The sequence below is a fragment of the Acipenser ruthenus genome, chromosome 3 (genome assembly GCF_902713425.1).
Source record: "Acipenser ruthenus chromosome 3, fAciRut3.2 maternal haplotype, whole genome shotgun sequence".
Classification (NCBI taxonomy): Eukaryota; Metazoa; Chordata; class Actinopteri; order Acipenseriformes; family Acipenseridae; genus Acipenser; species Acipenser ruthenus.
Window position 1 is genome coordinate 47478385 of NC_081191.1, and position 288358 is coordinate 47766742.

The following is a 288358-nucleotide window of genomic DNA, read 5'->3' on the forward strand; positions in this document are numbered from 1 at the left end:
TGCCGCAAAATAAAATGCATTTCATCCCTCGTTGTGTACATGAATTCCCAAGTCCCGCTGATATCTATAGCCTCTGCTTTTCAACAATCTTTACTGTCTATGTACTTATGTAGAGTGACTGATGTGTGTAGAAGACTGCTGTCTTTCAATTTAATATCGCTATTTAAAATATATACTGGAGTTTCTGTTTTTTTTTTTTTTTCATACGAATGTACCCGCATAATTTTATGCCGACTCTTTCATTAAAAACTAAAACGAGGTTAACTTTTAAGACTTCTTTCACTCCAGCGAATAACTTAACGTGCAGAATAAAGGTGGTGGAATAAAATGAATTGCTCTGCATTTTAAGTAGTGCTCTTATAATGCAAACACATAATTAATCATCGCAATCATTACTCGTTTTATTTGACCAGTTTAGCGGGGGTGAAGTCTTTGTTTAGATGTACTAAAGTTTTAGTCTCTCGCAATCGTTGCAAACCACATGCAAACCAGTCGGAAGTGTACCGTCAAATGTACTAAACAAACGCAACGCTGTTAGCATCATTTTAACGAATGCTTTGCAGCCACAGTTCTTATTTGAGCTTTAGCTTTAAATGAATATGTAATTCTGGGCATTCCTGCAGAAATTCGCAAAAACGAAAATAGAACAGAATGCATTGTACCGGTGATGTTTACATTTAACGAAAACAATGTTATTTTGATTCTTGCACGCTTGCATGTATAGACGTTATCCTTTGGGCACCCTCTGCTGCAGCAAACCACAACTCAACTGCCGCTATTTTATTTGAAAGAATGTCACACAACTCTCGCTAGAGATCTCGCTAAGATGATGCAAATAATATTTAAATTAGTATATTGCGGCTCTCTTCATTAACATATTTTTTCTTAGTACATACCACATACCACAAAATGTATAATTTGTGAATTGTCCTAACCAAAATGCAAATTGTGGTGTGTTTGCGCTGCGACTGGCCCATCTTAGTACATCTACCCCTTAGTGTTGTAGATACATTGTTTTTACTCACTCGCTAATCTAGCCAGTACACATTCTACCAAGTTAAGCTCTTTAAAAAAAAGAAAGAAAAAAAAAGTCTATTAACCTGACCCTGTTACCACATATGCAGTTCAATCCAACAATAAAATGTACTTGTATGGGAAAACTGAACCTGCAGTGAGTGTCAAAAATGATGTAAATAAGGTTTGCATGCATAAAAGGTACTTACAAAGGTAAAGGTATAAAACCTGCAGCATTGTTTTCACATATTTTCACACTAGTTTAAAGGTTGATTATTCTATTTCTGCTCTTTTGTTAGAAGTCTTCCAATTTTATGTAGCACAATGTACTAGGATGCATACTACTAAACTTAATAAGCAGGAAGGAAAAAGAAAAGAAAGGTTATATGATTATAAAGCCATTAAAAAAGTATGTGTGTAGACTGTATGTGTGTATACACACACACACACACACACACACACACACACACACACACACACACACACACACACACACACACACACTGTGGTTTGAAGAAGTATTCAAACCCCCGCAAAGTTTTCACATTTTGTTGAATTACAAATAATACATGCACAGTTTTTCAAACAAACTTTTTTATTCAAAGCTGTAGTGGTTAAACTGAACACTCTTATATGAGAAGGAGGTTAAATGTCAGCAGAACTTGCAAAGAAAATGTACAAAAAATTTACTGGTTGCATAAGTATTCAGCCCCTTAAGTCAGTACTTGGTAGAATCTCCTTTTACAGCAATTACTGCTATGAGTCTTTTTGGATACTCTCTACTAGCTTTGCACAGTAGGATGGTGACATTTCTGCCCATTCTTCATGGAAAAATTGCTCCAGTTCTGATAAGTTTGTTGGGGATCGTCGATGGACTGCAATCTTCAAGTCTCACCATAAATTTTAGATTGGGTTCAAGTCAGGACTTTGACTGGGCCAGTCAAGAACATTAATTCTCTTCTTGTTCAACCACTCCAGTGTGGCTTTGGCTTTGTGCTTCGGGTCATTGTCCTGCTGAAATGTGAATTTCCTCCCCCAGAGTCTTAGCTGACTCAAATAGGTTTTACTCAAGGATTTGCCTGTACTTTGCACCATCCATTCTCCCCTCTATCCCTGGTATGTGGAAGGTCCCCAGCTGAACTCCTCATTGGCCGGAGTCTGCAAACTCTGGTTCCAAGAGCAAAGAGCACCATGAACTCACCAGCCTTGCACAAATTGAGACAACTCGAACATCGCCAAAAGTTCTACTTCGATCGCACTGCAAAACCTCTACCACCACTGAATGTGGATGACAGGGTCAGAGTGTTCAACACAGAAAGGAGCGAGTGGACTCGTGAGGGCACCGTGCTCCAAGAGGTGGCACCGAGATCCTACACTGTGCTAACTGATGCAGGAGCTGTGGTGAGGAGAAACCGTACTCAGTTATTGAAAACTCCAAGTCACTCCACACAGGACAATCATGTAGTTGCACAAGACGACCTGCTCACCAACTCAGCACAGCAGGGTGTGACTGGAGGTGAACTACCCGTACCAATGAACGCACCTGTGAACTTACCTGAGCCTTCTCTGGCTGAACCGCTACTCAGGAAGTCAGGGCGGACTGTGAAAGTCCCAGAGAGACTGGACATATAACAAAAGGGGGACTTAAGTTGGAAAAGGGGGGAGGAATGTGAGGTTACATTGTACAGCTGGGTTTGTTTAAATTGTAGAGCTGAATATCTTCATTGTTATATTTCACTTTAACTGATAAGTTAAAAAAAAAAAAAAACATTAAGGAGGGGAGATGTAAGGATATACTATGTGGTCAAGGTTGATCCTCGGGGGCCTCCGTAGTTGATGTTATGTGAACAAGAGGCTAGCTAATAAATCAGTTTTGAAGATACTAGCTTGGTGATCAGTCATCACACATTACACTTGGTAAAGACGTTTACCAGTAAATCTTAAGATATGCCAATATTCTGACTTTTACCATAACATATATATTTGTGTGATTCTTGTTTATACTTTAATGCCCTGATGAAGTGTGAATGCACTGAAACGTCTGTTTTTGGCTTTTTTAAAACATGTAGAATAAAATCAAATTATAACAACTGGATTTAGTTTCATCCATATGGGTGTGATACATACATTTTACTTGTCCACATGTTTTTGTTTTGAATTAAAAAAAATGCTTTTGAAAACCTGGTTGTCATGTGTTTATTTGCTCATGCTCTTCCAAAGAGTGAATATGTCGATGCTGATTTAATTAATGAACAAAATGGCTGTAGGGAGCAACAAATACAAGAAAAAGTAGACTTACCTGCATATTTTGCTTAATCAGTTACAATTATTTACAATAATTTTTTGAAAGTCTTTAATTATTGCAACAAACAGCAGAGGTGATTTGAACACAAAAACACATAAAAAGAACTTTTAACCTATATATAGTATTAACCCAGTAAAGACAGTTTGGCAGTAGCCAATGTGTGATATAATGAGTCTCCATATAACCCCTTTTTGATACCTATTTTTTTCATAACGACTATTAAAGTATAAGAATTAATTTTGCAGGTATTTTGCATTCACTGTAGAGAGTCACATCAGTGTTACTCCAGCCTTTCTTCTAACTTGGCTGGACTCTAGTAGTCATTGCAATATGCCTGCAAAATGTATTCATTGTTTTCATAGTAATCTGAACAAGAATATCCTTTCTGGGCTCCAGGCACTCGCCTCTGTGTTAGCTCCGCCCATCTATGACACCATTGTCCTAGCCTTCATTTTACTATCGGGTTAATTATTCTCTTGAGCAGCTGCAAGACTGAATTATTATGGATTTCTTATACATTTGTTTATCAATAAACATAAATAAAAATGCTTTTTACGCGTGAAATAGCTAAGTACAGTACTATACAAAATCATGCAGCTACACTGAGCACTTTCCCGGGGACAATTATTTGTGATGGAACTTGACGTAGTACGTGATGGCCCCTATCTCAGTGAGTTGACTATTACCCGCCCCCGTAACCTTAGAAACAGAAGTGTAAACACACACTGGATACCGACAGAAAAGCTCATCAAGTAGGCGAGCTAACACAGCATGTTGTTTTTTGCTACCAGTACTTCAAATAACATCGAATTGTAAAGACTACAAGGTAAAATACTCTACGTTTGGTTATTTTTGTTTTCGAAACTGAATACAATAATAAAACTTCTTCCTGAAGTTAGGCCATTGCTGCACAGATTGCATTTTAGTTTTTTGAAAAAAAGTGGTCAGCTTGCCACAGCTCTGTCAATTACGACTACAGTTTTCCAACTTTTAGTTTGTATTAAACATTTGGGAAACAAATGGTTGTCTACTTGACTTCATATTATACTGTGACACATATGTTATGAAAGCAGCATAAAACAGCTCACAGCTTACATTTTCATCTTGCAAACATGACGAAACTTATAATTAAAAAAAAAAACAGATCGCAACTTAGATTTCCAGGTGTAAACAGAACGAAAATTAGCATTACAAAATGTGTGCATTATAGATTAAATGTTTATTATTTCTATGCTTGGTTAAAACCTGTTGAGCAACATTCGTGAGCAACAAAACGTGATGCTTATTGTTGAAAATGTGTCATAGAGAAACACAGCAATGCAGTTTGACTTTGAAATACAGTGTACTGTACACGTCTCAAATATTTATGGGACAAATACTCTGTTCACTGTCTACCTTAATGCATTATGTTTAGATGCTGTCTTCTTGTGTACAAGCTGCTAAGTCATCTTTTCTATACTGTACTGGTTTAATGTTGGAATACAATTATAATGACCACAGTACTTGTTTGGTTCCCCTTTCAAATAAATTTCCCCAAGCCTCATGTAGACATCCGGTGGAATGCAATTCCATTTGTCCAAATCAGTGAATCTCCAGCACATCCCACAGATACTCGAAAGACTATGGGATGCAGCAGTGATGGTCAGATACAGTCAATACCAACATTATGTGGCCACCAATACAACAGTTGGCATAAGAAAGTCATGGCAAAAGACTTCCTGTGGCTCTGCACACCCCAGTTCTTCCATTCGTCTTAAATATTGTAAATGCTGATCATAACAACCCAAAAACACTTTCCCTCTCATTCGGAGTTCTGTGAAGTTACTGAAGTAACCTTTTCCTTACGTGTTGTGATTCAGCTGTCATAATTTCCTACTTTCATTTTATAATATTACATTCACATATAGTGTCTAGTCTTTTGCAAAAACTGTCTGGACTTTATTTATTTACTGTATTTGAATTTTTAGCTCTGTTCACATAAACTGAATCACTTATCTGACGCTTTCTTGTAGTTATCTTCTACACTTGAGTAGTTATCTTCTACACTTGAAGAGATGCCTAAATTCAAAGAGCTTCCTTCAAAGACAGTCTACGGTTCAGTGCCTACTGCTATCTGCCCGGGATGCCTCATAGCAAAGAGATATGCCATTCAACAAAAACTTGGCAGTGGGAGCTTTGGAACTGTATACCTTGTGCAGGATAAGAAGGCTAAAAAAGGAGAAGAACAGTAAGTGCCATGTTTTCATGAGTATGTGCCATGTTTTCATGAGTATGTGCCATGCTGTATACTCCTAAATCACTGCATTGTGATTGTTTTCGGTTAGAGATTTTGGAACTTCAGTGCTGGAAAGCATGCCTGTAAAGTATGTTTTTCCAAGTGGGGATACCCTAAAAATACTGTGAAGTTGTGTTGAGTATGGAACTGAATGTTTAGATGACTACATAGTTTTGTACAGATAACGGTAAATATGCTTGAAACAATGGATACCATGTGACATTTATATCAACAAGATCTATTTTATGCTTTTGTTTTTGCTGTCATAATAACAAAACATAACATAACAAGAAATACATCCACAATTTTTAAGATGAAAATTAACTTGTTTGTGATCAGCCCTGAAGTTCAGAACTGTATCACTAGGTGGCAGGCATGTTCTATGTTATCTTTTTTTCTCTTTAAAAATGTGCATACAAAAAAATCGAAACTTTTTAGTTTGAATGTTATTATTACAGCATTGAATGACAAATTTACACAGACTGAAAACACATATTGTGTGTGTGTGTGTATATATATATATATATATATATCTATATATATATATATATATATAGATATAGATATAGATATATATAGATATAGATATAGATATAGATATATAGATATAGATATATAAAAACATTTTATAGCATTAAACTACAAGAATTTATGTGGCCCTCCCTGCAACAAAAGTGTCTGTATTGTGTACATTATTTTTGCATATACAGTTCATCATACCTTAATTTCTTTTGTATGGTATTGACAATTGGAAGTGTTATCAGTTGGTAACAGACCTGTTTTAAAAACAGGAAGTGCTGCATTACCTACCTGATGCTTTAGGTCAGTTCAGTCCTGCCATCTTAAGAAAAGCTTTCTGAATCTGAAGAAAAGTAACTGTAGCCAAGATGGGTCACCAGCAACCACAAAGCTTACAAAGCAGGGGTGAGGGAAGGCAGGGCAATATTGAGAAGAATAGAATGTTATATATGTAGTGCTTCTGTTTTTATTCATTTCAATTTTCGGTTGTTATTTTGATCTATTTTCAAGTTATACGTAAATCTTTTTTTTCAGGGCTTTTGCTTTTAATATACTGTATGAAAATATTGTTTAAAATTACTTTTGTTTTATTTCTGTCACAATATGTATAGTAGCGCAACAGTAATTGCACACTATTTTTTTAAATTTTTACATTTTTTTTCAGGTTATTATTTTTTTTTAATTCACAGGAAAAGGGATGGAGTCAACATGAATTGAGTAACCATTTCCAGTGTTTTTTTTCCGGTGTTTATTGAATATAACAGATTTCATTTTTTTTTGTATCAGGGGTGTTTTATCGTTTTTTAATGGTTAAAAATGAAAACCAAAAGCAGTAGTAATCAGTGTGCTATATTCCAAGGAAATCATTACATTCTTAAAGATGCAACAAAATGAGCAATAATGGACAGATTCACACGCAGATAGAAATAAATTAAAGTGCACTTTTTAAAATTCAGGAGGGTATTTCTGTTGAAGGAAAATGTTCCTCTGAATATGACGGCTTGTGTATGAAGGTATTACAGACTGTGATACAGTATATTCCTCCTTGGACCCATTTTAAAAATGATTACCATACCATCCAGTATAATTGCACTATGGTATGTACTGCAGAATACTATAGGAAACTATAGTAATATACAGTTAGTAATGTAGTATTTTTTCACATGGTGAGTCTCATCTTCTCTGCATTTAGGATCAAGGTTGGGTGTGCTCAAAACTTAGATGGTTGACCTACAAGAAAAAAAAAACAGTTGCTGCTAGAAATTGTGATGGTGGCTCAGTAGGGGGCACTCCAGGCCAGAGCTCAAACAATACCCCAGGATGGTGGTACTTTGTTGGAGGCGGTACTATCCATTGTGCAAGACTTTAGTCGCTTTTAAATTTGATTGTCTTCAGTTCCTAATGCTGGATTTTAAACAAGATACATTATTTTAATTGTACAATCCTTAAATGCGAGTCTATCTAGAAAGAGACTGTGGATGTTCAGCTGACAGGCGAGCAGTAATAGCTTCTTTCCCCCAGGCAACATTGTGTTTCTTGTGATAAGCATTATGCTTCTATTGGAAGTACCGGTTTGTATAGTAAGAATCAGAGACAGACTAAAAACATAAATTACTTTTATGTTCTGGAAAGAGATATAATTTTCAAATATTCTGATGATCATACATCTTCTGACAGTTCACAGTATTAAAATGATCTAATAACCATACAGGGCTTTGCATACAGTTGCAAGAGGTATGTTCCACACATGCTGTAGCTAATCTTGCCAGCATTCAGTAAAATACTACATTTTGGTACAGAATAAGCAATGGCATGGAGAACATGAAGACAGAGTGTTATGTGTAGGAATGGGTTACCAAACCATGATATGGCTGCTCCAGGGTTCTTTAAGAGACAATTATACAAAGTTCTTGGATCAATCAGCTACTAGGAATTGTACAAACCTAATGGACAGAATAGCCTCCTTTCATTCATAACAATATTTATTACCCTACAGTATATGCATAAAAATGTGATACAAAGCCCACCTCATCAATGTTACAGTTTATTTAATTATCCATCACAGTCCTCGTTTTTTTTTTCTTACATGCACAAATCAGTCTTTATTGTGTAGTTACACAGCACTTCCTCCAGTTTCACCTGATGAAAATGCAGCAACAAGCGAACAAGACCAGCTACTGTAATGTAAAACAGTTAATGGTTAAACAGTTTTAGCTACTGTGATGTATTTCTTTTTAATCTGTGATCTTTAGTTGCTTTTGTGCATTTTCATTTGCAAGTGAAGTGTGATATTATGGCCTTATCGAGCACTATATTCTGCAATTCTGAATACTGACTTCTGGATACTGTTTTAATTCTGGAAACTGTGTGTGGTATAGTGAGTTATATTACAAATAGTTACCATAGATGGCGCTGTTTCCTTAGTCTAATGAGGTAGAGAAGGAACGAGAAGGAGATCGGAAGATGTTTTGGTCGTTGTTGTTTGACCGCCATTAAAAGTCTATAAACTAATTTACTGTGTGTTGCATCTTCAATAGGGCTGTAAGGGTTTAAACGTTTAAATGGTAAACGTGGATTAAAAATATTTTCTTTTAAAATGTGTATTATACATTTAAACGCAACTTAACAGTAAAATATATTATCAAATTATTTTTGCATATTTTCCGCAAAGACATGTTTCCCTTTCTATGGTTTTCCCCTTTAAGGAAACCTGACCTGTTCTTCCACGTGATGTAAATACGTCTTGCATAAATTAAGGACAGACCAGCTTCCTGCGTTGTTGTGTATCTCCATCGCATTGCCTTTTTTCAGCTCTTAGGTTCTATGGAATCTGTGTTAACGAGAGCATGGACGGAATCACAAAATCAAAAGAATATTAATGCGGAATTAAGTGCTGTACGAAATGCAGTTGGCAGTAGAGCATTAAGCTTGAGATTTACGTATTTGAAGGCAAAATGTGAAACTAATGGTCAGTACAGGCAGTGGCGTAACTTTGGTTTTAAAAGTGGGGGAATGGGTGGCGGGGGGACGGTTTCTGTAGCTGGGTTATAAATGAGTCAGAGTATTCTGTAAGGGATAAACAACGAGAAGGGCTGAATCAGTAAAAAAATAATAAATGGAATCATGGAAAATAAATAGAAACCTTTTTAAGGACTTAAACAATTAGACAACGTTGCAGACTATTTTTAACGTCTGTATTACAACACAAAAGTACTCCTCACACAGATTGCTATTACAGCAGTCACTTTGAACAATACGATCCCAATGTTCACACAGAGAAGATTTATGGTAGTGAAACCATGGGCATAGCAGTAATGTAGAATTGATCAAGTTCAAAACTAAAAGTTATGAAACATGCCTATCTGTTTGCTTTGGAGCGTCCCACACTGCACTAAAAAAAAAAAAATACAACCCGTTTTTAAAGTTAACAATACTATTTTTCAATACAATTAGATAAAACAATACTTAATCCAATGAAGATGAACACAAACCAAATGGAAAACGTAGAAGCATGTAGGTTTACGATTTGGTGTGGAATCAGAACAAAATAACACAAATTCCATAGGGCCCTGTCTTAGTACTGTACATTATTTCAGTAAAGTGAATAGCCTGTGTGATTAAGATTGGGATCACCAGCGCCACTTGGACTCAGGCAGACGAGGGGTACTGCAGTTTTTTAAATTTTTTTTCATTTTTTACTATTACGTGTGGAGTGAAAAGGAAGAGGAGAAAAGATGGGAGGAAGAAGAGGAAAGATGGGAGGAAAAAGGAGGAGCTGGAGGAAGCAGCAGCAACAGCTGGAGCAAGTCTGCCTGACATGCTTGAGGGGGGAGGAGTGGTGTTTTAAAGTTGGCGAGGTCGGCCACGTGTCTCCTGACTGCTACCACACTCCACCTCAGGAAGAGGAGGTGGAACCAGGGCTACAGCCACAGCATGGGAGTGCAGTATTGCTGCTGCATCTGTGAGGAGTTGGGGCATTTCCCAGCAAACTGCCCCCTCCCACAAGAGGAACGCCTGCTGTGCCCACCCCCACTACAGCCCTAGAGGCAGGAGCCCAAACGCCCTGCGCCTGAGTGGGAGGAGCCTGAACGTCCTGCGCCTGAGTGGGAGGAGCCCGAACGTCCACAGCCCAAGAGGGGGGAGTCGGTGCATCCACAGCCCAAGAGGTGGGAGTCGGTGCGTCCACAGCCCAAGAGGGGGGAGTCGGTGTGTCCACAGCCCAAGAGGGGGAAGGCAGAACATCCATCGCCCTGGGAGGACTATGTGTCGCTCCCACCTCTGCCAGCAGAGGGAGACTACCTGCTGGTTCCACCTCCACCGCCCTGGGAGAACTGTGTGTCGCTCCCACCTCCGCCAGCACAGGGAGAGTACCTGCTGGTCCCACCTCCGCCAGCAGAGGGTGAGTTCCTGCTGGTTCCGCCTCCACCTCCGTGGGAGGACGACTTGCCGCTCCCACCTCCGCCAGCAGAGAAAGAGTACCTGCTGGTTCCACCTCCATCGCCGTGGGAGGACTGCGGGTCGCTCCCACCTCCACCAGCAGAGGTAGAGTACCTGCTGGTTCCGCCTCCATCTCCGCCACCAGCAGAGGGAGCATGCCTGCTGGTTCCGCCTCCATCGCCACCACCAGCAGAGGGAGCATGCCTGCTGGTTTCCCCAATGCAGCCAGAAGGGGAGGAGCCCCTGCCGATTTCGCAGCCAGAAGGGGAGGCGCCCCTGCCGCCTTTGCAGCCAGAAGGGGAGGAGCCCCTGCCGCCTTCGCAGCCAGAAGGGGAGGAGCCCCTGCTGCCTTCGCAGCCAGAAGGGGAGGAGCCCCTGCCGCCTTCGCAGCCAGAAGGGGAGGAACCCCTGCCGCCTTTGCCAGGAGCAGAGCAGCAGGAGCTGTCTCTGCCTCCACCACCACCACCACCCGAGGGAGAGAAGCAGGAGCTGCCTCTCCCATCAAGACAGGACGGACCGGGACAAGATGCTGGCGGTCCGCAGCCGGCCTTGCATAGGCTGCTAAGCAGGGCAAGGGGGAAAACCGCTGCGTCACCGCGGCTGAGAAGAGGGCCAATCCTAGCACCACCGCTGGTCCTGGCTGCCCTCGTGCAATCGCCTCCTGAGGGTCTGTTGCCGCCGTCGCCTCCTGAGGGACCACTGCCGCCCTGTCGTGCATCGCCTGGGAATGCCAGGTTGCCGTCGTCCGGGGATGCCAGTTTGCCGCCGCCCAAGGATGCCAGCCTCACACCACCCAAGGATGGCTGCCTCGCACCGCCCAAGGGTGCCTGCCTCGCACCGCCCAGGGATGCCTACCTCGCACCGCCCAAGGATGCCTGCCTTGCACCGCTCAGGGATGCCACTCCTGGATCACCTGGGGCTGCCTGCTGCTCCGCATCGCCTGGGGCTGTCTGCTGCTCCGCATCGCCTGGGGCTGCCTGCTGCTCCGCCCCAGTTACAGGGTACGAGGGAGAAGTGGAGCTCCCTCTGCCGCCTCCATGGCCAGGGGCTCCCCTCCCGAGTTTGCCTCCCGAGGGTCCGCCGCTGCTGCCGTGGCCTCCCGAGCGTCCACCGCTGCTGCCATCGCCTGGGGTCGTCACCAGCTCTGCTGCTTCTAGGGTTGCTGCCTGTCCTGCTTCGCCTGGGGTCAACGAGGGTCCTGCTTTGCCTGAGGTTGCCAAGGGTCCTGCTTCGCCTGGGGACGTTGCCGGGGGCTCTGCTTCGCCTGCGGTCGCTGCCGGTCCTGCCATGCAGCAGGAGGTACTGTGGCTGGAGCCCCACGGAGGGGAACTGCCGGCCATGAAGAAGGGGGGAGAGGTCAGGACCCCAGCTCCCCCAGCCGCACTTTCGCGGCAGGAGATAGTGTGGCTTCAGCCACACTATCTCCTGACTTTGAGACTGAGGGGGGAGGTGGCCGTGGGGGCCAAGTGTGCATTGCACAAGGGGGGAGGGGGGGGGGGGGGGGGGGGGGGGTATGTAGCAGGGCGGTAGTAAGCCCTGCTGATTAAATGTGTGGATTTATTTTAGAACAGGGTTTCCCCCTCCGCCTGTGTTATATTGTATGTATTTGTTTGTTTGTTTATTTATGTATTTATATGATGGTGAAGCGCCGTATGTTTTGTTAGTGTTTTGTATTTATTATTGTATTTATGTATTTAGGACGGCGTAGCCGATTGTTTTGTTTGGTAGCATGGATGGGTAGCCCCATCCACGGTGATTTGATAAACTTGTGCAGATTGTGGCCGAGGGGTAATAGACTAATTACTAGCCAGTTAAACCCACGCTATAAAAGCCTGCAGCTCTCTGAATTCGGGGTGGGTGTACGAGAGGAGCGTAGAGTGGAGAGAGAGAAAGCGAAACTAAAATGAAACTAATATACAGGAACAGTGACAGCGACTGCCCAGCCTGACCTGTATAGTTTATTTATTACTTTTGTGTTTGTGATTATTTGTGTTACCCTTTTATTTTGCTGTGTGAGCACAGTGTTTTTGTTTGAATATTTTATTTATTTTTGTTGAATAAAACGGCGCAGCCTTTAAATGCAGTACTTGCCTGGTGTCAGTATTTTTCCCGTGTCTGCTTCTGTCTGACGTCAGCGTCTTAGCCACCCTGTCACACACCCATTTGAGTTTTTTTTCTTCAGAACCAAATACAGTTATTTTGTAGACATATACCTAGTCTTAATACCATATATCAGCAAAAACAAACAAAACAGCATGAGCCAAAAATTTAGAAGTGATTTTCTGTCACTTACTTTGGTTTCTTCGCTTTGATAAAAATCTAGACACTGACACCAATCTCTGACAAGGCTTACAAGATATTGAGTGAAATGTCAGGAACACAAAGTTGATTAGTAGGGCAATCCCAAGAAAAGAAAATGACTCAAGTTATAAACCAATGCCATTATTACCTAGAAATTGTTAGAGCAGGAGGTCGATGTTGCCCCATACAAATAAAGATAGCTTTCTGTTCTTTCAAACAGATGATATGCTTACTGTGGGCATTAATCAGCCTGGTGTAATATACCTAAGGGAAGGTAGGCAGATGAGGTTTTAATCCACCGAAGTGGAGTGATACAAAGACTAGAAAAAATCCTGCCAGAGCCCACATGATTTACCTTAATGAGTAATGCTTTTATGTTTCATCTGATTCTTCTTCACTTACAACTACAACTTTCAATGAAATGTATGTGTATTTGTGAGAAAAACCATCACCCACACCAAGTTAGGCCAAATAAAAAAATATGTATGGTTTGGGTTACACTGGAAAAAAAAAAATAGGGTAGGTAGGTAACATTTATTTTTATTTTTATTTTTTTTTATCTCCTGAATTGTGAGCATGGTAAAAGTGGCAAGTGCTATTTTACAGTACATTGTAATAACTCATGTTGTACTTTCATTAGTTACACTGTCATCTTAGAACATAAGAAAATAAGAAAGTTTACAAACGAGAGGAGGCCATTCAGCCCATCTTGCTCTTTTGGTTGTTAGTATCTTATTGATCCCAGAATCTCATCAAGCAGCTTCTTGAAGGATCCCAGGGTGTCAGCTTCAAGAACATTACTGGGGAGTTGGTTCCAGACCCTCACAATTCTTTGTGTAAAAAAGTGCCTCCTATTTTCTGTTCTGAATGCCCCTTTATCTAATCTCCATTTATGACCCCTGGACCTTTTTTCTTTGCGTAGTCTTCTTTGTTCAAGACTGAATAGATTCAATTCTTTTAGCCTGTCTGCATACGACATGCCTTTTAAACCCAGGATAATTCTGGTTGCTCTTCTTTGCACTCTTTCTAGAACAACAATATCCTTTTTGTAACGAGGTGACCAGAACTGAACACAATATTCTAGGTGAGGTCTTACTAATGCATTGTAGAGTTTTAACATTACTTCCCTTGATTTAAATTCAACACTTCTCACAATATATCCGAGCATCTTGTTAGCCTTTTTTATAGCTTCCCCACATTGTCTAGATGAAGACATTTCTGAGTCAACATAAACTCCTAGGTCTTTTTCATAGTTCCCTTCTTCAATTTCACTATCTCCCATATGATATTTTTAATGCACATTTTTATTGCCCGCATGCAATACTTTACACTTTTCTCTAATAAATTTCATTTGCCATGTGTCTGCCCAATTTTGAATGCTGTCTGGATCATTTTGAATGACCTTTGCTGCTTCAACAGTGTTTGCCATTCCTCCTATTTTTGTGTCGTCTGCAAATTTAACGAGTTTGCTTACTATACCAGAGTCTAAATCATTAAGGTAGATTAGGAATAGCAGAGGACCTAATACTGATCCCTGTGGTACACCACTGGTCACCTCTCTCCATTTTGAGGTTTCACCTCTAATCAGTACTTTCTGTTTTCTACCTGTTAACCACTCCCTAATCCATGTGCATGCATTTCTTTGAATCCCTACTGCGTTCAGTTTGAGAATTAATCTTTTATGCGGGACTTTGTCAAAAGCTTTCTGGAAATCTAAATAGACCATGTCGTATGCTTTGCAATTATCCATTTTCAATGTTGCATCCTCAAAAAAGTCAAGTAGGTTTGTTAGACATGATCTCCCTTTCCTAAAACCATGCTGGCTGTCTCCCAGGATATTGTTACCATATAGGTAATTTTCCATTTTGGATCTTATTATAGTTTCCATAAGTTTACATACAATAGAAGTCAGGCTTACTGGTCTGTAGTTACCTGGTTCGGTTTTGTCTCCCTTTTTGTGGATCGGTATTACGTTTGCTATTTTCCAGTCTGTCGGTACAACCTCTGTGTCAAGAGACTGTTGCATGATCTTGGTTAGCGGTTTGTAAATAACTTCTTTCATTTCTTTGAGTACTATTGGGAGGATCTCATCTGGCCCAGGGGATTTGTTTATTTTAAGAGTTCCTAGTCCCTTTAACACTTCTGCCTCTGTTATGCTAAAGTTATTTAAAATTGGATAGGAACAGGTCGACATGTGGGGCATGTTGTCCGTGTCCTCCTTTGTAAAAACCTGTGAAAAGTAATCATTTAATATATTTGCTGTTTTTTTTTCTTCATCTATGATTTTGCCATTTCTGTCTCTTAGACATTTAACCTCCTCTTTGAATGTTCTCTTGCTGTTATAATATTGGAAAAACATTTTGGAATTGGTTTTAGCCCCCTTAGCAATATTGATTTCTATCTCTCTCTTGGCCTTTCTAACTTCCTTTTTGACTTGTGTTTGCAGTTCCAAGTACTCTTTCTGTGTGCTTTGTTTTTGGTCCCTTTTAAACGCTCTGTAAAGTGCCTTTTTTCGCTGAATATTTTTTTTAATTGATCTATTAAACCATTTTGGCCATTTTGTTTTAGATTTAGATTTGTCTACTTTTGGTATGTAATTGTTTTGTGCCTCTAGTACTACATTTTTAAAAAACAGCCACCCTTTTTCTGTGGATGTTTTCTCTATTTTACTCCAATCTACTTCTATTAGTCTCTGTTTCATTCCTTCGTAGTTTGCTTTTCTAAAATTGTAAACCTTAGCTTTAGTCATTACTTTTGGGGTTTTAAAAAATATTTCAAATGAGACCATGTTGTGGTCTGAGTTTGCCAGTGGCTCTCTGACCTCTGTTTTAGTTATTCTGTCTTCATTATTTGAAAAGACTAAGTCAAGGCATGCCTCCCCTCTAGTCGGTGCCTTGACAAATTGCATTAGGAAGCAGTCATTTGTCATTTCCACCATTTCAATTTCGTCCATCTAACAGTATGATTTTTCAAGCAGGTATAATCTATTTGCAAGTTCCCTAACAATCCAATTATTATATCACGATTAACTGCTGAAACTTACAGCAGTCCATCCCCACTTTCTCCACCTCACGACTGGCTCAATCTCATTTTGAGGGTGCATCTTCATTAATGAACTTTCCACCTGCCTTGTTTTATGCTATAGGCAGGTAGCTCTAAGGAGTGAAACCACTGGGACTAAAATATAGTAGCATCATTACTGCAGCACTTAATGACTGTCAATAAATTATTTTCTGCACTGTGAATTTTTTGCCATAAAACGTCTGCTGTAAATAAAGTAATTTTTTTGTAGGTGAGGCAAAAAAAGAAAAAGAAAAGATGACCGTCTCCTATTAAAAATAACACATCTGCAATAATTTTAATCTTGATGGAATGCAGAAAATAACATTGAACAGACGTGGCAATGAATTAACAGTTAAGCGATACAAGTCAGAGTTTTAGCTTTAAAACTCCTACGTAAATTGAGTTTTTTTTTGTGGATTTTCAAATTTTAACATATTAACCCTTTGCGGTCCATTGTCGGACTGGGTCCGACATTGCAATTATTCCTCTCAGGTCCTTTGTTGGACTGGGTCCGACATCATTATAGCAACGCAAAACGGGTTTCTGGTCGTTTTTTCTCCGGAAAAAGCCGAGAAAACCATTCAATTGCCGAGTGGGAGCGACAGGAGCCGAAACAAGTCGGAAAAAAGTCATATATGGTCCTGGTATCAGATAACGGGGCGGTCATAGTAAACAAGCTGGCTGAGTGCGTCAGCGCACAGAGACTATCATGGACATTTGCAGAGCTTTTTTCAGATGTTATAGTAATAAAATAATGACTTTGATCGCAATATTGAGGAGTTTGGTGATAAAACGAGTGATCCGGAGATGATTGATCGGTATGTACGACTATTATTTTTATTATTATTTATTTCTTACATAGATGAAAGCGATAGCGAAAGAAAGGGTGTGGCGGGGCTGGAGAAGCCTAGTGAGTGCTTTGTTGATATGCAGGGCCATTTAAACCTGTTTGACTGTGGAAAAAAATACATTTTAAACAGCGCGTCTAAAATTAACTGCGCGTGTGAAAATAAATTGGAACTGACGCGCCTGACGCGCACTTAATAAATGGACTGCAAAGGGTTAAACTGCATGAATTTCACTTTGCATGTCAGGCTTAACATCAGTAGCATTTTTCTGTTTGATTTATTAATATTATTATCGTACTTGTGTTTAGACACTAAACAGCTTTTGTTTAAAGAGCGCATCCTTGTTTATCTTATACAAATCTGCAAGTAACATTAATACACCACCCACTCGATATATCGCGGGTGTCGGGATCCAATATTAATCCGCTATATATCGAGGGCCGTGATATAGCGAGAAACCCATAGAAACACAAATAGGCTAACAAATACTGTACAACCACTCCCTTGTTTTATCGGGGGCATCAGGGTCCGATATAAATCCTCTGTTATAACGAGGGCAGCGATACATTGAGAAACACATAGAAAAAAACAGATGGTGTAACTGTAATAAGCATTTAAATGCACTTTATTGTTTACAGTTATAGAAAACGATCAATCACTGTATGCTACATGACAAACAGTAAAAGTAATATGTACATTACATACTGCACCAGCATTACTAAACAAAATTACACAAGCATATCAATAGTACATTTTTAATTTTTTTTTATTTTAAATCAGTGACTTACTTTTGTTACAGTAGAGTCAGTCAATGCAACTGGGGAAAGTAATCGGTTACTTTTTTCTGCTTGTTTTTCTTGTTCACATGGATGTTCTGAGGGTGTTTGAGCTCCTACAGCAAATTCAACCACATCATGATAGATGATCTAATGCGGTGAATAATATTCAGTGGCATGCGCAGTTAGACTGTAAAAATGGGGAGCCAACTCTAGGACTGCTATATATCCGAACCCCAAGTATAGCGAGGGGCGGGTGTATCTCAAATCTATGTCATATTTTAATTCTGAAAAATGTTGGATTAACCGGGTCAAAGTGAACTAGCATTCATATGCAGTAAAACATTGCAAATCTGAACATCACTAAGTTGATGCCCCAGCACACCACTGGGCGCTGCAGAACACTGCCTGCAAAGCTGAATTAAAGCATTCTGCAAAACACGTCCGTTGCAGGCAGGACTAACTTTGTTGCTGGTATTTAATAAATTGTTCCTGTTTTTCGAAGACACTGCTCCCCCCCTCGGCATTTGGATTGCGATGTTTTACTGTGTTCTATATTTAATGTGTATCTTTATAAATAACCCCAACATTTAATCTCAACCTTGTGGGATAAGCCATTACAAAGAAACATTTTCAAGAATAATGTCTACATATAGGCGTGTTAGTGATATGAGCGAGTTTCTGAAAATTTGCTCATAGTGATTTATTTTCCTGCAAGGGGTGAAAGTGCTACTGTAATGATATTTCTGTAAGTTTCAGCAGTTAAACATGATATAATAATTGGATTGTTAGGGAACTTGCAAATACATTATACCTGCTTGAAAAATCATACTGTTAGTTGGATGGGAAAATGTTTATTTGCATGTAGATCATTATATTATGTGAAGACTGGAACTAAGTTTTAGGTTACCAATAATCAGTATAATAATTAGAATTAATAGTAGAAGATGCTGAACTGGAAAATGCTGCCTGTCTCTCTGGTAGATTTTCAATGGAAGGTTCCCAGCCCAGAATAAAGAAAATGAGACTCACTCTCTAAACTAGGAGGGCTATCCTTGCCTTTTCTTGAGAAATATTATTTGGCTGCAAGGCTATATTCGGTGCAATACTGTATTTTCAAAAATGCTAATGCCGGATGTACCCCCATGAAACCGTTTGGAAAACAATCTGACTATTCACATCCACAATTCTATTTTACATACACTAAGTAGTAGATGTACTAAGATGGGCCAGTCACAGTGCAAACATACCGCAATTTGCATTTTCGTGGCAACAATTCGCAAAGTATTCATTTTGTCGTATGCACTATGAGAAAATATGTTAATGAAAAGAGTGGCAATATACTAATTTAAATATTTGTTGCTTCTTCTTAGCAAGATCTCTAGCATACATTGCGAGAGTCGTGCGCCATTGTTCAAATAAATAGCGGGAGTTGAGCTGTGGTTTGCTGCAGCAGAGGGTGCCCGAAGGATAACGTCCATACATGCAAGGGTGCAAGAATCAAAATAAAAGCTTTTCATAATCATACAGTAGCCCCTCGCTAAACCGGACATGTTTGTCCAACATACGGCGGTGCCGGATTTAAAAACAATACAGTAAAATCGCACACACATACATTTATAGTTCTCTATGTATTTTAAATATAAATCATTGCGCTGAAATAACACTAATGTGTTTTGGGTAGGCTACACATTACATTATGTAAAAAATATAAATCTGTACATCTGTAGGCCTATACAGTATTGTGACGGGGTGCCGCCCCTTATTAATTTATATATTATTTTTGTTCTGTTATGATCTATTACTGTTTTTATGTATATATTGTAAACGAGCGGCCCTTGCTCGGGTTCGTTGCCCCTTTAAGAATACGACCCAGGACACTGAAATGGATTTTTCAAGCGCGTTTGCGCTGATTTTTAATAAACACAAAATCAAAACAAATACAAAAGCAAAACAAACACCTAACTCCTCTTGGAGCACTAACTCAACTTTCAGGAACTCCCTTCCTAACACGGGACAGCTAAGCTGTTTTCCCGTCCTTTCAAAACCACAGGTTTGACACCGCACTTACTTTTTTTTTTTTTCTTCCTCTGGCTACTCAGAGACAGCACACCTCTTCTGCCTCCTTCTACTCAGCAGCCTCGAGCAGACTGCCTGCTCTCCTTTTAAACCCCGCACCTGGGTCTAATTCCCCAATAACGCCCAGGTGCGGATGATCATTAATAATAAAACAATTAAACTAAACAATAAAGCAATACAATCAAACAATTAACAAAACTAAATGAAACAATAAAACAATACAATACAAAAAAGGTGCATTTCTCTCGTATGTTTCTCTCGCAGGGAGGTTTTAACCCCCTCCCTGCTGTCTCTCACAACCTGCTATCTTACAATTTGTATTTGTTCCTTTTTATTATTAATATGATTGTGTGTTTTGGATCGGCAGGGAGGGTGTTAAATTCCTCCTTGCCAAAATACATGTGAGAATGTGGCTGGAGCCTTAATTGAGTAATTGTTAATTATTGATTAATTAAAAGTCAGGAGAGATCCTTTGTCTGGGAGGAGTGTGTCAGAGGAGAGACGTGAGTTTGTGAAGAGAAGTAAACAATTGCTACTTATGCTGGTTTCGCAACCATCATACACCTTGTTATTGTTTGTTTGTTTGGCCCTTGTGCCCTTTTTGTTTGGTGTTTTGTTTTGTTTAAATCTTTTGTTTTATTATTTAATAAACACGCTGAGCTCCGTTGCGCTTCAGTTTTGCCCTGCCATTCCTTGTTTTGAATCTGTATACAGTATACCGTATAGTAGTAAAATCAAATGAATACCTAGCACACTTTCTTTTTAATTTAGCTAACTAGTAACACTAAATAAATCATGCTGCTGCATTGTACACATTAGTGTACAATGCGAATAAAATATTATTTTAAATTGTGGTCCAGTGGTTAAAGAAACAGGCTTGTAACCAGGAGGTCCCGGGTTCAAATCCCACCTCAGCCACTGACTCATTGTGTGACCCTGAGCAAGTCACTTAACCTCCTTGTGCTCCGTCTTTCGGGTGAGACGTAGTAGTAAGTGACTCTGCAGCTGATGCATAGTTCACACACCCTAGTCTCTGTAAGTCGCCTTGGGTAAAGGCGTCTGCTAAATAAACAAATAATAAAATTATTTTAGAGTTTTTTTAAATTTTATTTTAATTATTATTATTTTTATCTTGTCCTACTTAGTAGCCTAGACAATTAACACACACTAGATCATGGTCCTATACAGATGCTCAGTATTAGGGTTACCATGGCTCCAGATTAACCGGACGCTGTGAGACAGAATGGGATTTCAAACTTGCCCCTAAATTGAAATAAATGAATGTGTAAATGAACCATCCTTAGCTACAGTTAATAATGGTGCGTCAAATAATTGTATTATACTAAGAATGAATTGCAGCCAGTCGCTATTTTTTTCTGTTTGTTAAAATTCAATCGCCCATATTATTCTAAAAATACAATCAAAGCATCATCATCTCGTTGCTGTATTGATAGATTAGCTATTCGTTCATTAAGAAAAGATCAGAAGCAGCTGATCAGTGTGAATTGTTTGCTGCGCCCAAGCAATTTCACCACAGCAGGATTAATCTCAGCAAAGGTGGAGCTCATTTATACGTGAATTACTTTCAATTTGGGGGGAATTTTGAAATCCCGGTCTGTCTCAAAGTGTCCGGTTAATCTGGAGCCATATGGTAACCCTACTCAGAATGAGCTGGAGGGGTTAGTGGCACCAGAAATGTCATATAAATTTGTTTTCAAGGCTTGTAAGTACACCCTGACTTTAGTGAAAATTAGGTACTTCATGCATTGAGCACAACTGGCAACGTATGAGAAAAAGTGGACTGGGAAATGCCAGCAACAATTGCAACTGTTTAAAAAGTGCTTTCAAAAGTTCTGACCAAATTGATGCAATTGTAAGTGTTGCAGTAAGCTTTAGTACATCTCATTGTAATATTTGCGAACCTTCATTTGCACTATCCGCCCCCTTTTTGCGGACTTACGCAGGAAGGTCCATAATTACATCTTAATCTAAGGTTTAACTGCAAAGAAAACCGCTGCTGCAAAGCATTCCCCAAAAAATTGCTAACAGCTTTGGGCATGTTTTGTACATTTCACCCTAGACTTCCGACTCGTTTTTAACCCTTTCCAGCTGCCGCGCTCTAATTTCATTGAAAAATTCATGATGACAAAAGGGTCATTTCTCAGCCGTCCAACCAGCTATCTTGTTTTTTTCGTGTTTGGGTCATTGCCATGACCACGGGCTGTGTCATTATACCATTGGTTTAAGGCTAGGATGGGTGTGACATATATTATTTTGATTTTGAAGACGAGTCTCACTGCCAGCGCCATTACGACTGAGTGGACAGCGGACTCGAAGTTCTTTATCTACAATTCTTCAATTCCAAGACTGATAATCAGCACATAATCTAAAAGGTAAATACTTAAAATAATTAGTCGTATTGTTTTTTTTTTCCTTATTTTGTTTTTAAAACTTTATATTTGTTGGGTTTAAAAAAAAAAAAAAAATGGCTGCGTCATGTCTGTCTGTCTGTCTGTGTGTGTGTGTGTGTGTGTGCTTGCTTGCTTTCTAGGCAGAGCTAACTGTAAGATCCAAACAAAGAGAAACTGTACTGTACTACTAACATATAACAAAAATAAAATAAAAATATTTAAGTTAGTTTCACTTCTGTTCGTGTTCATTTTACTTTCTTTTCCCCCTTTTTTTAAGTTGTTTCTCCTCAGGAGAAAATAGACATTTTGCGTGTGATGCTAAATTACATCAGCAATATTCTTTGGACACGTTTTGTTTGTTGTTTGTTTTTGTTTTTTTTAGGACGTATCATTCTAAGCTGTAACGTTAGTCAATATTATTATTATTAAACTGTTTTAATTTATTTAAACTTTCGGTAATTATTTCATATTTTATTAGGGTGTTTTTTTTACTTTTGTGTATATGTGTGTAAAGGGGCATGATTTAGCTGTAAGTTAGTTATTATTATTGAGCCATGTATTTGATCATGATTCCCTTTATTTGTGTATTATTTAGCCATGACTTCTATTTTGTTTGTGCAAAGAACAGTGAGTCATTATTTAGTTGTAGTTATTATTAATCAGCCATGTATTTTATTATTAGTTTACTTTTTTATTTTATTTTGTTGTCAGTTTAATTTTTCTGTGTGTGAAAAAAAGATGGAGAATTGTTTATTATTATTAATTGGTATTTTAATATTTTGTGTAGGTGTGTGTAAGCCAGAAGATGGATGGAGGAGGGCCCTGACAGTCTCTTGATTTATTATTTATTGTAGTTTTGAAAATAAACATCTGAAATCTTAATTTTGTCTAAGTTTATTTTACCTTGTAATTTGCCACTATTTAAATAAATAAATACAATATTGTGTGTTGTTATTTCTTCATTTTTATACTTAAATATAGTTGTATCTCAAACAGGGTAATAATGTTTCCAATAAGTTTTTGGCAAGTCTTAGGCTTGGCTGGCATTTGCCATTTCACAGGTAGATTTTTTTTTTTTTTTCTAAAATTCCATAAATTATAAAACAGTATCTAGCTCTGCAACTGTTCAAGATATTTAAATTCTTATTTTAGATTTGAAATCCTTGAGAAATTGTGAAGCTACAATATCCTCCTAAGTTTTTTTTTTCTATGAAACTTGGAAAGAGGTTGAAATTGGCAGTTTATAAAATTATTTATTAATACTTAAGATTTCGGGGGTTGAGTTTTCTAAAATTACATACATTATAAAACCTTATCTAGATCTGAAACTGTTCAAGATATTTCACTTCTGATTTCAGATCTGAAATCCTTGAGGAATTGTGAAGCGACAATATCTATTTTTATATGGACCTTGGAAAGAGGTTGAAATTGGTAGTTTTTAAAATGGTTTTATTAATATTTCATATTTGCCATTTCCGGGGTTGATTTTTGTAAAATATGTGGTATTATAAAACCTTATCTAGCTCTGCACCTGTACAAGATAATTCAATTCTGATTTCAGATTTGAAATCCTTGAGAAATTGACAGGGCAACACCTTCTATACATCTATCCCTAAATGTCAGGTATAATGTTTAAAAATGTTTAGGATTAGACAATGATTATTTAAAACTGGAGGATATTCCATCCACAAAATAGAATAAGCTTGGTATCAGCACTGCAGGACTCTCAAAATGACACACTATCCTTGACACAGCGCAGTCAGTCATAATACAATATAGCAAAGGAACTCTTTCAAATAAGACAAGTCCTCAAAATGACCACAATATAGCTTACACACTAATACGAAAAGTCCAACTGAATAAATATGATTGCTGCATGCTAAGCCGTAAAAAAAAAAAAGACCCATGAAACTGCAGAGCACAAATATATATGAAAGCATAAAAAAACTGACAATATTAGCCTAACACATGCCCTTTTTACAAACAATATATTACCCCAAAGTTCTTTTACAATAACAAATATAAAGATCATACAGACATCACAGATCACAGAAATAAGAAACAAGCAATAAAATGCATACAATTAAAAAAGAAAGATTTTTTATTTAAATCAGATAAAATAGCAGGTCGCAAATAAAATATTAACACGACAAAATGTATGCAATAAAATAAAGAACAGAAGGCTTTATATTATAGCCTAGTAAAAACAGGTGTGTGGTGTATTTGTAACATTGATATGGTATTAAACAACTTTCACTTTGTATTATAAGCTTTCACAATTATTTTCAGCAAATCAAGAGATCTTGCTGGGAGCGCAGGATCGATGAGGGAGGTGGTGCCTGTCATGTGCTGTTTCATCGAGTTGTCGGATTGTGTTTAGTTTGTCAGTTTTGGAAGGAAAAAAAAAAACAAGGTCAGCTATTGTACTCATTTGTACTTAATTTATTTTAGAAATGTCAGAACTGAATAAACTCTAAAATGCTAAAATGCAATTGCCCTTAAAAAAAACAGTTTCCACGTCAATTTCAGTTTCTGGTGCTGCTTGTCAATTTCAGTAGGCTACTGTTTAGCCAAAAACACAGTACAAGGAAAAAATGCGTCGGGAACATTAAACGATGAAGTATTGGTGAGAAATAAAATAGGCTACTATTCAAGATAAATAAGCCCGAGTCTGACACTGGTTATAATTATTTTTTCTGGTATGTGGTCACATTTTTCAAACAATAGCGGAAAACAATTACTTGGCAATATGCTGCAGCCGTGCTGCTGAGACTCCAACATTTTATATAAGAACATAAGAAAGTTTACAAACGAGAGGAGGCCATTCAGCCCATCTTGCTCGTTTGGTTGTTAGTAGCTTATTGATCCCAGAATCTCATCAAGCAGCTTCTTGAAGGATCCCAGGGTGTCAGCTTCAACAACATTACTGGGGAGTTGGTTCCAGACCCTCAGAATTCTCTGTGTAAAAAAGTGCCTCCTATTTTCTGTTCTGAATGCCCCTTTATCTAATCTCCATTTATGACCCCTGGTCCTTTTTTCTTTTTTCAAGTCAAAGAAGTCCCCCGGGTTGACATTGTCTATACCTTTTAGGATTTTGAATGTTTGAATCAGATCGCCGCGTAGTCTTCTTTGTTCAAGACTGAATAGATTCAATTCTTTTAGCCTGTCTGCATACGACATGCCTTTTAAACCCGGGATAATTCTGGTTGCTCTTCTTTGCACTCTTTCTAGAGCAGCAATATCCTTTTTGTAACGATATGTACTGAAGATCTTGTTTGCTATGCAGCTTCTGGAAAATCGCATGCGCGAAAACGTGGCCGCGCACTGTGGTCATTTTTTCAGATTGATAGCGAAAAGTTTAGCTCATTATCAGCAAAAAGTATTTAGAGTCGGGTGGAAAAAATAGGGGCAGTTGGGTAACCCGAACTACACATATTTCTTTTATTTGGCCTCAGCGATCACGTGACTGTGTATGACATTGTTGAATTCCACTACAGCAGAATTTAATTCAGTTATATTATTCTGTACTAAATTTAGAGTAAGCACATAGGGTCTTAAGACAAGTCTTGAGTTGTTGGTATAGGTCTCTCTCATCAGAAGGTGAAGATGTTGGTTCAAGTTAGTGTTAGGTCTTCCCCACATAAGAAGCAAGACCAAAACTTTTAATTGTTCTCAAGTGCTCACTGGGTATAAGCCTAGCTCAATCCCTATTAGGAAATAGCGGATTTCTATTCTGGTGGAAACCTGACCAACTTGTCAGAGACTCTTTATCAGACAGCAACAGCAGCCACAAAATCAAGGGCCAATGTTTCACTTGTCATCAAGGGACAGAAGACTGAACATTATAGGGCAGCTAACAAGTATGGCTATTAAGTTCTGTTAACATTGTAATTATATATGAGCAACCATGTATCATTACTTCATATTGAATTAATATGCACTAAGGATCATGGTACATTCAACACTGATTCATAAATGCAAACCCCATGATAACACTGACCCTGGTCATGTTTGTAATGCATGTAATGTTTGCTGTTGACAATGAAGTGGGGAGTGAATTTATGTTATATTAATTCAAATGTAATCACTAATTAATTGCATTTTAATCAATGGAACTTAAAGTAAAGTGTAATACACACTTTTGAACTTGCCATTGTGTAAATGGCCGCACATAGTAAAACAGGATTTCAGGGAAATAAGACACAGTTTATTTACACTATTTACACAAATGAAACAAAAAAAATAAAATCATGGGTGTAATGTCCCAGGGAAGAGCCTTATTGTTTTGTCCTCAAAGTCCTTTCACGGTAGGTTTCAGAGTCCCCTCTTATTTCCACTGCTCTCAGCTCCCCAGGAATGAGCCTCTGTGATGAGGTACAAATTAAAACAATTTTATTTTACCTTTGTTTTTTTTTAATATCTAAATAAGCTGCCTTAGAGGCAGGATAAATCTCTTTTTAATTTGGTGACCCCTTATTTTTATTTCTGTGTTAAATGTATTATAGAAGAAGTATATTTTATCCTGCAAAGTTTAAGGAAAACAAGAGACAATAGGGTACTCATATTTAAGATTAATGTTATCTGTTGCATATGTGTGATAGCTATATAAGGTATTTTATAAGTATTTCTCTTTATCACAGCTATTAGTTTAATAGAAGAAAAACAACACATAGCAAAAGAGGCAAATGTCAGGGCTCGAATTACTGGGGGGCTAGAGGTGGGGTCAATCCTTTTGAGTTTCTCCAAATGTCCTTTTTAACATGTTTTAAGCCTACAGGTGTCACTTAAAGCAGAAAAGAACCTGTTAAAAAAGTGTTAATTGTATGATGACATTTCCTGCCTTGCCTATGCAGTTTTCAGTACCAATCAATGATAATGAGAAAGCGTCTCCTGATAATCTAAAAGTTTCTCTGCACATTTTACGTAGGCTAATGCTTATGCTTTTATTAAAGAAGATTACATAGCATTCCTTTTGTAAGTAAGGAACTGACAACATTTCATTTGATTGGAAAAGGAATACGATTTAATCTTATTACACCTTGATCCATGTCTCAGCCTATACTGTTGCCAAGATCAGCAAAGAAATGATCCTTCTAAATGCGTAGTTATCTAATTTCAATTTTCAGAAGATGCTTTCTCATGATCATTGATTGGTACCAAAAAATGGAATAGGCAGGAAATGTCATCATGCAATGAACACACTTTTAACAGCTTCCTTTCCGTTTTAAGTGATGCCCGTCAGCTTACAGCATGTTAAAGGGGCAATTTGGATTGGAGAAACTGTAACACTTTATATTAGGGTGCTGCTTATTAATGTTTTATAGATGTTTTATAAATATATAGTAGATGCTTAATAGTTATGTTATAGAACGTTATTAAAGCACTATAGATGGTTTGTAACCATGCAACAGCCAACAGACAGAATTGCAGTTCTGTAATGGGGACAGTTTAGCCACCTATTCTACTTTGGGGTGTTTAACCATGCAATAGCCATAGATGGAATTACATTTCTATAAAGGGGACAGTTTTTAGCCACCTATTGTACTTAGGGATGTTTAAATGTAATTCCATCTATGGCTATTGTATGGTTATAAACTATTTATAATGCTTTATTAACACTATGTAACATAGTTATTAAGCATATATATTTATAAATTGTTAATAAGCAGCACCTTAATATAAAGTGTTACCGGAGAAACTTAAAGGGTTTGCCAACGTGGATTACTATTTACCATACTTAATCAGAAGGAAAACTACTTCAGAAGGAAAATCCTGTTTCTGCACAGGGCAGCTTCTAAACAAAACTCAGAAAAGCTGATTAGTGGGCTTCATTTATCGCACACAGTCAAAAGATAAGATATTTAACACATTTCATCAACTTTAATAGTAATCGTTTAACAGTAGAAAGTGGCTGAAAAAAAAAAATCCTAGTATCTATTAATCATGGCACACTAATGATCCAAGCAGAAACTGCAATAGAAAGAAATATACAGAACAAATACCATGTAATATTAGATGGTAAGAAATTAAATATTTTGAAAAAAAATAGATTCTATGACGTAACCATTTAATACATAGAAATATTGAGATATGTAATGTTTTCTGCCGAGTCACAGAAGACAGCAGGGTGGCCTGGCAATCAGAGACAGGTCTGCGCGTCGCCTGCCTAGTAGAGGATGTGCATGAAGACACTCTTAAGGGCAAATCTGTAATGTTTCCTGAAAACCATCACACCATGTCACCTTAATTTCACTGTGTGACAGGGTGAAGGTACTATAGCATGTCCGGCCTCCTGACAAAAGGTGGCGCTGATGTCAACTGCAGACTTCCCTCACGTGGATGGTTGAGATAGCCCTTTAAGTAAGGTGACCAGATTTTTAAGTCCTTAAACTGAGACGCGTGTATTAAAATCGACAACAAAAGGCATGGCTACCCGAGTACACAAACAGCAATGTGACCCTGCTGAGAAAAAACAAACCAAGCTTCCTGAGGAATACCAAGAGAAATGTTTACAATAAGTAACTCATTTTAAAAATGAGTGGCATGTAACAACATAGGAGTGAAGAACTAAATGATTAAATAATGGATGAATAAAGAAAAACACATAATTAAGGACTACTGTAGCTCTTAAACATCTCATTACAAAATGCAAAAAACTAAGTTTTGAAAGCTTTGAGCCATGCTTAAGATACAGTATTTGAAAGTATATATTAATGCTATTGCAATCAGTATTGTTTATAGTGATATAATATAAATGTACAAAGTGTATAGTATAAAATAAATGTGGCATTTGACTTTTTAAAATTAGCGGAATTTCATGGAATTTCATGGAATTAAATTATATCTCCTTTCATTCCAATTCAAATTCCAATTCTGTATCCTGAAAATGTTTTCAATTCAAATTCCAATTCCAATTCTTGAATTGAATTGTAATTTACCAACAAATTCTAATTCCATTCATGATTTGATTATTTCCCGACACAAGGATAAAGATCAAGAAACATTAACACATATGTTTTTACTGTGCATTTTTACCTTTTGCGCTCTGCTGGGTTTCTATTTTGTTTACATTGCATCTCTTTTATTTACATTATGTATTTTTTTGTATACTGATTTTTTTTGTATACTGTAACATTTTTCACCCATAAAGATAATATTTTCAACATCAACTAGTGAGGTAATAACAACATTCTTAAATATATAAAATAATGTTTAAAACTGTATTGGGCACCTTTAACTTCCAATTGTACAAAAAAAAGAATGATACAGCATGTCTTGATCTTAAATACTGACAGACATTCATCCTTTATCCTTACAGTGACTTTTAAAAAGTACAAAATAACAAGACAGACATTGACTGCTGTGATAAACAGACTGTAACTGATCGTTTTTTCTAGTGTTAGCATTAGAAAAATTGTGTAGTTATTATTATGAACCACAGATAGTCTGGCCTCTGGACCAATAATGTTGTTGTTTTCTGCTCCAGTATTAAAATGTTTGTCCACTAACTAAGACCCCATTTACACTTGCGATTTAAGGCAGCCCCCAGGGCCTTTTCTCATATGTGAACACTCTAAAAAAGAAAAGGCGGCCCAGGGCCAGCCTAGAGGTGGTCCTGGGCCAGTACAGTAGTGTGAACGGGGTCTAAATGCTCTAACTTTCACAGGCTCTGATTAGCTCTAATGTTGGGCTACCTAACTTTACCTTAGGTACAGTAAGATAGTGCTATTTGGGTTTTGAGAAACCAGCAGGAAAAGTGCTTCACATTTTAAATGTGTGGCTGAAATGACTACTTTGTATTTATATCAGAGTGTAGCTACATTGCTGATCCATCATACACTAAGGGGGTTCAAGCTGTCAAATATACCTGCCATGTTACATTAACTGCCATGACCTTCCCCCATGAAAAACTGGGTCTGAAAGCTCTTTTAATTAGATAATGGCATGCTGTGTCTGTCAGTTTGGTAACCGTGAGGGACCTGTGCAAGGTACTGAACAATGTTTCAAAATCGTCTCAATAGATGAATAGGAATTACCTCTCTTAATAGCTCTAGACTAGACAACAGAACTAGTCAGATCAGATGGTATGTGTGTGTTACGGGTCCTCGCGTAGACTGTCGAGTCTCATGGCAGATTAATTATCTGGATATAAATTAATAAAGACAGAGTCGGTATTGCTGCTTTTGCTTCAGTGGTCAGTAAAGTTCTCTTTTAATTTTAAAATTAAAAATAAAATGCACACAATTACAGAAAGGAAGCAGTGTGTTTGGTTAACCTATACTGCAGAATTAACCATTTATGCATTAACATTCAAGTTATTTTCACCCATAGATTAAACATGTGGCCCTGTAGTCTTCAGAAATATCCATGTGGTTATGCGGTATTTAATGTTTATTTTTACAAGCTTATTAAGGGAGCAATTAGACAATAACAGAACTTTTATGTTTTCGAAGCAACATAATATAATGTTATTATTTAATAAAACATTTATTAAACCTTCACTACACTAACCTGGATATAAATTAATAAAGTCAGAATCGGTGTTGCTTCAGTGGTCAGTGAAGTTCTGAAGATCAAGCAGCAACACCGGTCTATATCTGTCTACCTCAGATGGCACCACCAACAGGCTGCCTCCCAGACTACAGGGCTTTAGTATACACAAATCCAGATATTTCAGAAGCATTAAATTCTTTTTGCAGGTGAGTACTTTATCTTTTTTGAATCCTGTGGGTACTACATGTGCTTTATCAACATGCTGCCAGATGGGTCCCAGCCAGGTTTATGCAAATGTTCATGCTCTGGAGGGGGCGAGAGGGGGTGTATGGAGAAATGATAGCCTGGAGATAGGAGGAAGCAGAAAGGTCAAGACAGCGATAGGTGAGTACAAGAGTTTTGAATTGGATGCGAGCGGCAATAGGGAGCCAGTGGAGAGTGCGGAGCAGCGGTGTAGCGTGGGAGAAACGAGGAAGGGAAGAGACAAGGTGGGCAGCAAAGTTTTGGATGAGCTGGAGCGGACGGATAGCAGAGGCAGGGAGGCTGGTCAGAAGGAAGTTGCAGTAGTCAAGGTAGGACAGTACCAGGGCCTGAACTAGGAGCTGCATGGAGTAGTTGCTGAGGAAAGGGCGAATTCTGCATATGCTTGCTTGAGGGTTTTACAGAGGAAAGGGAGAATGGAGACAGGATGGTAGTTCTGGAGGGATGAGGGATCAAGGGAGGGTTTTTTTAAGATGGGGGTGATGCAGGCCCACGCAGGGTGATGGGGAATGAGTTAGCAGAGGACGGGGTGGGTGGGGAAGGAGGCGAGGTATTGAAGAGTTTGCGGATGTCTGTGATTTTGGAGCAGAAGAGATAGAGGAAGGTGGAAGGGGGCTAGGGAGGGAGGAGAAGGTAGAGAAAAGTTTACGGGGATTGTTGGATTGTTAATAGAAGACTGAATGATAGAGTGAAAGTAGGAGCGTTTGGTAGAGGAGAAGAAAGTGAGGTGCAAGCGATAGAGAACCAAGGCAGCAGGGAGATTGGTTTTCTTCCATTTCTTTTCAGCAAAGCGAAGTTTAGTACACACTGAGCAGAGCACGGAGGAGAGCCAGGGCTGGGGCGGGGAGGGGCAGGCAGATGGAGAGGTGAGGGGGCAAAGGGAGTCGAGTCAGAAGGTGAGCAAGGAAAAGAGGGTGAAGATAGCCGAGTCTACAGAGAATTGGGAGAAGGAGTTGATAGAGGGGAGGTGCGAGAGAGCAGCAGAGGAAAAGTCAGAGGTGGAGAGAGAACTGAGGTTTCGACAGAAGAGAGTAGGACAGAGGGGATTTGCGGAGTAGGAAGGGAGGGGAGCGACAGGGAGAAGGCGATAAAGTAGTGATCAGAGATGTCGAGAGGATTGACTGAGAGGGCGGGGGGGAAGCAGTGGGAGGTGGGGGGAGGGGAGGACCGAAGGCGATGGAGTGAAGAAGGGGACAAAATCCAATAGAGTGGTTAAGGTTGGAGAGGTGGATGTTGAAGTCACCTAATAGAACAAGGATGGAGGGAGAGGGGAGGGAGGAGAGGAGGAAGTCAAGCTCATCAAGAAAGTGAGAAGGGGTCCAGGTGGGTGGTAGAGAACAATGAGAAGGAGGCGACAAGGGGAGGTAATTTCAACAGCGTGAAACTCAAAGGTGCTAACAGAGAGAGAGGAGAGAGCAGAGGGGACAACAAAGAGCAGGGAGGGAGAAAGCAGAATTCCTGTTCCCACTCCCCGTCCAGAAGGGCGAGGAGAGTGGGAGAGGACATAGAGAGAGGAAAGGGTGGTCGGAGTGGTAGTTATCAGGGGAAATCCAAGTTTCAGTGAGAGCTAGGAAGGCAAGAGAGAGGTGAGAGGCAAAGGCAGAGATAGAGTCTGCTTTGTTGGAAGCCAAGCGGCAATTACAGAGCACCAGAGAGAGGAAAGGGGGAGAGGCAGGAAGATCAGGTTAGAAGAGTTGCAGTAGCAGGGAGAAGCCAGAGAACGGGAATGAGAGGATAAATCTGCCAGTTGAAATCCGTAAAGCTCACTCAATAAATGCATTTAAATGAAAGCTTAAAACACATATTTATGCCTTTTAGTAGATTGGGATGGCCTATTTTAGAATTTTGTTAATATGTATTTTATTTATTTACAAATGCGCTTTGGGATGCCTTGGCATGAAAGCCGCTATAAAAAATAAATTTGATTGAGAGGATTACAGGGATATTAAAGTTAGTCATGGTAGGGAGCAGTCGAGGAAAGGAAGTAGAACTGGCTATGGGAAAGGGTGTTGCCGAGAGGGAGGCGAAAACAGACAGGTACAGGAGCATTAATTAATAAAAAGAAAAGAAAGAAATGTATGCAAAAGGAGCCTTCATGTTCGTTGCTTGGATAGAAAATTTTGCAGCTGGTCCACTATGGCCTGTCCTCATTTGGACTAGCACAGTTTAGACTACCGGCCCTTTGGGGATAAGGCCCTGTGGAAGGGTGGTGGGCAATTCACTGACACAAGGAGACAGTACTTTATTTGTAACGCCGCTCAGGCGCACTGATTTATTTGATGCAGTAGATGGCGCTGAGGTCCATGGACTGGATACTGTCAATAGTAACCAGAACCACGGCGTTTACCAATACAGGTACAGGCACAACAAGTGCTCGTAAATAATAATGAAAACCGAAGGGAAAATAAAAAAAATCAGTAATAAAACTACAAACAAAAAGTGCAGTAATAAAACTACATCAAAAACATAATACTTACAGAATAATAAAACTTTAAAAACTGATAATAGCATAAGAAATACTATAATAAAGAGATTATTTTAAATAAAAATTATATATAAAAATAATAAAACAGTAATAATGGATATCAATAATAGAAAAACTATAATAAAAGTCTTGTGTATATAAATAGGTCTTCAATCTTGACCTAAAAACATCAAGACTCCTAGCTTCTCTGACAAAAAAGGAAGAGATTTCCATAATGTAGGAGCCTTAAGAAAAGTCCCTTCCTCCCATACTATTTGTATTTACCCTCGGAATAACCAAGAGCCCTGCATCCTAAGATCTAAGATTCTGCTTAGGAATGTATGGGATCAACAGCTCTTGTAAATAACTGGGTGCTAGTCCATTAAGGGCTTTATAAGTTAAATAAAATCTTTAAGTCAATTCGAAACTGCACAGGAAGCCAGTGTAAGGAGGCCAAGACAGTAATATGTTCACCTTTTCTGGTTTTAGTTAGAATTCATGCAGCAGCATTCTGAATAAGCTACAAGCGAGATACCAAATACTTTGGAATCCCAGAAAAAAGTGCATTACAATAGTCGATTCTCGATGAAACAAAGGCATGCATTAGCCTCTAAGCATCAGATAAAGAAATAATAGATCTAAGTTTAGCTATATTTCTCAAATGATAAAAATATGCTTATCCTAAGATGGGACTCAAATGATAAAACAGGATAAAAAATGACCCCCAAATTTCTTGCTTCAAGTTTTAGTTCTGAGGAAAGGCAGCTAGATCTGTTATATTTAAATCAGCATTTTTTAATTGATGCTGTGAACCCACAAGCATGACCTCAGTTTTATCAGAATTCAACATCAGAAAAATCTGTGACATCCAACCCTTTATGTCCACAAAGCAAGCAGCTAATAGCACCCCAGTGAGGGATTGTCTGGATTGAAAGACAAGTACAGCTGAGTATCATCTGCGTAACAATGGAAATTCACTCCATGCCTGCGGATAATATCACCTAATAGCAACATATATAATGAAAACAACAAGGGACCTAAAATAGAGTCCTGAGGAACACCACAGACAACCTCTGACAAATCAGACTTCATCTACCCAACAGAAATGTACTGAAACCTATTGGAAAGATAAGACCTAAACCAAAAATGGACAGAGCCTGCCAAACCCACTAAACTCCCAAGCTGATTTAATAGAATGGAATGGTCCACGGTGTCAAAGGCAGCACTAAGATCAAGAAGAATTGAAATTGAAGGAAAGCCAGAGTCGAAGCTTATCAAAAGATAATTTACTAGTACCCGAACAAGAACCGTCTCAGTGCTATGTGCAGATTGAAATCCAGACTGAAATTTCTCAAATAAAGCATTACAAGCTAAAGATTTGAGTAATTGATTGGCAACAACTTTCTCTAAGACCTTGGCTAAAAATGGAAGATTGGAAATTGGCTTATAGTTGTTAATAACTGTGGGATCCAAATTATTTTTTTAAGCAGGGGTTTAACCACTGCAACCTTAAGTGCAGAGGGAACTATACCAGATTAAAGTGATTCATTTATAATTTGTAAAATGCATATATTAGCAACACTAAATACATATTTTAATAGTTTAGTAGAAATAGGATCAAGGGCACAAATGGTTGGTCTCATATGCCTAACTAACGCTGTCAGCTCTTGCAAAGTAACCAATGAGAAAGCCTCCATTATAACTTTCTCAGGTCTAGTTAATTCAAAGTAGGAAGAACAGTCCATAATAGAAGGAGTCTGTAAGATTTGATCTCTAATCAATAATTTTATTTTGAAAGAATTTTAAAAACTCAGTGCAGCTAAAAATTGAACCAATATCGGAGGTAGAATAATAGAAGGTGGATTTACAAATGTATCTATAGATTCAAAAATAAATCTAGGATTATTTTATTTTTTTCAATCAGGTTAGAATAGTATAAAGATGTAGCCATGGACAAAGCCTTCTTATATTTAACTTGGTGGCTTTTCCACACAAGATAATGAACATGCAGTTTTGAATTAAATACAGTTCTGTTAAGTGCGATTAGCGGGTTGTCAGTTTTGATTTGGTCCGGGCCTAGGTTAGCTTCAGTGCATATGTAATGCCCTGGAGGTCGAGAGCAGTGTGCGTCAGACAATGGCTAGCCAATTTCTCTAATCGAGTCAGCCGTGCCCTGCTGTTACTTGGCAAATTGTTGATTCAGATGCCAATGTACAGTATCTGTAGTTTTCTATATCTAGTTTGTACTCTGTACCATACCTATTTAATTTAGGAAATAGTGGAGATGTTAAGAAAATTATATATATATATATATATAGTAAACCCTCGCTATAACGCCCTTCATTATAACGAACCTGGACCCTGGACCCTAAATAAATAATAATAATAAAAAAAAATCATATTAACACACACTGTCAACATCCTAGTCTGTACGCATGGGACGCCAACAAAAAAATAAATAAATAAACTTGTGGATCTGATGAACTTTTGTCAAATATTTCATGTCGGATTGATTTGGAATAAAAAATCAGTTTGGGATTCTTGCATGTTGGATTAAGATTTGCTGCACTTTGAAATGGTTCATGTCAGATTGATTTTGAATAAATGTTCAGCTTCAATTCAAGATTTGTGCTTTCTGTACTGCGTTTTAATTCTTTGACGAATAGGATAAAGCAAAGGCTGAATACTACATACATGAGACGAACAGGTATGTGTAATTCTACTTGTATTCACAATCTAATCTCATTAATTTATTCCAACAGTTTATCGTTCATTTTGATTGTCCTTTCGCTATAATGAACCCCTTGATATAACGAACAGAAGGCTTGGACCTCAGCAGGTTCAGTATCAGTGCAGCATATTTAAATCAGCGCACCATGCTTATCTGTTCTGGCCTTTACATAATTTACATTTTGCATCGGGTTTACAGACTAAAATGTAGCTTTTATCCTTCTGTGCAGATAATCCAAAGATTAAAAGCTACATTTTCAATCAAACCAATTTTTTTCACAGTATAAACACAGATTGGAGAAGCAACTCCTTGTGTAATCAGCTATGACATGTTCAATTCGGAAACCCTCTTCCTTTTGAATGTTCATTATTAGACCTATGAAGACAAACTATTGCTATTGGTTCATGAAAAAAGACCCATAATGGCACTACATGCATGACTCAACACACTGACCTGCGCACCAATTATAATTTAAACCCTTCCCTAAAAATGCTTGCAGACCATCATTCTCTCTTTGTATCATTTGATTAGTTCTCTGAAGGTGAAACTTGTTAACTTTAAAAGCACAATGGTAAAATCAAGAAACTTTCAATGCCATTGCACTGTACACCTGGCTAAAATGTATATTTAGTGTTACTCCATTGAATATGCAATACTGGACTATTTTCTTTTGTGTTTTTTTGTGATGATGAGCAGTTGTTATAATTTTGCATTTCAAATGTTGCTTTTTTGGAATAACAGCACAATACGGTATAGTTTGGATAATAAATACATACATAAATAAATAAATAATGCCACTTGGAGACAACAGTCTCGCTCTCATATAAATTCCTTGATTGATAGATTCTCTATCCACTTTAGGGTTAATCACACTTGGTTCACTTCGACAGTTTATTTAGAACTGAGGGCAGTTTTGTTTGTTTGAAAAGTCCCTTTCAGAGCTTGTTTTTAATCAAACTGAGTATATGTGTTTGTTTCAGTGCAATATGAAACCAAAAAAAAAAAACACATCAAAATGAACTGAGTTATTTTGCACAGAAGTATGATATGAGTTCAGTTTTTTTTTTTTTTTAGAGTTTGTTTCTAAACTAACTGAACTGGGTTAAGCAGAAACTAACCACTATCTCTATAGCAATGCTTCAATGTAAGAGATATAAATCCAAGATTATACTTACCTCCCAATATATGGAAGTTTTGTGTTGAATATAAGTATAGACAAGAGCTGTCTTCGAAGGCAGAGGCTTCTGAATTATGACCAAATAGCAATTGGCTTTTCAGAGATCTTCAGAGAATGGACCAAACAGCTTGTGTTACCAAGTTGAATGATACTTGGCTGGAGCCTTGCCTCGACTTTTATAGAACATTTCCTCCATTTCGTGCGTCAGAAGACTTAATTAAATCTAAACATTTGATCTGTTTTGGCAGCTCTTATCTTTAAGTGAATAATATGTTTAAAAAGTCCCGGCAACTCCTTTAAAATTAATTGGATGTGATCTCATGCTCTCTACCTTTCTAATCTCTAAGATTGTGAGGTAATCCTCGAACTGATAACATATTTTCCTGTACCATAAAATTCTTATTACTTATTATCAAGTATATATAGAGAGATGTTTTTAATATATAACACTAGGTCTGTTTAATTATTCCAGCCTTGGTCTAAAATATATTTCCTTCTTAACAGTAAAAACATCCTTTTCAGTGTGTTTTAATAAACTTGTTTCTTTTCATTTACAAGTGTGTGTTCAACAGACTTGGCTCCTCTCTACCTAAAAATCCTCTGCTTCAACAGACCTTGACAACTAATAGATAAAGGCTCCGAGGGGCCCTTCTCTCCAGCCGGAGTTACTTTTTAATTAATAAGAAATTTCATCTTGTAAGCTGTGATAGGATGGCGCAAGGGATGAGGCCCAGAGACAGACTGCAGTTCAAACAAAAATACTTTTATTAAATAGAAAACACAAAATAAACAGGCACGAGGGCCAAACAAAAAGGTTCTTAAACACAAAGTAAAAACTTACAGAAAATAAATCTTCCAGGCTGAGCTTTGCCTTCACTGGATTGCAAAATTACAAAATGACCAAAAAAAAAAAAAGCAGCACACAAAGAAAAACCAGCAACAAACACAAAATACCTGCTTGCTTCCTCAGCTACCTCTCTCTACTGAGGAGCTGAGGCCTCCTTTTATGTCAGGTGACTGGGTGTTAATTGATTGTTAATTATTCCCACCTGACACAATAAACCTGGGCAGGGAGGAGAATTTAACCCCATCCCTGCCAATATTTACAAGGGCAGAGCCCTGCACTGCCACATAAGCACTTTCCCAAATCCATTGCATGAAGTCATGCCTTGGCCGGACTTAAGAAACTGCCCACACTGGTATGTCCACTGATAACAAAAGGCTTACATCCTAATTTTCCAGCTCTGAGTAACTCTTAGATGAGGAAGGCCCATGTCTTAAGTTTGGCCAGTTTCCAAGAACTGATAAGCAAAGGCACATATAACAAAGACACAGTGGCGGTGTTTACATGCAAGTTTTAATCACGCTACAATAGTGCAGTCATGACGTGTCACGCGCAAATGATGCATGATTCTGCTCATTCCAAAAGTGCATGGCAAAAAAAGTGTGTGACTTAAGTGTGATTACACTTTGGTAAAGCACGGTAAAGTGCGTGCTAATTGGCCTAATTAGTCCCATAGCAACAAACTCCACAGTCGTGCAAAATACTTAACGATAGACTTTCATGAAATAACACGATACCTCCTCCACTTCCCTATGTAAAAGAACGCTCTTCTCTGGGATACGGTCTTTCTGTCCTCCTCTGTAGCGTAAGTAAGATTTTCCTTATCCCAGTCTTACTAATACAAATCAGTTAAATATCCATCCATCCATTATTATCAATCTGTCTCTGTTTTACATGTGAATCCTAAGAATAATTTCTGGAAAATAATAACATACCGCACATACGCACACTTAGCCTCAGCCACGCGTAAAAGGGCTTTATTTCCCCAACCACAGTAGCTAAAGCGTCCAAACCAACTTTAATTTAAAGGATGTCAAACATGAATTGTTTCACAGTCTGTGTTCTACCTGTGAAGCCTAAGAATAATTTGTGAATACAATAACATATCGCATATACACACCACCGTCCCAGCGTCAATTAAAAGTGCTTGATATCCCCAACCACAGCAGCTAGCATTTTCAAAACAACTTTAATTTAAAGAAGACCAGTTGTGAATTGTTTCACAGCTTCTGTTTTACATGTGAATCCTAATAATAATGGTTGGGGATATCAAGCCATTTTATGCATGTCAGGCTAAGTGTGTGCGCATATGCGATATGTTTTGTTTTTCACATATTATTCTTAGGATTCACATGTAAAACAAAAGCTGTGAAGCAATTCACAACTGTTCTTCTTTAAATTAAAGTTGGTTTGAACGCTGTAGCTGCTGATCCAGGAGTATCGTCTGATGCGCCCTGAGTACAGAAGGATGTACTGTCTGATTGCACGCACCGCTGCCAGGCAGGATCGGCAATACAGCCACCTTTTGGAAAGGCTGGACCACGCTGATCAACAGCACCAAGAGGTGGTTGCGTTGCACGCCGAATTTCTGCGCACAGTAATGTAACAACCAGACTTTTAAGACACAAGCCAAGACTAACTGTTTTCAAAACAGATAATTAAAGACTGATTGACAGCAAATAATGGGACCAAAAGTTCGTGGGTAAGAGTGTCATAATCTTCAGTAACCTTTTTATAGTGGCAAAAAACTGTAGAACAGTACAATGTCGATACAAAGGAAGCAAAATATACCTTAAACATTGCTCTAAGAAACCTCATAGCACAATAGAATGCATAGTGTATACACTGATATAAATATTTTGGCAGTGAAACAGCAAGTAATACAGTAAACAGTCAAAATGACCCTGTTAACCCTGGGTATTACTGGTAAAACCGATTCGCAAAAACAGCTTGAAACACAATGAAGTAGTATTAACAAAAATTAACCAGTCCATATAAATTAATGCGGTTATAAAGTTCCTTATTGCAGAAAAAAAACAAACCAAACAAAGTCAATCCAAAAAACAAAGTCAAACGTGCTTCAAAACAAAACAAACTTGCAAAAAAACATATTCCAGAGAAAAATAAAGTATCAAAATAAACGCCCATAGTACTATGAAGAAAAAAAAAAACAATTGTAATCCAGCATTGTCCAGCACAAAAAGTAAAAGTCTAACCAGACCGTCTCACCCCTTCCTGCCGTGTGTCCGAGGACCGGCTGCGCGTTGTTCCTGGGACGTAAATCGATCTGTTTTCTTCAGTTTCAAATAATCCATATAAAACGAACGGTATTCCAAAGCTGTATTCGGGACAATTAGCTCAGTGACACTCCATAAAAAAAATGTTACATCGTTTCTAGATAAGCTTAAATAATTTAAAAAGCAAAAAAGAAACCGCAACAAAACTGCAAACGACACTCAGCTCTCCTTCCAGGCCATCCTCTCATTTCCCACAATACGCTCTTTATCAATGAAACCCAGGTGGATTGAATTAAAACAATTACCGTAACTGGCAGAATATAAGAGCCTTCACATAGAAAAAAAGAAATAAAATGAACCCCGATGAATTCCCCCCAAGCCTGGACAACTAAGCCAAACGGGAGATAGGCTAATAAACAAGGCAGAAATGAACAATTTATTCTAACCTGGCCAGGTATAATCCATTCTAATTAAAGAACAGATGATGTATTTTTAACATCATTTATGTGGCGGTCGCCACATAGTCCCCCCCCCCCCCCCCCCCACCGGGGGTACAGGGGGATCTGCCCCGAAATATGGTTTTAAATTAACCACATTCACCACATCAACCTTCTGAGTTGGGTTCATCCACTGTATTTCATAGTTTACTGGGCCCAATTTTTTTATTATCTTAACTGGGCCCAACCATCTAGGTGCCAGTTTAGCTGAAAATTTACTTGCTGCTTCTGACTGCGGGTGTGCTCTAACCCAGACATAATCATTGTCCTGATAACTTGTCTGCTTCCTATTAACATTGTAGTATTTAGCCTGCTTGGCCTGAGCTCCCTGCACATGCTTTCTCACCTCTTCTGCTAATTGATGCTGGCGCTCCAAAACAGAATACTGTTTTGAACCAGGCAAAGGCGGCATAGAAATGAGACGGTCAAGAGGCCCTTTAAGACAACGCCCGACCGCAAGCTCAGCTGGAGAGTAACCCGTGGTTTCCTGTTTGGCGGAGTTAATAGCAAAACGGAATTCTGACAGGAACTCATCCCAACATTGATGGTTTTCCCCTACATAGGAGGCGATCATACTCTTGATTGTGCGATTAGCCCGTTCCGTAAGGTTGGTTTGAGGATGGTAAGCTGTGGTCAACTTTTTAATAACCCTCCAGGTCCTACAGACATCAACTAGAAGCTGACTTGTGAATTGAGGTCCCCGATCAGAAACCAAAAAACGAGGTGTTCCCCATCTCGTAAAAATTTCATTAATAAGAATGTGAGCAATTTTCATGGTTTTACTGTCCTTCAAAGCAAACATTTCCACCCACTTCGAATAATAGTCAATGACTACTAGAAGAAACGTATTGCCTTTTTTGCTTCTTGGGAAAGGACCCATCAAATCAACTCCCATCATTTCTGCAGGCTCAGAAACATGGGTAGATTGAAGCAACCCAGCCGGCTTCACATTGGACGGCTTATATTTCTGATAAATCATGCATTGTTTTAAATGCTTCCAGGTGTCGCTGCGCACAGACGGCCACCACGCCACTTTCAGAATGCGGAGTAAAGTTTTCATCCGTCCTAGATGTCCTCCGAGTGGATTATCATGGTAATACTGCAGAAATGTTGGCCTCATCGAAGTTGGTACCACCAGCTGGTATCGCACTCCACCATCACCCATGGGTGCTTTCCTATATACTAGTCCTTGAGTCTCCACAAAGGAAATGCGTTCTTGTTTCCCACCTTGTCGTGACAGTCCTTCCTTTAGCAACGTGTTGATAGAAATATCACGTGCCTGAGCCTCTGCAATTTCATCCAGAGTGGCAGGTATATCAGAAGAACATTGTTCTCTGTCCATACAGACAGACACGATAGCTTTATCTGAACATGGACCTCGTGATAAAGCATCAGGTACCACATTGAGCGTTCCTTTCCTATAAAGAACAGTAAAATTAAATTGCTGCAATCTCAATGTCCATCTGGTCAACCGGGAAGAAGCTTTAGGTGCATTAAAAGCCCATGATAAAGCAGCATGATCAGTGACTACTTCAAAATGAGGACCTTCCAAGTAATGCTTCCATTTTTCTACAGCCCAGACCACCGCTAGACATTCCTTCTCGGAAGTAGAGTAGTTTTTTTCAGCCCCGTTAAGAAGGCGTGATGCATAAGCGATTACTTTCTCGTTCCTTTGCACCTGTGTTAAAACAGCACCTAGCCCCACCTCACTGGCGTCAGTATAAATCCGAAAAGGTAACGTGAAGTCTGGGTGAGCCAACACGTCAGATGACTGAAGAGCTTTCTTGAGGTCTTCAAAACTAGCTTCACAGGCCGGTGTCCACTCCCACAGCACTCCTTTCCTTTTTAGGTTATTCAGTGGGGCAGCTCTATCAGCAAATTGTGGAATGAATTTGTGATACCACCCGGCAAGTCCTAAAAATCGCTGAACTTCTTTGATGTTAGTTGGTGCTGGATACTCTTGAATGGCACTGACCTTGTCAGCATCTACCCGTATTCCCGCTTCAGAGACAATATGTCCTAGGAACTTCAATGACTTCTTGAAGAACTGACATTTCTCCATGTTAAGGGTAAGATGGGCTTGAAGTAATTTTTTAAAAACACATTGGAGGTCTTTTACATGTTCTTGATTATTTGGTGAATAAATGATAATGTCGTCAATGTATACAAAACAGCAATTGCCCTTCAGTTCTCCTAAAACACGCTCCATTAACCTCTGGAAAGTAGCAGCTGCGTTATTAAGTCCAAATGGCATAACCTTGAATTGATAAAGTCCAAATGGTGTAATGAATGCGGTTTTCTGTTTGCTACTTTCAGCCATAGCAACTTGCCAATAACCAGAGCGCAAGTCCAGTGTGCTAAAGACTCCAGCACCACTCAGAGACTCTAAAATGTCATGCACTTGGGGCATGGGATAGGCATCAAACACAGTTTTTGCATTTAAACGCCGGTAATCCACACAAAACCTGTAAGTGCCATCTTTTTTTGGCACAAGGACCACAGGAGCTGCCCATGCTGAAGATGATGGTTCTATGAGGTTTTTCTCCTTCATTTTCTTCAAGTGCTGTTCAATCAACTCTTTCTTGAATGGCGATACCCGATAAGCTTTACTACGTATGGCAACTTCATCAGTAGTAATAATAGAATGTTTAGTCACCGTAGTCATTCCCAGACTGGACGTACACACGGACGGCCACTGTTCTATCAGTTCCTGTACCGGCTCCTGGCACAAGGATTCTTCCCTCACAGTCAGCAACGTAGTTGGAAGTGTAACCCCTCTGTCCAATAATGGCCGTGAAACTGCAAAGTATATGCACTGCTTAGGTAGTATAGAGCTTCGTTGTGCATCCCAGACTGCCTCCCACTCGGGCTTCGCAAGGAATGGACAATACTTATAGCCGTCTCGCTGCCAAACTCCATATGATTTTCTGTACATGTCAATTTTTGTGTTAGTTCTTTGAAGGAAATCAAGCCCCAAAACCAAAGGAAAAATTAGATGTTGGTCCTCCATGACATAAGTATCAATTTTCCATTTGACGCCATGGAAATTATACAACAGAAGTATCTTCCCCACAGCCCCGTAAGTACGCCCATCTGCCAGGACGAAAGCCTGCTCCTCACATGGTATGAGCGACTCTCCAGGTTTCCGAATCTGCTGCCAGAGTTGATTCTTCATCAAGGTGTAAGTGCAGCCTGTATCCAACAAAGCTGGACTTTGCATGTTTCCCATGCTGATCTGAACGACCAAAAGCTTTAAAATATTCGTATCATCTTCGGGAATCTTCAAACTTTGCATCACTCCTACTTCAGTTTGCTTTTTCATAAAACTTTTAGCTCCCCTCTTGTCTGAACGTTCAGTTGACTGGTTGTTGACTTTAGCCCAATATTCCTTTTGAAACGACCAATCTCTCTCTACCATTGTTCCAACTTTTACGAGCTCAGCAACAGAAGTGACAGTACCACGCAGTGAGCTGGCCAGCTTTGGATTGCAATTATTTAATATCCTGCGTATTACTTCTGTTTCTTCCATATCCGCCTTCCACTTTATACAGAGAGCGCGATAATCGTAGGCAAAGTCTTGTATGCTTTCCCCTGGCGCTTGCACTCTGTCACGGAGCTTGTCTTCAATCATGGTTTGAAAATCGGCAGGTAGAAATGCTCTCAGGAACATAGTTTTAAACTAACCCCAATTCTTTATGGTCTGACGTTCGGCCAACCACCAACTCTTGGCTGGACCCTTAAGCACTGAAGAGAGGGTAGCAATTATTTCAAGATCTGACAATGGACGCAGAGCTAAAAACTCTTCACACCTTTCAATGTATCCAATCGCATCTTTCTCTTCAGCCTTCTCACCGAACTCTGGGAAATTAATTCGAATAGGGAGCTTACCAGCCATCATACTGGTGTTCTCTCTTTGAACTATCGATGACGTAGATTGACGTTCCTCCTCTCTGGCATGTGAAGCCACCGGCTTGGTTCGAGGAAATGCTAACGATGATCCAAATGACACGCAGGGTGTACTAGCCTGTCTCTTTAATTGCTTCATTTCCTCCTGCCATATTTCTTCTCTACGACGCAAACATTTCACCACAGACCTCTCCAGCTTAGCAAGGGCAGATTTTACATAATTCTCTACATTCTCAAATCTCTGATCTATATAGCCTCTTAATGACTCTTCTCTATTAATCTGACTTTCCTGGGACTCCTTAAAATGTTTGCTTAAATCATCAAGCTTCTCCCGCACTTGATCTACATCAACTGATAAATTAAGGGCCTGATCTAACACCCCTTCATTTTCCAATTGGGACAGGTTATCTTCCAACTCTCCTTCTGCTCGTTCTAAATTATCTAAATAAAGCTCATCTAGGGAATCAATCAGTTCCGACACTGGTTCACGTCTGGTTACAAACGGAGCCGCAGCAAAATCAAAATGCTCAAGATTTAATGTTTCACTTCCTAATACAGACATTTTACTTTTTTTTTTCCTTTTAAATCACAATTAAAAAAGTCTGTAAACAATAACACACCACTCTAAACGTAACCCAGGTCCCCGTACGGGCCACCAATTCTGTAACAACCAGACTTTTAAGACACAAGCCAAGACTAACTGTTTTCAAAACAGATAATTAAAGACTGATTGACAGCAAATAATGGGACCAAAAGTTCGTGGGTAAGAGTGTCATAATCTTCAGTAACCTTTTTATAGTGGCAAAAAACTGTAGAACAGTACAATGTCGATACAAAGGAAGCAAAATATACCTTAAACATTGCTCTAAGAAACCTCATAGCACAATAGAATGCATAGTGTATACACTGATATAAATATTTTGGCAGTGAAACAGCAAGTAATACAGTAAACAGTCAAAATGACCCTGTTAACCCTGGGTATTACTGGTAAAACCGATTCGCAAAAACAGCTTGAAACACAATGAAGTAGTATTAACAAAAATTAACCAGTCCATATAAATTAATGCGGTTATAAAGTTCCTTATTGCAGAAAAAAAACAAACCAAACAAAGTCAATCCAAAAAACAAAGTCAAACGTGCTTCAAAACAAAACAAACTTGCAAAAAAACATATTCCAGAGAAAAATAAAGTATCAAAATAAACGCCCATAGTACTATGAAGAAAAAAAAAAACAATTGTAATCCAGCATTGTCCAGCACAAAAAGTAAAAGTCTAACCAGACCGTCTCACCCCTTCCTGCCGTGTGTCCGAGGACCGGCTGCGCGTTGTTCCTGGGACGTAAATCGATCTGTTTTCTTCAGTTTCAAATAATCCATATAAAACGAACGGTATTCCAAAGCTGTATTCGGGACAATTAGCTCAGTGACACTCCATAAAAAAAATGTTACATCGTTTCTAGATAAGCTTAAATAATTTAAAAAGCAAAAAAGAAACCGCAACAAAACTGCAAACGACACTCAGCTCTCCTTCCAGGCCATCCTCTCATTTCCCACAATACGCTCTTTATCAATGAAACCCAGGTGGATTGAATTAAAACAATTACCGTAACTGGCAGAATATAAGAGCCTTCACATAGAAAAAAAGAAATAAAATGAACCCCGATGAATTCCCCCCAAGCCTGGACAACTAAGCCAAACGGGAGATAGGCTAATAAACAAGGCAGAAATGAACAATTTATTCTAACCTGGCCAGGTATAATCCATTCTAATTAAAGAACAGATGATGTATTTTTAACATCATTTATGTGGCGGTCGCCACAGTAACAAGAGAGCTGCAGGTGCCTACCGAATTAGTGGTCAGAGAAGTTTGTACAGAGCAATACCCACTCGCTTCTGCAGTGCACAGGTGTACGGACATGTATTGGTGATGGCTCCATGTCCATCCGTACAAGTTCCACCAGTTGGTCAAACGTAGGTCGGATGACCTGAGATGTTTCAATCCATTGTTCGTCAGAGAAAGACTCGTGAAGCACAACTTCCTCCCACCAAACAGAGGGACGATGATGCGCCCGCATTCATCTTTCCTGCCGATGCACAAATGTCTGTACATAGGGACGAAGTGATGAGGGTGTCTGCTGGGAAGAAATCTCTACATAAAAAAGCAATAGATGCACGATTCCTTTCCTGCAAACCCATTGCATGGGACTAAAGGAGTTCTTCCCATACAAGACTTAATCTAGCCAGTGTTTGTCTGCGTCTTCTCCATCCATCCATTTTTGTCGCAACTACATTGTAAGTAGGCCTATGATTTTATATACCCTTATAACTAATTAGCAAATACACACACATTATGTATTTATTATATTAACATCGTTTGTGTAAGTTTCCACATTTTCTGCATAATTCATTTTAATATTTGAACAAAGTACCTGTGTTTGAAACCAACACATCATGAGTTGTTTTTAATATATTTATATATTTCTTCCACATTAACGCATATTTATGATTATTGAACGCATAATACTTTTGTTTAGCACATTACCAGTTACGCAGTTGGATAAGACTAATATATATGAGTGTGTGAAAGGACATCAGTAGCCTAAGAAGCATAAGAAAAGCAGTAATGGGAATTGGTGAGTGCTGTCGGTTTTGTACACATGATACTTCTACCATTTCTAGAACAACTAATTCTAAACAATAATAGTAATAACTATTATTATTATTTTCTTCTTCTTGGCAGCATGAACCATTTTAACTGCAAGCCTTTTGCATTCTAGACAGATGGGGGTAACCGTCTCTTCATCTCTGCCTAGCGCATAAAACCTCATGTAAACCCCTATGCATTATTTGAATGATATCCTTTATCACGCAGCATCTCTTTTCAGCATGTTTGGTGATATTTAAATAAACCCTCCCATTATTCTATTACTAATGAGGTCGTTTGCATTTGGACAACTAAATTCCCTCTCTAAAATAAACTCTCATGTAAACGTGGAAGCAGAACTGTCATGACCAAAAAGTGCGAGAGATCTGTTGTCACGCTTTTCAGTTTTTGCTTGTAAACTGCCCCACAGACATGCTTTTCTCTAACATTAGATAGAGCTTTGAAACAGACTTTAGAAGTTATAAGTGTAAAAAGTTGCCACGATATTCAAAATGAAAAGAGAAATTACAGATATATTATTTAAACAGTTGTAGCAACACGTGGGGACGTACTGTATAACACTATATTCTTCGGAACCCCGCTATTTCTCTTTAATGCTTCATTACCATTCTTCAAATAATCATGACTGTAGTGTTGGGACAAGCTCAGAATCTGAAATCAAAACAACAAGCACGGTCAGCTGTGAGAGAGTCGAAAAACAATTGGTCATTTCTTAGGACTTTCATTATATTTTCAATTTTCAAAGTGACCCTTAACCACCTTTTCAAGATGTGGGGCTCTGCCACTCAGAATCATAGGAAAAGGTCATAGGCTCAGCTTGAACACATTTAATCCTATTTGTATTGTTTTAGTGATTATTCATGAAATTTCACCTTGGGTTTTGATGAAATAGGAAAAAGAGGGGTTAAAATAATTATGTACTCTAATTTTTTTTTTTGATATATTAACTGGCACCAGTGTGTAAGGTGTTCTGTAGGTGGAGGAGCAAGGGTAGGTCTGATTGTATGGCAATCCACAGCATAAACACTCAGACACAGGATTGCAGGACATCACCATTCATGTAACATTTATTTAACTGCTTTTAAATCTTTTCCGGTTTCATACAACACATGTTGAGCACTCTAAACCTAAAAAGCTGAACTGTACCAGCCAGTCCCAAACAATCTAAAGGGACAGGGCTCAATAAGTGTAATTTATTGAAAGTATATGCCCTAAATAGGTCTTATAGTGTTCACTGATATTAGGTTAGAACAGCAATATACAGCACACTGAACAATAAATCTGTTATTTTTTATGTATAAATTGGTTCAATTGCAAACATTTCAACAAATGTTCAATTGTTCAGAAGTTTAGTAGTCTATTAGTATTGCTCTAATATTCTATTAGTCTATTAGTATCATTTGTGAGGAATGTAGAGCTGAGAGTGTGAAGACAGAGTATCAGGGATATGGGGTTCCTGATAAAGTGTCCTCATGCAAAGAAAATCTCAAAAACAGAGGCAGGATAAGAAAGTTTTAGAACTACAATTACCATAATTCCCTAGCTAGTAGGAAAGAAAGGGATCTGACTGACTCCCAGACCGGTATAAAAAGGCCCAGTATTTTAGACATGGTTGGGTGTAGGGACGAGAAATGCAAACCAAGGCAAGTGTATGGAGAGAAGTGTAACATGGAAAGAAGACAGTGTTGCTTGTGAATCTTTAATGACAAAGAAAGTTTGTGGTACAGACAAAGGATTCCGCATGTGTGTGTGTGTGTGGAACCTACTTACCAGAACAAACAGATATTGTGTGGAACAGCAGGACAAAGCGTGAGGCTCCTGCTGAAACAAAAATATAACTGTGATTTACCTTATCCAGGAACTGGATAAGCTGCACCCGCAGTAACTGCACTTTTGTTATTGGTTATACTTGGAGGAAATAACCTGTTTAATCCACTGCTAATACTTTGTGCTCATTTAATCGGTGAATAATGTGTGAAGAAGGATGCAGTTTGTTACTGTGATGTAAATAAGTGATAAACCCAGGGCTGCAAGAACAGTGTACTACCCTATAAAGGACTGTGCTATTTTAAAAAGGGGACACTGCAGCCAAAATACAAAGGAACAGAAGTCAAGGGGTTGATTTCAATACTTTATTTAAATATTGTGACAAACATTTCAAAGGGCTGCAGGGCCTAAGGATCAGAGGCCGCAGGACTGCCGGGCTTCCACAAGAAGGCACTGTCCTGTAAGCAAAGAAAAGAGTAATAAGGAAAACGTGGAAAATAAATACCGTTGTGCAGTAGTTAGTGATATTTACCTTGTGTGTGAGTGCATCCTCTTCAGGTCCTCTGGATCCGCTGTGTGGGAAACCCAGGTGGCCAACTCTGGAAACGGCAAAAGGCAATACCTTGGGAAAGAGAAAACCAAACACTTGAGACGAGTACAGATCCCTGGGGAATACTTACCTGGAGAAGCATGCTTGTCCTCAACTCTCCAAAGAAGCTCAGGACTGAGATTCAGTTGACAAGCCCTCACCATAGGAATTCCCATTACTGTGGTATAATTACCACAGTCACCCTCATCCTACTGTTTGTCGTGTGTTGTACTTCTTTATACCTGGCGAAGGCGAGCTTCAGCAGGGCTAGACAGGAAGAAAGAAGAACAGTTTAGTTAGTGCCCAGTGGGCAGGTTTTTGTTTTGATTTATTGTTTTCAATTGCCAAACTGAACGGTGTAATAAATAAAACTTGCCTTTGGTTCAGTACTTCTGGCATTCCGACGACTCTCTGCGAAGGCAAAAAATTGGCTACCACACCAAATACAGAACACATCGTTCACACATTATACCGACTGAACAACAACTACAGTATACGTTTCAGTCCTGAATGATCTATTATATGTGGTAGGAAGTTGGCTGGCTTTATTTGCTACTGTATCAGTGGACATACATCAGAAAAAGCATTCACCCTATCCTATTGTCCACAATGGAATACAGCTCTGTCATTCTGTGTAGATAGAGCACTGTGCTAATGATCTCTTCGCTGTTTATGTACTGTAGCACATGTTTTAAAATACAGGATATTGAGGGGGAGGTAGAAATAAAGTGCTAGTTAGTCATTCTTCCTTTTTCAGCATTTGAGGAAAGTATTCTGTTTTTCTTGTCATTCTAAATGATGGTTCTGTTCCTGAAATTGGGTCTGTTGGAGGGAAAAAACATATCCTTATTACAATATAACTGAATTATAATATACATGTAGTATAATATACATTACTGAATGTAGTACTGCACATTTATATTTTTGTATTCATTTTTTTATGATTTTTTGTGGTGGGTAGTATATATGTGTAAATAGTCTTGGTCACTGTTACAACTTCTTAATGCATATCTATATTAAAAAAAAAATGAACATCAAGTTGTAATGTTTATTCTGTTTTAAAATGCAGTGATACTGTAATACTGATAAAACAAGAAATCAGCATGATTCAGTCTGCCCAGTGGAATTCAGCTTGATATATAAAGACTGACAGGGTGGTCACTTATCAAATCCCACAGCAGGCACAAAAGAGGGTTCTTTCAATTTGTGAAACAAGGTTAATGGGCTTTTTGTAATAGGGCCTGCAAAACACAGAATGTTTGTGCAGCGATGATGGATTTATAACTCTGGAAAGATTTCAGCAAATGACTCTTCATGTCAGCGTACTAGAGCTGCAGCAGGGGTTTTAAATTAACTTTGCTGATCTGCACTGAACTATAGGAAGCTAAAATAATTCCTTCATAATTGGGTGGGAATTAGGTTTCGATTCCTGACCTGATGATACTCTGGGACAGTACAGTGTCATCTGTGCCAGCATACCCAGTTAATATCGATTATACATATTGATGAACGTTTCTAAAAAAACAAATCTCTATGCACATTGTTATCGGGTTTTATGGCATTTGGAAAATGTACATTTGACGCTTACATTTACATTACATTTTACAAGATAGTAGAATGATTAGATCTTCCAAAGAACCCACAGTATGCTATGTCCCTTTAAAAAAAAAAAGAAACTAGAAAAACTACTCATTGTAAAAACATACTACTCTAGACCTAATACCCATACTGTATATTTAATCCTGTGAAATGTGGTTCAGGTTTTAATGTTGCCTCATCATGTGCTCTCTTAGTATATGTTTCCTAATAGATACTGATAGTGTCCAAATGTTGATGTATGTGTGTAAACAGTTTTTTCTAAGGGGTGCAAATAAAGACAATCTTTTTTATCTGTGACTATTATCTCTGAGTCCCTGAGGTAAAAAGCAGAATTCATATAGCAGTTAAAGCCAGGGCAGTTAAAGGTTGTGTTGTCTTTCATTAGTGGCTTGTAAAAGCATTGCAGCATATTGACCTTCTGTCAATATTTGATGGATGATTATGAAACAAATGCAGTAAAACACACCAATGAATATTATACTTCTATATTCAGCACCTACAATTTGGAAATGGTCAAACTAGAGTTAATTTACATTGTGCTGTCTTATATTATGGTAGTAAAACTCTGTTACACAAACACATTCTGATTAGCATGTGATTTGTGTGCATATTTTTGTATTAAAACATGTGCGTACCTGGATCTCAATTTTTTAAGTACAAAAACAATCAATTGGATTATTGTTTTAGAACCCATTCACAGTATAATGTAGTGTTTCAGGCATCTGTCAACTGGTGGAGACACACAGTAAAGCCTTTTATCTATGGTTAGTCAATCAAGCAATCTTTATTTTATATAGCACCTTTCATAGTGGACCACCATCACAAAATGCTTTACAAGATACAGTAACAAAAAATACCCCAATGCATAATACATTAAATACAGTGAAAAATGCATAATACATGAAATACAGTGAAAAACAGTGCATAATACATGAAATACAGTGAAACATGCAGAATACATGAAATACATGAAATACAGTGAAAAACAATGCATAATACATTAAGAACATAAGAACATAAGAAAGTTTACAAACGAGAGGAGGCCATTCAGCCCATCTTGCTTGTTTGGTTGGTAGTAGCTTATTGATCCCAAAATCTCATCAAGAAGCTTCTTGAAGGATCCCAGGGTGTCAGCTTCAACAACATTACTGAATGCCCCTATATCTAATCTCCATTTGTGACCCCTGGTCCTTGTTTCTTTTTTCAGGTCAAAAAAGTCCCCTGGGTCGACACTGTCTATACCTTTTAGGATTTTGAATGTTTGAATCAGATCGCCGCGTAGTCTTCTTTGTTCAAGACTGAATAGATTCAATTCTTTTAGCCTGTCTACATACGACATGCCCGGGATAATTCTGGTTGCTCTTCTTTGCACTCTTTCTACAGCAGCAATATCCTTTTTGTAACGAGGTGACCAGAACTGAAAACAATATTCTAGGTGAGGTCTTACTAATGCATTGTAAAGTTTTAACATTATTTCCCTTGATTTAAATTCAACACTTCTCACAATATATCCAAGCATCTTGTTGGCCTTTTTTATAGCTTCCCCACATTGTCTAGATGAAGACATTTTTGAGTCAACATAAACTCCTAGGTCTTTTTCATAGTTCCATTCTTCAATTTCAGTATCTCCCATATGATATTTGCCTGTGTGCAGTACTTTACACTTTTCTCTATTAAATGTCATTTGACATGTGTCTGCCCAGTTCTGAATGCTGTCTAGATCATTTTGAATGACCTTTGCTGCTGCAACAGTGTTTGCCACTCCTCCTATTTTTGTGTCGTCTGCAAATTTAACAAGTTTGCTTACTATACCAGAATCTAAGTCATTAATGTAGATTAGGAATAGCAGAGGACCTAATACTGAACACTGTGGTACACCACTGGTTACCTCACTCCATTTTTGCCACTCCTCCTATTTTTGTGTCGTCTGCAAATTTAACAAGTTTGCTTACTATACCAGAATCTAAGTCATTAATGTAGATTAGGAATAGCAGAGGACCTAATATTGAACACTGTGGTACACCACTGGTTACCTCACTCCATTTTGAGGTTTCTCCTCTAATCAGTACTTTCTGTTTTCTACATGTTAACCACTCCCTAATCCATGTGCATGCATTTCCTTGAATCCCTACTGCGTTCAGTTTGAGAATTAATCTTTTATGCAGGACTTTGTCAAAAGCTTTCTGGAAATCTAAATAAACCATGCCGTATGCTTTGCAATTATCCATTGGCAATGTTGCATCCTCAAAAAAGTCAAGCAGGTTAGTTAGACACGATCTTCCTTTCCTAAAACCATGCTGACTGTCTCCCAGGATATTGTTACCATATAGGTAATTTTCCATTTTAGATCTTATTATAGTTTCCATAAGTTTACATATAATAGAAGTCAGGCTTATTGACCTGTAGTTACCTGGTTCGGTTTTGTCTCCCTTTTTGTGGATCGGTATTACGTTTGCTATTTTCCAGTCTGTCGGTACAACCCCTGTATCAAGAGACTGTTGCATGATCTTGGTTAGCGGTTTGTAAATAACTTCTTTCATTTCTTTAAGTACTATTGGGAGGATCTCATCCGGCCCAGGGGATTTGTTTATTTTAAGAGCTCCTAGTCCCTTTAACACTTCTGCCTCTGTTATGCTAAAGTTATTTAAAACTGGATAGGAACAGGTCGACATGTGGGGCATGTTGTCCGTGTCCTCCTTTGTAAAAACCTGTGAAAAGTAATCATTTAATATATTTGCTATTTTTTTTTTCTTCGTCTATGATTTTGCCATTTGTGTCTCTTAGACATTTAACCTCCTCTTTGAATGTTCTCTTGCTGTTATAATATTGGAAAAACATTTTGGAATTGGTTTTAGCCCCCTTAGCAATATTGATTTCTATCTCTCTCTTGGCCTTTCTAACTTCCTTTTTGACTTGTGTTTGCAGTTCCAAGTACTCTTTCTGTGTACTTTGTTTTTGGTCCCTTTTAAACACTCTGAAAAGTGCCCTTTTTCGCTGAATATTTTTTTTAATTGATCTATTAAACCATTTTGGCCATTTTGTTTTAGATTTAGATTTGTCTACTTTTGGGATGTAATTGTTTTGCGCCTCTAGTACTACATTTTTAAAAAACAGCCATCCTTTTTCTGTGGATGTTTTTTTCTATTTTACTTCAATCTACTTCTGTTAGTCTCTGTTTCATACCTTCATAGTTTGCTTTTCTAAAATTGTAAACCTTAGCTTTAGTCATTACTTTTGGGGTTTTAAAAAACATTTCAAATAAGACGATGTTGTGGTCTGAGTTTGCCAATGGCTCTCTGACCTCTGTTTTAGTTATTCTGTCTTCGATATTTGAAAAGACTAAATCAAGGCATGCCTCCCCTCTAGTCGGTGCCTTGACAAATTGCGTTAGGAAACAGTCATTTGTCATTTCCACCATTTCAGTTTCGTCCATCGTGCTCCCCACCTGGTTCTCCTTTTTTATGCTGGGGAAGTTGAAATCCCCCATTAGTATGGCTTCTCCTTTTCTACACGCATTTCTAATGTCACTGTATAACAGATTATTTTGCTCGGCGTCTGAATTTGGCGGTCTGTAGCGTGCTTCTATTATTATGCCCTTTGCATTTTTGTCCATTATTCTGACCCATATTGATTTGGCGTTGTTTTCTTTGTCCAGATTTAACACCTGGGCTTCAAGACTATTTCTTATGTATAGCGCTACCCCTCCGCCTCTTCTGTCCTGCCTGTCTTTCCTATACAGTGTGTACCACTAATATTATACTCGTCTCCATCACTCTCAGACAACCAAGTTTCTGTAACACCTATCACATTGTAGTTACTTGTTAGTGCAGTAGCTTCAAGTTCTAACATTTTGTTTCTGAGACATCTAGCATTAAGATAAATACATTTAATAGTTGTCTTACCTGAGTTGTTGCCCTTTTTTTGATGTGGTCTCCCTTCTGTTTTTTGTTTTCTCCCTCCTTCCTTTCTAGTTTAAATGCTTCTGGACCTCCTCAAGGATCCTTTCTCTGAGTAGATTGGTTCCCTTTCTGTTTAAGTGCAGTCCGTCCCACCTATATAGATAGTCCTTGTTGTAGAATGTGCTCCAATGTTCAAGAAAGGTGAAGCCTTCCTGTGTGCACCACGATTTCAGCCATGCATTTTGATTTTGTATTTCCAGCTGTCCATATGGTCCTTTGCAAGGTGCCGACAGTATCCCAGAAAATACCACAGTTTTGATCTTGTCTTTTAATTTCCTTCTTAGCTCTCTGAATTTGTTTTGCAGGGATCTTGGCCTGTCTCTTCCAATGTTGTTTGTACCGATGTGGACAACTACTATTAAATACAAGGCTAGGATGTAAAAAGAATTCTAAAACATTGTGGATGCAATGTTGGTGCCTATTTCTATTGGGGATCACATAGTCGCAGACAGTAGAGGCACCTTAGAGCTGGCAAGGGAGGCATATATATATGGTTGTGTAGCATTATAATATAATAATGTTCAATACAATTATGGTCTAAAATATAAGAAACAATGACATTTTAACCTAAACCCCAGAGTTAACATGGCTGCTGACAGAAGCACAGAGAAGGTATGAAACGTTAAGAAGAAAAGAGTTGTCGGTCAGAATACAATAATAAGATTCTACTGCTGCTGGGGGCTTAAGGGGACTCCAAACCTTTCCCTTTTTCTGCCTCCCCACCCTACACTTAATATAAGATAATTCAAGAAAACATGTTAAATACAATTAATATGATACAGACCAAATTACACAATCTCTGGTAGTTTAACAATCTTATTAAAAATAAAATGCACTAACCAATTCCAAATATTTGTTCTTGAAGTATTAGCACCTTTACATTAAAAGTCTGTAAAAATGTAATATAATTAATTAAAAAAATATATTAATTGATTGAAAACCATTCCACAGTAACTAAGTTGGATGATAAAGTCAATAGCTAGAAAAAATAGGTAATTATCTCCATCTGTAGAAGAATAATTTTTTGGCAACACAGCAGATGATGGTCAAGACAAAGGAGTTGGATTAACGTTTGAGAAAAGCACTCATAGCAATCTACAACAAAGTAAATAGCTACAGAACAGTATCAAAGAAATATGGAATACCAAAATCCACAATCAGTATGGCAAGCCAAATTATCATTTAGAGATATCTCAAATTGCATTTTAAGGTATCTTGAAATATTTAAAGATATCTCTAAATCATTTCCAGATATCTCAAATTGAATTACAGATATATTTAATTGTGCAGTTTTTAAGATATCTAAAATTCATTTTAAGATATCTGTAAATCAAGTAGAGATATCTGTAAATCAATTAGAGATATCTAAAAATGAAATAAAGATATCTCAAATTGATTTACAGATATCTTTAAATACTATGGAAACCATGTGGATGTTGCTAGCATGGTATGCCAAACTGTCATTTAGAGATATCTCAAATTGCATTTTAAGATATCTTGAAATATTTAAAGATATCTCTAAATCATTTGAAGATATTGTACTTCCTGTCCATTTAGAGATATCTCTAAAAGAAAAGGAAGTTATTTAGAGATCTCCAAATGATTTAGATATATCTCTAAATGACTTCCTGTTCATTTAAAGATATCTCTAAATCATTTGAAGATATCTCAAAATAACTTCCTGTTCATTTAGAGATATCTCTAAATAACTTCTTGTTCATTTAGAGATACAGTATATCTAAATCATTTGAAGATATCTTCAAATGAACAGGAAGCCATTTCAAGATATCTCAAAATGACTTTCTGTGAAAATGCTCTATGTTTGGAAATGACTTCCTGTCCATTTAGAGATATCTCAAAATGAACAGGAAGTTATTTAGAGATATCTCTAAATTATTTAGAGATATCTCTAAATTAACAGGAAGTTATTTTGAGGGATCTTAAAATGATTTAGAGATATCTCTAAATGAACAAGAAGTTATTTCATGATATCTGTAAATGATTTAGAGATATCTCTAATAAACAAGAAGTTATTTCTAGACATCTTAAATTATTTAGAGATATATCTAAATGAACAAGAAGTCATTTTAAGATATCTTGAATTTCAGATATCTTTAAATGATTTGAAGATATCTCAAAAACAATGCTTGTGCGTTTATTATCATAATAAAAGGTTTACACAAAACAAAACTACATAAAGCAAAAGGTTTGAGGGCCAAAACAAACAAACAAATATTAATTATAACAAGTATCGCGCTGGTAGTTCCAGCACGATTAGCAATTGTTTTCTTCTAATTATTATTTTACCTCCACTCTCTCTGACTCCCATTCTCCACTTCTGAACACTCACCGTGCAGACAAAGCTTCAGGTCTTTTATATTATGACCAAGGTATTAATTGTCTGTTAATTATCTTAACCCCTCAGCCATAGTCTGAAAGAGTTTAATAATTCTGTGTGACTGTCAGTTAATTAAATAATCAGCAGCTGATCAGTCACGCATTCTCCCGAGGTATTAAAAATAACAATAATGGCGGACGAGTTTTCGCCTGTCCTTCAAAACATAATACATAATAAAATACAAAACATAATATGCACAGACTGCACCTAGCTCCCTCCAGACCCTCATCTCTCCCTACACTCCCACTCGACCTCTCCGCTCCTCCTGCACTAGAAGACTGGCTGTAACTCCTCTACGCTCCCCTGCCTCCAGAGCCCGCTCCTTCTCCACCCTCGCCACGCAGTGGTGGAATGACCTTCCTACAGATGTCAGGACTGCCCAGTCCCTGACCACCTTCCGGCGCCTCCTCAAGACTCACCTCTTAGGACAGCACCTGTAGAACTCCTCTTTCCCCTCTGAACACTTTATCACTCTTCCTTAATGTGCTTTACTTGCTCTTATCTGCTCCCTATTTTACTGCATTTAATCCTGTACTTTAGAGTACTGTAATCTCTATTTAATCTTTAGTATTTTGTATTTAATTATATCCTGATGTAACTATCACTGACACTGTTATCTGCTCCGTTATTGAATCGTATTTTGTCATATACTTGTACTTGCTAGAACCAAAATCATTGTATTTTATCTTACTCTTAATTGTATTAATACTTGTACTGTGATTCTTGAAATGTATTTTTGTTTACGACTGTAAATCGCCCTGGATAAGGGCGTCTGCTAAGAAATAAATAATAATAATAATATTTAACATGTTTTCTTGAATTATCTTATATTAAGTGTGGGGTGCTGTGACAAAGTGGCTGAGTGGATACTGGTGCAGGAGTGATGCAGTGCGTGAATGAAGCAGACAGAAATAATTGTAATCCGGTTTGGAAAAGGTTTTATTTATAATTTTCAGGTCTGGCGACCAAACAATAATCCCCCGGCAATACACACCAATGTGTACTGCACGGGGTAAATAACAACAGGATTGCAGTCCCAAATAATAAACAATAATATACGCCCCACAATAATACAAACACGGTCACCAGTCCTGGGTGTGTGCAGTAGTGCTTGTGGTGGGTGATACAAGTTCATATTTGTGACAATGGTGAAGTGCTGTTCCGGTTTAGTGCTGGCCCTTGGCGACAGCTCCGAAAAGTGTGTTAGCTATCTAGTAACGTACAAGACAAGACAAGACAATTGCAAACAAACAAAACACAACACTCACGATACACTTTTTGCAATACGGGTCGCTCACAGTCCTTCTCGGTTCTAGCAATTCAAACCAAATGCGAAGGAACAGATTACGATTCTCTGTCCCCTTTTATGCTGTCACACATGACCCCTTGGTAAAAGAGTGCAACCGCCTCTCCAATCTGCGGCTGCCACGTTGTTTCCCTTCTGGGTCAATGCTTTATTGTAACGGAGTCTCACCCCCTTCCTAGGTGGCCGACTTCCCTTGAACCCTGGGAAAGAACTGTCAGACCAGCCCATCCAGGGAACTCTGTTCTCTTTGCTTAGTGCCCTCACAGGTCGGGAGGGAGATTTACAACCAAGAATCATTGTATTTCTGTCACAGGTGCCAATACTTTTGTCTGCAATTGTATGTCCAAGTTAGAAGAGACTGCAGATCACCCAAAATGTGTCTGGAACAAGGTCTAGGATCAGGGCTTCGATTCCCTGCACAGAATGAATACCTCTCCTGTCTAGTAGCCATTCTAAAGCTCAGCCTGTTGTGGGTGTCATGTCTAATTTGCAGCTGCCAATTAAACCAGATCCTGCCAAAGACAGCATGATGTCCTTCCCTGCCTACACCCAGCAAGCTACAATATAATGCTGTATTTCACCTGTTTCACTGGCAATTGTGCATCCTAGCATTTAGTGTATTTATACTGCGTGGGGAATAAACTGTGTGCTTGTATAAAAACAGCCTGAACAACATTATAAAACTGGTGTATCCTTGCCTCATGTTTAATAAAATAGGGCTGTGTTCTCTTTTGTCATGTGGTGTGAAGAAAGGTTTGAAAAAAAGCTGCTCTACTCTATTATTTTTGACAAGGAAACCTACGGTAGACTAAGCAAGTTCCCTATTAAATCACACTCCTTCATGAAACAGATAAGAAAGACAGGCAGGCAGATTTTAATTGCCCCTTTTTCTGAACCTAGCTAAAAAAAACATGACATGACAGTCTTTTTCACTCAGGGGACTTTTTCCTCACTGAAAAACTCCTTTTTATCATCCATAAGTCAACAAATGCACATTCTGTTGCTTGTGATTAATATTGAGAGGAACGGTAGTTCCTTGCGCCAAGTTATATTAGCGAGAACTGCCAGACTCTCTATACAGCAAGGATAGTTTACGTGTTTTCAGAGTATTGGCGCAGAAAAAATAAATCAGCCAAAAGCATAATTTCACTTTTAATTTGTAGTTCCCAACACTCTTAGGTGAAATGTAGAAAATAAGTCAATACCTGTGTGACAGGATAGCTTGATGTGGTTTGTGTGGTGATGTCACAGACCAGGAAGCAGTACACAGCAGACAGAGGTACAGGGCTGAAACTGCGTGGCAGCCCAGTATATTTATTAAGAAAATCAAATAACACAAACGAAATATTTTAAGAAAACAGAAAATAAACCGGCACACAGGCCAAAGTAAAACAGAACAAAAACAAATAAACTTCAAAAACAGAACGAGTACCTACAAGGTCTCACAGTTGGTAGCAATCGTTTGTCTTTATTTCTCTTACTCACAGTATCTTAACTACCCATTGATCAAACAATTACCTTATTAAGGCTCCAGCCACATTCTCACAGGATTATTTAAGGATGGGGAAGTAACCCAATCCTTGCCAAATGATAACAAACAGATCATATATACAGAATAATAATGAAAATAATAAAACAACAATAATACAGGACTCTTTTATATACATTTTATAGGGGGCGAGGAACCCGTCACAACCTGTCATACAGTAAGTTAAATAAGTCGCCAAAGTAAGGTTAAAATGTCCTTCTCCTTTTTCTCCTTTTTTTTTTTTTGCAGATTTTTGCAGACCTTAGGCACTTTTATCCACACGTATTAAATGATTTACTGATATTTTAAAATGGACTAGTTGCACACATCACACACACAAAAAAACTTCTTTTGAAGACCCCAGGGAGTTTTATCCAAGCATATACATAAATTACTTGTTTTGTCAACATGGAAATATACTAGGGAACAAACTTATAGTGACGTCTGTATCATTTATATTAAAATATTTATTTCTGTTTTAAAATGGAACATTTGCCTGCAAAAAATATATATTTTTATGGGATTTGATGAAACTATAACCTTCAGTTTGCAAGCGTGTTGTGTTATAACTGTCAGTGCTACACGATTCGTTGTGAAAACAAGCAGTATTTTGAAAGATGAAGTCAGCCAGCTGAGAATTCTCGGGACTTTGTTATTTTTTTACATTTTGAAGATTTCTTTGGAGATTTATTTTTTCGAGTCATCTCATCATTCTGAGATTCTGATCTTGATCGCTGAACATTTTTGGTTTCCTGTCAGTGTAACGCTCATTGTGGTCCCTATTGGCGCAAGGAAGTACGGTTTCCTTTCGATACCGATTGATGAGAGTAACGCTATTTGTGGTCCCCACTAGACAAAATGGAACATTAATTTCTGGGAATTAGCTATGCTGAAGGATAGCCTATATATTTGGTAAAAGTAAAACATTAATAAATATTGAAATAAATAAATACATAAATCAATACATGGACATTTCTTTCTTTATATATCTTGATATTTCTTTTTTCACTATCGGATATAAACTGCCATTTAATACTGTTTGAAACAAAAATAAATACTCAACAGTTCTTGTTCAAGTGTATATTAGTGAGGTTTTTGTACATAAAGATTGTCATGCTTTCAAATATTTTTACTTTCAAATTTAAAAATATATACTGTAACGACCCGGACAATTGCTTTGTTACAGGACTTGTTGTCTGTTCAGCTTGTCTCGTCTATCTTTTATGTTACATATGTATTGTAAGTGGAATGGGTCATGCCCGGGAAGGGGGAGTGAGTGAATGAATAGGGAGAATGTGTGTTGCTTTTCGTGGGTTGCAGAGCATGCATGTAACTGGTTGATGAGCTGGAGAGCCGTGGGAAATGACTGGAGGTTATATAATAAGGGGGTGATGAGCCTGGGGACTGGTGACAGTCCAGCACTGAACTTGAATGAGAAACTGTGGGTGCCACTGAGCGAGTGTGTGAAATGTGACCGGAGAGAATATGCAGTGAAAGTTTCTCATGAAAGACTAAAACTTAGGGTTATTATTTTGGTGCCGTGAATTCCAGCCCTTGACAGGAATTCTCTGTAGTTTCAAATAAAAGCTAAGCGAGCAATTGGGGCAACCTTGGCCCGCGTCGGTTTTACAGTTGTGCCTATTTGCTTTGTGCTGGGCAAGGTTGCCCCAGTGGTTTCTTGAAACGTGGCTTGTGTTTTTGATATCTCCACTTTAAATGGCTAGGCACTTCTGATAACTTGCATGTTATTTCACATTTCCAATGTTTTTTTTTTTTTTTTTCAGATTCATCTTTTCAAACAGAATTAAGGACTAACGTTCGATCCTTGCTGTTTTTTGACCTGCAACTAAGCACATTTTATGATGCATTTATGATCACAATTTGCAAATCGAAATTGAGAGCTCAGATCATTAAGAAGTTGTGAAAATGCCACTTTGTTTGCTTGTTTATAAATAAAGTTATGTATAGATAAAACTGTTGATTTGTATGCCACAAGGGAGCAATGTCAAAACTGTGATTTTAGGAGACAAAAAGACAAAAGTGTAAAATAGTTGAGATTCATTGATGGACATTGACGAAATGTTTTTGGTTTCTTTTTAATCACTCGATCATTCATCCTTGACCATGACACGCTTGAGTGACTATGACTGAAGCATATGCACTTAATCACGTAATTAGTGAGACAGTTGATTGGACACTGGATATGGAGTGATTTCAGCTGTTGAATTGCAAGCTTGAATAAAAGCAATAAAGAAAATCACAGAAAAAATAACAATATGCCACATCTGTCAAGAGAGCAACGCCTTTGTGCAATCGGCATGTTGGAGGCTGGACTAGGGCAGCGTACTGTGGCTCACCGTCTTGGGTTCTCACAGCCAGCAATTTCAAACCTTAATGCTTGTTTTTCTCTTTACAGAAAGGTGCTGAAGGAGATTTCTGTTGGGGAGCTCAAGCCCAATGAGACAGTTCAAGCCAATTTGGAAGCACAGATGTTGTCACAACTTAATCATCCAACTATTGTCAGGTTCTACACCAGCTTTCTTGAACACAACAGTTTTTGCATAATAACAGAGTACTGTGAGGTATGGTTTGTTAACATTAAGATTTATGTACAGGAATATTCATCTTTGTTTAATTAAATAATGTTTGCCATTCATGAAGAAACGAATAACAAAGGCTTCAATACAAAAATACAATTCTTAATGTATCAGCTGCACAGCTAAATTGTGTGTCCTTGCACAAATCGTAAGGTATAGGAGACTGGACGCAGAAGGCTGAGGATGTCTGTGGTGGCAGGAGCTGCAGTGTCACTCACACCATTTTTAATTCTGCTGCCTTTACAGTTGCTTCAAGCTCTGTAGTTGCTTACTCTCTTTCACCTCGCTTACATGAGCACACACAGTACATCTACAGGATGTACAGTATCTACCCCACTTTGATGTCAAATCTATAGTACATACTTAGTAAAGCATGGGGGGCAGCTAGAGATGCATATATGACAGCACATGTTCTAATGTTGAATTTTTTATAAAAAAAAGAATGCGGTAGATACAATCTATTGGGTACATGCAATATGTAGTGGGTAGGTGTATACATAGCAGACAGATGGGGAGTATCCCTTCACTTGGATAAGACACTTGGGGGTGCTTAAATAGATTGATCATGTTTATTCATCTTCATCTACCACTACATTCCAAATAAATAGCGTACTTTATTTTCATGAAAATCTCAGGCGGAGATTGCACAGTGAGTCATCCCATGGCAAATTACCAGGAATGCAAATAGATTGCCTCGCTCTTCAGAAATGATATGGCTTATACTTATAATTTCATGATAAGAAATATCACATACTATATTAGCAACTGGACTGGTATGCCATTCATTTTCCACACAGTGGCACAGCTCTGTAAAAGCCAATATTTATACAGGAATGCATAGTCATTATATATATATATATATATATATATATATATATATATATATATATATATATATATATATATATATATATATATATAATATTATATTTGTGTTGCTTAATATATTAATATATTTTTAACTAACATGCTAACATGTAATACATATTTAGATCAATCAGCTGTTGCATCTGTGAGACTGAAGATACGATCCATTCTTATTACAGTACACATTTAATAAACTGATTATAAAACCAACATGCTGATCCCATCTGTACCTGTCTTTACACAGACTCACTCGAGGGAATTAATGTTATCCCTTTCTTGTCAAATAAAAAGCAATGCCGGTGCATGAAGACAATTATCCTTAGTCTTGTCTTCAACCCTTAGAGACTAACACCATGTATAGAATGCAAGTCCTCCACCTGACCCAAATTTAGTCGACATCCCAATCCAATCAAACCAAGGCAAAGACATAAAGAATGACAGATGAGCACATGCTATAGAGGTCCTGCATTACATAGGAGTGCCCCTGACACCAACACATTAAAAACGAATCCCTGTAAACCTGGGATCATTGCATTTTCTGAACCTCTCCAGTTTAACAGTGCTGTGAAGCTTTAAGGTCATAGTAAGTAGTCAGCCTGCAATGTGTGTTATCCATGTTAAAATCTACATGACGATGCTAATGGGAATTCCCTTAATGCTCAAGCTTGTCTCAAGTTCCAGAAAAAAATGGCAAAAACACACCTTTACATTACAGACCGACTTTATCCCAGAAATATTGCATTTAAGAATAACTAAAATTAACGAATAAATACATGTTAAACAAATGTAACTTCAGGTCTGTTTATTTTTGATAACAATACCTATAGTCATTATTTTAACATTTTCAATTGTATTATTTTGTCACAAAAAAAATAATAGTGAAATATTGACCAACAATGTAATTTTAAAATTGATCTTTTTAAAAATAATATGCTTGACATGAAACTTTATTACATCTACAATCTATTATACTTCCCTAAGGGGCATTAAATAAAGTGTAGTCTGATTAAAACAATGAAATACAATATTATTACTTTTTAAGCACTGCATAAAATCCATAATTCTTAATAATCTGTTGCAAGCGAGTATAACTACACAGCCTGATGGTGCTGTTTATTGATTGAATTTTTTTATTTTTTATTGTGGCACAGTGTATAACATGATAAATGTATAGCAAAGTATTATAAAACAGAAATGTATTACACCACCATGGTAATTGATAATATTGTTAGCCATTGTAAATACTCAGGAATAGGAAAAGTATGAGAAGATGCAAACTTGTTCTTTACCATCTTCTACAGTACCTTGCTCGTGTGCTGTTTTACCTTTAGCAACTAGAGCAAGGTGATGCTAAAAATAACTGCCTTTTTGTTTCAGGGTAAAGATTTGGATTGTAAAATCAACGAGTGCAAAGAAGCTGGCAAAACATTCCCCGAAAGCCAGGTTCTAGAGTGGTTCATACAGCTCCTGTTGGGTGTCCACTACACGCACGAAAGGTATTATAATGAGGGCAGGACCATTTCATTAAACATGAAAAGTAATCTCATTCTAGCTTGAAAAGTCTTGCAAGCAAACAGAAAGATAACCAATATTTGTAAAAGGGTTTTCACTGTTAAAGATAAAATTATAAGAACAGGTTTAGTAGTCTTCAGAAATCTGTACAATATGCACCATATGTGTTCACTAAAACCATAACTTGCAGCCTTCAGTAATAATTAACTCAAAGAATATGCATCTGCTTGCATATAAAACCAAAAAATCATGCCAATTTAAAACAATATTGTTGTAATAAAATAATACTACTTAAGCATTTATCACTGTATGTTTAATATGTTAATTAATAACATTTAATGTATATCTAGTATTGCTAACAGTTAATTTCATAAATTCTCTGAATGAATCAGTCTTGGTTTTTAATCTTTTCCCTTTTTTTCTTTTTGTAGGAGAATACTGCACAGGGATCTAAAAACAAAAAATATTTTCCTTAAAAATAATATTGTTAAAATAGGTAAGGTGATGTTCCATTTATTAATTCTAAAACATGCATAGTTTTAGAATGAAACAACACAGTAATCAAAGGGCAGATAAAGTGAATTTTCAGCTTCCGTAAAGTGAATTTTCTGCATCGCGATGGGGTCATTCGCAAGACAACCCCAAGCCGAACACAAAAAGATTTTGGGGATCTAAAAATGTCAATTAACCCCAAGCCGATGGGGTCACATTTCGGCTTGGGGTCCTAACATATATACAGTCACCTCCAAAATTATTGGCACCCTTGATAAAGATGAGCAAAAAAGACTATAAAATAAATAATACCAGTACTGAGCTATATTGTAATTTTTCAACATGTGGAATATATTTGACTTTATTAATGATTCAATGCAATCAACCAAAATTACACATTTCTCAAATTATAGATTTATTTCCAAAAAAAATGAAGTGGCACCCTTGTTTTCAGTACTTTGTGCACCCTCCCCTTGCAAGGATAATGGCACAGAGTCTTTTTCTATAATGTTTAATGAGATTGGAGAACACATTGGGAGGGATCTTAGACCATTCCTCCATACAGAATCTTTCCAGATCCTTGATATCCTTCGGTCTGCGCTTATGGACTGCCCTTTTCAATTGAAACCACAGGTTTTCAATGGAGTTCAAGTCCGGAGACTGAGATGGCCATTGCAAAATGTTGATTTTGTGGTCAATTAACCATTTCTTTGTGGATTTTGATGTGTGCATTGTCTTGCTGGAAGTTAAAATGTCCTGGTACTGGGTAGAGTTCATGATGCTGTTGACCTTAACAAGTGCCCCAGGACCAGTGGAAGCAAAACAGCCCCATAACATCAAACATCCACCACCATATTTTACAATGATATGAGGTTCTTTACTGCACATGCGTTCTTCTTTCGACGCCAAACCCACCGCTGGTGTGCGTGGCCAAAGAGCTCTATTTTTGTTTCATCTGACCATAGCACCCGGTTCCAATCGAAGTGACAATGCCGTTTAGCAAACTCCAGGTGCTTATGTTTGTTGTTTGCTCTCAATAAAGGCTTTTTTTCTGGCAACCCTTCCAAATAGCCTATTGGCATGGAGGTGGTGTCTAATTGTAGATTTGGAGACTTGGTGACCCCAAGATGCAGCCAAGTTCTGTAATTCTCCAACTGTGGCCCTTGGATTTCCCTTTGCCTCCCGAACCATCTGCCTCACTGGGCAAGATACATTTGTGTCCTCTGCCAGACAAGTTTACCACTGTTCCAGTGGTTCTGAACTTCTTAATTATTGCCCTAATGCATCAGCTGCAGAGTCACTTACAATTATGTCTCACCTGAAAGACGGAGCACAAGGAGGTTAAGTGACTTGCTCAGGGTCACACAATGAGTCAGTGGCTAAGGTGGGATTTTTACCGGGGACCTCCTGGTTACAAGCCCTTTTCTTTAACTACTGGACCACACAGCCTCCTATGTCTGACACTGATTTTTTTTTTTTTTTTTTTTTAAACACACAATAAAATACACCCTACATGAACAGTGAACGGGTTTAAATTCAACACCAACTCTAAATAAAATGTTGTTACTGTTATTAAGCATTAGTAATAATCTCAAGTAGTGGTCTTTTAAAATAACAGAAGCTCATTTTTACTTTAGTGAAGTAGGCTAGAATGTTTTTCTTTTCATTAAAAATTGTCGTTCTTAATTGAAATTCATTTTGAGCTTAAGTTTCATATTGAAGCTTGTTGTGTAATACTCATTTAATCAAACCAAGTAGGAATTTGCTTCAGATGTTTTTCAAGTCAAGTAAGCTTATTTGTGTATAAAAAACGACATCAGAGTCGCAGTCAGGAGCGTAGCCACGTCTGCACCTGTGTGAATGCCAAGTTTAAGTAAATGTATAATTTATTTATTCTTATTTTTTTTTTTTTTCAAATTGTGCACCCTGAAGGGTTGAGCTCAAGTTTAGGACAAATAGGCTAAAGAGAAAATGTCACAGACTTTAGCAAAAGTAGTTATTGTGATGCAATGTTTGGGATCTTCCTCTAACACAATTAATCATGTGCAAGCTGTGTTTGATTGACAGCTTGTGAGGCAGTTGGCGCGGATCTATTAAGTCCCAGACGTTTCCATATTCCAACTTTATTTAAAATGTGCAGTTTTTTAAGCAAACTTGTAGGCTAATTAGTAGTAGTGTGGCGGTCAACATGCCAAAACAAATTAGTATTTATTTTTTTAAAGACAATGGACAGATAATGAAGCCACAAAAGTAACTCACATATCATCTTCTTCCTCCGAATCTACTTCAGCAGTGGCAATGGCAATATGTGAAAATAAATGACAGAAGAGAAAATGACCAAATTGACTTGATGATTCATTTGTTACTTCATCTTTGGGAAAGTCAACCAGGGCGCACTGTAATGAAGATTTGAGGGCAATGTGGAATCATATTTTACTAGATTGTCAACGAATTGAACAGCCGCTTTCAAAATGACACATATGATATGGCCTCATGAAAGCCGTGTCTGCATGCTTGCCAACACATTCGGCAATAGAGAAAGTCTACTACTGGCATATACTTTGTTCTACAACGTTAATAAGGATGAAGATGGAGTTTTTAGTCTTCGTTCAACAAATAAAGCGCAAATCGACTGTGGGGAAAAATGATCCAACACTAATTTAAGTTTGAGATGATTGGCACTTGATTATCTTTCCAAATATGCACACACCTTTAAGGCTCTTCACCACTATGAACAGGATTAAGACAGCTGCGTGAGCATCAATGCTGACAAGTCGCTTGAACATGCTGTCTCTCCTGTCGTTTGAAAGAGACATGTGCGATTCTCTGGAGTATGATTCTATAATTGCAATATTCAGCAGCAAGCCTCGACGCCTCACCCTGTTACTAACTAGGCAATGGTAAGTAATTTACTGGCTTTCATTTTATTTAATAATTGCTTGATGTAATATGACTGTGTTCTTGCTGATTTGATGCCACTGACTGTTTGGCGTTTTAAAGTGCATTCACTGCTGTATGTAGGCTACTGTACTTATTTCCTTTACACAACTAAAATATACACAGACTCAAACAAAAGTTTTCTGAGATATTCTTAAATTAAATTAAAGCACTGAAAGCATGTAGGGAAGCATGGTCAGGTTGCAGAATTACAGTGCATATGTACCATGTTAAACTTCTATATATAGAAACAAGCTTAGTTTTATTCATGTTTTCCGTATTTGGCACCCTTTCTTTTAGATTACGTTTTGGTTTGTTTTTGCTGTGCCCATGGTCTCTTTGCGCTACACTAGTATTACATTGTAATGTTTACTTTACTTCCGGAAGGTCTAAATTTTGACTTCTGGCATTGCAAATCTATTTATAATGAGATGCAAACTCTGATGTCTCCTGTATAATGAGCAGTAATTTATGTTGTTCGTAAACTTGCGATGAAATTACGATAGTTGTTCACGAACAAGAGCTGCTTAGTAAATCGCATGCAGAAATTCTAAGGACAGAGGCTACGAATTTGCAGTATTTACGAACACGTAAGTAATATTAGTACATAGAGCCCATTGAAAATGATATCAAACTCCTTAAATTAGATCTTTGAAAATTGTCAAAATGGTCCTTGAACGAAAGGAAAGCGGGTGCGTTGCACAGTCCACAGTCACCGTAAAGAAGGCCATCTTGGCGCGGGGTTCGGGGATAGCTCGACCTGCCATTAGCCACTGCAGAGATCCAAGGAGCTGAACCAGGCACAGCCAGCCACCAGATCTAGCAACTTATCGGGTGGCGTTGTTGAGGAGCCGATAATCAACAAAGAAACGCCACTCTCTGTTCTTCTCGGGTACGCGCACTATGGCAGAGGCCCAAGTGCTGTCAGAGGGCTTGATAATGTCCGCTTCCTGCATCTCATGGCGGATCCTGGCCACTACTGCTTGTTGGGCGAGGGACAGGTAGCGTGGCCGCTGTCTGATGGGGCATGCGTCAACGGGGTCTGTGGTGTGCTGAACCAGGTGAGTGCGGCCAGTCTCTTCAGGGTAATGTGGTGGGGGTGGCAATGCAGCAGAATGCAGGGGTCTTGAACGCCAGCCAGCCAGACTTCGTGGGGCATGGTAACTCCTCCATAATCGACCTGCAGCCATCCTTTGCCTTCCATGTTGCGCCAGCTCTCTGGTGACCGTCTTCAGCTGCACCGGGGTTGGGTGGACCTGCTCTCTCCAGTCTGTACCCGCTTGCTGCAACACATCTGGTCAGATGATGGTGATCGAAGACCCAGTGTCAATCAGGGTGGTCCACGGAACTCCTTCAATGTGGACTGCGGTGTGCAGAAAGGTGCCGCCTCTGGTACGTCTGACTGAAGGCGCTCTCGTTTCCCGCCAGCCCAAGCAGCCTGGAGTTTCTTCAGGGGCGCATCCAATCAAGCGAACAGGCCTGGTTGTCAGGCAGAGGGGTGGGGGCTCTTCATGGCGTAGCATGGCCCTGATCGCTATGGCCTAGTTCACTGCCTCATCTAGGGTGCGGGGACCAGTGAGGTGGAGCTGACGTCTCAGCTGCGGCAGTTGCAGGCTTCGCAGGACGGTATCCAGCACCAGCCGCTGGCTGAAGCTGTCGGGCTCTTCACTATAGGCTTGTCCTGCCAGGCGGACTATTATATATATATATATATATATATATATATATATATATATATATATATATATATTGTGATGATGTGTATGTACCATACAGTAATTTGGAGGCTTTAGGACCATGGGGGGTAGCCACACACTTTGTTGAAACAAGTCTAACAAGTGCTTAATTGTATAATTAATGGGTAAATGCTGATCAGATGGAAGTGATCAGGTCGGGGTTAAAAGGGCTTCAGTTTGTGTGTTCAGAGAGAAAGGGTTGAAGTGGTGAAACAAGCGTGTTGTACAAAAGATTTGCTGTTAACAAAACAAAGGTACGGGTATTCTTGACAACGGAGTTCTGGACGGTGATTTGGCTTAGGTGATTCGTGGAATTAGTTTAAACAGGGGAACAGGCTTACCCTGCCCTGCATTAGTTAGCCTTACTGTTACTCAGTTTAGGTAGCGCCTGAAGAAAGGCTAGGTTTTGTTTTGTGTATTTTGTTTTTGTTTGAAATATCAGTTTGCTGAATAAACGTACGCCACGGCGTTTAAAGAACACTACCCTTGTTTCGTGTGTAATTAAAGTGACAGACACCTGTTGGGAAGAACAGCACAGACTCCGGCTGAAAAGACCAAAGTACATCACATTTGGTACCAGAAGTGGGGCTCTGTTTTCTTTGAGAACCCCGCAACATGGAAGAATTACTTAAAACAGTTCTACAAGCAACGGCAGCTCAGCAGCACGCCACAGCGGCTTTGCAGGAGCATACCAAAGTCCTGGCCGAACAAGCAGCGCAGGATCGTCGAGAGTGGAGAGAATTATGGAGCCAGATGAATTCTGGAGAACGGGTGGGGGCCGCTTCTGCCGGACCACGTCCTATAAGAGCTAGCCATGTTTTACAGAAAATGAACCCAGCAGACGACGTGGAAGCTTACCTTTTGGCGTTCGAAAGGACCGCCGAGCGAGAGGCTTGGCCACCTGAGCAGTGGGCTGGCATTGTTGCGCCTTTTTTGAGTGGAGATGCTCAAAAAGCTTATTTTGATTTGGAGCTAACAGAAGCAGCTAATTATAATCTTCTGAAAGCTGAGATTCTGGCGAGAGCCGGGGTCACCGTAGCTGTGAGGGCTCAACGCTTCCACTCTTGGAGATATGAAGAGGGAAAAGCACCAAGGTCACAGCTGTTTGACTTAATCCACTTAGCCCGTAGGTGGCTTAAACCAGAGACGAATAGCTCTGCGCGGGTGGTGGAACTACTGGTCCTCGACCATTATCTGAGGAACCTTCCAGTGGGCTTACGAAAATGGGTGGCACAGGGCAGTCCAAACACTGCCGATGAACTAATCGCTCTGGTCGAGCGTCAACTCACTGCCCTGGAAATTGCCCAGCCCACATCCCGTTTTGCCAAAAGCAACTGGCGCCCCACAAGCCCGAAACAACGCACCGCCGAGAATCCCGGTAAGAATGTGTGGGAAAAAGGGGGCGCTGAAGAGCGGTCTAGAACCGTGAAGGGACCTTGGGCAGGGGAGAATAAATTGTGGACTGAAATGCAGAGTGTGCCATATCACAGGGTGCAATGTTTTAAATGTGATGGTTGGGGGCACATTGCCCGAAATTGTCCCGAAAAGGAGACGGTAGAGTCAATGGACTGTCATGTAGTGACTACGGTTAATAACTTATTTTCCTGCAGTTCTCCAAAAACAGAGTATGTGGTTGCTGTTAAAATAGGCGATAAAAGCACAGTAGCTTTGTTAGATTCAGGCTGTGGGCAGAGTTTAATATCCTCTGACCTGGTGGGGGAACACTTTTCTACAGACCAGGCGGAAGTACGAATAATGTGCATCCACGGTGATATTAAAACCTACCCAGCTACCACCGTAAATCTAAAAATAGGTTCCCAGGAGGTAAAGTTAAAAGTGGGAGTGTTACCTAGACTTCCTTATCCAGTGATTGTGGGTCGTGATTGTATCGAATTTGCTCGCTTAGTACAGTTACGAGAGGTTTTTGTTGCTACTAAGGAGGCAGGGCCATCTAGTGGCCAGAACCAAGAATTGTCTGAATTGTTTCCGTTTGACGAAGAGATACTAGCTGAACCAGGAAAAACCAGGAAGACACGAAGTCAAAAGTATAGGACCCAAGCTAAACCGCAAAGGCTCCCTGGGGGGAAATATACAAGCAAAAGTGCAGACCCCCAAAGGCGTGTAGGGCAGCCTAACAGGGAATCTGAGTCATTAGGAAGTTTAGAAGAAAACCTCCCCGAGATGTGGGATGAGCTAGCAGTGTCTCCTTTGGACTTCAAACGAGAACAAATAGAAGATAAAAATTTACAATATGCCTTTAATCAAGCTGTGGTAGCGGACGAATGTTATTGGGAAAACAGGGACACTAACACTGTACCACATTTCATTGTTAAAAATGATCTCTTGTATCGGGTCACTAGAACTGAATGTGGCGAGTGGTTAGAACAGTTACTGGTGCCAAGTAAGTTTAAAGGTTTAATACTACAGCTGGCTCACAGCCATCTGTTAGGAGGGCATCTAGGCATACAGAAAACTAGAGACCGGGTAATGATGCGTTTTCATTGGCCAGGAGTCTATAAGGATGTAGAGCGGTTTTGTATAGCTTGCCCAGAATGTCAACGGGTCGCTGGCAGGAAACCTACTCGAGCCCCGCTTGTCCCGTTACCTGTCATAGACGTGCCATTTGAGAGAGTGGGAATGGACTTAATTGGGCCCTTGGAAAAATCTAAAACAGGGTTCCAGTACATTCTGGTCATTGTGGATTATGCCACTAGATACCCCGAAGCTATACCGTTAAGGAACACTAATTCAAGGAATATAGCACAAGCGTTGATACAGGTTTTTTCTAGGGTCGATTTCCCTAAAGAGATCCTTACCGATCAAGGGACCCCCTTTATGTCCACAGTTATGAAAGACATGTGTAAGTTGTGCAAAGTAAAAAAAATTACTACCTCTGTTCATCACCCACAAACGGATGGTTTGGTGGAACGGTTTAATAAAACGTTAAAACAAATGATAAAGAAGGTAATGCACGTAGACGGCAAAGACTGGGATAGTTTTCTTCCTTATCTTATGTTCGCTATCAGAGAGGTTCCTCAAGCCTCGACTGGGTTTTCGCCGTTTGAATTATTGTATGGGAGACAGCCGAGGGGAATTTTAGACGTTGTCAAAGAAGTGTGGGAAGGAACGCCACCTAGAGGGGACAATTTAGTTGAGTATGTAATAAAAATGAGAGATAGAATGGACAAGGTTAGCAGCCTGGTAAATGAAAATCTGGTCAGAGCGCAAGAGCTACAAAAAACGTCGTATAACGCCGGGGCTCGTCTAAGAGAGTTTAAAGTGGGAGACAAAGTGTTGGTTTTGCTGCCTTCACATGCACACAAGTTTTTGGCTAAATGGCAGGGACCTTTCCAAATAGCGGATAAGTTAAGTAATGTAAACTATAAGGTGTACCAGACAGGGAAAAGAAAACCATACCAGATTTACCATGTCAATCTGCTGAAACCGTGGGTAGACAGGGAACCTTTAGTAGGCACAGTACAGTGCGAAGACTTAGAACTGGGTCCCGAATTGCCGGGTATGACAAGTGCAACTGAAATGAAAATTGGTGAACACTTGACCGCGGAACAGAGTACTGCAATTAAAGAACTAATTAATAGAAATGATGACGTGTTCTCAGACTTGCCAGGGAGAACTAATCTTATATCACATAGTATCATTACCCCTCCAGGAGCCCGAGTCAGAGTGAAACCATTTCGAATTCCAGAGTCTAAACAGGATGATCTCGCTAAAGAAATAAAAAAGATGTTGGAATTACAAGTAATTGAGGAATCAAATAGTGACTGGTGCAGCCCGGTATTGATGGTGCCAAAACCTGATGGAACTATAAGATTTTGTATGGATTTTAGAAAAGTGAACGAAATATCAAAGTTTGATGCATACCCAATGCCGAGGGTGGATGAATTGCTAGAAAGGTTGGGAAAAGCCAAGTATATTACCACACTCGACTTGACCAAAGGCTATTGGCAGGTGCCATTGTCACCAGAGTCAAAAGAAAAAACAGCATTTGTAACTCCACAGGGTTTGTTCCAATTTACAGTGTTGCCCTTTGGTCTGCATGGTGCCCCAGCCACGTTCCAAAGGCTTATGAACAGGGTACTCAGGCCACATAGTCACTATGCAGCAGCTTATCTTGACGATGTGGTCATTTTTAGCGTTGATTGGGAGTCTCATGTATACAAGGTGGAAGCGGTATTGAGATCGTTAAGGGAAGCAGGCTTAACGGCTAATAAAAAGAAGTGTGCATTCGCTCTGCAGGAAACAAAATATCTGGGATTTTCACTTGGACGTGGCTTAATTAGACCACAGCAAAACAAAATTGAAGCTGTTCTGTCTTGTCCCCGTCCAGTGAACAAGAAACAAGTCCGAGCCTTTCTCGGACTTATTGGCTATTATCGCCGGTTCATTGAAAACTTTGCCTCAAGAGCTGTGCCCTTAACAGATCTCACTAAAACATCCACGTCTAACATGGTAAAATGGTCAGCAGAGGCTGAACGGGCATTTTTAGATTTGAAATCAGCACTGTGCTCTGAACCTGTTTTGATAAGTCCTGACTTTGATAAACCGTTTATATTACAAACAGATGCTTCGGAAGTGGGTCTAGGGGCAGTGTTATCACAGTCCTGGGAGGGGGAGGAACATCCTGTTTTATTTTTGAGCAGAAAGCTCCTCCCAAGGGAAAAAGCATATGCCACAATAGAAAAGGAGTGCTTAGCTGTTAAGTGGGCCGTGGACTCTTTGAGGTATTATCTCTGGGGAAGGAGATTTACACTGGTTACAGACCACGCCCCATTACAGTGGATGTATCGTCAGAAAGACAAGAATGCGAGAATAACCAGGTGGTTTTTAACATTACAGCCCTACTGTTTTGACTTAATACATAGAAAAGGTAAAGAGCACATAAATGCTGATTTCCTGTCTAGGTTTCCGCAGCCAGCAGAAATCTTGTATGCCCGACCCCACGGGATCGTGCAGAGGGGGAGGGTATGTGATGATGTGTATGTACCATACAGTAATTTGGAGGCTTTAGGACCATGGGGGGTAGCCACACACTTTGTTGAAACAAGTCTAACAAGTGCTTAATTGTATAATTAATGGGTAAATGCTGATCAGATGGAAGTGATCAGGTCGGGGTTAAAAGGGCTTCAGTTTGTGTGTTCAGAGAGAAAGGGTTGAAGTGGTGAAACAAGCGTGTTGTACAAAAGATTTGCTGTTAACAAAACAAAGGTACGGGTATTCTTGACAACGGAGTTCTGGACGGTGATTTGGCTTAGGTGATTCGTGGAATTAGTTTAAACAGGGGAACAGGCTTACCCTGCCCTGCATTAGTTAGCCTTACTGTTACTCAGTTTAGGTAGCGCCTGAAGAAAGGCTAGGTTTTGTTTTGTGTATTTTGTTTTTGTTTGAAATATCAGTTTGCTGAATAAACGTACGCCACGGCGTTTAAAGAACACTACCCTTGTTTCGTGTGTAATTAAAGTGACAGACACCTGTTGGGAAGAACAGCACAGACTCCGGCTGAAAAGACCAAAGTACATCACAATATATATATATATATATAATATGCCAGACTGTGAATTACAAGTTTATCAAGGCAGGTTCTGATGACACTCAAGAGCGTTAAACACATCCTGTCATTTGTTATTTTTTAAAGTATATATTGTTTATCTTTTAAAGTTTTGATCCCATGTATTATATAACTATATAATACACTGCCTGTCATCAATTTATCTCTCAATCAATACATCCTTTTTCTTAGTTTTTTTTTTTATATATATATATATAATCTTACAAACGATTTTGGAAGTCATTTAATGCAGCCGTGCTACAGATCAACAGAAAAATCCCAATTCTAGATCCTTTTAATAATGCTTTAATGTTGGAATTATTTTATGGATTATTGTGTTTGTATGGTCACCAAGGAAAGGCTTGATTTGCATGCATAGTACAGTAAGAATCTGTATGTGTCCCAGGTCCCCAAATTTACAGTATCTGAAATATCCAAATTCGCCAAAGACCTCAGTTCATTCTGTTTATAGGTGACTTTGGAGTTTCCTGTCTCCTCATGGGGTCGTGTGATCTTGCCACTACATTCACTGGGACCCCCTACTACATGAGCCCGGAAGCTCTGAATCACCAAGGCTACAACTCAAAATCGGATATATGGTAAGTGGTTGTTGTGGTAAGTTTTGGCTGCCCTGGGTTTCATGAATAGAATTATGAACACGCATTATTTTGTTTTGTCCAATAACGTCTTGTATCCAACATGATTGGCACAAGTACAGTACTAAAGAAATACCACATACTGCTAAATTAAAGTAACACTGGCGACTACATGTATTTCCACCTTTGTTTGTATGTTGTATTTTGTCTCTTGTAATTTGCTGTAGCATTAATACACCCCAAAAAACCCATAAAAAACAAGTTACTAAGTGTAGTTTTACTGCAACAATGTTTCTGTTTTTTAATCATCCCTCCTACAGTCCCTCCAACTAAGTTAGATGAAACTTAGTTCCAAGCTTTCAGAGAAAGAACATCGAAAGGGCCACACTTTAGACAGACAGCCCAAAGGGATGTCTATTGCCATTCTTACTCTGTATAGAAAGAAAATCTGTTTCCTTTCCCAAAGGTTTATAATATGTTAATGTGCTAGTTAGTAAATTGAAAGTGTTGATAGATATTTTTTTCAATTTGTTTTATTTGCCCACCCCTCCAGTTGATCCACAAAAAACAAACAAAAGAAAATCTCCCTTTATAGTGCTGTAGAATTTTTCTTTACAATTGAGAAATGCCACTTAATTCTGATACTATCTAGGAAGTAATATTTCTCATGGACAGAAAGTGAGAACCTCAGGCATTCAGAGATAATTTATGCATTCAGTACCTGCCACATCTTTGCTGGGCGTTCTTAATAAATTTATAATTTATGCAGACAAGTGATAATGATTTATAGCGATGGAGAAATACTGTAATAAAATCATAATCGTATATAGTGCCACAAGAGAGCTAACAATTGCTGAGTATAAACTTTAGTTGCATTTTAATTTCTTAATAATAATAATAATAATAATAATAATAATAATAATAATAATAATAATAATACACATTTTAATCCAACTGTCATTGAGGGTTTCTGGTGACCCTGTTTCAACCATGTGAGCATGTGAGAGGTTTATCAATGTCATCTGGACCCTGAGATGAAATTATAGCCTTTATGTCCAGTAGTCAAGCATATTTTGTTTGTTATAATCCATGGTAACCTAATGAAGTATTTTTTTATAACATACCACAGAGGGTATGTCCAGCGTGTCAAAGGGTTGCCAAAATGTCATGAATTCCTCAGGTTTCGACTTTCTAAATCAATGCTGCTCAGTGCTTACTTGCGTTATTTTGTGTCTTGCAAAATATCTGTTACCCACTGTGACCGAGTTGTTGAGTGGCGTGTGGGTGTTGACGTCACGGACCAGGAACAGAAACCAAAACAATGAATGGCAGGTGTAACTGAAGCTCAATGGCGCTCAGTGTTTTTATTAAATAATAAATAAAAAATATATATTTAAACAGAACAAAAGATATAAACAAAAGGGCACATTTTGTTTATAAGTATCGTGCTGGTGTAAAAACCAGCACGCTTAGCAGTTGTTTCTATTTTAATTTCTCTCCTCGCTCGCTCTCCCGAACTCTCCTCTGTACGCTCTCCTCCTGAGCGCAGACAGCTGCAGGCTTTTATATTCTGGCCAAGGGGTTAACTAGCTGTTAATTATCTTATTACCCCTTGGCCATAGTCTGCACAAGTTTAGTAAGGATGCACGACTGTCAGCTAGTTAAATAATCAGTAGCTGATCAGTCACGCATCCTCACAAGGTTTAATAATCAAAAACACAAAACAATAACAAATAACAATCAGCTTTCGCCATCATATAAACATATAAATCATAATATAAAATAAATAATAAACAAAGGGGCGGGACACTCCGCCACACCCACGGATAAAACTTTGTTAAAACACTTATGTCAGTGAAGGTTTGCTGTCTTATTAACTACAGTTGTGTCTTGAAATCTTACAACAGCAAGAAGTGACATACCTAAATTACAAAACAATCCTGTATCCAAACACTGCTGTCAGGCTGGGCATTCACCTTCACTGAACAGTTACAAACAAAACAATTTAACACACACACACACACACACAGGTTACACTCAGCTGACTCCTTGCCTGTCATTAATATGAATGAGGCTTTTCTTGGGCTAAATAAATACATAAAATAAATAATCTTAGCATTGCAACTGCTGGATTATTTCAAGATTGAAGCGACAATGAAATGGTTTACAGAAAGAAGTAGGACAACTGAGTTATCAGGGAGTGAAATTTGATTTTTCAGTAAAGAACTGTACAATACATTATTGTTGAAGAAAATAATCGAAATATAAAAAAATGATAATACGATTTGAATTACAGGTGAACGAACACAGGAGCAGTGTGTTCATTATTTGTGTGATCAACGCTTCTAGATGGGAACACATTTGTCCTTTTTTTTCTAGACGATGAAATCAAACAGCTGCCAAAATGAATGGGCTGTACAACTGCATAATTCTTATAGGTTAGGAAGTTGTCTGAATGGGTTGGCAAGATAAATGAAGTTCAGTTTCTCTGCATTAATTTCAAATATTTTTTTTTATTTTGCAATTTAAGAAGTAAGACATGATTGATTCATGTCCGCTGCATTCTGAATTACATTTGTCTTAAAGGTGACACTGTAGACACCCCACACTCCGGTCACTCAAAAGGAAATCCATTTTTAAAATATAAAAGAAAAAAACATAGCAGTAGGATATTGGCATGCCTGTTATTTAAATGCTGACAAGCCAGAATCACATCCATTCAGTCAGATAATCTTTTTAATTATTATTTTTTTTTTGCAGGTCACTGGCTTGTATCTTATATGAGATGTGCTGTCTGGATCATGCATTCACTGGCAATAACTTCTTGTCAGTCGTTTTGAAAATTGTGGAGGGGGAAACTCCATCCCTGCCAGACAGATATTCAAAAGAATTAAATTCAATCATGGAAAGGTATTTATTTTATAATTATTGTGTCACTTTATCTGAAGAAATACAGTGGTTGGATAACAAATGGAAACATCTGGCATCTGTAGAGCTGCTTAATTGACTAATCGATCATTGAATGTCATGTCTTTTTTTATGAACCTCAAAATAAACTATAGATTATCACTGGCTGTAGGATAGTTACACTAATTTTATTATTCTTAAATGGATGTCTGTGGTATTTCAGGGTTCCAATTATTATTATTAGAATAATCACATTATAACATATAAACCTTTTGTTGATATCGCTCTCTGAATACGACACCAGATTTACACGTTATAATAAACTCATACTTCCTCTAAAGCAGTGGTTTTCAACCCCGGTCCTCGGGGACCCCTGTGCCTCCTGGTTTTCATTCCAACTGAGCACTCAATTACTCAACTAAACCCTTAATTGAATTTAAGTTGGAGATTTCAACTTAACTATAAAATGTTATAAATAACTTGAAATATGCAACTTTTTAGGAGCTGAGAACAATTAAAAAGGTCCAATTAAGCTAATTATTAGCCCAATTAAGGGCTTAGTTAAGTAATTGAGAGCTCAGTTGGAATGAAAACCAGAAGACATCGGGGTCACAGAGGACTGGGGTTAAAAACCACTGCTCTAAACAAAAGTTAAAGGAATGTGGAGATCTGTTAACTATTGTTAAATAAAGCCATAAAAGAAATGTGGGCCTGCAGTACAGCAATATGATCTACATGGCACATGCATGTTTTCGGTTTGTATTTGAAAGCTAGAAGAGTCAATTTTAGCTTTTTGCTCTTTAATAATGAATTTTTCTCAATGCATATATTATAAATTCAGTACAGAGAATCAGCAATGTGGATGATTTAAATTGCAATTGAACAGACAATTTAATGATGACAATGAATTTGGCCGGAGACCCTGTCAGCTATCAGCAATGTTGGCCGATTAGCAAAAACACGATGACATCATATAGTCTAGTGCCGCGGATAGGAAGTGGCTTGTAGGGCCACCTCCTCCCAAAAGACAAAGCTGCCAAACCATGACTGGAAAAATGAAAATGATGAATGGTTAATGCAACAATGGCAGTGGTGCAATGCCACCTACCCCCCAAAAATAGGAAAAGGATTAATGAAAAGTAAGCAGCTGAGACACAGGCCCGCCCCCATGCATGAAATGCACTGAGGGTGAACCCGGCCTCTCTGACCTGCCACGCACCCTGCAGAAACTAAATACGAACCGCTCGGCACTCAAGTAAGGAAAAAAACCCTAGCTTAGGTAATCCATGGCTGAGGGCAGCCCTTCCTCAAGGCTCTAGACGGCCGTCTCCCTGTTTGGTCTCATACACGCGTGACTGAGAGGCCAAACAAAAAAAGAAGTGACATGAATGCAAGCCACACAAAGTTTTATGGAGCTTGGATATGATGTGTTGATTAGTGGGCGGATTTTCTTTCCAGAAATACAACCAAGTTTTCTAGGACTGAGTGGGAGAGGTGAGACAGCAAGCAGTGCAAGGGCTGAAGAGTATCGACAGGGCAAGCTTAAAGCCTGGTGCTTTCAGTTCGGTCTTCTTCCAAGATTTCTGTGGCCATTTATTGTGTATGAGGTTTCCCTGTCAACAGTACAGACTGGAAGCCTTGATTAGTTCATACATTAGGAAATGGCTGGGAGCTCTATGGTGCCTTAGGAGGGTAGCACTCTACAGTAAAGGGAAACTGCAGCTGCCAGTCTCAGTTCTAACTGGGAATTTAAGTGCCCTAAGGTTTGGCTGGAAATAACATGAGAAGTGTGTAAGGGAGGTAGCACAAGTAGTGAGACCGTGGGCATTAAAGGACGTTGTGGAAGATGCAAAGGATACTTTTCATATCAGTGATATCATGGGGCAAGTACAACAGGGAAGAGGAGGCCTTGGTCTCAGTTTGGCTCCCCCGAGATGGCAAAAAGCAGCTCCAGCTGAAAAGAGGAAGTTGGTAGTTACTGAAGTGCAAAAGCAAGTGTCAAGGTGGTGTCCCAGGCTAAGCAGGGATTAGATGGGAGAACGTGGAACAGCGTAAGATTGGCTGGTGAGACCTGTGGACAGTGGAACAGAGGAGGATCAGCTTCCTAATTAGGTTTACGTATTATGTTCTTCCATCACTGCAGAACCTGAATGTGGGTAGGAGAGAACCCTACATGTCCTTTGTGTTCATCCCAGAAGCACATTCTTAAAGGATGTGAGCTCTGAGCCAAGGTCACTTCACTTGGCGTCATGACTGTGCTGTGATCAGCGCTCCAGATATGGTTTTGGGTCAGGGAGTAACTTACCCTCTAATTTTAACACTAAAATGTATATTCAAGGGGTAAAATGCAACATTACCTTGAAGTCTTGAATAATCTCGATAAATACTCTACAATCTTTAAAGGTAATGGGGTAGGCATTAAAAAAGAGTCTTCCATTTTATCTGCAATGTTACTTTGAACTACTGTACAACCACACGTGTGTTCTACAAGGTTCTTTATCGGCTCAGCACATTTTTTTCCGAGATATCACACCTACTCTGCAAATTAATTACGTTACTTATATTTTAACATTAAATTCTTAAACTCAGTGAACATGTTAAAACCTCAATATAAAGCCATACAGATAAATAAAATAAAGACTTTATATTTTAATATTAAATTCTTTAACTCAGTGAACATGTTAAAACTTCAGTATAAAGCCATACAGATAAATAAAATGAGGAAATGCATTAATGAGTTATAAAAGTTTGTTTAGTAATATAGGCACTTTTTTTAGCGGTTGTCTCTGACGATGGTTCCAGTTAGATTTGTAGCTGGACTGGGGTGTTTACGTTTCAACCTGTGTCGCTTCAAAATGTTCTTATTCTTACTGTAATTGGCTGCAAAAACAACAGGGCTAGCCAGAGATTGGATAATGTTTGTTGGGTTATTTTTTCTTGAGTACAGTTTCCTAGTAACTGAAGACATTGTATTCTGGGAGATGTAGTTGTTAGTGGAAGTTTTAGGGGATGCGGGAGGGTAGGCAGACAAGCTGTACAGCAAAATTGCTATGCGTATTTTTACGCCTTACATTTAAATTGAGTGCATATTTAGAATTTTTTTAATGCGTAGAAAACTGCAATCTGGACCACTGGCTGCAATGCTTGGCAACTGCACTGGAAGAACAGCGTAATAAGATCAACAGCTCACCACCAATATCAGCAATAGTTTTACACAGAGCGACATTCCTCTGTCCAGGAGAGCAATCACAAGAAAGGTTATTAGAACTAAGATTCACCTGGGACAACTGAAGGGTGCTAGAGATTGGAGAATGCATGCAGCTGGCCACAACTACCCATCGACCTGCAAAGTGTCCTGTGGTCAGTCTCAGCACACCTTGTTCTACTGGTGGTGCTAACAGTGCCATGGGAGGATTCCGTGGAAGAGGCATAAGGAAGGAAGAAACTTCGGTATGCTGAGTTAGCCAATGAGGTGGAACAGCGGGGGTGAAAAGCGGGTTTATCCCGACTTCTCAGAGATATTGGATTCAGTGGACAGGAATTGCGACGTATACTGAAGGATCTATCTGAGGCTGAGGAGGCAAGAGGACAATTGGGACCTCAAAAGAGAGGTAATGGAGGAAGATAAATTTTAAATGTTTGCAGAGTCAAGAGTCCACATACTTGTTTAATTCTGCCAGTCGTCTGTGTGATGCAATGAAGAGAACATTAGGAACTTATAATACAAACTACAACTACTCTAACAATTGTTGTAGTAAAAATACTGATGATGAAGAAGATAGCAAAAATGCATACAACTGTGGACATAAACACGGATTTAAAGCTGCTTTGTATATCGGTCACTGCAGAGACCTGGAGATTGGAATGAACGACTGCCCTTGCAATTGGTTTAGTATGGTACTTTGTGCCCTGGGGAGAATATTTTTTGCTAAGAAGCCGTGGTGAGGGCATTGCACCCTGGAGGTAACTTTAGTCTTCCCGAGGGTCATTTCATTTTCCACTATGGCTGAGTCTGCGGTACATATTTAATATATGAATCAGTTAAGAAAATAAGTGAGATAAAGTTGGATTGTAAATATGACTTTATACAGTGCCATGAAACAGTATTTGCCCCCTGTCTGATTTTCTGCATTTTTGCACATTTTTCACATTGTATTTGGTCAGATTTTTTTGTGGGTTGTAGTAGTATAGGGAGAGGGAGTCTGAGAGAAAAAATGACACCAAAGTTTGGTGCTTCTTTCATTTCGTGGTGTGCAAAGTAATCAAACATGCAATCTTCAGGTGTGAAAAAGTTATTGCCCCCCCCCCCCCCCCCAGTTATCTCAACCCAATTAAAGGGATAATTACAGTCAGCTGTTTGAGTACTTTGGTTAACAACCAGGACTGATTTGGGCCAGCCCTGCCCAATATAAATCTGACTAACTTTGGCCCTTACCATCAGCGTGAAGTTGTCAGCACACAGGTTCTAGAGGCACATCATACCACAAATAAAAGAAATTCCTGAAGACCTCCAGAAAAAAGTTGTTGATGTCTATCAGTCTGGAAAGGATTACAAAGCCATTTCTAAGGCACTGGGGCTCCACTGAACCACAGTCAGAGCCATATTGTCCAAATGGAGAAAGTTTGGGACGGACAGTAGTGAATCTTCCCAGGAGTGGCCATCCTGCCAAAATCTCTCCAAGAGCAAAGCGTAAAATCGTCCAGGAAGTCACAAAGAACCCTAAAACAACATCCAGGGATCTGCAGGCCTCTCTCGCCTCAGCTAAGGTCAGTGTTCATGACTCCACCATCAGAAAGACACTGGGCAAAAATGGGATTCATGGCAGAGTAGCAAGGCGGAAACCATTGCTCACTAAGAAGAACGTAAATGCTCGTCTCAAGTTTGCCAAAAAGCACCTGGATGATCCTCAAGAGTTCTGGAACAATGTTCTATGGACAAATGAGTCAAAAGTGTTACTTTTTGGCCGACATGGGCCCCGCTATGTCTGGCGAAAACCAAACACTGAATTCCACAGTAAGAACCTCATACCAATGGGCAAGCATGGTGGTGGTAGTGTCATGGTTTGAGGATGCTTTGCTGCATCAGGACCTGGACGCCTTGCCATCATTGAAGGAACCATGAATTCTGCTCTGTATCAGAGAATATCAGGAGTGGGCCAAAATTCCTCCACGGCGCTGTGAGAGACTAATCAATAACTACAGGAAGCGTTTGGTTATTAGCAGTTATTGCTGCTAAAGGTGGTGTAACCGCCTAAGGGGGCGATTACTTTTTCACACAGGGACATTGGGTGTTGCATAACTTTCTTTAATAAATAAATGAAATATGTATCAAATTGTTGTGTTATTTGTTCACTCAGTGTTCCTTTTATCGAATATTAGGTTTTGGTTGAAGATCTGATAACATTCAGTGTCAAAAATATGCAAAAATGCAGAAAATCATAGAACAAAAATACTTTTTCACGGCACTGTATATTTAGTTTAAATATAGCTGATATAGCATACGTAAATAAATATTGACTTATAGATTTTAATAACATAAGAAAGTTTACAAACGAGAGGAGGCCATTCGGCCCATCTTGCTCGTTTGGTTGTTAGTAGCTTATTGATCCCAGAATCTCATCAAGCAGCTTCTTGAAGGATCCCAGGGTGTCAGCTTCAACAATTGTAATTACATTTTGTTTAATTATAGCTGATACAGCATAAGTAAATAAATAAATTACATAAATAAATAACAGAAAATGTTTTTGAAGTTCATACCGTATGGTTAGCAAAGTTTTTCTCCGTCTCTGTTTGATTTGTGATTTGATTTGATTTGATTTGTGTAATCCAGTTTATACCCCACCCATTGTATTTGTTTTTGTCACGTTGAATTTATTTTAATTTAATAAAGTCAGAAAACAGTGACAGTGATGTTTTTATCACCATTTTAGTGTTTGGAGCATCTTTCTTTTGTAGTATGGTAATTCAGTGTTCAGTGTAAATCGGTGTTCAGTCCTTTTCTCTAGGTGTGTAAGGATGTGAGGGCAATAGGTAAATCTATTTTTCCTCCTATGATGAGGTTTTAACCAATCACAGTCCAGGATTTCTGTGGTGTACCACAGGGATCATTATTAGGTCCTCTGCTATTCCTCTACATTAATGATTTAGATCCTGGTATATTAAGCAAACTTGTTAAATTTGCAGATGTCACAAAAATAGGAGGAGTGGCAAACACTGTTGCAGCAGTGTGGCGGAGTGTCCCGCCCCTATATATATATTTGTATTATTATTTGTATTATTGTTTGCGGCGCAGATCAAAGTGCCGCGTATTTGTTATTGTTTTTATAATTTAAAAACCCCGTGAGGATGCGTGACTGATCAGCTAGTGATTTATTTAGCTAGCTGACAGTCACGCATCCTTACTAAACTCGTGCAGACTGTGGCCGAGGGGTAATAAGATAATTAACAGCTAGTTAACCCCTCAACCAAAATATAAAAGCCTGCAGCTGTCTGCGCTCAGGAGGAGAGTGTACAGAGGAGAGTTCGGGAGAGCGAGCGAGGAGAGAAATTAAAATAGAAACAACTGCTAAGCGTGCTGGTTTTTACACCAGCACGATACTTCTAAACAAAACGTTCCCTTTTGTTTATATCTTTAGTTCTGTTTAAATATTTTTTTTGTATTTATTATTTAATAAAACACTGAGTGCCGTGTTATAATTAACAGCTAGTTAACCCCTCGGCCAGAATATAAGAACCTGCAGCTGTCCGCACTGGGGGGGGGGGGGGGGGGGGGGGGGGGGTGAGAGTGTACAGAGGAGAGAGTATAGGAGAGGAGAGAGCGAGGCGAGAGAAAACGAAAGACAACTGCTAAACCTTATTTGTTTATTTGTTTGGCCAACGTGCCCTTTTGTTTTGTAGTGGTTCCTTTTGTTTTTGTTTATTATTCAATAAAAGAAGCTGCTCTCACCTGCTACTTCCTGAGTCTGTGTTTCTGGTCTGTGACGGCACCACACCTCACCACTGCAAGCCATCCTTCACAAGCAGCAAAGGTCATTCAAAATGATCTAGACAGCATTCAGAACTGGGCAGACACATGGCAAATGACATTTAATAGAGACAAATGTAAGGTACTGCAGGCAGGCAATAAAAATGTGCATTATAAATATCATATGGGAGATACTGAAATTGAAGAAGGAATCTATGAAAAAGACCTAGGAGTTTATTTTGACTCAGAAATGTCTTCATCTAGACAATGTGGGGAAGCTATAAAAAAGGCCAACAAGATGCTCGGATATATTGTGAAAAGTATTGACAATGTCGACCCAGGGGACTTTTTCAACCTGAGAAAAAGAAACAAGGACCAGCGGTCACAAATGGAGATTAGATAAAGGGGCATTCAGAACAGAAAATAGGAGGCACTTTTTTACACAGAGAATTCTGAGGGTCTGGAACCAACTCCCCAGTAATGTTGTTGAAGCTGACACCCTGGGATCCTTCAAGAAGCTGCTTGATGAGATTCTGGGATCAATAAGCTACTAACAACCAAACGAGCAAGATGGGCCGAATGGCCTCCTCTCGTTTGTAAACTTTCTTATGTTCTTATATATGTGAAAAAGTGTAGTCCGGGGGGGCGGGGGGAGGAGAGAACACAGGACTTTACCTCCCAGAAGGACACAGGCTGAAAAGCCCTAATTTGATTATTGTTTAATTGTTTAATTATCACCTGCACCTGGCTAATATTGTACATTTGAGCCAGGTGCAGGGTATTAAAGAAAGCAGCCAGTCTGCTCAGGGCTGCTGTGTGTGAAGAAGCACTCTTGATAGTGTGCTCAAGCGTATTGAAAGACAAAGGTACTGTAAAAGCCTTTTCGTGTTTGTGTGTAAACCTGTGTGTTTAATTTTGTTTTTCAACTGCTAAACAGCTTATCTGTCCAGTCATTACTTAGGTTCCTGTTTGTGTTTTAGTTAGTGCTCGAAAAAGAGCTAGGTTTTTATTTTCATTTTGTTTTATTTTTGTAATAATTAAAGTGAGAGTCAGCGCGTTTCTTGCTGTCCTGTGTGTTTGGTCATGTATTTGGAAGGGAAAAGAGCCCGAGGGAGCCTGTGTGGCAAGCGTATGTGAAGGCTCTTTTATGGCAACTCGGGCTGTGGAACACTGGCAACCCCGGCCAGCGGCACACAGGCGCCATCCCCCGGCGGTGGCGCGCAGACGTCCCAGGCAAAGTGGAGCCGGGGGCCCCAGGTGAAGCGGAGCCGGCGGCTCCAGGTGACGGCAGTCCTGGACCTCCAACAGCGACAGCTCCGGAACCTCGGGCGGTGAACTCCGGAGGGGAGCCCTTGGCCAAGAAGGCGGCAGCGGGTGCTCCACTTCTCCCACGTGCTCTGTAGCCCACTTCTCCCCCTGGTGATGGAGGCAGGAGCAGCATGTAGTCTCCCTCTAGCGGTGGAGGTGGGAGAGGCAGGCAGTCCTCCCATGACATTGGAGATGGGAGTGGCAGGCAGTCTTCCCCTGGTGGTGAAGGTGGGAGCAGTGGGTAGTCTCCTGACAACGAAGGTGCAAGCAGCAGGTAGTCTCCCCCACAACAGGTCAATTGCCCCCAGGAGGTCACTTACCATCTGCCCTTCAGGGTCTGTCAGCCAGTCCCAGATCTGCCTCGATGGTGGCCCTTGAGCTAGCGGGGCTTCTCCCTCCGGCGCTTGGGACCACTCGTCTTCCCCTTGCCATGGGGGGTTTTAGATGAGGGGAAGGTACCTGACCTCGCCACAAAGGAAGCACCACCATTCCTCGTCCAGACAGGCGAGGCAGACATCCGGCGTAGCAGAGACGCAGTGGGCTGCTGTTGATGTGCTTGCTGCTGCTGCTGCTTCTTCCCATTTTTATTTTATTGATTTATTTATTTTTTCTAAAAAAACACTCCTCTCACAAAAATCCCAAATAAAAATAATTTAAAAAATTTACCCGCAGTACTGTCTCTGGTCTGACTCCTGGAGGTGCTATATCTCAGTCTGGACACCATATGTGACAGATTACCTGGTGGACGACGTCAGACCCAGAACAGAAACACACTGACAAAGCAACTGTGGGGCAAAACTGATGTGCTACAGCGCTCAGTGCTTTTATAACACAGCTTTTCGCCGTCATGTATATTTACATCAATAAAAAAATAGCGCACAAATATACATAAGGGTGGGACACTCCACCACAATATAGAAGAGAGTCAATTATCCGATCTTTGATCAACCATACTGTCTAATCAACCAAACGCACCTGTAATCATGTAATGAATTACGTGTGGTTTATTACGCACACAGCTTCTACTACTAAAACGGCTACAAGATTTAGCTGCCAAAAAAGGACCAGTAGACTGAGGCAAATGAAAGTTACAGAATTATTCAGACCACTAAAACCTTAGATTATTATTATTATTTATTTCTTAGCAGACACCCTTATCCAGGGCGACTTACAATTGTTACAAGATATCACATTATTTTTACATACAATTACATTATTTTTTACACATTATTAAGAGGAACGGTAGTTCCTCGTACAAGTTAGAAAAACTTGTTTGAAACTACCGAGAGTCTCTATACAGCTTAAAGAGTTTAACTGTTTTTACCATGTTGCATCGACAAAACTAAATCACTTAGAATTACCATCTGTATCAGTATCAAAAGTCTGAAACTGTCTTACCTCAAATGTGAAAAAAAACATATATACCTCTTATACACAATGAGATATAAGTCGTCAAACTAAGGTAAAATTCTTCTTCTTCTTCTTCCGTCGACTTTTTAAGGGTGTGTAGCGACTATTCAAACAGAAAAGCTAAATAACTGGACATCTACCAATAATGTAATTCCACATGTTGGTCAACGTCAAAACATACCATGGTGTGCAAGCAGTCTGATATCCACACCATTTATATTAAACAAATTATTTATGTTTTTAAAAAAAAAAAATACCGTGGTTTGAACTTGAAACATGACGTTCTTGAAGAGCACACGACCTTAGCCCGCTGTTGAAATGCGTTCATTTTTTAAGCATACATCCAAGCCTGACCAGCTTTCGCTGAAAACCTGAAGGTGCTGCTCGATTTTCGATTTCCTGTTTGAAAATTTCTAGTTTTCTCTTTGTCTGGTAGATACCATAGAATGGAATTGCACACAAGAGTGGCATGTAGCTTCCTTGTCTAAATCTCTGAACTCTGATAAATTGTAGTTCCTTGTTTAATTAAAAATAAATAAAGGAATAATTTATTTGGTAGAAATAAATAAATGATTGTAAATGAGTCTCAGTGTGTGTGTGTGTGTGTGTGTGTGTGTGTGTGTGTGTGTGTCTCAGTCACTTCAAGTCATACAAAGAGCATTTCAAGTGGTTTGAACTTGCAACATGACGTTCTTGAAGAGCACACGACCTTAGCCCTCTGTGCCACAGCGCATTTCAAGTGGCGCGATAAAGTGGAGCGAAGCGATCAAAAAAAGGCACCAAGTTAGAAGCAAGAATTGTGTGAATCTTGGGCCCCAGCACCTTTCCAATTGTGCCTATTTGCTTGATGCTTGACAAAATTGGCCTGATTGTTTCTCCTAACTTGGACTTTTGTGTTTGATATCACCCCTTTAAACGGCTGTTGCGTTTTTCTAACTTGATTTTTTACATTGACATTGATTTTTGTTATAGATTTATACATACTATTAACCATTTATACAGTTGGGTTTTTACTGGAGCAATCTAGGTAAAGTACCTTGCTCAAGGGTACAGCAGCAGTGTCCCCCACCTGGGATTGAACCCACGACCCTCCAGTCAAGAGTCCAGAGCCCTAACTACTACCCACACTGCTGCATTGTGTGCTTTAAATTGTTGCAGTTAAGCAAATTAAACCAGTCACCTGTCTATGTTATTGACCAGCTAAGAGCTTTTATTTTATTCATTTTAATTGCACGTTATTACAATGCCATAACAGCAAGTATCAAAGAATAGAAACATTTTACTGAATTTTTTAAGTTAATGATTCCTAAAGTTCTGTAGTGTGTCAAAGTTGTACTGAATTGTATTCTTTGATATAGGGTACATTTATGCTTAATTTGTAAGAATAGGTTACTAGCTGTATAAGTGTGTTTAATGTGTTAGAATAGGTTACTAGCTGTATAACTAGTTCGGATAATTGACTCTACTTATATATATATATATATATATATATATATATATATATATATATATATATATATATATATATATATATATATATATCAACCAATAGAAGTTCTGAATTCTCTCCACGGCAGTCTAATCATAAGTGAGCGAAGGCGGGACATAAACAGTAAAAGGTATTCTCTGCCTCGGCTGAAGGTCTTGGGTAAGTTTAACCAATGGAAGAGTCAAAGATCTGCCCTGGTTTTGCAGCTGTCCAATCATTTGTGAGCAGAGGTGGGACATAAATATGCTAGGGTAAGTGGTGTAAGAATAGCTAAATTTTATGCGATATTGCTTAATATAGACCGTTACAGAGTTATATTGAACACGTCGAAGTAATATTTCTTATTACTTACAAATAAAAAAAAAATGTCATCAGCTAACAGATGCATCGTAGTCGATTTGGCTATGAATCAATTTTCAAGAAGAACTTTCTCAGAAAAAATTGGAGATTGTTAAAAAAGGGAGGTATAGACCACAAATACCCAAACCGACACAGGAAGGGAAGGGATATACTCGCCACTTTTTAATTATTAAAGGTATCCATGGTTTACCGGTAGCTGTCAATTAAAAAAATAATACTGCTGGAGCTGTCTTTTGTTCAGTACAGAAAAGGCGATATGGAACAGCACTGGCTACAGCAATCTAGGATGTCTATCGAAGTCAGCACAAAAACATGAGCGTTCCCAGAAGCGTCCCCCTCTCTGCTGTGTTACTATATATATATATATATATATATATATATACAGTATATATATAAAGTATATATATATACAGTATATATATAAAGTATATATATATATATATATATATATATATATATATATATATATATATATATATATATATATGGCACCTGAGCATACTCCACGACGCTTTCAAATTAGACTTTACATATAGAATCTACACAAACTACTCCACATTGATAAAGTTAAAAAATGCATATAGAATATAAATAAGTAAGATTTACAGAGAAAAACAGATTAATCTCAGTTGCATAAGTATTCAACCCCTTTGCTACTGCAGCCCTAAATCAGCTCAGGTGCAAATGATTTATTTGAAAGGTCACAAAATTAGTGAAATGGTTTCAGTGTGTACTCAAAGTGGTTTAACTTGTAGATCATTCTCTTCAGGTATATAAAGACTTTCAAGCTGCAACTCACATAGTGATCCAACAAAGCAACCATGAAGACCAAGGAGCCTTCGAAATAAGTCAGGGACAAAGTGGTGGAGAGGCACAGAGCAGGAGAAGGTTACAAGAAAATTTCATAGGTTATCCCTATCAGCACAGTGAAGTCCATCATTAAGAAGTGTAAGATGCATCATACCACCCAGACACTACCCAGATCAGGTCGCCCTCCCAAACTGAGCAGTCGGGCAAGCAGGAAACTGGTTCAGGATGTCACTCTGAAGCCAACCTTGAGAGATCTGCAAAATTCTGTGTCTGAGATGGGAGTCAATGTTCACACATCAACAATAAGCCGGTCCTTACACAAAGCTGGCCTGTATGGACGGGTGGCAAGAAAGAAGCCATTACTCAAAAAGCCTCATCTTAAAGCACGTAGATTATACTGCAGATGTGGAAAAAGGTTTTGTGGTCAGACGAGACAAAAATTAAACTTTTCAGTCTAAATTCCAAGCGTTACGTCTGGCGCAAGGCCAACACTGCACAATCACCCAGTCAACACCATCCCAACTGTCAAGTATGGTGGTGGCAACATCATGTTATGGGGATGCTTCTCTTCAGCAGGGACTGGGAAGCTTGTCAGGATAGAGGGTAGAATGGATGGTACAAAGTACAGGCAAATCCTTGAGGAAAACTTGTTTGAGTCAGCCAAGATTCTGAAACTGGGGAGAAAATTCACATTTCAGCAGGACAATGACCTGAAGCACAAAGCCAAAGCCACACTGGAGTGATTGAACAAGAAGAGAATTAATGTTCTTGAGTGGCCCAGTCAAAGTCCTGACTTGAATCCAATCGAAAATTTATGGCGAGACTTGAAGATTCCAGTCCATTGATGATCCCCAACAAACTTATCAGAACTGGAGCAATTTTCCAATGTAAAATGGGCAAAAATTTCCCCATCCTGCTGTGCAAAGCTAGTAGAGACCTATCCAAAAAGACTCTTAGCAGTAATTGCTGCAAAAGGTGCTTCTACCAAGTACTGACTTAAGGGGTTGAATACTTATGCAACCAGTAAATTTCATTTCGTACATTTTCTTTGGAAGTTTTGCTCCTCATTTAACCGTGTTCAGTTTAACCACTACAGCTTTGAATAAAAAAAAAAGTTTGTTTGAAAAACTGCATACATTATTTGTAATTCCACAAAATTATTATTATTATTATTATTTATTTCTTAGCAGACGCCCTTATCCAGGGCGACTTACAATCGTAAGCAAATACATTTCAAGTGTTACAATACAAGTAATACAATAAGAGCAAGAAATACAATAACTTTTGTTCAAGCAAAGTATAAGTGTGACAACCACAATTCAATAATACAGCAGATAATAGTGATAGTTACATCACTACAAAATGTGACATTATTGGTATATATATATATATATATATATATATATATATATATATATATATATATATATATATATATAAATGAACGTAAAAAATGGAGGGGCAAAATATAAAGTTTGACCCCCCCCCCCCCCCCCAATATTCAAAGTGTGGGGGCACGTGCCCCTTCTGCCCCATGGGTTAGGCACCTATGACTGCTCCCTACACAAACATATTGGTTTGACCCAAGGCCCGTAACATTCTCAAACAAAAAACATTGTAAGTGAATATGAACTAGGCAGATTGATCAATTAATGTTCAGAGATGGCACTGAACTGTCTTAACTCCTGTGTGAAATGCTAGGCCGGCACTGAAGCGCTATAGTGGGCATGGATTGAAAGTCAACAGCCCACGTGACTGTATAACAGACATGTTGGGTATTTTTGTCGTTGGTGTTACATGCTTTCATTTTTTTCAAATACAATGGCTGATCAAGAATGAGGTAGTAATTGGTGTCTGGAATAAGTTAAGGAATTGTTAACTTTACAGGCTGACGAGGAGGTAAATTCACTAATATAAAGGACGGTGCGTGATGCTGTAATTTGTGGGCAAATCGCCATTGCCTTGAAAACAATCTGTTGACTGACAGGTTTAAAAGTTGTACTCGCATGATCCCTTTGGCTGTGTGAAAGGGTTATGACGGTATTATACCGGCATAGATTGCGCAATTTTGTGCTGTGTGAATGGGTATTTTAAATAATTTTTTAAACAGTGATCAGGAGATGATTTATCGGTATGCACTACTATGTAGAGGTATGTGAAAAATAGAGCGAACAAGTGGGGCGGGGCTGGAGATGCAGTACTGAGTGTCCTGTTGATATGCAGTGCCTTTTAAACCTGTTTTACTGTGAAAAAAAAAACTTTTAATCAGCGCATCTAAAATAAACTGCGCTTGTGAAAATAAATTGGACCTGACGCGCCTGAGACGCGTTGAATAAATGGACCGCTAAGGGTTAAAGGGGCTTTAGATTAAGCGGTAGTAAATATATCAAATAAGCCTGACTACATTCATGAAAAAGTTTGCAAAAAATACTTTTATACTAGACCCAGGAGTCAGTTAAATTTAGTTTTGTGACTGACTTCAGAAATATCAGAAAAGACGTTACAGATTTGTCACTTCAATTGAAATATTGTAATCAAATGAAGTGTGTAATTATACTAAATTGAGTAATTCGATGTGTATTTGGGGTGTTTAAGGGGATTTAAGGTTTTTGTTCTTTTAAGCTTTGACAAAGACCGTGTTAAACGTCAGCTCTTTTCTGTCTTCTCAAATAAAGTCTTTAAATTTTGTAACAGATCTTCATCCTTTTTGGAACTTTAAATGCATAAACCAATTACTTAAAATATAAGTAAAATGATGTTTATACACACCTACAGTAATATCTGCTGTTATCAACAACAGTCCAGCTTCCACGTAAGGTAGCATCCTCCGGCGCTCACCCCACTTTAATTGCTCACTTCTGAATTAAAAAAAACAAAATGTATCCAAAGTTTGAATGAACAGATTCCATGCTCCTTTTTACTTTTGTACCACAAACAACCTTGCTATGTTGGCATGTTCTTCCCGAGTAAGGGTGGAAACACTTCGTCTACCACCAAAATCAGCTTTTTAGGCGCAAAGTAGAGGGAACAAAAAAAAGACTTGGTTCGACAGGACAAAATGACTAGCGGTGTCATGGCAAATTCCGTCCCCCTGCCAAATTTCACCCCCCCCCCAATAAAAGTATATTAACAAACGTTATTAAAATGTGTCAAAAGAACCAGTCTGTATGAGACAAAATGAGTTAAAATGTATTCAAATTATGTTCTGTTTTTTTTTTTTTTTTTTTTTTTTTTTACTCTGTTTTCCTCCCAATTTGAAATGTCCAATTGTATTTAGGCTCAGCCCACCGCTACCGCCCCTACGTTGACTCGGGAGCGACAAAGACGAACACACGCTGTCCTCCGATGTATATATATATTTTTTTATTATTTTTTTTTTCTTTTACTGTAAAGGTTATGTATTTAATCACACGCAGATCAATGTAATGTAAAGCATCCAGAGATGATAAATAACAAAAGCAATACAATTACAATTACACACAAATATTTTTGTTTTCACTCTGAATTGCGAAACGTAATTGCAAAAAAATAACACAGGTAGGTAATGTTATAAGCAAATTTTAATTTATTTATCTGTCTTGCTTGTTTCTTTCTCACAATTTATGTACGAGCACCACTTTTTCTTATCTGATGAGATCAACTGTGGTCCAGGGAAAAAAAAAATATTCAGAATGTAGTGTAAAATTAAATTGTCCAGAACTGTCGGTGGATACAGTCTTTAAAAATGTATTTTGTATTTGTACTGATACAGTTCTTAAAATTGGTGACGAATAAAAACATACTTTTTATTTCTCCTTATTTCACAATCAATCAAGAACCCAGGTCAAATGCATATACAGACGTGCTCAAATTTGTTGGTACCCTTACAGCTCATTGAAATAATGCTTCATTCCTCCTGAAAAGTGATGAAATTAAAAGCTATTTTATCATGTATACTTGCATGCCTTTGGTATGTCATAGAATAAAGCAAAGAAGCTGTGAAAAGAGATGAATTATTGCTTATTCTACAAAGATATTCTAAAATGGCCTGGACACATTTGTTGGTACCCCTTAGAAAAGATAATAAATAACTGGATTATAGTGATATTTCAAACTAATTTGTTTCTTTAATTAGTATCACACATGTCTCCAGTCTTGTAATTAGTCATTCAGCCTATTTAAATGGAGAAAAGTAGTCACTGTGCTGTTTGGTATCATTGTGTGCACCACACTGAACATGGACCAGAGAAAGCAAAGGAGAGAGTTGTCTGAGGAGATCAGAAAGAAAATAATAGACAAGCATGGTAAAGGTAAAGGCTACAAGACCATCTCCAAGCAGCTTGATGTTCCTGTGACAACAGTTGCAAATATTATTAAGAAGTTTAAGGTCCATGGAACTGTAGTCAACCTCCCTGGGTGCGGCCGCAAGAGAAAAATCGACCCCAGATTGAACAGAAGGATAGTGCGAATGGTAGAAAAAGAACCAAGGATAACTGCCAAAGAGATACAAGCTGAACTCCAAGGTGAAGGTACGTCAGTTTCTGATTGCACCATCCGTCGCTTTTTGAGCGAAAGTGGGCTCCATGGAAGAAGACCCAGGAGGACTCCACTTTTGAAAGAAAAACATAAAAAAGCCAGACTGGAATTTGCTAAAATGCATATTGACAAGCCACAATCCTTCTGGGAGAATGTCCTTTGGACAGATGAATCAAAACTGGAGCTTTTTGGCAAGTCACATCAGCTCTATGTTCACAGATGAAAAAATGAAGCTTTCAAAGAAAAGGACACTATACCTACAGTGAAACATGAAGGAGGCTCGGTTATGTTTTGGGGCTGCTTTGCTGTGCCTGGCACAGGGTGCCTTGAATCTGTGCAGGGCACAATGAAATCTCAAGACTATCAAGGCATTCTGGAGCGAAACGTACTGCCCAGTGTCAGAAAGCTCTGTCTCAGTCGCAGGTCATGGGTCCTCCAACAGGATAATGACCCAAAACACACAGCTAAAAGCACCCAAGAATGGATAAGAACAAAACATTGGACTATTCTGAAGTGGCCTTCTATGAGTCCTGATCTGAATCCTATCAAACATCTATGGAAAGAGCTGAAACTTGCAGTCTGGAGAAGGCACCCATCAAACCTGAGACAGCTGGAGCAGTTTGCTCAGGAAGAGTGGGCCAAACTACCTGTTAACAGGTGCAGAAGTCTCATTGAGAGCTACAGAAAACGTTTGATTGCAGTGATTGCCTCTAAAGGTTGTGCAACAAAATATTAGGTTAAGGGTCCCATCATTTTTGTCCATGCCATTTTCATTTGTTTTATTATTTACAATATTATGTTGAATAAAAAATCAAAAGCAAAGTCTGATTTCTATTAAATATGGAATAAACAATGGTGGATGCCAATTACTTTTGTCAGTTTCAAGTTATTTCAGAGAAAATTGTGCATTCTTCGTTTTTTGTGGAGGGGTACCAACAAATTTGAGCACGTCTGTAAGTAGGGTGTCCAGACCTTCTGGTTTAGCCGAGACAGTCCCGGTTTTCCATCAAAGGTCCCGGCGTCCCGAAATCTTTTTCAAAATCTTAAAGTCACAGTTTTCAGCCACTTCCTTTAGCGTGACACACTCCATATAGCTTTGGTCAAAATAACGTAAACAACTGCTTCCTATATAACTTTATGGCACCTGCAGTGAAAACAAAATAAAATAAAAAAGGTATAAGGTAATCAAGAACATTATTTTTATAAAGTGATTAACACAGACATACATGCTTATTCCTCAGTGTGCCATGCATTTTCATTTAGTTTATATTCAATCTGAAATCTACAATTGTGTGCAATACGGTAATTTCATAGCTGCTCAGATCTGGCGGGATTCAGCACACACTTAACTAGGTGAGAGGTTACAAGCTTCCCAATCCACCAAATTTAACCACATCAGCAATGTCAATAAATAGATCCATCCTGAGCAGTGAGTAAAAAAGAAAGAAATGTCCTCACATTTCATTGGCTCCCACATTTTACTCTAAATCATATTGCAGCAACAGGCAACAATATGCTATAACAATATGACTAGATATGACATATATGTCAATAAACAATCCCTGCAAGGCAGTGTGTGCATGAGGGTCAGCAGCTGCAAAAGACAGAGAGAGAGAGAAAAAAAAAGCACACACTATGGGCTCGAGAGCAAACGCCCTAAAGCTGTGAAGAATTTCCAAGGATAAATATTGGGATTTTCTTCCTATGCATCGGGACACGGGACATTTGCTTGGAAATTGGGACTGTCCCGACCATATAGGGACTGCTGGCCTGTATGCATGTATAAAACAATATGGCAAGTTATACAAATTGGCCACAAATTATACACCCGGAAGTGTATTGAAATTGTATTGAAGTTATCTGCTTAAAAATAATACAAGAGTGAGAGGATGGCTATTTAAATAACCACTAAATAGCTTATATGTAACAGGTTTAGTTAGTCTTATCAATTATTTAACAATGTGTCCCGGGTTTGAGCTTTGAAAATCTAGTCACCCTATATGTAAGTGTCAGTCATGTGTTAGAATCCCCATATTAACCAGTCCTGAGGTAAGAAGCAGGTGGGTTCACAATTTTCTTGAGCCGGATTTGCTGAATGCAAGTGTGAGTGTTTGTGTGATTTCTAATTTTATTGGATGCTGAGTTCCAGAAAAAAAAGTTCCAGATATACTATGCAGGGCATTGTGGTGATTGAAGTTCTGCACTGGTGATAACCTCATAATCGAAAGGAATAGAAAAAATTATACAAATAGCCAAATAATAGCCAAACCGTCAAATATTTACAAACTAGATGCTTTCAAAACAAACCAAATTTGGCTGGCTGGAAAAACGGCAATCTGGTAGCAGTGTTTGGAGAATTGTAGGGTTAGAAATTAGCACCTGCCAAATGTGGGTGGATTTGGTCTGGGGTGAGCACATTTCACCCCCCAGTGGTGCATCTGTTTTTATTGCAGATTTATTTATTTATTTATTTATTTATTTTGGTGCCCAAGGATGCAGGGAGTGGGGGTGCTGGCGGTGCGGCTGCACTAATAACTGTTCTCTTGTTAATGTATGGCTGGTTAAGGCTGTAAGAAAATCGCAGGCCTTAACCATGCTCATACATTAACCGCAACTTTTAACACAAACCACAACTTTTTATAGTTGCCACAACTTTTAATATGACTACAATGTTTCTATTATTTAAATGTAATTTCGTTGAAAAATAATGCAGAAAAATAAACTGAAACAGGAAAGGAAACGTCACTCTCACATTGTGTTTTGTTAGTGGCGGATTGGTATGCCTTGTCATCCTCTCTAGCCAATCAGTGATCTTCTTTCCTGTTGCTATGGTTAGAAACGGGAAAGAAAACTGTGGGCCATGCTGTACTTACTTACTTACGTACTTACTGTTACATTTTGTGACTGAAGGTTTATTGCCGTTTTGCAAATACTGTAGTGGCTGTTCAATTTTGTGAGTGAGCTTTTACTGTTATGCAAGTACTGTGTTATGCGTCATTATTGTTAGCTGCAACTCTTCGCTTGTAATGAAACACAGTGTAAAATGTTTTATTTCAAATGGTGATAAAGAACTTATGGTTATCTATTTTTGTTTTTTTTTCATATTGTTGTTTTTGAACAAATTAACAAAAATCCATCTTGAAAGCAAGTATATATACATGCAAACTGTTTATATTTATGACCGCGCCAAAACCACAACTTTATTAAACAGTGGCCGCAACTTCTTGATTAAAAAAATCACAATTTTCTTACAGCCTTAAGCATGGTTGATCTGGACTGCCTGTAATAATTTCATGAATCAACAGTTTCAATCAATTAGCATTGCCATGTGGGGGGCTGGCATTTAGTGCTGCAACCAAATGGCACTAAGCATTGCCTTGTGAGGGCAGGTGCTTATTGTTTCAACCTATCAGCACCAAGCATTGCTCTGCGATAGAGAGCGTTTACTTTCTGAAAGTCTTGTAGCAGCTGGTTTCGCTGTGATAATTGAATACAGCAATGTCTGCTGACAAAACGTGAAAAACATTCTCTGTTGCATCCTGCACTATATTTAAAACAAAGCCAAGCAAGGAATATTTTAACTGATAACATACATACTGTATGTCAATATATCTACCAATAAACAAGCCATAGTATAACATTTTGTACATGTTATTGTTTGTGTTTGTTTAGCACTTACCTTCAATAAGATGCATGTTAGAAATATAGGTACTGTATAACACTTTGCTGATATGCCACTGTAACTGGCTCTGCCAATTGATGAAGATTTACTAAGTGATGATGAAATTGCTGTTGTTCCTAAACCTGTCCAGAAGATATGTGAAATAAAAATTAGAAGGGGGGTGTTTGTGTGGAAATTAATGTTGTGGTAGAATATGGGGTAAAATCTTAAAAGGGAGATACAGAGGACCCCTAATAGAACACAGCCTTTAACCTGGAATGTATGGTATGCTTTAAAAAATGTTGGTGGAAAAAAATATGTAGTTCTTACTGTTCAAATGAGAAATGAAAAACTACATCTCTGAGAATGCCATAGCTATCCAATAACACTGATTGACTGCCAACCAGTTACGCTAATACAACTGTTCATAATGTAACAAGCCAGGCAGGCATAAAAGGACAGGTTTCAGACAAAAGTTGTCTGTGTGAAGGTAAGGACCTGAATACAGACCTGAATATGATGTATGGTGAGGCTGTGTGGTCCAGTGGTTAAAGAAAAGGGCTTGTAACCAGGAGGTCCCCGGTTCAAATCCCACCTCAGCCACTGACTCATTGTGTGACCCTGAGCAAGTCACTTGACCTCCTTGTGCTCTGTCTTTCAGGTGAGACGTAATTGTAAGTGACTCTGCAGCTGATGCATAGTTCACACACCCTAGTCTCTGTAAGTCGCCTTGGATAAAGGCGTCTGCTAAATAAACAAATAATAATAATATGATAAAACAAAGTATATTAAATCTGTGATTTGTGAATTTTTTATATATACAGTATATGTATATATATAAAGTCACTGTTCGTGACTTCCTATTTGCACTAGCTGTTGGCGCACATGCTGACCTGCAGCTCAGCATGGACCACTTCTCATCAGCCTGTGACAACTTTGGCCTTACTATCAGCACAAAAAAGACTGAAGTTATGTACCAACCTGCTCCTGGAAAGCCGTATGTGAAACCAACCATCCTTGTGAAGGATCAGAAGCTGTCTGTGGTGAACAATTTCACCTATCTTGGCAGCACCCTGTCCCGTGCTGTTCACATTGATGATTAAATCAACAACACGATTGCCAAGGCAAGTGCAACCTTTGGCCGTCTATGTGATACAGTGTGGGATAGGAGAGGTATCAAACTGGAAACCAAACTCAAGGTTTACCAGGCAATCATTCTACCAACCCTCACCTATGGCTGTGAATCCTGGACAGTGTACCAACGCCATGCCAGAAAACTAAATCACTACCATCTGAACTGTCTGAGAAAGTTTCTGAGGATCCCGTGGCAGGACGCAATCCCTGACACAGTAGTCCTTAAACGTGCTGATATGCTGAGTATTCACTCATTACTTATGAAAGCACAACTCAGATGGGCTGGCTATGTGACCAGGATGCCTGACTTTCACCTCCCAAAGCAAATCTTCTTCGGTGAACTGAAGGATGGGAAGCGATCGCAAGGTGGGCAAAAGAAACGCTTCAAGGACACCCTGAAGATGTCCCTCAAGAGCTTCAAGATAGAGCTGAAGTCTTGGGAAAGTCTCGCTCTAGAGCGTCTCACCTGGCGTAACCTCATAAGGGATGGTGCAACCATCTCAGAAGCCAAAAGGGTCAGCAATGCCATGTTGAAGATACAGCAGCGCAAAAACCAACAACACTTCCTCTAGGAGCACTCCTACCAACATATCCTGTCCAGTGTGCCACAGAGTGTTTCGGGCTCAGATTGGCCTCATCAGCCATCTACGCACTCACCGTACTCCTGAGACATCTTAATGTAAATGTGTAATGGTCTTCATCGACTTATAGAAAGTGCCTATAGAAAGTCTACACCCCCTTTCAAAATTTTCACCTTTTGTTGCCTTATAGCCTAGAATTAAAATGCATTACAATACTTTTGTTTTTCATTTATCTACACATCCTACCCCACAACTTCCAAGTGAAAAAAATATTCTAGAATTCTGTAGAAAATTAATCAACAATATATCTGCCCCGCATGCCTCTTTTATTTAAAAGACTCCTAGAATTAATTCATCAAAATAAATGTTTTTAATGTTGTTTATTACCTGATATTTGATTAGGAAATTTGAAATTGAAATCTAGCCATCTGCCTTCTGCCATACAGTATGTAGCACACAATTTCCTGAAAATGAGCATTTCCTCACATGATGTATGATTGTGCTTTTCTTGTTGAAAGTCAGTTTAAGTCTCTTAATGTGCAAGGGAGGAAATTGCTGCTCAGTTGCCAAGTACTTCCATATCCAAGCCTGGACAATTACTTACTGTTTGTGTCACAACAACTAAAAAACGATGCCGAAAATGCTGTGGTATGATATAATGTGCCAAGTAATATTTGTTGCAGTTACTCCCTAAAATCTGTTTCTCATTTATCAGTTGTCAGAATTAAACTAGCGAAAGCACAGATGTTTTTTTTTTGTTTATTTTGTTTTGTTTTTTAGTTTTGACAGACATTTTTTTTTCTTGCACAGTATTGACAGATGCAGACCTATTAACCTCATTTGTGAGATGGTAGAGTTATGGTATGATTCGATCTGCTTTCTTTCTGTATTGAGCTGTGTTGGACAGGTTCAGTTGAGGGACAATTAAATGCTCACTTACTTCAACCACAAGACCATCATTTTCAAGTCACTTACAAAAATAACATTTTAGTTTTCATCTGTCTGTTCAAACACTAAATACTTCTTTTTACTTTTACTGTGGGCACATTCTGTGTTCATGTGTAAATGTATCCAGTATTTATGTTTAATGGATTTAAATAATTCATTGTGTTTACTATATTAACTATGATATACAAACACTAGCTTTTAAAACATGTATTATTATTACGTTTGCATATCAAAAGAATGGTCAGATTTTTTGAATATTTTTTTTAAGTACCGTATTATTACACCTGAATAAGAGCATTTGACGTAGTGAAAGCTGGTTAATCTAATAAAAGTATCAACTCTTCAAATCTAGTATCACTATTACCTTCTGTCAGGTCTTGTTACCAGAGCTAATTTAGTTAATTTCATATTTGGTATTCAATTCCTTAAACAAATACAGATTAGATCATACAGTTTGACATTTAACCTCACAATTATTTGGCAGGTTTTCACTTGTAAAACGAGGGGGTTTAGAAGTTGTTAAAGATAACGCTTATGCCTTGTGGGGCTACAAATGAGCAAATGTCATTCAACTGATCCCGATATATTAATTTCTGATCATAAAATAAAAAATAAAAAAACTGAAGACAGTCTGCACAGTTAGTAATGAAAAATGATCTAATCTTGATGTATTATTCCTAATGGTTACAAAACTGACCATCATTGTCTGTGTGATCTAGTTTAGCCTGCTTGTCACTTCAATTTGATCTATTTTAATGGTTCAATTGAAGGCAGTGGTTAATTGTTTTACAGGAGAAGCATTTCATGTTTTAGAATACAAAGGAGCATGAATCATGTACCCATGTCATTTTAAATGTTATTAGTCAGTATAGATGAAGAGATGTTTGAATTATAATGCCTGTGGTTTGTCTGCTCTTAGAATGCTAAACAAGAGTCCTTCATTAAGACTGTCTGCTGCAGAAATTCTGAGAGAAAAATTCATTGAAGAACATCTCCAGGTATGTTTTTGTTTGCTAAAATATTACATTTGCATATACCAATTTGCATATTTACTTGTAATAAATGACAATTAATAAACAATTAGAGGCAACATTCATTAACAGAAAATACTTTGCCCGTTTTTTTCATTTTGTTGCATATAATGTGCATTTCCCTAATGCCTCTTAAAAATCTTTACTGGTATTATGCCCTTGCACAATAAATTCAGCTTTTTTATGGTAAATAGAGTTGGTCTTGCCTGTGTTATTATCTGAATCCTCCAGGCCCAAAGTAAAATGCTCTACCTACTGAGGCATCAATTAAAGTGATTTTGAAAAGTTGTTTTCTTAGTTCATGAAGGGAGCACTCAGCTAGGATAGGGTTTTTTTTTTAATATTGTTATTCAGGATACACTATATTAATTTCATTAAGAAAAACAAGGGCCTCTTTAACCCACTACATTTGAATGAAAGTGATGTTATCCTTATAGTGGCTTTTAAAAAGTAGAAAATAAAATAAAAACATGATAAATGTGTGCGAATATTGAATCTGCCATTATCTGGCTTTGAGCTGATTTGAGCTTGTTCATAGAATCCTGCCTGGACTGAATAGCCTATGAAATTCCACCAAGTAACTCAAAAGTAATCAAAGTTGTTGTTCACTTTGTTATTTAGAACTTCTTTAAAATGAGGTTAGCAGCACCAGAATTCAAAGGTAATCATTGGATTAATGAGCATTTTTGGAAAACTTTGAGGAAAATAAAGACAATATTATTTGTTTTAATCTTTAGTTATTATTTCCCTGGTCACAGAAATTCAGTTCTGTGTCATCAACTAATGAGCTGACAAAATCAAATATTCTACTGGTGACCTCTGTCAGCCCTCAGTTCCGGTCTATAAATCCGAGATTGAAAACCGTATGCTCAAGGGCATTAGAAAAAGCTTTTTTGTTGTCTTCCTTTAATATGTGTAAGCAGGAATTGTGAATCCTCAGATGTGGCATTGACTGATATTGTGTTTCAGAATGTAAAGTGCATGTTTTCAAGCATGACACTGAAAGACGAGACACTGGCCTGTCAGAAAGAAGCTGCTCAAATTAGGAGTGCTTTGTAAGTATGCCTCCTTATTGCCATGCTTTACACATGCAACAGGTTCACAAATGTAACTCAAGGTTCTTCACTTTGAGTGTCTCATGTTAGTAATTGCAGGCTAACTAAACTGCATCTCATATAGACCTCAATTTTATCACGGTAAGTGAAAATAAATGATGAACGTGTATTTACTGTAGGTTGCATAAATACACACAAAAAATGTAAAGTCAGATGAGAAGCGAGAGATTTATGTTCAGGAAACGTTTTAGCCAAATCGATTGTTCAACTTCTATTAACATTCCTGGCGGGTGCTTCTCATCCCATTATTTCCCATGCAGTTCTAGCTCCAGAGAACCCACTGACTCAGCCTCTATGGTTCATTTATATACAGACGTGCTCAAATTTGTTGGTACCCTTACAGCTCATTGAAATAATGCTTCATTCCTCCTGAAAAGTGATGAAATTAAAAGCTATTTTATCATGTATACTTGCATGCCTTTGGTATGTCATAGAATAAAGCAAAGAAGCTGTGAAAAGAGATGAATTATTGCTTATTCTACAAAGATATTCTAAAATGGCCTGGACACATTTGTTGGTACCCCTTAGAAAAGATAATAAATAATTGGATTATAGTGATATTTCAAACTAATTAGTTTCTTTAATTAGTATCACACATGTCTCCAATCTTGTAATCAGTCATTCAGCCTATTTAAATGGAGAAAAGTAGTCACTGTGCTGTTTGGGATCATTGTGTGCACCACACTGAACATGGACCAGAGAAAGCAAAGGACAGAGTTGTCTGAGGAGATCAGAAAGAAAATAATAGACAAGCATGGTAAAGGTAAAGGCTACAAGACCATCTCCAAGCAGCTTGATGTTCCTGTGACAACAGTTGCAAATATTTAAGAAGTTTAAGGTCCATGGAACTGTAGCCATCCTCCCTGGGCGCGGCCGCAAGAGGAAAATCGACCCCATATTGAACAGAAGGATAGTGCGAATGGTAGAAAAAGAACCAAGGATAACTGCCAAAGAGATACAAGCTGAACTCCAAGGTGAAGGTACGTCAGTTTCTGAGCGCACCATCCGTCGCTTTTTGAGCGAAAGTGGGCTCCATGGAAGAAGACCCAGGAGGACTCCACTTTTGAAAAAAAAACATAAAAAAGCCAGACTGGAATTTGCTAAAATGCATATTGACAAGCCACAATCCTTCTGGGAGAATGTCCTTTGGACAGATGAGTCAAAACTGGAGCTTTTTGGCAAGTCACATCAGCTCTATGTTCAAAGACGAAAATATGAAGCTTTCAAAGAAAAGAACACCATACCTACAGTGAAACATGGAGGAGGCTCGGTTATGTTTTGGGGCTGCTTTGCTGCGCCTGGCACAGGGTGCCTTGAATCTGTGCAGGGCACAATGAAATCTCAAGACTATCAAGGCATTCTGGAGTGATACGTACTGCCCAGTGTCAGAAAGCTCTGTCTCAGTCGCAGGTCATGGGTCCTCCAACAGGATAATGACCCAAAACACACAGCTGAAAGCACCCAAGAATAGATAAGAACAAAACATTGGACTATTCTGAAGTGGCCTTCTATGAGTCCTGATCTGAATCCTATCGAACATCTATGGAAAGAGCTGAAACTTGCAGTCTGGAGAAGGCACCCATCAAACCTGAGACAGCTGGAGCAGTTTGCTCAGGAAGAGTGGGCCAAACTACCTGTTAACAGGTGCAGAAGTCTCATTGAGAGCTACAGAAAACGTTTGATTACAGTGATTGCCTCTAAAGGTTGTGCAACAAAATATTAGGTTAGCGGTCCCATCATTTTTGTCCATGCCATTTTCATTTGTTTTCTTATTTACAATATTATGTTGAATAAAAAATCAAAAGCAAAGTCTGATTTCTATTAAATATGGAATAAACAATGGTGGATGCCAATTACTTTTGTCAGTTTCAAGTTATTTCAGAGAAAATTGTGCATTCTTCGTTTTTTGTGGAGGGGTACCAACAAATTTGAGCACGTCTGTAATATCTGCATGGTGGGCCTGCAGAGTGAAAAGAAGCGGACGGCTGACGACACACGTTTCGGAGGATGCGTTTGTTCGTCTTCGTCCCTCCTGAGTCAGCGCGGAGGTGGCAGTGGTGAGCCGGGTTGAAAGACAATAATTGCGCTTACCAAATTGTGAAAAAATAATTGGCGATTCCAAATGTATATATAAAAAAAATAATAAAATAAAATAAAAAATGTATTGGATTTTGCAAATAGTAAATATTAATCATTACAATACATGCGACTTTGCGGCAGTAATGTTCTAATGTATATATAAAGAACTGAAAATTAAAAAGCAACTGCAGAATAGCGAGCGTTAATTAGAAAAAACTGACATAATGTATACAAAACACTGTGTTAGATAAATTACATAATGTAATAGACACACGTGTATAATATAATCTACCATTATAACAACCTTGACTTGCATAAAGAAGGAAAAACATTGAGTGAAATAGCTCTCATCACTTGATTTTCAAGGTGTGGTATCCGAAGCATAATCAACAAGTACTGAGAAACATCATCTGTAATTGACAAACCCAAGACTGGAAGACCCAAAAAGCTGTCTAACAAGGATGAGCAATACTTGAAGATAATATCCTTAAGGAATAGAAAGAAGACAAGTGTTGAATTGACAACAGAACTGGCAGAAGACACAGGTGTTGTTGTCCATCCATCAACAGTCCAAAGCACCTTTGACCATTGTTCCATAGTCCAATTTCTGTGTTCTGGTGCATATTTTAGCCTTTTAGTTTTGTTCCCCTTTCTTAACAGAGGTATTCTTATGGCAACACATCCTTTAAGTCCTGATTTCAAGAGTGACCTTCGTACTGTTGATTTGATGGACAACGACACCTGTGCCTTCTGCCAGTTCTGTTGTCACTTCAAGGCTTGTCTTCTTTCTATTCCTTAAGGATATTATCTTCAAGTATTGCTCATCCTTGTTAGACAGCTTTTTGGGTCTTCCAGTCCTGGGTTTGCCAAATACAGATGATGTTTCTCTGTACTTGTTGATTATGCTTCGGATACCACACCTGGAAAATCGAGTGATGCAAGCTATTTCACTTAATGTTTTTCCTTCTTTATGCAAGTCAACATTGTTATAATAGTAGAAAACACTAGTGGAGACTGAGTAAATTGTAGAAAAATTCAACATGTCTAAGACTTTAGCACAACAGTGTATGTTTGAAGTACCATTTGTGTTTGTAGTTAGTAGTTAGTTATTATACATGTATACCATAGTTGTAACACTTCATTTTATATTTAATTAAGCTTTTAAAATTATGATAGAACTCCCTAGCACAACACAGAATTTGTTTATAAATAATCTAAAACTATTATTTAATAATGAAATAGGCATAACAACCTCTTGAAAATACCCAAATCAATGCTACATACCGTTTTTTGTAATTAACACTGGAGTTATCATTTACGAACTTTTGAAAATCCTACCCTAAAGCTTGTATGAAAGCTGCTATGTTCAGGGTAAATAAATAGCAGCTATGTCTTTAATTTAAGGACTGTTGTGATATTCAAGGCACTGCCATAATGCAGGAGAGGTTAACTAAATTGCATATAGCATTTGACTATATTTTATCGCAGAGTGTACTGCGCCATATTTAGCCATTTTTATAGCTGGCTTTGGCTACCACTGTATAGCACATTGTTAAACACTTCTTTCTAACTGAGTGAAAATGTTAAATTAATTTAAAAACCTTGGCCATATAAAAACACCTTAGGATTACCCGCACTCAGGTGATCATATTCCTTTAGTATACAAATGCTTGCTTGAACCTGTTTTAATCTCGTGGGTGGGCATTATGTTTTTCTAATATACTGTATACAACTTAGTAAGTGGATTTTGAGTACATTTTCTCAGTTATCAATTTCAAAAGCATACATCTTTTTAGTTTTTTTGCAAATGTAATACTTTGTTTTTGTTCACTTATGTTGTTGAAGTACAGTAAATATGAAAAAGCTGAAGAGCTTTATCATCACACATTAACTCAACATAAGTTCCTTGGCTTTAAAAGCTGGCCCCTTATTGTGTGTTTTAACTGACAGAAGCTAAACAGTACACCTCAAACAGATGGCTGTATTGTTGGAATGGATGGGAGACCACTTTTAAAAACCTATAATTTATTTGAACAATTGAGACAGAGAAACATTGTATTGCTATATCTATATATAAACTGTTTGTGAAACATGCAGATGAATGCAAGATAAAAATAGGTAGTAATAGGTTTCTGAATCACATACTCAGTTTAAGAAAGAAAAAAAAATGTGTTAATAAGGTTATGCAAAGGCATTAGAAAATAATCTACACCTTCATTCACAACAGTTATTTTACTTGTTTTAAAAATAATTTCAGAAAATTCATGAGAAGTACGTCATGCCAGCATACAAAATAACACCACTACCTATCAGAAGTAGATACAGAAGTGTAAATCAACCACAAAAAAAGACATTATCTAGACAAACAGAACTACTACAATAAATATTTTCAGTGTCTTTAGGCAGTGTGGAGTAGTGGTTAGGGCTCTGGACTCTTGACTGGAGGGTCGTGGGTTCAATCCCAGGTGGGGGACACTGCTGCTGTACCCTTGAGCAAGGTACTTTACCTAGATTGCTCCAGTAAAAACCCAACTGTATAAATGGGTAATTGTATGTAAAAATAATGTGTAAAAAAAAATAATGTAATTGTATGCAAAAATAATGTGATATCTTGTAACAATTGTAATTTGCCCTGGGTAAGGGCATCAGCTCAGAAATAAATAATAAAATAATAATATGTTTAATTATTTCTTTCTGAATTAATAATTGTACTGGTGGTCAGGAAACATTATAATCAGGCTGCATAGAAACTTTCAGCTAATTTAGTTATCTTCTCATGAATGTGTCCGGTGTCAAACCCTGGTTCAGAATTTGTAAATGTTTTCGATCTGACTACAGTGATCCAATGCATTTCAATAGGTCCTTGTAACCTGTAGGATGATCTGTTTATCTCTCAGCTGCTTCATCTAACTTAAGACCCCTCTCACAAACCCCAGTTTGTGGTTTTGCATGTATTTGAATTAAAAAGGTGAAATCCAGACCACTTTTGAACTCCGGCATGACAGGGAATAATCCAAGTTTAATTACAGTAGACTGTGATGAAGGGAAAGCAATAAAATTGTAGTGTTGGGTATTACATCTTGTGGCTTAGTGGTGGACGGTCAAGCAAACCTAGACACAGAACTTAAGTTTAAAGTGTCTTGGCACACTTTAATCACAAATAAACAAATACAAGGTTAAACAAAACTCTTTCTTTAAACAAACTCTATCACAATTAAACAAAATGGCACCCAAGATACAGCTACCCCGGTGCAGGGTGGAGAGCACACTCCCTCTGCTCTCAGCCCCTCTCTCTCCATGTGCTATTCACACACAAACATTTCAATTCCTTTTATATAGGGCATGGCCAGGGGAATTTTGGACAAGCAATAAATCAATCACCACCTGGCCACGTTCCACACTTTTCAAATATCTAATAAAACAATTAAACAATAGTATAATTAAACATTTAATTAACATGTAGCTGTACAAAGGCAGCCACAAAACACACATTTTGCTTGTGCAGGGCCTCTACCCTGCCACATTCTGGAGATAAACACTTACCTCTGCAGTTCAGTAATATGTGATGCAGGGTGAGATGAATAAACATGACTCCCACTGTAGTAAATTTGCCTCAGTTAAGTGATACACAGATAAACAGATGTTTACAGGATTAAAATGTCTAAATTATTTCTCAATAAAGCATATTTTAACACAGAATAAGATTTCAAGTGAGTAGCTTAGGCTGTCTCCCAGTGTTCATTGTGTGCATTGTGTCTCTAGAGCCCTCTAGAGCCCTGTTCAGAATGTCTTGCCAGTTGGTACAAATGGATACAAATTGTTGTTTGGTTTACTGCAGCACTTCTGAATGGTATTTAATTCAACAGTGCATTTTATGCCATATGTTCTTTTCAGGCAGAAAAAGGTCCACCTGCAAACCTTGCGTGAGCGGTCAGAGGTGCAGAAAATGACACCACGGGAGCGCATGAGGCTACGTAAATTACAGGATGCGGATGAGAAAGCCAGAAAACTAAAGTATGATTTAAATCCTGTTTATACTGTTACCTGAGATCACAACTGGCTTGCATTCATTGTTTTACTTGTGTGTGAGCGGTGTAGGGCCATACAAGTAGTTAAAAGGTAAACATCTTTGTAACTGCACAAGCACCTTTAAAAGCTAACAAGAAGATGATTCAGGGAATAGGACTGGCATGGCAACCATAGCAACAAGTGATAAAGACCAAGGCTAGGGTAACTAATTGGAACTTTCCAGATGTCTGGCTCCCCATTTTGTTTTTGAAGCAACGAGATACTGATATAAGTTTGTAAACACCCCAAAATCACAAAAAAGAACAGTATTTTGTTTTAATGAGAGTGCTGGTCAGAGAGAGAAAAGCAGAGCAGAAGACAAGAACTGGAATAACAGTTTCAATAATATATAGCTAAAACACACCAATAATTCAATAAACTTGGAAGAAACCCTAAAGATTGTTTAATGGACTGTGATAGGGTGGAAGCCCTGTACATGTAAATAGCACCGTAGAACAGGACATTTTGGCGGGGAATTTATTTTGCCTTTATTGGCAATTTTGATTGGATCGCCAATAATTCTCCAGCAATGAATGTGGCATACAGTGAGTGATCCCGGCCTCTGACAGACTGGTATGCAGCATAGGTTAAAGAAGCACTGGGCAAGGAAAAGAATGTGTCGAATGTCAAAGTGAATATGAGAATATGAGAATGGCAGTGTGATGAAGCCAATTTGCGTGAAATTAAAAGCAGACCGGACATTTACATCAATGGATTTAGAAAATCTGGAATTCATGATGCGATCAGGCAGTGTAAACTGCGCCTGCTACTGTGGTACCTGTACGACTTTTCTTTTTTTTATGTTAAGCAGTTTTGTGTTATTTTTTTTTACAAGCGGTTAATTAAGTGCTGTAACAGCCAAAATAGTTTATTCCAGACTTGTTAGAAAGTCTGCAACAAAAGCAAATTTGCTTTGGATTGTTACTGTCGATTCGTTGTAGATACTACTTTTAAGACACCCCCGTGCCGGTATCGCAACATCCCTAAACAATATGTTAAAATAAATTAGTTCTGCACTGTGTAAAAATGAGTTGATTTGGCCAGTGCTTCTTGGTCTATTAATTAGTTTTAAATTTAAAGCATTTTTGTTTCGGCTTTATTGTTAAAGTTTTCACACGTGGCAATACTGTCCTACAATTACTAAATTATATTGTGAACATTCCACTATGTTATGTTAGTGAACCAGTATGTTTTAAAACTAAGAGTTAGCAAATGCCTATCGTTAAAGTGTACTGCAACAACTAATCCTTTCCAATTACTGGTATCTTAAAATTGAGGACTATATAACGATAAATATTGTAACTCATTTTTAGAAGGCCTTCTTTGTTGTTCTCCAAGTTGCTGCAGTGACATTGTAGATGCTAGTATAACGAGTTACTGTAAATGAGATACTGTTTTAGAAGACAGATTTCATTAAGTAAACATGTATTTGAATGCTTTTGAAATTAAAAGTAGAAATACAAAACTGGGGCATTTTTTTGTGAAAAACGCCAATTCAAAAACCATCAAAATCTACCAAGATAGCAAATCCGCCGAATTTAATACCAGCCATAATTTCCAATTGTACGGTATTTTATTTATTGTTTATTTAATTTACTGAGATTTGTCTTTTAATATTTACTGACTCATATTTACTCACAGTTATCCTGCTTGCATATTTACATTATTTGTTACTGCTTTAAGAGTATTAATATCCAAAAAGAAAGATAAATTAGGCGGTTGGTGAATGCATTCGATATTTATACTGAAGCTGTGCTATCATCTGAATATTATTGATGGCTGAAGCTTAATGTACTGATTTACACCATTTTTATATTCATTTTATTTTCTACTTATATATCTATTTTCTAATGTTCTTAGTAAAATTCATAAAAGATACAGCGTTGTGTGATGTATTGCTCAATTCTTAATCTCGACAATCTTGAACATTTTAACACTGATTCTTCCTGCAGCTGTGTGTATGTATATAATAAAGTCCTTAAAGAGTAAGTAGCGAGGTTCTGAAAAATATAGCGTTACATGTCCCCACGTGTTGCTACAACTGTTTAAATAATGTACCTGTAATTTTTCTTTTCATTGTTAACATGCTGACAACTTTTTACACTTATACCTTTAATGTCTGTTTCAAAGCTTTTTTTTCAAAATGGCCGCTCTAGTGCACTGATAGTGTAAGGATTATTGCTAGAGCCCCATGTTTTTCGCAAATACGAAATGTAGCATGTCAAATGAAACACAAATATAAAAAGAAATAACACAAAAAATCATTATAAAAAACATATTGTGACATTTTTTTTAAATGTGAGGTTTATACAGAAAATACTTTAAATAAATACTTGCAGTCGTAGTTGTCAAGGCTCAGCCGTTACCATAGATACGGTCTGAAGGAAAACGGAAGCTCTGACTAGCACTTGCGCAGATGTATAATTTGAAGCGAGTTGTTTGGGAATTAAAATTGTGATGGAAGTGACTGAGAAGAGAAGTGGCAAAGTGGTAAGTGGTACATTCAGGTGCAGTGTAATAATCCAACAATGAAAAGACAACAAAGTACGGGTGAAAATGAGTTCTGTTTATTTTATTCCAGGGGTCTGATGACCAAACAGAAAACAAATAGGAGGACTGGCAATACACAGCGATGTGTATTGCACTGGGAATTATGGAGGGTTGCAGTCCTGTAAACAATAACAAAGTCCAAACACAAACACTATCTCACCTCTCCCAGTGAGTGGTAAAAGTACAATTTATCTGTGAACAGTTAATGCTCTGTTGTCTGGGTTTTGTGCTGGCCATGGGCGACAGCTCTGAATAGTGTTAGCCGTCTAGTCTAACAAACAAGACAAACAGTAGACTTTAGACAGACAGACAAAACAAACAAAAACACTCATGGTTAGTTTCACAATTCTGGTCCTTTCGGCCATAGCATAACCATTACAAGGAACAGATCACATCAATACGCCCCCTTTATGTACAGTCAACCATGACCCCTTGGTTAACTAGCACAGCCGCTCCTCCAATTCGCAGATGCCACGCCGTTCATCTTCTGGGTCAATGGTTTAGTGTACCGTAGCTCCGCCCCCTTTTCTAGATGGCTGACTTCCGCTGAACACTGGGAATGAATTGTCAGGCCAACCAGTCCAGGGTACTCTGTTCCTTTTAAACAGCGCCCTCACAAGTCTGGGGGAGATCCAACACCAAGAATCATTCGATCTCTGTCACAGTTTCTAAAATGCCTAAACCGTGCATTACAATTAAACAACACTGCAAACAATTTGAGCATGAGGGGATGTATGCTAGTGGTGGGTGATTCTTTTTAATGACTCAGTTTGATTCAGTTCAGTTTGGTGAGTCCATTCAAAAGATTTGTTCATTTGATTCACTTATTCAATTAAACGAAACCAATCAACGTAGACCGAATCACTTGGTTACGAAGGTTTATTTGAATGGAAAATAACTAATCGTTCACGAACTGCACATCACTAACGGGAAATAGCTAGCTGGAATCTATAGTTGGTTATCTGGGTTCTTAAACATGAAATGAAATATAGTTTGACAAACAATATTACATTTTAGTAAGATTCCTGGTGAAAACATTTTTTATAGCCTGTTATTGTTTTATTATAAATAAATACATAAGTCAATTGAATTACTTACGTCTTCTTTATACAGGGTTGTAAGTGAGAGGCTGTATTTTATTTGACAGATCCATCCCTCCCTATCATACAACGCTGCTACGAGAAGTTAAATGTACAACATATAAATTATTTGAAGCAAACTCGGTAACCCTCTGCACACGACAATATGGCACATAAGGTTCAGCTTCATAACTCAATGAGTTGATAGACAATCCGGTTTCGTTGTTACAACGAATCAGCCGGATTCGAGCGTTTCTGAATCATTTCTTGAGTTTTGATAGGCTGGTAACTTGACTCCTGTGTGTCACGCAATTAGTTCATTGGGTGAATCAAAAGAACCGATTCCGAAAGGACTGTTCCGATTTATGATTCACCATAATGAATCGTTCAAAAAAGAATGAATCATTCACGAACTGCACATCACTAATGTATGCAGCTGACGGTGACAAAATAATGATGTGCAGATTTTGCAACCGTCGGCTGGAATGGGAGTCGAAAGATACCATTGTTAAGTGTCATTAGCTGTTTATTGCTTTTGGGGAAACATGGCTTGTTTGCTTGTATATTTTGCATTAGTATGCTAATTTGTTTTTTTTCAAGTGGTGCAAACTTTGCGCTGGAGCAAATGTTGTTTTGGTTTTGAATGGATTTGAATGAATGAATAAATGTGCTTTGCTTAGTGTTTAAATACTGAGAAACCCCAAGCTTGTTGTATACTGCTACAGTGCAATGGGATTGAAATAAATCCTATTGTGTTTTTATTTTTTATTTTTTAATGGGTAGATTGCTGTATGTGCAATTATTATGACCGCTCCACAATAGTAGGGCAGTGTAAATATATATATACACACACATATATTTTATTTTAGTTTATTGTATTTTTATAGAGGGCAAAGGCATTATTTACTGTAAATAGATTAAAAAGAGCGGGGGACTGTACATTACTGTTACTGCCGCTAATGAGAAATTATGGTAATTAAATAATTTCTGTGCAAGGTCTGTTTGTCAAAATGTTTTAAAAAATCTTATAATGTTTAATAAAAAATATGTATGTAGTTAAAACATGATTTATACTGTACTATTATTGATATACATATAGTTGAGTTGTTTTATTAATGTGTATCTGTAATAAAATGACATTTGTGAAAAATAAAACTAAATATTATAAAAAATTAAAATAATTTCACGGGGCTCTAATTATTGCCCACATTGTCAAACAGGTAACACAACAATAACATGATGTGGTATGGAGAAGAAAAGCCAGCTCACTGGTTATGTTTTTTTTTTTAATTCTTCCTCCTGTACACATAATTTATAAAATAGTTCCGTGCACATTCCGCGAAATATGACACCTTACCCGTGACACTGCAGTGAATTTTAAAGAAAATGTCTGCGATTTTCACAGGGCCTTACGTATAACGCTATATTTTTCGGAACCCTGCTACTTACACTTTAAAGTGATAAAAAGTCTATTTTAATCCCATTTAGTGCCATGACAACCCTATTATATCCATTGAACATGTGAAATTGCACATTTACCTATTACTTTCAATAGACTGCCCATGTTAATCTATTGTAAGTATTCAATGTATGATTTTTTTACCATTATTAAGGCTCTACAGTATATACCTACTCTATCCATTGCATGTGATAAGTCATGCTATCAAGATGGGTCTTGATTGCAGTCTAGATAAACAATGAGTTTAACAGATATGTGATGACATGTTTCCATTGGTTACTATTGTGATGCCATATTCAACATTGTTCCATCCTGAACAGATACTATATATCTACTGTACATGTACAACTGTAACAAATGTAAACATACTTTGTTTTGACTAGCTAACAATATTCATCTGCATAACAGGCAACTTGCAGAAGAAAAATATCAGGAAAACTACAGACGAATGCAGGAATTGAGGTCTCGCAATTTTCAGCAAATAAGCGTGGATGTTCTAAATGTAAGTATTGTTTTTAATTTTAGCTCACTGATATTTCATCTTGTTTTCATTCTGTATTAAATAGTGTATAAATATTGATATAAACATGTCAGGAATTTGATTGCTTTTGCATGAACTAATTCAAATCTAAATAGCAACAGTACATTATAACCAATTGCAATTTATGTTTTTCTGTTTCTGTGTTATAGATGTGTAAGGAACAGACTGTGAAGCAGGTACATCAGACTCAGCCTGTCACTGCCCAGGACTATAGATCACTGGGCTACCCTAACCCTTCAGAGAAGGTGCAAACCGACCGGCTGTGCATGTCAGAACTACTGGATCATGGTAGGAATACGATCTTACCTTTGCAACAGAGCTCACATGTTCACATCTTGTTTTAACAGGGTAAATCTTTACAGGGTGACTCACAATTTCTACCAGTCAATGCCCATACTTCCCATGCAAGAAGAGACTCTTGGATAACCTTTCGTGAAATTTACCTATTGCCGTGTAATATGTAGTTCCCTGTGAATATTGTAAATATGCATACTTTTCATCACTTAAAAATACAGCAAATGTTTACCATATTGACGGACTGCAATTAGAAACCTGGCAGCCGGTTCAGTTTGTTTCCAGTAAATGACTGAACACACTGCATAGAACTGTATGCTTTCTTTAAAATGTCTTCAAAGTAGACGACACCAGCCACATCAAAGATCGGAAATATTTCTGTTAAAGATCGCTCTGTTCAGTACAAGAAGGGGATTCACATTTATTTATATTTTTATTTTGTTTGATTATTCAGTGCTGGTGAAAACAGTGTTTTCTACAATTTAGCATTTGCTGTTTTTCAGGTAAGCATTTCAATATTTAGGAACATTGCATAATAATTTGACAAAAAATATCAATTTTGAATGTGACAACAACTTTTTTTCTGCTTAAAAATTGTTTAATTGTGAAATATCTTGACATACATTCAGTGTTTCTTAAAATATAATACTCATTAACTTCACTTGCAAACATAGATTGTAGGTATTTTGGACCATCACCATGTCTACATTTGTAAGAGAAAGGCAAAAATGAGTAGAACAAAGGTTTTCTTCATTTGTGCTCCAAAGCAATGAGGCTTTCTGTAAAGCAAACAAGATTTTGTTTGTCAAAAGTGAGATTGGGATCAAGCCATAAGCCAAGGTAAAGTATCTCTTCCAGTCTTAATTTGCAATTCATAATTTTGTCTAGAAACATTTTAAGAGATTGAAACAACATGAAGTTAGTTTTTGTAACATCCAAGACCTATTTATTGTCCAGAAATAACTATTGTACAAATTAAGACTTTCTTTGCAGGTCTGTGTTGATCTGATTAAACTATGCTGGCATTGTACAATACTGTGTTATCAGCATATAGTTGACTATTGGACTCTTTAGAGAACTGTGGAAAGTCATTGACAAAAATCGAAAACAGTAAAGGTCCCAAGACAGAACCCTGGGGTACTCCCATCATAAGCGATTTCCAATCAGATTGGCAACTTGTATTCAGACAGTCTGGACACTATTGTCCAAAAAATCAGAACCGGGTCAAGGCTGAGGGACCAAAGCCAAAACTCCTGAGCTTTGCTAGTAAAAGAATGTGGTCTACTAGATCAAATGCATTACTAAGATCTTATCCATGCTGTTGGCAAAATCACTTTTTTGAACAATGATGTAATAGTAATAGTAGAATGGTTGTTTATCAGTCATAAGATTATTACAGTTACCTGAGTGTGAACAATTTTTTAAAGGTCTTTGAAAGTGCTGGTCTATAATTTCCCACATCCATAGGATTGTTAGCTTTATATATTAGAGTAAGACCAGACATTTTCCAAGCCGTTGATATTGAACTTGAAGAAAAAATTCAGTTAAAAATGTAAGCAATTGGTTTAGCTATACAGTCTGCAGCAGCCCTCAAGAGTCGAGCCTCTAGACCTCCCCTCCCCTTTTATTCACATTTATGTCCCTTAAATATTTGTGGACTATTGAGTCAGTGACTGGACGGATGAAAAAACTGCCTTGATGGCACACACAATTCTGAAACTCGTCTTCTGACTGTCCAACTTGGTGTGACTCATTACAATGCACAGGCAACTATCTAGACAGGTTCATAAAATAATCATTAAAATAATCAGCAATCATTTTGGGTTCATTAATAACAGTCCCATCTCTAACAACGTGTGTGACTACCTTTTAAGGTAAGACTTAATATTGCATCAATACCCTTCCAAATTGTCCTGCTGTTGTTTACTGTATATTAGCTTTCCTATATTTTAATTAATGTGCAGCTCTGCTTTTCCTCAATGCTTGTGTACAATGATTACGTAACATCTGGTATAACTGGAAAATTGACAACATTTATATTTTTGCCATGCCTTATTTCTTTGAGACATTAAGCCAATCATGTCAGAAGTAACCCAGGGATTGTGTCTCCCACATTTGGACCGTATTTGGGGCAACTTCTTCTTTTAGGGGCATGTGTGTCACATTCATTGATAAAATAAGCCAATGCACATTCAGGGTCGATATTAAATTAAGTCGGTCTCAGTTTATTTTCATTCTTAAATAGAGTTTCAAGGCACCTTGGAGGTGCTTTGGTTTGCATGTGCTTCTAAACACAAAAGGTAAAACAGTGGTCGATCAGCATCTCAGGTAGAGTGCCACACACTCAACTTCTTTCAACTGGGGGAGATGTGGGAGGAACAGCAGGACAATTCGGCCAATACCGTCCGGTATGTGTTGGACCTGCGCAAGTGTCTATAGAGTTTATTGGTCGATGGGCACATGACAACTTGCAGCAGGCACAACACAGGCAGGAGACCCAGTATAACCGAGGGGCTCGATTGCGCACGTTTCAGCTGGGAGATAAAGTACTTCTAGTGTTACCCAGCAGTGAGTCTAAACTCCTGGCAAAGTGGCAAGGACCCTTTGAGGTTACACGCCAGCTTGGGACAGTGGATTATGAAATCTGATAGCCGGGACAACAAAGGGAAAAACACATTTATCATGTAAAGCTCTTGAAGCCCTAGTTGCAACAGGAGGCATTGTTAATGGTGCAGTCTGATGACATCACAGACTTGAGACCTGATCTTTCTGTTTTGGCGAGAACAGGGTCGGTGCAGATTGGAGACAATCTGACACTAAAACAGAAACTTCAGGCTCAAGATTTGGTGGCGACTTTTCCTGACATTTTCTTTCCAGTCCTGGGGCAGACTCGAGTAGCCCACCATCACATTGACATTGAGCAGGGGGCACGAGTTCGCCAGAGGCCTTACCGTATACCTGAATGAAAAATGGAGATTGATAAAATGTTTAAAATAGGGGTAATAGAAGAGTCCGAGAGTGACTGGAATAGTCCAATTGTTTTAATGGATAAGGCAGATGGATCGACTCAGTTTTGTATTGACTTTAGGAGAATCAATGACCCCGGGTAGATGAATTGCTGGACTGTTTAGGCACGGCTCACTTTATGACGGACACTAGATTTAACAAAGGGGTACTGGCAGATACCCCTAACCCCAGAGTCACAGGAGAGGACAGCGTTTGACTCCCTTCAAGTTATACCAGTTTATTACTATGCCCCTTTGGGTTGCATGGAGCTCCAGCCACTTTCCAACGGATGATGGACTCTGTCTTCCTGCCCCATCAGCAGTATGCTGCTGCTTACATTGATGATGCCCTGTTGACCCACATGTCAGTCATGGTGATGACACAGAGAGGTTCAGTGAGGGTGTGTTGCTTGGATCTCTTTTTTTATTTTTTATTTTTAAAACTTAGTCGTTGCCAATTATTTTTTTATTATTTTTCCCAATTTAGAATGGCCAATTATTTTTTAGGCTCAGCTCACCGCTACCACCCCTTTTGACAGAGAGAGAAAAAGTGTCTGGAGCTAGGAGAAAAGATAAAGAATACCTGTTCTTGACACAGCAGCATGCTGCAGTGGGAAAAGAGGGCAAGCGGGGATGGCTGAGGAAAACAGACGCAATACTTTGTTTCTACGTACCCATGCTGGCCAGTACAGTCCATGGGACTTTATTCTAGCTTAGGGGGGATCTGGGCAACCTCATTAAAGTGTACTGAGGGAATACTACAGCATCATTGTATCTTGTGCCTTGCAGGCTAGCGGAGGCTGCGAGACCCTGCGTATAGCAGCACTTTTCTTTGTAGTTTTATTTACAGTGTTTGTGTTCCTTTTTTATTTCTCCTTTTGATTATGGAGTGTGTTTACACAACTCGGGGATACCATTGTTGGTAGCAACCCTGAGTATCTCCATAGTAACATGACACTGTTGTAAACAATAAAACGTGTGCGCCTGATCTGCGTGAGACAGTATTTGACTCCCGTGTTTTCAGTGAGTCACCCACACCCTCTCACAATCACAAAACTAAAATCAAATTTTCCAACAATTTTAAACAACAAAACATCCACAAATTCTAAAAATAGAAGTCCAATATACTTATAGAAATACATTTATTGGTGAATGTGTGTTGCAATCACTAGAGCAGTCACTCACTGTTCTCTTCTGTGTTCTGGTCCAAGCAGGGGCACATGGCCCGGATCTCTCACGTAGGTCCTTCAGGCACAGACCCTCTCACAGCCTGGATCTCTCACTACAGTTCCTTGCAGAGGGAGGCCCTCTCCCATTATTGGGTCTCTAGCTTTGCGTAATGGAGCTTCTACTCCAGTACTGGAAATATAACGTTTTAGGTAATTCCATTGCCAGTTGTTGGCTTTCTGTATTTTCCTGTTTTTTTCTGTATTTTATTTGCACTGTTTTGAGGTGAAAAGGACAAGTTAAGTGCTTATGAAAAGTAATTTGCAACACTCTCATCTTAATTTATGGGATAAGGTGAACTTTCCCACATTACTTTTGTAAGCATCTCTGAAGCATGCACTGAACTATGGGGACCAACATTTCAGTATGTGGCCCTGTCACAAAGACGGCCGGAGTGGGTGGTGTCAGACCAGAGCCAGGAAGTAACACACAGAGACTTGGATTTTGGTGGAGCTGAGCGAATGGTTTCGCTCAGCATTTAATAAAACAGCACAGAAAATAAAAGGTTTGAAACAACAAAAACACAGGACACGGCACTTGTAGCCAAAATAAACAGACGAACAAAACGGACTAGACAGTGCACAGACAAACGAACAAAACACGGTGAGCAGATAACACTAATATTTACGTTCTTTTATATTTACTTTACTCCTTCTCTCTCTCCCGTTCTCCACTCACCGAACACCTAACCCCGACTGCAAGAAATGTGCGTCTATATATACTATTGTGCTGGGATTCAATTACTAATTAATTATTCACTTGAATCCCAGCACGTGAATTAATTCTGTGCAACCCTGTGCTCACATATTACATTTAACCAGCACGTGAAGTGATTTGTGCTCTCCTCTTGCCTAAATACAAATCTACACTTTTTAAATACACGTGAAACACAGACCCGTTTATATCCCGTGTACCAATCTATACACCAACATTAACACACGCAACACACAACACATAACACAAATACACACAGGGGCGGGGCGCATTGCCACATATACCCCCCCTTGTGCGCAGCACACATGGCCTCAACGGCCACCTCCCCCCTTAAAAATCCAACAGTCCAGGCCAAAGTCTCGGGCTGGGAAGGGAGGCTTCCAGGGGCCCACAGGTGGCAATGTTGCCAGTAGCCAGGCTGCTACTGGCCATGCTGTCAGCAGACGTGCTGACAGCTCCCAGACTGACTCCTTCAGCCGGGGCAGTCCTGGCAGCGGAAAGGCTGCTTGGGGGATGGTCTCCTGACCTCCCCTCTTCTTCGTAGCCGGCGGCTCCCTCTTCCGGGGCTCCGGCCACAGTCTCTTCTGCAGCACAAGTGCTGCAGTGGCAGCAGGTCTCCGGACCTCCCCAACGATCTCCGGCAGCGAAACTGCTGCAGTGGGAGCAGGTCTCCGGACCTCCCCCACGATCTCCGGCAGCGAAACTGCTGCAGTGGGAGCAGGTCTCTGGACCTCCCCCACGATCTCCGGCAGCGAAACTGCTGCTGGGGTTGGTGGTCTCCAGTCCTCCTCCCCCTTCTTCGTGGCCGACAGCTCCCCTTTCTGGGGCTCCGGCCACCGTACTCCCCGTGGTGGAGGTACGGCCAGCAGAGACAGCTCCTGCTGTTCTGCTTCTGCCAGTGGCGGAGGCAGCTCCTGCTCCTCTGCTCCTGGAAGTGGCAGAGGCAGCTCCTGCTCCTCTGCTCCTGGCGGTGGTGGTGGCGAAGGCAGAGGCAGCTCCTGCTGCTCTGCTCCTTTCGGTGTAGGTGGCGGAGGCAGAGGCAGCTCCGGCTGCTCTGCTCCTGCCGGTGAAGGTGGGAGCAGCGTGTAGTCTCCCCCTTTTTCAGGGGACTGGTGCTGCTCTGCCTCTCTTGCAGCGGACTGGTGCGGCTCTGCCTCTCTTGCAGGGGACTGGTGCGGCTCTGCCTCTGAAGGGGAAACCAGCAGGCATTCTTCCTCTGCTGGTTGTGCTGGGGAAACCAGCAGGCATTCTTCCTCTGCTGGTTGTGCTGGGGAAACCAGCAGGCATTCTTCCTCTGCTGGTGAAGGTGGGAACAGCTGCCTCTCAGGCTTCGGATTCCCGCGGTCCCCCCCTCTGGGCGCTGGACGCTCGCGGTCCCCCCGTCTGGGCGCTAGTTCCTCCTCTCATACTGGGTGGGGCATATGGCTAACGTGTGCCCATAAGCCCCACAGCCAGGGCATAACTCTGCCGCGAGGTTCTTTAAAAAAACCTCCCAGCCATCATCCCCGACCTCCTCCTTTTTGGGCTGTGGACGCACAGACTCCTCCCTTTTGGGCTGTGGACGTTCGGGCTCCTCCCGCTTGGGCTGTGGACGTTCAGGCTCCTCCCGCTCGGGCTGTGGACGCTCAGGCTCCTCCCGCTTGGGCTGTGGACGCTCAGGCTCCTCCCACTCAGGTACTGGAGAGGGCAGCAACTGCTCCTCTCCCTCTTGCTCACTGGAAGGCATCCCTCCCATGTCTGCAGCTAGGTACCCCAGCACCACCATGGTGAGGTCACGAACGGATGCCGGGTTGTGTTGTTGCTCCCAGTCCTCCCATCGTTTCCCATCTTGCATCTGCAGTGCGTGAATAACCCAGGGGAGGTCACTGGCGAAGTTCCCCTCGGGGTGCACCAGCCAGTCCCATATTTCCCGGGACGGTGGGGAACCCGGTGGCAGTGGGGGTAGAGGGGTGGCTACTGCCCCGTTGTGGCTGTCCTCCTCCCAGCCCGGCATGCAGGATGAGTGTTGCAGCTGTTGTTGTTGCTGCTGCTTCTGCTGCTTCCTGCAGCTCTTTCTTCCCATCCTCGCTTTACTTATATATATTTTTATTTTATTTTATTTTTATTTTTTTTTTCCACAAAACCCCCTCTCCTGGTCTGACGCTTGGAGGCGCTATTGTCCCACTTCTGACACCACGTGTCACAAAGACGGCCGGAGTGGGTGGTGTCAGACCAGAGCCAGGAAGTAACACACAGAGACTTGGATTTTGGTGGAGCTGAGCGAATGGTTTCGCTCAGCATTTAATAAAACAGCACAGAAAATAAAAGGTTTGAAACAACAAAAACACAGGACACGGCACTTGTAGCCAAAATAAACAGACGAACAAAACGGACTAGACAGTGCAAAGACAGATGAACAAAACACGGTGAGCAGATAACACTAATATTTACGTTCTTTTATATTTACTTTACTCCTTCTCTCTCTCCCGTTCTCCACTCACCGAACACCTAACCCCGACTGCAAGAAATGTGCGTCTATATATACTATTGTGCTGGGATTCAATTACTAATTAATTATTCACTTGAATCCCAGCACGTGAATTAATTCTGTGCAACCCCGTGCTCACATATTACATTTAACCAGCACGTGAAGTGATTTGTGCTCTCCTCGTGCCTAAATACAAATCTACACTTTTTAAATACACGTGAAACACAGACCCGTTTATATCCCGTGTACCAATCTATACACCAACATTAACACACGCAACACACAACACATAACACACAAATACACACAGGGGCGGGGCGCATTGCCACAGGCCCCTGTATTAAGAAACTACCTGTGAAGGTTCCTATTGCCCATTGGGGTCACTGAAGGTGACTCGAGACCAGTTACCTAAGCCAAATATGAACCCAGTCCTACAGAAGCAAGTGTAGTAACCCAGTGCGACTGGACAGAGGACCTTACAAAACCAGTCATGGCAAGTATTGGCTAAATGTTCTTTTGTCATTTGTAATTACAGCTAATGGGTTTTGGTTTTGTTTACTAGGTTTTAATTTAAATTTGTGTTTTAAATAAAACTTTAAGAAGGGTTCCTGACTCATTAACAGCAAACCATTTTACTTTATTTATTTTAAATGCTTAGCAACTAGCCAATCCAACCAAATCCGCTCCCAAAGGTGCACCTTTCAAGACTTTTAATATATAAATGCCTGGCTTGAAAGGGAATGTTTATAGGTCTGATACCATAATTGCATGCACATTTTTCCTTACTTCGATGCCTTAATGTTTGAACATTAAAATGATAATACATTACTCTCAAAATAAACAGATTTTCTGCCTCGGAACCTTGGAGGACTGTATAGGGCCGACATCAGTTACCTCCAGCATAGAGATAAAAACAGAACTAGTTGTAAGGTAATTTTGACTTTACCTCTAGCAATTGTTGCTAAGGGATTCAAAACAATCAGAAATCGGCACAGAAAACAAGGTATGGATTTTATTCTCATTCAATCCTGTGGTTAAAACAAAATGCACATAGTTTAAATTGTTGTGATGCATAGCCCTGTGAGGAAATACTGCTATCAAGAATTATTCTTTTTTTTAACTAGTGTACATATGCTTTTGCAGTAAATTGCTATTATAGAATTGTACTTTTAAAAAAATGTATTTACCATGTTGCAGTTGTGCCAAACAAGAAGGCAACATACCTGTACTGACAATGTCATGTCAACCGTGAAAACTATACCACACGATTACTCCATCTCTATAGTCTGCATATTAAAAAGAATTATCATTATATTAGTTTTTATATTTTGTAATACATTAAAACGCCTCCCAGACGGGGCACTAAAACAATATAAAATGTCTTAAAAACTATAGTTGTGATTCAACAGAGAAATCCCATACCAGGGCCGGCTGAACACAGTTAAGGTAGGGTTTGCAAAGAGTAGACGAACACGTAAGAGATTGAGCTCATTTTCATGTTAGTTGACTGTTACACTGCAGCAAAATCCTGAGCTAGTGTATATATAGCTTTTGAAAATCAGCAGTTAAAACGGTTTATTTTTTGCAAAAGAATGAAGTTACGATCCATTTTGCATTATCATCCAATGTCTGGTGAAGTTCTTACTCATAACATAATAGTTCCATAAGCAATCAAATATATACTGTACATTTTTTAAACATATTGCCTCACTTTTGTCATTTGTTAATGACAAAATTATATGTAGTAGTTATAACAAATTATTATTGTATAATCACTCTTCTTTTTAAAATAGAATTAAAATATTAAAATAGATCTGAAAAGCAGAACAGTGTCAGATAAGTATAAACACAATTACATGTACGGCCTCTATGTTTTTGTTTTTTAACAGCACAACAGCACATTCCTTTATTTTGTAAATATTTGTTATAGGCTAAGACATGTACTGCTTTTTTACATGTGGCCATGTTATATTAGAGGAAACAGGGACAATATTTAGAATTTCGAGTCTGGGAAGTGATCAGATCAGGTAAATTGGGGTTGGAGTCCCTAATCCATGTGCATGCATGTCCTTGAATCCCAACTGCGTTCAGTTTGAGAATTAATTTTTTATGCTGGACTTTGTCGAAAGCTTTCTGGAAATCTAAATAAACCATGTCATATGCTTTGCAATTATCCATTGTCGATGTTGCATCCTCAAAAAAATCAAGCAGGTTGGTTAGACACGATCTCCCTTTCCTAAAACCATGCTGACTGTCTCCCAGGATATTGTTACCATATAGGTAATTTTCCATTTTAGATCTTATTATAGTTTACATAAGTTTACATGTAATAGAAATCAGGCATATAGGCATGTAGTTACCTGGTTTTGTTTTGTTTCCCTTTTTGTGGATCGGTATTACGTTTGCAATTCTCCAGTCTGTCGGTACAACCCCTGTCTCAAGAGACTGTTGCATGATCTTAGTTAGCGGTTTGTAAATAACTTCTTTCATTTCTTTGAGTACTATTGGGAGGATTTCATCCGGCCCAGGGGATTTGTTTATTTTAAGAGCTCCTAGTCCCTTTAACACTTCTGCCTCGGTTATGCTAAAGTTATTTAAAACAGGATAGGAACAGGTCGACATGTGGGGCATGTTGTCCGTATTCTCCTTTGTAAAAACTTGTGAAAAGTAATAATTTAATATATTTGCTATTTTTTCTCTTCATCTATGATTTTGCCATTTGTATCTCTTAGACAATTTCATCTATGATTTTGTCATTTGTATCTCCTCTTTCAATGTTCTTTTAGGTTATAGAGAGGTGGCTCATCCTCGTCCCATGGCATTGTGCCACATGAGACCCACGTACCTGGGAATAGATAAGCTCTGGGCAGCAGTTTTCCCACAGGCACGCGTGCCTGGTGGTGACAAAGTTGCTCTGTTCCTTTTGCTTCCGGCCCGCTACCGACCAGTGTTCCCTTCCCAGTATGGTACCAAGCAGGCCTTATTGACAGTCCTGTTACCGTCTTTAGCAGCTGAGATAGCAACTGTACATTCTTCTGTACTTTGCTTGCTATTGCATATGCCTGGGTTTTATTCCTGTGCCAGCAGCTTCAGGGACCAGCACAGCCAACTGTGCCTGCAGCCAGAACACCTCCCGATGCAGAGGCAACAGCCTCAGGCCAAGCCACAGGGTGAGCAGCAACCCTAGGGGTTTGCTACCACAGGTCCAGGGCCCCTTCTCAGGAAGCCATCTAGAGTATTGGCATCATTGCACCAAAGACATCTTGGTGTTTATTACTGTCCAGACCGACTACTCACTGCAGTTCAAGCACAGTCCCTCTCCCTCTCGGGGCATGACTGCAGCATCAGTCATGGACCCACAGGACACCGCTATAGTGTCTCAGGAGGTAGCAGTTCTGCTGCAAAAATGGGCTATTCATGTGGTACACCCCTCCAATTGGAGGACGGGTTCTACTTCATGCTGAAGTGGGATGGTGGCCTCAGACCAATGCTCAACCTCAGGCCGGTTAACCTGTTCTGAACTGATGGAGGTTAGGCCAGGCAATTGGTCCACAAAGTAGACCGCTAAGATGCCTACTTCCATATCCCCATAGAAACCGGTGCACGAGTACCTGCGGTCCGCTTTTAGTTTTTCCGTTTGGCCTCTCCCTAGCTCCCCATGCCTTTTGAGGCGCAGGGAAGCAATGTTGGCCCCTTTGACACTCAAAGGTGTCACGGATCGGGGAGCAGAGATAGATATTGCCTCCCAGGAATCGATCCATTGTGATAGATGTCTTGGCACACCAGTGGTCGAGGCAGCTGCTGTATGCCTCCTGCTGCTCGCCATGTTCCTGTCGTGTCTGGAGAAATCTCACAAGACCGGGCAAGGGTGCTATTAGTAACTCCTTACTGGCCAAGAGTGTGGTTTTCCAGTTCTGATGTAGCTACTGAGCGGCCAGCCGTGGAGCCTCCCTGAACATCTCGACCTGCTCAGTCAGGCGCAGGACACCTTGTGGCACCCCAACCTATTGAGACTGCAGCTCTGGGTCTGGCCCCTGAACGGCTGCATTTGAGCCATCTGGGGTTATCTAACAAGGTGATTGATACCCTAAAAAACGCCAGGGCAGCCTCTACTCATTCCCTGTATGGTTACAAGTGGGGTGTGTTTCAGACGTGGTTTTTGGCTCGTGGGTTCGAACCCACGACGTGCCCTATGGCAGTTATACTGCAATTTTTACAGGACCTTTTTGATGTGGAAAAATCCCCTCTACTATAAAGGTCTATTTCTAAAAAAAAGGCACTCGCCGGTTTAGGCCACCGGTGAAGGACTTAGTTCCTCGTTGGAGGTTAAATGTAGTACTTTTTGTTCTGACAAAACCCTCATTTGAGTCTATGCATTCAACTGGGCTGAAATTTCTGTCTTCCAGGACAGCTTTCTTGTTTGTAATCACCTCCGTTAAGCGGGTGAGTGAAATGCAGGCATTCTCTTTATCGAAAGCCTGTCTAATTTTTTTCAGAGGCCAGAACGAATGTCACCCTTCGTACTAACCCAGCTTTCCTGCCAAAGACCATGCGTTTTATAAAATGTGTAGGGCTGCTGTGTTAATTTAATTTGACAGTTAGTTTATTAACGTTAAGTTAACCCTAAGTAATGGCCATTATTTTGCCTCTGCCATTGTGATAGCCTGAAACACACCTGGCAGCTAATGTCATAGTACATAGCAATTTAAGCTTTTTGCCTGTGTTGTTTTGCTTTAGTTTTATTAACGTTAGTTTGTCTGTTACTTTCTTATTATAGTTTATTAACATACACTTGCCTATTGTTTTGCTTTTACTTCAGTTCATTTCATATGTTGATGCACGTGCATCATGACAAGTAATTGTGGCAAAGTGGTGCGTGAATACAGGTGAGTGCAGTGCAGAGCGGATACAAAACAGACAGACAATGATTTTCAGGTGCAAAGGTGTTTAGTGATTTATTAGTTAATGTCCAGAGCCTTAGGGCGTACACTTGTAAATAATAAATGATGGAAGTGATACAACGGTGTGTATCACTTCGTTTGTAATCATCGAGTTTGACCCGAAACCAATAACAAAGTCCAGGTTCTTTCCTCACCCACACGTAACACAGAACACAAAACACAGTGTTTATTTAGTGCGTGAAACTAGTGCTCGTGGTGAAAAGACCACAAGTGCTGGTGTCCGGGTTTGTTGCTGGCCTGAGGCTGCAGCTCCGGATGGTGTTAGTAGTCTTTAGAAACAAAAACAAACAAAACAAAGTTTTTACTAGACAAAACAAACAAACACAAAAGTCACATTTCGTTTTCACAGCGGTCTCCTTCTAGGTTGTTCTAACCACAAAGGAACAGATCACTTACACTACGACCCCTATTTGTACCCTCGCTCATGACCCCTAGGTTAACGAGCGCATCCGCTCCTCCAATCCTCGGATGCCACGCCGTTTCCCGTCCGAGTCATTGAGTTTGGGTACCGTAGCTCCACCCCCTTCCTAAATGACTGACTTCCACCTACCCTAAGGAATAAATTGTCATGCCATTTTGTTAAGGGTACTCTGTTCCTTTCACACAGCGCCCTCACGGGTTGGGAGGGAGATCTAACACCAAGAATCATTCGATCTCTGTCACAGTAAAACATATGTATTTATTTATTGATTGATTCATATTGTGTCTATGATATAAAGGATGCCTTCAAAGTGATACCAATCCACCTTGAACAATGGCACTTGTTTGGAGTTGCATGGAAATCAAATTTCTACTTTTCTGTTCGGCTTACTTTCGGGTGTAAAAGTAGCCCCTTCCTGTTCAACACACTTTCAGAAGCCCTTTGCTGGATTCTATTAAATAGCTACAAGACCCCTTTTTTAGTGCATCTATTGGACGATTTCCTTCTGATTGATTTTGCATCTTCAACCACGGACCAACAATTAACAACACTAAGATGTTTTTTTTTTTAAAAACTCAGCATTCCCCGAACACAAGAAAAAACTCAAGGACCCTCTACTTTTATAGAATCTTTGGGCATCATCTTGAACACTTTATCCTTCGAAGCACAGCTTCCAGAAGTGAAACAAACTAGGATACGTGAATACATCAAGCAGTTTCTAAAACTAAAATCATGTACAAAACTGGAGCTACTCAGCATACTAGGGCATTTTAATTATGCCATGAGGATCACACCACAAGGCTGATCCTTCATTTAATTTCTTCTTGATCTAGCCTTATCTGTTAAAGATCTACTGCACCATGTCACTATAACAGCCAGTTGCCGATCCGACCTTACCTTCTGGTCCCACCTCCTAGACAATTGGAATGGCTTATCTTTCTTCTACGAAGAGTATCTTACTGATCCCAAAGCTATCCAGCTTTTTACTGACGCTTCCCCTTCCTTTGGTTTCGGAGGATACTTGGCTGGCCAGTGGTTCTACAGAGCATGGCCCTCTGAATTTGATCACTTGCCCATGTCAGAACAAAATATACCCCATCAATGTAGCAGTAGCTCTATGGGGTCCATCATGGAAATCTAAATCAATTTTATTTCACTGTGATAACAAAGCTACCGTTTCCATCATAAATAAAAGCAGTAGTGATCCACACTGCTGATCCTGGCATCGTCAGATCAGTTCTTCTTTCAGAGGGCGTGGCTTTCTTCTCCTCTTAACAGACAGGACCCGCGGCAAATAGTACATAATCACCTCTCACCATACCTATACAAGCAGTCATGATCCCAACATTTAATTATTAAGAGTATCAGAATATGGGGGTGTATGGAGTGCCTGTCTTTACCTACTCTCATGAATAGCACAAATATACGTATTTTAACTGCATCTAGAGAACTACTTTTCTGATTGTGATAAAACTTGGTTACAGTATACTTTATTAAGAGTATCAGAATATGGGGGTGTATGGAGTGTTTGTCTTTACCTACTTTTATGAATAGCACAAATACACGTGTTTAAACTGTATCTAGAGAACAACTTACACTGTAAAAAATTAAGAATTAAACATAAAATGAAATGCCTACAGGCAACAGATAATAAACATGTCTTGATGTTTATTTTCTAAACTCAATTTATTTATTTCTTAATTTTTTTTTTTACATGTTTGAATCCCCAATTATTTTTTCTAATTTTCTACCCAATTTGGAAAGCCCAATTTGGAAAGTGCTGACTTGGGAGAGACGAAGACGGACACACGCGTCCTCCGAAACGTGTGCTGTCAGCCATCTGCTTCTTTTCACTCTGCAGGCCGGCCATGCAGCCACTTCAGAGTTACAGTTTTGGAGGACCACACAGCTCTGGGTAACTTAGGCAGGCCCACAGTCTACAAGGGCCGTTGGTGCGCAGTGAGCCGAGGACACCCTGACTGACCTAAGCCTTCCCCACCTGGGTGGCACTTGGCCAATTGTGCACTGCACCCTGGGAACTCCTGTCCACGGTCGGCAGTGGAATAGCTAGGACTCAAACCGGCGATCCCCAGACTATAGGGCGCATCCTGCCCTCCAATCAACATGAAACCAATCAAGTTTCATGTTAATTGGTTACACCGCGCACTACACAAGAGCACTTTAAAGTTTTGGGAGGAAAAACGACAATAATAAAAAAATAATAGTAAATAAATAAATAAATAAATAAATAAATACAAATAAAAAAAATCTTTACAATAACAATAGGCTTCCCAAGCCAGCTTGGAAGCCTAATAATTAGGTAGTCATTGTACACAAGAAAAACTTTAATATGCATTAGTAGAAGCATAGCTGTACAGCAGTTTTATATTTATAATAACGTTTTCGGTTCATCACTGAATAAAACCTTAACGCGACACCATCTTACTGGTTTGTTTACAACCAGGTATGTGGTTGTTAAGCCTGTTGCTATACAAATGACACATTGACTTTCTTAGTGTATTACGTAGGTCCACAAAATTGTAACATGTCTTTGCGCACTGCCTGTCTGAAAGCCGTTTTCTTTATGTAGAGACAGTAGTGAATGACTGACATGATCTGTTAGAGAGGTGGCTGTGTCCTCTCCCCATGGCTCTGTGCCAAGGGAGAGCGGACAACACACCTGGGAAAGTAGCCCGGGCAGGAAACTGTCCTCATGGTCTTCCTCATCTTCCTCATCCTCCTTGAGCTCTGCTTCTTCTTCCCCTCCCCCGCGGAAGAAGAAGAAAAGTCACCGTGAGATGCAGGCAGGGTCGGCGCCAGGTTTTTGTGGGCCCCGGGCAAAGAACCTCCAGTGTCCCCCCCCCCCCCCCACCTTCACCCCCAAATCAAAAAGTTTTCCTAATCAGAAGTCCCTTGCTAAACCGGAGATGTCTGGAGGGAGACATGAGTTGTCCGATTTAATAAATACAGTAGTAAATTCATAAGAACATAAGAACATAAGAACATATGAAAGAGGAGGCCATTCAGCCCATCTTGCTCATTTGGTTGTTAGTAACTTATTGATCCCAGAATCTCATCAAGCAGCTTCTTGAAGGATCCCAGGGTTTCAGCTTCAATAACATTACTGGGGAGTTGGTTCCAGACCCTCACACTTCTCTGTGTAAAAAAGTGCCTCCTATTTTCACACAAGCTATCTCTCTCGCTCTTTCAAATTAAAATTTTAAAAAGTCTTTATTGGCATGACAAAATAAAATAAATTTTTGCCAAAGCACTTAAACAACAAACATCAATAAAGACACAATATAAACAGATAACCCCCTGTTCATACCCCCGTCCCGTCCCATACCTCTTCATATTTACAGTATCAATAGTAGTGGATGTAGAGAGAAAACAGAAGGGGTCCCAGGACTTAACCTTGGGGGACACCTGTCGAAAGAGAGCAACAGGCAGAGGGTGAACCACACGAGGACACTGTACATGTGATTGGAGAGGTAGGAGGAGAACCAGGAAATAGCAATGCCGGAGAGTCCCATGTCAAAGAGGGAGGACAGGAGAATAGAGTGGTCGACTGTGTCAAAGGCAGCAGAGAAGTCGAGGAGAATTAGGACAGAGGAGGGAGGTGGCACGGGCAGAGAGTAGAGTTGGTGACAGAGAGAAGAGCAGTTTCAGCGGAGTGTGCCAGGCGAAAACCAAATTGTTTAGTATCAACAGCCATGTCATGTCACTCAAAGAATAGATAGGTTTATTGGTTGATAAATACTGTATATTCAGGTACTATCATTCTACAGAGTTTTACAGTGTGCAGTTAAGGTTAAGGTTTGAAAATCTCTTTCTGGGGTAATTCTTCCAAATAGATTTCGACCAATTTGGAGTTGGCTGCCCTTAGATGTTTTAAAGTTAATTCTTAAGAAAACTGGAACGGTGGCAACTAAAACAGTCACATTAGTTAGGTTATTATTTATTAACCCCTAGTCCAGAACAAGTGATTCAAGGTGTAAAACAGTTTTAAATATATGAAAATGTATTAAAAACTCGGTCCAGGGCAATAAACCCCAGGAAATGCCCTGGTCATAGAGCTCATTATTGCTTCACTGGAAATATCACATGACATTCTTTTTCAATCTTTAATAAATTGGGATATGACGTCCCTGAGATTAAAGGGGTTACACCACAAGAGACTTATCCTGCTAAAATATCTTCAGGATCAGTGAAGGCTACTGCCCAGCCTGACCTGGATCATTTTTTATTATTTTGTGGTTCGTGATTTTGTTTTGTTTAAACCTTTTATTTTCGCTCTGTGAGCAAGTGTTTTTGTTTAAATATTTATTTTATTTTTGTATTTAAATAAAACGGTGCCGCCTTTAACTGCAGTACTGTTGGTGTCAGTATTTTTACTTCCTGCATCTGGCCTGACGTCACCGCCCAGCCACCCTGTCACATAGGTGTATATATATATATATATATATATATATATATATATATATATATATATATATATATATATATATAATCAAATGTGTTGTTTGGAAAGACACATTTTATAACAAACATGTAAGAACATAAGAAAGTTTACAAACGAGAGGAGGCCATTCAGCCCATCTTGCTCGTTTGGTTGTTAGTAGCTTATTGATTCCAGAATCTCATCAAGCAGCTTCGTGAAGGATCCCAGGGTGTCAGCTTCAACAACATTACTGGGGAGTTGGTTCCAGACCCTCACAATTCTCTGTGTAAAAAAGTGCCTCCTATTTTCTTTTCTGAATGCCCCTTTATCTAATCTCCATTTGTGACCCTTGGTCCTTGTTTCTTTTTTCAGGTCAAAAAAGTCCCCTGGGTCGACATTGTCTATAACTTTTAGGATTTTGAATGTTTGAATCAGATCGCCGCGTAGTCTTCTTTGTTCAAGACTGAATAGATTCAATTCTTTTAGCCTGTCTGCATACGACATGCCTTTTAAACCCGGGATAATTCTGGTCGCTCTTCTTTGCACTCTTTCTAGAGCAGCAATATCCTTTTAGTAACGAGGTGACCAGAACTGAACACAATATTTTAGGTGAGGTCTTACTAATGCATTGTAAAGTTTTAACATCACTTCCCTTGATTTAAATTCAACACTTCTCACAATATATCCAAGCATCTTGTTGGCCTTTTTTTATAGCTTCCCCACATTGTCTAGATGAAGACATTTCTGAGTCAACATAAACTCCTAGGTCTTTTTCATAGTTCCCTTCTTCAATTTCAGTATCTCCCATAAGATATTTATAATGCACATTTTTATTGCCTGCATGCAATACTTTTGCACTTTTCTCTATCAAATGTCATTTGCCATGTGTCTGCCCCGTTCTGAATGCTGTCTAGATCATTTTGAATGACCTTTGCTGCTGCAACAGTGTTTGACACTACTCCTATTTTTGTGTCGTCTGCAAATTTAACGAGTTTGCTTACTATACCAGAATCTAAATCATGAATGTAGATTAGGAATAGCAGAGGACCTAATACTGATCCCTGTGGTACACCACTGGTTACCTTGCTCCATGTTGAGGTTTCTCCTCTAATCAGTACATTCTGTTTTCTACATGTTAACCACTCCCTAATCCATGTGCATGCATTTCCTTGAATCCCTACTGCGTTCAGTTTGAGAATTCATCTTTTATGTGGGACTTTGTTAAAAGCTTTCTGGAAATCTAAATAACCCATGTTGTATGCTTTGCAATTATCCATTTTCAATGTTGCATCCTCAAAAAAGTCAAGTAGGTTTGTTAGACATGATCTCCCTTTTCTAAAACCATGCGGACTGTCTCCCAGGATATTGTTACCATATAGGTAATTTTCCATTTTGGATCTTATTATAGTTTCCATAAGTTTACATATAATAGAAGTCAGGCTTATTGACCTGTAGTTACCTGGTTCGGTTTTGTCTCCCTTTTTGTGGATCGGTATTACGTTTGCTATTTTCCAGTCTGTCGGTACAACCCCTGTGTCAAGAGACTGTTGCTTGATCTTGGTTAGCGGTTTGTAAATAACTTCTTTCATTTCTTTGAGTACTATTGGGAGGATCTCATCCGGCCCAGGGGATTTGTTTATTTTAAGTGCTCCTAGTCCCTTTGACACTTCTGCCTCTGTTATGCTAAACTTATTTAAAATTGGATAGGAACAGGTCGACATGTGGGGCATGTTGTCCGTGTCCTCCTTTGTAAAAACTTGTGAAAACTAATCATTAAATATATTTGCTATTTTTTTTTCTTCGTCTATGATTTTGCCATTTGTGTCTCTTAGACATTTAACCTCTTCATTGAATGTTCTCTTGCTGTTATAATATTGGAAAAACATTTTGGAATTGGTTTTAGCCCCCTTAGCAATATTGATTTCTATCTCTCTCTTGGCCTTTCTAACTTCCTTTTTGACTTGTGTTTGCAGTTCCAAGTACTCTTTCTGTGTACTTTGTTTTTGGTCCCTTTTAAATGCTCTTTAAAGTGCCTTTTTTCGCTGAATATTTTTTTTAATTGATCTATTAAACCATTTTAGATTTAGATTTGTCTACTTTTGGGATGTAATTGTTTTACACATCTAGTATTGCATTTTTAAAAAACAACCTTTTTCTGTGGATGTTCTCTCTATTTTACTCCAATCTACTTCTGTTAGTCTCTATTTCATACCTTCATAGTTTGCTTTTCTAAAATTGTAAACCTTAGCTTTAGTCATTACTTTTGGGGTTTTTATAAATACTTCAAATGAGACCATGTTGTGGTCTGAAATTCAAATGAATGCCTGGCTGTAGCACACTTACTTTTTACTTTAGCCTACCGGTAACACAAAATAAATCATGCTGTTGCATTAAAATAGTGTAATGAAGACGCTAGCCAGGGATGCAATTTAACTAGGGCTGTCACTCAAAACATTTTGATTGTTTAATTTACGGGCATTGGTTGATTAATGGGTAGATTAATCGATGGATTAAACTGTGCACATTTTTTATGAAGGTAACGATTTTTTAGTAATACTAAAAAAAAACAATAGAATCTAAAAAAAACATTTTCACAAAGCAACCATTCTTTTGGGATACATACCTGAAAAAACAACACAGCTGAGCTGCATTTCCATCGTCTTAATTACAGCTACGTACTTGGCTTCCTGTACTTCTGCTTTTGTTCTTTCTGAATCTTGTTAGAGGTACCCGAGAATACTGTGGCCACTGAGTGATTGCTTAACATGCTGTCGTAGTTAGTAATCAGAGAAAGTAATTCCACATAATTAACTTTATTTGAGGAATTGGTGCCTTCACCGTGCCCTTTGAATGCCAATTCATGCTTGCCAAAGTAAACAGCAGAATCAATTAAGCATTTAAGAACCTCACGTTTTTTCTTACTTGCTCATTGTGATGTATTGTATCCCTACGCTTCTGCTCATTCAGTTGAACATCAATCTGGATTTGTCCAAAAGTTTTGAGTGTTACACTTACAGTGGCTCCCAAGTGACTTTGGGAAAGCTCATGTTTTTGTGCTTACTTCGATAGACATCCTAGATTGCTGTAGCCAGTGCTGTTCCATATCGCCTTTTCTTTACTGAACAAAAGTTCCATGGGGCTCTCGAGTCGCGCATCCAGTAAAGGTGCTCCACGTGGAGTGCAGGATGTGCTCTATATTTTTTTAATTGACAGCTACCGGTAAGCCTGGATATCTTTCATAATTTAAATGTTGGAAGTGGCGAGTATATCCCTTTCCTTTCTGTGTCAGTTAGTGTATTTGTGGTGTATATCTCCCTTTTTTAACAATCTCCAATTTTTGCTGAGAAAGTTTTTCTTGAAAATTGATTCGTAACAAAACTGACTACGATTTCTCCGTTGTCCGATGACATTTTTTTTGAATTTGTAAAAAGCAATTCTAAATAGTTAAACTTACACAAGACCGTCAACTGTTTATGTCCCACCTCCACTCACTTATGATTGGACTGCCATGGTTAGCAAACGTCAAATAACAGTGACTACTTTGTGATGTAGAAAGTACAATTTATATTTGCTTAACCCTTTGTGGTCCATTTATTCAGCGCCTGTCAGACACGTCAGGTCCCATTTATTTTCACACGTGCTGTTTAAAAGTAATTGTATTCATAGTAAAACAGGTTTAAAAGGCACTGCATATCAACAGGACACTCAGTACTGCATATCCAGCCCTGCCCCACTCCTTGTTCGCTGTATTTATCACATATCTCTTCATAGTAGTGCATACTGATAAATCATCTCCTGATCACTTGTTTTATCTCCAAACTCCTCAATAATGCTATCCAAGTCATTATTTTATTAATATAACATCTGATAAAGCTTGGCAAATATCTGTGATATTATTTGGAAGTGGAAGCAGCTATCTTGTTTGTTTATGTCTGTGTTATGTCTGTGGTGAAGGGACTATATGTATTGCTCAAATCCACCTACTTTTTCTTCGGCTTCTCTCGGCTTCTATCAGTCTCACTCTGCCATTGAAAGCTTTTCTCTGCTTTTTACGAAGAAAAAACGACTAGGGACCTGTGCTTCATGTCTTTTTGATGATGTCGGACAGAGTCATTGGACCGGAAAGGAAAAATTGTAATGTCGAACCTTGTCTGATGTAGGACCGCAAAGGGTTAAATGAAAATATGCCATTGAATTTCTTCCTCAGACGACTCTGACAAGAGACCTTGACACAAACTAATATAAAGCCAGAGTACCATTTGTTTAGAGAGAATCCCTGCTGTGAAGATCAGCCAGTCTTAACCTTTTTAAAGAAATGCAGATCTTTATCAGAGCTAAGTACCAAGCTTCAAACAATATGTTTCACATTTGTGGCAATAAAGATTAAATGGAGACTTGATGTCTACAGAATGTGTAATCCATATGAAATTTGATCAGAAATTGAGTAATACTGCCACCTGGTGGATGATGGAGATGTATTAAAATACATTGTCTTCGCTGGAGAGTTACAGCACTGTAATTGTTATTAAAACAATATTCTTGTGAACTCGTAAATTTACCAACTTGAAAATGTAGTGTATTAAAAGCCTTACTTAAATCAACAAAATGAAGTAATATATCATTCAGGTTATTGATTAAAATCTAATTAATTAATTCGAATAATAATTATTGAATGTATATGATTTATTTTGGTACTGCATTGTGTGAAAGCACATCAGGAAAATTACTTTATCATAAAAAAATCCTGTCCTCATTTGGGGGCTCATTAAATTACCACAACTTACACAGAATTATAAAAAAATGGTGATATTAAGTTCTAAGCAACTAGCAGAGCAATATCCCAAACAATGTCATGAAAGCGGAGGGAGCAGCTTTAAGGCGAAACAAACGTCACATTCACCAGAAAATATACCTCTGCATACACCTGATAATGCAAAACCTAAAGGGAGGACTGTTTACAGTTCTGGTGAAGCATGAACCTTGATTTGCAGCTCTTGCAGTCATTCCCCTGAGTTTCCTAACCTTGTAGCATTAGCTACACTTGTGCAGGTTAAGAAGGCTGCTGCCTGCTATAATTAATTGGATGGCAGAAAACCTGGCCAGGTTATCAAAGTTTAATTGACAGCTTATTAAGCAGTTTAAAGTCACAGATGTTAACTTATGAGGTTTCCTGGTAAATGCTGAAAGTTATTGAAATCTTCATATATTCTGTTTTCTATACATAACATATTAGTAATTATCCCTGCATCAGTTCTCTTAATAATCAAGTTAATTGTTTTAAATGCCCTTGTGACAGGAAACCGGGTCGCTGGTTCCTGCGCAAGTGTGTGCATGTAGAAAATCAGCTGCGACGCGCAGTTGGAGACGCGTTGCTAAGCAACCAGTTGAGTGGCAGGCTCATCCTGAGCTAAAGTGATCGGGAGGTCTGGATTGGCTGGGGGCGTGCCTGGGGATGGTGCGCAGAGCTCAAAAAGCGGCTGCGCTACAGCTCGGGGCTGCTGCAAGGCCATTGCTGTACAGATGGACACTGAGTGTTTGTTTACATCCAGGAGGGAAGTGTCCGCTCTGCGGGAATGACTACTACGGAGCCCTTTAACTGCAAGACGGAGCCTGTGAAGGCGATTTCACAGCCAGGACCGTCAGAATGGCCCGGAGTCGCTGGGAGGCCAGGACTTCAGAAATAACACAACAGAAGTAGGTCAGCTTAGGGGAGGTGGATCCCAAAACAGTATAAAGAGGGTTACCATAGAGTAGTAGGTTCCTGGAGCGGGACGTTCCTTTTAGTGGGACTAGCGCTCGTCATTTTGTGTGGCAAACCTTTATTTTTAGCTTTTGTTACTTTGTTTTTATTGCTTTATTAAATGTGACACTAGGTCTACCATCGCTGGTACCCTAGTGTCAGTTTTTAAATTAAATCTGCACGCCTGAGTGGCGTATCAACACCAATGCTCTGTGTCTGTCAGTATTTTCCAGTGACTACCCACACATGTAACACTTCACCCTGTTACAGCCCTTTATAGCAATGGCCTGGTTCTACTTTAACCACCCAGCTGCTTATCATGCGATTTCCACGTGGAGTGCATGTGACTCAAAATTTATCACCGTGAGAATAGCGTGCAGGCGCTTAAGGCCATCTGGGTCAAAAACGCTTTGTGTAGTACCAGTTTCAAATATTCACTACACATACTCATTTGGACCAATCAGAGCACAGAGCACATTTTTTCTAAAAAAATGACACGAGCTACGTATTTCCTACGTTGGTGGATAGTCATTTTTCATTAGTGGCTTGTCATGACAACGTATTTGCTTGTAATCGCTTCTTATGCACAACGTAATTGGCACAGTAGCCAATAACCTTTGGTATCATTTAGACAAGAATACACCAAATAAACATAAGCAATATTGCAAATATGGCGTCGAGAGATTTTCTTCTGCGCTGCAAGCAAACATTTGCTGCAGCTGTCTCATTGAGGTTTTGCATTTGTTATTTTACTTGGCGTGGTCCTGGCCGAGACAGGGACCTTGTTTATTATCAAGTCTAACACATTTGTTAATAATTGTTATCTCTCTGTCTACTGCTTTACTGTCAAAAATAGTAAGGGTCATCACAATCTATTATTATTATTATTATTATTATTATTATTATTATTATTATTATTATTATTAGTTTACTTAGCAGACGCCTTTATCCAAGGTGACTGAAACTAGGGTGTGTGAACTATGCATCAGCTGCAGAGTCACTTACAACTACGTCTCACCCGAAAGACGGAGCACAAGGAGGTTAAGTGACTTGCTCAAGGTCACACAATGAGTCATTGGCTGAGGTGGGATTTGAACTGGGGAGCTCTTGGTTACAAGCCACTTTCTTTAACCACTGGACCACATAATAATAATAATAATAATAATAATAATAATAATAATAATAATAATAATAATAATAATAAAATAATAATAATAATAATTAGTAGAGTTGCTAGCAACTATAAAGGCTTCCAAGCAGTTATCGTGAAATTTAAATGCATTGGTTAGCGCAGTATGCACAACATTTTTCACAGCTGTGGTATTTACCGTTCATGAGAAGAAGACTTTTGGAAATTGCACAATTTTCATTAAATCCAAGATGGCTGCCACACCATGTGACCAAAGGCCGCCATATTGACCATGGCACAACATCCCCCAGTCCTCTACATCCGTGTCAAATTTTGTGCATTTTGGTACAGTCAATAAGAAGTTATAGGCAGTTTTATAGCCAGTTGTGTATGTTGATGATGTCATGCATCACCGTTTGACCTTTAGGAGAGGTCAGAGGTCACGGGCGATGACATTTTTTCATAGAGCACATATGACTTCCTATACATGTTCCATTATAACTATGACCTGTCGGCACGCCCTAGGAGTTAAAATTTCAACGTAAATTCCGAGATGGCCGCCACGCCGTTTGAGCAATCTGTTTCAGTCTTCAGCAGTTATTACTTTCCAATGGTCTGTACAATTGTGTTGACATTGAAAAGCATAACTGCAATGGTGTACTTGTTACGGGTTGCAAAAGTTTTTTTACAATCATCAATATGGCTGCCAAACCATGTGACAAAATGTGTCATTTTCATATCACCAGTACTTCACGTGAGTCTCTATGGTCATATAAAGTTTCATGACTGTATTGTATTGCACCTTGGATTTATGCACGAATGTATGAAAATAGCGCCGTCGTGAAACGGTTATTTGCGTGCCGCAGCCATGTTTTGTAATGAAAAAGCGTGGATTTTACAAACGGTAGAAAGGACCTGGTCATGAACATGCTTGCCAATTTAGGTGTCGATTGACGTTGCGGTTTAAGACAAGAAGATTGTTGAATATTTGGCGCCAATCCAGCGTAGCGGGCAAAGTAATTGTTCAATCGACCTCGATTGAACATAGGTTTTTTTTATAGGCCATTGCTGCACTATCTGCTGCCATTGTCATAGTTCCACCTTAAGTTGTTTTTAACGGCAAGAGTTTTGAAAAATTCCCAAAATTTCCACGAGATCCAATATGGTGGTCGAACCATGTGACTTTTTCATTCGGGGATGCCAGTCTGGTTGTCCAGTCATAGGCATCTGCTTACGTATGCGTTTTCATAACTCTGTGATGATGTTTGGGAATAATAATGATAATAATAATAATAATAATAATAATAATAATAATAATATTAAAAATAATAATAATAATAATAAACACAGCAATAACAATAGGCTTCCCAGCCTTTGACTTGGAAGCCTAATAATAATAACAAGAGTTGCTAGCAACTATAAAGGCTTCCAAGCAGTTATCGTGAAATTTAAGCGCATTGGTTTGCGCACTATGTACAACATTTTTCACAGCTGTGGTATTTACCGTTCATGAGTAGAAGACTTTTGAAAATTTCTCAAAATTCATTAAATCCAAGATGGCTGCCACACCATGTGACCAAAGGCCGTCATATTGACCATGGCACAACATCCCACAGTCCTCTACATCCTTGTCACATTTCGTGCATTTTTGGTGCAGCCGATAAGAAGTTATAGGCAGATTTATAGCCAGTTGCGTCTGTTGATGATGTCATGCATCACGTTTGACCTTTAGGAGAGGTCAGAGGTCACGGGCGATGACATTTTTTCATAGAGCACATATGACTTCCCATACATGTTCCATTATAACTTTGACCCTGTCGGCACGCCCTAGGAGTTAAAATTTCAACGTAAATTCCGAGATGGCCGCCTCGCCGTGTGAGCAATTTGTTTCAAACTTCAGCAGTTATTACTTTCCAATGGTCTGTGCAATTGTGTTGATATTGAAAAGCATAAGTGCATTGATGTTCTTGTTATGGGTTGCCAAAGTTTTTTTTACAATTATCAATATGGCCGCCAAACCATGTGATCAAAATGTATCATTTTCATATCACCAGTACTTCACGTGAGTCTCTATGGTCATACAAAGTTTCATGACTGTAGTGTATTGCACCTTGGATTTATGCACGAATGTATGAAAATAGAGCCATCATGAAACGGTTATTTGTGCGCCGCGGCCATGTTTTGTAATGAAAAATCGTGGATTTTACAAACGGTAGAAAGGACCTGGTCATGAACATGCGTGCCAATTTAGGTGTCGATTGACGTTGCGGTTTAAGACAAGAAGATTGTTGAATATCTGGCGCCAATCCAGCGTACCGGACAAAGTAATTGTTCAATCGACCTCGATTGAACATATGTTTTTTATAGGCTATTGCTGCACTATCTGCTGCCATTGTCATAGTTCCACCTTAAATTGTTTTTAACGGCAAGAGTTTTGAAAAATTCCCCAAATTTCCACTAGATCCAATATGGCGGTCGAAACATGTGACTTTTTCATTCGGGGATGCCAGTCTGGTTGTCCAGCCATAGGCATCTGCTTACATATGCGTTTTCAAAACTCTGCAATGTTGTTTGTGCGGAAAAATAATAATAATAATAATAATAATAATAATAATAATAATAATAATAATAATAATAATAAACATAACAATAACAATAGGCTTCCCAGCCTTTGGCTTGGAAGCCTAATAATAATTGCATTTTGTATAACATCACTAACATCTTCTAGGATATGCAAAACTTTAGAAAATGAACAAGCAGAAGAATGAATCTGCATTGCTAATAAAAACAACAATAAAATCCACTAAAATGACCAGATCCAGCGCATTGTATTATTATTCATAACTCGCCATTTACAAAAGACCTGGCGATTACTGGAAGTTTTACGGTGACAGAAGAGTTGCGAGCAACTTTATGGCTTCCAAGCAGTCATCGTAAATTTTATGTGCATTGGTTATCGCAATATGTAGACATTTTTTCACGGCTGTGCTATTTACCGTTCATGATAACAGCATTTTTGCCAATTGGGCAAAATTTACATTAAATCTAAGATGGCTGCCACACCATGTGACCAATGGCTGCCATATTGACCATGGCACAACATCCCATAGTCCTCTACATCTGTGTGAAATTTCGTGCATTTTGGTGCAGCATAGGCAGTTTTATAGCCAGTTGCGTGTGTTGATGATGTCATGCAGCGTGGATGCCACGATTTTCACAGTAGCAACTTCCTTTGAACAAGCGGAATAGAGGACCATACTGAGATGTTTTATTCCAATTTTTGTTTCAATCGGATAAGCGGTTTCAGAGAAGATGATGTTTGAATTTTGAGAATTCGACATTTTTATGACATTAATCAATGTGGTTGCCAAACCACATAACCAATCAGCTTTTTTTTTTTTTCAGAACTCTAGAGTAAGCGGTTTCCGAAGCATAGGCGTTTTAAAATTTTTTGCAAAATCCAATATGGCTGCCAAACCATGTGACTTGCGCAAGATTGGACACCTAACCTGTTATCTGCACATAGCCACCTACCTACAAACACGATTTTTTGTTTCTGCGATGAGGTTTTGGCAGAAATAATAATAATAATAATAATAATAATAATAATAATAATAATAATAATAATAATAATAATCCTTACAGAAACAATAGGCTTCCCCAGCCCTTCCCCAGCCTATGGCTTGGAAGCCTAATAATAATAATAAAAACATACTACAGGAAATGTAAAGGCATATAAAAAACTTTGTACAAACAGAAGTTAAACAATTGCAAAGGCAAGTTTAAAAAAGTATGTTTTGAGACAGCTTTTAAAAATAATCTAAGCCTCAGATTCCCTGATCATTTTTGGAAGAGCATGGAAAATGTGAGGCAACTTTTCATTGGATCATTTAGTACATATACTATTTTCTTCAAATTCATTGGCTCTTATTTCATTTCTAAAGTACTGATTGGCCCAAATTTGTACGTGTAGTAAAAATAGTATGTGTAGTTAACAAAATAGAACTTGTAGTGTATCGCAGTACAACACATAGTAATTTATTTGAAACGTGTACTAACAGCACACGTTTTTGGCCCAGATGGCCTTCCATACATCTGCAAAGTTTAACACATCTTTTTAACATGCTTCAGTGAAAAAAATAAGAAAACTTTATTGTAAAAGTGTATGCAGTTTTATTTTTACTGGCAGATGGCAGCAGCCCCTAATAAATGTGCTTGACAGACCGGGTCATCTGTACATACATAGCTGAGAGTGAAAAATGGATGCCTGTGTATCTACAAAGAATAAAACGAGGATTTTTTTGTTTTTGTTTTTTATTTGTTGGTGTTACAAGTTGTAGGGAAGCCTTGTCAGATTTGGTACTGGTCAAAATGACCTATTTATTTATTATACCTACACTTCACAGATAATAATTCATATAACAGCGCTATACACCTGTGCCTGAAACTGGGGAAGATACTGTATATGATGTGATTGAAAATTTGCGTTGCAAGTTTTCTGATGTGCTAGATAAAGACGTTTGCATTGATGAGGGTTTGAAGTGTTTCTGCTTTGAAATCTATCACACAAAAATAATTTCTAAAAAGTGATATGACTGCACAAGTATTATAATGTTATTATAATGCTGCCATTGTAAAACATTATGTTATTTATACTTATATAGTGCTGCCATTGTAAAAAAAAAAAGATATTATGTTGTGATCTATATTATAATGCTACAATTGTAAACACGTTGTTATTAAAGTTCTATTGAAATACTGTATTTCCGTTTATCATAATCACAATAAAAAAGTGTGTATTTAAAAAAAGTATAGTAAAGATAGTTTTGAAAACTGTCCAAATTGCTTATTTGAGGGCTAAGAATGAAAAAAAAATCTGCAACAAAAAAGAGCATTTTTAACATGGAATTTACCAAAATAAATGGGCAGCTGGGAGTTTAATTGATTACACCGTGTAACAATTATTATTATTTTTTTGGTTCCTGGGTAGTAAGTGTTATTTCCTAATTGCTTATGCCTCAAAAGTATAGAAAATGGCTATTATTCCCCACAAACTTTGCTTTTGTGACCAGGACAGTGATATTTTGAAATTTACCTATTTTCCAGAACATTCCAGATAGATTCAGTGCTGAGTAAACTTGGAGTAACTTCTAGAACTTTCTAGAACTTTCCAGTAATATAAATAGCTGCTCCATAATGGTAACAAGTACCCGTCTCTTCCCTTGGCTCACTCGGTGCACCTCAAAGAGGATTACAACAGCATCAAGACCTTGCTGGACGCCTTGAAGTATGATGAGTACGGCTGGGAGGTCATAGGAGACTTAAAAATGGTGGCATTCCTGATGGGTCTCCAAGGCGGTTTTACCAAGTTTCCCTGCTATCTTTGCCTTTGGGACAGCAGGGACACCAAGGCGCACTACCACAGACGGGACTGGCCACAGCGGACCGAGTTCTCTGTGGGGAGGAACAACGTCAAGTGGGAGCCACTGGTGGACCCCCAGAAGGTGCTGATGCCACCACTGCACATCAAATTGGGCCTTATGAAACAATTTGTCAGAGCTCTAGACAAGGAGTCGGCAGCCTTCAAGTACTTTCAAGACTTCTTCCCTAAGCTGTCTGAGGCAAAGGTCAAAGCCGGTGTCTTCATCGTACCACAGATAAAGAAGATCCTGGAGTGCAATGAATTCCCCAAGAAGCTCACTAGTAAGAAGAAAGCGGCTTGGAACAGCTTTGTCGCAGTGGTTTGGGGCTCCCTGGGCAATCACAAGGCCGAAAACTATGTGGAGCTGGTTGAGACTCTGGTGAAGAACTACGGCACAATGGGCTGTAGGATGTCCCTCAAAGTCCATATCCTTGATGCTCATCTTGATAAATTCAAGGAGAACATGGGAGCGTACTCAGAGGAGCAAGGCGAGCGCTTCCACCAGGATATACTGGACTTTGAACGCCGCTACCAAGGACAGTATAACGAGAACATGATGGGAGACTACATTTGGGGGCTGATTCGTGAAAGTGATTTACAGTATAATCATAAATCTCAAAAAACTGTTCACTTCTAAATCTTTTGTAGTCATTTTTGTATCACTTTAGTATAAATACATGTTAATTTGGATTCATATGTTGTTTTTTTCTGACTTTATGTGAACGAAAAGACACAAATTTGCCCGTTTTCTCATTGGAAATAGGTACATTTCAAAATATCACTGTCCTGGTCACAAAAGCAAAGTTTGTGGGGAATAATCGCCATTTTCTATACTTTTGAGGCATAAGCAATTAGGAAATAACATTTACTACCCAGGAACAAAAATTGTGTTACATAGTGTTATCTTTGTCTCATTAAGCCGTTTGGCAATTTCTTTATTCCAGGCACCTGACTGGTTAACAGGGGGTCAGTTTTTGTGTAGAGAGACGAGAGAAGGGGGTTGTGGCTGTGTGTGTGTCAAAAGAATACATGTTAAATACATTAAATATATACTTTGCACAAATACTGAAATAGTACATAAATAAATATATGTTTTAAGTTCAAATCTTTGTAGCCGTGATCATTCCATGAAATTGTAATTTTTTAGCCACGACTGTGCCGTGTTTTTACATATTTTTACTGTGACAAAATCACATCCTTAGTAAGACGTTATGGTAACGAGGCTCGACAAAACGCTTGTCAAATTAGTCTTGATTTTGGAAAGTAAATGTGCCAGTTATAGAATGTCTTTAAATGGCACATTTGTCCAATTTTATGTCGATCTTTGTGAAGAACTGTGGAGGTCGGAAGCCAATAGGGAGTGAGAAGAAGCGGGACTAAAGGGAACGGGATGCAAGCAGGAAACAGAAAAGAAAAAATGGGAGCTCTTAAAGTTGCACTGCACAGATACAGTTTAGTTTCGTGAAAGCTAAACGTTTCTAGCCCTAAAGGCTGCTTGAGTAGTAGAAACTTCATTTCTGTATGTGTGTGGGCCCCCGACGCTTGCCCGGGTTCTGGCGCCAGCCCTGGATGCAGGCATTCTCGATAGCGAAAGCCTGCTTAAATTTTACAGAGGCCAAGAGAAGGGTCACGCTTTGTACCAATCCTGCCTTTTTGCCGAAGACTCGGCATTTGATGTCACCCAGTCTGTGGAATTGGAGGCTTTCCATCCACCTCCTTTCCAGTCTGACAGAGAGCAGCAGCTACATACGCTCTGCCCAGTGCGTGCCCTGGCGTAACGTAAGTTAACAGGATGAAAAGTTGGAGGCAGTCCAAACAATTTATTGCCTGCGCTGGGGCTAGGTCCCATGGTCAAGCCTTGTCTAAGCAGTGGCTGTCCAAGTGGATAGCAGACATGGTCAGGACTGGCCAACTTGCCCTCTCCAGAAAAGCTTACTGCCGATTCCACCAGGGACATGGCAGCTTCGTGGGCTTTATTCCAGGGTGCATCTTTTACAGATATTTGCAATGCAGCGGTGTGGGCTACTCCCCATACCTTTATGAGGTTCTACAGACTGAATGTCGTGGATCCGCAAAACTCTGGCTTTGGAAGTAGAGTATTCAGGGCAGCTTCAGGGTCGACCCTTACAACATAGACGGAGGTGAGTTTCTCCTTCAATTTTTTAGCCCCAGCTACTTGTTACTGGAGTTATTGGTAACACGCAAGGTAGCCTTTGGCTTAGCTTTGTAGCATTCCAGTCGTTCTGCAATATTGCCTTGCGACGGCTTGGGTATACTTACCCATTAGATAATGGTTACATTTCATACTTGATAGGGAATGTTAGGTTATCATCATAACCCTGGTTCCTGAAATAGAAATGTAACCATTAACCTCCAAGGTCACTGCGTCCATGATTGCAGCAGGCTTAAAGGAAAAATGATGCTGTGATCTGTGCGGACAGTCCTTATATACCTTCGGGAGTGGGCATGACTGCGTCATAGTGTGCAGCTTTGATATATCTATTTAGGTTTTGGGTCTTTAGGAGGTAAACAGCCATTAGGTAATGGTTATATTTCTATTTCAGGGAACTAGGGTTATGATAATGACCTAATCTAACCTAACCTAGTCTCATTCAGGTTGTTGGGCCCAAAGTGAATTCCCTTTCTGTGTTTCAGATCTGTCTCTAGCTGTTTATTTTTCATTAGTCACAAGAATCCCCCTATAGACATTTCTCTTTCTCTGGCATGCACATTGCTGGTTTAATATAGTGGTCAGTCTCCTAAGAGACTTGGTTTGTTCTGCAGTTTAGTCTCTCTCTCTCTCTCTCTCTCTCTCTCTCTCTCTCTCTCTCTCTCTCTTCTATCTGAAGAGAGAGAGAGAATTATTTTATCTGTTGGCTTACTGTGTTTTATGTATCTTAATTATTTTTGCAGTTACATTCCACTAACCCTAACGTCACATGGGAGCGTTTCTATTGTGCTGTAGGAGAACATTCTTGCTTGCTTGTCATAAAATATGATCTATTTAACTTTTTTTGGCATATAAATAATTTGACTGGTGCTGTGTGGTATCATCTGTGGCCTATGAGAAATATATATACAATATTCTTTTGCTGTACAGGAAACTCTCCTATGTGATACAGTAGCATTAAAGGTCAAGGCTGGCTAGTGGCAGCAATAAGACACATACCGTAGGCAGAAGACTACAAACAAACCAATGCACCCAAGCAGAGCTATGAAAGTGCAGAGACTGGGAGCACAACCTCCCATTCCTTTCCCTAAACTAAATTAGCCCAGAACACAGGATCTGGCTCTTATATACCATGTGTCTAGGGCTGATTGACAACTAATCAATCAATCAACACCTGGCCACATTCTGCACATGGATTTTGAAGAAATGGGATTTTAACCCCATCCATGCTATATTTACATTTCAAAATAAACTAGCTTTATTTACAACAAGCACACACGCTATTTACAAGTGTAGGGCCTCCGTCCTGCCACCTGTCAAATGACGTCACTTCTGGTTTGTTCTAGTATCGTAACAATAATTATGTGATGGGTTTAAAATTAAACAAAAAGGGAACTTCTAAATCAAAACAGTTACGAACCATATCATTATGTAATCCAAAAAGGATTCAATGGAAGGCTTTTTTTTATTGAACCCATTGTTTTGTACCTGTTTGTATAAAATCTGTTTTCATAAAACCTAAATATAATAAAAATGAGGCCAAGTGAAAACGTTCAAAAATAGTTTGCAATTGAGATGTATTATATTTATACTTGTTTAAAATTCATATAACTTCAACTACAATCGGCAGTGTTCAACAGTCTAATGTAGAAAACCCCACTGGGTCCAATGATTGTCTCGCTTCTTTGAATAAATTAGTATCTGAAGCCACAGTTTTGCTAGTAAATTATGGTGTGTAAAATTGCTTTTTTAAGATACAAAGGTGAATCCCCTTTACTATTAGCTGCCAAGGAAGAGTAAAGTCTACTTTTCATTTTCTAACCAGAACCTGTAGCTTTATTTGTATTTTATAGATGCTTCAAATTCAGAGAGGAGTTGCATTTAAATCAAATGTGATTGACCAGCAATGATAATATTCCAGGGTAAAAATATTATTGAAATGCTAGACACCCTATTTGGTATTTATTCATTTATTTATTTATTCATTCATTCATTCATTCTTGATCAGTTCATTCTGGCCTTTTATTATTGTTGGCTATTATCACAGTATTTTTAATGACTGAGTTTTTACAGCATATTGGGATGCCGTGCAATGAAAGGCCCTATATAAATCTCAATTGATGGTGAAAGACTTTTAGTAGCTCTTAGGGCGAATCTGATTATTTTCATGCACGGAAATATCAGTAAGCCTAAATTAGATTTGAATAGGATTATGCTTGCATAATACTGTAAGAATCCCTGACTTAGAATCCACTTTCATGTACAGTTGTGAGTGTGAGCAGTGGAATACAGTCATTGTATTGCAGGTTGTGGAAGCTTTGCCCGGTTCAGTAGTTTGCTGTACAAAAATAACATCCAATGTAAAACTATGTTTAAGCAACATTCGTCCAGAAGTCTAAAAAGCACAAAGTATCCCGAAGTTTAACACCTAAATATTCACTGAAATGAAAGTACTGAATTCTCCCTGATTTCCTGACATATTGCATTTGTGCTTTGGTTCTGCCTCCATGTTTTACTTTTTTTTTTGTATTAGTTGCTTAAAACTATGAATATAAGAGTTGGTCCAACGATGTGTGTGTGTCGCATGTTTGTGAGTTTATTTAATGAATGTTTATTCAAGAAAAATACATTCTCTGTGAATAGAACATTTTTGTGTTTTTTTTGTGATCTTGCTTTACAGTGTGAAAGATTGACATATTTTTTGAAACTCATATTTTATTCATCATTCTTGTTATGCGTGACCTGAAATGCTCTGTTAAAGGATGCAATGAGCCATATCTTTCCACCCTATAAATGACATTCTTGATCTTGATCTTTTTGTGAGTAGTTCTAAAGCTAGTGTTATAAAAATTTAACAGGTCACTGCTTGATTGGTGAGGGAAAACTATGTTGTCTAAATAACTGAAATGTATTCTTTTAGAGATCCCAGAGGACCCCCAGACAGCAGAAGAGTATTATTACGAAGACGGGTTTGAGTCCTGCTCTGATGAAGAAGCTGAATTTGAAGATTCAGAAGAACCACCCTTGGAAACAATGTATAGAACATGTGGACAGGTACTGAATCTTTTCATGGAAGAAAGGAATGACTAAAAAGATATGACAAATAGGAAGGTAGGTGGCACATGGGTTATTGCATTAGTTTAAGCCTGTTCACTTGGCCCACACAATTTGCATACAGTAAATGCAAATAGTTTATCTTCGGTTTCACACTTGAAGTTAAATGGTATTTATGATTATAGTAAAGCAAAACAAAAGGCACCGTCTATAGAGTTCATTTTTTATAACAAGAGGTGCTCAGAATCAACGGCCAGAAGTTACCATGGCAACATATTATATTCTGTCAGATGCCTTCAACAGTAAATTAGACGGCATACTGAAGCTCAGATATTACAGATTAAACGTCCTTTGAATCTTAAGTCAATTACTTAAAAATGTAAACCAACCTTAACAACTAGAATGCAGTTGTCCTGATTTATGTATTTAGTTTTACTAGGACCTTAAAAATATTACAAAGTAACTCCATTCCACAGAATAAACAGGAAAGTTACTTTTAAAGCATATTTCTTACTTAAAGTTGACAGCAACCCAGCAGTTATCTGACCTTTCCTAGGGATGGTGTTGGGATGTGACAAATCTCACGAAGTGCAAACCAAATGCTAGTTTGTGTCCGTTCAGCAATTTTGAGATTTTTATATATATATATATATATATATATATATATATATATATATATATGTATATATATATATATATATATATATATATATATATATATATATATATAGCTCTGGAAAAAATTAAGAGACCACTGCAAAATTATCAGTTTCTCTGGTTTTACTATTTATAGGTATGTGTTTGGGTAAAATGAATATTTTTGTTTTATTCTATAAACTACTGACAACATTTCTCCTAAATTCCAAATAAAAATATTGTCATTTAGAGCATTTATTTGCAGAAAATGACAACTGGTCAAAATAACAAAAAAGATGCAGTGTTGTCAGACCTCGAATAATGCAAAGAAAATAAGTTCATATTCATTTTTAAACAACACAATACTAATGTTTTAACTTAGGAAGAGTTCAGAAATCAATATTTGGTGGAATAACCCTGATTTTCAAGCACAGCTTTCATGCGTCTTGGCATGCTCTCCACCAGTCTTTCACATTGATGTTGGGTGACTTTATGCCACTCCTGGCGCAAAAATTCAAGCAGCTCGGCTTTGTTTGATGGCTTGTGACCATCCATCTTCCTCTTGATCACATTCCAGAGGTTTTCAGTGAGGTTCAGGTCTGGAGATTGGGCTGGCCATGACAGGGTCTTGATCTGGTGGTCCTCCATCCACACCTTGATTGACCTGGCTGTGTGGCATGGAGCATTGTCCTGCTGGAAAAACCAATCCTCAGAGTTGGGGAACATTGTCAGAGCAGAAGGAAGCAAGTTTTCTTCCAGGACAACCTTGTACTTGGCTTGCTTCATGCCAAAGCTGCCCGATTCCAGCCTTGCTGAAGTACCCCCAGATCATCACCGATCCTCCACCACATTTCACAGTGGGTGCGATACACTGTGGCTTGTAGGCCTCTCCAGGTCTCCGTCTAACCATTAGACGACCAGGTGTTGGGCAAAGCTGAAAATTGGACTCATCTGGGGGTGCTTCAGCAAGGCTGGAATCGGGCAGATTTGTCTTTGTGTCTTTGTGAAGGACCCCCCCCCCCCCAACTCCAAGTTGAACTGTAACTGGTGTGAGGATGAAATGGGTCACCATCTTAATGAAATTCTTAACTTCTGAAGTTCAAGATAACCAAACGTCCTCATATCAGTAGCCGCACAGCCGGTTTACTGCAGTATTGTACCTTCTCCATTAATATTTGACAGCTAGAATCTTTAATGTTATAAACTTTTTTCATCTAGGCTTGAAATGCCTGCGTTATAATAACTGAAAAATATCTATAAATACAAGGTAACTCAATTGCAATATCAAGGTATTGAGTTTGTAACCTTATTGCTGGGATCTTTTTTTCAGTTTTGTGTCTTGCCTTGAATTTAGTAGAAATGAAACTTAGTAGATGCGAGTAGAAGTTTATTAAAACAATGTGTCACTGTAGGTCAAACTGAGTAATATAAAGTAAATTGAGATACAGTAATGGAATGCATTGGTTCTCCTCACGTAAAGTGTGAACACACTGAAACACACACTTTAAAATGTGATTCTTGTGTAATTTAATAAAGGACACGTCAAATCTAAAGATTGCCTGTTCAGTTGCCTTTTAATCTGCCAGAATTTAGTCATTTAAGTAGTGTCCTTTATGAAATGACAATTTCCACAAAGTGTTATTAACCTATTTTAAGAACTATAAGGTATCAAATGCATTCTTCTATAAATTGCAGTGTTTACATGTAGTGTTAGTATTGATTTTAGGCCTGTAATTGACTGTAATCCTCAGACAGCTTATGAAAATTAATAAATAAATCGACAAGGTGCCTTAGAAAACGGTACAAGAATTAGCAAGACTTCAACTTTCTCTGAAAAAGACCAGAGACATGAGGGACATTAATGCAATTTCAACAAATGTCTTTCCTCTTGCCTTAATGGGACTGAATAGTGTATATAAAGGACTGCATTGTAAGATTCTGAGAACATTCATAAGCCATTCTAGCACTGTAACATTATTTAACCTTGCAATAAATATTTTTTTTCTTAAATGCTGACAGCTGGAGGTTAGCTCGATGCAACCATCAGTAGTTGATATTATGAGACCTCAATAGAAATGTACTATGACTTGAAATTGACACAAATGTGGGAATGCACAGAAAATGGCTGGAATCAGTGGGTCATTTGGTTTATCTCTGCTGTCAGCGGTGCACTGTGACCTAATCAGTGCTCTCTTTTCTCTATTTTCAGGACTATGATTTGGAAGCAATGGTGAAGTGTATGGAGAGTGTCTTGGATAATGAATCTCATGGTAAGTTTGGTTGCTGTTATTACTGTATACTGTACTGATGTTGCTAATGATACTGAAAATTGCCATTCTCAACAAAATAGCTATCCCCACCATAACTGTGCCACCAAACCATAATCTTAACTCAGACTTTAATTAAGCGATAGTGCCCGTCGATGAAGACTCTACCGTGTTTGTTGACCACGACTGGAGTTATGCGTCCTGAGTCGGAGACGAGGGTGCTAACGAAAGTCAAGATCAACTAATGCATGGTAGAGCATCGACAGGGCACTATCCCTATTGGAAAACGAATTTCATCATTATTGTCTTTTTAAAAAAACACTTTGAAACCTTCATTTATCTTTTACATTTTAATGATTTGTTGGGTACCCTTCCACTGAGAGGTTTTAGGAAAATAGTCCCAAAACTGTTGATAAAGAATCACACACAATTAGATAAAAAACTAAAAAAACTTTATTGAACAAATAACGTTTTTACTTATCAGAGCTGATTTATAGTTTATCTTAACAGTGCCAGCTATCTGAATGGATCAATATTACTGAACTGTCTGTCGGATTGTTGTTGTTGAAAGATACTGTGTGCGCGCCAGTCGAGCTGACAGGGTGTGATTGGCTGACTCAGCAGTTGCAGGTACAGGATTGGTTGCTTAGTTGATGCAAAGTATTGATTTGGCTGTTTAGTGGATAATAAAATACATTTGGATCAATTGTGTCTTTTGTTTAGTATTTACTTTCCAATAGATGTGAACTATGCTTTAAAACACAGCAAGTCAAAATGAAAAAAGCCAGTACTTTCATGGATTGATTTTAAATGTGATTCACAGGTGATGCAGTGGTGTTCCAGCAAGCATCTACTGTGTATTAATGCCTGCTATAGCTGAAAGCAGATTGGCTGATGATAGTGAACCGTTTTCTAAATATTATCAACACATGCGTTATTTGTACAAACATGGAACTCTATAGCAAAGTTATACGAAAACCATATTTAACATGTACATTTTCAGCTGTATTTATTTACAGTATTTGTCTATCGCCATAACAACAAAGGGTGGATGGGTCATTCTCAATGTGATTTAATTCTGTAATACTATTGTAAACAAACCCCACAGGTTAATTAAGGTCCTTGTTGTCGGTGTAAAGCGCTATTGCAAGAACCAATTCCCTGAACAGAGGGTGTTACAGAGCACCCTTTATGTTTACAACCAACCCACTATTAACCTTTGCAGTCTCCTATGCTATACATATTGAAATATCTTTTTCAGCATTATATTGATTGTTTTGGTATTTCCGGCTCCCAAATTAGACATTTTAAACAGGGATATGCCTGATGCTGATAAATGGCAGTGACATTCCTTAGGATCGCAAAATGTTGCTATACACTATGAAGATTTTCAAAAGTATAGGAGTTGTGCAGCCATTTACTTTGAAATTTAAACATTTTGAAATGGTTCACCAAATTGTAATTGATGCTTATAGGCTATTTTTTGTTATCCATAATTTCATGGTTCAGGAACCCATTCACGTGTACTATGGTAAGCCGTTTTAACATTTAGGACCTCATTCACTTAATGGCGGTAAATGACCAGAATTACCGTGTTAAGTGATTCATTTGCAATGCGCGGAATTCAGCATGCGGAATTATGCATGAGGTTTACACACAGTACTATAGTGTCTGTGTGTGTGTATATATGGGTGCTGAAAAGAAAATGTAAGTACGGTTCTGAGTTTGTCACAATGACAGTGACCAAGGAGGAGAGAGTGAGGAATCTAAAGTTTACAGACCAGGAGCTAAATGTATTAGCAGAAGTGGTGGGGAATTATGAAAGGCTTTTTGGTGCTGAATCAGTGAGAACATTAACATCAATGAAACATTAAGGACAAAAATGCACTCCGTAGGAGAAGGACGAGGGTCTTGTCCCAAATCAGAGCGTCCTGCGAGACAGTCAAAGCAGAGAAAGTAATTGTTAATGGAACATTTGTTTAACTCTTCATTCAAATAACAATTTGTTTGTTCAACTTAATCTCCCTCTGATTCATTTTATAATATTAATCAAAAGACAGCAGAGCACTCGCTCAGTCAATTAAAAGTTCACTATTTACATTTCAAAAGGTGTTTGGGGAAACCTCACTGACATTAGCTGCCGTTTGATTGTTTGTATTTATGACCTCGACTCGCACTCTGTGTACATTCATTTATTGGACATTTACAGTTTCTTTTGTATATTCTAAAGCCATTTTAAGCATAGCCTACTTAAATATCACAAGTACATGGTGACTATATGAATATATTAACATAGCCAAAAGTGTTGCATATACACCTGCCTCATAATCTTCATATATCCCAGGCTGTCTGAGGATGTACAAGTACATTGTAACTCGAGTCGCTATTGAAACAATCTTTTAAAAATGAAACAAACCTGCTGGAAACGAGTCGTTGAAAATGGTTTTGAAAAATTGAAAAAGGGATTGGCTGAGCTTTATAGCAAAGCTGCCGATAGGCCTCTGTGCGAGCTGCCACGTAAGCCCGCCCCCCTGGGAGCTTACTATACGCAGTGTCTTCAGCATCGGTAGCGGTAGGTAATAGAGCTTAACTGACTGTAATCACTAAGCTTAGGCTTGAGAAGCTGGTATTTGCCCCTTCTCCGAGTTTATTTCAGTTGTACTCTTCGGAGTAATTATTATTTTTCTGTAACTGGTTTATATATTGTATATTTCTATATTATACTCATATATATATTCCTTTACGGTTTGCTTTGGCATCGCGTTTTTGTTTACTTTCGTGGTCTTCGTCTTTCCTGTGTTAATTGTTAATAATTATTTATAATTGTTGTGTTTTTGCTTTTTTTTGTAATAAATTGTATTATATTGTATATAATTTGTGAAGGACGCGCGTTGCGTTGGCCTTGGCCGCACGCGCATTTGCAGCCCCTGTCTTGCCTTGGCTAGACAAGGTGTGTGGAGCCTTGTGGCGGAGTGTCCCGCCCCTATGTATTATTATTTGTATTTTTGTTTGCGGTGCGGGTAAAAGCGCTGCGTCTTTTATTATATATTTAAAAACCCCGTGAGGATGCATGGCTGATCAGCTACTGATTTAACTAGCTGACAGTCATGCATCCTTACCAAATGCGTGCAGACTCTGGCCGAGGGATAATAAGATAATTAACAACTAGTTAATCCCTCGGCCAGAGTATATAAACCTGCAGCTCTCTGCACTCGGGGTTGAGTGTAGAGAGGAGAGTACGGGGAGCGGAGAGAAAGGACAGTTAAAAACAATTGCTAAAACGTGCTGGATTATCCAGCACGACACTTACTTGTTTGTTTGTTTATTCGTTTGGCCCTCGTGCCCTTTTGTTTGGTGTTTTGTTAAATCTTTTGTTTCTGTTTATTTACTTAATAAATCCACGCTGAGTGCAAATAGCATTCAGCTTCACCCGCCCATCCACTGTTTTGGTGTCAGTTACTTCCTGGTCCGTTACGTCATCCACCTCACCACTGCGAGCCAGACTGCCACAAACCTGCACTGCAGTCTCTCATATATTACCTCTGCGGTGTGTTTTACCAACCGCGTGGTAGCTATACTGTGCCCCAGTCACACAATCACTACATAGTGTAGCTGCAGCGTCCCCCCCCAAAAAAAAAATAAATACAATTTTCCCATTCACTATACAGAGGAAGACGACCACAAACAACAAATCCCCAGCACCAACAGGTAGGTATTGCACAGCACCCCAGACATTGTACCAGCACTTAGCGTCTCCGCTCTGCGGGTCAGCTGACGCCTAGGCGTCTGTGCTAGCGTTCTACGCTCAGTACTCACGCTCCGGCGCTTTTGGTGTCAGCGCTTCTGCGCTTTGTGCAGCGCTTCGGTGCTTTGTGCAGCGCTTCTGCGCTTGGTGTTAGCGCGTCTGTGCTTGGGACTCGGTGCTCGACGCGTCGGCGCTCGACGCTCAGTGCTCGACGCTCAGTGCTCGATGCGTCAGTGCTCGACGCACGCACCTCCGATGCTCGAGGCGTCGTCGCTCAACACGCACACCTCCGACGCTCGGCGCTCAACGCGTCGACGCTCAGTGTGCGACGCTTCGGCGCTCGACGCCTCGACGCTCGTTGCTTGACGCTCGGTGCTCGACGCTTCAGCGCTCGACGCACGCACCTTCGGTGCTCGGCGCTCGACGCTTCGACCCTCACTGCACTTTGGCGCTCGGTGATCCGCGCTCGGTGCTCGCGCTAGGTGCACACTCCCTCAACGTTTTGGTGCTTGTTGCGTCGACCCTCGGTGCACGCGCCTTGACGTTCAACGCTTTACGCTCAACGTTTGGTGCCTATAGGCACACGCACCTCGACGCTCCAGCCCTCGGTGTCTCAGCATGTCTGGGTTCCACCGTTGCTTTCACATGCCAGGCCAAGTTGCCGGCGAGCGACCCCCCACGAGGACTGCGTGGCGTGCCTTGGACCACAGCACGCTGCATCTGCCTTGGCGGACAGGTCGTTCTGTGCATTGTGCGCCAATTTTCAGCCACACAGTGTCTGCCCCGTTAGCGGTGACTCCCGGTAGGCTGCAGGTGTCCAGGAGTCCGTCCTCCCAGTTGACAGCTGGTCAGAGATCCCCCGGCAGCGGACGCGCTCGACAACCCCACAGCCCGTCAATACAACAGCGAGACCCCTCTCCTTACAGGGGACACTCCCGCCGGACATCACGATCCCGCTCTAGGTCACCACGCCGAAGGGGACTCTCCCGTTCCCCTCGTCGCGAAAAGTACCATAGGGACAGATCGAGCATCTTAGAGCTCACCTCTAAGATGTCCCAGTTCATGGAGGTCATGATGGGCCAACAGTCCCTGCTCATGACTCTGGCTAATAGGGTGCCTCGGGCCACAGATGATTTAGTCGGACCAGTTGCCAACCAGCCAACGGTTCCGCGCAGCCCCTGCCCGCCCAGGTTGTGCAACACCCCCAGGAGGTTTGGGACGCTGATGTCATCTCCAGGGATGCGTCTGAAGGGGAACCTCTTCTCGAAGAGGATAGCGTGGAGGCGGAATTGGTGTCTCACCACTCAGAGCAGGAGTCTGAGTTGGAGGCTTTGGACACCAACGACCCCCTTTGGCCACTAGTGGAGCGAGCAACTCACCATCTGGGGATCGATTGGCCACCTGTCGAGCAACCTCGGCGTTCTCTTTTTGAGTCGCTTTCAGTCCAGCCCCACCAGTCCAGGATGCATCCGGCATTCCCGGACTTTTATCAAGGAGGTGCAGTCCACCTGGGGGACCCTGGCCTCTGCCCCTGCCACTTCTCGCAAGACTTCGCTATGCAAGGGGCAAGCAAAACTGGGTTGGCGTCATTCCCACCGGTGGACGCTGCGTTCGCTGCGTTGGTGAAGACGCCAATGCTATCTGGGCTGACCAAGGATCCTGCATGCCTGAACAAGCAATCTGCTCAATCGTTTGGAGCATCCGTGTTACACTCTATGACGCCCTAGTTGGCGGTCATATTGAGTATTGTCACGATATGGTGTTAATTATTCCACCTTAGGACAGGTGTCATTGCGAGCATAGATGCTGAGGCGTGGTTCCGCATACGCGTAGATGTGTTGCCTACGCAATTGCGTTATGACCTAAGTCTGTCCTACTGCTGAGAATCCTCCCTCGCGACGGCTTGGGTACACTGTTCCCATACTTGATGGTTATTTTCGACTTGAAAGGGAACGATACGTTGCGGATGCAACCCCTGTTCCCTGAAAGAGAAAATAACCATCAAGCCGCGACGTCGCTCCGGAAGCCTTCACGGCCTGAAGAGCAAAAGAGGAAGAGAGTCGTGCACTGTGTATAGTAAGCTCCCAGGGGGGGCGGGCTTACATGGCAGCTCGCGCAGATGCCTATCGGCAGCTTTGCTATAAAGCTCAGCCAATCCCTACTGCCTGACGGCAATATCCCATACTTGATGGTTATTTTCTCTTACAGGGAACTGGGGGTTGCATCCGCAACCTATCGTTAGCAGTGTTATATAAACACAATCGAAATCTGTCTCAAAACAGCAGACAAAAACGAGTCAAAACACAAATGCAAACGTATATTTTGTAATTTATTTTTGTATGCAGGTTACACTGTTAATCTGTGAATTTGCAGGAAAATGCAACTGTAATATTAACAGATTGCTTTATAGTAAATGCAAAATGCCACATATATAATATACTGGCAAATGTACTGAAGTTTGAAATACAAAAGTTTATTGCCGTTCATTACTCTGGCAGCCAGAAGCAGTATTTGTCTACATGTAAAAGATTTAGGTTGTTAACTGTGCAATATTTTAAAACTGTGATCGTAAAGCAGCTACTCCTATCAATTACATTTTTTTTAATACATTTTTTACGCCAGTTTTTCTCCCCAATTTTGTATGCCCAATTATCTGTATCCACTATTAAAATAAGTTTAAATAGCGCGCCTATCAGTGGTTAAAGCCTGGTGTCCAAACAAACTAATTATCGCTCACTTTAATGTGCACAATACAATTATCACCCTTTATTAAGTACTGTGTGAATGGATCTCACTATTCCGAGCAGGTAACTCATTTAAATACATTATCATGTATTGCCATACAAATCACATATTGATTCTGATTACCATAATATGCCCACTATTTCGCACGATAATGAACAAAATTGCAATAGTAAATACAGAAATCATTAATGTGCACAGTAATTGCAATTATCGTGCACCATAAAGTTTAGCACCCTTTCGTAAATTAGGCTGTTAGTTTATTAACATTAGTCTGTCCCCGACCTAGAGTTCCAGTAACTCCACAGGTTCTTTGTGTGGTCAGAGGGGACCACCGGCCACACTATTCTTTCGCAGCACTATATCTTGCCTCAGGAAAAAGGCTCTGTCTTACTTTTATCCTCCCAGGACATGGCTCTTATACTCTTAGTGCTCAAATCCCATAACTAACAATTATTCATGTGTTTTCAGATTCTTTTTTTTCCTTACATCAAGGCTTTGATGAGCCGTTCCGTCCTCTGAGGGTTGAACCCAGTCGGTAACTGGGACCCAGTCATGAAGCAACGCCTATAATGAGTTCCCGAGAAGTCAGAGGATACTGTGTTTACAGGGGCCCGGAGGCCTCGACTCCATAGGGAAGGCTCTCGCAGTTGGAGTCCGGGGCCTGTACTTTTCTTTCTCCCTTGTCTAGAGGACGAGCCTCCAATCCTAAATTGCCAAAACACTCCCTTTTGCAGCCCTGACTCCCGCCCTGTGAATTAGTTTATTAACATACACTTGCCTATTGCTTTTCTCTTACGTATTCTGTTAATTAGCATGATGATAAATATTTATTTATTGATTGATTGATTCATATTGTGTCTGGTGGTCAACTCTGTCTTAGAACACTTTGCTTGCTTAGCCAGAGACTACTGTAACTACTTATAATTTCAGGGTTTATTTACTACTTGACAAAAGTGCATGAACAGAAAAAATGGACAGACTCAATTAAAAACAGAAAACATTTTTTATTTATTGAGAAATTAAAAAAAATATCAATGTTTGCAAAAATTAAGGGTTCAAAATTATCTTCACAGTGTCAAAGTTTTCATTTAAATCCACTTATTTGATACACAGTAAGACCATAATATTTCAACACTCCTTGGCATAAAAAAATAGAGCACTTTAAACTAATAGCATCAGTAGTCTTCAAATAAATCCACAACAATTTCTATTCATAGCTATTTAAAATCATATAACCTCTGGTATATTAAATGTTATCTAACTAGTTAATTTTGCACAGTATATAATATTATGAAATGTGTTAATGTGATCTTAGTAAGTTCAATAATTGCATAAAATATTCTACTATTTAGGTATGTTCAATTAAGCATTTAACATTAATGCATTGCAAATATTATTACTTGCTAGGCACGATAAAAAATCCATGAATCATATGTTTACCACCCCATGTATTGTATGTATGTTTAGGACGTCAGGTTCATAGGATAGTTGCAGGAAAGTGAAGCAAGCAGTAGGTTGTTTGGCAAGAGGGTTCCCTTGCAGCGCGTTGAATTACAAAACGATGAACAAGGGTTCCTTTGCTTTATCTGAAACGAATATCCTTGCGTTGATGTTTTACTTAAAGCATACTCAATTTACAAGCAGTGTAGATTTTTCAAACTTAGTAAATTTACAAGCAGTGTAGATTTTTCAAATATTGGTGGTGTTTACATGCACAATTCATGACAGTTTTCCTCACAACCTGTTTGCTGTACTTTTCAGGAAATGCGTTGCTATGCAGTTCTGATTTAGGAAAAAGAAATCGACCGTACCAATGCAGATTACTCAATTCATAGACGTTGTGGCACTGCCACTTAAATTGAATGTTTGGTTCTACATGGTACAATAAACGTACCATGTGTTGCGCCTTAATTGGGCAGCACGGAAGCCTGGCTAGGTTCCAAATACATTTCGAGGTTCTTATTCGCTGGAAGCGGCAGCGTTGTTAATGGAAAGATTGTTTTAGACAAGTATAAATAGTACCTTTGTTACGCCATAGGGGGGGGCTGCTTATCTGCCTTTTGAGTTCCTGTCGTCTCCTTAGTTCCTGTTTAGGGACTCTATTCCTTGTTTTTGAAAAGTCCGCGGCGTTCTTTTTCCCGGGGTGGTTTGCCATGGTAGAGCGATTCTGTTTACCTTCGACTGTCGTTCTTGTTGGAAGTTGATTTGTTTTTTTTTATCAGCAAGTGCTTTGTTCCAGTTTCAGGCTGTTTAGCCGGTGTTGTTCACCTTTGCTGCCCACGATCGCTAAAGCCTGGAGCCGGCTTGTAATGCACCACGTTGCTGACTGTGTTGGTTTTTCAAGTGCATGTTCATAGTTTTTGTGGATTACTGGTCATCGTCTTCCGAGAGGATCTTCAAGCAAGCGGGTACCCAGGAGTTTGGTGAGATCGTTGTTTTTTTTATTTTTGTTGCGGGACTGTTTTGTTGTTTTGTTTTGTTACTTTGTTCTCGCAATGGATATTTTGCTGGCTTGTTTTCCATCTTGTTTTGTTGAACAGTTTCAATTATTTTAGCCAATAAATGTTTAAGGTTATCCCGTGTTTCTATAGTGTATTTATTGGGGGATCTCGCGTCCTTGATGCACTGTCGCTTCGCCCTTCCCCTTGTTAATAATTTGGGTATATTTGATACAGGGAGGTAATCCCGCCGTTGGGATTAGTTTTGTGCTAAGAGCGAGACGTTACAGATTGGTGGCCCGTACGGGGAGCGTTAGACATTTTGTTTAGACTGAGTTCATGGATTTTCAAGATGGCAGAAGGTGAAGATCACGAATATATACAGGATAGTTTGAATTTTGCAAATTTTACTGCTGGTCCAGGTGTCACACGTAGACAGCCGCTAGCTGAGTTAACTTCAAAGTTGGAAGAGTTATATATCGGTGAATCCCCCACAGCTGCTCAGGGAATAGCTGATGATAGTAATGTTCCCGATTTTGGTTTTGTTTTCAGTAAGATGGAGCAAATTACTGCACGTATAGACAAACTGGAACATGAAATGTCCATGGCATCTCAGAGCAGTATCAATCGAGAGGAACTGTTAAGAACATTTATTGATAACAAATTTGAAAGTATTGAGAGTTCTGTGGCTAAAATGCTAGATCAGTTGGAGAGTTCAGTGGTCAGGTGTTTTGAGCGAAGGGAGGCGAAATGGCAGGCAGAATTTAAGGGATATGCGGAGCAGAACAAGCACTCCGAAAGTATCTTTTATTCCACGCTCTTATCAGCCTTACCAGCCTGATATGGCTGATGTGTCTAATAGCTCTTTGGAAGCTTTGTCACTGAGACCTATGGTGACTGAAAGTGTTAGAACCCATGCATATAATTATAAACCTCCTATTAAACTAAGTTTTCCAGTTTTTGGAGAGGGTGAAGGTTCCACTGATGTATTGAGTTTTATAGATGCCTGCCAGGATTTCTTGTCGGTAGTAACCATGACGGAATCAGAAATCTTAGCTACACTGTCAACAGTGTTAAAGGGTTCTGCAAAGAGTTGGTGGATTGCAGAACGCCATAAAATTCAGACATGGGCACTTTTCAAAACTGCTTTTATTGAGGCTTTTCTTCCCACAGATTATTTAACTGAGGTGGAGAAAAGGTTGCGTGATCGGGTTCAAGATCCAGCTGAAAGTGTAAGATTTTGCATACGATTACCGAGCACTTTGTCTTAAGTGGCGTCCGGGTATGACAGAGGCGGAAATAGTAGATAGAATTTTGGGCAATGCAAACCCTAAGCTAGCAAGTTTTATTAGGGGGGTCGGTGTCGTCGGTGGCAGATTTGGTGAGAGTTGGGGCCATGGTAGAAAGGGATTGGTCCTCTCAGAAAGAGTATTGGGGGAAAGTAAATGCAAAAACTGAGAGAGGGGCAAAGAAGCCGTTGAAAGGATCAGTTAGAATAGCAGCTGATATGTCTGTCATAAACAATGCAAGCACTCCTCAATTAGCACCCACTGGTAATGGCCATCTTTCATTGTTGGCTTTGAAGCTATCTGTGCAGGGGTGGGAAGGTTTAGCATTGATTGACACTGGATGTACGTACACTTTAATGAGGAATAATCTTTGGTTACAGCTTTGTCAATCAAAGGATCGTTTATCTCCAAGTACAGAGAAGTCTTTTGTGTTGGCCAATGGTCAGGCATATACTGCACTGGGCAAATTTCGTCTGACTTATAATCTTCATGGAGAGTTTTGGTCTGTAGACACCTACATAATGGATGATGCTCATTTAGCTCAGCCTTTAGTTTTAGGACTTGATTTCCTAGTCAAAACATCTACATTGCTTGACTTGGGGAAGCAGGTGTATGGAGTAAAGAAGCCTGAGGGATATTCATTTTTTCCATTTTCTCGTGAGAATGTGTGGGGGGCAGAGTGGCAGCTAATGGCACAGCTTTTTGTGGCGGTGAGGTGGTGAGGAAAGAGCTAGATCTGGGATTAAGAGAGAGACCGATATTAGAATTGAATGTTACGATTGAAGGGCAAAGGTTGTTGGAACCACTGATGCTGCAGTGGCCGTCAGTTTGTACTTCCCGTTTGGGAAAGACAGACTTAATCCACCATGTGATACTTACTACCGATGAGATTCCAGTGCGTGTCCGAGCTTATCGAGTATCGGAACACAAAAAAACCATTATAAAGCAACATCTTGATCAAATGCTACAGGATGGCATTGTAGAACCGTCTGCTTCAGCCTGGGCCGCACCTGTGGTTTTGACCGAAAAAAAGGATGGGACATTTAGGTTCTGTGTTGATTACCGAGGGGTAAATAAGAAAACTGACCTTGATGCATATCCCATGCCCAGAGTTCATGACATTTTGGAATCATTAGAGGGAGCCGCAGTTTTTAGTTCCTTAGATTTGCGTTCTGGTTACTGGCAGGTGGCTATGAATGATCAAAGCAAACCAAAAACAGCTTTTATTACTCCTTTCGGTCTGTATCAGTTTAAGGTGATGCCTTTCGGTTTGAAGAATGCTGCAGCGTCGTTCCAACGTCTGATGGAACAAGTGCTGGTAAACCTGAAGGGTAACAGTTGCTTTGTATACATAGATGATATCATTGTGTACTCTCCCACTAAAGAGCAGCATGTGAGAGATCTGGCATCTGTATTTCAAGCCCTGGATCAAGCCAATCTCACCCTCAATTTAGCCAAGTGTCATTTCTTTCAACCTTCACTTAAGTTCCTGGGTCATATAGTATCAGGAAATGGGGTGTCTGTAGATACAGATAAAGTTGGGGCAATAAAGGAGTACCCAGCACCGACCAATCTCAGGGGGCTGCAAAGGTTCCTGGGGTTGGTTGGGTGGTATCACAAGTTTATTCCGCGATTTGCTGATAAAGCTGCTCCACTGAATCGGCTGAAAAAGAAGGGGGTGAGCTGGGTGTGGTCGAAAGCTGAGCAAGATAGTTTTGAACAATTAAAGGAAGCCTTGCAGAGAGCTCCTGTGTTGTCCCACCCTGATTTAATGAAACCGTTCCGGGTGTATACTGATGCCAGTGATGTGGGATTAGGAGCTGTTCTGGCTCAGGGGTGCTCAGAAAACGAGTGGGTTGTTGCTTATGCATCTCGTGTTTTAACAAAACCTGAATCTAACTATTCCACATCCGAGAAGGAATGCTTGGCGGTTATCTGGGCCATTGAGAAATGGAAGCATTACCTGGAAGGGGTGGAATTTGAGGTTGTGACAGATCATGCTGCTTTAACTTGGGTTTTTAATTCTCCTAAAGTGACGTCCCGCCTAACTCGTTGGGCTTTGCGTCTCCAATCGTATACTTTTCGAGTTGTATATCGAAAGGGAAGTTTAAATGTAGTACCAGATGCCTTGTCTCGATCTCCTCAGATAGAAAAGGCAGGACTTGCCGTTTTTTCAGAGGAAAAAAAGCATGTTGCCGTTCTTGATATGCCCTCTGAAATGAGTGAGATCGCAGAGGCTCAGGCTCAAGATCTTAACCTTCAAGAATTGAAGAAGAAGATGGACAGTCAGCGGTCTGACCGTATAGGGTTTGTGGTTGAACAGGGGGTGTTGTATAGGAGAATGTCTCTACCCAGAGGTGAGGGTCAGCGCTACCAAGTGGTTGTTCCCGAGTCATTAATTACCATATTTTTACAATACTATCATGACAACCCATTGAGTGGGCATCTGGGTAGAATGAAGACTCTGCTTCGTGTGTTGGAGGTAGCATGGTGGCCTACAATTAGGCGAGATGTTACAAAGCATGTTAAGGAGTGTATAGCTTGTCAAATATACAAGCCATCAAATCAGAAACCTGCAGGGTTTTTACAGTCCACGACCGTGGAAGAGCCAGGTTACATGCTAGGAATTGACTTGATGGGTCCTTTCCCACGCAGTAAGAAAGGTAATACTTGCTTGGTGGTGATTGTGGATTATTACACCAAGTGGGTGGAGGTATTCCCACTGCGTGATGGAAAGACTCATCGCATCGTGCAGCTTTTAACTCGGGAGATTTTTACGCGCTGGGGGACACCAAAGTACCTGGTGTCTGACAGAGGGGCTCAATTTACCAGTGGTGTTCTGATTGAGGTTTGCAAAAAGTGGGGTGTTACACGAAAACTTACTACAAGTTATCACCCTCAGTCTAATCTTACGGAGAGAGTCAACAGAACTCTGAAGCCGATGATAGCTTCCTTTGTGGGTCAAAATCAGCAGTTGTGGGATCAATGGTTGCCCGAATTTAGATTTGCCATAAATTCAGCAAAACAGGAGACAACTGGCTTTACTCCCGCTGAGCTAATGTTAGGAAGGGTTCTTAAAGGTCCTCTTGATCGTTTAGTGTCCAAATCTCCTTCACCTGGGGAGTCCAGTTACTCTGTACTTGAGAGACAGGCTGGTATTGCCAAGCTGGTTAGAGAGCGTGTGAAGGAAGCTCAAGGGCGTCAGGCTAAAAGTTATAATGCCCGGAGAAGGTGTGTGATATTTAGCGAAGGAGACTTAGTGTGGGTGAGGAGTCACCCAATTTCTAATGCAGCTGGTTTTTTTTCCAGCTAAATTAGCCCCAAAATGGCATGGACCAGCCTCAGTAATAAAAAAACTGGGACCAGTTAATTACAGATTGAAGTGGGTGGATCGTCCTGAGAAGATCGAAACAGTAAATGTGGTAAATCTAAAGCCATATTTTGGGGGTATTACCCTAGTTACTCCGCTGGGGGGGGGGGACTATGTGGCACTGCCACTTAAATTGAATGTTTGGTTCTACATGGTACAATAAACGTACCATGTGTTGCGCCTTAATTGGGCAGCACGGAAGCCTGGCCAGGTTCCAAATACATTTCGAGGTTCTTATTCGCTGGAAGCGGCAGCGTTGTTAATGGAAAGATTGTTTTAGACAAGTATAAATAGTACCTTTGTTACGCCATAGGGGGGGGCTGCTTATCTGCCTTTTGAGATCCTGTCGTCTCCTTAGTTCCTGTTTAGGGACTCTATTCCTTGTTTTTGAAAAGTCCGCGGCGTTCTTTTTCCCGGGGTGGTTTGCCATGGTAGAGCGATTCTGTTTACCTTCGACTGTCGTTCTTGTTGGAAGTTGATTTGTTTTTTATCAGCAAGTACTTTGTTCCAGTTTCAGGCTGTTTAGCCGGTGTTGTTCACCTTTGCTGCCCACGATCGCTAAAGCCTGGATCCGGCTTGTAATGCACCACGTTGCTGACTGTGTTGGTTTTTCAAGTGCATGTTCATAGTTTTTGTGGATTACTGGTCATCGTCTTCCGAGAGGATCTTCAAGCAAGCGGGTACCCAGGAGTTTGGTGAGATCGTTGTTTTTTTTTATTTTTGTTGCGGGACTGTTTTGTTTTTTTGTTTTGTTACTTTGTTCTCGCAATGGATATTTTGCTGGCTTGTTTATGTTTTGTTTTTTTGCTCGGAGCTTCTTTTCCATCTTGTTTTGTTGAACAGTTTCAATTATTTTAGCCAGTAAATGTTTAAGGTTATCCCGTGTTTCTATAGTGTGTTTATTGGGGGATCTCGCGTCCTTGATGCACTGTCGCTTCGCCCTTCCCCTTGTTAATAATTTGGGTATATTTGATACAGGGAGGTAATCCCGCCGTTGGGATTAGTTTTGTGCTAAGAGCGAGACGTTACAACGTTTAGGGGAGAGGATATTTAAATGTCTGTGTCTGCTCACTAAGTAGGAAAAGGAATCTTGACTTAATATCGTGAGGAGAGCTTCATGCATTGCCATGAAGATAAAAACATTTAACAAGAGAAATGAATTCCCTTTTTGCCATGCACATTCTGAATTAGGCTGCGCATTATCTACTTGTTTGTCTGGTTACCTTTCCAACACACACACACACACACACACACACAATTATGTAAAATATAATTTCTACAAGTTTTACTACTTAGAATTTATATTTGTGTGTGTGTTTGTGGAACATCTAAAAGCTACATTTCATTAACACTAGAACCGCCTTTTACATGTTTTTACCTTCACCTTTTGTTGCCTTATAGCCTGGAATTAAAATGCATTAAAATAGGGTTGTTGTTTTTTTCATTTATATACACATCCTACCCCACAACTTCCAAGTGAAAAAAATATTCTAGAAGTTTGTAGAAAATTAATTAAAAATAAAAACTGAAATAGCTTGGTTGGATAAGTGTCCACCCCCCTTGTAATAGCAATCCTAAATTAGCTCAGGTGTAACCAATCGCCTTCAAAATCACACACCAAGTCAAGTGGCCTCCACCTGTGTTAAATTGTAGTGATTCACATGATTTCAGGATAAATTCAGCAGTTCCTTTAGGTTCCCTCTGCTGGGTAGTGCATTTCAAAGCAAAGACTCAACCATGAGCACCAAGGCACTTTCAAAAGAACTCTGGGACAACGTTGTTGTAAGGCACAGGTCAGAGGATGGGTATAAAAGAATATCAAAGGTCTTGAATATCCCTTGGAGCACGGTCAAGACGATTATTAACAAGTGGAAGGTGTATGGCACCACCAAACACTGGATGACCGAGCAAGGAGACTGATCAGAGAGGCTACCAAGAGGCCAATGGCAACTTTGCAAGAGCTACAGGCTTTTATGGCCAAGACTGGTCAAAGTGTGCATGTGACAACAATATCCCAAGCACTCCACAAATCTGGCCTGTATGGTAGGGTGGCAAGAAGGAAGCCATTACTAAAGAAAGCCCACCTTGAATCCTGTTTTGAAGTATGCAAAAAAACACTCAGGAGATTCTGTAGCCATGTGGCAAAAAAGTTTTGTGGTCTGACTAAAGTAAAATTGAACTTTTTGGCCTAAATGCAAAGCGTTATGTTTGGCACAAACCCAACACAGCGCATCACCCAAAGAACACTATCCCTACTGTGAAGCATGGTGGTGGCAGCATCATGTTATGGGGATGTTTTTCATCGGCACATGTTGTAAAACTGGTCCTCACTTAAATTGTTATCTAATTAAGTCAAGCCTTCCAGGAGGTGTCATTCTTCAAAGAATGTCTCTGAAATCTGTTAGACTTCAAACAAACAGATTGTTAGTTTAGAAGTCAGTAAAAGTCTTGTTTGTAAAACCTGAAATTTAAATTGTGTATTTAATAATTATACATTGCATTCACATTCCTTTTTTTCATATACACTGGCATCAGAAGCCCACTCTCATACCCAAATCTACTGCAAAAAGAAAACAGTACAAATTATTTATCAAATCTTCGATGTGAAATCGGTAGAAGACAAAAACAAACCATGAAAATTTCCGGCATTTGTATCCAAATAAAATGCACTTACTAAAATCACTGACACAGCTTTTCTGCCCTTACACGATTCCTAACATGAGAAGATAGTGTATAATAATATCAGTGTAGAATATGTGTCAACAGATAGATCCATATGGAAGGCCATCCGGGTCAAACACATTATTTAGTACACATTTCAAACATTTTGTACATGTTCTAATTTGAATACTACCTGCATGTATTAATTTGGACAAATCAGAACACATAATAGTATGTGTTCTAATTAAGCAATGGAACCCGAAGAGGGCTTTACTGTCTGGTAAGGCCTGCCTTGTGCCGTTAAATTTAACATAACAAGAAAGGCCTTACCAGATGGCAAACCCCTCTTGTGAGGGTTCTATTGCTATTAGAAAATGGCTGTATTATATACATTGACATTTAAAGTGTTTGTTTGTTTTGCTAATGAATACAGAAGTGTTTCTCAATATTCCATGAGTAATTTAGTTTGCTCAGAATTCCATGTGTGGTCTGGTAGCCTTCAGGCTTCATTCCTAGTTGAAAATGTAAATTCAGAGTTCCTCTATTTTTTCTTTTTTTTTTTTTTGTTGAGGGGTTCTGTGTTGTATCTTAAAATTATCAGTGGTGGATGATGTTACTTTGTGGGTATTTCCAGTAGCCTAAATAATAACTTAAAGTTTATTCAAAGCCTTCTGTTAGAGAAGAGAGCACAGTGCCTGTGTTGTTGTTATGATGTGCTGAAATGGCACTAGGGGCCATTGCCTGGCTAGTTTCAATCTATAGTTTGAATAATGTATGGACTGCATTTCATCGAGGGGTTCTGCAGCATCTTCAACACATCTTCCGAGACACAGGAGTCGAGTTCAATGCTACTTATAACAGGTAATGGCAGGGGAAAAAACATCAACTGCAATGATCATGACACCTAACAGGAAAAACACATCCCTTAAAGCTCTGTTTTTTTGTTTTGTTTGTTTTTTAATGTAAGTGTCTAAAACTAACTGGTTAAACAGTAAACACAAATACTTGTATGAACATACATAACAGATGGGAACATTTGAACCATTTGGGAACTGCTGTGTTTTATTAAAATAACCTTTAAACTATTTTGTAGCCTATTTGATAGGTGTTACACACAAGGTAAATTTAAATCAACGTGGGTTTTATTTCGCAAGGAGATTCAAGTCAGTCACAGTAATTTTTTTCCTCAAAGCTCTCAGATAAGTTGACACGTCATTAAAGAAAATAATGGGTTATGGCAAAGATGCAGCTCTCCTTTCTTGTAAAGGTAAACGGTTCTGTATTTTGACATTTCTGTTGTGGGGGGGAGGGGGCTAGCAGTAAATTGTGTAAGTTTCAAACTAAAATCTTATTCAGGGATGTATTTCTATTCGGTAATAAAAATACTTTGAACAGAAAGGCTCAAAACTATAGATTGTGCACATCCCTTGTTAGTAGCTGCCAGTCTGCTTTTCATTCAACAGTTTCCTTGACAATTTTTGTAGGATTTGGTATTCGGACAAATCTTTTGAGATGGATTCGGTATTTGGCCGAATCCCAAAAACTTGGATTCGATGCATCCCTATTCTGAAGTAGATTTTGGCTGCTGGTCCTGCCTGTTAAGGTGAGAAGAAAAAGCCACTGCCCTCTGAAAAGAGGAACTGATCTGATGATGTCAGGTCAGCAGGGTGGACTGTGACAAAGCCATGTCCTAAACTCATTCATTCAACATTGATCAATCAGTGATACGTCATAACCAATTAGCCATGTGATACAGACTTGAACATAAGCCTGTTGGCTAGAAAATCCACTGCGTGTGGATACCCAAAGCAACTTTATGCCATCCTTGTACTTTATATGTATTACAGTTTGCATGGTTGGGGAAATTCCAGGCTGACAGTCTATTGGATGACTAAAGCAGCAAATCTTTTTTTTATCAATTTTCATCATTCCTATATACTGGCATTGTCTTACTCTATATATGTAATCCATTCAATTGATTTATTGATTTTTAAAAAATTATCATTTTATATTGTTAATTATAATAGCTGATTAGTATCATTTATTTTTTGTTGTTGTTTTCTCCCCAATTTAATAGTGTCATATAATTTTTGTTTAGCTAAGCTCAGCTCACCGCTACCACCCCCGCGTTGACTCGGGAGCGGCGAAGACTAGCACACGCTGGCCTCTGAAGCGTGTGCTGTCAGCCGACTGCTTTTTTTCACACTGCAGACTCACCATGCAGCCACCCAGAGCTACAGCGTTGGAGGACAACGCAGCTCTGGGCAGCTTACAGGTAAGCCCGCAAGCGCCCGGCCAGACTTCAGGGGTCGCTGGTACGCGGTGAGTCGAACACCCTGGCCGACCTAACCCTCCCTCCCCCCGGACGACGCTCGGCCAATTGAGCACCGCCCCCTGGAGCTCCCGTCCACGGTCGGCTGTGGAATAGCCTGGACTCGAACCGGCGACGTCCAGGCTATAGAGCGCATCCTGCACTCTAGCGAGTGCTTTTACTGGATGCGTCACTCAGGACTATAGACCAGGGCCTAAATCATCCTCTACTACGCCTGGGGCTATAAATAAGGCCTTCCTTGCCTGCCAGGGCTTTAATAAATGTATATGATAAATCTCTTTAATTATGGCGATCTGGCTGTCTAATTTCATAATTCACCTTTCCTATAGCCTGAATCACTTCATATGGCCCCTGCCATTTAGCACATAGTTTTGATTCTGAGGAGGGAAGGAGCAGCATTACTTTGTCTCCTGGTCGAAGAGGTTTGAATTTGTGCATTTTTGTTGTAATGCTGCTGTTGCCGATGATGAGCCAATTTGAGATTGTCCTGGGCCAAACGACTGACCAAATCTAGGCAATCTCTGAGTAGGAGCACATGCTGCACTACGTTTTTGGTCAAGCCTTTTTGCTCCACCCACCCCTCTCTGAGCAGATCGAGGGATGCTGCGAGGCTGTCGACCGTACAAGAGCTCGAAGGGGGAGAACCCTGTTGAACTCTGCGGCACCTCTCTCGCTGAAAAAGGAGGTAGGGAAGAAGCGATGCCCAATGTTTTTGCTCTTGGTTCACAAATCGTCTCAGCATCTGCTTCAGGGTCAGATTGAAACATTCCACCAAACCATCTGTCTGCGGATGATAAACATGTCCTGATGGGACGTATTTTTAGTGTTTTATAAACTTGCTGTAACGTGTTAGACAAAGTTAGTTCCATGATCAGTCAGGATTTCCTTGGCGATCTCTATTCAAGCCATAATCTGCAGCTGCACTAGTGTACCTCAGTGGAACTGCTTCCGGGTATTGTGTTGCATAATCTACCACCACTAATATATGCCTATACCCAGAATAAAAGGTAGCAAAGAACCCACTATGTCCCGGCTGGTGGCATCTATAGGATGGAAGGAGGGAGGAGAGGTTAAATATTTGTCCTGTTGCTGATATGGCAACGGGGCAGGGGCAGTAACTCTACCCCAGCTCGGGGTCAACCTTGGCCTCCATGGAGGGGAGGCAAGGTTGCCCATTGGGGTCGGTGGTCTAGGAGGTCTCAGACCCGGTTCCGGTGATGGTGGAGCGGAGAGAGGAGGTGGTACTTGGATGCTTCGTTGTACTGGAGCAGTGAGTAGGCCGGCCTGGGCGGAAACCAGGGAGTCCTCAAAGTCCTCAGCGAGTTTCACTGCCTCTTCCAGGGTGTCGGGGTTGTGGCGCCGTATCCACGCCTGTGTATCGACGCTGACCACATGGCACCATGTGATCATACAGCTTCTGTGCAACAACCCTGGGGCGTGTATCTGGGGACCTCTTGTTGTCCCAGAGCTGTACACGGTGTGTTTCCCCCGTGATGTTCAGACGGCGCAGAATGGTTTGCTTTACCAGGTCATACTGGGTGGCTTCGGCGTCCATCATGGCCTGGTAGGCTGCCTGAGCCTCCCCAATCAGGCAGGATCCCAGCTGGCTTGCCCAGAACTCCTTCGGCCATGACGCAGTGGTAGCCAGCCGCTCAAAAGCAACCAGGTAAGCCTCTGGGTCATCCTCCGCCGACATCTTCATTGCCCGTGCCTTCGGGGGCGACATCAGCGGTGTTGTGGTAGGGGTCGTCGCTGCGGCAACGGCCAGCCCTATCCGTTCAATGAGCGCCGTGTAGCGCTCCTCCCTCCTCCTCTCCTCTGCATCGCGTCTGCTCTCCAGCGCCTGCAGCAGCTCCGCCAGTGCGTTGCGATCCATGATCCCGGATCTGACACCACGTGTGGCAAAGTGGCTGGTAAGGGGAACAGGTGTAGCGGTGATGCGATGCAGGAGTGACAGGCAGACAACGGTAATTTTGTGAATAAGTGTTTATTGTGCTGTTTCCAGGTCTGGCGACCGTCAAATAATAAATCCCCGGCAGTACACAACAATGTGTAAAGCGTGGGGAGCGTGAATAATACCACACAGTCCTGAACAGAAAAAACACGGTCACCAGTCCTGGGTGAATTCAAACGTGCCGGTGCTCTGTGCAGTGGTGCTCCGGATAGTGCTTTCGTGGCGACAGCTCCGGAGGTGTGCTTTAACTGTCTAGTGGTGCGAAAAAGACAGACAATTACAGACAGACAGAAATAACACACAACACGTAACACTTATTTCTCTCTTATATTTCTGAGAGCTCCTCTCTCAGTCCTTCTCTCCTCACGTTAACCCAAACGAAGGAAAAGAACAGCGTTACCCTGGCCCCTATATGTAATCCCGCATGATATCTAGGTAAACGGTTGCAGCTGCCTTATTACTTGCAGCTGCCCCTCGTTTACCTGTCAAATCAATACGGTCTTACAACAGAGTCTCGCTTCCTTCCAGGCTGACCCACTTCCCGGTCCCGGAAACGAACTGTCAGGCCAGCCCTTCCAGATACTTCTCCTCCCGTTCTTTAGCGCCCTCACAGGTCGGGAGGAAGATTTATCACCAGAACTCATTGTATTTCTGTCACACAGCCTTATACACGTTTCTATGACAGTAGACATTCAACTACCATTAACCCTTAGTGATCCATTTATTCAGCGCGTGTCAGGCGCGTCGGGTCCAATTTATGTTCACACGCATAGTTTATTTTAGACGCGCTGTTTTAAAAGTATTTTTTTTTCACAGTAAAACAGGTTTAAAAGGCACTGCATATCAACAGGGCACTCAGTACTGCATCTCCAGCCCCACCCCACCCCTCGTTCGCTGTTTTTTTCACATACCTCTTGATAGTATTACATACCGATAAATCATCTCCTGATCACTCGTTTTATCACCAAACTCCTCAGTAATGCGATCCAAGTCATTATTTTATTACTATAACATCTAAAAAAAGCTCTGCAAATGTCTGTGATATTCTTTGAGCGCTGGATGCAGAAGCAGCTATCTTGTTTGATTATGTCTGTGTTATCTATGTGATGTCGGGTCTATCTGTATTCATGAGATACGCCCCCTTTTTTTCCGGCTTCTCTCGGCTCCTATCTATCTTACTTGGCCATTGAATGGTTTTCTCGGCGTTTTCCGGAGAAAAAACGACTAGAGACCTATTTTTTACGTCTTTTTGATGATGTCGGACAGGGTCCAACATTGGACCGAAAAGGGAAAATTGCAATGTCGTACCAGGTCCGACATAGGACCGCAAAGGGTTAAGTGTTTTCGAGAAGCTCAGTTTTCCTTGATCTGCAGTTGAAGAAAAATTGATACTGCACCTTGGATATAATGCAATAAAAGTTCAGTCGTTTGCAAATAAGGGCACCCGGTAGTAGCCTATGTACTGGAGAGGGGATGTGTAAGATCTAAAATGGGTCACACTTTATTTAAGGGCTGTTTTTTTTGTTGTTGTTTATTAACTGTTAAACAGTTAATAAACATGCTAATGTACATTATTTTCTGTTAACTGTTAGTTAATAATATATAATAGGCCACCTAAAACTGCAAACAGCAGAGCCCTATGGATGATCAATACCCAGTCGATTATATGCTTGAAATCGGTTCAAATTGTTACTGTAGTAATGTTTAGCAAATTAAATCAGGTTTATTAATCCTAACCCTGACCTTAACCCTAACCCTTAGCTAAACATTAGCAATGTTTGTTAACAATAAAAAATACCCTTAAAATAAAGCGTGACCCTAAAATGTAGTTATTTTTATCATTTCTGTTTTTACATGCATGATAAACATACATCTAAAGGAGGTCATCGCTGAAAAAAGCCAGTACTTAATCATGATTTACATTTGAATTTACGAACACACTGGATATCAGTAAGGTTATAAAGGGGCATTTTTATATAGCAGTACATAGTTTTTTCAGATTTAAATTGTGTTTGCTACCTGCATTTGTGAGAATTCCCTGACCTTGTTATAGCTGTAATTAATTAGGTATACAATTTATTTAAATATAAATTAGTCTCTAGTCGCCCTCTCGGGAACATCAAAATGTAGGAAATGGGACATACCATATTTAAGTTCTGGATCATGTAGAACTCTGATTCCCTTGACAATAACCAACATTCACACAAAAGTGTCAGAAATACTTCATAGTTCATAGTCAAACGATTGCAACAACCATAACATCATTAGCATACATGGTTAATATACTAATATTAATTATGGCTGATCACACAAAGTGTCTACTTTGCATTAGTATTTTCAATACCCGTTTCTCGTTGTAATTCATATCAATATGCATGAGAATTAAACTTCCCATTCAGAACGGAATCCAACATTCCAGTACCTAATTCAGCAAAAGTTTTACTGTGTTAATTTAGTTTAGACATGATGTACCAAACTAATATGTTATCAAAGTGGCTGTGTGGTCCAGTGGTTAAAGAAATGGGCTTGTAACCAGAAGGTCCCCGGTTCAAATCCCACCTCAACCACTGACTCACTGTGTGACCCTGAGCAAGTCACTTAACCTCCTTGTGCTCCGTCTTTCGGGTGAGACGTAATTGTAAGTGACTCTGCAGCTGATGCATAGTTCACACACCCTAGTCTCTGTAAGATGCCTTGGATAAAGGCGTCTGTTAAATAAACAAATAATAATAATAATTCTGGTAGCCTACCAGTCCTATTTGCTGAGGTCCCTCTCTGACAGTCACAGGCCCTCACCACAACAGCTGGATGAGCTGCACCTGGTTAATAATAACCTGCTCCGTCTGTCAAAACTGAATGGGCAGGCTGTAGGTAGAAACCTGGCTGCGCTGGTAGCCGCACGCAGGCAGCTTTGTCTTTCCCGGGGACAAAGTACCACTGTTGGATGCCACTATTACAACAGGGCATAGATGCTGCAGTGCTCTCACCTCAAGTGGGAATCTACAAAAGAGCACCCCCAGTATGCAAACCAGCGGCAAACTGGCGCCCTAGGCCCCAGCACCTGCTGCCAGAGGTGGTGTTCAGAACCGGCCTGCGGCTGCTCGCTGCAGAGGCTACAATAGGTTCAGCAACCCGCTGCATAGGTAGAAGCCTCAGGCCAAGGCCACAGGTCCAGGTTTTCAGGGAGCCATCTGGAGTACTGGCGTCAGTGCACCACAGACATCTGGGTGTTTACTACCGTTCAGACCGGCTACTTGCTGCAGTTCAAGCACGGTCCCCCTCCCTTTCGTGGCATGACTGTAACTTCAGTCATGGACCCACAGGACACCGCAGTGGTGTCTCGGGAGGTAGTAGCGCTGCTGCAAAAATAGTCTATTTGCATGATAGACCCCCTGCAGTTGGAGGAAGGGTTCTACTCCAGGCACTTAGTGCCCAAGCAGGATGGTGGCCTCTGACCAATTCTCGAACTCGCTGCAGGTCAACCTGTATCTGAACCGAAAGACGTTCAAAATGTTGACAATGCACAGCTGTTGCAGTCAATCAGGCCAGACGACTGGTTCACCACGGTGGACCTGAAAGCCACCTATTTCCACATCCCCATAAAACCAGCGCAAAGGAAGTACCTGCGGTTCCCCTTTCAGGGAACAGCGTACGAGTTCTGGGCCTTGCCATTTGGCCTCCCTCTAGCTCCACATGCCTTTTCCCAGTGCTTGGAAGCTATCCTGGCCTAACTGAGACTCCAAGGCATCAGAGTATTCCATTATTTGTGCCCAGTCTCCAGTACAGGCACAGGCCTACATGAAACTTGTCACCGGCCACCTTCAACTGTTGGGCCTTACAGTGGATCATGTGAAGAGCCAGCTCACACCTTCTCAGACAGCGTCCTATCTAGGAGTGTGCATGGACTCCAGGTCCATGCTGTCCACTCTGTCAGATGGAAGAGTGCAGAGAATAGACGCCTGTTTTAGAGCTATTTTAGCTCAACAGAGCACTCACGGTAGTGAAGTTCCAGAAACTTCTGGGCTTGATGGCAGCAGCTTCTCAGACCCTACTTCGGGTCTCCTGTACATGTGCCCTCTGCTGGCCTGGTTAAACAGGGTTTTTCAGCCTGCGTTGAACTGCAACTGCCTATTGACAGTGTCTCGCCACTGACTAAAGGCATTCACTTGGTGGAAACAGCCTGCCCATCTACGCCTCGGTCACCAGAAGGGAGGTTCTTACCACGTACAGTCCAGCCTGGGCTGGGATGCTATGTGGAATGGCAGGGGAGCGCAGGGGGTGTGGCATCTCCTTTGGCAAGGTCTCCACATAAATGTTTTGGAGCTGCAGGCAGTTTGCTTATCCTTGCAGCATTTTTTGTGGAAGGTTCGAGGGTGCTTGTCTGTACAGACAACACAACAGTGGTGGCTTACATCAACCACCAGGGCGACCTCAGGTCGCCCAGTGTCCATCGTGTGGGCTGCATGCTTTTGCTCTGGGCACACGAAAACCTCCTTTCACTGCGGGCATGTCCCAGCGCCTCAGAGTGGAGGCTCACCCTGTGTTGGTGAGCCTCATTGGGAAAGGTTCAGGAGAACAGAGATAGATCTCTTTGCCTCCCAGGAATGACAAAGTCCCATGGTCAAGCTCTGTCTAAGCAGAGGCTGTCCAAATGGATAGCAGACACAGTCAGGACTGCCTATGAGCTGGCCAACTTGCCTCCTCCAGAAAGCTCACTGCCCATTCCACCTGGGGCCTTGCAACTTCGTGGGCTTTATTCCAGGGTGCATCTGTCAAGGACACTTGCAATGCAGCAGTGTGGGCTACTCCCCATACCTACTAGGTTCTACAGACTTAGGTCGTGGCTCCTCAAAACCCTGGTTTTGGAACTAGAGTGTAAGCGGCTTCTCAGTTGACCCCTACAACACGGGCATCCAGGTGAGTTTCTCCCTCAATTTTTTAGCCCTAGCTACTTGTTACTGGGGTTCAGAATGTTAACTCACAAGGCAGTCTCAGCTTAGCCTTGTAGTATTCCGGTCGTGCAGCAATCTTGCCCTTGCGATGGCTTGGGTATACTGACCCATTCGGTAATGGTTACGTTTCATATTTTAGCATAAAAACCCTACATTATAAAAGTGTGTTTTTAATTTTGTTTTAAAAGCAGTGACATTTGGTGCTTCCCTTACAGAGCTAGGCAGATCATTCCAGAGTTTTGGGGCCCTATAACACAAAGCTCTGCCACCTGTTTTTTTTTTTTAATTTGTGGGACAGTAAGCAACCTGGGATTCTGTGATCTGAGTGGGTGTCTAGGAATATATGGTATTAAAAGATCATTTAAATATGATGGTGCAAGGCCATTTAATGCATTATAAGTTAAAAGCAATGCCTTAAAATCTATCCAGAATTAGACCGGAAGCCAATTCAGAGATGCTAGCACAGGAGTAATCTGATCTTGTCTCTTAGTCCCGGTTAAAATTCTAGCTGTAGCATTTTGTATAAGTTGCAGTCAAGATATAACGTGGCTATGAGTACCAGAGAATAGGGCATTACAATAATCAGTTCTAGAAGATACAAAAGCATGCATCAATCTCTCAGTATCTGAGTTGGAAAGAATACTTCTCAATTTTGCAATATTTCTTAGATGATAAAAATACATTTTAGTTCCGGTGTGTGTCTCAAGAAAGAAAGATTTTGGTCAAAGATCACACCCAAATTTCTCATTTCGTCTGCAAGTTCATAAGAAAAGCCACCAAGGAGTAAATCAGACATATTGCTTTGTTTCTTCCGAGATCCCAGAATCATCATTTCTGTTTTATCTGAACTTAACATTAAAAAGGCTGAGGATACAAATGTATTGTGACATTTGTCAAAGAGTTTTATTGTGCCTGTCTAGTGCAGTATTGAGGGGTTCCCATATACAAAATCAAGTACACTGTTTGGTTAAAAAACAAAAGAAAAGTCTAGTTAGATTATATTCAGAAAACCTAATAAACAATGAGGGCCTTAACTTATGAAATATACCTGTTGCAAATAAACTCATGCGACACAGGATTTTACTCATTACTATTCTTACACCACACAGGATTCTCATACTCTCTCTTACACATTCTCCCAAACACTCATTATTCTGCCTTTTATACCACGTGGCCAGGGATTGATTGACAATTAATCATTCATCCATCACCACCTGGCCACATTCCACACTTCTCTCATTCATTCACTCTCAGTCAAACAGTTAAACAATCAACCAAACAATCAACAATGTCATCACCATACAGGTGACCATACAGGCACGGGTGAAAGTGTCGGACCGCCTGCACCACAGCCAGGAGCTCTCTCCTTGTCACACAGTAGTTGCGCTCTGGTAGACTGAGGGCTTTGCTGTAGCACTACCACACACTCTCCTTCAGGTCCCTCCTGTGACAGCACTGCGCCGACCCCCACTTTGCTCGCATCAGTGTCCACGATGAAGGGTTGCTCCGGGTCAGGGTAGGCAAGGACAGGAGCTAAAACCAGGGCCTCGTAGAGCTGAACAAAGGCAGACTCACAGGCTGGAGTCCAGTCGAACTGACTGCCCTTGTCGGTGAGGTGGTGGAGGGGACTGGCAATGCTGGCAAAATCTTGGACAAAGCAACGGTAGTAGGAGGCGATACCAAGGAAACTGCGAAGCTCCGAAACGTTGGTCGCCACTTTGTTTGGGTCCGTAGCCACGCAGTTTGGTCCCACTACGTGCCCCAGGAACTTGGCTTCATGCCACAGTAGGTCACATTTTTTAGGGGTCAGGGCGTCGTCAATGCGTGGCAACGCGTATGAGTCCTTGCGGGTCACGTCATTCAGCTCCTGGTAATCAATGCAGAACCGTCACAAACCGTCCTTCTTTTTAACCAGGACAGCCGGAGCAGACCATGGACTGTCTGAGGGTTCGATGACCGCCGCAGCGGCCATCTCCTTGATCTTCTGTTCAGCAGCCCCCCTCTTTGCCAGGGCCATTCGGTGTGGTCATAGGAAAATCGGGGTCGCTGAACCAGTGTCAATGTGGTGCTGCACCAAGTCTGTACGGCTACAGTCCTCGTCCCTCGCAGCAAAAGTGTCCTTGTACTCCATCAGCAATGCCCCCAGCATCTCCCACTCCTCTCTGGTCAGACCCTCGCTGCTTCTCTGGAGAAGCTCCTGTACGGCTTGACGGGTTTCCTCTGAAGGCTGGACCTTGGGAACTCCCGCCCCGGGTGGGGTGCTGTCATCTTTTTCTGGGCCAGTTTGGCCACCGTCCTCCTGGTTTGGCCGTCGGACCTCCTCTGCTGGCTGCTCTCTGAGTTGGCGGTGCGGTGGCTGTGCTTTGGTGATGCGGCGGCCGCATCGGTTGTCTCTCTCTCTCTCGTTGTCAGTCTCGAGCTTGACCCGTAACTTGCCAATCCACAACTCCGGACGCCGTAGGTCAAGGGCCGCCCTCACATGGCTGAGGAAGTCCAGGCCCAGTATGCAAGAGTCTCTGACTTCGGCCAGCCTCAACTTGTATTGGAACCGCCGGCCAGCTACGGTGATTGTGAGCTGTCTGCGGCTCAGCATGGTTGTGTGCTGGGCCGTCACCATCTGCAGGCAGACCTTAGTGGGTGTCCAGCATAGCATGTCGAGTTCTGTGTCAGGTGGCAAGGTTCCGGATTGTAAGATGGAAATGGTGGACCCCGTATCAACTACAGCCCGGCAAGCCACCCCATCCAAGGTGCACGAAAGGCATAGGCTTCTGCAGCGGCAACGGCTTCATCAGGAAGGGGAAGAGTAGGTGAACAGGCTGTGCTGCCATCAAATCTTGCTGCCCGGACAGTCTTCCTTATCGGCCTCCGGGCTTCGGCCTGCCCACTCTGCGTGGCTTCGGGAGTAAGGCGACTGACTTCAGAGCTTACCCCGCCAAATGAAGCATGCGGGGATGTCTCTGCTGGCCTCCCACCCTCAGCCTCGGCGGGTCTCTGGTCTTTCATCAGCTGCTGTATCTCCTGTCGCATCACCGCGACCGACCACGGAAAGTTGGGGATCTGTCCTTCCAGTTTACAGTAACACTAATAAGTGCTAGAACTAGGCAGTGACAGAGACACACACACAGAAACGAGAGCGGAAGGCCACCCCTGAACGGAGACAGCCAGCTGGGGGTGGCCTCGGCAACATTGGGAAAAACACGGTAGGGGGGACACGGGGACAACTGACAACAAATGCATCAAAGGCAACCAAATAAACACATTCTATAACTCATAATTAATAAACAACAACAAGGACAGTGCGGTTTGCTTGACCGCACGGCATTCTGGGACACCGCTGCAACAATTCTCTGTCAGTCCTGCAGACGGCAGCAGCTTGCACTCTACTATATATATATATATATATAGATATATATAATTTACCTTTAACAAATATGTATTGTATTGTAAGCTTTTGTTAGAGGCTACAATACCACAGTTGTCAGGACTACTTGAATATGTAGTAAACCAAGTAATTGACTGTTTTTATTTTTTTTATTCTAGAGATAACATATATAAGTGTACTTTCTACCAGTACTCTAATGGGGATATGACACTAAATACCCTGCTGTATGTCACAGCAATATACACAGCACCAGTGACAAAACTGAGGTAAAGAATCACTAATACATACAGTGGGTCAGTAATGAGACACACAACTTGGGGCTGCTTTAAATCAAGGCAAGTCATTGATATCTTGAATATTCTTTGGGACACCTTTCCAGCTTGTAGTCTGATTTGCTGTGTCATTTAAGGTTCAAGAATTACAAAAAACAAAGTTTGCAAAATCACATCTTGCAACTTATTTAAAACCTGAACTTTTTTATTTATTTATTAAACCATTTATTTAGAATAAACTATCCTTCCTATCTATCTATCTATCTATCTATCTATCTATCTATCTATTGTTTTAATTCATTTTTTATTCTTTCTACCACCTTTCTGTAAAGATGCAGTGTAAGTAGCTATAAGTTACATGTATATTTTCTAATTAATTGATTGAATATTGGATTAATTGGTATCTATTATATATACTCTAAAGCTGTTCTCCAATTAGCAATTGTAATATACTGTAGGTACTCCTGACGTGTTTTTCTTTCTTTGTTTGAATCAAAATGTTTTGTCGCGAAATTTAAAAAAGAAAATTCCTAAGTTTGTGTTTGAGGTGCTTTGACTTTATTTTAGAAGTGGGTCCTCAGTTCCTGTTGCCAGTCATAGACAGACATACAGTATGTAACATAAGCAACTGCATAAGCAAAAAGAGAGAGCATAATACTGAATGTCAAGTTTCATCCACCTACGGATGAAAGACAATCCTCTCAAATATTGTTTTGTGACTACTTCCACACAAGATCTGAGCAGCAGCTCCTTTTCAATGGAAATTGTTTTAAATTCAGACTTGTCTAACTCCTCTTTGACTGCATCACCTTGTTTATGAAGGTGAATGTTCTGGTGTTTGCGCTTGAGTATGTTGTCATGGATTTTTAGGTAATGTGCTGATGACAGTAAGGTGACCAACATAATGTGTCTGTGCATTGATTTCAGGTTTTGGGACAGTTACCAGCGTGGCTCCAGCAGTGCCCCTGAGACCGGGAGCGATCAACAGCACCATGGCTGAGACCAAGATGAAACGCATGAAGGAGTGAGTAGAATTCTTTGTTTAAAAATCTTGTATATCTACTTTTAAAACCTTGCATCAGGATAATTCACCAGCTTTTTTTCTATTTCATCTCTGGAGCCCTGGTTTCGTCCAGCTCAACGGAATGGGTTAGATAATATACCATGTACCTTATGTACAATACACATGACTAGAAAGCCTTGTGGTCCAGTGGTTAAAGTCCAGGGCTTGTATCAGAAGGTCGCCGGTTCAAATCCCACGCTGCCACTAACTGACTCACTGTGTGACCTTGAGCAAGTCATTTAACTTCCTTGTGCTTCATCCTGCGGATGAGATGTTAAATCAATGTCCTATTGCAAGTGACTCTGCATATAATGCACAGTTCACAGCCTACCTCTGTAAAGCACTTTGTGATGGTGGTCCACTATGAAAGACGCTATATAAAAAGATATTTTACTATTATTGTATAATATGCACCTCTTGTCTAATGCACACTTCTTGTGACCCTTATGAAAAGCACCACTGTATACTATATAGAATACTATTACCCAAGTATACTGTGCAGCTTCTATGTAACGCACAACTCATATATAACATGCAGAAATCTCAATATTTTCATGAGTGTGTTGTATTCTAAAAATCAGTTATCCACTTTACTGCACAATGAGGCCCAATATCTATTTGAGAGCCCAAGAACTGAGCAATTAGTAGATTTTAATTAGTTCAATGTATGACAGATGGGGTCAGTTGACAGTAGATTAATTGTTTAACTCTTGGGCAACAAAATTTAAGGAATAAATTTATTTTATAATGAGTGCAAGATCTCTGTAATTATCTGAAGCCATAGGAATTGAGGAGCAGTAGGCTTTTGATCCATCCTTCTGTCTGTCAGTCTGTCAGTGTAGAAAGTCATCAAGCTCGACCCAGCTGAACATCGGTACCTTGGTTAAAATCCACTTCCTTTCTAAATCCATGGATTCTATCTTGGTATATTATTCTCTTAAGAACTCTATTATCCATTCTGTTTCATTACTGATTCATCTTTTTGAACTGATGTTACGGGGGTGGGGGGGCGGGGTTTGTTTGTTTTTTGGCGAAATTCAGTACCTGTCATAAAAATCCAATAACAGGGAAATGAGATTTGGTATGAAACATCACAGCACATAAATATATACATAGAATATGTTTCACTCACATAAACTAGAAAACAGTATACCAGTACTACAGTATAGCTAATAAGAGTACTATTTTTTAGTAGATTTTCATTTTGGTAATTAAAGTATGCTAGTGTAAGTCCTTGAAGTTGATCTAAAAATAACAAACACTGTCACTTAGGGGGGGAATGACGACACACCAGTGGGAATAATAGACTTAAATGTGATGATATTAAGATCTGCCATTTAATTAGATCATTATAATACAGTGTCACTGCATAGTGTATGAAACGCAGGAAGTTGTAATGACATGGTGAGCTTAAAATACCACAAGCTTAAAATAGTGTTGTTGAATCAGATCTTTAATTTAATTCTTTGGCTTGGTGAAACAGTATTGTCAGTAACCATCACCAGTAGAAGCATAACAGGATTTGAAACTTTAAAAAGTTTGTTTTGAAAAATGTATAGTATTAAATAAGGGTTCATTTTTTGTAATTTATTTTTCAACATATTTGATTGTTTTCAGTTATATTCTAGTTTAGCAGTTACGACGTCAACTTTGTTAATAAAATAAATTCGGTTCATCTGCAGTCAGGGCCAGATTAACCTATACGCAAATTACTCTATAGTGTAAGGCCCCCAGGAGAATTGGGGCCTCGTGTGGTCACCGTTTGTTCAGGACATTTTACAAAAACTGCGTGCGGGCAGACGGGCCCACACACACAGGAAGAGAGGCACACAGAAGCTTGCTTTTTGTTAATTTTGTTCTTTTATTACGGCTAGGCATTTCTTTCTCGATTTCCAGTATACCTTGTCTCTGAGTCTCTCATGCAAGTAGCTTCCTGCTAATGTACAAACAATACAAAATGCTCCACACCCTTCACCTCCTGGGAGAGATTTGTCCCTAGTCTTATGTCAGAGGCACCAGTCTGCAGGATAAAATGTATGAAATCAGGTTCAATTTATGTATATATTTATTTCAGTTTTAGGACCAATTTAAAAAACCTGTCCTCTCTCAAATGTGCACAGAAATGTTCCTTTTTCTTTTGGGGTTTGGAATTTTAGAAAAAAAAGGCGGGGGGCTGAAGGAAATTCAAATGTGGATGTGTGCAGCCGACAAGAACGATTGTCCATCGTGTTTGTTTCTCTCGCTACAAAAAAAAATCTAAAAGAAGTAAAGGACAGAAAAGTGATTCCCTTTTTTTGCTAAACTACATTGTTTTGGGGCTCCCGAGTGGCGCATCCAGTAAAGGCGCTCCACGTGGAGTGCAGGATGCGCCCTATGTCATTGTTGACCGTGACCGGGAGTTCCCAGGGGGCGGCGCACAATTGGTCGAGTGCTGCCCGGGTAGGGAGGGCTTAGGTTGGCAGGGCAATCCACGGTTCACCACGCATCAGCGACCCCTGTGGCTGATAGGGCGCCTGTGGGTCTACAGTGGAGCCATTCAGATCTTTGTTGTCCTCCAGCACTATAGGTCTGATGGCTTCGCTGTGGATCCGCAGTGAGAAAAAAGACGGCTTGGCAGGGACACGTTTCGGAGGACGCGTGTGTCAGCTGCTGTTTCCCAAGTTGCCGGGGGGTTGCCGGGATTAATAACACAATTGGCAATTCTAAATTGGGGAGAGAAATGGGATAAAAATCATTGGCAAAGACCTAAATTAACTACATTGTTTTGTTTTATTAAATGGAATGCAACTACTGGTCTGTAGAAGGAATCTACAAACAGGTTTGGGGAAAATAAAAATAAAATGTTTTGCTATATAGATAATTCAGTCTCTATTGTATATATTAGCTGCTGGACTTTCTGGTGAAACTAACAAAACCACTGACCCATTAACCTCAGTCGATGTTATATTATGCACTTGCTAATGCTTTTGTACTTCACTGCCTCGGACTGAAGCTTTTTTAATGTCTGTGATCCATATTGCATAATTTTGTGTTCTATGTTCCCATGGATATTTGTTAATTAAAATGATCATTAACAACAGTGAGATTTAATTATCGCTCGCATGTGATTTCTATTGTATGATACAAGGCAATATAGGCATACACAGTTTAACAAGCCTCATGCCCACATAAAGTGCTCAGATAAGTTATCTAATTCATTTCGAAGACTCTTTCTCATTATTGATTGGTACTGAAAAAATGCAAAACATAAAAGTGCCTAATTTTGGTTTGAAACTGGAAAATGAATGGTTACCATGCACAGGCATGATGGGAAATACTGTAGAGTGACTGCATCTCTATTTGTCACCTTGTTTTTTTTTCTTTTGTGCAAACTCCATGGCCAAACATGTATTTAAGACAAATAAAACCATGCTCAGTTCTTCTCAGTGCTGTGAAAGAGCGGGCTGGAAGTGTCCGCTTTGCTCTCCGCTCCAGCAACTACCCTGCACCATATACAAATGGCTCGCTCTGCTCCGCTCACACTCTCTGCCAATAAAACCATTTGCCATAATATGCATAGGGCCCCCAAAATATGGGTTAGTGTAGGGCCCCCACATCCTTTAATCCGGCCCTGTCTGCAGTAAACAATGCATCACTGCAGTGTATGTTATCAAGTTTAACTTGCATTTTACATGCCATTTATGGAAATGCAATTGAATTAAACTGAAGTATACAGCTATTCATGACATCTCACACTTGTTCACAGTTGACCCTTGACGGTTTAGCCTAGCCTGGAGAGACCAATTTATTTATCTTTGGTCTGCTGAAATGACTAAATTGTTTGGTGGTTTTGTGACTCTGATCAATGTCTTGTTAAGATCACCAAATTCATTTCACTTGGGACCTAAAATGGATGATAAGCCAAGAATCTGGGCAGCAGTGTGGAGTAGTGGTTAGGACTCTGGACTCTTGACCGGAGGGTCGTGGGTTCAATCTGTACCCTTGAGCAAGGTACTTTACCTAGATTGCTCCAGTAAAAACCCAACTGTATAAATGGGTAATTGTATGTAAAAATAATGTGTATATCTTGTAACAATTATAAGTTGCCCTGGATAAGGGCATCTGCTAGAAATAAATAATAATAATAATCTAGAGGCCATGTGCACCACCATGGGTGGGGAGATACAAATGAGTTACTAATATGAAAGCAGAGGGCCAGAGGCTAGGTCAGGGTTGGGCAAGCAGGGTCATAACAGTAGGTCAGGGGGCCAGGAGTATCTATGGGCTAGGGAGAAGAGATGCGTGTTGAGGGAGGAGCAGAAACTACGTAGTGTAGGTGACTGTTTTAAGTCAAGTTGGAGTTTATTCCAAGTTGGAGTTTATTCCAATTACTATTGTAAGTCGCCCTGGATAAGGGCGTCTGCTAAGAAATAAATAATAAAGGGAAGCAAGAAGGGAAAAGGAATGGAAACGGGATTGGGCACAGGGTGAGGGTGGGACAGAGAGGGACAATAGGGATTGGGAGCGTAAGGGACGTGGAGGAACATAGTAGGTGATCAGTGCAGCCAGATAAGGCGGGGCAAGACCATGGAGAGATTTGTACACAAGGGTAAGGAATTTGAACAGGCAACAATAATGGACAAGGGAGCTAGTGTAGCTGGAGGAGGAGAGGGGAGGTATGGAAGGAGCAAGGGAGGTTGAATATGATACTGGCAGAGGCGTTTTGAATTTGTTGTAATGGTGTAAAAGCGTAGGAGGGGAGGCCAAGGAGGAGTGAGTTACAGTAGTCGAGGTGGGTGAAAATGAGAGAGTGGACCAGGACTTTAGTAGCAGAAAAGGAAATGGAGGGGCGTATTTTGCGGTTGTTGAATAGGTGGAAATGGCAGGTGCGTGTTATGGCCGAGATATGGTCAGAAAGGGAGAGGGTAGAGTTGAGATGGTGGGGGGGGAAAGAGTGGGAGGGGAAGAAAATGATTTCAGTTTTTGATGGGTTGATGAGGAGGTATCGGTGCACCATCCAAGATTGGATAGCAACCAAGCAAGCTGATATACAGGCGGCAAAGTCGGGGGTAAAGGAGGGGAATGAAAAGAAAATCTGGGTGTCGTCAGCAAAGAAATGATGGGGGAAGTTTAAATGAGGAAATACGAGCTTCAAGGGGTGAGGTGTACAAGGAGAATAGCAAGGGTCCAAGGACAGAACCCTGGGGGACACGGACAGTCAGAGGGGAGGGGGGGTGAGGCTGTTGAAAGCAACAGCAGAGGTGCGTGCAGATAGGTATGACTGCAGCCAGCCAAGGAGTGTGCCAGAGATACTGAGGTTAAAAAGAGTGGAGTGGAGAGTTGGATGGGGTGATCGACTGTGTCAAAGGCAGAGGAAAGGTCAAGGAGAATGAGAATTGAGGAGAGGCCAGCATGGGAGGAGTTGGCCAGATGATTCTGCACAGTGAGGAGGGCAGTCTTCGTGGAATGGGAGGGACGGAAGCCAGTTTGAAATCGGGGGTAGAGTGAATTGGTGGATATGTGGTGTGATAGGCACAAAATTCAATTGTGCTATCATTCCTGATGTGAATCAGGAGCAAGTTCCAAAGACGAGAGGCATTATAACTAAATGCCTTGGCTCTGACAGAGTTCAAACGGATTTTAGGGACTGTCAGAAGATTAGAATTTTCCGATCTCAGGGAAAGACCAGGAACATAAAGGGTAGAAAGCAGCATGGCATTTGAATCTAAAACTATTTTATTATCGCATTCAAAAACCTGAATTCTTAGGGAGTGGGGGTTGGAGGGTTGCCGATTGAAAATGTGGATATTGTGTTGGAGTAGAGGGTGTCAAACTTTTTTTTACTTTAATCAATAAACAAAACTTAATTTACAAGACTGATATTGTGCAGTTTTCCTAAACTGGGTTTCCACAAAGTTTTTAGTTTGTGTTGAAGCACTACAAGTGCAGCCTGCATCATTTGGCCACCAAAAAAAAGAAAAAAAAAGTACGAGAAACAAAACACTCATTGTTCTGCCTTTTGTACCAGGTGGCCAGGGATTGATTGACAATTAATCATTCATCCAATCACCACCTGGCCACATTCCACACTTCTCTCATTCACTAACACAATCACACAATTAATCATTCATCCAATCGCCACCTGGCCACATTCCACACTTCTCATTCACTAACACAGTCACACAATTAATCATTCATCCAATTGCCACCTGGCCGCATTCCACACTTTCATTCATTCACTCTCAATCAAACAATTAAACAATCAACCAATCACTCCCACATCAAACAATGTCATCACCATGTGGCTGTGCAAAGGGTGGCCATCTTGGTTTCAGACCAAGATGGCCCCCAGCCACGCAACTCACACACCCACACACACGTGCAACCCTGTGTGCAGAGCCTATGCTTTAATATATATATATATATATATATATATATATATATATAGAGAGAGAGCCTTTTCGTCTAAACACGAAACACAGGATTTAGCACTGTTGATGATCTTGTCTGGAAAACCGCAATTTGCAAAAAATCCATGCAACTCAATTCCCTATTCCCAACTTTTAAGACTCGGACGTATTTGCAGTGATGATCAGGACTTTTTCATTAAAATTGAGGAAATGATATTCTGACATCATCTTAACATCATCCTCAGAATTTCAAGTTTACTGCACTGTTACTTTTCTTTCTACACAGCTGAAGAATGGCTTTTGCCCGAAACGTCCTGAAATACATTTTTTAATCATTTAAACTTTTTGTGTACATTTTTTTTTATTTTAAAATGCTAACAGTGTATTACATTTTATATATTACATTATTTTTAATGGTCATAGTAAAATTAAATGTCCTCACTATTTTTACATATACACTGCTGTGCAAAAGTCTTTGATTTTTTTCTACTCTGATGCATTATGAGCATCAACAATTTACTCAAAGCCTTCACTAGTGTTTTCTACTATGCTGTACTTGTTGATATATATAAATGAATAAAAATGTTTTGGATTCAATGGGATACAATTCCAGGTGACGGTTCTCCCCAATTCTATTTGTCATTTAATTGGGACATCACTTCGTTTAATTAGGATACAGTATTTTCAAATGATGAATGCAGATCGCTTTTCAGAGTAAGACAGGCCGCTGTGCCTTGCGTAAACCATGCTGAACTATTGAGAAGGAGGAGCCGCCTGTGGTTTCTCAGACTGCTGTTGCAAAGAAAGCTGGCGTGTCAACATCGCAGGTGCGATTTTAATTTTGTTTAGGGATAAAAAAACAAACATGGACTCGTATTTTAAATGATGTATTTAACATTTCATCATAATGTGATGTGATGTGATTTCATTCTTTTTCTTTTCATTAAGAATCAAAAAAGTGTGACCTAAGGTTGTCTCAACTGCCTCTCGTTTAATTGGGACAGCTGCTTAGTCGGGATATTTTATCTTCTCCCGAGGCGTCCCGATAAAGCTGCGCCGACTGTACTGCTAAACCTCTGTGCTGCCACACATTAATATCATAGTTAGATTCATTGGTTTTATTCCATTATAAATCCCAATTTGTAAATTCCACATCTAGAATGGACTGTTGACTTATCCATTCTCCAATATATCTGCTCCTGCCTTCTTCACACTTGCTACTGCTCAATTAAGTACCGGTCATACACCATGTCTTGCAGTTCTGCAGCAACTTTCCAACTCTCAAAGCATCATTCTACAGCATACATCTCGTCAAAGGTCAGTGGTTACATTTATAACTAAAATAGAGGTAGCACACTATGATTGTCGCGCTATACATAGCACTACACCAGATGTACTGTACATAGCACTACAGCCTGTACTAAAATGTATATATATATTGTAGCGCCCAGTGCGCTGGCGTAGTTCAAGCAGAGGCAAGAGACAGGATTCTTAATGTTTGCTCTTTATTAAGCTGCCCAAGCAGCACTTCTGCACATGCGCTTACAGTAGCACTAATAAGTGCCAGAACTAGGCAGTGACAGAGACACACACACACACAGAAACGAGAGGGGAAGGCCACCCCTGAGCGGAGACAGCCAGCTGGGGGTGGCCACGGCAACATTGGGTCTGTCGAATGCCAAGTCCACCGGGGTGCGCATCTCTCTCCCGGACATCTAGGCAGCGGGGATGCATCCGGTGGACTCCTGCACGGCCGACCGGTATGCCATCAAGACCAGGGGTAAGTGCAGCTCCCAGTCTCGCTGGTGTTGGCTGGTCAAGATAGCGAGCTGGGTGGCCAGAGTGTGGTTAAAGCGCTCAACGAGGCCGTCGCTTTGTGGGTGCAGCGGGGTGGTCCGGGTCTTATGCACTCCCAAGTGTTTGCACACCTCCTGGAACACCTTCGCCTCAAAGTTCCACCCCTGGTCACTGTGGAGTTCTTCGGGGGTCCCGAACCGGCTGAACATTTCGTTGACCAAGCAGTTTGCCACAGTGTTGGTGCTTTGGTTGGGAACCGTATATGCCTCGGGCCACTTGGTAAAGTAATCCATTGCAACGAGTACAAAATGGTTCCCCACTTCAGTCGAAGGGAAGGGGCCCAGGACATCGACCCCCACACCCGTTCCATCGGAGCCCCCACCTGGTATTGATGGAGCGGTGCATGCATGTGGTCTGTGGGTCCCTTCTGTGCAGTGCAGATGTCACAGCAATGGCAGAAAACTAAAAACCCAGACACAGCGTTACACAAACACTACTACTAATGAGTGTTGCCTCTAGTGGTACTACTGAGCCAACAACAAACGCGATAATGAAACGCAAACTGCGACACAAACTCAGACAGCAAGGTTTTGGAAAGACTTTTATGACCGTATGTCACATCTTGTTTCCTCAAGTAATCCCACGTCAAAAGCAATCATTGCAGTAAGATCCTTTCTAGATGAACCTCCGCTTTCCAGAACAGTACACCAATTAATGTGGTGGAAATATCATTCTATGGTATACCAGGGGTTGTCACAGGTCATGAAGACAAAACTCCATTGTGGCCACATCTGTACCATGTGAACGAATTTTCTCCAAGACCGGTCCGTTTATTACTGAAAGGAGGAATCGCATTAGCCCTGCCAAAGTGTGTCAGATTGTGTTTCTAAATCCAAACCTTGCTTAAAAGAATTGTTGTTACCTGACTTTTCAACAGCCTAATTTAAGTTGATCTGTTATAGAGATGGGACTTTTTTATTTTCAAGCATGACAGGCTGTACTTTTATCTTACATAGGATCTTTATTCCCAATGCCTGTCAGCTATAAGTTTCCACAGCTTGCTTTTAACCTGCACAACTGTGCAGGCTGCTTAGCTAGTTAAATAACTATTTTATAGTCAAATGTTACTGTTGAATGTGTATATAGACCTAGTAAGCAATTATATTGTCTTATGACATAGCTGTGCAGTGTACTTAAAATGATACTTTATAACATCTACATTTTCTTACCTGTTTATTTATACGGTATTATGTTTGTTATGTATCATTTCTGTGTCTGGGTCTAGAGTCCTGCATCGGGTCAGATGCCCGCGGGTTTGTTTGAACTTTTGCAGTTTGAGTGCGGGTCAGAAAATGTCAAATTCAGGTCAGGTGCAGGTATGTATTTGAATCACCAAAAACTTTTTGTGTGCCCTTTTGTGTGTCCTGGGGGTCCGGACCCCCCCTCCTCCTCTCCCTTCATTAAAAATGTCAAAATATTGTTTATTTTAACAGTATGTTTTGTATCTGGTATCCCCCCTTCATGACAGTCTTGGCCCCTCCCTTCATGAAAGTCTGGATCCGCCCCTGAACCCTTTCCCAAATAACGCATGAGAAGGTAAATGTGTTTCCTGCACCAAAGCAGGAGGCGATTAGGGAGGAGTCAGTTGTTTTGCTGCTTGTTTGATATGTCACAAGATTCTTTTATCATGTTGTGGATAATAGTGCGAGAGGTAAATCAGAAGTGTGGAATTCTTTTGGAATCATAACGAATGAAAATAATAAACATGTGACCTGGATTAGTTGCTTGTAATCATCATGTCATGTTTTTGTAAATGACAGCCACAAAACTGGTACATCATCTCTGCGAAAGCACAAGTGTAGCTCCCTGTCAACTGGTGCACAAAAGGAATAGACAGGTATTTTATAGTAAAGTAAGTAAAGATAGTTAATAAATATCAATCTGTGGAGAGTGGTAGAGTGAATGTGGAAGCATGAGAGAGTCAGTCGGCGCAAGCAGTAGGTAAAGGACAAACACTTTCAGGTTCGGGTCAGTTTGCAGGTCTTATTAAAGTGGGTCAGGTCATGGTGTAGGAACAATTCAATAATTGATCATTCAGAGTTTATCTGGGTTAATTAGTTCTCTTATTAATAAAATTTAATTGACGTGTTACAAAGATTGAGGATTTACTATGAACACACATACACACGCGAGACACAAGAAATGATTAATCAATTGTAGTTATTTATTAAGTACACAAATATTAAACAGAAATCAGAAAAGTCATAAAGTAAATCTCTTCGTCTATAAGCACAAAACACAAGTCAAAAGCTTTCACTGCTTTCATGCAGCTAGCAGGGCAATTGAAATATGAAACCACCTATCTCCTCGCACACCAAGCAGCAACTTCAATAGCCATACAGGCTGTGACATAGCCAGTAACTTGTTCACACCCATACACACCCACATACACACACAGCCTAAACTAAAATGATGCAGACAATATTAGAAGATATCACATTAAGCTTATTAATGGTATATAGATTAAGGATATGACAAGTTTACTTTTAAAGAAATTCTTCATACAACAATATGAGGTAGATTACTTCAAGTTTCACTAAAAGTTATTTCACACACAAAGTGTGCAAACTAAATAATTAACAGTTCAATTCTATGTGAATGTGTTCCATTAATTTATTTAGTTCCTGGAATTATACTCAGCGGTTCCTTGAAGCTTAGACTTTTGGTCCGCTGGTTTGGAAACTCAATCTGTTGAAGGGTCCAGTACAAAAGGCTCTCCTCTCAGGAACAATCTTCAATCCCACGTTGGATCAAACTCTGCAAAAAAGCTTTCAATTTTCGATAGAATCAACAAACAGCTGCAACAAAGTCTTCAGTTTTTGGTATAGGACCCACAACAGTGCCCGTCCACTCTGTCCTCATCGCTGAATATTTTAGCTACGCAGGTAGCAGGGCACAGTTTCTTTTGGATACTGTGGTTTTAGGTGTACAGCAGACCCAGACTGGTTTGTCTGATAAGTCGCTGTAAGTTTTATGGCAGTCCTCCAGCCGGGCCTCAGTCTCGCTGTTTGTGGTCGTTGACTCGCTTGCAGCTTGCTTCCTCTTCTTGGGTCAGTTTTCAGGCAGAGTCCCGTCTTGGGTCCGTTTTTAGGCAGAGTCCCGGAGTTGCAGCTTCGTTATCAGATCTTCAACCAAAACCTAATATTAGATAAAAGTGACCCTGAGTGAACAAATAACACAAAAAATTGATACATATTTTATTTATTTATTAAAGAAAGTTATGCAACACCCCTGTGAAAAAGTAATCGCCCCCTTAGACTCAATAACTAGTTACGCCACCTTCAACAGCAATAACTGCAACCAAACGCTTCCTGTAGTTATTGATTAGTCTCTCACAGCATCGTGGAGGAATTTTGGCCCACTCCTCTATGCAGAACTGCTTCAACTCTGTGACATTTGTGAGTTTTCAAGCATGAACTGCTTGTTTCAGGTCCTGCCACAACATCTCAATGGGGTTTAGGTCTGGACTTTGACTAGGTCATTCCAAAACTTTAAATTTCTTGTTCTTCAACCATTCTGATGTAGACTTGCTTGTGTGTTTCGGATAATTGTCTTGCTGCATGACCCAGCTGCGCTTCAGCTTCAGCTCATGGACGGATGGCCTGACATTCTCCTGCAGAATTCATGGTTCCTTCAATGATGGCAAGGCGTCCAGGTCCTGATGCAGCAAAGCATCCCCAAACCATGACACTACTACCACCATGCTTGACCGTTGGTATGAGGTTCTTACTGTGGAATGCAGTGTTTGGTTTTCGCCAGACATAACGGGGCCCATGTCGGCCAAAAAGTTACACTTTTGACTCATCTGTCCATAGAACATAGTTCCGTAACTCTTGAGGATCATCCAGGTGCTTTTTGGCAAACTAGAGACGAGCATTCATGTTCTTCTTGGTGAGCAATGGTTTTCGCCTTGCTTCTCTGCCATGAATCACATTTTTGCCCAGTGTCTTTCTGATGGTGGAGTCATGAACACTGACCTTAGCCGATGTGAGAGAGGCCTGCAGATCCCTGGATGTTGTTCTAGGGTTCTTTGTGACTTCCTGGACGATTTTACGCCTTGCTCTTGGAGAGATTTTGGCAGGACGGCCACTCCTGGGAAGATTCACTACTGTTCCAAACTTTCTCCATTTGGGCAATATGGCTCTGACTGTGGTTTGGTGGAGCCACAGAGCCTTAGAAATGGCTTTGTAACCCTTTCCAGACTGATAGGCATCAACAATTTTTTTCCGGAGGTATTCAGGAATTTCTTTTGTTCGTGGCATGATGTGCCTCTAGAACCTGTGTGCTGACAACTTCACTCTGATGGTAAGGGCAAAAGTCTGGCAAAGTCGGGCTGGCTCAAATCAGGCTTGGTTGTTAACCAAAGTACTCAAACAACTGACCCCAATTATCCCTTTAATTGGGTTGAGTTAACTAGGGGGAGCAATAACTTTTTCACACCTGAAGATTGCATGTTTGATTTACCTTGCACACCAAACAAATGAAAGAAGCACCAAACTTTGGTGTCATTTTTTCTCTCAGACTCCCTCTATATACTACTACAACCCACAAAAAATCTGACCAAATACAATGTGAAAAATGTGCAAAAATGCATAAAATCAGACAGGGGGCAAATACTTTTTAATGGCACTGTATATTTTATGTCTTCCTTGCACCAAACCACTTGTGTTTGCAGTTTTGCAGTCTCTTCACTGTCCTTTCAGCCTCACTCAGTCCAGATGCCCCCCTCCTAGCCCTGGTCATCTTTAGCTCAGTATTCCTGCCAGGAACTAAGGAGCCCTTTTTCTAAGACACAGCAGTTTGCTCTTTTTTCCCAACACAGCAGTTTCATTAATTAGTCCAGTTATATAATTAATACACGTTCAGGTATTAATATCATATTCAGGGAATATATCCCACAGCAGGTAAGAAGAAGGTGTTGCAGCGGGTTGCGTGTTCAGGTCGGGTCCTGTAGGAGCGGGTCTGGGTTGGAAGCGGGGGGTAAAAACCGTACCTGCGCTTGACTCTGAAAGTGCATCAGGTGGGTGAGTGTGTGTGGATTCAGTGACTGTAGATTAGTGTGTTGTGAGCTCTGTTACTTACTGTGAACCTGCTGCTGCAAATAGAGCCTGCCCGCTATTGAACCGTACTCTGTGGTCAAGACTGCCTTCTTTTTCCGATAGCAATTTCATCCAGTGCTACAATATGTTAACTGCACTTCTTAATTCTTTTATCATGATGTGTGCTGGACTCTACCTTTTACATTTCAAGCATTCCTATTTGTAAATGTCATCTATCTATCTAATGTTAACAATACTCCTTCTGCAATACTGCCTTTTAATTTGGAGCCCCACACACACACTTTTGCCTTTACGCCCCCTGGGCGTTGACTCTGCAGAATCCGGTAAATACTAAAACTTTAATATACAAACCTGTACTCAGATTCTAATTAAAAAGTAGTTACTTTTATTCTTTTTACACGTTTTACAAACAGTTTCCAAACCATTTTTGCTTTTGTGTACGAGGTAAGGGAACTGAAGAACAGCTCCATATAAGTAGTTTTTTTTTTTTTTTTTAGTATTGAGGTATTTAGACTATTGGAAATACCCATGAAGCGTTCACGGCTGTGATGAAGCCTGAGTGAAAGCTACCAGATCACAGATGGCATTAGAAAACCACATTACTCGTGGAATATTGAGGAAAACGTTTGTAATCATTAGCAACAAAAACTAGTGCTGCATAAAAATCAGGAAATAAACAAACAGAAAAACTTTAAAGGGTACATCAGCACTACATGAAAGATAAAACATCCCACCTTGCTGTTGCGAATGTATTTGGTCATTTGTATAATAATCCGTATGCGCCCAAACATCTGCATAATGCCACACTGCTATGTCCAAAATCATTCTTCTCGAGCATCTCTTCTGAGCCAAAAAACATGACTTCCACATGCACCCTCACGTGTGCTCTGTACCAGCGCATGACCAATGAAGCGTTGTATAAGCTATATTACCTCCGCGTGGAAACACACTATTCTGTGTGACGAACATGGTCCGTCTAATTTTCGATAACGAAGGAACTTGTACCTTCTTTCGTTTTGTGTCGGTGAGGACATTTTACTCCTAAAATCAAGGGACGATATAAAAAATGCTGCTGTAACAATCTAAATAAAGAACAGATGAATAAAGAATATTTTATACTTAGCTTGTTTTATTTTTAAAATAAATAATTCAAACGTATGTGAAATTCCACTGAAATGTTATTTGTAGAGCAAGGGATGCATGTTGGTGAGGACATTTTGGGGTGTAAAGTAACCCACAAAAGGACACATTTGTTTTTTTTCAAGTTAAATGAAAAATTCCCAGTCTGAAACCAGTTTGGTGTAAGTTCATATGTTTTTTTTAAGTAATTTGGGGTTATTACTTGAAAGAACAGTTGGTATAGAGGGGAAGGTTTTAATCGTATGCACCGAGATGCATAATGTTAAACTCCAAGGGCATTACAACCCTGATCTGCCACACTATGAATAAATGAATGCCTTTATATCATGGGGCTGATCTTGTTTGGTCCAGTATCTTATATACAACAAAGGAATGACAGTCGTACTGGAGCAACACATCTCTGATAAAACTGTCTAACATCTGATTGACTGTAGCAATGACTGCATTGATCTCACATCAAAGTGAAGACTGTTTGTCTTAAACAGGAAATTCTTCCATTACTCATTGCTGTCCCAGCAGAGATCCTTCACTAGCCTAACGCAGGGTCCATGTCACTTCTGCAGCTGTGATTATTAATCGGCCAATCTGTTCATTTACATATTAATTGAAATAAAGTGTGATGTAGTTGGTTTTCTCTTTTTCCCCGTAGGCTTTTAGAGTCCTACCCCTTGCTAGCCATTTTATTTTTTATTTTAATGGTGGTTCATCATTTTGAATTCTGGATTATATTTATAGATTTTACAAGTGAAATAAAAATGTGATTGTGGAGATGCAAAAGATAAAGAACGGTAAAATATGAACTTAACAAAATAAATACAACCAGCGTGTGAAACATCTAATGACTTGTAATTAATGTGTTTGAGAATCAATATTGTTGACACAAAATGAAGCTGCTACCAGCTACTTTAGACGTGCGGTCTGCCAAGTCTTCATTTAAACTGGACAGTGTAATGCTAGACCGGTCTTAACTTAACAGCACTTGGACATACAGTACACTTCGAAGGCTTCAAGAAATCAACTCAGTGTTTTTATTTACTGTTTATAAAGAATACAGACCAAGCCATTTTTAATTTATGACTCAAGGATAAATCTCTTTGGCACATTGCATGCTAAATGTCAGGTGTCCACAGTATAAGCGACGGCATTTGCTTTATATTATTCTTTTAAATGTATATGTCCAAGACACATTTATAAGAAGGATTTTCAACAGGCAAAGGCTTTCTGAGCCTGGAGATCTTCTCCTTACTCATCATTAGTCTTTTTACTGTGGTCATATTCCAGAACTAGTGTGCTGTATGCAGAGGTGAAAGTAATTAATTTCTTACCGATACTGTATCATGGTTGTTTTTCTGTTTGTTACTTTTCCTAAATGCAATAAAAAGAATCAGAGTATCACAGTCTACCATACTACCAAAGTATAGTGGCATAGTTGTATGCTTTTGTCTTAGAAAATTTCAGTTTACAAAAGCACCCTTATTTTGAAGACTCAATGTTGACAGGCATGCGGAACTGCAAGTGATGGTTACCATGGCAATCACCCCTCTGTCATCATAAGTCACGTGAACGGGACTTCAGTGACTTTGAGTTCTGTTGCTTAAACATCATTATAACCGGACAACCAAGAAGAAGCAGGGAGGTGGGAAATTACTTAAAAAAACAAATAATAAATTATGTAGCTTAAACAATCGTTTTGATAAGTTGAAATATAAAAGTCCCTTGACAAAATGTTTTGCCGGTACACAGTACCAGGCCTACTGGCTTAATTTCACCTCTGGCTGTATGGGAGCTCTTTAAATGTTTTAGTAGCTCACAAGAATTTTTGTAGTATAGCACAGTGGTTCTAAAACCAAATGTTTGGGTGGCTTCAGAGTGTGGCCACCAGCACTATTAGTGGTGGTCACACTGCAAATTTATCATATGAAAAATGAATAAAATAGTGATATGTACTTTTTTCAATTATTTCTGTAGTAAAGTCAAAGTGTTTCTTGTTTACAAAAATACAGTAGCCCCTCTCTAATTGACAACAGGTCAGACTTAATAATCAATCATACAAATGAATATAAATGAATACAGCACAGTGGGAAATGTGTGTTCAGAGTAAAAATCTTCCAGCATGATTTGTAGCACAATTGAGGTTGCTGTGATGTGCGATTTGTTTAACCGGGCATTGTGTGTTTTGAACACTATAGGGCGCTGGAATTTCAATGATTTTAACTGAAATACATCTGTTCACCAGCAGGTGTCACAAACTGAAGCCCCAGCCTTTCCTGACATATTTCTGTTACCCCCAGGTATAGGCCTATAAATAATATGGAGACCACGGTTTATAGAATTGTATGGTAAAAGTTTCTGCAAGAGACGGATAACAAGCATCATTGCAAAAAGGAATAGCATCATACCAGTTTTAACAAATACAATAATACAATGTTAAACTAGTTTTGTCCCTATTTTTTGAAAGTCTGGAAAAGTATGGAATTAAGAACCCTTTTTCCAGGTCTTGAAAAAGTATTAGTCAGGGATCCAAGTGCAAGAAAAGCGCTCAAAAATGGGTTAACATGATACCACCACCTACAATTGTTTGGGCACTTAATTTAGTAAGGTCAACCCCTACTGTGATAGAATCAAGAGGCCTGATTTGTTGGAGATGTTGGCTTGTACATAAAATAAGCATTAATGTATCTGTACTCTAATCTTCAGTTTTCAATCATTTCGAATCCCCATCAGCAATGCAAGTCTCTGCTTCGCGCACACTGAGTTAAACACAGTCTCTGTCTCAGCCAGCAAACCTTGAGATTCTAAATTCTGTACCTGTCAGTCATAAATAATGACTACTCTCTAGCATTTGTATATTCACTAAAGGTTAAGCTGTTTAGGTTTGTAAATACACAAAGGTTTAATTATAGTAGTACTTTCCCATTGTGAATGATCAGTCAATGAAAACATACTTTCATGCCTGTCGGCTCTTAATTTAATATACATGGTTCCTAAACCATACTGTTCTCTGTATAAACACATATCTCCTTTGTGTGTAAAGCACACAAGTAAGTAAGTGTTATGCAAGCTGTAGCTCCGTATAATGTCCATTGTATTCTCTTTTATCACCGACTCTACTACTAATATTAACTGTCATTTAGATGATACAGTTGCTTGCATTGATTACAATAACAGTATCAGTAGTACCTTTCTATAGAATATCACAATTAAATGAAATATATTTAGGACACTGTGGCAAAGTGGTGAGTGAATACAGGTGCGTGCAGTGCAGAGTGGATACAAAACAGACAACGAGTTACAGGTGCAATGGTGTTTATTGATATCTCAATGTCCAGAGCCTTACGGCAAACAACTGTAAATAATAAATGTTGTAAAGTGATACAACGGCATTTGTAATCCCCGGTTTTGACCCGTAACCCAAAAGTCCCATTTACACTGACACGTAACACACAAACACAGTTCCTACAGTGAGTGAATTAGTGCTCGTGGTGCAAAGACAGTTCTCCGTGAACAAAAGAAAAGTGCTGGCGTCCGGGTTTGATGCTGCCTGAGTAGCGACAGCTCCGGTTCGTGCTGGTAGTCTAAAATAACAAACGAACAGTTTTTACTTTGACAAACAAAACACATGTTCTTTTGGTTTCACAAGCTTTTGTTTCCTTCTAGTTTTTCGTTCTAACCATTTACAAAGAACAGATTACTTTGCTACGCCCCTATTTTATACCCTCCCTCATGACCCCTTGGTTAACAAGCGCATCCACTTCTCCAATCCGCGGATGCCATGCCGTTTCCCTACAAAGCAGATTTTTTTTATCAGATCTTTGAACAGCACTTGTGGTAACTAGGGAGAATGAGTATGCACTCATATGCACGGTGCTTAGGCATCTGCATTGAGTGACAGTAAAGATTCAAAGGTGGACAAGAGGTGGCTTTAGCAGTGCCATTTCCTGAGAAAGAAACTATACCCACAGGGAAAAAAATGATAAAACTTTAAAAATAATAATAAACAAAATAAATATTAATAATACATTAACAACTTATCGTTTAATTTAACACATTAAAGCTGTTATATTAATAATACATTAACAACTTACGTTTAATTTAACACATTAAAGCTGTTAATACCTATGAAGGGGGGGGGGGTTATTATTATAATAGTAATAACAATGTAATGTGTACAAGAATTATGAAACGCATAAATATAAGCACAGGCTATCTTCTGCCGATAAGTCGAATAACAGAGTCAGCTCGGATGTCTGTAAAGCAGCAGGACCTCTTTATCCAGGCACACAATTTCAAAACTGGCACTTTGCATGATGCAGGGTGGAACTTGGTCTGACAATTTTTCAGGAATTTTGTGCTGTATGCGAGGAATTTCAAAACCACAAACACATTCCTCACGGCATTACTGTGCAGTTACAGCAGCTAAATCAGAAATTGTGTGCTGTTCTGTCAGGATCCCGATCTCTCTCACTAATGCGTGGTACAGTTCTAGGCCGTAGCCCATAGGAATGTGTATCTTCAGAATGCTTCACATTTCAGACATCAGAGTTTTCTTTTCCCGTCTTTATCGCTAAGTCTATAGTTTAGATCTGACAAGTTTCCTGCAACCTGAAATATGTCCTTTATAAACAAAAGCTGATTTTGCAATGAAATTAGCAGCAGCATCTGATCTTGGATGAGTTTTGACTCTTACCAGGTCATTGATTCTGTAGGAAACATGTTGTTTCTTAGCATAATGCACTCTCTGGCATGCATGGCTCTCTTATGATCATGTGCATCCTTCAGTGAAGAGGTCAGTTCATCTTTGTATTCTGCTATACTATAAGGTAACCACACAGGTTCTGGTTGAGTCCACAAGTCCAGTGGAGTAAGGAGGTCTCATCCATATATAAGAAAAGCGAGTCTGTCTCCTGTACTCACATGCAGGGCAGTGTGCAACGCAAAGGAGATATGGGGTATATAATGGTGCCATGAAGTATGTTTTCCTTCAAAATACGCAGAAATTGCCATTTTCAAATTTCAGTATGGTTGATCTGTGGATAGTAGGCTGTTGTCAGCCTAGGTTCAGACCCCAACAGACACCAGGAAATCAAAATGTTCACTCACAGCTGGTGTGCTTGGAATGCAAATACTTCAATCAAAAGGTTGTGTGCAGCAACCTGCGCAGTTGTCTCTCAAACAACAAGATATGAGCATTTCCTCGAGAGGTGCGTGGGAGGGAGGCCACAAAATCTACCCTAGCATTTTCCCATGGGAATGTTGCTTCAATAGGCATCATAAATGCTGAGGGAATACTGAGGGAATATATAACTTTAGGTGCTTCAGATGGCAGATAGCTTTTGTGGGACTTCAACATGGTGACTTCAACTTGTAAATTCTGCATTTGGTTTGCTAACTTTTCCATTATAACTTTCCCATAGTCCAACTGTCCTCTGTTTTCAGAGTAAATTCAATTGGCCTGTCCATTTTTTTTTTTTTTAACACTAGTAATCTATTGAGTCACAATATAAAGTTTTAACTAAGATCATTTAACAACCTTAGTAGGCAATCAGTCACCCAATGTTTACTAAAATGATTGTGAATATCAGAAGTCAAATACAGGCATCCAAATGCTAATACCATATACCACTAATAGTGTTTTAAGTTTTAAATCTACAATACAATGAACTAGTTCAAAAACTTGAAATGCAAGTAGGAAAGTGTAGTAAAACAATAGGATATCTAAAGCACTATCAGTGGGTTTTTTTCTTTTCTTTTTTTAACACTTTACCTGCAGAAACACACAAACACAGTATTTACTAAAATTAGTGGAATAATTGTGTCCAATAATATCACAACATATTTATTTTTTTGTTTAGGCTACATGTCATTCTTAATCTCTATGAAAAGCTATTGATTGCTGGCACAATAATGCCTTAATAGCTCTCTCTCTCCCTGGAGCTTGGATCATTTCCACTGATCTGTATTTAATGTCAAATTAATATTTAGCTTTAGTAACTCAGTGCAAAGATGGCATGGTATCAAGTCATTGATTATTTCTACCAAAAGTGAGTTGCCAAAAAGCTAATTTAATTCCATGTTTAATAGCATACTGTGATACAGTGCAAGGGGTCTTAAAAATGTTAATCACAGTGACAGAAACAGCTGCCACGCTCTAGCACATGGTATTATGATTTTATACCCTGGTTTCATCTGTTTCCTGTTAATTTTATGTTTAAAACTAGGCTGGTAACATGTTGTTTTGGGAAAACATTTTTGCAAAAAAACTAAAGAATATGGATTGATCAAAAATGTATTTTGTTCTGTTAACAGCAGAATTGAACAATTTAGCTGGTAAATGCAGTTTTCAAAATATACCTTCTATGATACATTTTTGCTATGTCACTGTGGCGGAGTGTCCCGCCCCTATTTATTATTATTTGTATTTGTTTGCGGCATGGATAAAAGCGCTGCGTCTTTTGTTATTATTATTTATAATTTAAAAACCCGTGAGGATGCGTGGCTGATCAGCTACTGATTATTTAACTAGCTGACAGTCACACATCCTTACCAAACGCGTGCAGACTGTGGCCGAGGGGTAATAAGATAATTAACATCTAGTTAACCGCCCCGGCCAGAGTATAAGAACCTGCAGCTGTCCGTGCTGCAGGGTTGGGTGTACAGAGAGGAGGTACGAGGAGATAGAGAGGAGACAGAATTTAAAATAACAATTGCTAAAACGTGCTGGATTAGCCAGCATGACACTTGTTTGTCTGTCTGATTTGTTTGGCCCTTGTGCCTTTTTGTTTAGTGTTTTGCTATTGTTTAAATCTTTTGTTTTGTTTATTTATTTATTAAACACACTGAGTGCCGTAGCATTCAGCTTCACCTGCCCATCCATTGTTTTGGTTCAGTTACTTCCTGGTCCGTGACGTCACCACACCTCACCACTGCAAGCCATCCTGCCACATATGGTGTCCTGCGTGGGACAAAACAACACCTCCAACAGTCGGACCAGGAAGAAAAAGGACGTTTTTTTTTTGTTTTTTTCAAAAAGTATTTTTTTTTGTGTGTGTTGTGGAGAAGAGAAAAAAAACAAAAAAACAATGCAACCGCAGCAACAGGAGGAGGATGGCTGGGAGGTGTACATTGTAAACCTCGTGGCGGAGTTGTGCCCTGGCTGTGGGGCATATGGGCACACGGTAGCCATATGCCCCACGCAATACGAAGAGGTGGAGCGCGAGCACCCAGTGCCCAGAAGGGGGGAGCGCGAGCACCCAGCGCCCAGAAGGGGGGAGCGCGAGCACCCAGCGCCCAGAAGGGGGGAGCGCGAGCACCCAGCGCCCAGAAGGGGGGAGCGCGAGGACCCAGCGCCCAGAAAGTGGGAGCGTGAGCACCCAGCGCCCAGAGGGGGGGAGCCCAAGCATCCAGCGCCCCGAGGGGGGGAGCCCGAGCATCCAGCACCCCGAGGGGGGGAGCCCGAGCATCCAGCACCCCGAGGGGGGGAGCCCGTGCATCCAGCGCCCCGAGGGGGGGAGCCTGTGCATCCAGCGCCCCGAGGGGGGGAGCCCGTGCACCCAGCGCCCAGAGGGGGGGAGCCATTGCTGCTGTCTCCAACGCCAGAGGGAGAGGAGCCATTGCTGCCGTCTCCAACACCAGAGGGAGAGGAGCCACTGCTGCCGTCTCCAACGCCAGAGGGTGAGGAGCCCTCGCCACTGTCTCCAGCACCAGGAGCAGAGCAGCAGGAGCTGCCTCTGTCTCCACCACCGCTAGGGGCAGAGCAGCAGGAGCTGCCTCTGCCTCCGCCACCTCCACTGCCAGGAGCAGAGCAGCAGGAGCTGCCTCTGCCTCCGTCACCTCCACCAGCAGAGGGTGAATGCCTGCTGGTTCCGCCTCAGCCGCCGTGGGAGGACTGCTTGCCCCTCCCACCTCCACCAGCAGAGGGTGAATGCCTGCTGGTTCTGCCTCAACCGCTGTGGGAGGATTGCTTGCCCCTCCCACCTCCACCAGCAGAGGGAGAATACCTGCTGGTTCCGCCTCAACCGCCGTGGGAGGATTGCTTGTCCCTCCCACCTCCACCAGCAGAGGGTGAATACCTGCTGGTTCCGCCTCAACCGCCATGGGAGGACTGCTTGCCGCTCCCACCTCCACCAGCAGAGGGTGAATACCTGCTGGTTCCACCTCAACCGCCGTGGGAGAACAGCTTGCCGCTCCCAGCTCCACCAGCAGAGGGTGAATACCTGCTGGTTCCGCCTCAACCGCCGTGGGAGGATTGCTTGCCCCTCCCACCTTCTCCAGCAGAGGGTGAATGCCTGCTGGTTCTGCCTCAGCCGCCGTGGGAGGACTGCTTGCTGCTCCCAGCTCCACCAGCAGAGGGTGAATACCTGCTGGTTCCGCCTCAACCGCCGTGGGAGGATTGCTTGCCCCTCCCACCTCCACCAGCAGAGGGTGAATACCTGCTGGTTCCACATCCACCGTCATGGGAAGGACTGCCCCTGCCCTGCCTCGCACCGCCCAAGGATGCCTGTTGCTCCGCATCGCCCAAGGATGCCTGTTGCTCCGCATCGACTGGGGCTGTCTGTTGCTCCGCATCACCTGGAGAGCCACCAGTTACAGGGTATGAGGGAGAAGTGGAGCTCCCGCTGCCGCCTCCATGGCCAGGGCCTCCCCTCCCAAGTTCTCCTCCCGAGGGTCCGCTGCTGCTGCTACTGCTGCCGTCGCCTCCCGAGGGTCCACTGCTGCTGCCGTTGCCTGCCGATGGTCTGCAGCTGCTATTGTCGCCTCCCGAGGGTCCTGTTTTGCCTGGGGTCGCTACCAGTCCTGCCATGCGGCAGGAAATACTGTGGCTGGAGCCCCATGAAGGGGAGCTGCCAGCCACAGAAAATGGGGGGGAGGTCAGGAGACCAGCTCCCCCAGCCGCACTTTCGCGGCAGGAAATACTGTGGCTGGAGCCCCATGAAGGGCAGCTGCCAGCCATGAAGAAGGGGGGGGGGGGAGGTCAGGAGACCAGCTCCCCCCGCAGCAATTTCGCTGCAGGAGAAAGGGTGGCTGGAGCCCCACAGAGGGGAGCTGCCGGCCATGAAGAAGGGGGGGCAGGTCTGGAGACCACGCCATCGGAACGCTACGGCTGTTTGGGTGGGAGGAGGACATCCCACCGTGGCCACTACCTTTGGCCTGTTGCTGCCCCTGTTCCTGGGCCGGGACTGCTAGCCGGGACTTTGGGGACTAAGGGAGGAGGTGGCCGAAAAGGCCATGTGTGCTGCGCACAAGGGGGGGCATGTGTGGTGGAGTGCCCTGCCCCTATTTATTATTATTTGTATTTGTTTGCGGCATGGATAAAAGCGCTGCGTCTTTTGTTATTATTATTTATAATTTAAAAACCTGTGAGGATGCGTGGCTGATCAGCTACTGATTATTTAACTAGCTGACAGTCACACATCCTTACCAAACACGTACAGACTGTGGCCGAGGGGTAATAAGATAATTAACAGGTAGTGCTGCAGGGTTGGGTGTACAGAAAGGAGGTACGAGGAGATAGAGAGGAGACAGAATTTAAAATAACAATTGCTAAAACGTGCTGGATTAGCCAGCACAACACTTACTTGTTTGTCTGTCTGGTTTGTTTGGCCCTTGTGCCTTTTTGTTTAGTGTTTTGTTATTTTTTAAATCTTTTGTTTTGTTTATTTATTTATTAAACACACTGAGTGCCGTAGCATTCAGCTTCACCCGCCCATCCATTGTTTTGGTTCAGTTACTTCCTGGTCCGTGACGTCACACACCTCACCACTGCAAGCCATCCTGCCACAGTGACTGACAGGTTGGCCGAGTAGTGACGTTCCCTGACCAGAGAGCTGACAGAAAGACACACAGGCAGGTATTTGCAGGTTAATGCGCTGTTTTTATTTGCACAAAAATAAACAAAACACTTTCACAAAACACACTGCTCACAGAGCAAAAATAAAAGTTCAAACCAAAACAAATCACTAATACTGAACTGACATGCAAGCAAATACCATGCTTTTCTGCCCTAGTAGCAATTGCTTTTTCCATCTTTTTACTTTCGATTTCATTTTTTTCCTCTCTCTCTCTCTCTCTCTCTCTCTCTCACACACACACACGTTCCTCCTGAGAACACCCACCTCAAACACAGAAACAGACCGGTTTTTATACCAGTGGCCATCTAACAATAATTACAACACTCAAACCATAATTAAATAAACGGCACCAGCCACATTCTCACGTTTTTTGGCAGGGATAGGAATTAACTCCATCTCTGCCAACCACCACCAATACACGAACAACACAATGATTTCCATTACATGAGAGTAGGTGTTAAAACTTCATGCTGATATTGTACTCGGCTCTCGCCAAGATAAGCACCAACTAAGACATAGCTTCTTTTACTGTAAACTAATGTGATCCATCTGCGTTTCCTTCCATCTGATGATGTAGATATCCTTCTGCCTGGTGTGGATGGCCGAAGTGTAATGCTGGCTCCAGGGATCAGCCTATTTGACTCCCTGGCGCATCAGCACCCACAACAGCTGCAATGCTGGCTCCAGGGATCAACCACAGTGCGGCCTCCGTAACGCATCAGCATGACAACCGTCTGGACTGAGCTGAGTAGGGTACTTCTCTGGGGTCTTCAAGTGGGCACCTTCTATGCTTGGTGTTTTGTCGACTAGCCCACGACACCTCAAGAGGGCTCGACAGTGATTCTGGAGTCCCAGCATCACCCCCATCCGTCCCTCTCTCAGCTAAGCCCAGCTTACTTACCTTCCTTTCCATTGACGTTGCTTTTTCTGCTGTGCTTACGGTCCCCAACCAGAATCTTTTTGTCTCAACCAGAGCCAGTTGCTGCTTCTCTCTGCTGCTTCAGATAAGTTCTTCACTATGCGTCGCAACTCTTGACCACTGAATCCAATGTCTTTGAGAAACCGGGTTGTGGAGTGTGCCACAAATCCACCTCCACTGGGTAAACCTGGACTCTCCATCCTTGCTGTTCTGCTTCAGCAGCTAGTTGAGTGTACCGAAGCTTCTTCCTTTAATACGCCTCATCCACAACATCCTCCCATGGCACTGTTAACTCTACCAGGTGAACAAAGCGTGCTGATCCAGACCACATGACAATATCTGGTCGAAGGTTAGTGGTGCCAATTTCAGGTGGGAGAATAAGCCGATCTGCCAGCATTTTCCAGTCTCTAGCAGCTTCCAGTTGTCCTAGACAAGTTTTGGTTTTAATACCTTTTCATGGTGGTTGCTCCCCTGGACGGAGGAATGTTCGTGTCATACATGGCTGGAATTGGTGAAAAGGCCAAACATCGCAGCACCTGGTCATGACACCAAGTAAACCGTCCTTGGCTAAGACCCACCTGACATCCTGTCAAAATGTGTCTTAATGTAGCTGGCAATGAACACAAAGGACACTACGGATCCTCTCCTACCCATAGGTTAAGGTTCTGTGGTGATGGGAGAACCATCATATGTTGACCTGATGAGGAAACTGATCCTGCTCTGTTCCATTGTCCATAGCTCTTGCCAGGCGATCTTGCATTGTTCCACACTCTCCCATCTCGTCCATTCTCCATGCATTTAAATACAAAATATCATAATACATTCTTCCATTCCCAATAAACACCAAACAATAAATGTATTTTAAATAATAATACATTACACTGCAATACATTTATAAGCAGGGCTTTGCCCTGCCCCCTAATTACGTGAAGGGCTTTTTTTCTGCCCTGCCACAGTGACCATACAAAGTTTGTTAATGAGCACTTCTTATGGTGGCAGTCTTGTTTCAATATTGGTTTAAAATACAGCAAGAGCCCAATGGGGTGGATAATTAAATAGGACCCCCGTTGGCTTGGGTCTTTAGTTTCAAACAGTGGTTGATTCCATTAAAGTATAAATAGCAACAAGGTAAGCCTTAAAATTGCCTGAAAGCCCCCTGTCATAGAATAGAAACTATATACTTGTAGACTGGGCTTTCAGGATCTCACAGAGGAAATACATTCTAAATACTGGGTTTCATATAACTGTCCAGTGCAATGAATGCATTTTTGCTGTAAAAAATGCTGTTGATTTATAATACTACAAAGATAGGGACCCTTTTATAGTAATAGACAATAGTTATGGTGGGTAAGACACATTTAATTTTATGAAGCGTGGACTCCCTCAGACAGATAATGGCTGAACCTCTGATGCAAAGGTGACCAGAAACACCGGACGCCAGGGAGATGACACCACTGCACGGTTGTTGGGGCCACACATACAAAATAGATGAGCTAATTGATCTTGACAAGGCGAAGGTCATTCTTTCCACTCCTAGGCTTCAATGCAGTGTGTTTTCCACACAACATCTATCATTTAAAAGTGGATAGATACAATGCTGCATGTCTTTTTACTTGTCCAGAAAGATATTACCTTTTTTTACTGATGACTGCAGGCTCCTCTGCTGATAAGCAGTATGGAAGGAGCATGCTTTGTACTTGTCATTTAGTTAATGCACGTGGACATTTTTCTGCTAGAGCGTAATTCAAAAGCATTCATCCATAACTGAGTGAAGACAACCAATTGCTTTCTGAAAAACGCATGCCACCCCTTGTTTGCATCTCCCACTAGAGATGTGGCCCCCTTGAATACCCCAAAGCTATTCTTTTCACATTTTATATTGTACTCTCTCAAATGCAAAGCATTGCCTACCAATGAGTGAGTGAGTGAGTCTCTCAATGGGGATGCAGTTCTGCATTATAACTAGGGCCCCGGAAAATTCACGATATCGCTTATTTCACAGAAATCGTGTATTTGACTGCCTACCGTGAAAAATATGCATTTTATTTTCCTTCCAGTATTTTACATTACTCTTCACCTCCCCTGTTCATGTCATACTTTTATCAGGTAGAAGACGTGCATTTGGTTACCGGCTTCATGATTGGTGAATTCCTCGTACAGTACAATAACGTAACATGCGGGAAGTTTAAAATGGTTGTTTAGATTTTGTTATTAGCTTACAGTGTATGATTAACATTAAAAATGCAGACAGCTGACAAATCAAAAAAAGCAAAATTCATTTCAACAGAAGATTGCGTTCAGAGCTACGAAAAGGGGGGGTTGCATGCAGATGGTGGGATTCTGTTTTGCTCAACTTGTAATGTGTCTTTAGATCATCTAAGAAAAGGTACTATTGACAAGCATCTTGACAGCACAGTACACAAAAACAAGAAAATCAAACTTAAAGTTCAGGCTAAGCAATTACCGAACAAGCAGGCCACAATCACAGGATTGTTTAAAAAGAGCAGAGAAAGTGGAGCAACACATAATGTCAACACGTTTGAATTAGTGGAAGCCTTTAGTGCAGCGAACATACTGATACAACGGCTGGTCAATGAAAAATTAAGACGTTTTTTAATGAAAAAAATCTTGAATTGTGACACACTCACATGAGAATATCTCACTAAAGCAGAGGTTTTAAAACTGGGGCACGCCAATACCTGACTGGAAAATACTTAATTTCTGACTTCCTGGCTATTGTAAAAGCTTGGCAGTAAATGGCAGACTTGGTGGGCCTCCAGGACGATTGACTCAATCAACTACCCAGGCAGGGATCATGTTTAATCTGACCAACCCCCTGTTAAATCTGACCAATCCCTGTCTACAGAGCGTGTGTAATTTCAGACCTGTCGTAGCTCAGCAACTCTATCACCCAGCCCTCCTTCATTTGATTCATATTAAATACATTTTATTCACAAATAAAAAAAATAGGTTTAGATACACATGCAGAATGTAGAAAATGGACAAACAAGAGTGTGACATTTTATTAAATAAATCATATGAAGTCATAATAAAATTAATCTGGACAAACATTACAATTACTATTCGTAATTGCATTAATATTAATAAAGACTAGTCACTTATTAAAATGCTGCACCCTTGTTTTCTTATTCTTTATTTCACATTTAAAAGCAGAAATAAGGATTTGGGGGATTTAAAAGCTAATTTAGTTGTTTCACAGCAAAATACAGTATACCTTTTATTTCACAAACATAAACAAATTGAAATTTCAATAATCGTAGATTAAAACCATAAGGGCCTTACTACTAGTAAAACCAGGCCGTGATATAAACAAAAAGGTATACTGTAATAACAGTACCGTAATAATAGTACAGTCAGTTTAATTTAAACGGTTTGGCTGCGAAACAATTAAGTGGGCTTTTAAATCCTCCACGTCCTTACTTTCTCATTTAAATGTGGAATGAAGAACGAGAATAAGTGACTATGTATTGATGTTAATACAATTACGAATAGTGATTGTAATAAAGTGTATCTATCTTAAAAATATATTGTGACAGGATGGACCGAGGTTTGAGACTCAGAGACAGTATAATGTTCAAAAAGAAAGTTTTTAATAAACAAAAATACAAAATAAACCAGCACAAGGGCCAAACAAAGAGATTTAAACACAAAATACAAACACAAAACAAAAACTTACAAAATAAAGTTTCCAGGCTGGGCGTTGCCTTCACTGGAACCAAAAACTTACAAAGACACAGCACAAACAAAACACTCTTCTGGAACTCTCTTTCTCCTACTCTCCCCTAGCCAGGGCCTCTCCCCTGGCTTTTATTCCCTGTGGCTGGAGCCCAATTATTCAATAATTACTGATTAGTCAATTAGGGCTCCAGCCACATTCTCACATGTTTTTCTGGCAGGGAGGAATTTTAACCCCCTCCCTGCCAGTCCCAACATTGATCATAAAGACGGGGCAATACCCCGTCACATATCCCCCCCCTTGTGCCAAGCACAACATGGCCTAAATGGCCACCTCCCCCCTCAGTCTCAGTCCCGGAAGAGGGGGAAGCACAGTGTCCATGGGGGTGGCCATGGTGGGACGTCCGGCACCACCCAATTCTTCATGGCCGGCAGCTCCCTCTTCCGGGGCTCCGGCCACACACCATCTTGCCGCGAAAGTGCAGCTGGGGGAGCTGGTCTCCTGACCTCCCTCCCCCTCTTCATGGTCAGCAACTCCCCTCCGTGGGGCTCCGGCCACAGTGTAGTGACCCCAGGCGAAGCAGGATCCCCGAAGACCCCAAGCGACGGCAGCAGCAGCGGACCCTCGGGAGGCGACGGCAGCAGCAGCGGACCCTCGGGAGGCGACGGCAGCAGCAGCGGACCCTCGGGAGGCGGAGACGGGAACGACGGCCCGGCTCCCTCTGGTGGCGGAGACGGGAACGGCGGCCCGGCTCCCTCTGCTGGCGGAGACGGGAACGGAGGCCCGGCTCCCTCTGCTGGCGGAGACGGGAACGGAGGCCCGGCTCCCTCTGCTGGCGGAGACGGGAACGGCGGCCCGGCTCCCTCTGCTGGCGGAGACGGGAACGGCGACCCGGCTCCCTCTGCTGGCGGAGGCGGGAACGGCAACTCGTCTCCCTCTGCTGGCGGAGGCGGGAACAGCAACTCGTCTCCCTCTGCTGGCGGAGGCGGGAACAGCAACTCGTCTCCCTCTGCTGGCGGAGGCGGGAACAGCAACTCGTCTCCCTCTGCTGGCGGAGGCGGGAACAACAACTTGTCTCCCTCTGCTGGCGGAGGCGGGAACAGCAACTCGTCTCCCTCTGCTGGCGGAGGCGGGAACAGCAGCTCTTCTCCCTCTGCTGGCGGTGGAGGGATAGACAGCTCCGACTGTTGCCCCTCTGCTGGCGGTGGAGGGATAGACAGCTCCGACTGTTCCCCCTCTGCTGGCGGTGGAGGTGGGAACAGCCTATATTCTTCCCCTGCGGGTCCCTTCAGCCCTGGGCCTGTGGGCTTCCCCTTCTCGGGCCGTGGACGCACCGACTCCTCCCGCTCGGGCCGTGGACGCACCGACTCCTCCCGCTCGGGCCGTGGACGCACCGACTCCTCCCGCTCGGGCCGTGGACGCACCGACTCCTCCCGCTCGGGCCGTGGACGCACCGACTCCTCCCGCTCGGGCCGTGGACGCACCGACTCCTCCCGCTCGGGCTCCTCCCTCTCTGGCTGTGGACGTTCGGGCTCCTCCCTCTCGGGCTGTGGACGTTCGGGCTCCTCCCTCTCGGGCTGTGGACGTTCCGGCTCCTCCCTCTCGGGCTGTGGACGTTCGGGCTCCTCCCTCTCGGGCTGTGGACGTTCGGGCTCCCCCTCTCTGGGCGACGGCAGCGGCCCCCATTCTGGCTCTCGGGACGGCAGCTCCTCCCCTTCTGGCTCTCGGGACGGCGGCTCCTCCCCTTCTGACTCTCGGGACGACGACTCCTCCCGTCCTGACTCTCGGGACGACGACTCCTCCCCTTCTGGCTCTCGGGACGACGGCTCCTCCCCTTCTGGCTCTCGGGACGACGGCTCCTCCCCTTCTGGCTCTCGGGACGGCGGCTCCTCCCCTTCTGGCTCTCGGGACGGCGGCTCCTCCCCTTCTGGCTCTTGGGACGGCGGCTCCTCCCCTTCTGGCTCTCGGGACGGCAGCTCCTCCCCTTCTGGCTCTCGGGACGACAGCTCACCCCTCTCTGGCTCTCGGGATGACGGCTCCTCCCCTTCTGGCTCTCGGGACGACAGCTCCACCTTCTTTATTGGAATGATTGGGGCGTCTCCCATATCTACCGCCAGGTAATTAACGACCATCAGGGCAAGCTCTGCGAAGGACGCCGGGTGATGCTGTTCCTCCCACTTTTCCCACCTCCCCCCATCTCGACGCCACAGCGTGTTGATAACTATGGGGAGGTCGTGGAAGAGGTCCGCCTCAGGGTGCATCAACCAGTCCCATATTTCCTGGGATGGTGGTGAAGGCGGTGATGTAGGAAGTGGTGGGGTGGCTGCCGAGGACGGGGTTTGCAGCTGCTCCTGGTCCCGATTGTGGGGGCATCCTGCCCAGTTGTGGCCATCCACCTCACAGTACCCACACCAGTCAGCTGGTAGCCCATCTGGACAGGACCTCCACCGATGATCCTCCTTCCCGCACCAGGAGCACCAGGGGAAAAGACTGGCTGGGTCCTCCAGCTGGGGTGGCTGTTGTTGCAGCAGCCTACATTTCTTCGGCTGCTGCTTCTCCTGCCTTTGCCGCTGTCTGCTCTTCCCCATTTTCCCAAAAAAAAAAAAAAAAAAAACTCCCAAAATTCAAGAAAAAAAAAATTACTGCTCTGAGCCTCCAGGTGGCGCTATCCCACTTCTGACACCAAATGTGACAGGATGGACCGAGGTTTGAGACTCAGAGACAGTATAATGTTCAAAAAGAAAGTTTTTAATAAACAAAAATACAAAATAAACCAGCACAAGGGCCAAACAAAGAGATTTAAACACAAAATACAAACACAAAACAAAAACTTACAAAATAAAGTTTCCAGGCTGGGCGTTGCCTTCACTGGAACCAAAAACTTACAAAGACACAGCACAAACAAAACACTCTTCTGGAACTCTCTTTCTCCTACTCTCCCCTAGCCAGGGCCTCTCCCCTGGCTTTTATTCCCTGTGGCTGGAGCCCAATTATTCAATAATTACTGATTAGTCAATTAGGGCTCCAGCCACATTCTCACATGTTTTTCTGGCAGGGAGGAATTTTAACCCCCTCCCTGCCAGTCCCAACATTGATCATAAAGACGGGGTAGTACCCCGTCACATATATATTATAACTTTATTAAAGATTAGTCGCTTATTTAAATGTTGGACCATGTTGGTTTTGCTGTGGTTGGTTGCCAATCTATCTGGGTTCACCAATCCTGGACATGCATTTGTACCCCCAGAATACTGGCGGGAGATTGGGGTCTGAATGGCATGCCTGGGATTGGTGAAGGTGGATGGAGGGCGCGGTTTAATGCAAAGAGATAAATAAGAGCGCATGTCTGAGTGCAGTTGTGCCAGTGAGTGACAGAGGCTGTCTCAGTGAGAGCGAGAGGTAGACTGGAATTATGCACAGATAGATAGGTTTTTATCATTTTGTTTTGTTTTGCTTTGGCATGGTCCTTAATTGTTTACTAGAAGGGGGTCACCAGAAAAAAAAAAAAAAAAAAATCTCTGGGGGTACAGCAAAAATACTTTTGAAACCCCTGCCCTAAAGTGTATGCAGCACACGAAGAATATTTAAAAGACAAAATTAACGATTCTGAGTCTGGCCACTAATGATAAAGACAACACTGTTTTTTACATTATTTTTATCCCACAGAGCTTTACAACTGCTAATTCAGAGGAACGTAATGCTTACTTAGTAGATACATTGCATCTTGATTCTGTTAACCACACAACAGTAGGTCAGGCTGTCATTAAGATGCTTGTGAAGTATGGCATGATTTCAACTGTGTGTCTGCCTTTGTAACAGACAATGCCAGCTAAATGTCAAAGGCATTTTACCTTGCAAGGGTTGCTTCCAAAATCTTACTTGCAATGCACACATCATGGCACTAGTCGGCGATCTATGGCGTCAGTTTCCCATGTGTAAACCACTTTGTGGAATTGGTGAAAAAGATTTTTAAATCTTGCCCCAGTAGAATATGTTTCAAAGAATGCATGAAAGAGCTGTGCGGAGCGGGACCTACTGTGAGTCTTCCACCAGAGCCCATTGTTACACTGTGGAACACCTGGTTCAAAGATGTCAGATTTCACAGTGAGAACCTTGACATCTACAAAAAGTTTGTAAAACAGGAACTTGATTTAACACCACACACAAGCTCTAAAAACAATTGGGAAAGAATTGTTTGATAGCAGAAACTTTTCATTGCACAACATGCAACACGTTTCATGGATTTACTGACGTGGTTTGAAGCACTAAAAGGTTTGAATTCATCTTGCTTACAACAAGGTAATCGACACTGGAGTGAAGGGCGGGCAAAAGCACATCACAGCAATTTGGAAACACTGAATCAGCACAGGCAAGATGTATTTAAACTAGGGCTGTCACTCCATTAATTTTGATTGGTTAATTTATGGGCATTAGTTGGTTAATCAGTAGATTAATCCATGCACGTTTTTAATATAGGTAACGGTCGTATAGCAGCTGTCCTGCATAGTAATATTGAAATCAACAGAATCTAAAAAAAATAATAAGCCCAATTTGGTCTTTTTAAAACCATTACTATTATTTTTATTTTAATAAATGTATTGAATGTTACCTTCCTATTACCCTAATAAAACAGATTTAGGGACCTGATAACACAGTCTACCCAGAATGCACTTTTAATGCATGATTAAATTGTAAAAAAAATGTAATTTGCGAACAACTCTTTAGTTGATTAATCGGTCTGATTAATTTAATTTAAACAAATAGCAACCAAACTCTCCAACTACTACTGCCCAGATGTTTGAAAAGCCAGTCTCTGTTTTTTTCAGCCAGCAGCAAACTTTATTAATGCTATTTGGGTTCTCGACCCACAAGTTTCTGTTTTGGATGTCACATCTTTGCCATTAGAGGCAATCTTGGTTTCTCCGCAAGCCGTACAGATGAAATTGAAGAGTACAAGCACTGTGCTGCTGAAAGTGACAAAAACTTAAATATTGTTGATTTCTGAAATCCGATTCCCAAACATGGCAAAACTAGCACACTACTTCTTCAGCATCTGCAACCTCCACTGCTGGTCCTTCAAGTTCAGCATCTGCTTCCCTCAAACCCTGTAATCTTTCCTCTGTAAGTTCAATGTCCATTACGGAGGTACGGTTATACCTCTGTTCGGCAAAAAGTTTTGTGGTCTGACAAAACTAAAATGGAACTTTTTGGCCTAAATGCAAAGCATTATGTTTGGCGCAAACCCAACACAGCCCATCACCCAAAGAACAACATCCCTACTGTGAAGCATGGTGGTGGCAGCATCATGTGATGGGGATGTTTCTCATCGGCAGGGACTGGGGCACTTGTCAGGATAGAAGGGAAAATGAATGGAGCAAAGTACAGAGAAGTCCTTGAGGAAAACCTGCTGCCCTCTGCAAGAAAGCTGAAACTGGGACGGAAGTTCACCTTTCAGCATGACAACAACCCAAAGGACACAGCCAAAGCTACACTGGAGTGGCTAAGGAACAAAAAGGTAAATGTTCTTGAGTGGCCCAGTCAGAGCCACAACCTAAATCAAATCGAAAATTTGTGGCATGACTTGAAGATTGCTGTCCATCAACGCTCCCCAAGGAACTTGACAGAGCTTGAACAGTTTTGTAAAGAAGAATGGTCAAATATTGCCAAATCTAGGTGTGCAAAGTTGGTAGAGACTCGAACTAGAAATCCAGTGCACACCCCATATTTCTTATTTTTCTTTTTTTCTCTCTCTCTTTTGTGGGCAAAGTCTCTTTGCCCACATGTGCGCCTGATTTTGGTGCTCTAACTGTCCGCAAAAGTGTTTTGGAGTGTTGCTAAATAGGGCCCTAGCTGTTTACGTCTATGCTTAGTTATATAAGATATTTTTTTTTTATAAATTTTTTTTTTTTTAGGTTGATAGGCTCCAGTAGCATATTTAATGTTATATCATTTACTAATAATTTGACAGCATGTGTAGTTTTAAAACTAATTAATTTCTACATACTACTAGAAATGTACAGTGTGTATAAAGAAAAACACATAAGCTTCGGTTTTGTCATTTCAGGTTTGCAGTTAACGTTTCTCCCGTGTTTAATATTTTTGGATTAAATGCAGCAAAATAGGCTACGGGAATTACGTAGTCATTTTAATTAATGTGTCAACATAAGTTAGGGCTGTCAGTTAAGCTTCAAAATAGCAATTGATTAATTGGGCACACAAAATATAATCGTTCTAAAAAATATATATGATTGTACCACCCACATACATTTTCGCTCCATTCCAGTTTTCCAATGTACATTCTAAAGAGTTGACTCAGTATGTTACAATGTTTCAGCCTTGGTTTTTGGGTCATGTTCTTGATGAACTATCAACTATCAATAACACAGTTTTGGCAACTTAAATCAGTAGAATATAATGTAAATAGAAAATGTGTTTTCAGGTATTTATTTTATTTTTATTTTTTAAATGGCAGTTTTGTGACACCTGTGAAATTCGTTGTTTTTTTTTTTTAAATTGTCATTCATGAATTTCTTTAAAAATACCGTGAATTTTTCCGGGCCCCTAATTATAACCAATAGATTAAAGGTTTAGGGCCATGTACGGTTTTACACACACTGGAACTTTTCTTGTGAAAAACAACTTGTTTACAGCACTGATTGTTCCATCCAGCTGAAGAAGTACTTGTAGTCCTGATATAATTGATTTTTTTTTTTTTTATCAATTATTCAGATTATATATATATATATATATATATATATATATATATATATATACACACACAGTGCTTCCTCGCTATAAGGCTCTCGATTATAACATGCCTCGGATAAGCTTTCAGTTCTAGTATGTCAGGTGCATGTTCACCATTTAGGTCTTGCAAAACAAATAAAATGTGTAACCCATGGTGTGACCACTGACAAGCAACCAGACTGTTTTGCCAATTCCATAATCTCCTGCTTATGATACTCGGCAACTTTAGGTAAGTATTCACGTTTCAGCTGGGCTGATGAAAGAATCACTCCACCATTTAATACACTCTGTCTGAAGAATTTCCTTAACTTTTGGTTGTCCAATTTTTCAAAAGGGATATTTGAGCAAACACACGCCTCTGTCAGGTCAGAATTTAATAAGTGGACTTTTAGAATATGGAAGTTGTGTCTCAGTTAAGGTGTCACTAGCAGTTTATTTGCACAAGAATTGTTTAGTTTGTAAACTATGCATTTACTGTGCTTGACCATGTTTTGTTTGTTTACATACATATGTGCATTAACGTGTTTGTGATTTACTATACTCATGTATGGTTTACCATGTTTTTTTTTTTCTTTAAGCTTTTATGTTCATGCTGAATGTTACACTGAAATACAATTATCAGTACTTGGTATACAGTACTGTTTTCACCATCCATCCTCAATGCACTCTGCTGCAAGAGAAAGCCTAAATTGTTTACATATATTGAAGAATTGTAAACATTTATCTTAAAATTAGTGAAGCTGCAATAAATGCATTTTGACAGATTAGCAAATAATTCCCTCCTCTGGGTAATGTGAGATTTAGCGTATATGATAAAATGCACCTCTATGTACATACGTTGTCTTGACTTTTTAAATAACTTTGGTGACAGATGTCTCACCATGAGCTTTTTGCATTTCTCCATGCAGACTTGTGTCAGTTGTTTGAATTGTCCCACACGAAATATCACCTGATGTTTTCTCTAGAGGAAGCAGATGCTGAGATTTCCTGCACCTGCTGTTCTGTTTGCATTATCTGTGTGTGTTTACTGTTTGAAGGCTGGGAATTGCAAGTGTCTTGGTTTCCAATATTTTTTTCTTTTTATAAATGCTGATCCCGCTGAGGGATTACAGAGCTGGACTATGACCAGACCTTTACTGGGTATACACACATAAGGCCAGGCCTTTGGTATATGCCATAGATACTGATTTTATTGTCATGCTGTATGGGCTGTGGTTTTCAGTCTAACTGGGTTTACTCCGCCATGGTATCAATTATGTCATCAAGCCTATTACATTTTGGTTGTGTTAGCAGATAAACATATTCTCTGTCTATCTGCTGTCATAATACAACAATTGGTTTGAACACGGATCCACCTATCGACATGCCTAATGAAAAATTACATGCACGGTTTGACTTTGCAGGATTCTACAGTTAACAAGCTGTAGTCACTTCCAAGCAAAGAATACCTAAGCTTTCTTATGTTTTGATATTTGCAGATACATAATCCTGAGAGCACACTACTAGGTGACTGGCAGAGGATGGATTCAAAGCCTTGAAGTGCAGCACTAGTTTGTAGAAGAATTCTCCATTATCTGTCTTGCTATCCATTCCCTTAAGATTGCATAACAGAATTAGCTAATGCTTCAGGGTGACCACTTCAGTCATGTCACATTTAAATCGAGACATACAGTAAGTGCTGAGATAGCAGTGCTTGGAATAAGTTATTTTTTTTTTTATTTTATATGGCAACATATGGATCTTTCACCAGTAAAAGTAAAAGTTCTTTGTATTTGTGGCAGCACGGAAGGGTGAAAGCCCTGCCAGTGCATGAGTGTGTATATGTGGGGAGTATTGGATGGCAGGGAGGGAGTTAAAATCCTCCCTGCAAACACACATGGGAATGTGGCTGGAGCCATCAATTGAATAAATCAGAAGTGGCCAACCCACAGCTCTTTTGCAGTTCATGTGCGGCTCCCGGAGAAAAGCTGGTTGACGCACACTTTGTGGCTCGAATGAACTGAAGAAAGAATAATAAACAAAAATGAAGAGGGACCGTAAAAATAAACACAAGTTTATTGTTTGTGTTCCCTGTATTAATTTGTGTTTAATTATTCTTTCTTCTCGTTCGTTCTCTCTCTTCTGCTTCTTTGAGCCTACATGTTCACTGCAAGGATATTTTGTCTCTTGTTGACCTTAGACACCGCTCGCTGGCGCATGTGTATTTCGAAGCCGGATGTGCAATTGAAAGTAAATTTCATAATTTTGAACTGTGCTTGTTTGTTTCGTGGAGACAATAACATTGAGCAAACCCCCCACGAGTAATAAATTAACGTAAGAGGCTTTAAACCAGACTGGGAGAAAGAGTTTGCTTTCACTGAAAACAGTGGTAAACCTGTGTCTCATCTGCAACAAATCGCTTACACACTGTAGCCTGTACAAGGCGAGCAACAAAAGTCATTATGAAACACAAATCGCAACACATACTCATCTGAATATCCTCCTGGATAAGACTTAAGGCAGATGTTGCTTTCGGCTCTCAGTAAAGAAGCTGATTTAACGACTCAAGCAAGTTTTGTATGGCAAGCATGGAATATCCCTCGTGGCAAACGTCCTTATTCAGATGAATGAATCTTTTTGTAAAATTGTAGCGTTGGCGCTAGACTAGAGAATGCATGTTTACATGTTATATTGCAGGTCTAAAATTAATATTATATTTACATATTACGTCTCGTCATGAGCAGGTACTGTAATCCCTTTCAAAAGAAATGTGTGTTTGTCATCCACAAAGCTCAACAGTATTTAATACATGAGGCAGTCATACAAAAACAACAAAAAAACAGCATTCAGATCTTAAAGGGAAGAGCTTGTCAAAAATAATTCTTACAAAAATGTGTATGTGGTGTTTTTGGTGAAATCAGGGCAGTTATTGTATTTTGCTTCATGATGAATATATTTTATTTAAATTGTGTAATACATACAGTATAAACTGAAATAATGGGAAAACACCAGTATGTTACATTTAAAGTTTTAATACACTGTAGATTACCGTAGAATACAAATTACACAGAAACTGTGTAGGCAATGTTCTATTCCTTGCTGTGTATTTTGCTGCCATCAAGAGATAGTCTAACAACTACTGTACTACACAACAATGCTAGTATTTAAAATGTCTTGCTCTCGCAAACATTTCATGTTTTGCAGTGTCTTGCGGCTCTCGGCCATATGGAAATTTTGGTATGCAGCTCGTAGGGTCAGGAAGTTTGGCCACCCATGGAATAAATGTTTAAATGATTTAATTAAGGCTCCAGCCACAGGTGTATAAATTGTGTTGGTGAAGGAATGGTGCGGTGGACAGTGTTCTCTGTTTGTTGTTTTGTGTTTATGTAATGTAAATAAATATGCGCATGTGAGCGCTTAACTGCAGTTTTATGGTCTCTGAGTCTCCTTGGCAACGCGCACCCTGTCACAGTATTGCAATTTGAAATTTGTAAATGAGCCCAAGAATGAGCACATTTCAACTGGTGGTAATTCCATTTACAAAAGATAAAGGTCCTGTAACATTTAATATAGGTGTGCACGGAGCCAAAACCCCAACCATAATTATATTCTATTTGTAATTAAGATGTAATTAGGATATAACTGAAAGCATTTTGAATGTAGTAATTAAGTCATCTTCTCTTTTTTTTCCTTTGCAAGGTCAATAATAGATAAACTGGGCGCAGAAGTCTTCGTGAAGGTTTATGATTACTTAAAGAAAGCAAGGCAGAAGCACGCAAACGAAGCTGAGATCAAGGAGTACTTGGCGAAGATCATGGAAAAGCCCAGTGACTGCTTTGAGGTGGATCAGCTTCTTTACTTTGAAGAGCAGCTCTTGGCATCAAAGCGAGAAGAAGCCTAAATTAAAAAATATATTGACAATGACCAACCATACAAGACAACCATTTTGTGAAGTACTCTAACATGACTTACTTTCCTTATATTACAGATGGGTCAGTGAAGCAAGATTTAATTTATTACTGCCTTTATTACTAAGAACAATCTGTAGAAAAAAGTATAAGGCATTAGTGACACAACTATTTTCCTCTACAGCAGGCCACATCAGTGAATGATGTGCCATTAAAGTCAGAGGAATACTGTTGTAGCACAATGGTTGATTTTTTATTTGAATTATGTCATTGTTTAATTCTTGTGGTAAGTAACTATCTTTGAAATATGCATGCATTAATGCTGTTTGGGAAGGAAGTATGTGTGAGGTTTGGGGGTTGGTGATTGCGATTTGAATTTTGTTAACTGGCCAGGGTAAAGTCAGATTTTCAGTTTGACCATATGTGTGTCATTTTATTGGCCTTCTGAATCAAGCAAAGTATACTGTGTTTGTGTTTTTTCTTTTTTTTTCATTTAGCTGTGATTTCAATATCACACATTGACCACTATTTCAGTAAAAGATGTACAATATGCAGCGCTGATATGTGGTTAAAATACAATGACAATTGCACAATACCACTGTGGTTTTCAACAAAATGGTTTCTATAAAAAAAAAAAAAACAGACCTGTATTTTAATTGTAAAAGGATAAAGTATTTGGGAGTGCACTTCTAACAATAATGTGTCTGGAATTAATAATATATGTGTTTGTGTGTGTAACATGCCCCTATGTATAATGTACAAGACTGGGCAGCAATGTGGGTTTTTTTTTTATTATTATTATTATGTGAAAGGATAATATACAATTTTTTTTGTTTTATTTAAAGTGCTCAAGTTCATGTTTTTGTCCCCCAGCAAGTTTATATTGCATGTATTTGTTGTTTTAATTGGGTTGTTAGAGTCATTAATGCATCTTATCCTGCACAGAGAAGTCAGTGGCTGCTTTATTAAATAATACAATTGTATTTCTCTGGGATTTATTATTAACTTGTATAATAAAACAACTGCATGTATAGCCAGGTTATGTGACATACAGTACTGTATGTAAGAAGGCAGAATCCTAATGGTAGTGCATCGTACAGCACAGCCCCTTACACTCCTCCTCCCTTAAGTCCTCTGCAATCAGCTGCAGCCTATCCAAGGGAAAGCCCATCGTGCCACCTGAGTGACAGAAGTGGATGGGTGTGAACCAGCAACCACACTGCCCAATCAAAGGTCTTAACCTCTGTACAAGAGAGCCAGGCTTGTTTGCAGTTATATAGCGTTAAACCTGATACCACCTGAAAGCCATGGCTTGAAAAAAGACTATTTCAAAACCAAATGTTAAATACTACCTAGCTGTGATTAGCTGTGATCAGCAACTTATGGGTATTGCAAGACCAGTTTGAGGAAATTAGTACGTGATATCATCCCTAAGTCAAATATTATGCTTATTCAGAACGGGCTTAAGTATGTAAATAACAGGTTTGTGTGTTTTTAATTTCCAGGTTTATTAATTTGCTTACATTGCATAGCAGTTACCAGTGTGATAGGAATATATATTATGTTTTCTGAATTAAGGGCACCATCTGCTAAAGTGCATCTTGACATTGGCTTCCCTGACATGAATTTCATTAACTGGCCGAGGTAAAGTCAGATTTTCAGTTTGACCCTATGTGTATCATTTTATTGGCCTTGTGAATTAAGAAAAGTAGATTTTTGGGTCCAATTTGAACAGTAAAATGAAAGTAATCTTAAATAAATCCTTTTTTGAATCTAAAGCAAGACTTGGTCTGGTAAGCCTTTTAAAATTGTGTTTACGTGCATCCTACCAAAGTGCAGGTAGGTAACTGACATTTTTAAACCAAGGCCATATTATTTAAGTGCATAACATTCAACAGGATTCTCAATATGAAGGTTTTGTAAATTTGTTTCGTGAGGGGTACATCGCCCCTTATTGCATTTGATTCATTTGTTTCCCTTATCTCCACCCTTAGAATTACCCCTAGTCAATAGGGGGGTCTATTGCCTTGTCTAGTTGGCCAGCTGGTGGATCATCAATTCAAGTGGATTTGAGGCAATGTTCATGCTGTTAGATAATGATCAATAAAAAAATCATTGTATTTAAAATGTCTGTTTTCAGTTTCTTCTGAACTTCTGAATTTTCTATATGCAGGCCTTACCTAGACCCCTTGTTATGGACCTGCAGTGGGGAGACAGCTATCTCTATATAACACTGTATGGGAAATACACTGCTTTAAGCCATTGTTAAGCCTGTAAAAAACAGCTGCTGATGTCTTTATTGCCATCGCTTATTGATGGGCGTTTCTACTTTTCATTTGGGGGAGCAGCTGGGGTGGCTTTTATTAGATTTAGGCCTACACATGCTTTGCATTGTGGCAAAGGGCATTTATGTAGATTGTTAATTACATCCGTTGGATCCTTCTGTTTTTATGGTTTCTTGCAAAAACATCAACAAAGTCATTAATGTTCAGGGATTTTGCAGGGATCTGATTCAATGTTTAGAAGTCCAATATTACTTAGTTGGTTGTCTGCCATTACAGTCTGTAAGTGTTTGTTGTTTTTTTTTTTTTTTACAGTCTTCAATGTAGACGAGCTACACTTACAAGCAGCACTGTTGACAGGTTGAAAGAGTTCTTGTGAACTGAAGCAAACTGGATGGCTTCTCCATGCAACTTTACACTCCAAGGTCCGTTGAGCCTGGTGTTACTCATGGCTAAGGTGTTAAACAGTATATCTGAACTATATGCTTCTGCAACATCCATCATGATGCACATGGTATATTTTTTTTTGTTCTGCTTACTCGAGAAATATTGATTGATGAGAGTAGGCTCCATGGATCGGGGTGACAGTGCTATTATTGTTGTTGTTATTGTTGTTATGTGTTATTATTGTAAGCCCTTAAACCAGTCTCTTCGGGTTCAGCTTGTGAAACAGGATGCTGGACACATTTATTGTTCCGTGCACTTGTTACTTATTTAAGGCTGAGTTGCAGATACAAATACTATACGAAACCTTGTATAATAAAACAGCGATCGGGCACCGCTGCTCCGCGCCTAGACCAGTTCAAAAACCCCCAGCAAGAACAATCTCGAATGTTCCAGAGTGTCCCTCCAAACTGTCCGACTCCCCAACACAACTGCAACAATACATTCCGGGTAAGCAGCAAAACAAATAGCGGTGACTCAGTATAATCAAACTAATATATACATACAGTATTTCAAATTTTGTAAAATAATAATTTTTGTACATATATATTTCTACAGTAACATAACCAATGTCACAGTCTTCCCTTGCTTTATTTGAAACTTCCTCGTTTCTTAAATATATACATACAATATTTCAAATTTTATAAAATAATAATTTTGTACATATATATTTCTAAAGTAACATAACCAATGTCACATATATATAACTAAGCAGTGCAATAGGAACTTTTTTTTTTTTTTTTTTAACTATCAATCAGAATCCATTACTATACTGTAACATACTGTATATTATACTGAAACAGGTATATACTACGAAACAATAAAATCTCGAAACTTCTCAGGTTTCTTAACTTGACGACCACTACGAGTATGTCCAACAGGGAATGCCTCAGGAGCTTGAGGTTGTCGAGGTAAGTGAACAGACATAGTCTCTTGGTGCACCGTGCCTTGTGCAACTCTGGGGCTTGAAGGACAGGCGACACCCGGGTGTGGCTCAAGTTCTGGAGCAGGTTCTGGTACAACTTCTGGAACCGGTAACACATCACTTTGGACAGGACCTGCAAAAGAAGGAAAAGAGAGAGAGGGCATCGAGCGAAACCTGGAGCTTGCTGGAGCTGGTGGTTGGTAAGGCAAGGCTCCAGACAAAGCAGTGAGTGTAGCTGGTGGTCTGACAGGTATGTCCGGGTTGTGGGGCAGCCGTGGAGATAATTCTGGACGTGTAAGTAAGTCAGACCAAGGATCTTTGTATGCCTTCAGACGATTGTAATGTACAATCCATGATTTTGCTCGTGGATCTTTTGGGTCGGTGATTTCATGTGTCACGCCAGGACAACCTTCTCTATCCAATCTCTTCAAAACTTTATACGGCCCTTTCCATCTGGGAGCGAGTTTGTTTCTCTGATTGGCAGGATCATCAAGGAAAACAAGATCACCCTCGGCAGATGGATGAAAAGCGAGCTTTTGATCGTAATGAGTCTTTTGCTGTAGTTTAGACTCTTTAGACTGCTGCGCTGCAATCTCAAAAGCATGTGAAAGGCGGTTAATGACATCCTGGGCATATGCTGCAGGTGTGCCAGGAGTTGCTTGAGAATTTAATGAACTGCAATTTAACAAAACGTCCACAGGCAGACGAGGTTCGCGGCCGTGAGCAAGGAAAAATTGAGTGTATCCGGTACTAGAATGTACACTTGAATTGTATGCAAGCTCCACTTGTGAGAGATATTTATCCCACTCTCCTCCATTCTGGTAGATGTACTTAGCTAGCTGATCTTTTAGTGTTCTGTTTAGTCTTTCCACCATGCCATCTGACTGTGCGTGGTAAGGTGACGTCCGTGTCTTTTCGATTCCCAACTTGCTACACAGCTGCTTCACCAGATCAGACTCAAACTGTCTACCCTGATCGGTGTGGATGGACTCAGGTATGCCATTGTCACAAAGACGGCCAGAGTGGGTGGCGTCAGACCAGAAAAGGAATACACAGACGGTGGTGATGATGAGCTGAGTGCAATGGCTGCACTCAGCGTTTATTAACAAATAAAAGGGTTGAAAACAGCACAAACACAGGACACGGCACTACACGCCCAAAATAAATAGACATACAAAACGGACTAAACACTTAACAAACGGTGCACGGAGACAAACAAACACGGTGAGTACAAACACTTATCTTTACGATTTTACTTTACTTTTACTCCTCTCTCTCTCACCCGTTCTCCTCTTCCGAACACCCAACCCTGACTGACTAAAAATGTGCCTATTTATACTGTTGTGCTGGGATTCAATTACTAATTAATTATTCACTTGAATCCCAGCACGTGAATAAATTCTGTGCAACCCCGTGCTCGCATATTACATTTAACCAGCACGTGAAGTGATTTGTGCTCTCCTCGTGCCTAAATACAAACCTACACTTTAAACACACGTGAAACACAGACCCGTTTATATCCCGTGTACCAATCTATACACCAACATTAACACACACACGCACGCAACATACAACACAGATCACACAAATGCACACAGGGGCGGGGCACTTTGCCACATATACCCCCCCTTGTGCGCAGCACACATGGCCTCAACGGCCACCTCCCCCCTTAAAAACCCAGCAGTCCAGGACAAAGTCTCGGGCTGGGAAGGGAGGCTTCAGTGGGCCCATGGCTGGCCATGCTGTCAGCACCCCTGCCGGTAGTGGCACGGCTGACAGCCTGTTGGTCCCGTCCTGCAGCGAAAAAGCTGCGGGGGCAGGTGGTCCCCCGACCTCCCCCTTCTTCGTAGCCGGCAGCTCCCTCCTGTGGGGCTCCGGCCACAAGAACTCCTGCAGCGAAACTGCTGCTGGGGAAAGTGGTCTCCAGACCTCCTCCCCCTTCTTCGTGGCCGGCAGCTCCCCTTTCTGGGGCTCCGGCCACCGTACTCCCTGTGGAGGTACGGGCAGCAGAGGCAGCCCCTGCTCCTCTGCTCCGGGCGGTGGTGGAGGCAGAGGCAGCTCCAGCTCCTCTGCTCCTGGTGGTGGTGGAGGCAGAGGCAGCTCCAGCTCCTCTGCTCCTGGCGGTGGTGGAGGCAGAGGCAGCTCCAGCTCCTCTGCTCCTGGCGGTGGTGGTGGCGGAGGCAGAGGCAGCTCCTGCTCCTCTGCTCCTAGTGGAGGAAGCGGTGGAGGCAGAGGCAGCTCCTGCTCCTCTGCTCCTAGTGGAGGAAGCGGTGGAGGCAGAGGCAGCTCCTGCTCCTCTGCTCCTGGTGGTGGTGGAGGCAGAGGCAGCTCCTGCTCCTCTGCTCCTTGCGGTGGTGGTGGCGGAGGCAGAGGCAGCTCCTGCTCCTCTGCTCCTGGAGGTGGTGGAGGCAGAGGCAGCTCCTGCTCCTCTGCTCCTGGAGGTGGTGGAGGTAGAGGCAGCTCCAGCTCCTCTGCTCCTGGCGGTGCTGGCTCCCTCTGCTGTGGCGGCTGGGCATGTGCACGCCGTGCTGCCTTCAGCAGCATAGCGAGAGGCTGCTGGGGGACACCAGCATCCTGCCCTTCTCCCCCCCAAAAATTTTCAGGGGGTTGAGCCTGTAACTCCTCCCCTTCTGGCTCTTGGGGCTGAACCAGCAGGCATTTTCCCTCTGCTGGTGGCTTGGGTCCCAGGGCTGTGGAAGCCCCGACTTGCCTCCCTTTGGGCTGTGGACGCCCCGACTCCTCCCTGTTGGGCTGTGGACGCCCCGACTCCTCCCTGTTGGGCTGTGGACGCCCCGACTCCTCCCTGTTGGGCTGTGGACACCCCGACTCCTCCCTGTTGGGCTGTGGACGCCCCGACTCCTCCCTGTTGGGCTGTGGACGTTCGGGCTCCCCCCACTCAGGCGTAGGACGTTCGGGCTCCTCCCACTCAGGCGTAGGACGTTCGGGCTCCTCCCACTCAGGCGTAGGACGTTCGGGCTCCTCCCACTCAGGCGTAGGACGTTCGGGCTCCTCCCACTCAGGCGTAGGACATTCGGGCTCCTCCCACTCAGGCGTAGGACATTCGGGCTCCTTCCGCTTGGGCTCCTCCCATTTGGGCTGTGGATGCTCAGGCTCCTCCCATTTGGGCTGTGGAGGCAAAACCAGCAGGCATTCACCCTCTGCTGGTGGAGATGGGGACAGCAGGTACTCACCCTCTCCTGGTGGAGATGGGGACAGCAGGTACTCACCCTCTGCTGGTGGAGATGGGGACAGCAGGTACTCCTCTGCTGGTGGTCCTGCTACCTGGGCTGCTGTTCCATTTATGGTTGCCTCCAGGTAGCTGAGGACAAACTCCACACCTTCCTCCAAGGTGTTTGGGGTGTGTTCCTCCTGATATGCCTCCCATCTCTCACTGTCCATCATCCACAGGGCCCGGACGACTATGGGCAGAGACTGGGCCTCCAGCCCAGCATTTTCTAGGAACCAGTCCTGCAGTTTGACGGCGTCTTCTGCCATTGACTTTTTTTTTTTTTTTTTTTTTTTTCTTTTAATCCAGACCCCTCCTGGTCTGACGCTTGGAGGCGCGGCTATCCCACGATGACACCACGTGTCACAAAGACGGCCAGAGTGGGTGGCGTCAGACCAGAAAAGGAATACACAGACGGTGGTGATGATGAGCTGAGTGCAATGGCTGCACTCAGCGTTTATTAACAAATAAAAGGGTTGAAAACAGCACAAACACGGGACACGGCACTACACGCCCAAAATAAATAGACATACAAAACGGACTAAACACTTAACAAACGGTGCACGGAGACAAACAAACACGGTGAGTACAAACACTTATCTTTACGATTTTACTTTACTTTTACTCCTCTCTCTCTCACCCGTTCTCCTCTTCCGAACACCCAACCCTGACTGACTAAAAATGTGCCTATTTATACTGTTGTGCTGGGATTCAATTACTAATTAATTATTCACTTGAATCCCAGCACGTGAATAAATTCTGTGCAACCCCGTGCTCGCATATTACATTTAACCAGCACGTGAAGTGATTTGTGCTCTCCTCGTGCCTAAATACAAACCTACACTTTAAACACACGTGAAACACAGACCCGTTTATATCCCGTGTACCAATCTATACACCAACATTAACACACACACGCACGCAACATACAACACAGATCACACAAATGCACACAGGGGCGGGGCACTTTGCCACAGCCATGTTGACGAATGTACTCTTCAAATAAACATTGAGCTACACTTGTTGCACGCTGATCTTTTAAAGGAAAGAGATTCACATAGCGTGTAAAATAATCCATTACAACAAGAACATACCTGTTGCCTTGAGAAGTGACTGGTAACTCTGTGAGGTCTGCAGCGATTTTTTGAAACTGAATACCCCCCACAATAGACTGCAGAGGTGCTCTAGCTTTTGGTGTTGGAGCACTGCGAGTTTGACAGGGTAAACATTCTGTACAGAACTTATAAATGTCACGTGACATATAAGGCCAATAGCAGATTTTCCTAGCTCTTTGCAACGTTCGTTCAGTACCTAAATGTCCACTAAACACATTTCCATGCAGGTAAGTAAGAGCTGTCTGAATAAGTGATTCAGGAAGGACCAGTTGGTAAGTATAGGTCTTCTGTAGGAAGGTTTTAACTTTTCGGCAGAGGATTCCACTTTGAAGGGTCAGACGAGGAAACTCATACCAGAGCTTCTTCAGAGCTGATGGTGAACGTTTGATTTGTCTGCAGTAGGTCTTTGGTTATCGATTTCTTTCCATCTCATTACAGTTCTCAGGATGACATCTGCTTGTTGTTTCTGCTTCAGTTCCTCTAGGTCTATTGCTAAGTCTTCACATGTTTGTCTTAAAGGAACAGACTGTTCATTGAGTGATTCAGAGGATAAACTGCTTTGTGTGACTGCAGAAGACACATTCAAATTCTGAGTGGTGACAAGTAAACACTGTACTGCCTTACTACTCAGAGTTGTCTGGTCTCCTTGGTAAAGCATCAGCATTGGCATGCCGAGCGCCCTCTCTGTGTATAATTACACAGTCATACACATCCAATTCTAATATCCAACGTCCTCTTCTTCCTGTGGGATCACCGTCAACAGGGCTTTTCTTGAGACTCAGCAATGGTTTGTGGTCTGTGACAATTTTAAATGAGCTGCCAGCCAGAAAGTGCTGTATAGATCAGACTATTGCCCAGAGTTCACGGTCGTATGTAGACCACTTTTTCTCTGTAGGCATGAGGGTATGGCTTGCATACGCAATTACTCTTTCTTTTCTGTCTTGAACTTGAGCAAGCACAGAGCCAATAGCATTCTGAGAGGCATCGGTGTAAAGCAGGAATGGTAGAGCAAAATTTGGATAAGCCACTACTGGAGGTTCAGTTAAAGCAAGCTTCAGAGAAAAGAATGCATCGTTACATTCAGGAGTCCATTTAAAAACAACCCCCTTCTGAGTGAGGGAATGCAGTGGTGCTGCCTTTTGTGCAAAGTTTTTAACAAATCTCCTATAATAAGAACAGAGACCAACAAAAGCTCTCACCTCAGTAGGTGTTCTTGGTATTGGCCAGTCTTTCACTTTATCCAGCTTCCTGGAGTCAGGTCTGAGACCATCCTTTGAGATTACATGTCCCAGGAAAGAGACTTTGTCCTGTGCCAGCTGACATTTGCTAGCCTTCAGTTTTAGTCCTGCCTTGCGAAATCGAAGAAAGACATCTTCCAGACTCTGCAGGTGTTCAGGAAAGGTTTTGTTAAAAACCAAGACATCATCCAAATAGATGAGACAGATCTTCCAGTGAAGACCACGGAGCACAAGCTCCATTAAACGTTGGAAAGTGGGTGGAGCATTGGTCAGTCCCATGGGCATTACTTTAAAATGGTATAAGCCACTGCCAGTGGTAAATGCGGTCTTTTCTCTGTCTTCTGATGCCAGCTCGACCTGCCAATAACCACTTGAAAGGTCCATGGTACTAAACCAGCATGCCCCTGCCAAGCTGTCCAATGTTTCGGATATCTGTGGTAAAGGATGCGAGTCTCGTATGGTCACAGCATTTATCTTCCTAAAGTCAATGCAAAATCTGTAGCTGACGTCCTTCTTTTTAACTAAAACAACAGGAGAGGCCCAAGGGCTGCAGCTTTCCTCAATGATGTTATGGGACAGCAACTGCTGAACTTGTTTCTCTATTTCCTCCTTCAAGGCTGGGGAAGTCCTATAAGCACGTTGGCGGATTGGTTGGGCATCGCCAGTTCGAATGTGGTGTTTTATAGCATCCGTGCGTCCATAGTCATGTTCATGTGAACTAAATACGTCACAATACTTGAAAAGTAAGTTCTACAGTTGCTCCTTTTGTTGAACACTCAAATTAGACTGACTGAGGTCCACTTCGGGTAGCACTGTTCCTTCTGTCTGGCTGATGTTGTTCACAGTAGCTTCAATCACCTGGAATTCTTCACCTCCTCGATTTATAAGAGAGTAAAAATTTCCCAGCGGTGTGTTACTTGGGACCTGACAGTCTTTGTTTGTAGGATTCATGACACAAATGGTTGTTAGTCCTTTCTTCACTGGAGACATGGTTCTGGCAACGAACAGACCAGGGTAGTTACAGGGCTCTGGTTCCAGTATTCCTAAGTAATTTGAAGTCAGGGCTTGATGTTCTGTAGTAGGCTGCAGCTTTGCCATGATATTCATCTGAGTCATTGCAGGTATAGAGATTGGGGCTAACATCACAGCATTACAACAAAGAGGTGCGATTTGCTTAGAAAACAATAGTGGGACTTTCCCATTCCACAACTGTAGCTGTCCTCCTCGTACATCAATCACTACATGGTGTTTCTGTAGAAAATCCCAACCTAATATAACAGCTTGATTGGAATTTCTTATTACTTGAACATCATGTTGAAACACCTCCTCTCCCAGTCTAATGCTTATGGTTAGTGTCCCAAGAGTGTCAAGGCACTCACCAGTCACTGACCTTGCCAACATATATGTCTTTTTGATGGACTTTGTCTTCAGTGCTGGTATTGACATTCTTAAACTTTTACTGATTAAAGAAATTTCTGAACCAGTATCCATGAAGGCTTGAACAGCGGTATCTTCAATGACAGCAAAAACATATGATGTTGGAGAATCTTTTAAAGCTGAAGCTTCCAATGTCACATTATTATTATTATTATTATTATTATTATTATTATTATTATTATTATTATTATTATTTATTTATTAGCAGACGCCCTTATCCAGGGCGACTTACAGTTATTAGTACAGAAAATCACATTACAGAATACACACATTACAGTTAAGAGCAGTTATGAAGTGTAATAAAATTAGTAGAAAATAGATCAAATTCAAATAAGAGCGAAGTATACAGTAATTAATTACATTTAATAGCGAGTTTGACTAAGAGCACTTAACTTACAGTAAAAATGTTTGCCTATACGATTAAAATCCATTAAGAGCACATAGTAAGTAATGGATAAGAACAATTTCAAGAGCAGTTACCAAAAATGTGAATATGGATATCTATAAGAGTAATATCAACTACAAGATACAGTGAATAGTTATAATTAAGAGCAGTAGTCGAATACAGCAAGGTATGTAGCAGTTCAGTACGAGCACAAGCTGGTGCAACTACTGGTACAATAGGGTGCCATATAGTCCAGTATAGTTGAGAGTTGCTATGTTTAAAGATGCTGTCTGAACAGGTGTGTCTTGAGGAGGCGCCAGAAGGTGGTCAGGGACTGAGCAGTCCGGATATCCGGAGGGGCAAAGGTGGAGAAGGAGCGGGCTCTGGAAGCAGGTGAATGGAGGGGGGCTACAGCTAATCTGAGAGTAGAGGAGGGAGGGCTCGAGGGTGACACTGAGGTTCCTGGTGGATGAGAAGGGAAAGAGAGTGGTGGATTCAGGAGGAATAGAGAGAGAGAGAGAGAGATAGATCAGCGGTGGGGAAGGAAGAAGGGGGAGAAAAGGAGATCTGATTTAGGGAAGGTGAGTTTAAGATGATGCAAGTGCATACAGAAGGAGATGGCTGAGAGGAGTCCGAGAAAATGTCGGAGTCCGAGGGAGGAAAAAAGAGGAAGATCTGGGCATCATCAGCATAGAAATGATATGAGACACCATGGGTGGAGATGAGGGGACCCATTGAGTGGTTGTAGAGAGAAAACAGGAGGGGTCCCAGAACTGAGCCTTGGGGGACACCTGTCGAAAGAGAGCAAGAGGCAGAGGGTGAGAACCAGGCAAGAGCAGTGCTGTAGAGTCCCAGGTCAGCGAGGGAGGAAAGGAGAATAGAGTGGTTGACTGTGTCAAAGACAGCAGAGAGGTCTAGGAGAATTAGGACAGAGGAGAGGGAGGTACAGAGTTAGTGACTGAGAGAAGAGCAGTTTCAGTGAAGTGTGCTGGGGGAAAACCAGATTGGAGGGGGTCGAGCAGAGACTGTGTTGACAGAAAAGCAGGCAGCTCCTGATGTACCGCTTGTTCAAGGGTTTTAAAGAGGAAAGCGAGACACGACGGTAGTTCTGGATGGATGTGGGATCAAGGGAGGGTGTTTGGTTTTCTTCTATTTCTTTTCAGCATAGGGCAGTTCGAGGGGTGAGGGGGCAAAGGCAGTCGAGGCAGGAGGTGAGGAGAAGAGGGTGGAGGTAGTCGAGTCTACAGAGTTGGGTACAGAGTCCATAGAGGGCAGGTGCGAAATAGCAACAGAAGAAATGACAGCGGGGGAAGAGAGAATGGAGGTTTTAACGAAAGTTGACAGAGGGGGTCAGCGGTACATGAAGGGATGGGAGCGACAGAGAGAAGGAGATATCGAGAGGAGTGCCAGAGGGTGGCGGAAGCAGTCCCTGGTGAAGATGAGGTCCAGTTGACGGCCCGGGGGGGGGGGGGGGAGAGACTGAAGGCAAAGGAGTAAAGAAGAGGAAGAAATCCAGCAGAGTGTTTAAGGTTGGAGAGGTGGATCTTGAAGTCACCTAATAGGGGTGGAGGGAGAGGGGGAGGGAGGAGAGAAGGAACTCAAGCTCATTGAAAAAGTGAGGAAGGGGTCCAGGAGATAGAGAACAATGAGGTGGAGGTGACAAGGGGAAGTGAATTCAACAGTGTGAAACTCTAAGGCAGTAACAGAGAGAGGAAAGAGCAGGGGGGACAGGAAAATGCAGTGAGGTAGAGAGCAGAAGTCCTGTTCCCCCACCCCGTCCAGAGGGGAAAGGAGAATGGAACAGGACACAGAGAGAGGAATGGGCAGCCGGAGTGGTAGTGTTATCAGGAGAGATCCAGGTTTCAGTGAGAACTAGGAAGTCAACAGAGAGGTGAGAGGCAAAGGCAGAGATAAAGTCAGCTTTGTTGAAAGCCAACTGACAATTCCAGAGGGAGTGTGGGGGGAGGGGGGTGCAGAGGAAAGGGGGAGAGGCAAGGGGATCAAATTAGACTTTTAGCGGCAGGGAGGAGCCAGAGGACAGGATCGGGAGGAGAGGATTACGGGGATATTAAAGTTAGTCATGGTAGGGAGCAGTAGAGGAGAGGGAGGAGAAATGGCTACGGGGGAGGGTGGTGTTGAGAGGGAGGCGAAAACAGACAGGTACAGGAGGAGCGAGAGTACAATCAATAGCACACGTCCTGTAAACCTGTCCTTTGTGTGGGAAATTTAATATAATTCCCTGTGAGCTTTAGCAGGGCATTTTTTTGTAAAGTGCAGCTTATTAAATAGGTTGCAGTTAAAGCTGAATGACATAGTCTAAAATAAATAGTTAATATTGCATTGATGTACTGTATCACTTTGGAATTCTTCTTTAAAACAACCCGCCTCTTTAATATAACACGCAGTCTGCACTGTATGAGTGACATTCCCTTTAAGCCAATCACAACTCACAGAGATAGTAAAATAGCCAATCAAATAGCACACAGGATACGTTTCCTGTGTAACAGCACAGAACACATCATTTTGATTAGGATAGCGAAGTTAAGGCTTGTTTAAACTATTTATTTTACTTTAAAATTTAAAATCAGTAGCCAAAAAATAGTTGGAGATGTCACAGAAGTGAAAGGTGGAGGCCGAACACAGAAGATTGCAAAATCGTTAGCCAGATGATTATTTGTTCAATTAATAATTTTGACGGCAAGGCAATATGTCTGATTTGCAGTGCAACGGTTGCAGTTATGAAAGATTATAACATAAAACGTCACTATGACACGCTGCACAAAGCAACGTACTTTGAGTTTACTGGAAAATAGAGAAGTTTTGAAATCTCAATGAAAGGTTTGAGAAGAAAAAATGAAAGTGCTGTGGATGCCAGTTTTATTGTATGTGCTGCCAAACCTTTTTCAGATGGTGAATTTGTTAAAAGGTGCATGCTTAAATCAGCTGATGTAGTATATCCTGAAAAAATAGAATTGTTTTTCTAACGTCAGTCTGTCTCGTAACACAGTTGCTGAGCGTATTACCGAAATGGCAAGTAATATTAACTTTAATGTTATTGAAGAGCTTTTAAGCTTAAGCATGAATAACACAACCACAGGAAAGGACTTTTTAACTTTAAGAAGCCATGGAAAGTGACTGGTCAAAATACTGGAGTGCTGGGAAAAAATGAAAGAAAGAAATGCATAAGTACTCATTTTCTTACACTGGATTCTGCATCAACAGGCATTATGTGGAAAAGTTACAGAATTAGCAATAACAAATGTGCCAGAAAAGAAGTCATAAAAAGGTACATTTCACAGTGGTACTGTTTACTATTTCGCATTTTCACAGCTTGTCAGTAGCTTTTTTTTTAATGCGGTTATATTTTGGAATATAATTTAATTGAGACTTAGCATATTATCTTTCTTTTTTTTTACTGTTTGAGATTTTCATTGAAATAAAATAATCTTCTATTTCCTCCAATATATTACATTTGTGATAATAAGTTTTTTGTCAGTGTTCTAAGAAAGCTGCTTCTAGCTATATCTGCCTATTTCTGTACTATAAAATACATAAAGTAATATGTTGATTAGTTAATTGAAACCGTGCCTGCATACTTATTGATGAGTAGAAATTGTGCAGTGAGGGTAATGTGTTTTGTGTAAAGTAGTATATTTGAGTATATTGGCCTGCATACAATTTATATAGATATTTTCACATACATTATGATGTATCAGACTTGTAGTCGAGTCCTCAAACCTTTTTCTGAGCCCCTGCTCAAGCTCCCTCAAGTTGGATGGGGACCTTTGGTGAACAGCAATTTTCAACTCTTTCCACATATTCTCAATCGGATTGAGGTCCGGGCTTTGACTGGGCCACTCCAGGACATTGACCTTTTTGTTTTTAAGTCACTTCAGTGTGGCTTTGGCTGTATGATTGGGGTCATTGTCCTGCTGGAAGATGAATCTTCTCCCAAGTCCCAGGTCTCTTGCAGACTTCAGCAGGTTTTCCTCCAGGATTTCTCTGTACTTTGCTGCATCCATTTTGCCCTCTATCTTCACAAGCTTTCCAGGCCCTGACACAGAGAAGCATCCCCATAGCATAATGCTGCCACCACCATGCTTCACGGTAGGGATGGTGTTCTCAGGATGATGTGCAGTGTTAGGCTTGCGCCAAACATAGCGCTTAGCGTGAGGCCAAAAAGCTCTATTTTGGTCTCATCAGACCATAGAATCTTCTTCCACTTGGTCTCAGAGTCTCCCACATGCCTTCTGGCAAACTCTAGCCGAGGTTTGATGTGAGTTTTTTTCAACAATGGCTTTCTTTTTGCCACTCTCCCATAAAGGCCAGTTTTGTGAAGCACCCGGGCTATTGTTTCCGTATGCACAGTGTCTCCCAGCTCAGCTGTGGAAGAGTTGCCATAGGCCCTGACTAGTGCCCTTCTCGCCCGGATACTCAGTTTTTGAGGACGGCCTGTTCTAGACAGATTCACAGTTGTGCCATATTCTCTCCATTTCTTAAATGGACTTTACTGTGCTCCGGGGGATATTCAATGCCTTGGAAATGTTCTTATATCCTACCCCTGATTGGTGCTTTTGAAGAACCTTATTCCGGATTTGCTTTGAATATTACTTTGTCTTCATGATGTAGTTTTTGTTAGGAAATGTACTAACCAACTGTGGGACCTCCCAGAGACAGGTGTATTTAACCTGAAATCATGTGAAACACCTTAATTGCACACAGGTGGACTCCATTCAACTAATTATGTGACTTCTAAGACAATTGGTTGCACCAGAGCTTATTTAGGTGTGTCATAGCAAAAGGGGTGAATACTTATGCAATCGATTAATTTTCTGTTTTATATTTGTAATTAATTTAGAACAATTTGTAGATTTTATTTTTAACTTTGACATTATGGACTTTTTTTGTGTTGATCTGTGGCAAAAATTCCTAATTAAATCCGTTTTGATTCCATTTTGTAACACAATAAAATGTGGAAAAGTCCAAGGGGGGTGAATACTTTTGCTTTGCAAAACAGAAACATTATGTTTCACTTTCATTGTTTGCACTTGTATTAAGTCTGTAATACAATGATGCATTTACAAGATTGTGCTTCAGTTCATTTGATTTCAGATAATGCATTTTTTCATCTTTTCTCTTTTACACCAAAACATATTATATGTATTTCCCCTTTGTGTAGGTTCCTAATGGAATAAAAACATGAAGTCACACAGACAGATTTCTAGGTTGACGCTGCACAGTGTATTGTTAATGTGTTAAGTCCTTCTGTTTTATCAGTGTGATATATCTGTCTGATTGACGGTAGGTAATTTTCTATTTGAGACTTTATGCCTAGTTTTACACTGAATTTGCCAGGTGAATTCATTGACATTGCTTGCAAACATGGCGTGTGCTGGGAACGAGTGGAGCTTAGAAGCAAAACACAAAATATTTAATCACACAAACTTTCTGATATGAATTAAGAAGCTCTAAAAGTATGATTATAACATATGATTTATTCTTTTTTCATTCATTTTTGTTTTCAGTAAACTCAAAATTATTAAGGTGACCAGTGTTCTATTGTTTTCAGTGCAAACAAATACATTATATTTGGGGCTTCTGGTTTTAAAACACGATAAAACACTCCTGATACAAAAAAAATGAAAACTGTGGATAGCCAATAAATACCAGAAAACACCTGAAAAACAGTGGAAATGGTTAATCAATTCATGCCGACTTTACCTTTTTCCCATTTAAAAATAAAACCTACTACAAAATAATAATAATAATAATAATAATAATAATAATAATAATAATAATAATAAATGCATACATTTCGAGTGCGGCTGGGCAGTGTCCCGTCTTCCTGACTTGTATCTATCATTGATTCGTTCTGAATACTTTAAACCTGCCCCAACGACTGAGTGACAGCACATTCCTACATCCGCTTGCGAGATTTAAAATTAGATTACAAGCAGGAATGGAGGCTTGTTGGCAGGATTTAAAGTTGTATTACAGTTAAGATACAGAGGATTTAAAACAGAATTGTGGCGAAATATGCGAAAAAATGCCTTCACACAAAAACCCCAGAAGAATGTGCCCTTGACCATAGGGATTTCATAGTGGAAGACAGCAAAGGAAAGAAGGTACAAATTAAGTGTGCAAGTACTGTCGAGTTACTATACATATTTTGACACAAAAAAGCAAGCATTTTGGAAAGTAACCGAAAACACTAATTTCATACAGTATATAAAAAACAAAAGGCCCGAAAAAAAAACAAACAATTGACATAAAACTCGAAAATAGCTAAAAAAAAAAAAAAAAAGCACCGAAAAATACAATTATAATAAAAACCAAAAAAACAGAAGCCCTAATATATTCTAGGGAGCTCAGCAAAAACAAATTACGTATTTTTCAAGAATGCAGTTTTAGAAATGGATTTCTACAGTGCTTAAAAAACTTAGAAAAGGGTTTAAAGTAAAGAGAAAGGCTTGTTAAAAGCCACATAATTACTTACTTGTTTACCATGCTGACATTATTTATTCTTTATAAAACTTAATGCAAAAGAGGAAAAAAAATTAATTGGTTCTGCGATGGTTGCAGTTGGATTTGTGTGGGGGTGTGTTTATGCTGCAACCTAACTCACTTCCAATTTCTTATTCTTACTATGATTGGCTGCAGAGACAACAGGGGCTAACCAGTGATTGGATAATGTTTTGTTGGGTTGGTTTTTATTGTGCACAGTTTCTTATTAACTGTAATGTTACTTGTGTAATAGAAAATAAAAATGACTCATTGTCAATATCTCTGAGTCTTTTGCGGTCGTGACTCGAGTCACAAAAAATGCGACTCGAGTCCTACAAATCTGCGATGTGTGTGTGTGTGTGTGTGTGTGTGTGTATAAAAATATACAGACGTGCTCAAATTTGTTGGTACCCCTCCACAAAAAATGAAGAATGCACAATTTTCTCTGAAATAACTTGAAACTGACACCATTGTTTATTCCATATTTAATAGAAATCAGACTTTGCTTTTGATTTTTTATTCAACATAATATTGTAAATAATAAAACAAATGAAAATGGCATGGACACAAATGATGGGACCGCTAACCTAATATTTTGTTGCACAACCTTTAGAGGCAATCATTGCAATCAAACGTTTTCTGTAGCTCTCAATGAGACTTCTGCACCTGTTAACAGGTAGTTTGGCCCACTCTTCCTGAGCAAACTGCTCCAGCTGTCTCAGGTTTGATGGGTGCCTTCTCCAGACTGCAAGTTTCAGCTCTTTCCATAGATGTTCGATAGGATTCAGATCAGGACTCATAGAAGGCCACTTCAGAATAGTCCAATGTTTTGTTCTTATCCATTTTTGGGTGCTTTTAGCTGTGTGTTTTGGGTCATTATCCTGTTGGAGGACCCATGACCTGAGACTGAGACAGAGCTTTCTGACACTGGGCAGTACGTTTCGCTCCAGAATGCCTTGATAGTCTTGAGATTTCATTGTGCCCTGCACAGATTCAAGGCACCCTGTGCCAGGCGCAGCAAAGCAGCCCCAAAACATAACCGAGCCTCCTCCATGTTTCACTGTAGGTATGGTGTTCTTTTCTTTGAAAGCTTCATTTTTTCGTCTGTGAACATAGAGCTGATGTGACTTGCCAAAAAGCTCCAGTTTTGACTCATCTGTCCAAAGGACATTCTCCCAGAAGGATTGTGGCTTGTCAGTATGCATTTTAGCAAATTCCAGTCTGGCTTTTTTATGTTTTTCTGTCAAAAGTGGGACGGGATTCTCTGTGCAATTATTATGTTTAATTTACTCAGTTTAACAAGAGGCCAACAAGTTTGCCAAAAAGCACCTGGATGATCCTCAAGAGTTCTGGAACAACGTTCTATGGACAGATAAGTCAAAAGTCGAACCTTTTGGCCGACATGGGCCCCGTTATGTCTGGCGAAAACCAAACACTGCATTCCACAGTAAGAACCTCATACCAATGGTCAAGCATGGTGGTGGTAGTGTCATGGTTTGAGGATCCTTTGCTGCATCAGGACCTGGACGCCTTGCCATCATTGAAGGAACCATGAATTCTGCTCTGTATCAGAGAATTCTACAGGAGAATGTCAGGCCATCCGTCCGTGAGCTGAAGCTGAAGCGCAGCTGGGTCATGCAGCAAGACAATGATCAAAAACACACAAGCAAGTCTACATCAGAATGGTTGAAGAACAGGAAGTTTAAAGTTTTGGAATGGTCTAGTCAAAGTCCAGACCTAAACCCCATTGAGATGTTGTGGCAGGACCTGAAATGAAAATTCCAAAATTCCTCCACGGCGCTGTGAGAGACTAATCAATAACTACAGGAAGCGTTTGGTTGCAGTTATTGCTGCTAAAGGTGGCGTAACCAGTTATTGAGTCAAAGGGGGCGATTCCTTTTTCACACAGGAGCATTGGGTGTTGCATAACTTTCTTTAATAAATAAATGAAATATGTATCAGATTTTTGTGTTATTTGTTCACTCAGGGTCCCTTTTATCTAATATTAGGTTTTGGTTGAAGATCTGATAACATTCAGTGTCAGAAATATGCAAAAATGCAGAAAATCAGACGGGGCAAATATTTTTTCACGGCATTGTAGTTTTATTTTTAAACTCCTCTCACTCTCTCACTCACTCCGTTCTCTCCTCCGAACAACCCAGCCCAAACTGAGAGCGCTGCAGGTTTATATACCGTGGCTGAGGGGTTTAACAAGCTAGTAATTATTCTATTACTCCTCGGCCACAGTCTGCACAAGTTTATTAATTACGTGTGACTGCTGACTAGTTTAACAACGCACTAGCCAACAGCCACACATTACCAAGGTTTTATGTATATACACTGGCAGAGGACGAGCTGCCTAATCTCACCTCTGCCAGAAACAAAATAATAGCAAAACACACAGGGGTGGTGGTTGCGGCTGTGGTGGAGGTGGTCGCCTCACCTCCCCCCCATTCTTCGTAGCCGACAGCTCCCTCTTCTGGGGCTTCGGCCACACTCGCTCCTGCAGCGAAACTGCTGCGGGAGGAGCTGGTCTCCTGACCTCCCCCCAAGTTCTTCATGGCCGGCAGCTACTCTTTGTGGGGCTCCAGCCACAGTATTCCCTGCTGCCATGAAGGGCTGGCACCGACCCCAGGCGAAGCAGAGCTGGCAGCGACCCCAGGTGGCAACGGTGGCAGCGGACCCTCGGGAGGCGACGGCGGCAGCGGACCCCCTGGCCATGAAGGAGGCAGCAGGAGCCCCACTTCTCCCTCTGGTGGTGGTGGAGGCAGAAGTAGCTCCTGCTCCTCTCCTGGTGGTGGTGGTGGTGGAGGAGGCAGAGGTAGCTCCTCTCCTGGTGGTGATGGTGGAGGCAGAGGCAACTCCTGCTCCTCTCCTCCTGATGGTGGTGGTGGAGGAGGCAGAGGCAGCTCCTGCTCCTCTCCTCGTGGTGGCGAAGGTGGCAGGGGCTCCTCCCCCTCTGGCAATGAAGGCAGCAGGGGCTCCTCACCCTCTGGCTGCGAAAGCAGCAAGGGCTCCTCCCCCTCTGGCTGCGAAGACGGCAGGGGCTGTCAGCTAGTTAAATAATCAGTAGCTGATCAGTCACGCATCCTCACGAGGTTTTTAAAATATAAATATAACGGGACGGGATTCTCTGTGCAATTATTATGTTTAATTTACTCAGTTTAACAAGAGGCCAGTCACATATTCTTCTGCTCCCTTAAATAATACATTCTGGAATATTTTCACCTTCTTGTTAACACTAGCCCCCCCTGTCCCGCTAGACACGCCCCTTCTAAAGTCAAAACCATCATCACCACTCACAATGGAAAGATCAACACCCATCCATAAAGGTATGGTCCAGTATCTTGGAACAAAACAACTTTCCTATTACTGATTCAAGAAGTATGGATTACTGTCTATATTTGACGCCTTCGCAGAAATTGTGTTTTATTTTAATTTTAAATGAACTCAAAGGAGATAAATGCAGCTGACATAGATCCTCTAATCACCCATCACTAACTACAGCCACATCCAGGCAATCAGTGGACAGACTAATGACAGACATTAACCTACCGACATTTGAAAGAAAAATTGCATTAGGAGTCAGAAAGTAACAAGGATTCAAGTACATCTTTAAAGTCTACTCCTAAATACAAAAGCAATTACATCAGCCAACTATTTATCATTTAATACCATATTGGATATATTAGTAAGTGTATCTACATATGCCAGAAAAGCTGTGTATAAATACAATATTTAATTCAAAGTGCTACTGAAGTAATGATTTCTTGAATGTTCAATAACTGCTTCAAGTGAGATAATTATAAGTATCTGTAATTTGCATCTGGCAACACTGTATAACAAATGTCAGTATTTTAAATGTAAATATGCATGAACTTATACAAGATTTCATATATAATGTGTATAAACATCTATTCCACAATACTTAATATGAAAACTATATCAAAATAATTTCAACATGAACACTTTTTTAAACATGGGAGTGATTACTTCAAAATATTTGACTCACAAGTTAAATGCATACTGTGACAGGGTCTTGCTCATGTCACGTGTGTGGGTCATCGCTGCTTAAGCAATACAGAGAGACACTGGGGGTGGAGTTGAAACGCTAGCACAGGCGCGCAGGATTTATTAACACACGACAAGTAAATAAAGGTGGTCATGTGACATTACCAGCCATGGTAACGCACAGAGGACACTTCCAGCAAACTGTACAAAAATACAAAATAAAACACAGTACAAAAACTGCAAATAAAAGGTGCCACAGAGGGCGAGCGCTAGCCTTATAAAACGAGGCGTCCCGCTCCAGGAACCTGCTACACTACGTAACCCTCGCTGTACATCACATGGGATCACTATCCCCTAAACTAACCTACTGATGAGCCGGTATTCATACAACGACTCCTACTGCTTCATACGGCCTTGGCTGGGCATTGCCTTCACAAGCACCGCTTGCAGTCTCAGGGTTGCGTAGCTGTCGCTCCTGCAGAGTGGACCCTCTCCTCCCGAGTATACGCCACTCCCCTCTGGCATGGCGTTGCAGTCTCCCGCAGATGTTTTTGAACTGACGGACACTAGGTCAAGACCCGCCCACCTGCTGATTGAGGACCAGCACAGCCAATTACTTGCTGCCCTTCCCCTCAATCAAGCCTAGCAGCCAGCAAGTCTCAATCAAGCACCCGTCTATAAACAATAATTCAAATCATACAAATCAACTACAAAAAGACACACAGAAAAAAACCCATTTCCACACATACAAAATTACACCAACACTAATTCCCCATTGTGCAGGGCAATCGCCCTGCTACACATACAAATAAAGCACTTCTCCAGTATCGATAAAAGTCTGAATTTTATCACACTTCAGTGACACTCTCTAACAGTTTGTTTAATTTGTAGATAGATACAGTGTATTTACTTATCATTACTAGTAAAATTAATAAATTGGCTAATCACATTTACATTCTCTACCACGCCTCAGCAATTCCTAGCCTGGGTTGTGAAGTAAGTGTGGCTGATATAGGTCCTCCGTGGTGACTGTTGATTTTATAAGGTCATTTCCCACATTAAGCTTTTCACAGCTGTACTGTGCTATCTGAGAGTAATTACCTTTTACCTTTTAATGTTTTACAAACTTTAATGTGAATATTAAAATACTGGGATAAATGAATAAAGGGCACAGCATCTGAATTTAATGAGACAGCAGTGCTATTTTTTATGGCTTATTGTAGGTATGTACTTAAATTTAACACATACAAAATGAATACAGATTACTAAAGGAATATATAGAGTAATTTGTTGTATGTTCCTGCCTACCAGGTTATTGGGTCATTCCGTGTCAAATCAACCATAATCCAGTCATACTTGAAACGCGCCTCATTACAATAGGCTCTTCTGTAGAATTCATGAAAAATAAGTACCACCACTTTAGTATTTGTGTGTTGCTGGGGGCCTTAAAATTGAAAAATTGCCCAATTGTCAAATTCCTGATGCAAGTGCATGTTCCTTCTAAAGTAGAAGAAATACCACTTTCAAATTGCTTAGATGCGCTCATAATTTAACTGACTTTCTGTATGCAGCTCTGCTACTGTCAACCTACTTTACTGTCTGATTAATGACCCCACAAAAAGGCTTCAGGATGATAGTATTGAAAATGGCCCCATCTTTGAAGTGCTGAAACCCCTTGTGGGACACGAGTTAACACACTGACTTTTGTTGGGCTTATAGATGAGGATTTGAAGGATTTGTGGTAAAATAATTGACTTGGTAATCTGTCTCCTTCACAGTTTAATAAATGTACAAATATGTATAAACATGAATAACATGCATTTGTGTTGTTTTGGGTTATATTGTACAATATTAGCAAATAATTTGAGTTTAAACCAAGAGAAACCATAAAATGCTTATAAATAAATAAATCCATAAAACTAAAACCACACTCTGTATATGCAAGTTGTGACATAGGGCTACAGAGGTACTGTTCACATCTTATTTCTTCTTTGTTGCCATCTTTAAAAATGGATTCTTGTAAAGTTCTGAAACAAGCATTCATGGGTTATAGATGAGCGTTTGAAGGACTTGCGGTGAAATAATTGACTTGGTAATCTGTCTCCTTCACAGTTTATTAATTCTCTGTCCAGGTGGGGCATCACCACTATACAAAGACTTTAATCAGTCGACAGCAAGTCACAATCCATCACAACAGGAGTTTTCAACCTTTTTTTAATACTGTACCCCTTCCATTGCCTACTGACATTCTAAATATAATTTTAGAGCCTCAAAATCACTCCAAAATGAGACGCGTTTCAAGTATGACTACCTCCATCCCCCTACAAAAGGGGGTGTATCTCAGCAAATCTTCATTATTGAGCTGAAATATTTTGCCTGGTTTCATACCTAACCTGTATCTTCCACACACAAAATATAAGCAAAAGCAAAATCTTGAGGTGGGAAGCTCTGGTTGAGTTGACACACAATGACCCTATGTGACGGAAATATAATGAGTTCTGGTTGTAAATCTCCCTCTCGACCTGTGAGGATACGAAGTAGCGAAAGGGAAAGGCTTTGGACAGGTTGTCCTGACAGTTCATTCCCTGGGTCGGGAAGTCAGTCAGCCTGGAAAAAGACGAGACTCCAGTGCGAGAATGTATTGACCTGGAAGGTAAACGAGGTAGCAGCTGCAGGCAATAGAATCAGCTGCAATCGTTTACCAAGGGGTCATGCATAATCGCATAAAAGGGGCTGCAGAATTGTAAATCTTTTCCTTCGCTTGGGTTTCGCTACGAGGAAACTGGAAGGACCGGGAGATTGCCCAAAATAATTAACGAAAGGAGTTTGTGAGTGTTTTGTTTGTTTGTCTGTTTAGTAATTGTCTGTGTTTGTTATCACTAGACGGCTAAACACAGATCCGGAGCTGTCGCCAAGGGCCAGCACGAAACCAGATCACCACTGCACTACCGTCACGAATAAACATTGTTATCAGCACTTGTTTCACTAATAGCACGTATTATATTGTACTTCACCACCAGCACTGAGAGCGCTCACTTTGGAACAGTGATCGTGTGTGTCTAATTGTGTGTGTTTTGTACCGTGTCTATTATTTGCGGGACTGCAACCCTTTGTTTCATTACTGTGCAATACACATTGTTGTGTATTGCCAGCTCTTTATTATTTACTGGCTGGTCATCAGACCATTGGATTATAAACCATTAAATCAATCATTTTCACCCGTACTTTGTTGTCTGTGTGTTCTTGGAATTACTGTATCCGCACTGCACCTGCTATACACCTGTTACCACTTACCACTTTGCCACACCCTATTATATGATTTTTCTTTTATCCCACTTGTGTAAATTTCCTCTACTTGTTTGCGAGCCCCCTGTTTGGCAAATACAGTATTTTAATTGACCTTGCCTTCCAGTATAGTGCTTCCTCGCTGATTTTGATATCCAATCTACACAAAAAAAATGTAAGTATTGAGGATGGCGAGTTATTAAATCGGTCATTTCACAGTAAAGTACAGTAAACAACTATTGACTGTCAACATGACCTGCCAATTAAACAAATCCGATTTTCAGATGTACTGTACTCAAAGCTTCTGACATTTTTTGTTTGCGTTAAATATTATTTGTATTTGGCAACACAATATTAAAACATAAGGTGACCAGATGTTTAAGTTCTTAAACTGGGACAGTATGGAAATATTGTGAATAACTTCCAAGCTACAGGGAAGCTGTAGGGTTTTTATTTTCACTTTGGCAATGTTTGATCTAATATCACATTAAAAGAGACTCATGGTGATATTCAGAGCAGAATCTTTTGCTTTCAAAAAATTTTCTTGTGAATAAATTCTTATCGTCTTTGTAATTTCATTTCTACACAAGTATAGTTATTGTATTACACAGCAGCAATTCAATAATATAAAATTAAGAGATTCTGTTTCATTGCTGATTACTGCTGTAAATCTAGTCCCTTCTGCCTAAGAAACTGCATCTTCTCTCTTTGATCACTGTGAGACAGAGCACTCTCCATTGCTTTTGCCATTGCCTGGCATGAAGTTTTTGCATGCAGCAAAAGAAAAAGGTGATTTTCTTTAAATTTGATTATTAATAAACAAAAAGGTAAATTAAGAATTTAAGGTTTTGACTATGCCCCCCTCAAGAAAGGTGAGGGACCTTTATCTCCTGCACAGGCAATTGTCTTTGTAGAATGTGACTGACAAGAAGTATGCAAAACAAAAAGGAGGTAGATATATAAATATAATTGGGTATTTATTGTTAAAATTCAGTTAAAACAGAACTCATAGACCCTGAAGGCTTGTGGAAGTTTTAGTTATTATTACAATTATGTATAGTGAGAGATTCAATTCTAATAGAAATTGAGGAGGTAAACACCAGGCTGCACAAGGGGGCCACAGATAACTCAGCTCTTGAACTTAAAGAAAAACCCAAGTGTAACACACCAAGAACATAAGTAAATAAATTGAATACTTCAACACAATAGCAAACACATGAAAGAAAGAATTAAACACAATCTAATTTCAACACAAAAGCAACAACATTTCTTCTTCAAAACAGAAATTAAATAAACTCCAACAAAATAACAAAACCCCCGCTTTATGACCTGGGCCCACTATATCAGTCAGGTAGTAAGCTTTTAACTCTCAATTAATTCCTATTCAAATATTCACACAGCAAGAGTAGACTTTATTATGCTAATTTAAGTTAAACAGATATAAAAGTTAAACAAAGCTCCTTTTCAAAGGCGCTTGCATTTCTGCAAAAAAAGAAAAGAAAGCACTACACACAATACTTAAATAAGATAAAAATAACACACTAAATTATAAAAGATATAGGGTGAATAATAAATTAAAAAAATGCACACCATCAAACTCATATATACACACACAAATTAACAAACACCTTGCAATTTTGTTAAAACATTGTACTTGTTTCCTATAGTGTTGCTGCTTTTACACAGGATAAAACCAGCCACTCTAGTGAATAAATGTAGTGTGAGTACATTGCTAAACACCATTTTGGCGATTGATTAACTTTCCCTTGCGGCAAAAAAAATCCTGCAACGGAACCAGAAGTTGGGGTGGGAAAATTTGTACGGTCGGGAAATTTGTATACGACACGAGGCAATGAGATGCAACTCAGGGCATTGCATGTTACAATTGTTACAAGATATCACATTATTTTTACATACAATTACATTATTTTTTACACATTTTTTTTTTTTACATACAATTACCCATTTATATAGTTGGGTTTTTAGTGGAGCAATCTAGTTACAGCTCAAGGCTACAGCAGCAGTGTCCCCCACCTGGGACTGAACCTACGACCCTCCGGTCAAGAGTCCAGAGCCCTAACCACTACTCCACACTGCTGCCCTATTCTTAAGAAATAAAAATTAATTATTTCATACTTATTATTTGTATTTCATACACAAAACAATCACATTAACTAAACTGCACAGCTGTGCTGTGTGACTGCACTATTCACCATGCACATAGTGCTGTGCAGTGATTGTCATGTGACTATATGCAATTTAGGTGGGAAATTAAAATACTACACACTGTAAACAAGAAAATGGATGTCTCTAAAAATGCTAAAAATGTGTCTGCAGTAGATTGTGTAAAGCAGTATCCAGCAGGAGTTTTACACAACGATGGAGGTAAGCTCTTCTGTAGGTCCTGCAATGTTACTGTAAATCACTACCGAAAATCATCTGTTTATAGGCATTTAGGTTGAAGTATTCACCGTAAGAGAAATGCGGAAATCCAGAGCTGTAAAGCAACTGGTTTACTTGCAAAGAAACAAAAAATCGTGATTTTCATGTTCCAAAAGACCACTGAAAGCCATGAAGCATGAAACAAATTCAAATTTAACCTGACAGGCGTTTGTTTGTGCAAATACCCCTCTTGAAAAATTGGACAACCAAAAGTTATGTAAATTCTTCAGACTGAGTGTAGCAAATGGTGGAGCGATTCCTTCATTAGCCCAGTTGAGGTGTGAATACTTAAGTTGCTGAGTATCACAAGCAGGAGATTATGGAATTGGTAAAACAGTCTGGTTGCTTGTCGACTGATGCCCAAGATCAGTATGGGTTATTTATTTCTTAGCAAATGCCCTTATCCAGGGCGACTTACAATTGTTACAAGATATCACATTATTTTTTACATACAAAACGTAGAACTGAAAGCTGTCCTTGCAGATACACTTTACCTACAAGCTGTTGAAGTGCTTGAATAACTTTGACATTCATTTTGATGATGTCAGTGCATTTATCTCTCTTGCTGTTTAAAAAAATAATAATCTGTACACATAATTTATAAAATAGTTCCGTGCACATTCTGCGAAATACAATATTTTATCCGTGACACTGCCGTGAATTAAAAAAAATAAAAATTCTTCATTTTCACCCAGCGACTGTTTAAAACATGGTTACAAAAGTTCTTTAAAAAATGGATGCAATTGCAAGTCTTGCAGATTTCATACATCTCATTATAATATTTGAGAACCCTCATATGCACTATCTCCACCCCATTTTTGCAAATTTATGCAGAAACATCCATAATTATATATTCATCTACGCTTGAACCAATTTCACCCAAGACTTCCGACTTGTTTGCGACTATTGTGACAGGCGCAGCACTTTAATAAACCTACCAGTGTCAAGTGTCAAAGGGGGATTTTTTTGTTATTATTATTTATTTATTTATGCCTGGTTATTCCCTCCGCCAACATGTCAAAACACACTTATAGTTGAGGATTACAGTATTTTTAAATAGGCCTATTTAAAAATACTGTAATCCTCGACTATAGGCCTATAGGAGAATAAAGAGAAGAGGAGAATAAAGTAAATTGTGCGGGACTGACACAGCAAAGCCAACTGTGATAGGGCTGTGAAGAGGAGAATAAAGTGGAATTGTTATTATTTATTATTATTTGTTCATTTAGCAGTCACCTGTATCCAAGGTGACTTACAGAGACTAGGGTGTGTGAACTATGCATCAGCTGCAGAATCACTTACAACTACGTCTCACACGAAAGACGGAGCACAAGGAGGTTAAGTGACTTGCTCAGGGTCACACAATGAGTCAGTGGCTGTGGTGGGATTTAAACTGGGGACCTCTTGTTTACAAGCTCTTTTCTTTTAGCACTGGACCACACAGCCACTGCAGGACTGTAGTGGGGCTGGGAGAGTTAAGCCTGGATCGGAAAGCAATTAAGAGTGGCCACAGATCAGCTGGACTGCACCTTATAAGGCTAGGTTTGGAGAGGGTGAGGGACATCCTGGAGTGATCCACTTGGTGAAACAGTTTAAATGTTGAATATTGTTAGACAATAAATGATGCATTGCATCAGTTGGAGGGAGTAGCACTGCAGATGAAATGTGGTTTCATTTATTTTGCATGCATGGTTGTTTTAAATCCACGATAACAATCAGTGCGTTTACATGAGCATAAGAATTCTTATATTTTTCGGAAAACTAAGTTTTCTGAAAACTAATTCCGATATCAAAAGTCATGTAAACACAGTTTTCGACACAATTGTATATCATGTAAATGCATTTTTCAGAAAACTTATTCTGATAGCGTACTGCACATGTGCAAACTTTGACCTGCATTCCTGCACGTGGTTTTAGAAAACAGAGAAGATAATAATAATATGTAGTTAGTCTGAATGGATCAATTTGCTCCGTTATTGAATCGTATTTTGTCATATACTTGTACTTGCTAGAACCGAAGTCATTGTATTTTATCTTGCTCTTAATTGTATTAATACTTGTAATGTGATTCTTGAAATGTATTGTTGTTTACGACTGTAAGTCACCCTGGATAAGGGCGTCTGCTAAGAAATAAATAAAAATAATAATAATAATAATAATAATAATAATAATAATAATAATAATAATAATAAGTTAGGGATCAAGTAATATTTGTCCGTATGTATTTGTTAATAGCCCATACTGATGCAGCACATGTTTTCCAGCTTTAAAATTGCGTGATAACTTAAAATAATGTCTGCAAAAGAAACTGGTGATATAGAACAGGAAGAGCTGTTGGAAAGACTGACTGCACATTGTGGGGAATCTGAATAGAGGTATATGATAGTAATCTTTGAATTTAAGACCTGACACTTCGATAAAGCACTTGTTATTGGATTGGTCTCCGTTCTGTCGCAGAAAAATCGTACTTAGGGTACTTGCATGAGAAAATATTCTGCGTTTTCCGAAAACTTCAATCCATGTATACAGTTGAATTCTAATTAGACTTTCTATCATTAATCATGTAAACACAGAAAAGTTTTCTGATTCAGTTTTCCGAAAACATTAGTTTTCAGAAAACGCTTTGTCATGTAAACGTACTGAATAACCTAAGTTAATTGTCATGCAAGTCGTGTAATACATATATTAACTAAAATAATGAATACAGTTTCAATATTGATATATAGACTATATTACACTCAACTGTATTTAGATGGGGTCATACAAATTCCTGTTACATTTTTATAAAAATATAACACATTTTAACAAATATAATTGCACATAAAAATAAATCGCATGACTTCATTAGTCACATATACAATATAATGCATTTATTAATTTTAATATTTGTACCACGGAAAATAATAATATACAGTTCCTGGCATTTAGAAATATAACTTTACCTTACTATAAATACAGTGTACTGTATTAATTAATTTAACAGTATGTCATTGTGACAGGGTGAGGAGCCCTGCACATGAAAAGGAGGCAGGGCAAAGCCCTTCTGTAAAATGTATTTGTTTTGTATTTTGAACGGGGTACCCCTCCGCCTTTGTGCAGGTGTATGATTTTATATTTGTTTATTATTATTGTTAATTTATATGTATTTATAAATATGACGACAAAGCTGTGTGTTTTGTTGTTGTTTAAATGTGTTCTGGCAGAGGCGAGGTCTGCAGTTTGTCCTCTGCCAGTAGTATTTAAAAACCTTGTGTAGAAGGTGGCCATCTGCATAAAAGCTTGCAGCGCTCTGCAGTCTGGGTGGGTTGTTCAGAGGAGAGAACAGAGAGAGAGCGAGAGGAGTTTAAAAATAAAACTAAATATAGGAACAGTGAATGCGATTGCCCAGCCTGACCTATATGGTTTTTGTGTTCGAGATTTGTTTTATTTAAAACCTTTATTTTGCTTTGTGAGCAGTGTTTTTTTGTTAAAACCTTTGATTTTATTTGTGTTTGTTATTTAAATAAACGGTGCACGCCGCGTCTTTTGCCCTGCAGTACTGAGTTTGTTTTTGTTCTTGCATCTGGCCTGACGTCACCACTCAGTCATCCATGTCACAGTCTTATTAAAAAGTGTTGTTATTAAAATGATGTGATTTATAGGTGCATATTAGTGAAATATTTTTTATGGAAAATGTAGCTTTTAATAAAGATTCTGACAACATATTTAAAACAAAGACAGCAATATCCAGGGTGTTCAACGATTAAAGTTCAGAGGTAGAAAATGCCAACTGGTGCCGTGAACCCTCCCTGTAATTTCAGAAATTCACGCATTCGCTGTAAAGGCGACATCTACTCTTTTCACAGTTTGCCAATTTCCAGTGACAAGGCTTTCACACAGCTGTTAGAACAGAATCATAATGCTTCAGTCACGTCACTGTTGTCAACGTAAAAGAAACGAGACAACAACTGGAAAAAAATGTATCAGTCAATAAACTAAATGAGTGTAGTACGGTGTTCAGTTTTATTGATAAATATGTTTATCTGCAACCAACAGTTAGAATCCAGATTACAGGAGATTTGGGAGCAATGTAGGGTGTGTTTTTTTTTTAGTATGAAGAAGCAGCCATATGTTATAAAGGAAAAGATTCCAGGTGTTTAAAAAAAAATAAAACAGCATTCCAAATGCTCTGCGTAACGCATGTGAAATGATTTGGGTAAAGAACCGCCACCACAGTGAGATATTTTGGACTGAAACATTCCCCTGATACTCTGACAAGGAGTGTAGAAAACATTTTCAAATGGGTTGAGCAACATTTGAAAAAACAGCGGAAAAATTTAGTCCAGCTCTAGAAACGCAGACAACAAATTGGAGAAGGTCTCTATATGTCACGATGACGCTTAATGCAGTTCTGTGGTGGCTTGCAACTCCATCCGAATACCAGTGTTGTACCAAATAGTGTCGCACAATTGTAATAATAATGTGCAATATATTGTATAACCGTATTGATTTGATATTTGAATTGTTTTACATTCTTTGTTTTTGAAGATCAGAGAACATTGTACTGCTAATTAGCGAATTTACTACTGCAGTGGAGCAGAATACCATCACCATTCACCTTTTAATATGTGTAATCATGTGCTGAGGGTGCAAAAATAGTTCTCACTGACACTTTTTATAAACATATTTTTATTTAAAGAAAATAAAAATTATATGATAGACCTCTAGTTAAGATATACGTAGGCTGAAATACTCAGCAACAGGCTCTTATACAACAATAAAGATGGTCGTTCAGAGCATAGATTTTATTTAAAACAGTGGTGTCCTCAACTAAGTTCAATGTTACTGTATAATTAATTTGTATGTGTTCACTACATTCTTCAAAAGTTTAGCCTTCAGTACACACTACTGTCCAGAGAAACCAGGTCTTTTGTTGACCTTTTTAATTGTTAAATTTCAAATAAAAAAACATTGAAATGCGACCCTTTTTGGCAGACAAGATTCAAAGATGGCGGAAAAAATAAACTAGGTATGCGCAAATGAATTTGCATGCGGGCTGACTACAAATTAGACATTTTTCTTCTGATGACGCTATTTGGCATAATGCCGGACAAATGCAAATATGTTTAGATAGAACATAACCCCACTATAGCAGAACAGTGCCATCATAACCTCTTCACACAGAAGTTATAGCGGCACAGTGCCGTTATTAAACCATCTCCTGAGGTGGTTTTTTACTGGCATAAAACGTGCCGGCATAGAGCCGTTATAGGCAATTCATACAGACACAAATGCTGCATCAGTGCAGGCACTGTGCCGTCATAACTTCTGTGTGAATAGGGTACAAGTATAGTAAACTGTTTCTCATCAGTAGAATCAAATCTTAATCAGGTGCATACATGAAATTAGTTTCTGGCAGATATATAAAGAAAACCACAAGATAACTGACAAGAAATATTATGCGAGAATCTGTTTTGTAAAGTTTGCAGTCTTATTATTTTTAATAAGGGCATATAAACCATGTTATCATCTGCAACGGACAACGTGATAACTAGTTGCCATTGGTTACCCATGTGACATCATAATAAACACCAACTTCTGTTTTAACACAGTGATTCACCACGGGTGTTACTAGGGACAAGCCATCTGCCATCTGCCCTTTAAATATGTATTAAATATGATGTAACTGATAACATATAGCTATTTATGTCTCTAAGAAAGTGATGTAGAGGTGGCATGCCAGTTCTTGTCATACCTATTTTCATTATTCTTGACTTACACATTAAAAAAAAATCAGGAAACCTCATGGGAGGTGAGTTTGGACCTGCAAATGAAAATAATTAGTTAATTACCCAATCGTAAAATAATGGCAGACATTTCTTAATACATTCATAAGCAGCAGACTCAATCTTTGTATCCTTGACTGCAGCTGACAATGGTGTTTAGCATTTTTATTTGTTTATTTATTTAGCAGACACCTTTATCCAAGGTGACTTACATAGACTAGGGTGTGTGAACTATGCATCAACTGCAGAGTCACTTACAACTACGTCTCACCCGAAAGACGGAGCACAAGGAGGTGAAGTGACTTGCTCAGGGTCACACAATGAATCAGTGGCTGAGGTGGGATTTGAACCTGGGACCTCCTGGTTATTATATTTTAAGATATCATCTTCAAAGTGATTGCAGCAAACAATAATGTACTGATTGCAATTGAAAAACCTGAGAATACGAGATGTCTCAGACTGAAACAGAAGGAAGACACTACTGCATATGTCTTGCACTACAGACAGACTAAAGCTTACAAGTCAAAACATTATTCCCTGCTGGTAAATCCCATAATGTGATTTAAAATTGCCATAGTTTCACTTATGCATTTTCAAAGGTTAGTGATGTGCTACTTTTAAATTAGCAAGCTTATGCAATGCATTCTTCTTACTTATTATTTGTTAATGACTGCTGCTGGAGCCATTCTCTCAGCATTGTAATAATATAAACAGGAATTCTGGAGAATAACTGTCTCCTTCTATCTGCAGAATGATCAATGTATATAATAATGACACCATTTATATATATATATATATATTCTTAAAAGCTGACAAGCACTAAAACAAATCGTACCATTTCAGAATGGAAATGAAAAAATAGAAAGAAACCTTTGAAAACTTGAAGTTGAAAGGTACTGTTTTTTTTTTCTTTGTTTGTTTTTTAAAGATAATTATAAGCATTGATTTTAGTTGTTTGTGGTTATACACTGCTACGCCCAGACCAGGGACAAAACTGTAACCTTTATACTCCTGGTCAACCATTTCTGAAGTGTTTTCAATGTCTGCATGAAAGAAGCTTTATTAAACAGTCCCTATGCCACCCCTGTGAGCATATCTCATGAAAGGGATTGAAGTGTTGGACACCCTGTAGAATCATTTGAGTGCATTTTTTTTTCTCAGTAGACTTAATAAAAAGGTTGATAAAAGTTCTTGCCCTACAAGGTTGTTTTTCCAGCAGAGCACTTCAGAAGTGGAAGTGCATTAAAGGTGAGAGGGAATGTGTGTGCCGAAATGTGATACATTAATTAATGTATTGATTACTCAGTTAATGAATTAACTATTTATTTAATTACATCAATTTTGTCTTATCTGGTTCTATTTTTAAGAATTCTGAACATCTTTGAATATGAACTCTGTTTTCATTGGAGACATTTTGAAATAACTGAACACAAAAATGTGTCTGCATTCTCGTAAGAAAGGCAAATGTTATTTTTTTTTCAAAGGGCAAAATGTTAGTTCCATACATCTCATCTGAGTTAAAACAGTGGAAAGCATTAAGCCCTGTGTATTTTCAAATGCGTTTTAGTTCTGCTTTGGATCCTGTAATAGCCTTAATCCATATTTAAAGTGGGTTTGCTAGGATATTGTTTGTTATAATTCGGTCCAACTCCAATAACAGGCACATGGTTTCTGGTAAGTGTCCTTTATTGAAGTAGATGTTTTTTTTATATATTTGTTCTTAGGAATGAGTTAGGAGTGTAGTTAAACATTCATATTGAGACCTACAGTACAGTAGCTAGCCTTAATTATTGAATACAACATTACAGCTGATTTCACATGTACAAGTATTTGATTAGTGATGACTATGCTTTCCCATTGGTTACCTTGTGATGTCAATATCTGGAATAAGCTATTTTTGGTGTGAACATTCTATTAAATAATTTTGTGAAAATATTTTTTTTACAGGCATTCAGTCCCTTCTGTTTATATGTACCAGATACATAATGCTGCCATAAAGGCTGCCATCTTTGCTTAACTTCTCACTGGTTTGAACATGGAGGTTTCCTTTCTTAAAATAATTATTTCTCCTCCATCACCTACAGCAACCCTGCCTCTCAACCTGCCTTTCTGGGGGTTCTCATTACCCATAATGCTGATTGTGGCTCCTGTCAGGTGGGATGACGAGTCAAATTGATCCATGAATTATATCACTTTAATAAAATAAGTTATCATCAACAGAGCTCTTGCCCCTGTCCAAAGTGTGGTCATAATATTTTGTTAGTGTAGCAGCTGTCCCTATATTAAATATTAGAGAAACAGTAATAGGGAGGCCTTTTTAACAGGATTATTTATTTGCGGAACTGCCTTAGGGTTATCTCATTTGTACATGAAACATGGCTGTAACCCTTATAAAATGTTACCATAATAAAAGCATAGTAAAGTGTAATAAAGCATACACACAGCTATGGTAATGCCAATTTAAAAACATTGCAAACCATGGTAAACAATTGCAAACCATGGTAAACAATGGTAAATACATAGTATAACCATGGAGAAAGAATGTTAAAACCGCAAAATTACCATACAAACATGGCAAACTTTTATAAGGGTGACTGTAGGCGCAAAATGTGTTGTTCATTATTAATAATGTGCTGCTTTCCTGTTTGTTCACTGTAGCTGAAGAGGTTAAAAAACTCCACGTTCAGCTGGACAAAAATGGTACAAATGGTATGATGCACAGTACACATGGTACGGTATACACGGTAAAGTGCAAATGGTACAGTGCAGGGCGTTACGGTAACCTTGTTCACTATGAAAAGTGGTAGATCAGTGACCTACAGTTACTGAAGAAGCAGTATACAGGGATGCCCACCTGTAGAGCTTCTAGCTTATCACAACACAACCCTAAGACTGGAGGAAGCCAGCTGTCAGCCTGACAGCCTTCGCAGTGGTATTGCAAGCAGAGACCAAAGCGGCAACGAGACACTGTGGGAAGGACTGCGAACAGTCAGGCCCGAAGCAGAGCTGAGCCCAATGACTGCTAGTGAATCGGAAAAAGGTAATCTCGTTCATTGTACCGGTGGGAATGGGAGCAGGTCTGGGACCTACACTTACCGCAGGAGTGATTACAGGGATACCCACCTATAACGCTCTTGGCTAACCAAGAGCTCGAAAACTGAAGAAAGCCTACTGCTAGAGCACTAACAGTCTTCACAATAATTCTGCAAGCAGAGCTTAATGTGGCAATAAGACACTATGGGAAAAACTGCTGTGGCAACCGCCACACAATGTGCTACAAGAAGCGTAGCACCTGCGCATTTTTAAGTGAATGCCAGTAAGCCTGGCCAGGCAATCTAGTTATATCATGACAGCGTTTTTAATTAGCTCCTTAATATTTCGCCATAAATATATGTATATATATAATCTATATCCTTGCCTGGTTTAAAAATAAACTCTTCGGGCAATTATTGTTTTAGTTCGTGTGCTGAGTACGTTGTTTAAATTTGGGATAAAACGCTATGATCCTAGACTAATTCTTTTTAGGTATTTTGGCCATGACTGTTTTCCATAATTGTGGGCGGAGCTTCCTTTGGTTAAACGCTCGAAACGAATAGGATATAAAAAAAAAAAGGGTTTGAAAGTCTATTAAGAGAGGAAAAAAATACGGAGTTATTAGAGAGACAGAGAGAATTTACAGGCAACCTGTTCAAACGGCAGAAAAAACGAGTTAGTCTGTGTATAGCATGCTCCTAGTCTGTGTTATGTCAAACAACCGTGTTTTGGTTTTTACCAGTTTCAATAGCGGGTTCGACTAATACTAGTGCAATAGCTATTATCACACGCTGCTCAGTTCGCGTTGGGCAATACTTCCGTTTTGGGACCTATTTACATCCAGTTGGTTTGATTTATATATTTACTTTGATACTTTACTGTTGTTACGGGACAACATTGTATGAACTGGAGGACTTGCCCACGGATTCATCACAACCGGGTGAGATCGATCCTTTTCTATTTTTTGCTGCAGTTTGGATTACAAATATTTTTTGAATGGCCATTCGGGTTTTTGTTTGAAGAGCGTTCTTGTTGGGATTGCTGGATTGTTGTGTTATTTTTCTGGAACTTTGTAGGTTTGTTTTGTTACTTTCTGGGTGCGTTTTAATATCAAGCCCGGGACTGAAACTTTTAAGTACTCGTACACTTGGATATAATTATTGCAACTGCGTGGGCCATAGAATGAACAGCCTGATTATTGGTTGGCCTGCCTGTATTTTTTTGGTGTCTCCTTCCCTCTCTTTTTTGTTTACTCGAGTTCCAACAGCGAGGCAGATTATTAATGGTTTTGCTATACATTAGTATTGTGATTGTATGTAACGGTACAAAGGCCTGTACATATAATAAGTATATTGTGTGTGTGTGTGTGTGTATGTGTGTGTGTATATATATATATATATATATATATATATATATATATATATATATATATATATATATATATAATATATATATATATATGTTTGTCTTTTCCAATTGCCATGTTTATGTGATTAGCATTGCGGTGTTGGTATGCTCCTTGAAGGGTAATCTGAAGATATACTGGGTAGGTGTTTCTACTAATAGTTTTACATGATATTGTTTGTTCTACCAACCAGGATGTTTAGTTTGCTTACCATTGAATCAGGGTTGATATTTGCCAGATTTCTGATCTTACTTAAGACTTACTGTTCTGATTACTCCAGGGTACACCTGTTCTTAGTACTATATACAAATAGATATAATAAACCTATCCTGTTTAAAATTTACTCCCTTGGTTCTCGTGAAATCCTTGTTTTTTGCTGTACTGATTTACCTGCTGGGACTGTGGTATTGAATGTTTTATCCTCGTGCTAGTATACACTTATGGCCTAGGTGTTTGGTTATTGTACGCTAGGTAAGTTTGTTACACTGCAAGCAGCTTGGCGCAGCAAAAGTAAATCAGCCAAATGCACCATTTCACTTGTAGGTTCCAACACCCTTAGGTGCAATGTAGACAAAAAAGTCAATACCTGTGTGGCAGGGCGGGGTCCTGCCTGTAAATAGTGTTGTGTGGTATTTTGGTGGTGGTTGGCAGGGATGGGGTTAATTTCCTATATCTGCCAATATACATGTGAGAATATGGCTAGAGTAGATAATTGATTAACTGATGAATAATTAGACTCCAGCCACATGGCATATAAGGAAGGAGAAATCCTTTGTCTGGGAAGGAAAAGCTGCAGGAAACAGCAGCAGCGACACCTCAGTACCAACAGCATCAGCAACAACAGCAGCACAAGAAGTGGTGGTCAAGGGTTCTGACCATTCTGGGACCCCTGGACTGGGCAGCGGAGCAGGGACAGTGGAGGGCTGAAGGGGCCCCCCTGTGCGGCGCCTGTGGAAAGTTTGGGCACGACCGGGAGGACTGCCCCTATGGAAACCCCTTGTTGAGGCCAAGTGTCCAGCGCAAGAGGGAAAAGCCCCCGCTGTCTCCAGTGACCAAAGTTCAGCTGCATCAGCCCCCAGCAACTGAGGGGGAGACGCACCAGTCCCCAGGGATAGGAGACTACCTGCTGCTCTCGCCTCCTCCACTAGGGGGAGACTGTCTGCTGCTCCTGCCTTCGCCACAAGAGGAAGACTGCCTGCTGCTCCTGCCTCCACCGCCATGGGAGGACTACCTACCGCTCCCACCTCCACCGCCATGGGAGGACTACCTACCGCTCCCGCCTCCACCGCCATGGGAGGATTACCTGCCGCTCCCGCCTCCACCGCCAGCGGAGGATTACCTGCCTCTACCGCCTCCACCGCTAGCGGAGGATAACCTGCTGCTCCTGCCTCCATCGCTAGTGGAGGATTACCTGCCGCTCCCACCTCCACCACCTGGGGGAGAAGCGGAGCTCCCACTGCCGCCTGCTTGGCCGGGGGCTCCCCTCCCACAGTGGCCTCCCAAGGGTCCACTGCTGCCATCGCCTGGGGAGGCCAGTTCGCCATCACCTGGGGAATGCTGAAGCCACTCGGCTCAAGGATGCCACACTCGCTCCGCTTAGGGGTGTCTGCTCGCCATCACTGGGGGTCACCTTCTGGGGATGCCGGCATGACACCGCCTGGAGAATTGTTGCCACAGGCAGCAGATTTGTTTCAGGATTACGTGTGGCCAGAGCTCCAGAAGAGGGAGCTGCTGGCTTTGAAGAAGGGGGGGAGGTGAGGAGACCACCTCCACCACAGCCCCGACCACCGCCCCTGTGCCACAGCCCGGCGCCTGGGGGTTGATTCCCTCGACCTGGGCTCCCAGACACCCAGGCTGCATGTCTGGACCTCTGGTCGCTGGGCCTGGATCCCAGGTCGCGGCACCACCAGGCACAGGTGGTTGCCTGGTCTCCTGCTCCGCTCGCTCTGGTAGCCCAGATGTCGCTCCACAGTCGCCTGGGCTCTCACCACTGCTTGGGACTGCAGCCGACTGGTCATCTGCTTGCATTCCCGACACCCCGTCCACTGCGCCTGGGTCCCGTGTCGCCAGGTCTCGGTCACACCAGGAAGGCGCAGAAGATGGGAGAAGTAGGACAACAGGGGACTTGAGGGGACAAGGGGGGCGGGCTATGTGGCTGGGCAGGGCCCTGCCTGTAAATAGTGTTGTGTGGTATTTTGGTGGTGGTTGGCAGGGATGGGGTTAATTTCATATCCCTGCCAAAATACTTGTGAGAATGTGGCTGGATCCTTAAGTAGGTAATTGATTGACTGATGATTAATTAGGCTCCAGCCACACAGCATATAATGAAGGTAGAACTCCTTTGTCTGGGTAGAGGTAGTTGGGTGAGTACATTGTGAGTGTTTGCAAAATATTGAAAACTTTGTAGTGAAGGCTAATGCCCAGCCTACGATTTGGTATTTTGGTTAAACCTGTTGTTTTGGCCCTTGAGCTGGTTATTTTGTTTCTGTTTTACTGTGTTCGTGACTTGTTTTATTAAACCTTTTTTTTCAGCTTTGTGAGCTGTGTTTTTCTTTGTACCTATTTATTTTGTGTTTATTAAAAATGCGCAACAGAGCTTAAACTTCCTTCTCTCTGAGTCTCTGTCCCTGCCAATACCATCTGGGCCCACGAAGCTATCCTGTCACAACCTGTCATACAGTAAGAGAAATAAGTCGCCAAAAGTAAGGTAGAAATGACCTTTTCCTGCAGACCCCAGGCACTTTTATCCATGCATATGTATATTACAGGACATCCGAGTTTAATGACAATTAATTCAGCATGGAAATATACTCTAACGCATTTATTTCTGTTTTAAAATGGAACATTTGCCTGCAAAAATATATTTTTTCTGGCATGTGTGGGATTTGAAACTATATACTGTCAGTGCTACACGATCAGTTGAGACAAGCAATATTTTGGAAGATGAAGTCAGCCAGCTAAGAATTCTCGGGACTTTTATATATTTTAGAGATTTTTTGAGTCATCATCATCATCATTCTGAGATTCTGATCTTTATCTCTGAAAAATGTTGGTTTCCTGTCAGTATTAACACTCATTGTGGTCCCTATTGGTGCAAGGAAGTACGGTTCCTCTCAATATACTGGTTGATGAGAGTAACGCCGTTTGTGGTCCCCACTGGACAAAAAGGAACGTTAATTTCTGAGAATTAGCTATGCTGAAGGATAGCTTATATATTTGGTAAAAGTAAAACATAAATACATTAAAAATATTGAAATAAATGAATACATAAATCAAGACATTTATTTCTTTATCTATCTTGATATTTATTTTATTTTTCACTATCAGATATAAATAAACACTGCCATTTAATACTGTATGAAATTCACGGGGCGGAGCTATGCCAACTGATAGTGTTTATTGACAGAGTTAGTAAACATATACACATGGAGAGAGGGGCTCCGCCTATTCCAGGCCCAACATTAACTTGATCGATCGACACGATAAACAGGAGGGGGGCCACCGTCTTTGAGGTGACCCGACATACGAGAGTGGCACCGTCTCTGAGGTTACCCGACATACAAAGAGGCTCGCGAACCGGAAAGAAAACATGAATTAGTATTGATAACACAAAAGAGGTTCCGGCTCTTCCTGACCCAACGTATACAGTAGGGGGGGTTCCGTCGCTGAGGAGACCCGACAAACAGGAGAGGGGCCACCGTCTTTGAGGAGACCCGACAAACACAAGGGATGCCACCGCTTGGGGACCCTCGCATAGATGCATCAGACCTGAAAGAAGAATCCCAAAAGAAACATACATGCAGATGGAAGGGTTTGGCCGGGGGTCCCCTCTGACTCATGGAGAACCCTCCTCTATGAGGTAAATGAAGTGGAGCTTAACAAAGGGTTGGAGAAAGTGGAATCACTAACCGCCCAAAAGATGGACCCCCGGCTCCCCGCTGACGCAACATGAAGAAGAAAAAAGAAAGAACCGCCAATGCATAAGAAAGAAGAAAAGAGAAAACATTTAGACGAAAGAAAACAAACACTTAACGTGACAAAGGGGTTAGTAGACTGTACCCTAATGACTATGTGAAGACCCTCTGCACATAGTCCCCTTTCTTTAATTTTATTTCTTAGGGGGAAATGAAGAACAAATATAACTTTCAACTGCTGATGAAGTCCAGCGCCCCATATTTTTAATTAAATGCTGGTTAATGTTGGCTTTTGCGGCTGAAGTAGCTGCCCCTATTCTAAATGAATGAGGAGTGTAGAATTGCGAAGGAAGACCTGCTCTGGATACCACGGAGGAAAGGTGTGTTGAAAACCAATGCCTTGATACAATGGACCGGCTTGAATTGATAAACAAAGGGTCGGAGGATGAAATGGCTTTGCGTTCTGCAATGTACTTCAACATGGAAGTGAAGGGACACAGAGGAGAGTTGATCTTAGAAAGCTGAATACATTGTCCTTGCCGCAGTTGATCTGTTTTTGAAATGCGAAGAAATAAGATGAAATGAGAATCTGGGATGAGCTTGAGGTCACTGCAGCGGATACCTAGGGTAGGAAAGCTGGCAATAGAAGGAACTGTATATTCAGAACATCTCAAAAATCCAAAAAATGCAGACAGACATATGACTTCCATAGTTAAATCATCAAATGGAGAAAAACAGCCGTGGCGGAGAATTGAAATCAATTTACTGAGAATGTCTATAGAAATAGGCAGGCGAGCAGAAGAAGGAGCCGGAGAGCACTTGGAAATTCCTCGTAAAAGGAGACGAACCGCTGGAATTGATAATAGAGTTGGGGAATTGATGGACATCAAGCGAAATTGATGCTGAATTCCTGACAAATATAGTCTGATTGTAGCTGGTGCCAGATGTAGAGAGTCCTTTGCATGCACTATGAACAACCAGGACTGGATCATGGCGAATGGAGTAGGATTAATCCTGCTTTGTAAACAGAAAGTTACATAACATGCCCAACCTGTAGAGTACGATGATCTGGTAGATGGGGCAAGTGCTGATGCCATGTAATCTTGAGCTGAATTAAGAAGTTTATTATAGTTGGATTTAGTTGAAAATCAGCTGATTGAACTGTGGCGTTGCTGCTGGATATTGCAGAGCTGAGGGCAGCAAACTGTGGAATTTGGAAATTTGTAAACGGGAAAGAGCATCAGCTGCATTATTAAAAATGCCTGGTAGGTGGCGAGCTTGTATTAGGAAGTTATTAGAGACTAAAATCCATACTAGCCGCCGCAGCAATTGCATTATAAGAGCGGAGGAGGAACGTCCTTTATTTATAATAATTCAACTACAGTGCATATCACAGTAAAATAGTATTGATTTCTTAGACCAGAGATGACCCCATAGCTGGGCAGCTGCTACTATTGGGTATATCTCTAGCAGAGCTGTGGATTTTAGATGAGGAGATATGTTCTCGATTTCCTCAGGCCATGTACTGCAAAACCATTAAATAGACCTTCGAATCCTAGAGATGAGGCATCAGTAAATAAAGCCATATCATGAGGAGCTGAAATGAAATCATCATAAAACATAGAGAGACCGTTCCAGTGCTGAATAAGCGCAGACCACATTTTAATGTCTTTCCTAGCTTCTGAAGAGATATTTAAATAGGAGTCCAGATTTTTTGCTGTTGATGCCAGTGCTAGCAGCCGAGATATAAACGTCCTCCCCTGTGGAATGATACATATTGCAAAATTAAAGTAACCCAGCAATGAAAGCAGTGCCCGTTTTTTAATTGTTTTACTGATCTGAAAATCCTGAATTAGCAAACGAATATGGTTAAGTTTAGACTCAGGCAGGCGGGCTTCAAACGTTTCTGTATCTAGAATGATTCCAAGGAATTCCAAAGAATGAAGGGGACCGATTTGATTTTTCTTCTGAAAGCAAGTGAAGCAAGAACGGGACATGATAGACATTAAGAAGAATCCAGCATAATGCTTCCGACAGGGTATCAAATATCTTCGGGCTGCTGCGGCAGCCGAAAGTCAATTGAGTGGAAAAATAAAACTTCCCTTCCCAGCATATACCAAACAGGTGATGGAGAGAAGGATGGATTGGCATTACTTTAAATGCGTCTGATATATCTGCTTTTGCATCTGCAATAGTGATGTAATGCAGGGAAAATTGATCTTGGGGAATTAATTAGTTAATGCTGCTGGTGCTTGACCCCCGTGGTGCTGATAAATCAATAATGAGACGCTTTTTTCCTGACATTTTCCTCGTGGCAATGCTGATAGGATTAATTCTATATACTGGAAAAGGAGGAGCTAAAAATTGACCGACTATAAATCCTTTTTTAATTTCTTTTTCGATGAGAGACTGCACTGATTGTGGATCTTGAGTCGCTGAATAAAGATTTTTGCTTTGGAACGAGGAAGAAGGAATTTGAGTAAGACCGGTTGAAAAACCATTTTTTAATCCGTCGATCAGGTAATTAATTAAGTTACTGTCAGGATGATTCTGTAATTTACTTGATAATGGCAGGATGTTTATAGGAGTAAAGACGGTGAGCATCGGGGAAAGTCACTTGCGTTTTAAAGGGCAGATTGTATTAGAGTGAGCGTCACCGCAATTGCTGCACATGTGGATAAAATTGCATTGCCTATTCGAACAGAAGCCAGTATTGAAATTGTTGCAGATTTGTCTTCCTCCAGAAAATCTAATACTGCGCCCGTATTTGTCTTTCCTTGTAGATTGATCGAGGGGAGCTGAAGAATGTATAGGATTAGGTACTGAAGATCTGTATGAATTAGCGGCGAAACCGGGTGCTTTAGAAGTTGATGCAATTGCAGCTTTAGGGCAGAGGGCTGTTGAATGAGCTGTTGAAGCGCAGACCCCACATGCATTAGCCCTTAGACCACCAAAAATTCTATTAAATAGATCTGGATCAGGTTTTGCCCAATTGATGATGTGATTATCTGCTGCCAATATCGCTGCTGCTTTTGCAGAAAATGCTTTATGATACTCATAAAAAATAGTCCCTCCGTATCTGACAGACAGCTCCACGATGTAATATTCGTAAGATTCCAATTCAGCTCTGCGGTTAGGATATACCAAGCATAACACATCTCTGAATATGGAGAAAGCAAGGACAAACTCCCCTAATGTAAGATTTTTAAGCAGTCTGGGATCTCTGGATTTTAGAGTTACCGCCAATTCTCCACAATCGACTACTCTATGGTCCAAGAATTCCGAAGTCGTCATTAATAGTGAAACAAGATTAATGTCCTTACCTTTGAGAATGATACGTCTGATTTGTGGAGATATAGTGTGACGTCTAGCTGCCGTTGGAGAGGAGGATCCGTATGTAGATGTGGTAGCAAGGTTGTATATTGGAGAATCTGCTTCGCTGGCTGAAATTAGGGCTGGACCGGAAGAAGCTGTAGGCGGCGCTGCAGCATTTGATGCTGAAATTAATGACTGCGCTGTAGACACCCTTTTTTCTAGATCCGACAGTTGAGAACTGACCGAAGATAGAGTATCGGAAAAAGGCTGCATAAATGATTTTATCTCGTTGAATATTTGCGAATGTTGGATTTCAATGGTTGGCTGCTGGTTAGCGGTGCTAGTTGTGGGGGTGGTTAGATCCGGAATAGACTGCCTGCTGTCTGTTTTAGGACGCTGAATGGCTGGGCGCGGCTGATTATGTTTTTTCAGAGGAAAGACTGGTTCTGCTGAGTCTGAATTGCAATAGAGAATGAAAAGAGACTCTCTATCACTCCCTGCTGGAATCGCATTACCATTTTTAAGGAGGGTTTTTATCAATTTATTCATGGGCCAGTCCTTCCAAAACAATCGATCCGGAGGGGCGTCCTGAGGCCGAAGACGCTTGGATCGCCGCAGATTCGATGTTTGGGTGGCAGGAACGGTAGGCAACATTTGAACTGGAACCTGGTCGAGAGCCTGATCAGGAGCCTGATCAGATGTAACTGAAATACCAGAAGGGGAGAAAAAATGGAGATTGGATGGACCCTGGATTGAAGCTGAAGGAGAATGATCTGTTAATGACAGAAAATCCTGGGAATCCTCTGAATCCGATGACAACTGCTGTAAGTACTCCATTATTGAGGTACGCAAAAGTAGATGGGTCTTGAAATCGCTTAGGTTTAAGCCAAAAACGAAAAAACACAAGACAGCGAGGTAGAGGTGACTAATGTTTAAATAAGGTAGATTTAATTGATGACAGCAGATGATAGGTTGTTGGTGCTTAGCTCCGCCCCCTGAACCCCAGCTATAGGTTAACATCTAAAATAAATACTCAACAGTTCTTGTTCATTTGTATAGTAGTGAAGATTTTTGTACATAAAGGTGGTCATGCTTTCAAATTAAAAAAATATTGTAAATACCTGGACAATTGCTTTGTTGCAGGACTTGTTGTTTGTTCAGTTTGTCTTTGTTACATGTATTGTAAGGGAAACGGGGGAGTGAGTGAATGAGTGGGGATAATGTGTGCTGCTGTTTTCGGGGGGTTGCAGAGCATGGATGTGACTGGTTGATGAGCCAGACAGCGGCGGGAAACGACAGGGGTGCATGAGCCTGGGGACTGCAGACAGTCCAGCGCTGAACTTGAATGAGAAATTTTGGGTGCGACTGAGCGAGCATGTAAAAGTAGAGAATATGCAATGAAAGTGCCAAGACTAAAATGTAGGGTTATTATTTTGGTGCCATGAATTCCGGCCCCTGATAGGAATTCTCTGTAGTTTCAAACAAAACAAATATTTTGAGAATTCAACACTGTCTCTCTGAGTGCTACTTCCTAAACATGAAAACGTTACAATATCAGTGCTCGAGTCCCCCACCCCAAAAAAAGTGCCAGAATGCACATATTTCAACAACAGTTAAAAATTAACTAAGAATAACATATAGTAGAAGCCTGTCCATCTGAACAGCTGGGGAACATAGCAATGGTTCGTATTAATGAGATTCAGATGTTTACAAAAACAGTAATACACATACATATATTGCACTCGAAAGGTTTATTTAAAAATTAGTATTTTTCTGATAGCCCCAGAGTTTTACACTGTATATAACGTCACTCTGCAAAGCACATCTGATAGCGGTACTGAAGCGTTAAATATGTATAAAAGATTCTACAAGCATTAGTCAGTTTCTCCATTTTTTCCCTATTAAACGTAGAAGGCATGATTTTCTTCAGAATTATTGCTCAAAGATTGTCAACTTACCTATTAAAGAACTGTTTCATTGACACTTCAGTACAAAAAGCGGGCATTCCAGGTTTCCCAGGATGCTTAGAACACATCTGTATGATTTGGCAACAAATTCAGTCCCATGAAAAGGGAGATAAAGGAGCTCCATGTGACATTCCTGGATTTAGCTAATGCATATGGTTCAGTGCCACATGAACTTCTTTGGGCAGCATCTGATTTTTTCAGTGTACCAATGACAATAACAAATTTAGTGAAAGCCTACTTTGGAGATTTGCAGTTTTGTTTTTCAACTTCAGAATTCAGCACTACATTTCTACATGCACCATTTCTCCGCTGGCTTTTACCATGGCAATGGAAGTAATTATTAGGGCATCAAAATGGGTAGTGGGAGGGAGAGCGCTTGGCTTCTGGAATGCGACTACCACCAATTCGAGCATACATGGATGACATGACAACCATGACTACAACAGTAGCCTGCACTAATTGGTTATTGGGCAAATTAACCAATAATATTGAATGGGCACAAATGCAATTCAAGCCCACTAAATCAAGGAGCATATAATTAAAGGTAAAGTAGTAGGTAAAAGGTTGTACATTAATGGTGAGGCAATACCAACAGTGTCTGAGAAGCCAGTGAAAAGTCTTGAGAGACAGTATGATGGGGATCTAAAAGACACAGTTTGTGTGGGAGAAGTTAGACAACAAGCATTGGAAGGGTTGAAGAGCATAGACAGCTGCGCTCTACCAGGCAAACTAAAACTCTGGTGCTTTCAGTTTGGTCTACTGCCGAGGTTGCTGTGGCCACTGACTGTGTACGAGGTTTCTTTGACAACAGTAGAGAAGCTGGAAGCTTTAATCAGTTCATACATCAGGAAATGGTTGGGAGTTCGACGCTGCCTCAGCAGAGTGGGACTTTATGGTAAAGGAGTACTGCAGCTACCAGTCTCCGCTCTAACAAAGGAGTTTAAGTGCTTTAAGGTCCGACTGGAAATTACATTAGTAGAGTCATGTGACAAATGCGTAAGGGAGGCAGCACCTGTGTTGAAAACTGGAAAAGTGAAAGTGGCCGGCAAAGAAAGCTGTGGAAGATGCAAAGGCTGTCCTTCAAATCAGTGATATCATGGTGCAAGTTCAGCATGGAAGAGGGGGTCTTGGTCTCTGATCAGCTCTTCATACATGGCACAGGGCAGCCCCAGCTCAACGGAGGAAGCTGGTAGTCAACAAGGTGCAAAAGCAGGAGGAGAGGATGAGGTGCTTAAAGGCCGTTTCCCAGGCCAAGCAGGGAGAATGGATGAGATGGGAGAGTGGAACAACGCAAGGTCGGCTGGCAAAACCTATGGCCAATGAAACAGAGCAGGATCAGTTTCCTCATATGATGTTCTCTCATCACCACATAACCTAAACCTCTGGGTAGGAGAGGATGCCTCCTGTCCTTTGTGTTCATGTCACAAAGACGGCCGGAGTGGGTGGCGTCAGACCAGAAGCAGGAAATAAAACGACAGAGAGGTATGGTTTGGTGGAGCTGAGCGAATGGTTTCGCTCAGCATTTAATAAACAGAACAGAAAATAAAAAGGTTGAACAAACAAACACAAACACAGGACACGGCACTTGCGCCAAAATAAATATATAAACAAAACGAACTAACACTTAACAAATGGTGCACGGAGACAAACAAACACGGTGAGTAAAGCAAAAACAAACGTTACGATCGATCTTTCTTTCTTTCTTTCTTTCTTTCTTTCTTTCTTTCTTTCTCCTCTCTCTCTCACCCGTTCTCCACTCACGTACACCCAACCCCGAGTGAGTCAAACGTGCATCTATATATACTGTTGTGCTGGGATTCAATTACTAATTAATTATTCACTTGGATCCCAGCACGTGAATTAATTCTGTGCAACCCCGTGCTCACATACTATACTTTAAATGCACGTGCAATCCCGTGCCTAAATACAAATATACAATTTAAATACTGGTGCTGCACACACCCATTTATATCCCGTGTACCAATGACTATACACCAACATTAACACACGCACGCAACATACAACACATAACACACAAAATACACACAGGGGCTGGCACTTCGTCACAGTTCATCACCTGCAACATTAAGGCACATTTTGACAGGATGTAAGGTGGGTCTTAGCCAAGGATGGTTAACTTGGTGCCATGACCAGGTGCTGCGATGTTTGGCCTTAGCATTGGAAGACAAGTGTAACATGACCAATAAGTTGCCACCAGTTCCATCAAAACATTACACACAAAAGACAACATTCCTCCGCCCAGGAGAGCAACCGCCAAGAAAAGGTGTTAAAACCAAGCCTCGCCCAGGACAACTGGAAGCTGCTAGAGACTGGAAAAAGCTGGCAGATGATGGTCAACGGCTTATTTTTCCACATCAGATTACCACCACTAACCTTCGATCAGATATTGTCTTGTGGTCTGGATCAGCATGCCTTGTTCACCTGGTAGAGTTAACAGTGCCATGGGAGGATGCTGTAGATGAGGCGTATGAGAGGAAGAAACTGCAGTATGCTCAACTAGCCGCTGTAGCGGAACAGCGAGGATGGAGATTCCGGGTTTACCCAGTAGAGGTGGGTTGTCGAGGATTTGTGGCACACTCTACAATCCGGTTTCTCAAAGATGTCGGATTCAGTGGCCAAGAGTTGCGTCACACAGTGAAGAACTTATCTGAAGCAGCAGAGAGGAGCAGGAACTGGTTGTGGTTGAGACGGAAAGATTCTGGTTGGGGATCTCAAGCACAAAAGAAAGAAAGAAACACTGAGGGGGGATGGAGGGGGGTGATGCTGGGACGCCAGAATCACTGTCGAGCTCTCTTCAGGTGTCGTGGGCTAGTCGACGAAACACTGAGGATGGAAGGTGCCCACTTGAAAACCCCAGAGATGTACCCTACTTAGCTCAATCCAGACGGTTGTCATGCTGATGCGCTGGGGATGCCGCACTTTGGTTGATCCCCGGAGCCAGCATCGCAGCCGTTGTGTGTGCTGATGCGCTGGGAAGGCAAAATAAGCTGATCCCTGGAGCCAGCATTACACTTCAGCCATCAACACCAGCCAGAAGGATATATACATCATCAGATGGAAGGAAACGGAAATGGATGGAGACGCAGATGGATCACATTAGTTTACTGTAAAGCTACGTCTTGGTTGGTGCTTATCTTGGCAAGAGCCAAGTTCAAATCAGCATGAAGTTTTAACATATACTCTCATGTAATGGAAATCATTACAAGTACATTAAATGCAAAACTGATTCAAACAAATGAAGCACTGTTTTTTATTTGCATGCCATTCATATCAGTTCATTGCTTTCACATTTTTTTTAAGGTTAAAAAAAGTTAACACTATAAACTTAAACAGTATTGAAAACAAGTTTCAATACTATTCTCTAAACAGCAGGCTGTACTCCATAGTGCTGTTGGTCCTTCAGTTTTACACTTACATTATTGTGGTTCACAGGGCAGAGCAGATGCCTTGTAGGGTGAGAGTAGATGCCTTGAATCCAGGAGATTGCAACGGATCGATTTAGTTGAAAAGATGATTTGATTGCGGAGCTTCTAGAGCAGGGGTGGGCAATTCCATTCCTGGCCTGTGTCCCTCCTGGCTTTTGTTCCAACTGTGCTCCAAATTACTTAATTAGACTAATAATTGGTAATAATTGGTCCAATTAAGTAATTTAGGGCAATGTCGAAGTGGGGACAAAAATCTACATATTTTTCAAAATTATTTACAAATAAAAAACTGAAAAGTCTTGATTGCATAAGTATTCACCCCCTTTGCTGTGACACCACTAAATAAGCTATGGTGCAACCAATTGCCTTCTGAAGTCACATAATTAGTTGAATGGAGACCACCTGTGTGCAATTAAAGTGTCACATGATCTCAGATTAAATACACCTGTTTCTGGAAGGCCCCAGAGTTTGTTAGAGAGCATATCTAAACAAACAGCATCATGAAGACCAAGGAGCTATCAAAACAAGTCAGGGATAAAGTTCTGGAGAAGCACCAATTAGGGTTGCGTTTTAAAAAAAATATCCCAAACTTTGAACATCAAAATGGATAGAATATGGCACAACCAAAACTCAGTGACCAGGTAAGGAGGGCATTAGTCAGAGAAGCAACCAAGAGGCCAATGGTAACTCTGAAGGAGCTGGAGAGATCCACAGCTGAGATGGGAGAAACCGTCCATGGGACAACTATAACCCGGACGCTCCACAAAGCTGGGCTTTATGGTAGAGTGGCGAGAAGAAAGCCATTGCTGAAAAAACTCATATCAAATCCTGTTTGGATTTTGCCAAAAGGCATGTGGGAGACACAGCAAACGTGGAAAAAGGTTCTCTGGTCTGATGAGACCAAAATTGAACTTTCTGGCCTTAGCGCAAAACGCTATGTGTGGCGCAAAGCCAACACTGCTTATCACCCTGAGAACAGCATCCCCACGGTGAAGCATGGTGGTGGCAGCATCATGTTATGGGGATGCTTTTCATCGGCAGGGACTGGGAAACTGGTCAGGATTGAGGGCAAGATGGATGGAGCCAAATACAGGAAAATTCTAGAGGAAAACCTGTTTCAGTCTGCAAGAGACCTGGGACTGGGGCGGAGGTTCACCTTCCAGCAGGACAATGACCCTAAACACACAGCCAAAGCTACACTGGAGTGGTTTAAAAACAAGAACCTGAATGTCTTAGAATGGTCCAGTCAAAGCCCAGACCTCAATCCAATTGAGAATCTGTGGCAAGACTTGAAAATTGCTGTTCACCAACGGTCCCCATCCAACTTGACAGAGCTTGAGCAATTTTGCCAAGAAGAATGGCCAAAAATTGCAGGATCCAGATGTGCAAAGCTGGTAGAGACTCACAGCTGTAATTGCTGCCAAAGGTGCTTCTACCAAGTATTGACTCAGGGGAGTGAATACTTATGCAACCAACAGATGTCTTTTTTTTGTTTAATTAACTTTTGTTTCACAATAAAAAATAGTTTGCATCTTCAAAGTGTTAAGTATGTTGTGTAAATCAAATGGTAAAAATCCCAATTAAATCAATTTTAATTCCAGGTTGTAACACTACAAAATGTGGAAAAGTCTAAGGGGGGTGAATACTTATGCAAGGCACTGTGTGTATATATATATATATATATATATATATATATATATATATATATATATATATATATAATATAGTTGTAATATTTAATATTTAATGTGTAGTATACAATGCACTTTTAATAATGTTTATCAATATAGACCAAATAATTGTAAAAATGTAAAGTATAATGCAATTCTTTACAAAAGTACATCAAAAAATAATGTTATACCACATCCGAAATACCAGGGTTCGTTCCAGAGCGCCCCAATCCAGCAGGTTTTTATAGGTCAGTATAAAATGATCAATTTATAAAGACTTGGAACAATTTATTTTTGATCAATTAAACAGGTGATTTCTTATATTAAGTAATTTAGAGATAATTTCAAGAAAGGCCTGGATATCCTTCAACCATCAAGTACTAGAGTTTCTTTAATTGAACAAGTTACTTGCTTAATTGATTGATAATTTACATATGTTCCCAGTTTTTAGAAATGGTTGATTTAGGGGTGACCTAAAACATTTACTGGATTGGGGTTCTCTTGGACCAGGGTTGGAGAACACTGAAAAATACACTAAAATGTTTATTTAGCATATAAGATTCAACTCCGAGTTCAAAAAGTAATCTACAACTCAAACATTATTTTTTTTTTTTTTAAATCTTAAATGATAAATAAATGTTAAAACAACAACAGATATGCCATTAAGTGTTTAGTACTGGTACTGGTTCTTGGGAGCCATAAAACTGCTTGGCAGTTCTAGTTAAACTAATTATTGTGTTAATTGGACCAATTTAATGACAATTCCCGGTTCTGAAGATGTTGGTGATTTAAGGAGACCTAGAAAATTGTACTACGGCCCTCCAGGACCAGGATTGGACACCCCATAATTAAGTAGTATTATTTAATTTCTTAAGCAGTCATTTCTTCAATATGCCAATATGACTGAGAAAAAAAGTGAGAAAAAAATGTGGAGCTCTCATAACATTTCTCCAATATGCCAATAAATATAAAATAAATCACTCTGACTCATTCATCATCATATTTTACTCCCTTGGATTTAAAAAAAAGTTCTGAAAGTTTCGAGTTGATGCTGACGCCAAGTTGCCCTCTGGCTGTATTGAGGAACTTCTTCAATGTGTAATAAAAACAGTTGAGCATTTTTTATTTAAAAAAAAAAAGCATGGGACAACTTTAAATGCTTTCCACACCACTTTAAGATTTGCTCAACTCTTTCTAGTTCAAATCTTTCTAGCTCTCTATACCAGAGCTGCCGAGAGGCCCCTTCCTGAGGAAGCCGTTTCTCTTTTTCCATCGAACCCATGAGGGCGACCGATGCGACCTCACGGTTGGTGGTCTTCTTCTCTTTCAGGGAACCAGGGTTAAGGTAAGTAACTTAAAGTTCCCTTTAAATTCGAAGACAACCACCAACAACATTATGTATGGGATAATGTATACCAGAGCCGTCGCGAGGGAGAAGGAATGGCAGCATATGAGGGGCGCATCAGAACCACATAACCCCAGGGATAGCGGTGTGAGCTTACACCCTCAAGGACCCTTGTGCCTAATGAAGGAAGGGCAGGATCTACCACATTAAGGCGGTAGAATCTGGAGAAAGTATGCAGCCTAAGATGTAGCCAACCCTCTAGTGGAGTGTGCGGCTACCCTCCCAGGTGGGGGCAAGCCAGCACCATCATACGCAGTCGAGACTTTGTCCACAAACCAGTGTGACAGACGCTGCTTTGAAAGGGGCTGTCCTAGGGTCCAAGCTTGAAAATACTTATACTTATAGGTGTACAACGACCTAGTGGAGTCTGCCCTAGCGTTCTGCAAGGTACCAACAACTGCATCTGAATGCCCAAGGGCTAACTAGCAGTCCCTTTCAGGGGCCAGACCCATAGCCGGAACCTGCCTGGTTCCGGGTGCCAAAGAGTGCCTCTCGCGTTTGGGATGTAGGTGGAACGCATTGAGCCATGCTTGTAGTGGGCGCGTGCGAAGTAGACTTTGAAAACATACGAGGAGCTAGGGAGAGGCCGAATGAACTTGTAAATGCTTCGTGCTCTGGACGAATGGGAATGTGAAAGAAAACGTCCTGTAAGTCCACGTGGTGAACCAGTCACCCGGTCAGACTGACTGGAGAATGTGACGGTGAGTCAGCATCTGGAACCTCCTCTCTTTTAAGAACCCGTTGAGGAGCCTCAGGTCTAGGATGGGGCGAAAGCCGGCATCTTTTTTGGGTACCAGAAAATACCTTGAGTACTACCCCTCTCCGTGGGAGGTGGGGTTTACGAGACGAATAGCTCGCTTGCACAGCAAGGTGGCCACTTCCTTCTGAAGTACCGAGGCCTGGAGAGGGTCTGTCATGAAAGTATTCGTGATACTTCGAAAGGGAGGAGGTCGCAAGCGGAATTGAAGCGCGTAACCATTGTGCACGGTGGCGAGCACCCAGGTGTCCTAGGTGCAAGCATGCCAGTACTGCAGCTGTTGTGCCAAAAGGGGGTCCGACGGTGTGTACCGAGCACCCCATGCACCGAGTACCAAGAGCACTATGTGCACCGTGTACCATGCAGCTCTGTCCGTGCACTGAAGCTGTAGTGCTGGGCACTGCGTGCAATGAGCACCGTGCACACCGAGATACTGAAGTATAAAGGCCTAGTCCCGTGGAGGAACTGTATTCAGTATTTGTTTCATAAATAAATGAAAGCATGAAACATTGTAAGACTATCAGTTTTGGCTATCGCAAAAACATATCTGTCCAAAATAACTGCATTTTAATTTACAGGGTGTGAATAAATTTGATCATTGTGTTTTTAGAAAAATATGCAATTAATTTGGACAGATATGTTTTTGCGATGTCCAATACTGATACTCTTACACTTTTCATGTTTTGATTGATTTATGCAACAAATACTGACAAGCATTATTACTTATTGGCTATTGTATAGTGTGTAGAACCCTTAATTTATTTAAGGGAATCAATTTAAAAGATTTTAATACTGATAAATCCAGTTGTTTTATGTGACAAAAGACCCCATATGACTATATCCCTGAACAGAGCTACATCAATAATAAGCAAACATTTTAATCATACAAAATTCATTATCGCTCTACTATCCCTATTTAGTACATGAGAATTACCCTACTGTAGTACTGTACAGAATTACTGTAATTAATTATTTATTCTTCTGAAAAGACAAGTTTAGCCAAAACAAAAGTGGCTGTACCATGTGTGTGGGATAGCTGAGAGAAAGTTGGAGATTTTCAAATATTAGAGTCAAAGGAAGGAAAAGAGAGAGAGTTCTGAGCGTCATCAGCATAGAGAGAAGGGGTCCCAGTAACAATCTTTGGGGGACACCTATAGAGAGAGGACGAGATGAAGAGAGGGAGCCACACCAGGAGACTTGGAAGGAACGGTCAGAGTGATAGGATTAGAACCAGGCAAGAGCAGTGCCCGAGATACCCAAGTCAGAGAGAGGAGAGAAGAATGGAATGGTCAACAGTGCCAAAGGCAGCTGAAAGGTCAAGTAGAATTAAGACAGAGGAGAGGCAGCACGAGCAGAAAGTAGAGAGTTAGTAACAGAGAGAAGAGTAGTTTCTGTAGAATGAGCAGGATGGAAACCAGATTGGAGTGAACCATGAACTTGTTTTTGGAAAGTTTATCATTATTTTCTATGTAGGCATACAGAAGTGTTTAGTAATAGAATTAGTGGGCAATGAATTTAGCATTTTCCAGTCATTCAAATTTTATGACATTTGTAATTGTTTGGGCTCAGTATATAAACATTTTTAATTGTTCATCGCACCACTTCCATTTAAAAGGTCAGTAACACTGGGTTTACACACAGAATATGACAAACCAGTAATGCATTAGATCAAATTACTTAAAACTACTTCACTACACAAGTGACTTACTTTTGTTTCGTTGTCAGACTGAAACTGTGTCAGTGTCTCAGTAGAAGGTTTCACTACCGGAAGAGGAACTGCTGTGCATGGTCTTGGGGAGGTTGAAGCCTTGCTCTCTTCATCAGTACTGCTGAACACCAATGGCATCCCTTCCCAATTAGAGGCTATGTTTTTCATTGTTGTTAAAAGTGATGGTAGCTCTGAAAACATAATTAAAGTGTCCTGCATTGTGAATTTAAGTATGAGTTACTCCAGGATGAAGATTTCATAAAATATACCCTGTTAGTCATGGAATATAACTCCCTAGTCACCCGGTATACTTAACAGTATATTTATACTGTATATGTATTCACAAACTAAAAACAGAGATGAATTTAACATTTCTAGATTGTGAGATAAAATAAATATTATTCTTTTTTTGTTTGCACTTACCAGTGACCAACATGTTTTTTAGATTTTGGTTTAACAACTAATCATAACGCAATACATCTAATCACTTTATATTTAATATTAAATATGTTAATAAATGACACACTAAAATAATTTGAAACCCTATATATACAGTGGCAATTATTTTCTGTTTTATATTTGTAATTAATTTAGAATAATTTGTAGATTTTATTTTTCACTTTGACATTATGGACTTTTTTTGTGTTGATCAGTGACAAAAACTCCTAATTAAATCAATTTTGATTTCATGTTGTAACACAATAAAATGTGGAAAAGTCCAAGGGGGGGGGGGGGGGGGGGTGAATACTTTTAAGAGCCACTGTTTATATAGATGTGTGTGTGTGTATATATATATATATATATATATATATATATATATATATATATATATACAGTACTGTGCAAAAGTTTTAGGCAGGTGTGAAAAAATGCTGTAAAGTAAGAATGCTTTCAAAAATAGACATGTTATAGATTATATTTATCAATTAACTAAATGCAAAGTGAGTGAACAGAAGAAAAATCCTAATCAAATCCATATTTGGTGTGACCACCCTTTGCCTTCAAAACAGCTTCAATTCTTCTAGGTACACTTGCACAAAGTCAGGGATTTTGTAGGCATATAGTCAGGTGTATGATTAAACAATTATACCAAACAGGTGGTAATGATCATCAATTCCATATGTAGGTTGAAACACAATCATTAACTGAAACAGAAACAGCTGTGTAGGAGGAATAAAACTGGGTGAGGAACAGCCAAACTCAGCTAACAAGGTGAGGTTGCTGAAGACAGTTTACTGTCAAAAGTCATACACCATGGCAAGACTGAGCACAGCAACAAGACACAAGGTAGTTATACTGCATCAGCAAGGTCTCTCCCAGGCAGAAATTTCAAGGCAGACAGGGGTTTCCAGACGTGCTGTCCAAGCTCTTTTGAAGAAGCACAAAGAAACGGGCAACGTTGAGGACCATAGACGCAGTGGTCAGCCAAGGAAACTTACTGCAGCAGATGAAAGACACATCATGCTTACTTCCCTTCGCAATCGGAAGATGTCCAGCAGTGCCATCAGCTCAGAATTGGCAGAAAACAGTGGGACCCTGGTACACCCATCTACTGTCCGGAGAAGTCTGGTCAGAAGTGGCCTTCATGGAAGACTTGCGGCCAAAAAGCCATACCTCCGACGTGGAAACAAGGCCAAGCGACTCAACTATGCACGAAAACACAGGAACTGGGGTGCAGAAAAATGGCAGCAGGTGCTCTGGACTGATGAGTCAAAATTTGAAATATTTGGCTGTAGCAGAAGGCAGTTTGTTCGCCGAAGGGCTGGAGAGCGGTACACGAATGAGTGTCTGCAGGCAACAGTGAAGCATGGTGGAGGTTCCTTGCAAGTTTGGGGCTGCATTTCTGCAAATGGAGTTGGGGATTTGGTCAGAATTAATGGTCTCCTCAATGCTGAGAAGTACAGGCAGATACTTATCCATCATGCAGTACCATCAGGGAAGCATCTGATTGGCCCCAAATTTATTCTGCAGCATGACAACGACCCCAAACATACAGCGAAAGTCATTAAGAACTATCTTCAGCGTAAAGAACAAGAAGGAGTCCTGGAAGTGATGGTATGGCCCCCACAGAGCCCTGATCTCAACATCATCGAGTCTGTCTGGGATTACATGAAGAGAGAGAAGCAACTGAGGCTGCCTAAATCCACAGAAGAACTGTGGTTAGTTCTCCAAGATGTTTGGGCCAACCTACCTGCCGAGTTCCTTCAAAAACTGTGTGCAAGTGTACCTAGAAGAATTGATGCTGTTTTCAAGGCAAAGGGTGGTTACACCAAATGTTGATTTGATGTAGATTTTTCTTCTGTTCACTCACTTTGCATTTTGTTAATTGGTAAATATAAACTATTTTTGAAAGCATTCTTACTTTACAGCATTTTTTCACACCTGCCTAAAACTTTTGCACAGTACTGTGTGTGTATATATATATATATATATATATATATATATATATATATATATATATATATATAAATATATATATATATATATATATTACTCAAAATCAGGTTTTGGAAATCACTTTCTACAGCAGACCAAAAATCTAAGCTTCAAAGAACCGTTGAGTATTAATTCCAGTTGCATTTTCCTTTCATGGAACTAAATTCATTAATTGTAACACATTCACATATAATAGAACTGCTAATTATTTAGTTTGCACACTTTGCGTGTGAAATAACATTTAGTGAAACTTGATGAAGTAACTGTAAGTAATCTACCTCATATTGTTTCTTTAAAAGTAAACTTGCCATATACTTAATCTATATACCATTAATAAGCTTAATGTGATATATTCTAAGATTGTCTGCATTGTTTCAGTCTGAGGCTGTGATTGTATGTGGGTGGGTGTGTGTGAGCAAGCTATTACGTCACAGCTTGCTTGAGCTGCTGCAGTGGCTGCTTTGTGTGTGAGGAGACAGGCAGTATCATATTTCATTTGCCTGCTAGCCAGCATGAATGCAGTAATTTTTTTATTATGTTTTGTGCTTAGACTAAGATATTTACTTTCTGACTTTTCTGATTTCTGTATATTATTTGTGTGCTTAATAAAATACTACTATTAATTAATATTAAATATTGTGACTACTATTAATTAGTATTAAATATTGTTTAATACTAAATTAAAAAAACATTAAATTATCAAAAAAAACATTAAATTATCAATTATTGAAGTATGGAGTAGCGGTTAGGGCTCTGGATTCTTGACCAGAGGGTCATGGGTTCAATCCCCGGTGAGGACACTGCTGCTGTACCCTTGAGCAAGGTACTTTACCTAGATTGCTCCAGTAAAAAAAAAAAAACCCAACTGTATAAATGGGTAATTGTATGTAAAAATAATGTGTAAAGAAAATAATGTAATTGTATGTAAAAATAATGTGATATCTTGTAACAATTGTAAGTCGCCCTGGATAAAGGCGTCTGCTAAGAAATAAATAAAAAATAATTGTTCCTACAAAAACATTGACAATGATTTACTCTGCATAAAACCTCCATGCAGTGCCTCTAGAGTTACTAGATTAATAACACAAAGGAGGCACTGGAAAGTCCATGAGTGGTATATGTGGCTGCTGCACTACATTATACCAGTATTAAATGGAGTTTTGCATGACAAATACTTTACTCACTGGGCCAAACTTGTTAACATGGTTAGAAGCACTCAGGGTGTTGCTTTACAAATATGTAAAACATTTTGGGTGCAGAGAGCCAATGCATCTCTTGAATGTAGAGATAGGAGGCTGTGTGGTCCAGTGGTTAAAGAAAAGGGCTTGTAACCAGGAGGTCCCCGGTTCAAATCCCACCTCAGCCACTGACTCATTGTGTGACCCTAAGCAAGTCACTTAACCTCCTTGTACTTAGTCTTTCGGGTGAGATGTAGTTGTAAGTGACTCTGCAGCTGATGCATAGTTCACACACCCTAGTCTCTGTAAGTCGCCTTGGATAAAGTTGTACCAGGATTCAATTACTAAATAATTATTCACTTGAATCCCAGCATGTGAACTAATTTGTGCAACCCCGTGCTCACATATTATTAAATACTTTAAATGCACGTGAAGTGCTATCCCCATGCCTAAATACAATTATACATTTTAAACACTCATGCTCATTACCCACATTGTATCCCGTCTACCAACTACCATACACCAACATTAACACACCACACGCAACATATAACACACAAATGCACAAAGGGGTGGGGCACATTGCCACATATTCCCCCCCCGTGCGCAGCACACATGGCCTCAATGGCCACCTCCCCCTTAAAATCCCCAAAGTCTCGCTCAATGTCCCTGGCCAAGAACAGGGACTTTAAGGGGTTTATGGGCGGCAATGTTACCAGTAGCCTGGCTGCTACTGGCAGTGCTTTCAGCAGACGTGCTGACAGCAGGGCGTGTTTCTCAGGCAACCCCAGGTGATGCGGAGCAGCAGGCAACCCCAGGTGATGCGGAGCAGCAGGCAACCCCAGGTGATGCGGAGCAGCAGGCAACCCCAGGTGATGCGGAGCAGCAGGCAACCCCTGACGATGCGGAGCAGCAGGCAGCCCCAGGCAATGTGGAGCAACAGGCAGCCCCAGGCGATGAGGAGCAGCAGGCAACCCCAGGTGATGCAGAGCAGCTGGTAACCCTAGGCGATGGCGAACAGGCATCCTTGGGCGGTGCGAGGCAGGCACCTCTGGGTGGTGCGAGGCAGGCATGTTTATTATTTATTTGTTTATTTAGCAAACGCCTTTATCCAAGGCGATTTACAGAGACTAGGGTGTGTGAACTATGCATCAGCTGCAGAGTCACTTACAATTACGTCTCACCCGAAAGACGGAGCACAAGGAGGTTAAGTGACTTGCTCAGGGTCACACACAGTGAGTCAGTGGCTGAGGTGGGATTTGAACCGGGGACCTCCTGGGCATCCTTGGGCGGTGCGAGGCAGGCATCCTTGGGTGGTGCGAGGCAGGCACCCCCGGTCAGTGACGTGAAGGCATCCCCAGGCGGTGACGTGAAGGCATCCCCGGGCGGTGACGTGAAGGCATCCCCAGGCGGTGACGTGAAGGCATCCTCGGGCGGTGACATTTAGGCATCCCCGGGTGGTGAAGTGGGCATCCCCGAGCGATGGCAAACTCAGCTGCAGCTCCAACTCCTCTTGTGGTGGAGGTGGGAGCGGCAAGCAGTCCTCCCATGGCAGTGGAGGCGAAACCAGCAGGTATTCACCCTCTGCTGGTGGAGGTGGGAGCGGCAAGTCGTCCTCCCACGTTGGTGGATGCGGAACCAGCAGGTATTCACCCTCTGCTGGTGGAGGCGGTGGAGGCAGAGGCAGCTCCTGCTGCTCTGCTCCTGCTGGTGGAGGTGGCGTAGGCAGATGCAGCTCCTGTTGCTCTGTTCTTGGCAGTGGCAGAGACAGAGGCAGCTCCTGCTGCTCTCCTGGTGGTGGAAGCGGTGGAGGTGGGAGCAGCGTGTAGTCTCCTGGCGACGAAGGTGGGAGCAGCGTGCAGTCTCCTGGCGACGAAGGTGGGAGCAGCGTGCAGTCTCCTGGCGACGAGGGTGGAACAGCGTGTAGTCTTCTGGCGACAAAGGTGGCAGCAGCGTGTAGTCTTCTGGCGACAAAGGTGGCAGCAGCGTGTAGTCTCCTGTTGCGGCTCTCCCTCCATTGCAGGGGACTGGTGCGGCTCTCCCTCACTTCCAGGGGACTGGTGCGGCTCTTTCTCTATTGCATGGGACTAGTGTGACTCTCCCTTTATTGCAGGGGAATGGTGCGGCTCTTGCCGGTGGAGATGGCAACCCGTGCTCACATATTATTAAATACTTTAAATGCAATCCCCGTGCCAAAATACAATTATACATTTTAAACACTTGCTCATTATCCACATTGTATCCTGTGTACCAACTACAATACACCAACATTAACACACCACACGCAACATATAACACACAAATGCACACAGGGGCGGGGCAAGAGTTGCCACAGGGTGTTACAGCTCTTGGTAGACCAGTAAGGTGCATGATGAGGCATGAAGACTATTTGGCGTTGCACAGCGTCGCGAATACTTTAAAAAAAAAAGCTACTACAACAGAATAGTTGTTAATGGAGCGGTCGTTCATTCTAGAAATTACTCCCATGAATGTAAGCAAAATTCTTACAGTTTTACTAGATAATGGTGAGGATAACATTTTCTCGGTGAAAATGTTTATTATAACTGATGTAGGAAGTGGGGAGACTTGTTATGCAATTGGACAATATTTTGAAAAGAGAAGCACAGTCTTTTTTTTCAGCAATTCAGAATCCAGAAAAAACTCTTGGGCACCTTGCTGCGGTACCAGCTTTAATAAATAAAACATAAATGTGTTTTTATTGGGATGAAAGAGCACAGGGTAACTATGTGTTTAGATGTGTTAGTCACAATGAATTAAGTAATTGATTTAATATAGAAAAAGTCTGGTTGAAGGAAGTGTGTTATATACTTTTACAAAATATATATTTTTTCTTTCAGCACTAATAGAAGCAAATATAAATGAGCATTAATTAAAGGAAAGTTAAAGGTTATGAACTCCAAGCAATAAATGCAGTTAATGCTGTGTGTCCTAATCTACAGTGAGCTAATCAGAAAAACCTCTGGCAACCACTCGTAGTGTGGTAATTACCCAATAAAAGATTAAATAAGATTAAAATATCCTGATAGTTCCAAAGAATGTAAAGCTGGCCCTGAAGCACAACATTAATGAATGTTGGGAGCTGGAACTTGCAGCACAAGTTGGGTACGTATACAGATAACAAATTTACAATTTACATGCTCAAGAAGAGTAGTATTCAGAAGACTTTTGTTTTCTGTTATATACTGTATATAGTGTATATGAATTGTTCAGGTATCAGTGACAGTAAAATCTCTTCTGTTGAGCAAAAAGGTTAAATAAAGCATTTCAATATTTTTTTACACATTATCTGAAATAACATTGCATAAAACTATTACTAACACATGTATGATTAATGTCAGTAGCCATCTACAGCATTCTAATGCGTGTACTTTTTAGCATGACTAACCGAGATGATTAAAGTAACGCCATGGGATGATTGTTTAATGACTGCTCAATAGGTGGCTTATTGTGAAGGCTATATTGGGATCTTAGGGCTGCGGGACTGTAATGCAGGTTAAAAAACAAGTTGTAAAAAAGACAGAACCTTAGTTATACAACATATGTGTTACCAGGATTGCCTGGATGGGTAAACGGTTGATTCCTTGTTTGGTGTCAAGAAAATAAATAAATACTTGTGATCATTTACAGTGATAAACTTTTAATGTAAAGTAAAATAAATCAGAACTGCAATCCCTTACAGAAATAAAGTATATTGCAATATATTAAATATGTGGGCATATCATTCAATATAATGTAAAATATATTCAGTTCAAAATATATTTTCCTAAATTATATCTGAAATATAATTAAGAATATATTTCCATTAATATATTTTACCAAATATATTTTCAATTTTTATAAGATATATTACATTTTATATTGCATCGTAGTGAAATGTCTGGGTCTCTAACTCAGTAATTGGAGGGCTGTAATATTCTTTCAGTTATTTTTCCACCAGACCATTCACTTATTTAGCTTGTCTAACTATGTGACTGGACAAAGTTAATACATTACCTCAAAATGTTTCATAGGTAACTGTACCTTAAATCCTGTTTATTTTAAATTAAAGGAATACCTTAATGTTTAAATACATTCAATAAGGCCAATAGAACAATTAACTGTGAGCTTTATTTAGAATGCAAACTAGAAGAGCACGTGTCCCTTTGAGGCTGAGACCCTGTGGAATCCCTTTGTTTTGTATTTGTAGGCTTTGCATGTTTGTTCAGTTAGTTTCTGTGTTTGCCATTTCGTTTTCAAGATTAACTGCTAACTATTAGTGTATCTAACTGTTACTATCAGTGATAGTATATTAAAAAAAAAAACACTGAATAGAATGCACTCAATCTTTGGCTTACATATGGGGTTTAAAGACTTACATAAATGTAACAAACAAAGCAATTGACAGTATAGTTTGTATTTTATTATCATGCAAATGAACATTTCATTAACATTTCAGCTTGCAATGAGGTATTTAAAACACAAGTGTATTCTGCAAATATATCAATACTTATATACACTTTTCTGTTTATACTGTATTAATATTTAACCACCTTTGCACACATTTCTAAATAACATCTATTTGAAAATGTCCCTAGACTTCAACGTTTAGC

The 288358-nt window shown here is 40.4% G+C and overlaps 1 protein-coding gene across 2 annotated transcripts; it reads left to right on the forward strand.

Annotated features, from left to right (window-relative positions):
• The first annotated feature begins 4031 nt into the window (after positions 1-4031).
• On the forward strand, positions 4032-226535 carry nek11 (NIMA-related kinase 11). 2 transcript variants are annotated; one of them, XM_034058454.3, is made up of 16 exons: positions 4032-4145; positions 5332-5546; positions 62865-63030; positions 65290-65408; positions 65856-65920; positions 76628-76754; positions 79512-79661; positions 103758-103836; positions 104839-104924; positions 110958-111077; positions 116628-116721; positions 116910-117048; positions 151672-151805; positions 154651-154711; positions 184776-184872; positions 224247-226535. In XM_034058454.3, the coding sequence occupies exons 2-16, from the start codon at positions 5374-5376 to the stop codon at positions 224446-224448; spliced, it is 1812 nt and encodes a 603-aa protein (XP_033914345.3). In that variant the 5' UTR covers positions 4032-4145; positions 5332-5373; the 3' UTR covers positions 224449-226535. The 2 variants fall into 2 exon arrangements, with proteins under 2 accessions (XP_033914345.3, XP_058869065.1); XM_059013082.1 differs by having other exon boundaries at positions 4045-4145; positions 5353-5546.
• The last annotated feature ends 61823 nt before the right edge of the window (positions 226536-288358 follow it).

Bases quoted from the DNA above. Each gene is read 5' to 3' on its own strand.
- nek11 (XM_034058454.3), top strand. From the start codon at position 5,374: ATGCCTAAATTCAAAGAGCTTCCTTCAAAGACAGTCTACGGTTCAGTG. The intron at 104,925-110,957 runs GTAAGTATGCCT...TGTTCTTTTCAG, and splicing joins GCTCAAATTAGGAGTGCTTT to GCAGAAAAAGGTCCACCTGC. The intron at 116,722-116,909 runs GTAAGTATTGTT...TCTGTGTTATAG, and splicing joins TAAGCGTGGATGTTCTAAAT to ATGTGTAAGGAACAGACTGT.